At 45.9% G+C, this 288,358-nt stretch overlaps 11 protein-coding genes and 1 long non-coding RNA gene across 12 annotated transcripts; 7 read left to right on the forward strand and 5 right to left on the reverse strand.

Annotated features, from left to right (window-relative positions):
* Positions 1 to 3,600: 3,600 nt before the first annotated feature.
* On the reverse strand, positions 3,601 to 7,022 carry LOC135375184 (endothelin-converting enzyme-like 1). Its single transcript, XM_064607902.1, has 2 exons — positions 6,999 to 7,022; positions 3,601 to 5,784 (listed from the first exon to the last, which is right to left on the reverse strand). Exons 1-2 carry the CDS (start codon positions 7,020 to 7,022, stop codon positions 3,601 to 3,603), a joined length of 2,208 nt encoding a protein of 735 aa, XP_064463972.1.
* An 11,119-nt stretch (positions 7,023 to 18,141) lies between these two features.
* Positions 18,142 to 21,484, reverse strand: LOC135375203 (neprilysin-21-like). The gene is made up of 2 exons (XM_064607921.1): positions 21,224 to 21,484; positions 18,142 to 19,941 (listed from the first exon to the last, which is right to left on the reverse strand). Exons 1-2 carry the CDS (start codon positions 21,396 to 21,398, stop codon positions 18,248 to 18,250), a joined length of 1,869 nt encoding a protein of 622 aa, XP_064463991.1. The 5' UTR covers positions 21,399 to 21,484; the 3' UTR covers positions 18,142 to 18,247.
* A 10,722-nt stretch (positions 21,485 to 32,206) lies between these two features.
* LOC135375202 (uncharacterized) lies at positions 32,207 to 39,312 on the reverse strand. Its single transcript, XR_010417185.1, has 5 exons — positions 39,243 to 39,312; positions 39,114 to 39,138; positions 36,703 to 36,770; positions 34,834 to 34,962; positions 32,207 to 32,328 (listed from the first exon to the last, which is right to left on the reverse strand). It is a non-coding gene; the product is annotated as an uncharacterized LOC135375202 (long non-coding RNA).
* Positions 39,313 to 40,675: 1,363 nt separating this feature from the next.
* On the reverse strand, positions 40,676 to 162,741 carry LOC135375185 (nephrin-like). Its single transcript, XM_064607903.1, has 10 exons — positions 162,495 to 162,741; positions 162,367 to 162,420; positions 79,160 to 79,243; positions 77,769 to 77,950; positions 74,835 to 75,108; positions 58,748 to 58,957; positions 56,304 to 56,582; positions 54,154 to 54,444; positions 42,631 to 43,088; positions 40,676 to 40,834 (listed from the first exon to the last, which is right to left on the reverse strand). The coding sequence occupies exons 1-10, from the start codon at positions 162,739 to 162,741 to the stop codon at positions 40,676 to 40,678; spliced, it is 2,238 nt and encodes a 745-aa protein (XP_064463973.1).
* LOC135375201 (uncharacterized) lies at positions 60,962 to 63,716 on the forward strand. Its single transcript, XM_064607920.1, has 2 exons — positions 60,962 to 61,315; positions 61,643 to 63,716. Exons 1-2 carry the CDS (start codon positions 61,001 to 61,003, stop codon positions 63,521 to 63,523), a joined length of 2,196 nt encoding a protein of 731 aa, XP_064463990.1. The 5' UTR covers positions 60,962 to 61,000; the 3' UTR covers positions 63,524 to 63,716.
* Positions 162,742 to 178,692: 15,951 nt separating the features above from the next.
* Positions 178,693 to 183,141, forward strand: LOC135375186 (neprilysin-1-like). Its single transcript, XM_064607904.1, has 3 exons — positions 178,693 to 178,871; positions 181,055 to 182,832; positions 183,095 to 183,141. Exons 1-3 carry the CDS (start codon positions 178,693 to 178,695, stop codon positions 183,139 to 183,141), a joined length of 2,004 nt encoding a protein of 667 aa, XP_064463974.1.
* Positions 183,142 to 193,392: 10,251 nt separating this feature from the next.
* Positions 193,393 to 194,952, forward strand: LOC135375187 (neprilysin-1-like). The gene has a single exon (XM_064607905.1). It carries the CDS (start codon positions 193,393 to 193,395, stop codon positions 194,950 to 194,952), a length of 1,560 nt encoding a protein of 519 aa, XP_064463975.1.
* Positions 194,953 to 199,583: 4,631 nt separating this feature from the next.
* Positions 199,584 to 202,989, forward strand: LOC135375188 (neprilysin-1-like). Its single transcript, XM_064607906.1, has 3 exons — positions 199,584 to 199,756; positions 200,477 to 202,205; positions 202,870 to 202,989. Exons 1-3 carry the CDS (start codon positions 199,584 to 199,586, stop codon positions 202,987 to 202,989), a joined length of 2,022 nt encoding a protein of 673 aa, XP_064463976.1.
* Positions 202,990 to 210,818: 7,829 nt separating this feature from the next.
* Positions 210,819 to 212,522, forward strand: LOC135375190 (neprilysin-1-like). Its single transcript, XM_064607907.1, has one exon. The coding sequence runs from the start codon at positions 210,819 to 210,821 to the stop codon at positions 212,520 to 212,522; it is 1,704 nt and encodes a 567-aa protein (XP_064463977.1).
* Positions 212,523 to 224,964: 12,442 nt separating this feature from the next.
* Positions 224,965 to 228,304, reverse strand: LOC135375191 (uncharacterized). The gene is made up of 4 exons (XM_064607908.1): positions 228,074 to 228,304; positions 227,389 to 227,555; positions 225,771 to 226,317; positions 224,965 to 225,084 (listed from the first exon to the last, which is right to left on the reverse strand). Exons 1-4 carry the CDS (start codon positions 228,302 to 228,304, stop codon positions 224,965 to 224,967), a joined length of 1,065 nt encoding a protein of 354 aa, XP_064463978.1.
* A 541-nt stretch (positions 228,305 to 228,845) lies between these two features.
* LOC135375192 (uncharacterized) lies at positions 228,846 to 233,834 on the forward strand. The gene is made up of 5 exons (XM_064607909.1): positions 228,846 to 229,076; positions 229,595 to 229,761; positions 230,833 to 231,379; positions 232,066 to 232,437; positions 233,370 to 233,834. The coding sequence occupies exons 1-5, from the start codon at positions 228,846 to 228,848 to the stop codon at positions 233,595 to 233,597; spliced, it is 1,545 nt and encodes a 514-aa protein (XP_064463979.1). The 3' UTR covers positions 233,598 to 233,834.
* A 20,572-nt stretch (positions 233,835 to 254,406) lies between these two features.
* On the forward strand, positions 254,407 to 261,549 carry LOC135375193 (endothelin-converting enzyme 1-like). Its single transcript, XM_064607910.1, has 3 exons — positions 254,407 to 254,585; positions 256,947 to 258,724; positions 261,404 to 261,549. Exons 1-3 carry the CDS (start codon positions 254,407 to 254,409, stop codon positions 261,547 to 261,549), a joined length of 2,103 nt encoding a protein of 700 aa, XP_064463980.1.
* Positions 261,550 to 288,358: the final 26,809 nt, after the last annotated feature.

Here is a 288,358-nt window from a genome sequence, read left to right on the forward strand (position 1 = left end):
GCAAGGTCTGCAACGTTGAAGGTTAATTTCGTAGAATAAATTTTAAAAATCCACTTTTTTCAAAGTAATTTTGGCTTGAAAAATATAAGGATTTTACCATCAGCCTCCACGCATGGTGTTTTTGTGGTTTTGTTGCTATTTTTTCTCTCTAGAAGCCGTGGTATCGATGCAAAAGCTTTTCCGGAGATTCTTCTACGGGATTTTGACGTATAAATATTGCCTCTTTACTATAGTATTCGATATTTTGACTTACGGTGACTGTCAAATGCGTACGTTGCTATTAGTGAAATAAAATTGTCTAACGAAAACAAAGGCCCCTTCTTCTAGTATTCACTGCTTTCTGCCTGTTTTCACAAGGAATGGGTTCATTATCTATCTCTGTCGAACCTTTTTTTGTTGTCTGAACGTTGTCTATCTCCATCTAACCCTTTTCAAGGTCAGTTTCATTTACAACCACCTAGCAAGGTCTTGCAATACCGACCACAAGAAATTTGTTCGGTTTGGTTTTCACACGGCATGGACGTGAAAGTAATTTGCTTGTACGTTATCAGGTCACGCGTTTTGAAGTACTTTCCAGAAAACAAGCGAACATGTAGCTACAACTGGTACACAACATATGTATCACGTAGGTTCGGTCGAACACTTTATTGAACTTATGAACTGAATTATGTCCTGAATGCGCACTTCACGCAGTCCCGATGATTGAACACTCGCTCCAAACTACTGGCAATCACAAGCGTATCCAGATCTTCAGAATCAAATCACGGAACAAAAAAAAAACAAACCTTCTGCCGTCACTCACCGCCCTGCTAACCCTAAACACCGTCGAACGAAAACAATACCAACCAGCCTCCTGATTGGCTTTCGAGACCGGCTGCTCAGGCTGCAGAGCAACAGGGCAGCACAGCAACCAAAAATTCGGATACGAGAGCAGCAGGGAATTTCTGTAGCTCGGCAGCTCTGCTGCTCTCGCCCAGTGCTATGGGACCGCTCGTGTCGCTGCAGCTCTGCTGCTCCGCTGCTGTTGCTCTGCTGCTGCTGCTCAAATCGAGGCTATGGGACCCCGCCTTAATGCTCGAAACATGGTCCAGTTGAAAGGTCCCATAGTTCTTGGGCATTTCCTGTGTTTCTGGCTCCGAAACGTGATAGTACGGCAAGGTTATGCGTCGACTATCATCGACTTAATGTCTTCTTGCCGGGTGAGCCCTGACACTTCAAGGCTACTCCTTCAATGTGGGGTACACGCGGGGCTCGATGAACGTGGTAGCAGACGGGCTATCCCGAGCCGGAGGGGGAAGAGGAAGGCACTGAGGCGCCTTCTTAACTTCTGGCAGCAGCACAAGTGGGAAGAGACGCATCTTCGTCTTGGGGCACGGTCGTGAGCATAGAGCATCCCTTAGACGCTCAGGTCGCGGACGACCGTTGTGAGCGGGTGTGGGAATGGATAGCTGAGCAAGACTCGACGGACACGGGGACGACTGACGGACGGCACGACTCCTATCTGCTGGGCGAGGATGGCATCCTGGTAAGATACTTACCCCAGGCGGATGAGGACAACGGTGCATCCCCATTTAGAGTCGTGGTGCAACGGAAGTTGCGTAACCCTTTCATACGTTACTTTCCTGACTCGACTTTCGCATGTCACAGCATCGGCAGGAGAACTTATGAAAAGTTGTGTCGTGTTGCGAAATGGGCAGGAATGATGCAGGACGTAACAAAGTATGCTCGTACGCCGGAGAGCAAACCCTCGTGGTGGTTTACCCCCCTGGGCGCATAGAGCCCATTTAGAGCAATTGGGCCTGGCACCTTTTCCCCGTAGTCCTAGAGGTTACCAGTATTTGTCTGTGGTTACCGATCATTTCACGTAATGGGTTGAGCTATTTCCTCTCAGGACGCTGGAATCCCAGAAAGTATGGGAACGACCAGGGTGTCGAACCGAAAAGTTTTTCGTTCCCGTTTCCGTTCCGGTTCTATCATAAACGATCCCGTACCGGTTCTGCTCCGGAGCAAAAAAAAAAAAAAAAATAACGATTCATACCAGGTTGAACCGGTTCCGCTTCTGCTGGGTATATTCATTCCCAGAAAAAAAAAAATCTATGTGCCGAAATGTGAACCCCTTTATTCTGCATACACTGATTTTAATATTAATAGGCAGCTGTGAAATTGGTAGCTCCTGGTTCCTGTAGGTGACTTCTGCTCAAATAGGCTTTCTCCTTTCTTGAAGCGCATGGTACAGACGGACTTGTTTGTCGTGATGTCATCCGTAAAGTACTTTATTGCTGGATTGGTGCGATCGCGTCCCATCCGAATGTTTGTTGCTGCTTCCTAGTCAGCAAGCACCACCGCAAGAGTACGACGCAAATCGAGGGACACTTTAATAAATTTCCAATTGTATTTCTCTTGTGCGACACCCTTTCGGTACTCCTTTTCTATACGCAGGGTAGCTGAGCCCGAGGCCCCATGGTGGTGGTTGGTGTTGGTGATGGTGAAAGGGCTTGCCGTTGTCGGCCTCACGTATGTGGGCAACGTCACGACTGACGCCCTGGGGAAATGTGCGTCCTGGGCCGACTTCTAGGGGAACTGTGCCGACATATGTCTGAAAGCGTCTGAGGAAAACCCAGGATATACCCCAGACAGCACAGCCGGCACCGGGATTCGAACCCGGGTACCTCCCAGTCTCGACGTGACATGGCCAGCACGCTAACCACTGAGCCACGGGAGCTGGTGAGGCCCCATGGTTCCGTTCCGGTGCTAGGTAATCTCGCCTCCTCTACACTGGCACATTGGAATCGCAAGGGTTGTAAAACGCAACCCTCTGCTCACGCGCCACCCACTGATAGACGGCTTAGCTGTTGGGACCGGAAAAATTCGCGATGGTGGCACCGCCATGGTGGCGAAGGGAATCAAGTCTCCCACAGCGCATACTACTAATACTTCAACGAAGCACTGACAACAATCGCCTATACCTTGTGGCACAGTCTTCATGGTTCGAAATTTTACTCTCGTGTCCCTTTCTGGTTATCCTTTCTCGGTACGTGTTCATTCCGATTTCGCCTCTCAACGTCCCAGCGTTACCAACCGTGAACCGTTGGATCAGTCCGCAGGAATCTACACGTGCTCGAATCCGACAGGAACATAGAACCTCAGCTTCTCGCTTCCCTTTCCAACCGAAACTAAAACAAAGTATTGAATTTAATTGAACTGAATTGAATCCCGGCACCTGTAACCTCAGAAATCTCTCAGGGTTCAGTAATGGGCCCTCTTTTAGTTCTCATTTTCATTAAGGACATCTTTTCGGGGACGATCGTGTCACCTACCGCAAGGTATCTACCACCCTATAGACTGATACATACCAAGAGGACCGTCTTACCTATATCATCTTGGTACTGTGTTCCATGTTCCATGTCCAGCAAGGTACTATACAACATGCACATTCAAAACTCTTTGCAGTTTATGGCTATAGGAATAATCCACAGAGAGCATGTATCATTGTTCAGATAAGGAATTTATGTTGCGTGCCAGATATGGTATCAGGAAGACGAGGCCATATAACACTGCGGGAAATGAAGTGAAGAACCACCATTTGCCATAAACCATTCTCTACCAGAAGCGACATTTCTCTGACGGATTCATGGGTGACCCAGGTGGGCAGTTAAAAACTCGACTGAAGTGGTCAGAGTTCATGAGTTGGACGTTGCACCTTTCGTCAAGGTCGGGGTGGGTTTTAAAAACATTTAAGCTTGGAATGCCACACCATTTAATGGCATAGGACACATAGAACAATTGGTCTCTCGTGAAGCCTGTAACATATCCAAGCGTAACGTTTGTGCTCTCAGCTGCTTTTCTCCATGCTCTCCCAAGTGACTGTATTCCCAACGCGTCGGCGAGGTACTCCTTCTCGCGTTCCTCGAACGTTCTGGCTCTGGGTGCTTTGTGGATAACCGACTGGAGACATCCGACTAATTTCTTGTACGCAGCCAAGCTATTCTTTGTGACTCCCTCGGTGCTGTTGTCGGAAAACATATGTTCGTTGTCATAGCTGTGCATAATTTCGTGGGTAATAGTTGATCCAACACCCGCGTAGTTCACTTCTGGAGGCCCATGGAATATGAAGAATGGTGCGTACATAATGGGTGGAGGTATGAAAATTCCGTTGTATTGAGCGAGATTGAAGGCATTCACAATTTGCGTAAAGCCTATCAATTCCAATACAGTGTTTATTGCATTAATGTAACCATCCTGCTGTCGAAAACGTTTCCAGAATATTCGAGCTCCGCCCTGCCTTGTCAGCACAATATTTTTTGCGAAATTGCCCGGCGTCAAGTCCTGCATTGGCTCCAGATACCTATCGACCGCTTCTCCTGACGACAAATTAAACGGGTAGCCGATTATTCTTGACGTCAGTGATAGTTTTTTTAGTGCTGCTTCCCTCGTAGGATTGTCTAGCCACTGGGACGTCTTAAATGATGCAGCAATTTCTTTAAAAATGTAATCAGCCATTTCTCTGACAGCGTCCACTCTGGATTGATTGACGATTTCATGCAACACCTTAAGAGTCGCTACCGACGGGAAGGTCCTCTTAGCGGATTCGTAGCACCACGCCCGGACAGTGTGAGGTTGTCTTGCTGAGTCCAGGAAACCAGACAGCTCATACAGGTCGTAAGTTATTATCCAGGCAAATAACGTTTGCAGAAGATGTTTATCGATAAGAGGAGTGCTCCCGAAAATGTTGTGAAGAAGGGAAACGTGAGACCTTCGCATCTGAAGGGTAATCGTATCAATATCACCGAGCAAAGATCTGTGTTCTTCCAGTGCTTGGATCCACCGTGATGACATGTTTTCATCGCTGCCTTCTGTGAATCCTACTTGAGACATTGGAAACGTGATAGATGTGGACTCTGTTTGATCGTCCGTCAGCTGCGATATTTTGTCTTCGGCCTCCAGAATGGAATTTACAGTCTGTTCGTCTATAGTGTCAACAGAAAACACAAATTTTAAAATTTTTTCCACAATGGATTTTCGTTCATCCACTGGACGTGGCTCGCCTGCCATAGTCTTAGCCGCGCCCTCTTTGTATTGCAATAAAATATAGGCTTGACCGGCCGTACTGTAAGACACCATATTATATTCAAACAGTATCGATAACCCAATCAACATGAATTCTATTTGCTTCTTCAACGGGTCAAAATCTAAGCGCTCGATCAACGCTAACTTTCGTTTCCTAAGAAATGTCTCCACGTAGTTTTTCTCTGATGTGATGTGTCTTGTATCGACGCAGGAGGCATAAAAAGCGAGTACTTTCTGGTATCCACTTTGTTTCCCTGGTCGTATTATTCCATTGATCATCCATTGTTCCACACGATTCTGTAGATTCGCATATACGTATTCGTGAAATCCGTAAGCCAGACCTTGCATACTGCGAGCGGCACCGTTGCAAACGTATGTGAAGAAGTTGTCACAAGGATTAAGCTTTTTGTCGACAGACAGGTCAATCAAGCGACGCATGAAATGACAGTCCTCAGTGTCACACACATTTTCAGGCCTCGTATGGCCGTTAATCTCGCCCGTAGATTCGTGATTATTGACCGGCGTCGTGCGCCCCGTCTTGCTGTCTTTTGTTGCGTGCAGTGTTGTCGCGTTGGCGTGGGTTGTTGTGACTGATGTTTGTGATTGGTCGATGAAATACCACGTGGCTAGTACCACAACAGAGGCGGCAACGATGAACGTCGCTGTCTTCACAAGCTTCTGGAAGCGGTTGACTCTTTCTTGCGCCTCCTCGAATCCCTAGAGGAAAGGGGGAATAGTACGGTTTGTCAAGAACTTTCGCTTCGACTCCACGTTAGCGCCGCGAAGAAACTGTGGCTATCAGCGACTGCCAGAAGGCGTGGACAGAATGGGAGAGGACTGCAAAATATACGGGGTGAACCCGAGCGCAGCCCGTAGCGAGATTTCTTAACATAATTTTTGATGAAAGCTGTAGGACTCGAAGCCACATCTACTGGATTGCCTGTCCAGGGCTCTACCAATAGAGCTAAGCTAACACGCCTCCCCAGCGACTTTCAGGGTACGTCATCTGAAGGGACAAACCTGCCACTCTCTCTCACTCAACCTTCTTTCACTCTTACATTTTTGCTCACTGGAACAACACAGAAGGGACAAATACATACATTAGGCACATTGAGGCCTTTTATGTATTTGTCCCTTCTATGTTGTTCCAGCCTCAGAACATCAGTTCTCTCATATTCATAATTTTTTCGGACGCATTCGCTCTCTTCGCCGTAGATCAGGGAGAGAGTTTGGGGGGTAAAAAATGATGTTTTTTTATCTTGGAGTATTTAATTGCTTTCGATGTACATGGGTCTTGCTCGGAGCAATGCAGTCAACTACGCGGCTCTCAACTGCACGTTCATCAACGATTTTGTTTAAACACTGGGTTGACAGGAGATGAGAGCCACAAGGCATCCTTTTCTACGCGGGATAGCTGAGCCAGAGGTCCCATTGTTCTGGTGCTTCGCGCAATAATAAAGCGAAACGAATTAGTCACTAAAAATCACTAAATGTGATCGTTTTCTTGCTAAGGTGTCGCAACTGGTATATCGGAGATACCGATACCGTCCGATATCACCAGACAGCACGTAGGCGACGTCTCAAAGAGTGTTTGCTAAACAGGAACTTCTTCAATAGCGTAAGCCATTTGCAGATTATTCGCAAAGAAACTTTTTTGTGAAATATCCGGCATATGTCACAACCATCGGCAAGGGATCTAATATGCACGCCTGTAAAAAAAAAATAAACGTTTGAACGGCCGGTGATATATAAGCGCACGCGATGTACCACTATGATTCTTCAACGTCCCTCTACTCCATCGCGAGTTCGGACGTCGATGAGAACTCCTCTGAGCCTCGAGCCGCAAAACATCAGCATTTGTCTTCGTCTGGGGACGCGGCTGCTGCTCCCATGCCGAAGCGTAAGAAGTGTGGTCGGACGAAGTCACGTACGGGCTCCCCGCCTAGCGTCCACATGCCGCCTGCGTCTGACGGCGAATCATGATGAGTGTATCCAGCTCTTTCATCCTCACTGTTATGGCTCTCCGCGTCATGTCCTTAAATGTCCAAGGGTTCCGGTCGCCCGCCAAACAGGTCTCCGTTATTCAGTTCGCTCGCAGCCTGAGCTGCGATCTACTTTTCTTGCAAGAAACGCACTTCACAAGGTATGCTGACGTCTTTGGCTTTACTGCGAGGTGCAACGTCCGCGCGTTTTTCAGCTTCGGGACTGTACATCGGAGTGGTGTGGGCGTTGTGGTTCTCAACCCGAGCCTAGAATCTCATTGCTTTGCGAGGCATGATGCGGAAGGTCGCGCCCTGCGCTTCGACTTCATTATCCAGGGGAAGAAGCTATCGTTCATCACCGTGTATGCTCCATCCCGCACAAGTGACACCAACACCTTCTTTTATCACCTCCGTACGAGTTTCATACCACCTAGTGGTGCCGTCCTGTGTGGTGACTTTAACTGTGTGGTGGATTCTGACTGTGACGTTCGTGGCCCCGGGCGCGGACGCCCAACTTGGAACGCGCGTGAGCTCCGTCGGTTGCTGCAAGAGCACCGTCTGCGCGACGCCTGGACGATGGTGCATGGGGATACATTCGTGGCAACGTGGTCACGTGCAGGCTCTGCGTCCCGTCTGGACCGTTTCTACATACCTGGGGACCTTCAGCCGTACGTTACTGGCTGCAGCGTAATCAGCACTGCCCAGCTCGGCGCTCATGTTAGTGATCATCATGCTGTGATCTTGATTCTAGATGTTTCACAGCTTCCCGGCAGCACTGGGCATGCAGTGCGTTGGCGTCTCGACTCTTCGCTTCTCCATGACGACTATGTTGTTTCGGAGATCAAGGGTAAAATCGCAGAGTACCTAGCAAGTCGGTCGCCAACTCCAGCAGAGTGGGATGAGTTCAAAGTCTGGGTGCGCGACCTCTTTCAGACGTGGGGACGCCGGAAAGCGCGGGCGCGAACAGCCATGCTTGCGCGTTTAGCTGCCAAAATACGTATTGTGAGCAGAGGAGCGCCGTTGACACCCATGATGGAGGAGTATCTCGCGACGCTGCAGCACCGCTACCGTCTACTGCTTCAAGATTCTTCTGGACGGGCGCGACAAAATTACTTCAGGTCTCAGGCGCTTGCTGGCCCTGGCGTGGTCCGGTACCTGGATTCCGTGCGCCGCACCGAACAGCGTGAGCTTCCTCGTTTCCGAAGACCAGACGGCAGTGTGACTGAAGACCCCGGGGAGGTGCTCGCCGGCTTTGAAAACTTTTTTCGGAACTTGTACACTGACGAGTCTGTCAGCAGTTCGCGAAGCTCATTCTTCGAGGGCCTTCCGGTCCTTCCCCGGATCGACCACGACGCTTTAAAACATCCTCTGCGTTTGGAAGAGCTGGACATGGCGGTCCGATGTGCGGCAGTTGGCAAGAGTCCAGGACCTGATGGGCTTTCTTCCGAATTCTATGCTACGTTTTGGCCTTGCATTCGGGAGTTCCTCTTCGACGTTGTTCGAAGGGCTTTCGAAGGTGCCGACTTCCCGGAGTCGTTTGGTTATGGACATATAGTCTTGCTCCCGAAGACAAGCGGCGACCTTGGTAGTCCCGAACACTGGAGGCCAATAACGCTGCTGAACAGCGATTACAAGATAGTGACTTCCGTATTGACCAATAGAATCCAAAATGCTCTCCCGGCAGTAATCCACCATTCTCAGACTTGTTCAGTGCCAGGCCGCACGATGTACACCGCGCTGTCAGGGCTGAGAGACGCACTGAGCTACGCCACTCCACGTGTACCGGATGGTTGCTTACTTTCACTTGACCAGAAGAAAGCATTCGACCGTGTGGTGCATAGTTACATGTTCGCTGTCCTCAGAGAGTACGGGTTCCCTGGATGGCTCATCAGTGCCATCGCCAAGCTGTACCGCAATCATCGCAGCAGCCTGTACATGATGCAGCAGTTGTCTAGGGAGTTCCCAGTCTCCAGGGGCGTACGGCAAGGCTGCCCACTCTCTCCAGCTCTGTTCACCTTGGCAATTGATCCCCTGTTATGGAACATTGAGACCAACCCGTGCATTCGCGGTTTTCCGCTTCCCAGATCCGGGGAATGGAAGGTCAGTGCGTACGCTGATGACATCACGGTTCTTCTGCGGGATGCAAGCTCTGCGTCTGAGGTCCTTCGAGTCTACGAGTCCTATGCTGCACTTTCCGGTGGGATGCTCAACTTCGCCAAGACCAAGTTGATGCCACTCGGGAGCTTTTCTCCGTATTCATCACTGCCTTTCCAGTTCAGCGCGTCACTAAAAATACTGGGCATTGTGTTCGACTGCCGCGGCCCAAAGGTCGATAACTGGAGATAAACTGATGTTCTGAGGCTGGAACAACATAGAAGGGACAGATACAAGACAGATACTCCTTCGTCGATAACTGGTTCAGGGCGCTGGAGGAGCTCCAGACGAAGTGTGATGCGACACAGGCATTTGACCTGTCGTACTGTGAACGATCGTTCCTCGCACGTACTGTCTTACCGGGACGCTTGTGGCATCTTAGTCACGTTTCTATTGCCCCACGTGCAGTCGTCGTTCGGGTGCACTCTTGCCTCTTGTCATTGTTCTGGAGAAAGCGGAGAGGCCCTGTCCTACGGACCATGCTGGCATTTACGAATTCTAAGGGCGGGATGAGCCTTCCAGATATCGGGCTTATGAATCGGGGCATCGCTCTCAGCACCACGTTGCGAATTGTGCACGCTGAGGAAGACTCGCCGGCGAAAGTGCTGCTCACCTACTGGGTGGAACTCCTCGGGCCAAACCCTGTCAGTGGTTCACGGGCGGTAGCACCATTGGGGTTTCACGCCGCGGTTCATACGTACTACCAACAGCTCTCGCCCTTGTTCCTGATGGCAGCCTCGTTGCGGCTTCCCCCTCTTCGATGGCTGGTGCGCTGTTGCTGGACTCCGTGTCAGCGAGCGAGAGCCTTCGAGTGCGTGTTGAGCAGGCGTCAAACATAGCATGGACGGTGTTTACATGGCTCCCTGGATTTCTGCGGGACACCATGTGGTCTTTCGCGTGGGGCGTGCAACCCACACGGGACCGCCTGTACTCGTGGCACGTAACAGCGACAGATTTGTGCCCTTACTGCAGTGAACGTGAGACAAACATGCACGTGTTGTTTGCCTGCCGCATTGCTCGCGTCTTTTGGAACCTTGTCCGACGAAGCACGAACATAGTATGCCCAGTGCGCTTTAACTAACGTCACCCACACCGCCTTAGTGTACTTCTCACAGCTTGCGGCGCGGTTGTGCTTTGGGAGGCTCGTTGTAAGGCAGTCGCGCAACGTCGTCGAGATGTGCCCATTTTTTGCTTGGTGCGGAGAGCGCGCATACTGCTCACTACTGAGTTGCAGCGGGAACTGTTCGCTATTGGAGATGACAGGTTTCTTCATCGATGGCACTTCCATCCGTCGCTTTCAGCCCGAGGTGGCTGCGTTACGATCAAGGGCACGCCGCCGTGAACTATATCATATCATTTCATCGATCACCATGTTGTAAATAACCGTTGTACATAATCGTTGCGTCATCCTGCAGCCCCTGAACATGTGACCATACCTGTCTCATACCTGTCTCATTAAATTTTCCTATAACAACTACTATGAGGCGCTCTGAAAAAAATAAATACAACATCGGGTGACATCATGGTGGCAATACCAAGAACACGCAATCCCTCTTATTCCAAGACAGAGAAAACACTTTCAGTCAGGAAAACTATCTCAGGATCTATAGCCATATCGACATGAACTGCCGAACACAGCTAATCGAAACGTCCTTCCTTTCAGAAGACGAGCGTATAGGTTCCGTGAAAGCTAAGCGGAATGGATACGATTGCATATAGCGAGTGTACTTCGTTGGATAAGGGACGGGACGGGGACGCATGCGCGGTTGTAGTTCTGTATCGGGACCAGTCGTTTTCAAAAATTAGTGAAAACGTTAGGAAAGTAAATATCGCATAGCAGTGGAAGTACGTCATATATTGAATCTAAAAATGTAAGAAGTATAAAATTCTGCGGTGTAGAATTTTTTTATACGCATTTCAGCAACCCCCATCTGATTCACTTTTAGAGGAGGAGAAGTACGGGAATGCTAAGCCTAACAAACTCGAAACATGCCATCTTGCAAGAGGTAGGATCGCCTCAGATGAGGTTCTAAAGACTGCCTGCAGAGGGTCTGCCTCTCCCCCCCCCCCCCCCCCGGCTCACTAGGCGTGGCGGGCGTCGGGACTATGCCTCGGCCTCGGGTTAGATCAGGAGGTCCTCAGTAAAGATGGTGGATCGCCTCGAAACGGGCGATAAAGTTTAATTTTTATACGTTTTACGCAATATACGAGGGTCATCCCTGTTTAATTTCGTTACAATAATTTCTGTTTCACGAAAAAAAACGTTTGATTTTCGTTTATAATCTTTTTCTACTTTAAAAAAAGCTAGTGGTCCCGACACGGAGCTATACATCCGCATACGCTGCTGTTATATGGTATGCAATTCCACATCTCCAAGTAACCGGAAGAAGGTTTTGAGCGCACTTGCTTAATGTGATCCTGCACTACTGGTACAAATAGTTGTAGTATTAGTACTCCGTGGCATGTACTAGTCTAAGAAGACTCGACTCACCGATGGCTTGCAGCTCACCACAGAGGTCGGAGAGGGATAAGAACCCATTTATCGTTTTTGTTCCGACAAAGGCCTTATGCAAATTTCCCTAATCCAGTGGATGAATGAAAAGTTCTAGCTTCCTCCTCCTTCTTCTTCTTCTTCTTCGTCCCACGGAGAATGGCTCCTTGTCGACCTTCGACGTGGCTCTTCTTCGTCTTCTCCTACCTTAATCACTGGTCCTCTTCCTCCACCTTCTTGCTGCGCTCGCGAAGGCCCACGTCGCGATCACGGCCTATTAGATTACAACGACCATATCATAATCGTGAACCTCTATGGGGAGCCTGACCGCACGATCCGCTAGGTGCGCTACACATCGGTCCGCGAGATCTGCATCATGATTGGACAATGGAAATTTGCAGGGGGCGTCGGACTCGCTCAAAAAAGCGTGACCACGCGGGAGCTGCCATCCGTTGGTCATGGAAGATGTTGCCTTCCGTTGGCTGCTTCATTCCGCTAAACTTGACTTGCCCGATTTCCTAAATCCATCACTTGCTATCTACATTCAGCGTACCATATGCGTATCTCACACGTATTCGTGAAACAAATAAGCAGCGAACATTTTCCCTCTACATCACTCGCTTGTGTGCTGCCGCTCGTTCGTCACTTTATTATCAGGAAACTCGACAGACCAGAGCATGGAATGGCGGATGGTTTCGTTTTGCGATTTCCGGTTCCCGTTGGTTTGCAGAGCAGCATGCAAATGGCGGTTTATGGCCAGTTCTCACTTGGCGACGCCCGACGCTGCGTCGTGTGCGGGCGGCGGAAGTAGGGGCGCATTTCCGCCGCCCCGTCAGCGCGCACGATTTTCATGTTCCCACCACAGTGGCATTCCGTCGTCCAAAGCAGACGAAAAATCAGGAAGCGTGGCCTTTCTGTGTCACCTAATTGGTCGCTATCTATCGTTCTCGTCAGCTCTCGCCGACGTCGTACCCGGGTACCCGGGAGGTACCCGGGTTCGAATCCCGGTGCCGGCTGTGCTGTCTGGGGTTTTTCCTGGGTTTTCCTCAGACGCTTTCAGACATATGTCGGCACAGTTCCCTTAGAAGTCGGCCCAGGACGCACATTCCCCCAGGGCGTCAGTCGTGACGTTGCCCACATACGTGAGGCCGACAACGGCAAGCCCTATCGCCATCACCACCACCACCACCACCACCTCGCCGACGTCGTGAAAAAAGTTCGGCATGGCAAGTTCTTTGGCTCGACGTCTATCCTGTCTCAACGCCGGAAAGGCACATCTATTTCCGCCGTCCGTTCACGACGTCGCGTCGGGCGTCGCCAAGTGAGAACTGGCCCTTACTGTGTGTATTCATCTTCGGAATTATGTTGCCTTCCGAAATACATGCCTACATTTGTTACGATGGGTAACAATTTATTGATTTCGCTCGCAACGCATACAGACGCCACTTCAACACGTCACGTCATAGGCGGTAAACATCTTCATCCGTGTCGGTAGAAACCAAAGGGTTGGCGGTGTCGCAGGTAATCTCACAGATAAGATACAGTTCACGTTTGATATGGCAACGTTTACCTTGTGATTCCGATAGCACTACTCAATTCTGCACGTATCCCGAAGATTCGTGCGTACTCAACGCAATTACTATACGGCTGGCCTCGCTTCCTACGGTGGACGCCGTTGCCTCCATCGGCTCGTTCTCGTTCGCCCGTTTGTCATCCCACGTGATTGCACAGGGTTGGCAACAAACGGAGCAGCTCCGCTGTAGTTAGAGGGCTGAAATTCGTCCACTAATACTGTCCATGAACAACGCATGGCACGCCTGGGCGGCCTCGAATGGCTCTGGCCTTGGGGATAGGAGAATCCCTTTCACGGCGGGCCAAGTACGTTCTTTACAGTCTTCCTATGGAACTATGGGTAACTCTATGGGTACTTCCTATGGGTAACTCTATGGAAATTTGAATGTTGAACGCGCAGAAGCGGACGCACGACGACGGCGAGCCCCATCACTGTCATCATCACCACCACCACCACCGTAGCAGACGACAGCAAGAGCTTCTATGCAAACACGTAGAATGATGATGATAATCTACTTTAGAAAGAAGCATCTCCCGTGGGGTACCACCGCTTGTAGAAAAACGCTAAGGTAAGCTGAAGTAAAACTTATTGTAGTAATGGAGGAAGTAAGAAAGTAATACCGGGGCCGATGGGTAGCGCCACCGCTAGCCTCCAAGGCGGCGCTGGGAAGCGGTGTCTGACATGGTCGCTGTAATCTAGTAGGTCGCAGTCGTAGTAAGTAGACGCGCCGCCGCCGATTCTGCCGATCGGCGCGCCGCTCTCGGGAAACAAAGTTCTAACTTTTCCGTTCAAATTTTAGAAAACAACCGGGTGAAGGCACAAATCTGCCATCATGACGAATTATTTAAAAATATATGTCTGCCATCCTCGTGTGATTCTTTTCTTATTTCTGTGGCAATAATAATCCGGCCATTCGTTGTGTGTAGCAAACATGACCACGATGCGTAATGTAAAAACCCCGAGACTAGGCAACAGGAAGGGACAGACACAAACAAACACGAAGTCTCGCTTCCTGGTTCGCCTGAAACTATAAGCCCTCTGTCCCCAAACGTGTGGTATTACCTTACTTTCACAAAGTGACTCGCAACTTGTTGGCCGTTGAGAAGAAATTTCGAGTCAACCTCGTTTTGGAAGAACAACTTCCGTCTTGACCACCTCACGCCTTTCGCCAAAGCTGAAGTTACTTGCAAGAATCACCGGAATAAATTTGACCCCCGTTCTTCGAACTGTGTTTATCAGATCCCCCCTAGCTTGTGGTTTCTGTTATATTGGCCAGACATAACGTTGCTTAATGGATCGTTTGAGAGAACGTGCATTAAAAGCAAAAAATAAAGCTTCAAGCTCTGAAATTGCCAAACATTTGGAAGAGTTCTCAAATTGCTTCCCTCTATGGGATGAAACAATGGACCATTTCCGACAACGCGTATGCGCATGCCCAGCCCCTGTGTCCGCCATATTTGAGCGGAAAACATCGCCATGAACCCACCTGCGGGCGACTGTCATGTTCATTGTGGGGAGATAATCGGTTTCAAGGTTACGCGGACGTTTGAGGTCTGGTAATGAGGAGGAGGAGGAGGAGTGTCGTTGGGAGGAACCCGAGAGGTCTGCCTGCCCGATTAGGCGGCATGTTTCTCGGGAAGGGAAAGGTGGTGGAGAGCAGGAGAGGAAAGGGTGAAGTGGAAGACCGAGCGGAGTCCGCTCGGGGGGAGGATAGCTGCGTCCATGGGCCGACTTCAGGGGAACTGTGCCGGCATACGCCTATTACACATCTGAGGGAGACCCAGGAAAAACCCCAGACGGCACAGCCGGCCCGCGGATTCGAACCGCGGACCTCCCAGTCTCCAAGCGCACGCGCTACCGCTGCGCCACCGGAGCTGGTAAAAAGCTGAAGTTACTTGCAAGAATCACCGGAATAAATTTGACCCCCGTTCTTCAAACTGTGTTTATCAGATCCCCCCTAGCTTGTGGTTTCTGTTATATTGGCCAGACATAACGTTGCTTAATGGATCGTTTGAGAGAACATGCATTAAAAGTAAAAAAATAAAGCTTCAAACTCTGAAATTGCCAAACATTTGGAAGAGTTCTCAAATTGCTTCCCTCTGTGGGATGAAACAATGGAGCATTTCCGACAACGCGTATGCGCATGCCCAGCCCTTGAGTCCGCCATTTTTGAGCGGAAAACATCGCCATGAACCCACCTGCGGGCGACTGTCATGTTCATTGTGGGGAGATAATCGGTTTCAAGGTTACGCGGACGTTTGAGGTCTGGTAATGAGAAAGACACGACGTTCGACATTCCGCCGCCAGGGGCGACGCGAATATGGAAAAGGTTCATTGTAAAGGCATCCGAAGTGGACCCTCACAGAAGGCTTTTGAGAGAGACCCTTTTCATAACTTCTTGTGGGAACTGTGTCAGCAAACCATCCGTAATCCTCGTTCCCCCGAAATTGCCTCCTATTTTAAGTCCTCAACTGGTTGTTTCTCTTCCCTCTGTCTGTATATATTTCTTCTATGTGAAGTAAGATTTTCAGCTGTGTTTGAGACTTGGTGTTTGTGTCGGTCCCTTCGTGCTCCCTAGTCTCGGGGTTTTTACATTATGCATCATCTCTCATGTACGTAGTCTACGGCAACTATGTGATCAGTCGTGAAATCGCAAATATTCCGCACAAAGATGGAAGATCAGCGACCACGAAGTGCTTTCGCAAACACGAAGGAAAATGGGCGAAGGCAAATCATGTTAATATGGCATCACCTGCGCATAGTCCCGTGTTGTGAGGATACACTTTCAAGGAAGGTTTCAGAAATGAATAAAGCAGCGGTACCTTCAAAGAATTATATTAATAAAATAAGGCAGCTTGGCAGCTGGTGCGGGTTCAGTACAATAAATTTTTCTATTCAGTGGTCTGCAGGTACGCTACCGTTCAAAGGTTGATGCCGCCCTGGGTAGCTCAGCCGGTGCCGTGTCCGTCAGCTGATCCCATAAGATCGCGGGTTCAAATCCGGCCGAGGTCGGTTACACTCTGGATAAGGTACAAGTTGCTCGACCCTGACGATCACTGTGGCGTCGCTCATTATCGCAGTTGTCTCGCGACGTAAAGCCCCGAATTATTAAAGTTATTATTAAAACGTGAAATATTTTCCTGCCTAAAAATTCTCGTTCCGCCAAGGCAGTACACCTCAGAACGACTTTATTTTTGCGTTTGTTCGGCGATATTGTACTTGGGTATGGGAATGTATTTACTAATAGAATGGGGTAGAACGCGCTGGTTCTGCCGAAAAAAAAAAAGAAGAAAAAGTTAAGAAAGTTACGTTGCCATGGCAAACTTGGGGTTCAATTGACGCGATTAAATTAATTTCAATTAAAGTTTGGTAAAACTAATTGTAGAGTGTGACCGTGTAATTGTATCGCTCATCACATATTTTCCCCAGCTTTTTTCTGTCGAATATTTTCCCATGATTTCTAAGACACCCTGTGTACTTTATATGCAAGACTCCTTTTGTTACGAAACGTTCAGCAGCTAGGATGATTGTATCGCGTATACCGTACCAGAACGCTGCGAAGTGGTTTACAAAACTGAGCAAAAGTGAGTTTTAGTAAACCACCTTACAACGTCCCAGTACAGTACACAGTACGATAATCCGAAACATTACGATAGGCGAGAGTGACGTTTTAGTACACCGTGGACGGGGAGGGTGCGGTTATAGTTACCGTCGCAGCTCTCCCGCATGGGAAATTTCGAACCCTCAACCGTGAATCCTTTCGACGTTACGCTGTTCAGGAGTTCTGCTATTGCAGTCTATGCGATCCGTGCCGGCGATACGCTACCGAAGGTCCGATTTCATCCCGCATGCGCCTAGAGACAAATGCCGAAGTGGGTATCCTATCAGAGATGCAAAAACGGTCTACGAAAACTCTCTGGTCCAACCTATCATGATATCGTTTCGGATGGTTGTATCGCGTACCGTACCGAAACGCGGCGAGGTGGTTTACAAAACTGAGTAAAAGTGAGTTTTAGTAAACCACCTTGCAACGTCCCAGGGGGCTTGCGGCGCTATAATGTCCTTAGCTATGAAGCCAGTGAGAGTCTGACGTGCCCTCTGCGCTACTTGATAGAGGTCGCTTTCAGGGCGGTATGGAATTTTCCTGAGGAGCGGGTGACGGGGAATGTGAGCTCGCAAACGTAGGAAGTGTCCAACTGTCGTGTTTGCATAGCAGTCGTAATTTGGATAGCTGTAGCAAAGAGCGTTCAAACGTGCTAGTTCACCATCTACAGTGTTCACGTTGGAGTTACAAAGAAGAGGTATTGTCCGAGTGCTTCTTTCGCGTTCCTACTTTCCTTGTTTTCTAGGATGTCTGATGATACCATGGCTGCCTTTCTAAGCATTCAATCACGATACCGCTATGAGTTCCACAGATATTTCTGGTATTTTGCGAAAACGTCATTTTTGAAAAGTGAGACTGTAGTGATGACGCCGCCGCCGACACCCTCGCCACGTCGTTTCACTCGATTCATGCCGCTGCCTTTGGCCGAAAATGCGCCCAATGCCGCCGCCGCCGTACGATTCCGAGCGCAACTCGTTTCACTGTGACCGCTCCTAGCAGACTGAGTTCTGTAGGGGAGGCGCTTGCTCTCCCGTTCCCCTATAGCTTACACATTTATCCCTCGAATAACGTCAAGCCCCCCCCCCCCCCAAGTACCCCTGCATTCGGCGCCAATGACCCGAAGAACATTTTGCTACGGCAGCAACCACCTTATTTCGAGATGACGATTTCGTTACCATAGATTTTATAGAATTTCTTACGTACTCAAAACTATTTTCGTGGTATGACAAAACCGCAAAGTTTTCCCGGCCCCATTCACACAGCAGAAAGCGAGAGAGCATGGAAATATTTTATAAGCCTTATATATAGTAGACACGGATGCTTCCATAGGCCACAACATACTCAGGGGCTACACTATTATTATTCAGCAGCACAGCTCACCAGAACACGCACCGTTTCACGGGATTCATGGCGGAACCTGCATCGCACTTATATACCTGCGAGAACGCATTCGAGTTCATCACCGCCAGGTTAACCAAAACGTCACCGGGTACAATCCTCAACTTCCTCTGCAAGCGCACTATGTCATTGCGTCGGTAATGATCGCATAAGGACAACGCGTAGTTGACGAAAAACAGTTTTCTCGAATCCAACACGCTGTTGTCAGCAACCTTTACATTCATCGGCGACGGACCACTGGCCACGAATGCATCGTACAGTGGAGGCAGTAGCGCTGTCTCGCGGAGTAATCTGTTGATGTCAACGTAGCTCTCCCACTGCTTCATGTCAGCGTTAGGCCAGTACATCGTCGCATACTGACCAATGAGACAGTTCTTCAAGGCGTTGATATTGGACGACGTATTGGCAGTCCACCAGACCCTCAAGACGTGCTTGTCGTCAATATGGGCTCCAACACCGTCCAGGACCCTCATCAGTCCCTCCAGGATTGTTCTCCCAACGACGGGAATAAGACTGCTATCGATCGTATTAGAGACGTGGTTCAAAAAGCCAACTACAGCTTGGGGTACGAAGAGGACGCTTCTGGAGTGGAAGTAGGCAGTCTCCGGTACAAATACGCTCCCGGCGTACTTGGCGTCAAAGTCCAAGTTGGGGGAACTCGAAGCCAGGTAAGTTCGCCTAGTGTGTCGTAGGAGCTTCACGTAACTCCGTAGGGCGTCGCTGTCGTTGAATCGCGGCGAAGAGACGCCGTAATACAAGGCCGGCCAGTAGAGACTGGGGGCAGTCCCGAAGACCTCGTGAACGACAGTCTGGAACTTGGCGGCAGCGATCGTTCGCTCGTGGTCTCCAGACATCCAGCCTATCTTACTCGTCCTTCGGATCACTGCGCGCGTGAGCGACTGGATCAGCCGGGTAACTTCTCTGTCATAGTGGGTCTTGTAAATGTTTAAGAAGTTCCTCGACAACGACATGCGAGCTATCATGGCAGTTCCGTAATGGTAGGCCCTTTCCAGGAGGTTCATGCAAGAATGTAGGCGCTCAGTAACACCGCCGAGTCCCGCTATCTTCTGGCTCAGCATTATCAGAAACGGGTGCTCTTCCGGTAGTAAAGGTGCCAGGGTCACTAATATACGAAGGCCGATGTAGTTTATCAGTGTGTCGGGTGGAGTTTGTTCGATTACTACGGTTAACCTCTTGAAGAAAGAACACCGGACGCATATAACGATATCGTCCGTCTGGTTTCGGACACCGTCGAACACGACGGCGAGAAATTTCTTCCAGTCCCACTTGGAGACTTTGCCCAGTTCGCGTACGTGGACGAACCTCTCGTTCACCGGAACAGCTACCACTGTGCAAATCGCTTCCATGTGTTTTTCGAATGCAAAGATGTCGTTCGCAAGTCGAGCGCCGTCGTTCTTATCATATAAAAACTGGTCGAATACTTTCCGTAATTCAGCCTCGTAAACCGCAACGGGAAGCCCAGTTGAGTTCCGATGCAAGATGAATCTCCGTAAGAGGGTGGTGGGAGGTGAGATTTGAACGTGGTAGCCAGATATGACGGAATAGTTGTATAGGGTGACGTCAGCGAACGGACTGAATCCCATATCCCTTTCCATCTTGCCGGCGAGGGAGACGAGGTCGACGTCTTTGGGGTTAGTTGTGTACGGCCAACCTGGAATGAGGCATGACAGTTTTTTCTGATCATAAGATCATGGTATATCAACGCGCACGACAACACGTGCAACAACGCCATTTAGAGTCCAGACAAGAGTGACCGAGCAGAGTTCAGCGAGCAGCTCGTGAACCGCACGCATCCACCCGGCTCTGACTGACTTCGTATTAGCCGCTACGGGTGTAGGAGACTTACACGACGAAATGGCGCTCACCAACTTTACCAATGTACATCAGCAGCAAGATGGAGCGGATATTGTTTGATGAGAGAGCTTGAGGAACACACAATGCGAAGAGGACAACAAGACAAGAGGACGAATACTGTCTTGAGTCTTGTATTGTCCTCTTCGTATTGTGTGTTCCTCACATTCAAGGAAGCGTTACCTCTTTCTACAGTACACCAGCTCACTTGCACCATTCAAATTTGCGCATCATTGTTTGATGCTTCTGGGTAGAACGGGTTGTGCACACGTCGTGGTTCGTGCCTCGTATCTTTATGCAGGACAACAACATTATGGATATCAACGATAAGACATGGCAACATCAGGCAAGCCAACAAGGGATGTTATAAATACATCGTTGCACCTGCTGTACTGTCTGGGTATTATCCAGTGATTTTTCCAGACTTGTAGGGCAACTGTGGGCACAGTTTCATATGAGGCGGGCCCACGAGCCCGTCCACTACACTATGCGCCAGCGTGTCTCTACGCAAGGGGAGGGCAAAGTATGGAGAAACAACTTGTCGAAGTGTCGGCTTATTCGTAGACAGGCATGAGTTCATAGAAGAAACAACGCGCTCCTCAACCTTGAAAAGTCACCCCTTATTTCATAGAGTGGCTAATGAGGTCGTCCCCCATATGTGAGAGAGTGACACTGGGGAGTTGCGCAGACAGCCGACCTGCTTGCATAGAGTACTGCAACCCAACTGGAATTGGGGCCGGTAGTGTGGCAGCTGAAGTTCAGGACATGAAGACTGTTAAGGACAGTTCCTTTGTCGATAAAAATAGTGTCATGATTCCTCAGTGAGGTACGTGTAGAATATTTAGAAAAGTTTCAAACATTCATGCGCAAGTAAGAAACGTATTACACAACACACTAGCTAAGTTAAATTTTGATGATGGAGGAAAGCAACTTCGAGAGTACCGAGCACTTTCTCGCAACTTGTCTTAAGCATTTTAACCGCAACGCAGGTAATTTTAAAAGTGATTTTAACAACCCTCGTATTTTAGCGCGGTGAAATAATAAATTATGAAAAGGGAAGCCTATTTTAACGTCACCCGTACCTGCAATGCCGAAGTCGCTCAACACCTCTTTCACGTCTTCCCAGGAGAACCCAAACCTCACGGAATTGGTGCAAACTTCCAAAAACTTGGCAGCCTGGTGTATGAAGCTCCAGGTGGTCGACTCCTCGCCTGCTACTGCCAAGTACCGCGATAGGGCGCTTTCGACGTCCGCCATGAGCTGCGCCGACGAAAACTGCGCGTATGGCTGATCTTCGAGTTTTGCGCCTTGGAACCACGAGGTGGAACAGACGAACGAGTAGAAATCCTCGCAGGGTTCAACGGAAAGGTTGAGACGTCTCCACAGGTGATCGGTGTGCCACCTGCGTAACATAGCAGATATTTTTTCGTTAACCCGGACGAGTGATAACCGGTTCCTGAAAAAAACGAACCCGCAGAGCGCGTCGGTGCAGCCGCTGTTCTTTGAGTCGTCCGGGAAAGCGATCTGGGTCTCGAGTTCCTGTTGCTGGCGGATGAACTGTGCCACGGCCTTGAGCGAAGACTCGGTCTGTACCTTGAGCTTTAACCCGAGCAAAGTGCAGATGATGCCCATGACGAAGCTCAACCAGATGCAGGTGATAACAGCGCACACCTGCTTGCGCAAGTTTCCAGCCATGGGGAAAGAATATTTCGTCGGCTATTTCCGTGGGCGACTTTCGCAAGGAACCAGATGGTTCGAACTACTTCTACTTCTTCTTCTTCTACCTCAGGGCAATGGCCGTTAGCCACTGAGGGCGATTGGCCAGGGCTAGTCATGATGTAACGCTTCTTCTTCAGCCAGGAGGGCAGTGGCCTCTACTTCCTCCTCCTCCTCATACGTGCGGGAGGCCCCATCGTGAGCTTCTTCTCCTTCTACCTCAGACGCTGGCCGTTATCCGCCAGGGGAGATTGCTCAAGGCTTAGTTACTAGTCATGATTGAGCTGTTGGCCCTCCTCGGCAGCTCAATCGGCCAGGTGTTGGCTTGCTGAGATCAAGTTCGCGGGTTCGATCGCTGCCGAGGACGGCATCCAGATAGGGGAAGCAAACATTGTTTCCAACACCGTCTGTCGGAGATTTCCGGCGCACCTCAAAAGAATCCCAGGTGGTTGAAATTATCCGCAGTCCTACCCTGTGGCACGTTCAGCATGTCGCCACCAGAGGTGGGCAAATGCCCTCACGATCTTTGCCCTCATCTCAGTTTTCGTCCCAGATGTTTTTCCTCACCTCACCTCATCTAATTTTTTGGGAACTTCGTTCCTCTCCTCACCTCACCTCACCCCCAACATCCTTTTCAAATTATTTTCCTCATCTCACCTCACCTGAATTTGTTTCTGAAACGTTCATCACCTCACCTCAACATTTTCCGGAACACTTTCTCCTCCACCTCACCTCACCTCAATTTTTTCTGAAAAATGTTCCACACGTCACTTCAACCTTCTTTCTGAAGTATTTTCCTCACCTCACCTCACCCCAAGCATCATTCTAAAGTATCTTACTCACTTCACCTCACTTCAACCTTCTTACTAAAATGTGTTCACCTACTCGTGATAATATTTTGCCTCGTCTCACCTGAACCTGTTTCTGGAAAACGTTTTTACTTCAAAACTGCACTTTCAATTAGGAGTGACGTCGCTCATAGCTACAGTTGCTTCGCGGCGCTAAAACGGGATCAAAAAAAGCACTTGGAACGGGTAGGTGTATAGATTGTAGTTGTTTTTTTTTTACTGCTTCGTTGGTTGATTCCTGAGAAGAAGTTACAAGTACGCACAACTAAGATTCCTTACCTTGCTCGGTTCGTCCTTCTTGCAACAAGTATCCACTACATGTACAATCAGTAAAAATTGGACGTAGAGCACATGGGTATAGAGAAGTTGCACAAACCGAGCCAATTTGAGTTGTTTGTTTTTCATACTGGCAAAGCAGGAATGGCCTTTACCGAGTATCTCTTAAGCGGGGATGATAATGGAGCTGCGGAAGTCGTTTTCGGGATGGTATGCAGCTGCACTTCGAATTACATGTACATTTTGCATATTATCGATCAATATTATTTAAATAGCAGACGTATTCATTTGCAGCTCGGAATTCGGGGACCTTTTCCTCAAGACCCTCGTTTTGAAGCAATCTGGTAGACGTGCTGTACGGATTACTAGGGACTTATGTGTTGACTTACTAATTAAATTACTTTATGTAGACACAGGCTTCTTGTGCCTTTTCAGGTAACTTCATTGCCGTATTAAAAGGTCAATGGTTGAACTTGCGGCAATACGGAATATATGCCAGTATTTGCGCTTACTGCACTTAAAGCGCGTGTTGTTGCCTCCATTTCTTACATCAGTCTCTGCTAAGATCATTGGTTGTCCCATGTCCCAAATTATACGTGAAAGACATCTGCTTATAGACTGGCTAATTTGGCTCTCTTAAAATCGAAACACTCAACGCACACGGAGCTATATTGACTTGTTCATGTGTCCCACATCATCAGAACTGACCAGTTTGATTGTATTGGAATGTGAGCTAAATACGTAGAGCACATAAACTATATTTACTTGTACGTGTATCGAACCTGACACGGCTATCATGTATATATCTGACTCAACTGAAAATCTGAAACTATCGGGCTTACAGCGAACACATTTTAGTATAGCGAGCCTATGGTCACAGTACAAAAACAGTTCTGCTACCTTGGGAATAGAAAAAGCTGGCTGTCGGTGCCCTTTTAAGAGATCGCGCAATTGAAAATAGCCGCTCCACATCTCATAAACCTCCTTCTCAAAATTTTTTCGTCACTTCACCTCACCTCAATCTCAATTTCGGAAAATTATCCTCACTCACCTCACCTCAACGTCCTTGTCAAAAGTATTCCTCACCTCAGCCTCCCTCATGAAACATTTTCCTCACCTCACCTCACCTCACCTCAATTAGAGTCACTAAATAAGCTACGTTAGTATGTCAGTCCGCTTATCCGACTATGTCTGAGATTTTTGTCACAAGTAGGGTCAAACACAGGTATCATCTTCTCGTTATTATGACCAGGTCACATGGCCCGCAAGGTAGCCCCAGGGAGAGGCTACACACATACCTCAGACAGAGGGTGACACGTGTTGAAGTAGGGCGCCAAGGTTTGGGATGACTCCTGACGTCGTTGACCTCGGAATTACTCGTAGCGCTTTTCGGACTGCCAAAGCACTGTAGCGCTTAGAACAGCAGTGACCACCAGACAAGGTCACACTGTGCTGCTGCTGCTAAGAATGACCGGAACGAAGCGGTCTCAAGGTCACCGTATTGTGCGTTTCTCGTTAGTTCATTTTTCACATGTCGAGCATCTGGCCTCCTCTCGAATAAGCCTTTGAGAGCGAATAGGAACGAACGAATAGGAACGAATAACGGGTGCTTTCTTGGGGTACCCCTAGCAACACTGTAATCATCTCTGTGTCGACTGCCTTCGCCTGTTTGCACAAAAGTGTTTTTTTTTGTGTGTGTGAAGGAACCAGCGCTCCATGCTGATGCCTTTGAGGTGCCCGGGACTGAAACATATACGTATGTATTCAGTGCACAAGTGTGACTCATAGTATCACATGCTGTTTTGACGTTTACAAAAACAACCATCGTTATCCCTCTTGGGTTTTGCGGTCTCGACAGCAGGTACCTAATCGAGTGCGGGGCTTACGAAACCGTGGTGGTGACGAAAGTCCACAGTTTCGTGGGTAAAGACAGTCCTTCCCTCGAGTAGCTACTCCAGTTTCTGTGGCACCCTTCGCTCAAGGGTTTTGCACACGCAGGTGGTAGGACCAACAGATCGGAAATATGAAAAATCAGAGCAGTGCTTTCCTGGCCATAAAATGAGGCCAACCAACGCGACTCTTTCCGTAAGCAGGAATCCGACCATCCCCCATGAAATGCTGTATGCCTGTAGCATAGAGTCTGGATACAGCGTCACCAGGTTTTGAATGGTCATATAAGTAAGCATGTCCAGACTAGGATACGGCATCTCTCGAGAAAGCGCAATACCAGTCTTGAGCTTATCTAGCGTGCAATCTGTCGATGTCGGGTCGGTCATGGGAGCAGGTCCCCCAAACTCACCTCGGAAAAGCGTGCAACGAAGAAGGCCGCCACTAGATAGCCCACTGTTGCCGTTCTGGATCACTTCAGCGCGCTAAGTTTAGCGGCAAAATGTTTTTGTTGTTTCTGCGAATGAATCTAGTCTTTATATGTCCAAATAAAACGCGTATAACAACTTTCTCTGTCGTGTTTCACTTTTTGGTCCCGTTTTTAAACGTGTTGAGCGATCGGAAGGATCCAGTGCACGGCTGCGTGCATCACGTAGCGTACCTGCCGTACCAGGCGCTGCAGTCGTCAATTTCTCCTTTGATGACTTGGCCTGGCTTGGATTGTGCTTCAACTGGATCTTTAGCGCGCTACAATCCACGCAAGCCAACGTCTGGTAACAATGGGGTATCTAAGGGCGGCCTCCGGCATTGAACACATCGGGATAGGAACAAATACATGGGAAAATGGCGACCCTGGGGGACCTGCATGGGAGTAACCAAGATAATGGCCTGCCGCATCTGCAAGACATGTTTGTGGACGCTCTCACTCTTCACTGCTTCAGAGCTCTTCGTTGTGGCTCGACAAAAATTCACGGATGACGTCCTTCTTCGCCTTGTATAGAGATAAGGACACAGCTGGCATTGGGTTCTTGACCGGAGGAGCTTCCTTGAGGCTCCGTGTGACCCTCCGAACAGTGTTTTCAAATGACGAGAGGGAAGCTGAAAGCTGTCGCCATCTTTTCCTGCCCATAGCCAGCGCCATCTGCACTAACTTGTCAGCGTGAGGCACGTCCTATGAGTGTTCCCGTGTAGTTGGCAAAACCAGTTGTTGTTCCTCGTGAAGACTTAATACAAATACTAAGGCGAAATACAAAAAGTTGGATAATAATAACTCGTGGTTTTATGTCACGAGATAAATAATTACGGTGAGGGTTTCACAGCTCCTGTAAGGTACATGAGGGTGCAATCTGGTGACCTCGTGTATCATTCCCAGTGGACAGTATTTCAGTTTGGCTAGCACATCTTTACTTTTCCCACCTTGGGTTGAACCTGCACATTTTGGCCGAGCCACACACCATCCAGATAGCACGATGCTGAGTTTCTGTTCGCCTGTCAGATGCTCTGTGTACAAGCAGAAGCAAGCAAAGATGGAGGTCTTCAACATTCTGTTACTTGGATGCATGTGCTAGACAATATACAATCTGAGCACCTACGTCATCGATTACGTTTCACCGCCGCATAAAGCATGCTGGTGGGCACTATCAGGCTTATCAGCCTATCAGCCGACGCGTTTTTCCTGCGCTTGCCCACCACAGCAAAATCTAACCTCGAACCAGTCTTCTTGTGACGGCACACGTTTGTAAACAGAGGATCGTCTATAGAGCCAATTTACCTCACCTGGATAGGCTTCAAGCTACCAGGAATCTGTGCCCTATGAAGGCGAGGACTTGAGAGCCTTCGCATACTTCAGACCGTGACCAGGTAATAGCGATGACAATAAGATATTGTTGATAAGAGAAATGTGAGTTGAAGGAGTCTTCGTTAGCACAGCTCAAAACCCAATGCAGGGAGCTCAATGAAGACGTCAAAGTTAAGCAGGTTCTGTTACGTGTGTGAAGATCAACATGAAGGTGATTTTTTTTTTCAAACAACTTTTGTTCTTTCGATTTTCCATGTCTGTTCAGTTATTCTGCAGACTGTGTATCACCTTGGAATGTGGCCTAATGGTCACGGAGCAGTATTGTTAGCAGTGTTGCCCTCGGAAATATTTTCCTAATCCTTCCATTTGCTGTGTCATGCGAATCGTTGTGCTGTTAAACCATTAGAGTCGGCTGTGCTGTCTGGGGTTTTTCCTGGGTTTTCCTGGGTTTTCCTCAGACGCTTTCAGACATATGTCGGCACAGTTCCCTTAGAAGTCGGCCCAGGACGCACATTCCCCCAGGGCGTGAGTCGTGACGTTGCCCACATACGTGAGGCCGACAACGGCAAGCCCTATCACCACCACCACCACCACCACCATTAGAGTTTTGCCAAATTAAGCATGTGGATACCTTAAAATAATCACATGGATTCGACTTACACATTAAGCAAAAAAGGCTGTCCGGGCCCTCCCATGTGAATGTTCGCAAGGGTGTTTTTTTGGTGCTGAGTAAAGTGAAACTTTATTGACCTAAACAATAACAATCATATCTGTAACTGTGGGTGTTCTGCACTGAAACAAGATAGTATGCACAGCCATAACTGAAGAGCCCCACAGAAGGCCCATGTAGGGTGGTAGATGGTGTTGGCTGTGTTCTCATTGCTGTTGCTCCCCCCACATTGGCACAAGTGCGCCGAACCTATCCTGAATTGTGTACATGATTCATTGGCGACAGGCTTTCAGTATGACACTGAATGGTGTCCTCCTGTTCCTTGTCGCCTGCTTGCAGTGGGCGCGAGAAGTTCTGGTACATCCATAGGAGGCATGTAGTAGACGCCACTACTGTAAGCATCAGTTCTCGACCCCTGGCAGTTGTGCTCCGAAAATATTATCAAGGATACCCTGTGTAACCAGAAGGCATTTCCCGAGATGTATGGCGCTGAATGCAGTGATGTGGTTAAAGAGATGTGTCAAACCCATCGCTTTCTCCAGTCCCATGGCCTTTGTTTACGTTGGCAAGGATTTCAAACTCTTTAGTCGCATTAACGCCATATTCGTACGTAACTGCCAAAGCAGCTGCGCCATCTAACGACAATCGTCCGTCCTGCATGAGTATCCGTTCTCGAAGAGGACATAACGCTGTGCCCTCCGGTAGTTGGTCTTTGATGGCATCATCGTCAAAAGTCCCCTTCTCTGTGTAGTACGGGACTGCTGTTCATCGACGCTGACTCTTATAGCATGCTGCTGCATAGTGCCATAACTTCGGGCTCTTTGATGATATAAAAATAAAGACAAGGCGTAAAGGTATCCCTTTCCGGAAGTCACAGGATCGGAAGACACTGGACAGGCAGCGAACGCGTCCTAAGCCAACTGGGCAGCATACCGATAAGAAGCCCACATGCTACCAGTGTCGTAATGTCGGACATATTGCAGGAGACAGAAAGTGCAGAGCATGGAACAAGAAATGCCGGAATTGTGGAAAGATTGGACACTTAATGAAAGTATGTCAAAGTAAGGACTGTGTGGGAACTGTTGGGTATGGCGATGAAGACATTGAAGTGCTTAATGTCAGTGACGGATATGGCAACCAAGTCTACGCCGACGTAGGTGTGGAAGAAGTTCCTATGACTCCTGCTGTGGAAACTGGTTCAGCAGCTTCTCTAATGAGTCAGGACTTCTGCAACAGCAACTTCAAGAGTAAGTTCCCGTTATCACGTCTGCCACGAATGGTGGTGAACTACAGCAGCCGCAGGATCAGCGTACAAGGTTGCTTCCAAGCAAAGGTGATCTACAAGGGAAGGTATGCCACGATACTGTTTTATGTCGTGTCACACGCCACATCGCTGTTGGGAAGAGATGCTGTTAAACAACTCAACATCTGCATCGAAGGACAATCGCTGAGTTGCTCGAACATTCGGTGTCGGGATGAAGTATATTGCCTCCTGACCGCAGGGCAGAGTTCAGAACGTTATTTTATGATCGCATAGGATTAGCGAGGGGTCTTCCCCATAAAGTCAAAGTGAAGTTGGACGTTCAACCTGCAGCGGCAAAGTTACGACTGCCCCTCGCATTGAAAGAAGACGTGTCCAACAAGCTCAAGAAGTTCGAAAGTCTGGGCATCATTGAACAAGCAGATGCGTCGCCTTGGATGTCTCCTATCTTGGCAAAAGAAGGATGGCAGCATACGGCTCTGTGTCGATTTACGAGAGCCGAACAACAGAGTTATCGCAGACTCTTACCCTTTGCCAAGCACGAGGACCTGTTGAACTCTCCATCGAGGGCCAAGTACTATGCGAAGCTGTCCCTGGCATGAGGTTGCTACCAAGTTGAACTGAATGAAGAAAGCCATCACTTGACAACGTTCATAACTCATGACAGACTGTTCCAGTTCCAAAGGGTATGCTTCGGTCTTTCATTAGCACCATCTGTCTTTCAGAAATTGATAGGACACCTCCTTCAAGACTGCCCAGGAGTTGTTGTATACTAGCCTAGCTTAGACGACATTGTTGTCTTTGGTTTGACAAGGGAGGAGTATCGGCAGAACTTGCGTGCAGTGTTGAAGAGGATGGTCAAAGCAAGGTTAATGCTGAACACAAAATGCATATTTGATGCACAGAAGATCAACCTTCTGAGGCATGAGCTATCAGGTGGAGGGATCCGACCACTAGAGTCGAAGATCGATGCCATCAACAAAGCGCCAGTACCATGCTATGTGAAATATCTGAAATAATTACTGGGTTTCGCTGGATATTACACCAGTTCTGTGCCTCATGTCATGACTGTCATAGAACCTTTGCGCAAGCTACTTAGAAAAGGTACTTCCTTTTGCTGGAGCAGAGAACAGCAAGATGCGTTCAACGACATTAAGTGACTTTTTGGAGCGGCAGGATTACTGTTCCCCTTTGACTCCCAGCTGCCGGTCACCATGACTGCAGAAGCATCCAGTTACAGGATCTGAGCTGTGCTTCAGTAAGTTGGAAACTGCAGACTACGTACGGTAGAATTTGCATCCAGAACATTATCCACGGCAGAACTCAAGTAGTCTGCAGGAGGATGAGAAGCGCTGGCATGTCTTTGGGCTTGTGAGCAGTGGCATGTCTACTTATGGGGCAGGTGGTTTACGCTCAGGACTGACCACCAGCTACTCATGACGCTGCTGTCAACACGAGGGGCGTATTGTTCGATGGACAGCAAGGCTCCTGAACTACAATTACACCGTGGAACATGAGAAAGGGAGCGAAAACGTCATTGCCAGCGCATTATGAAGAGTGCCACTGTCCAGTAATGAAGAGACTGAAGTCCACGAGGAAGTGGTCTCCTGGCTAACGACGTGTCTGAACAAGGAAGATCTACAGCAGGCGCTACAAAAAGATGGAATCCTGCAGGAGGTCATAGGATATGTCACAACGTCATGTCTTTCAAAGCGATGCATGGCAGAAGAAATGGTGCACTTCTATCAAATTCGGGAAGAATTATCTATCGTTGATGGTATGTTGTTCTGGGGAGATAGACTATTTATACTATATTTTATGACCACGAGTATCTGGACACATGTAGGGTGGTCTGCTCCCCAATTAGTGTGGTGACTCACTGGATGATCCTAATTACTATGGAAGTCCCAATTGCTAATTTAATGGTATCCAGGCTCCTCGTGTATTCTCTGATAAGGCCGTCCTGCATGGTGCGTTTTTCTTGCATCAAATCTGAGTTTTCAAAGTGTTGTACGTTGCAGCTGCTCGTAGCGAATGATTCACTGCATCAGAGAAGGTTTGATATTTCACGCAGATGTCAGTTCACGGGTGTACATTGCAACCAATCACGACGCAGCAAGTCACTTGTGTTTCCTGTTCAGCACCCTACTTCCTTTTTAGCAGTGTCCGCTCTTACGAAAAAGCTGTGGAAGGACAACTCCAAGTACCGTATTTTCACGCGTATTAGCCGCGGCTTATGCGCTAATTTTTTTTTCGCAGACGCTCTGCGGCTTATCCACGGGTGCGGATCATCTGATGGCTATTTTTCCCTGGTATTTTCCCCATACCCCGGACTAAACGAAAGGGCCGACAGTGCCTCATGTTTTTTCGGAACAGGACTGCCCTGCCAGTGCATGAACAATACCGAACAGGGGTGGGTCCACATTCGGGTGGACTGACCTTCCAAATACATTCCCCCACGCAGCTTTAACAAAAGGGGTGAGAGTGATTAATGTCTCCTGGAACACCACTAATTCATCAATTCACAAACAACACGCAACAAGGGCACAATCCGATCTTAGTAGAACACTAGAACTGACCTCCTTTGTTATACATCATGCCGACACCGGAATGTGGACCACAGGGTTTATGGCCTTCCCCACAGTCTCGTTTGTCGGCAGGAAGGCTTCAATACATCTGACATCAGGATAAAACGTGGTCAGCTAAGCGTCAGTTCTCATTTGACCTGAGCAGCAGCATTCATGGACACAGGCACGTCAGTTAGAGGTAAGGCATGGCTCCAACGTGGAGGCACAGCTACGACAGCGTTGAGAGTCTCTATTGATTTTGTTTGCGCATCACTGGTTTAGCGCAGAAAGCAGTCGCGTCGTATTACCCGCGGCTTATCTGCGAGTGCGGCTTATCTGCAAAAACATTTTCAAAATGTATCTAAAAACGAGTCCTGCGGCTTATCTGCGGTGCAGCTAATACGCGTGAAAATACGGTACAACAACTTTCACTCGTGAGGGTCCATTTCACCAAATGCAAATCAGATAGAAAGGAACGCACAGAAAAACAACCCTTTCAGGACGGAACAGCATGGAGAGGAGAATGTTGCCAACACTTCGTAAAGCAACGCCAAACCCGCTGTGGACGCTGTAGCGGGATTTGCGCCCATTGCGGTTTGACAGGCGTATTTTTTCACGGTCCATGGCCATGCAGAGTTTTACGCAGGGCGATATCCACAGAAACACGCACCATGCGAGCCTGCCTATACTTGTGGTCGGTGCTTACTACTGTCGTGTCCTATTGGACGGGACGGAGTGACGTCACGGAGCTATTAAGAGGCCTTGTGTTTCTAGGTGTTGTTGGTTTTGCACGCGCCTTCTCCTTCCCTCTCTACTCACCACGCATGCACGCCGCACCGTGACAACACACCGACCATGCAGAGATTCTTGCGTATCGAGCGCTGTAATGCTAGCGCAGTAAATAACAGTGCCTGTTTACTTAGTGTTTGGTTGACCACTAGATGGCAGTCAGGGGAAACAAGGCTACTATTCACGAGCGTGTCGTGATATTATGGTGGTATCTAATGCATTACTTACTCATTACTCTCCTTACTTATAAGTAATGTAGTTACGAGAACGACACTTGTGCTCAGGAGGATATGCCGCCACACAAAAGCCTTTCAGTTGTTTATTACAGAGTTGATATGTGTCGTCCGCCCACAGTGAGGTATAGCCAGGAGTGTCCTGAAATTTAAAGGGTTTAATTACTGGGGGCAACTTGTCCGGAGAAGCAGTCACATAAAGTAGTAGGGTGTCTACACGTCGCGAGACAACTATAATGAAAACCATAGTGTGAATCGAGGCACAACACGACAGACACTCGTGCGAACGCTTTCTACTAACGGATGGTAGCGATGTGGGGGATGCAAACATTTTCGCAATTTTTATCTTAATGTACAGTGAAATGGAATTACCATATTTTTATGCCCAGATAACTGCCCAGAAGAAGAACAGTCCTTGTTCGAAATATCGGCAAGCCATTATGTCACAATTCTTCATATTTTCATATTGGTGAATTTCGAAAATTGATATTTCCGCGATCGCTGCTCCAACAGGTGTCCGCCACGCGAAACTTGTGGAAGGCACCCTGGATTGGTTTACAGGTATCATGTGACATTGAAACAGTATGTAACGTATTTGGGACAGATTGCTAATTACTGTTAAACATGTTTTGAAGAAAAAAAAAGGGGCGGCGGTTCCTCATTAGTTCGGTTCAAAGTTTAAACAGTTGTAACCTGTACGAACGTCATGCGTCTGCCACGGTCTCCAACCACGTCTGTTGCGCTATCCGTTGGCCTCTAGGGGGTCCCCGAAATCCACCATTAAGAATAAACGTTTAAGAATAAAACATTCAAGAATAATCCGCTTAAAAAAATACACGGCTAAAAATATATCTTCTAAAACGAACCACTTACTATCCCCGCTTAAAGATCACCATTTAATAATCAACGATTAAAGATAAACTGTTTCAAAATCCCCTCACCATCTAGGCGTGACCAGAGAGTGAAAGTTTGAAAGCCTCTTTTCTATCGTTGCTGCGTGCAGTACCTCTCACCCAGCTCATTTTTTTTTACAAATGTCGGGTTTAAGTTGTAGCGTCCCGGTATGCATTGACTGTGAATCTTACACGATTCGGTAACCGCTGCCGGCCGTAGGTCTAATGTACTTCCCTGAGTTCTCATTAGATGGCGCGGGAGTTGCTTCAGTGTCGCCGTATATTGGAGTCCACAACTTTTGCTTGTGGCGGCAGTCTTTAATATTCGATTGCTAAAAAGATACCCCTTGAACAGTAGAACTTTTTGTGCATGCGCCATCCAAGTTACACGCTTTCAGAAAAAAGTAGGTTTTGTATTGATCTACCATTCACGTTGTAGTTCTTTTAATAGTGTACTAATAATTTAATAAAGTTACTTTTAAGAGTATTTAGTATTCTGCTTAAATACTTTCTAAACGTTAAGTATTTAATACTGTGCTCAATTACCTTTTGCCCAGTAGTGTTGTTGCTTAATTAACTTGTACAAGTTACAGTTCCGAGCAGTTTACGCAATTCTTGCGTACTTTCAATGTGACCATAATCTACTACCAAGGTAGTTTGATAAATTCGGTTGAACATTTCATGAAGGTGTCCTTACCATGTTCTTTATGAACCACTTGTCTCTAGGACTTGCCTCTTCAGGATAATGGACAGTGCGCCATCTGGCAGCCTAGGTTGGCCATATGTTGATGACACCGTTCAAGGACTGGCGAGGAATGGTAGTGGTGATCCTCGATCCTAGCCACAAGAGCTCCCGCTTCCTTGTCCTGCTTTCAGATGATCCTGAAAATGGTATCAAGGAGAGTATTTCGTACGAATTTCTTACGATCTCATTGTGTACAACTTACACTACCTGCTACTCCACCCGCAGGATAGTAAGTGCAGCAGGGCCTCAGTAACTATCTGGTGTATTCGGAAAGCGTTTTCCACTGTCACTTTTCCCTTGTCTTGTAGGAACTTCGTCGCGTTCTTCGACCGACGAATAGTAAGAGCCGCTGCTGTAAGCACAACCATAAAAAAAAATCTTACAGATGTCGACAAGGACACCACAGTTACACAGTGCACGAGCGGACTGCAGATGGCCACCCGATATGTCCACATATCTACATATTGTAACTGTGACGTTTTCACAAACGCTCTCATAGGCCACATAAGGCTCTCAAGTGATTAGAAGAAACGGACCGAAGACGCACATTCCTTAGGGCGTCAGTCGTGACGTGGCGGGCGATCGCTTTCGCTGTCATCACCACAACCACCAGAAGCGGACTCTCGACGAACGAAAGATTCGGGGTTTTCTTTCCTTTACGGCTTGGGTCGGGCTCTAGCTGAGCCACCAACCTTCAAGCAGTGGGGGCTTAACCGTGCGTCTCTGCCAGGCACTCACAGTCCGGTTTCGGTTTGTTGTTGTCGTTTACGAATCAGTTACACTCGCAAAACGAACATGGCGGTGTTTGAGGTGTCGAGGGGGTGGGCCGTGCTCGATTCTGCGGAGAATATAGTAGGCAGTTTTCTTTGGTGGGCAATAAATCTAAAGAGAGGTTCTCCTCTTTGCCGCAACGTGGACATATGCGGCGGTCACAGTTATCACGTGGTACCTATAAAGTTGATACTTTGATCACCGCATATACTCTGGTACATTTCGCGAGGATACGTACCGGAGCGTTGGACAACACAGAATTCTGTGTCCAGCGGGTTCCACCTTGCTCACCGTGGCATCAGACTGCTGACAACACATTGTTCCGGGTCCAAGGTTGCCAGACAGAGGCCTTTGCCCTCAGGAAACGCTGTAACGCAGGCAAAGTTAGATATACAATAGAAAGGTAGTGGGTAGAACAGCTATTTGTTCTTTTTCATTTCTGTTTTCTCTGTATTCGCTCGCTGTTAACGAAACGAGTATTCTGAACGAAAGAAACATACACAAATACACCACATTTATCCACAACCACGCATCCGAAACGAGGAACTACGACACCACTGGCTTGGAAAAGTGGATTCACCCAAATGTGGCACTAGTGTTGCACTGTTGAAGACACTGAACATATCTTGTTATCCTGTCTACGGTATCAGCAGCAGAGACAATCTCCACAAGTTTCTTTAGCTCGGCTGGATGGCAGACCATTTGATGTCGTCAAGATTCTGTGCCCTTGGACACCCGACCATCAGTTTCACGCCATGCAGGCGTTTGTGCGATTTTGCGCAGACTCCAAGTTGGTGGACACAGTGTGACTGACAGCGTGTGGGGACAGTGTGTGTGTGAGAGTGAGTGACTGGCTGAGAGTCTTCGTCACTCATTGGTTTTATTGCAGATAGCCATTTGTGTATATTCCGTGTGAATATTCCGTACTTGCATACCCTATCGCACAACCTTAAACATGTAGCAAGTAGGTATAGCGTTCCGGTCGTCCTCTCTGCACCTGTTAAGCTTAGGTCTTTGTGCAGAAAAATCAATAACCCCTCTAAGGCTGGCTGTAAAATCAAACATAGACAGAACTTGGTCCCATGTATGCAGCATATTGTATACAAAATTCCCCTCACATGCGGGAGAGCATACATTGGCCAAAGTGGCCGTTGTGTTAATACTCGGCTTCTAGAACACAGATGCAAGGTTGATGCCTCCACCCCTTCTGGGCACCTTGCGGTGCACTGTCGCACTTGCAGATGTAAACCACTGTTCGAAGCTACAACCATTTGTGCTCGCTTCAAAGAAAAGAATGTTCGAGAGATTGTGGAGGCCTCCCTAATCTCCTCATTGGGAGATAAGTGTGTTAGTCAAACTTCTTTGTCCCTGTTACCAGTCGAGATTGATTATCTTGCAGGAGACTAACTTTTGTTGGAACATGTTTATCCTCACCTTTATCACTATCTGTGTCCTACTTTCTTGCGCCTTTTAAATGACGTATTGTCAATAAATCCTTTAGTTGAGAGTCTGCAGTTCCGCTGTTGTGTGTTTCTACCGTTGTGTCTTCGTCCTCTCTTTGGCTGCAAGATTTTACTCATGGCTATGTACCAACTACCCCAAATTTCTACCTTGGTGAGCCATTTGTGTTTTCCTAAGTGATCTGGAGTAGCCGGGTAACGAGTGCTCATTTCTCCATTTTTTTTTCTTTTCTTATCGACTCAGCTCAACTCAACGACACTATTAAATACTGCGAGAAAATATTTTTTTTATTGAAGAGTGAATTGTGATTCGTGATTGGTTTAAAGCAGTCACAAATAGTTTACGAGACACCTAATTAGTCTGATCTAATTAATCAATTATTTAGGCACAGTGAAAAAAAGTGTTGCGAATATACGACACTCAACTGCTAACAGCGTTCGGTAGTTTTATTTGCGAGGATCGCTGCGTCATTGTTTAGCTCTTAATGCATGTTGGTTTTATGTCACCGTACGTATGCAGCTACCTGAGCCCCCAATGTTTGTTTGTTGTTCTGTTTCGGGAGTAGCAGAACTAGTCAGGAGACAAGTTCAATTTCTCCCTGATTTTCTTTTAAATAATCAATCAATCACCATCAATCAAAACTTACTCTCAAGTTCCGTTGCGTCTTCTTTAGTGATTGTTCTATCCACAACGTCTGGCGCAGGACCACACGTCCTGCAAGAAATCACGGATGAGTTTAGAAAAATTGCCACGGCACCGGAAGGTGCAGCAAGAAGAATGATTCGAACGAAGGGCTTGGGTGTGGACGTTTTTTGTGTGGAGTGTTTCATTAGCTTTGAGGGAGAGTAAATGCAACGAGACATAAATCGAGTCAAAAACAGGAAAATCCGGCGATCCGACGAAGGCTGCTTGAATCGACTGGTATACGGTGAACCCTCGTTAATGTGACCCCCGACAATCTACACTCTAAGAAAAAAAGGAGTAAAACGGGGAGTAATTGCAGCTTCTACTCCCCTAGTCTGCAATTACTCCCCATTTTAGTCCCCTAACCCAACATTTAGTCCCGAAATTTACTCCCCAGGACTGCAAATTGTCACTAAACTTCGCGAATGGTCTCCCGAATGCAAAAGTCTCCGTAAATATGTGCCCTTGGTCAATTTGAACGACATAAGGCTATATAACTCACACAACGTAGCAATTTTCCAGCCATAAAGACTAAGAAACAGTTAGCGCATCTTTCTTCGCAAATTGTGCCCTAGTATGGCGCGAGATTTTATATCACTCGATATATCACGGTTGACGGTTTGCTTCAAAGTATCTTCATGCATGCGCACCAATTATGTACCTGGGACTCTTACAACAGCGCGTGAAATGCGGTCTTCACTCTGTGACATTCATTTACTCCCGTGCGTTTACTCCCGAAAGGGACTATTTTTTGTGGCAATGCAATTACTCCCCAAAAGGAGTAAAAGTACTCCTTTTTTTTCTTAGAGTGTAGCATACGCGCTTTACGACCATACTCCTGGGGAACAATGCAGTGAAACATCTGGAAATGCCCCCATTAATATGGTAATTCCGCATTATGACCAAAATTTTCGGGAACGACCATGGTCATAATAAGGAGCGTTCATTATACAGAGTCAACATCCCACTTATGAATCTCCGATTTACGGGTACCCTCGTTTCGTACCTCCTGGTACATGCTGGGACGAGACATCCTCCTTGTATTTCAACCTCGTTTTGTGACAGCCTCGATGCTGGAACAGTTTGTGAAGAGCATTTGGGGGGAACCAACGGACGAATCCTAAGCATTTTTGTTAACCTTAATTCGTGAAGGGATTAAGTTTCCACATGGAGGTCAACAACGCGGTCGTGACTGGGGGCAGGATTGGTTATAGAACTGCTACATCCATGCTGCTTTTACCAATTCTGAGTCCCTCTATCTGACGGGAAGAGTGATTCACGTGACTACAATAAGATACATAACACACTACAGACACATAAAATAAGAGATGTGGTGTTTAGCAAGTTCCTTGAAACTGTGTTCGCCTGTCAATATAGGGCAACCCAGCATCTCCAACCTTTCAAAACTTCGATTTACAATCGGCTTATTTACAGACGAATGTCGGCACAGTTCACCCTGAAGTCGGCCTAGGACGCATGCTAACCCCCTGACCCCACTCCTTCCTATACTGTCCTCTCTCCATCTGTCCGCATCTGTACGCTGCTCATAGCCCTAGTTGTTTTACGGCATTAACGTGGAATTAACGAAAAACAATGTCGGCTTGCCCACTGCTGCATTAGGTGCGTGAATGAGTTCCCAGAAAAGTTCTATTATTGTTGACTGCATTGCAGGAAATTCATTGATGAAACTACATCTGAAGGGAAGGCGGTGGCAAAAAAAAAAAAAAAACAAAAAAAAAACGCCGATGTCAGGTTAGTGAACCTTCCACACCGTACAGATTGTGTCACCGCAGTCCTTTAGTTAGTCCACCGTAGTCCACCGTAGTAGTTTAGTTAGTCCACCGTACAGATTGTGTGTAGGTGGGACCGTACAGATTCCTGTCATTGCAGGAATTTCGTGGAGCGGTAGAAAACGTTCAATCCATCTTCACCCTTTCATTTATCACCATGTGTCGGTTAATTAGTCAGATGTAGATGTAGATGCAGTCAGCATTCCTCCTCTTTTAGCCTTTGTCACCTAACTCATCCTGTAAATCTCTCATCCTGGATCATCTCATCGCTCATATTTGTAGATAGCTTTTAACTAGCACACTCACTTGTTATCGTCCTCCTCCTCCCTCTCTCATCATCATCTCCCACACACTAACCATAGTTCTGGCGCTCTTTGGTCTTTGCCGCCTTTGTGCCATTAAACACATAATCTCTCTCTCTCTCTCTCTCTCCCCTTTATCGCCTCTTTCCCCTACAACAGTTTGATCCTTGAACGTACTATAATAAACCTTTCTGGCTCCGAGTCGTTTGTGTCGTTGAGTCGTTTGTCTATGGATCATTTGGAAAGAAATGTTCCTTGCCCTACGCTGGAACATGACGTACCTTTCGCTTGCGTGTCTCTTGCTCTCTGTTGCAACGGGAAGAAAAAAATCATGGTACAGTAAGACTGCGCAAGCTTCCGTGTATTGAAGACAGAATTCATGAAAGGAGATTGAATGTATCACGACTTACGCGAGTTGCTGTGGAAGCCCTTCTGCGTCCAGAGCCTCACTGAGACGACGACAACGAAGGCGAGCAGTGCGAAGCCTAACACGACCGTCAGGAGCACAGCCAATACGGGACTGAAGTTCGACTGCCAGCCTGTTTCTGCAGAAACAGATAGCGTGCACAACGTATGACCTAGAAAGTTAGTCATTTCCCGTTTTGACCAGTCCATTTTACTATCCCTATAAACTATTTCTGATGTTCCTTGTTCTAATTATTGAGCCTGCTCCTGTGACCCAACCAGTTCTGACTTCCTTGAGCGATTCAGGTCTCGCGAACAGCCTCCGAACTCCAGTCGTGCAATCTCATTCTTCCACTGCCCCACTCTCACCCTCAACGCATTAACCTCATGCTTTACTTTTAAAGTCATCTTCTGTGATGTATCTCATCATTCTTGCACCATTTATTAGTCATCTTTTTTTGTCATCTTTAACCTTAATCTAGCTTATCATTCTTTCATCCTTTGTTAGTCTATCCTTTATTTCCTAATTCATTTTCTTTCCTTTCTTTCTTTATTTCTTGTTTCTTAACTTTCTTTGTTTATTTATTTCTTGTTTCTTAATTTTCTTCTTTATTTATTTCTCATTTCTTTCTTTCCGGAATAGCAAGTCGGCGTCCCATTTGGCTGACCTTTCCCGTTTTATCCTCCCTTTTCGTCTGATACATATACCCCCCCCCCCCCCTGCTCCTGTTAAAAATTGATTGGACGGGCTCTGTTTAAAGGACGCTCCTGCGAATAACGTGTTGCTCTTGTCATATACCAGCCTTGAGGTAGTTAATGTGCCTTAAATTATAGAGAAGGACACATATACTGTGCTCGTTGGACTTACATTCATAATATTTACCCAGAATGGCAGTACACTCTAAGAAAAAAAGGAGTAAAACGGGGAGTAATTGCAGCTTCTACTCCCCTAGTCTGCAATTACTCCCCATTTTATTCCCCTAACCCAACATTTAGTCCCGACATTTACTCCCCAGGACCGCAAATTGTCACTAAACTTCGCGAATGGTCTCCTGAATGCGACAGTCTACGTAAATATGTGCCCTTGGTCAATTTGAACGACATAAGGCTGTATAACTCAGACAATGTAGCAATTTTCCAGCCACACACAGTAGGAAACAGTTAGCGCATCTTTCTTCGCAAATTGTGCCCTAGTATGGCGCAAGATTTTATATCACTCGATATATCACGGTTGACGGTTTGCTTCAAAGTATTTTCATGCTTGCGTACCAATTTTGTACCTGGGACTCTTACAACAGCGCCTGAAATGCGGTCTTCACCCTGTGTCATTCATTTACTCCCGAGCATTTACTCCCGAAAGGGACTATTTTTTGTGGCAATGCAATTACTCCCCAAAAGGAGTAAAAGTACTCCTTTTTTTCTTAGAGTGTAGTCAGCATTATGGGGTCACGTGTATCTTACCTGTGCCCTGCCTTAGTGTGCTCTCTGCGGCAGCTGGTAACGTGCCAGCAGTTAAGAGCACAGGTGGGCTCCTGCCCTTGGCGTTTGCAGCGTAGACCACCAGCACGAAATCGGTGCCAGCTGGAAGATCGACTACCTGCAGCGAACAACCATGGTGTCCTGTCAGTGCACTTATACTCAAAAGTGTCCCGCTAACATCCTGTAAAATACGTTAGATATTTTGGCGCCGGACTCTACAACGACAAATGTGTGCACGCGCAGAGCTCAAGGGGCACGCCATAAAAACGCGTAACGTCCAGTATGTATATCGTAATTGTTTAACACTGAAAATCCTCAGTTTTTACAGTAATGCAGATAGTGGGTGTCTCTTCTTGTTAGTGCATCCCCAAAATTTGATCTGTTTACGTATTTATTCGTGTACACTTACAACCTTGCGCGGCCGACGAGAAGGACCACCATGCCCTACGTGACATTCCTAACCCTCCTCACAACCCTAACGGTAACATTCCCACAGCTCCCAGTATAGTGTGAAGTGCTGTACTCATGCAGGAAGCGGCACACCACTCAAACGGCAGGGCGGCGTCTGAGCTAAAAACTGACACCTTTTCGGTTGCCAGTAGACGCCCAAGAAGTATGAAGGTGAAATGAATGTCTCAGATTTTCAAAAAAATATCTCTATCACCTTGTTCGAGATGAAGTCAGTTGCAATATAGCATATGCTGATGGGCGCTACTTAAGAGGGCACCAGCAAACTCCTAAGATAATGTCCTAATTAACTTTCAGTAATTAACTTCTTCATTATAAAAGCCCCAAGATGTCCCAAAAAGGTGTCCCAATGAGAACATCTGTTCCTTTCGGTGACCTGATATCGTAGCTGTTTTCAGAACAAAAACACGTTCGGTAGATCGTCCGCAATAAATTCGTTAAACAACACCTTTTTTTCTTCTTTAGTTTGTTCATTGCGCATCTTCCGAGACGCGTCTTTCCTTCACCCCCAATGTGAGAGGGTGAAGGAGCTCATGCGTTGAAGATGCCGCCACAGTACCGCCTCATGCATCGAAGATGAGCTTTAACTTCCGGCTGTGGCGTCGCTCATGATCTCAGTTGTCTCGCGACGTATACTCCCAATTATAATATTTAACTTGGCGAAAAAACAAAAACAAAAACACTTGTATCGGGTTACGCTATCGGAACTGCCCTTATCTTGTGTTGCATGTTTTGTTAATCTTTTTCCATGACACAAGAGGCGACAGTGTGCTCTTTCACCCTCTCACATTGGGGGCAAAGGAAAGACGGGTCTCCGAAGATGCGCAATGAACAAAATAAAGGGAAAAAATTTTGTTTTTTCACGAATTTTTCTACGGACGATCCACCGAACGGATTTTTGTTCTGAAAACGGCTACGATATCAGGTCACCGAAGGGAAACGACGTTCTCATCGCGACAAGTTCGTAGCTTGTATAATTAAAAGGTTAATGAAAGATTTTTAGGTAATTAATCGTTTGACGGTCGAGCAACATATGGCCAAGGACGTCCGCCGGCCCAGAGATTATAGAAGTTAAAACACCATGTCTATAGCACTTAGTTTTTTTATGAAAAATCTGTATCGCCTAAAAGAAGACTGTATATCTGTGGCACAAGTATTATTTGTTGTGTGCTGCTGAACGAAGGCGCATTTATTTTACCGTGTTGTCCCTAACAAAATACTCACTTTTTTAAAACGACACTTAATACGTCGCCTTCGTACCAGTGAAAAACCTTGCATGTACGGAGAATTTTTACTGCATATTTCGAAGCTTTTCAGTGCATAGTTGCATGCATATTTCGGGAGTTTTTAGTGCCTATTTATCCCGGCACATTATTTCCGTTGCCTTGACCACACAGCTTTGCTCTTCATACATTGATATTCAAGATATAAAAAAAAATTACTCACCTGAAAAGCAGGGAGAGACCCACTAAGGTTGGCCCTACTTCGACCGCCTCCGCTGTCTTGCAATTCCAACACAAAATGCTGTCTTAATCCACCGTGATGTCCTTCACGGCACAGTATAAAGAAGGAGTCCTCTGTCTGGTTAGAAACGACACAGTCGGAGGGCGACTCCGGTGGTCCGGCGGGCACCAGGACGAACACGCACGGCTGCTTCTGGATCCCCACGGAGTTGCGAGCCCAGCAGGCTAATGCACCGTAGTCGGCTTCAGAGCGTGCAACCACCGTGGCAAAAGATCGGACGCCGGCCGACGAGTGTGGTGGAACTTCGGCTGCCGAGCTGTTGAGCCGCCATTCGAAGGCGACGGTTGCTGGGTCAGCGCTCACTTCGCAGCTCACCTGGACGGCTTCGTGTCGGGCTGCACCGTACAGTTGTTGCTGACCTTCTACGCACACCGGGGCGTCTGTAATAACGGCGAAAATGCTCGTCACACAGTTGGGGTACTCTTCGGTGATAAAAGCATTCTCGCACCACCCCCACCCAGTCTCTGTGAAATGCGTGTTTCTCACATGTTGCGTGAACAACAACAACAACAACAAATACACCGATGTTTATGAATGGGGGCAATTGGCCACCTGGGTTGTGGCGTTAAAATAACAACTTTATTACGGGATGATGTCTGGGGAGAGTCATCGCCAGGGGGCGATCGTCTACCCCATTACTGGTGTTGATGCAAGGAATGAAATAATGATGCTCCTTCAGAATATGGATCGAGGTCCTGTGGTGTCCAGAAAGGTGAATGAAGGTGAAGGTGAGAGGAAAAGGTGTGGCGTTAAGAAAGGAAAAAATGGAAGTCCGTAAAGCTGCAACACTTACTCGCAAAGTGCGCTCCATGCAAATCTTAAATGAGGTCATTAGAATGGTCTCCCGACATAACCTCGAACCAGCTAGGATTCCTTATGCAGCAAACGGAAAAAGAGGCATTTATTGTTGCATTTTTGAAAAATGCACAACCTGCAGGCGATAACTGGAAATCAGTTCCTACGCTTTTTATACGTCTATGAGCCCCTCCTTGTACACCTTTGACTGTTGCGCTAGTCCGCGAGAGTTGAGATAAAACATGGTTCTGCGGGCTCTAAAAGAAACATTATAACACATATCTTTTCTGAAAGGTCCCTTCTGTTGACGTAGTATTACAAAATGTTGCTGAAGTGCGTGGGATACTATTACAACTATGACGCACGACAGTTCGGAAGTGATCACTAAAGTAACGTGTTCGGTAATGGTTGCCGTACAGAACAGAGCAGTGGTCGTGTAGAGTCAAAGGCTATGAGCGTCATCGGACCGCAAGTCAAGTACCTGTTTCGTTCCATGTCTTATAGCGCCGACGGTGAAACAATTAAGATATTTTCCCTGGAGCTATTTTCTCGCAATGTGCATATTAAGTTTTTATAGGATGAACGGCAGCTTATGCGGGATCAATGCTATTATAAGATCAGCTACGCTTAATTACGAGTTTGTCAAAAGGTTTTGATCACTCTCAAAAAACATAAGGCCTTTCAATATACGCGAGTAATTAGCGAAATAGGGAAGTACCAGGAGGTCACTGTCTGATGAGATTGGAAATGCGACGCTCGCTGAGGGCATCCAGTGGGAACCGAATTTCAGACGCGCAAAGAAACTACGCCATTAGGCTAATGAAAGATTCCTCCCCATGCCAGCAACCGAAGGGTTCAGCGAAGGACGTCTTTTTCTTTTCGTTATTGGCTGCTCCTGGTTGCACAACAAATGATATGCGTTCTCGAGAAAAAAAAAAGACAGTCGTAACTCACCTGTAGCGCGAAAGGTCTTTCATCTGCACACCGAAAAAGTCTGAGACACAGGAGAAAGTGACGAAAAGCTTTTCGTATCATTTTTCGCTGTTATCAGATACGTTTTTTTTTTTTCTATATAAAGTTCCTCCAACGACTCGTCTGCAGGTATGCCCTCACTGTCAGTCTTTGGTCTGCACTTCATCTATAGAGTCACATGGCTTAAAGGGACTGTAACAACAACAACATACACTCTTAAAAATGAACTTCACCGCATAGCACGCTCCTAGCCAACCATTATCTCGAATGATATCGTTATCTGCTCTGATTTGTTGAAAACAGGGGGCGTACGCCTTTTCTGTGACAATTATGAACAGCATAAGTGTCACAGAAATGGCGTACGCCCCCCGTTTTCAACAAATCAGGGCAGATAACGATATCATTCGAGATAATGGTTGGCTAGGAGCGTGCTATGCGGTGAAGTTCATTTTTAAGAGTGTAGATTAATGGATGATGATGATGATGATGTGGGATGTTTCCCTGCGTTGAGTGCAGCTAGGACCCTACCCCATTCCAGAAAGGTTTAAAGGGACTATAAAGTGAATGGCAAACGCTTAGAAACTGGGCGCCTAGAGAACCTGCGCTATGGCTGAGCATGGTTACGACCAACCAGCGTCCGCTCGTTGCTCGTAGTCAAGGTCGCGCTCAAGACTGGGAGGTGGTGGGTTCGAATCCTAGCACTGGCTGTGCCTAGAGTCACGCAATAAGCTTCGCTTCAGAGTATCGACACTGAGGTCCAAGGGAGAGCGCAGGAGCGCCATCTTGTTTCCCTCTCCACACCGGTACCATCCCCAACAACAACATATATATTGTGATGATGAAGTGGGGAGGTTTTCCACTCTAGGAGTGGAACGCTACCCCATAGCTAGGGGTCTAATATGAGTGGTGACAGTGATGAGTGACAGTGATGAGTGATGACGATGAGAGATGACGGGAATGGTCGAAGTGGCGATGACGATGCTGGACGTGATCGTGATGGTGGGAATGTCCGAGGGCGCTGCTGGGGTCATAATGAGTCCTTTAGGCCTGTCGCCTCAAAGAAGTCATCCACGTGACGTAAGGCCGCCCTGGAGTCGGCCGCGGTGTCCCAAGGGCCGAGGATGGTCGACAAGTTGAAGGGGCGGCAGCCAAGGGTGGCAAGCTGTGACTGCAGTGTACGCCTCTCGTTGACATAGGTCCGGCAGCGGAGGAGTATGTGCTCAACGTTGGCAAGTACGCCACACTCGCTGCATATAGGGCTAACCTCACAGCCTAGCTGGTATCGATAGGACGGAGTGAAGGCCACATTCAGACGTAGCCTGTGGATGAGTGACTTCAGAGGACGAGGAAGCTTTGCCGGCAGCCGGTATGACAGCGAAGTATTGAGGATCAAAGATGGCTAACATAATGCTCCCTGTGGGATAGAGAAGCGTGTATGATTGTTGCGCGATAATCCACGTATTGCCAACCAGAGTGTCCCGAGCATGTCAAGGTGAGCTCAAGGCCATCAACTGCTGCTTGTAAACGAAAGGAACATTTCACTCGCGCACGATAGATGGCATCGTGCGCTAAAGTGCGCAGCGCGCATGCGCGTGGGTAGGCGCGGCGCGGAAACAAGATGGCGCATGCTCGCTCATGGAACTGAGTGTCGGTACCCTGAAGCGTAGCTGATTTAGTGACTCTAGCTGTGCCGTCTCAGGTTTCTTTCCGGGGGCTTTCCTGGAGACTTTCCAAACGGATGTCCGCACTGTTCCCCTTGAAGTCGACCCCGGACGCACACTAACCCCCTTTCCACCCTGCTGTCCTCCAATAGCCGCAGTTGCTTCGCGGCGCTAACACGGAGTAAGAAGGTAACTTGAACGTTTCAAACACGTAACAGCTGTGCTGTACATTGAGCATTCTTTTTAGCAATCTAATTTGAAAGATTGCCGTGCCAAGCAATATTGGCGGTCGTCGCCGAAAGGTGCCATCGTTAGTGCATCCCGGAACGCCAGAAGGTAAACGAGACATCCGTAGAAATCGCCTGGATGGGAGGTTTTGCACACAGCAGCGATGCCAAGCGACTTTCACGGCTTCCATTTCTCTATTCACAGTAGGTAATGGCAGTGGAGTGGACGACACGGAGACGCGGAGGCACGAAAAGTCCAACAGATGGCGCAGATATTCTTACAGGTTGCAACAGTTTAAGTCGAACTTCGCTAGAGTCCTGTTAGCCTTTAAAGTAGCACAGAAGTCATTTTTAACACCCAGTTTTCTTCTTATAAAACTGTTAAGTTTGCCAGTAAGATGCACCATGCGAAGTAATTTACACCACAGAGTCACAATTATCGCAGAAACTGAATTTAAAATAAGCCGCAAAAAGCGACCGTGCGCAACGGTGGTGAAGAGCAGTACCAGCCTGTGATCTGCCTAGAACCTCGCGCTGACGCTATAAGGAGAACGCTCGCTGATTGGCCTAGAAAAATGTTGTCTGCTACTCCGCTGTCGTCTGCTACTCGGCTGTTCGGGGTTCTGATAAAGCCTTTCTCCTTGCTCGGTAATGCTTCGGGCGCTCCTTGTATCCCCAATTCTCCGGGAAAACTGGCAAAACAGGTTTACGGCGGCAAAGGAACAATGCGCTGACCCCCACTGATCGGCAAACCAGAACGAGTCTCCTTATGCCGTCATCGGTGACGTGCCATCATACCTCCTCATCCTCGTTATAGCTGGAGTGGCGAGTTAAGGGTGAAGGCGCGGAGCTATGTTTATGTGAGTTTTTTTCTGGGAAACAAATTGCACACATCAAAACCTTTCGCGCTATTCGGTATAATGACACACACACTTTCATCAGATGTCTTAATCTGAATTTTTTTTGGATGGCCCTCTGTACTCCTTTAAAACAGGTATGGTAGTAATGAGTAACCTGTCTAAAATTCAGGTTACTACTTGAGAAATAAATTCGTTAGGTTGTACTTCAATTTCGCGTGATAGCTGTTTGCCAGTACGGGAGAGGCAGGCACTAGTTTCCTAGGCGAACGTTAAAGTGAGAGAGAGAGAGAGAGAGAGAGAGAGAGAGAGAGAGATACATGATGACGATGATATGGGGATGATATAAGGGGGGGGTTAAAGTGAATTAGTACGCAAAGTATGAAGAACTGAGAGATGACTTGTGTGTATCGCCACGGAGCCAAGTTCTGCATGACGGCATCTTAAATCATGGTGGTTATATTATTTTTTTACATTAGAATGCCTTTAAAGGAGTACAGAGGGCCATCCTAAAAAAATTCAGATTAAGACATCTGATGAAAGTGTGTGTGTCATTATACCGAATAGCGCGAAAGGTTTTGATGTGTGCAATTTGTTTCCCAGAAAAAAACTCACATAAACGTAGCTCCGCGCCTTCACCCTTAACTCGCCACTCCAGCTATAACGAGGATGAGGAGGTATGATGGCACGTCACCGGTGACGGCATAAGGAGACTCGTTCTGGTTTGCCGATCAGTGAGGGTCAGCGCATTGTTCCTTTGCCGCCGTAAACCTGTTTTGCCAGTTTTCCCGGAGAATTGGGGATACAAGGAGCGCCCGAAGCATTACCGAGCAAGGAGAAAGGCTTTATCAGACCCGAACAGCCGAGTAGCAGACGACAGCGGAGTACCAGACAACATTTTTCTAGGCCAATCAGGGAGCGTTCTCCTTATAGCGTCAGCGCGAGGTTCCAGGCAGATCACAGGCTGGTACTGCTCTTCACCACCGTTGCGCACGGTCGCTTTTTGCGGCATATTTTAAATTCAGTTTCTGCGATAATTATGACTCTGTGGTGTAAATTACTTCGCATGGTGCATCTTACTGGCAAACTTAGCAGTTTTATAAGAAGAAAACTGGGTGTTAAAAATGACTTCTGTGCTACTTTAAGGCAGGTGTATACGCTGGATTGAATAGTTTCATGACAGTCAAAAGTTTGTTACGATCTTTGTTTCGCTGCGTCTTTACAATTTGGCAGCACGACACTTCGATTCCACTCCAAGTGAACGTGCGTGCTATAGAGACAATTTGCGGGGCATCGGCGAGGCCCCGACAGTTCAAGAGAATGGCGGAAATAGAGTATTCATATTGTATGAGAAATAGCAGTTTTTAATTTCTGATAATTTACTGAAACAATCCTGTAAGGTGAAAATTTTTGAGCACCCCATTCGTCATTGACGAAAGCTTGGACGTCCGCCGTGCTGATCTTACATAACGTCGTACTTTTTCTTGGAAGACCCTGTACTTTCGCGCACATCTCACGGCAGTCTCCAGACGATGCTTTTTTTTTTTAACTATATGGATTTGCAGACAGGATTTACAACTATCCTCATCCTCATGCGTGTTATCGGCTGAGCGAGCCTGATATCAAAATTGATTAAACAACAAATAATTGCGGAGCATATTCAAATTCAGGATATTTACCGTTTCCGGCTTCTGCAATTCATCGTGTGACGTCGGGGAATTGCATGTGCTGAAAATTCAGGCCTGAGAAATAATGATAACAATAACAAGAAAAAAATAAGCTAGTAGCGGTAGGGAAGAACTTCCTGTACATTCATCAGCTTTATAGTTCGAGAATTTTTTGGTTTGCATTTCACGTTTGTTTGTTTACCATTACAAACCGCTCTACAATGTAAGTAATGCACTGCCGACGGTGCTAGTTTCGGAATGTAACTTCTCCTGGGACTCGAACGCAGCGGTGCGGTCAGCAATCATGCGAGGCATTAGGGACGAACGTTTCCGAGCTCAGTTCCGTATAGCTTTATTTTCTATTCTATCACCAGCTTATCGATGTAATCATCACCATTTTTGCAGGGCATGAACCAAAACAGGAGCATACATTCCGTTTGCTTCTTGTATAATGGAAATAAAGGTAGCCGTTTTTTTTTATCTTCAAAAATTCGAAGAAAAGAGAACTTCCAAGGTTTTTCTATGCAGGGCTGGAAATTGTACGGTTCAGGCATTCCATTGTTGCCAGTTGCCAGGACTTCAAAAAAAAAGTGTGAGGAAAAAAATTCTTTTCGACGGGAGCCGCTGAAGGAATGCGTAATTATTCCGTACTTTATATCCACCTCTCTCCCATTGTGCTCGCGAAAAGCAAATCACAATTACTGTTTAATGAAACCCCATTTTTCTCATACTCCGTGAAACTTCTTACATACTTCTTTTCTTCTGTGAGCGTCCGCTTCCCAATTAGGACTGGTAATTCACTTTGAAAATGGTGATAAAAAAATCCAGTAGAAAAGGCGGATATTATATTTTATACTGCGCTTCCTAGCCGGCATACGTACAAAGAGCATATGAGGCACCTCGAGATACAAAGCACACGATATCACCTTCATAAAGGAACGACTCAGCCTTCCCCTCCTAGCACTGCCGCCTTAGGCTTAGGAGACAGGAATCGCGCATGCGCAGTCCCGATTCCCGATAAGGCGTGTAGGGAACAAGATCCTTTTCTATCTGCGGAAAGAACTCCCGTGGAGTGGGCACGCAGATAAAAAGGAAACAGTGGAAATGACATATATTCTTTTTTAATTGTCTCTTCCGTGGATTCTGATTTTCGCAATCTCGGTTTTTGCGATCTGGGGAAAGAAGATTTGTACCGGAACAAAGTCGACATCTTTTTTTTTTCTTCAACGTTCCTGGAGGCTGGACAGATGAATACATGTGTGGGTCGTAATGGATGAAGATGAGCACAGTGGTGGTATGTCAATCGTTTTTGTTATCGTGGATCATAATTTTGTGCAGTTCACCGCAACCGAGATGTGCGTCTGTTAATGTACCGTATACTTTATCTAACGCGAAACTATTTTAGGTTGCGGCGATTTGACCGCAATTCAATACCGCAGCGATTTGGATGGATCTGAAACACGGAATCATGGGAAACGTGTCTTGCTGCTGAAATAGTTGGAGCGATATATTGTGAGGAAGAAGATGTTGGTCTGAAGCGCGGGAAACGCGCTCGAGAATAAATCATTCTTTTGGGCTACCGCCTAGCAAGTGCCTGCTCTTGCGATTCTTCTCCTAACAATATGACGAGGATTGTATTCATGAAACGTAATCTCTTTTGCGCTTCTTGCATCATGGCGTTTCTGATCGCTAAATAGGTATCTTATCGCTAAATCTAAATAAGTCGTTTATCTTGTGCGGCTTATAGCAAATGTCTTTCGAATAGCTGCGTTTTGTTAGTCAAGTTTTGTATTGCTGTAAGTCTACCCAGTGTCTGTCAATAACCACCGCTTGCACACTTTTAGGACGGAGCAGATAGCCACGTACCAACCAGATTCTACTGTCGTTTCGTTTCCTAAACTCGCGATACAAAATCAAGGTGTAAAAATGTTTTCCATAAGTTACACGTAGATGAGTAGTTCATGTAACGAACTTGGTCTGTACGATGAGTGTTTCAACTAGCCTTTAATGAAAATTTCAATAAGTCGCGTTTCGTGCTGCTGATAATTGGCAGAAGGTCATGCGCGAAACGTTATGGGGTTCTGAGTTCACATAACCACAAGTTAACGTATAGGCTCATAGAGGTAGTCAGGCGCTGCGCAGGAGGCTGACGTTCTGACCAAAACATCAGAGAAGGCTTAAGAGGGCTATATCCGAAGCATACTCGGGTGCTTGCGCCTGAGTTTTCTTCAGATGGTGCAAGGTACACTCTAAGAAAAAAAAAAAAGGGGTAAAATGGGGAGTAATTGCAGCTTCTATAGTCCCCTAGACTGCAATTACTCCTCATTTTAGTCCCCTAACCCCGACATTTACTCCCCAGGACTACAAATTGCCAATGAACTTTGCAAATTGTCTTCCGAATGCAACAGTCTAAGTAAATATGTGCTCTTGGTCAATTTGATGCCATAAGGCTGTATAAGTCCGCAAACTTGTCAATTTCCCACCCTCTAAGAAAAAAAGGAGTAAAACGGGGAGTAATTGCAGCTTCTACTCCCCTAGTGTGCAATTACTCCCCATTCTAGTCCCCTAACCCAACATTTAGTCCCGACATTTACTCCCCAGGACTGCCAATTGTCACTAAACTTCGCGAATGGTCTCCTGAATGCAACAGTCTACGTAAATATGTGCCCTTGGTCAATTTGAACGACATAAGGCTGTATAACTCAGCCAACGTAGCAATTTTCCAGCCACACAGAGTAAGAAACAGTTAGCGCATCTTTCTTCGCAAATTGTGCCCTAGTATGGCGCAAGATTTTATATCACTCGAGATATCACGGTTGACGGTTTACTTCAAAGTATTTTCATGCATGCGCACCAATTATGTACTTGGGACTCTTACAACAGCGCGTGAAATGCGGTCTTCACTCTGTGACATTCATTTACTCCCGTGCATTTACTCCCGAAAGGGACTATTTTTTGTGGCAATGCAATTACTCCCCAAAAAGAGTAAAAGTACTCCTTTTTTTCTTAGAGTGCACTCACACGGAGTAAGAAACAGTTAGCGCTTCTTTCTTCGCAAATTGTGCCCTATATGTATGTCGCAAAATTTTATATGGCTCGACATATCATGGTTGACGGTTTGATTCGAAGTATTTTCATTCATGCACACCAATTATGTACCTGGAATTCTGAGAACAGAGCATGAAAATGCAGTCTCCACTCTGTGACATTCATTTACTCCCGTGCATTTACTCCCGAAAGGGACTATTTTTTTGTGGCAATGCGTTTACTTCCCCCAAAGGAGTAAAATTACTCCCTTTTTTTCTTATAGTGTAATTGTCGGCACAATTCCCTGCAAGGCCAAACCAGGGTGCACGATGCTTCGAGATGGCGAGCAATGTTGCCGGACGGGCAAACACATCGCTCGTCTATTTCATTTCATTTCATTTATTTCATTTTATATGCCCATAACCGGCCCTAGCGACACAAACGAATGGACCGACGTAGAACATGGAACCATGTGTGTCTTTCGTGAGCGGTTGGTCAACAGCTGATGCAGGCTCTAACCCCCTGACCTGTGCTACACTAGCGCGCGTGCCGTGCTAACTCATCAGATCATGCCAACCTCACGTGAAATGGTTCGGTCTTGTAGATTGGGCGGCGAAGCACCCCGTGAGATCACCAGTCTAGTTTTTCCTGGGTTTTCCTCAGACGCTTTCAGACATATGTCGGCACAGTTCCCTTAGAAGTCGGCCCAGGACGCACATTCTCCCAGGGCGTGAGTCGTGACGTTGCCCACATACGTGAGGCCGACAACGGCAAGCCCTATCACCACCACCACCACCACCACCACCACCACCAGTCTACACTTAAAGGAGGTAAGAACTCCTATCTGCATGTATTTAGTTACGGGTTTAATAGATGTAATATTATTCTTCTACCCTTCTTATTTCTATTTACAATTTATTGTTCAATTCTTCTCCTTCATAACTTGTGCAGCGTTAATAGAAAACCGCACTCTCTTGCGTATTCGGGCGAATAGACGCACTGCCGTCCAGATACCTCTATCCATCGTTACGTCATCTGAAGAATTGTAGCACCCAATCACACGCCTACGTCGAGGTACACACAACGTTCTGCTTTACCCTCTTCAAGATGAACTTCACTACATGGCACGCTCCTAGCCAAACATCATCACGAATGACAACGTTCTCGTCCCTGTTTTGTTGAAAACGGGAGGCATATCCCATTTTGTAGCCGCGCATAATAGATACATAATAGGCTCCGCCTCTCGTTATCAACAAATCATGGACGAGAACGTTGTCATTCGGGGAGATGGTTGGCTAGGGGCGTGCTATGTGCTGAAGATACGCACCTATCAAATTGAGCAGCTCCCGTGGCTCAGTGGTTAGCGTGCTGGCCATGTCACGTCGAGACTGTTAGGTACCCGGGTTCGAATCCCGGTGCCGGCTGTGCTGTCTGGGGTTTTTCCTGGGTTTTCCTCAGACGCTTTCAGACATATGTCGGCACGGTTCCCTTAGAAGTCGGCCCAGGACGCACATTCCCCCAGGGCGTCAGTCGTGACGTTGCCCACATACGTGAGGCCGACAACGGCAAGCCCTATCACCATATCACCACCCACCACCACACCACCACCACCTATCAAATTCACCTCTACAAAAGGTGTCACAGACAACACGTTGAAATCGCCGGTTGGAGCCGACACAGTCTGCGGGCTCGCTTGGTACAGTTTCCGTGTATTCACACGAGCGACATTTCCCCAGAAGCGGAAGACGCGAAAAACGTCATGGCTGTCTGCTGTCACGTGAACGCGAGCGCTCAGCGTCGTGTCTTCACGTACACTGCTAACCATGGGGAATAAATATATCCTGCGCCACAGCCACAAGGAATTCCGTTGCAGACGACAGGAGAACACGCTGACGGCGTCGTCTGCTAAGTGTCGTCTGCTAAATGCACAATTCGCCGCTCCAGGTAGTCCGCACCGTCTGAATGCTCAGCACAACACGGGACGGAACTTCTTCTTCTTCTTCTACCAATGAGATAATGGAACTTCTGTTCTGTGTAAGCAGTAGTTTCGCTTTTTCTTCCACTAGAATCATCTTCTGTGAGTATGTCGCTCGTATGAATACACGGTTTATAGCTCCTTTAATTGTTTTTGTTGTTGTTCGTCAGCAACTTGAGAATTCATCTCTGATAAAATACTTTCCTGCCGAATGGATTCACACGAGAGAGAGAGAGAGAGAGAGAGAGAGAGCTCTCTACTTACACTGGACCCGCAGAAAAAAAGGTCCACTGGTGCCTCTGCCGAGGGAGTTAGCGGCCGTGCAGGAGTAATGGCCCCGTGCTTCTCGCTGCACCTTCTGAAGCACGAGGGATCGGTTGCTGACGATGAGCCCAGCGGAGGTGTTGGTGTGCAAGTCCTGGCCCTCGAAACGCCATCCCACTTCCGTCACGGGAGGGTTGGCAGAGACCGAGCACTCCAGGTACACGTCCCGATGCTCCATGATGCCGCCTTCCCGGAGATGGTTGCCCAACCGCACGTGAAGCTCTGGAGGGTCTGTAAAATGTTTGTAAAACAATGGAGCGACGGTCAACGGGTCCCCTGGCCATAGACTCAGAACCTCGTATCCTCGTATCCTCGTAACCTCAGAACCTCTCGTATTCAAACACAGTAGTGTCACTACAAATTCTGCCGAGGACGACAACAGCGTTGTCAAGTTATCTGGCACCTAGAGGTGCGAAGTCCCGGAAAAAACCCGGAAATTTTTTGGGGAAAAAAACTGTTTTTTTTTCGTTTTTTTTTCTCGTCTCCGGAAAAATTGCCCAAAATTTCCCGGCGAAAAAATTCAAAAATGTAAATTTTCGTGCCTTCGATGAGAGAGAGAGAGAGAGAGAGAGAGCTCTATACTTACACTGGACAGAGCTAACTGGACAGAGCTAACCACCTTTGGTGAAACCGAGCTTATAGATATTGTACAGATTGTTTTTTTTTTTTTTTGTGTGTGTGTGTGTTTTTTTAATGCTTTTACTGATTAGCGCTGTCTTGTGCAGGAGTGTGATACGATTTTTGACGATGTTTTCAATACTACCTTGGTTGGTCCAACTGTGTGCCGGCAGTGTCTTTTAAATAAATAAAAATAAATAGATAAAGATGAAGGTGAAAATATCTGCCGAGATTTGCACGAGGAAGCGGGTGAGAATCCGGTCCCACGCCTCTTATGCGCTCTTAATGTGTATCTTTCGCTTAATACGGATTTTTAGTAGATCAGAATGTGATCCGAGGTAACGGTTCCGTAAACGTGATAAGCCAATGACAATATCCCTTTGAAGTGGCTGGCCATCACATTTCTGAAACTTTCATTGGACCGCTTCTTTTATTTTTATCATCTTCATCGTGTGCTTGCGATCTACTGAATCTCTTAATTACTGTCAATAGCGTTACATTTAAGATCTGTATGTGTACGATCGTGTACCATTAGCTTGCAGTGATCCGTAGTTCTCTATATATGATAAGTGGATCCTTATCGGAGCGTCTCTAGCTGAAACTGCGTTTTTCCGATGGAATCTCTTTACCTCAATCAATCATGCCAGAGATGCATGGCCGTTCTTCAAAGATTCTAGCCTTTTACTTGTTCGTCACAGCCGCGTTTTACTTCCGAAGTGGCGTCGAATGAATACGATGATGTCTGCTACCTTGTTTACTATTCGCATCGCAGGTAATCACCACCGATGACTACTACATCTAATAACCTGCTGACTATAGGGGGGGGGGGATATATTTATTAAGAAAAAGAAAGGAAAGGTCAGCCAGACGAAGGTCGGCTTGCTATTCCAAACAAAAAAGGCAAAAGAAGGGGAAGGAAAGAAAAGGGGACGAAAGGAAAAATAAGAAAAGAAAGGGGGAAGAAAGAAGGAGAAAAGGGGAAGAAAAGAAAAATAAGAAAAGAAAGGGGGAAGAAAGAAGGAGAAAAGGGGAAGAAAAGAAAAATAAGAAAAGAAAGGGGGAAGAAAGAAGGAGAAAAGGGGAAGAAAAGAAAAATAAGAAAAGAAAGGGGGAAGAAAGAAGGAGAAAAGGGGAAGAAAAGAAAAATAAGAAAAGAAAAGGGAAGAATAGAAGAAGAAATGAAGAGGAAAGGGAAGAAAGGAAGAAGAAGAAGAAAAGAAAGGAAAAGGAAAGGAGAAGAAAAGGAAAAGAAGAAAAGGAAGGAAACGGAAAGGAGAAGAAGAAATGAAAAGGAAATGAAAAGAAGAAAGAAAAAGAAGAAACTATAGGCTTAACAACGTGCCGATACATTTTCTGTGCAACTAGCTTCCAAAATTGCGACAAACGATGCCAGTGAAAGAGCTTGGCTGCGACGTGCATATATATCTCGCAAGCAACGTGGCCCGGATGAACATTTAAAGGATGAGACCTACAATGGACTCGTAGCGTGACGGCATCCTCGAGGACATCGTGTGCGAGATGTGGGTTGTGCGCTCGGCACGCCAGGCGACGACCGTGGTCGGCGCTCGTCGGTATCAGGGTGACGCTGCTCGCCGAGTTGTTGGAGGACGACGCGGGGAGGCGCCCGCTGTCCTTCCACCAGCTCAACACGACCGTCGGTCGGGAGCCCGTTGAAACGCAGGAAAGCAGCGCTGGGCGACCGGCGTGCAAGGGCTCGATACCGCCCGTGATGGAGACGCCTGTCGGGGCCACTGAAAAATGACGCAATATGTGCGACGTGATATATTAAAGTGCACGGATTAAAACGCACAGCTTAGCTCCTCCCACCCCCACCCCCTTCACCATTCGCCGCGAAGAAACGACGCACAGAGAAACGAGAATGGAAAAATTCTTGTTTTTTCTTTCCCCCAACGCCATCACTCAGACGCATGGCACTGTGTAGTGGCGCGCGTGTTTCTCTTCGAAAAAGTACCGTATTTTCACGCGTATTAGCCGCACCGCAGATAAGCCGCAGGACTCAATTTTAGATACATTTTGAAAATTTTTTGCAGATAAGCCGCACTCGCAGATAAGCTGCGGGTAATACGACGCGACTGCTTTGTGCGCTAAACCAGTGATGCACATACAAAATCAATGGAGACTTTATCGCTATGAAAACGGGTATCATTTATTCGACAGAATAAAGGCTAACATCAGAAATATTACAGAGCGGCTCACTAAGACATGTTCCAGAAGACATGATTCACTGTCACCCCTTTTGTTAAAGCTGCGTGCGGGAATGTTTCGGGAAGGTCAGACCACTCGAATATGGACTCGTCCCTGTTCGGTATTGTTCGTGCAATGGCAGGGCGGTCCTGTTCCGAAAAACATGACGCACTGTCTTCCCTTTCGTTTCATCCAGGGTATTGGGAAAATACCAGGGAAAGATAGTCATCAGATAAGCCGCACCTGCGCATAAGCCGCAGAGCGTCCGCGAAAACAAAAAATCTCGCATAAGCCGCGGCTAATACGCGTGAAAATACGGGTATACGTTTTTCTTACTGCAGTGCGTTGAAGTGACTTCTCCGTGCTTCCCGAATCTACGCTTAGCCAAGCTAAAATGAAGGTGGAAAAGCGTGCGTGCAGCTCGGTACTTCTACATGTATATATCGTGTCAACCAGATGAATTCGTTTCCCGCAGACATGCTACAAACGTTCTTCGAAAACGTACTACTCGTCGTAAAATCAGTGCTGTACTTCTCAAGCTATCTCTGTTAGAAATGCACAAGCAAACCAAGCAGCACTTTAGTTTGCCGGTGGTCGCGGTTCACTGGGATGTAGCGGCGTAGCAGCTCGCTAACTCTTTTATGCCCACATGCTTAAAATAGGAGTGAAATCCCCCTCCACATATTTTTTGTTTTGCTGCCTCGGAGTGTGCAACAAACAACACGAGCTCTTACGCAAGGACGATGACCTGACCTGTAGTGCGTGTGAGAGATCTTTGATCTGCACATCCTCTTGAATCCCCTCAACTCACCCAGAGATCCTGAAAGTGAATGAAGGATGCTGACGTCACTCTGTGACGTGCTGCGTACGCGCCACAAGGAGAGCTGTGCTCGTTGCCCGAGAATTTTCAGTGGGGAATTAGATCTTGCGGCTGCTCACTGTGCTGATGCTGCGGTACATTGATCCGCACCAGAAGTCCTCCAAAGTCCGCGTCGCACACCTCACGGCAGGCTTTCTAGGCCGCTTTTGTAAGTCAAATTACAAGATGTAGGTCGTTTGGCGAAAATATTTTGCGCGGGGACCTATGATGTACAGCTCGCTGAATGATTGCAGGGTCTCGAGCAAAAGAAAAGTTAGGTGGCAAGCGAGCTGGTGGTGACGATCCATGACTTGAAAACCCGAGACGAGGTAGGGACGATAACAGACAAACACGGTTTTTGTGTGACCGTGTTTGTGTTTGTGTTTGTCTGTTATCGTCCCTACCTCGTCTCGGGTTTTCAAGTCTCGAGCAATGCAATCTGTCATTTCATTGCCCCTTTGTATCCAGCTTGCCACGCGCCTTCATCTGTCAAAAATGCAAGTGCAGTGAACCCTCGTTAATATGACCCCCGATAATCTGACATACGCGCTTTATGACCATACTCTGCTATGAAACCTCTGTACCTATATACCTATACTATATATATAGGTATAGGTATAGGTAGGTATAGGTAGGTATATAGGTATATAGGTATAGGTAGGTATATAGGTATATAGGTATAGGTAGGTATATAGGTATAGGTATATAGGTATAGGTATATACCTATGCTGTGAAACCTCTGCAAATCTCCCGCCCCCGTTAATATGACAATTCCGCATCATGACCAAAATTTTCGGGAACGACCATGGTCGTAATAACGAGGGTTCACTGTAAATGACGCAGTACACTCACGGTTGAGGTCCAACACCACCGTTGTAGCGAGTGGCTCCGAGACGTTGTTGTTTTGCGCTTGACAGGTAATTTTGGTGAGGAGGTCAGCCCTGGTGAGCGGACCGACGTGAATGCGGCTCACCACGCCGTCCGCACTCGATGTCGAAGCTGCTGGAGAAGGCTGCATCAGCTCACCGTCTCGCAACCAGGAAAGTGTCGGTCGTGGCTGACCTGAGGGAGACGTCTTTCGTTATGGTTCGGCAACTCTGATTGATTGATTGATTGATGAAAAAATATGGAGATGTGTGTCTCGACAAAGTCTAGACAGCCACTCCAGAACGCACGAATAGAAAAGGAAGTAAAAAAAACAGAACAAATGCAACACCGAGATGACCATAAGAGGCATAACAAATAACACACTGAGTCGAACTAACGAATGAATCCAGTTAATGAGACACTAGCTGAAACGACCACTAAACGCACCAATCAACGCGCTTCGCAATTGCAACTGTCTTGCGATTCAATGTGCACCACTCTTTAATGCAGCGTCACGCTTCTAACATGTGCTTTTTTCTTTTTCTTTTTTTCACGAATGTAATGGCGAGGGTGATACAACATACACAGACGTGATACCTGTGGTCTTATTTTCTTCGTTCAGATACGGTGGAAACCGGTGACCAGAACAGCAAGCCTTCGGCGCAGATACGATCTATTTGACGCTAGATCTTCCGGAAGCCAAGTGCGAGCTATCTAATGCCTCTAATTTCTAATGCTGATTGAAAAAAAAAAGTCGTCCGGAAGCCCAGTACTTAAGAGGACATACCACCCCCTGTTTTCTATGTGAACTTTGCATAGGTTTTGTGGCTGAACTACGAGACAGATCGTATTGCGGAAACCTTCATTGGAAAGGTGACGTCAAGATCTCTTAACTCTGGGAACTGAAATATCGCTCTAGCGTTGTAATTTTTTTTTACGGACCCCTGAAGGTGGGAACCCCTCTGTTTTCTATGTGAACTTTGCATAGGTTTTGTGGCTGAACTACGAGACAGATCGGAATGCGGAAACTTTCATCGGAAAGGTGACGTCAAGACATCTTAACTCTGGGAACTGAAATATCGCTCTAGCGTTGTAATTTTTTTTAAAAAAAGAAAAAGAAATGAATTTTGTCGCTACAGCTTCAAAAAATCCAAATAAATAAATGAAAGCAAATAAAAACAATCCGCTTCTGAGGTTAACCGGGGACATGTTTCAGGATTCAAATGACGCGTTTTTTGTGTGTTTTTAGCATTCTGTTTTTCCGAAAAAGAATTAAAAGTGAGTACAGGCATGCATCCAAGGCGTTTACCACTGATTCCGGAAGGTGGCGCCGTCCGCTCGCAGCGCCCGAACGTAGTCCGCTCGTAACCATCCGCGTATTGCGCAGCAGCTGATCGGCGTCCGTGGTTTCGGCGGTTCGTCCTGAAGTGACCAATTCGTGGCTAAGTTACGCGTTTTTTTCACTTTCTTGTCCTGTTCATTTGCTCTCTGTCCTTGTGTGTTTTCTGCGTGTTCATAGTATTTACCCATTATGGCTCGAAGTCACGTCTACGGACAACGGAAACGTAAGAAGAAGGACTTTGCGAATTTACGTGGTAGAGGCAGGCATGTGACGGAGCCTGCGGATTTGAGAGATTTTGGTAATGCAGGATGCTCCAGCCGTGCTGTTCCCAGTGATCGTTGCACTTCGACGACTCCACATCGCGCAGATACCCTTGTAGGCTCAACCTTTGGTGGTAGTGTTGTTCCTCAAACTGTAACTGATGCCGGTCGGAATGCTTGTTTCGCTTCGAGCACAAGCGAAATTCGTCCTTCAAATTCGTCATTTGCTGATTCAGCTGAGGTAGATAATGTAGTCCCCTGCAGTTCAGGTTGTGACGAGCTTGCCGGTTCCAGAGCAAGTCCCGTTCCAATCACTGCCGCTGTTACACCCAGTCGATCTTCATCTTTCGATACTGGCAATGTTCACCAGACACAGAGTCAGCGCACAAGCAGTGTGAATGGTCGGCGTATAGTGGAGATTGATCACTTCTTCTCGTCTTTGCAAAGTTTGTCGGTACATAGTCCGTTTGGTTGCGGCCTGGCTGACATGGAAATTGTATCAGAACATCGGCGAGGTCTGTGTAGCTCTTTCAGTTTGAAGTGCAGGATGTGTCTGAGGAAATATGTGATGTGATGATGATGTGTGATGATGTAGTCACAACAGAGGCACCAGTTGATCAACTTGTTCAACAACGCATGGACGTCAATTCCTCAGCAGTGAACGGTATCGTGTCTATAGGTTCTGGTTTCTCAGGCCTTCGCGAGCTCCTAGGTGCTCTGGACATACCCGGCATGGCTGGTAGCACGTACAGTAAGTATCAGGATATTGTTGCTAAAGGAATCGACGAAACAGCTTGGGAAGAAATAAGAAAAGCAGGCATTGAGGAAGCTCGGTTAGCTAGGGAGGCTGGGGACGTCGATGCTGACGGTTTTCCTATAATTACGGTCGTTGCCGATGGTGCTTGGTGCAAACGTTCATACAAGAACAAGTACGACGCTCTTTCTGGCTTGGTAAGTAAAAATTTTTATCTACACTTAATAAAGGTGCCCGAAAAAGGAGGATTTATCTTGAACACCGCTTGGCAGACGGGATATACAGGAAGTCTGTGCCCACCATTTGTGGAAAGAACACTATGAGCATTTATTTGGAGGAAAAAGTTGACCCCTCTGGTGCTATTAGTGGCACTGCTGTCTTTTGGTAAACACACTTTCTAGAGTGGTATACATCCTGTGGCATTAATTCGTATGATACGCGTACAAATGCATAATTCCTCGAAACATTGTCACTGGGGGTAGAGTTTTGTGGAATACAATCCTGACATTTTTTCGTTTTTGCAGGCTGTAATTGTTGGGTACCGCACAAAGAAAGTACTGTTCCTAGGCGTCCGGAACAAATTTTGTACACTGTGCGCAAGTTCCAAGGCAGGGTCGAGCCCAAAAAAGCATCTGTGCTTCAAGAACTGGGACAGCAGCTCTACCAGTATGGAGAAGGATATCGTCGGTGAAGGCTTCAGGCGCAGCATTGAGTTGCACGGGGTAAAGTACTTGCAGTTGATCGCTGACGGTGATTCGAGCACATACAAGTCAATTCTTGAAGCTGCACCGTACCAGCATCAGGTAGTTCAGAAGGTAGAATGTCGCAACCACCTTCTTCGAAACTATGTAAGTCGTCTTCGAGATGTTGCTTTGGCAAAGAGAACAACCCCCATTCCCCCATCGTTGAAGAAGCTACTTCTGGATAATGCTGTTCGACTAAGAGTTGGAGTTGCTAGGGCTATTCACTATCGCAAAGAGCAGGCCGAGTTCAGCAAACAAGATCAGATTCGGAACCTGGTGGCTGATATCCGTAATGGGCCACTCCATGTGTTCGGCGACCACGCAAAATGTGCGGGTTACTTTTGCAGTGGTCCAAAAGAAGGGGAAGTCAATCACGTCCCAGAGCTCAGGAAATGCGGACTTTTCAATGAAATCCTTGTAGCGATGAGTCGTTTGGCAAACAATGGTAGCAGCTTGATCCTTGACGTTAACAATAATGCTGCAGAACATTTCAATTCTCTCGTTGCAAAGTTTTCTGGCGGTAAAAGAATAAACTTTTCCCAGAGGGGATCATTCGGAATGCGGGCTTCAGGAGCTGTCGTGTCTTTCAACTCTAAGCAGTACCATCGTGCTCTACATAAGGCAGTGTACAACACCAGCCCTGGGAAGTATGCAAAAATTATGCTGAAGCATAAAGCAGCTGTTCGTGCTGCTTGCATAAGGCATCGGAGTTCTGGGGCTGCTCGCTGTAAGCGTTCACTTGAAGGTGCGCCTTGCAAGCGTGCTTCCAGCGACAACCACTATGGTTCCATAGTGGATGCTCCAGACATGAACCACGATGACTATGTTGAAGCTGCTGCGGCGTACAAGGATTCCCTTGTGCTCTCCCAACCAGATGCAGAGCAGCTCGAGGCTGATACTCGAGGTCAAGAAGGGAGAACTTTGTGGATGCAGGAGAGGCGAAAGCGACTCACCGCTTCTAATTTTGGCAAGGTATGCAAGATGCGAGATGCAACGAGCAGTGCAAGTACTGTTCGTTCCTTGCTCTATGGTCATTTTGACACTGAGGCTCTCCGATATGGTCGCGACACTGAGCCCATTGCAATTGCTAAGCTGCAGGATGAGTTAGGGGTGACTGTTTCACCATGCGGCCTTGTTGTTGATCAGGAGTTTGCATACCTTGCTGCAACACCTGATGGGCTTGTCGGTGATGACACTGTCGTGGAAGTGAAGTGCCCTTATTCGGCTCGGCCCCTTACCCCTGTGGAGGGAGTGCGGGCAAAAAAAATCACCTTTTGCACTATTGATAACTCTGGTAATATTTCGTTGAAGGAAAACCATGACTACCACTATCAGGTGCAGGGACAGCTCCACATCACTCGACGTCAGTTTTGTCTTTTTGTGGTATATTCTGGCGAGGAAATTTTTGTCCAGAAGATCGAGAGAAATGATGGCTTCTGGAGCAAAATGATTGGCCACCTTCAACTGTTCTACTCGCATAGCCTTCTACCGGAGTTGGTTGACCCTCGTCAGTCCCGTGGGCTGCAGCTCAGAGATAACAAGAAGAGTGACCATCAGGTTGCCTCGCTCTGTGATGCCGCCAAAACAACTTCCAATCAGGGCGATTCATCCAGAAAGAGACGGAAGACTGGTAAAGATAACTCACCTGCCGCTGTTCTGTAATTATGGCTAGACTGTGGATTTACGTGTCATTTAGTTTGTGCGGCTCCACCTTTGCCAAGTGTTTTAATGCATATTCATCCATTTTGCTTCATAATTTACTGAATGTTTTTCCATATACATGTCTTCGACTTTGGCTCAGGCTGCATATCTTCACGTTTGTGTTTCATATTTAAGTTACCTTTTTCCATTTTTACTGTGCATATCTGTGCATATTTTTCAATTTTCCTAAATATTTATATTAATATATTTCTATGTATAAATCCACAGACTAGTCGTGCGATGCTTGTCATATTTTAAACATGGCGTAAGAGTGTGAAATCTGAATCCAGCCATCAGCACGTGAGGATCTAAGTATGAGAATGGTGCACAATCTCCCAACCGTAGAACCGTCTTCCCCGGCATTGTTGAAACACGTCCACACGTTGATGCTATATGTGTGAGGCCATCATGGTATTCTACCTTGGCTTGAGTGTACGAAGATATAGCAAAGCTGTCCCCAAACCGTCGTTCTTCCCAGGCATGGTTGAAACACGTCCACACGTTGATGCTACATGTGTGAGGCCATCATGGTATTCTGCCTTGGCTTGAGTTTATGAAGATATAGCAAAGCTGTCCCCAAACCGTCGTTCTTCCCAGGCATGGTTGAAACACGTCCACACGTTGATGCTATATGTGTGAGGCCATCACGGTATTCTACCTTTGCTTGAGTGTATGAAAATTGTGGAAAGAAACATGAATGGTATTCCTAGCACTTTTGAAGCTCCACCAGCCTGTTCAGATGTCGACATCCTGAGTATGAATCCATTTTGATATTTTGACAAGGTCGGTAAGTATCATTGTGCAGAGCTGTCTCCCAACTGTCGCCAGTTCCCCGCATTGTTGAGCACGAGCAACATCCCAACATGTCGCTCTGCGTTACGTCCTCTTGCCTTTACTTGGGTGTCATTTCAACATATGAAAATTGTATTTTCAGATTCAGGTATCCAGTACTACTGCAAATATGATGGCCAGACGCCCAAAGGTCAAACTTCCTAAGTGTTACTGTCTTTACCTGTCATTTGAAAATTTCCTACTCTCTCCCTGATTATGAAGCACCTGCCCTTGCCAGTGTTGTACCTGGTTCAGCATTATGTGGCCAATGATGAATGGTGCCCTGTTGGACATTTTTTTTCCATAAACACACACTCTGAGGCTTTAGCTGCCAACTGACAAGCATGGCAAAAGCAACTATCAGTTGCTACTTCATTGCTCAAAAAGGAAACTCGTTGCTGAGTAACACGTTCCAAGTTTTTACTATTCCCATATTATGAACCTGGTTCTGTCCACCAGGATGCTATATGTTGATGCCGTATGTGCGAGACCTTCATGTCAAAGTGCGCCTACATGCAGCGGACTGTATGGTACTTCATTATGTGTGTATGCCACATCGCCAATGATGAAATGTGCTGTTGGATACTGTATCCACGAATGAACATTCTGAGGCTACAAGCATGAGCTGATACGCATAAGTAATGCAGAAAACGTGACGATGTATACATGCTGCGTTCTTCAATAAAATATCTCCAATCTACCAATAGTGAACACGTGCTACTGATTTCTTTTTAATCTTTCGGGTGCTGGCTGTCTAGGATTTTCTGCTTGCAGTAATCTGTGAACCAGTGGTTACTAACAATGGCTATTGGTCACCTTGACCAGATTTCATCTGAAGAAAAACTTGAGACCGGGGGAACACTGCAAACACATCTGTACGGACCACAATACGAATTTGAGGAGAAATACATTTTTTCTCTTGAAAAGCTTGCTATGAAGCATAATATATTTTATTAACCAAAATATATTGCACGAGTTGCACCCGTAGGAAAATACCCAGCCATCTCATTCAGGCTACAGTGGGCATCAGTGACTCGCACTCATAGTGGCAAGCAATGCAGTAGTCTTTCAATTTCAAATTTCACACGCATTATCATGCACCACCTCGCTGTGTTTAGAGTTTCTGCTCCAGGAAATATCACGGGGAGGGGGGCATATGTGCCCTGGACCAACTTCTAAGGAAACTACTGGTCTCAGGGTGCCTAGGGTAACGAGCAGACAGCCCAGCCGGAAGCTGGCAGACGGCATGAAGCCATTACAAAATTTCCATCGGAATGATGATAGTTGTTTACAAAATTTTATCGGGCAGGTCTTGTGTATGATGTGGGCCATTTGTACACTAATCATGGGACAAAGTATGCGATGGCAGGAGGAACAGGTTAGAAAAAGCTTTGACTACGTTGCTGCTGCTGACAGAAGTGAGCATAGGATTGGGGATCAGATGACGTGGTTGTTATAATACAGCAGGTAACAGTGGTAACATCGTTCTGTGTCGTCATGACATGGCGGCTAAAATGGTGAGCGTTCACCACGGTGAGCGCACAGGCCTGCATGCACTCGTGGGGTGTCCCTTAGCACGACACTCTTCACACGACTCCATTGGCTTGAGTACGATGCCACGACGCGGACCCGGTGCTTTCAGCCATGGTCCGTAGCGTTTCACGAGGGCTGTGCGGAGGATGCCTGCTAGGCACGATAACCCCCGTCCCGTCGAAATGTGATAGCCATCCCGTGAAAGCATCCCCTCTTTCACCTCCTTGTTCCTGGTAAAGACCTTGTGCTGGAAAAGATATTTGAACATATATACGGAATGTTTTTGCAAACAGCACTTCACAAAGACAGCAATACAAATAAACCGGAATTCCTGGTAGGCATGTGCCAGTACTTCGTACGCATTTTATTTTCGGAAAAATTGCGCGATAAAAAGCAACTGGAAACTAGCTTTGTGATACTTGAATTACAAACAGGTACCGCATCAAGACCATCAACTGTTTGTAATTCAAGCACCACAAAGGTAGCCCCAGTTACTTTTTGTCGCACTGTTTTTCCAAAATTAACGAGCATTATAAAATACCTGCCATGACCACCAGGAAGTTCCAGAGTTAGCGTTCGAGAAGCGACTACTCACGTCAATGCTCAACACCGTAGCGTCACCGGCACGGACAGCTGGAATCGTGCGCAGCATCGCGTTATATCCCTGAATTGTGCCAGAAAGTTCAGGCCGCCTTGTCTGTGGCATCAGCTTATACAGGAATATATGCTCCGCGCCGCGTAGCCTTTCGCCACCTCAACGGTATCCTGTGAAAGAAGACCATTCATGGAAATGAATCTTCCCTGGCGTGTCAGAGGAAATGGGTTTTAGCAGCACAGAGATTGAAATCGTTGCAATCTGTACTTACTGAGACTTCCCGCAAAACAGCTGCGGCACTCTTCCCATCCTGGATATCGTTGCCACCGATATACATGACGATCCAGTCTACTGCTAGGTGCAGTCGATGGATTTTTTCTCTCAGACGGGCCGCTGTAGCTCCGGGATAGCTAAAAGTGACGATTTCCACGTCAGAGTCTACGAACAGCCTGTCGCGCGTCATAAACTTCAGCTGGCTACTGCCAACCAACGCGCCTTTCATCGTTTACGTTTCTCTGGGATCACAATGCGTTGTGCGGCGAACTGCAAAGTCAGTTGATCTCCGAAGAAGCTGCAAGGGAGAACCATGCGTGCGTCTGTGGCGTGCGCGAGACGCAGTTGGCGCCGTTGCGTAGTCCTCCTCTCCACAGCTGTCTGGTCGTCTGCTCGCTGAGGTCGACGCGACCACCAAGCCTTTGGCAGCCCGCTCGTGCAGACGCGGATGTTATGTGACGGGGCCCACACAACAAACCCATCGCATGCAAAAATATAAATAAAATCAAATGCGTTTGTGGTGTTTTGCACATTGGTTTAGGGCCTTATGGACCAGCAAAACCAAATATAGTGGGATGACCGTGAGGGTGGGGACGTTTGCCACAAGATTTCGCGGCACGCTACCCAAACCCGGATTTATTTGTCATGAGCATTCTGCATGTATTCCTAAGAATCCTTCGCTGTAGTGGGACGATCATATGTTTAAACACTAAAAACAACAAATTATTTATCGAGCGGTCAAAAGCTTCCTTTTATGAACTGTATATGCACCGCGGAAAGGATGGAAATTCGCCTGCGATCTCTGACGGTGAAAATGAAATCATAGTTCGATTGCCGCGGAAATAAACACTTTCTTTTATTTTTGAATCGGATAGTCCGCAATTGATGCAAACTACACTATGATAAACAGTCGCGTCCGCAATATCGAATATTCAGACAAACAATTCAACACGTCAGCCTGAACAGACTGGAAGACAGGTTGCTTTATCTTGGAATTATGAAATTTTTATCGTGGTTGAGGAAGGCCCGGCTAGCATTAAACCCCATAAAAAAGTAACAACAATACAGTGAAGGAAGTAACAAATCGATACCTGCCGTCTGCACGCACACTGTATCACGAAATTGGCCAAATCCGGCGGCCATTTACTCAAAATCGCCGCCAAAATTTTGGCACGATTTTCGGGTATGTTATGGAGCTATCCTTCCCGAGAACACAGAAAGAAAATTGGAATGGACAAATGGGACTGGCCATCGGGCCCGCTGCGAGCCTGGGGAACACTTAGAGCAGAGGTGGGTTTGGATAGGGCCTCAGTATAGAAATATTGGTGTATGGGCAGGGCACGGGCCTAAAAATCCGGCCCATGCAGTGCTCTACCCCTTCTCAAGAGGCAACTACAGTGCCAAAATGCGCATGACCTGTGCATACGTGCACTGTTTGGTTTGTTTGATAGCTGAAGAAACTCGGGACGGGGGACAAGACAGCCGTTTCTATAGAAAAGCGCTATCACGCATTTTGTTTTCCCAAATGTTCGCGTAAGCCAGACGGACACTTGGTAGTTCGACGAAATGGGCACTTGGACCGTATGACGTGCAACCCATTATTTGAGGGTGAAATCCATACCCGACCCCTAAATCCTCTGACAAGACCCGCCACCCGCGCTCTACCAGAAAATGAAATCCACACCCAACCGGACCCGACCAGCAGGGGCTGCGGCGCCTTTGTTTACTTATTATTTGGTATGATCTTTTCTCTTCGTTGTTGTTGCTGTAGCCGTTGCTTGTTCGTGGCCGACCCGCCAGCAGTGCTTGTGCCAAAAACGCTGCCCGCAACAGTCTCGCTACCCGCGCGGGTGTCAATAATATCACCCGCAACCGACCAGCTACCCGCGGGAAACTCCAAACCGGGATCCGCACCGCAGGATAGAGCGTGTCGTGCAGAACCCTGCCTGCACTACGCCTGAAAACTCCGCACTTCGGCTTTCCTCTTGATCAGCGTCTCACTCTGCTTCACGGAGAGAGCGGTGTCGTGTGTACGCGGTTGCTCCTCTCTGGCTTTGTTGAAGGACGCTCCTTCTGCTGTTCAAACGCGCCCACCACGCCTGTGGGCCCCAACGTGTGTGAGTGCATGTGTGTGGAATTTTGAGTAGCAAGCCGTAGCCATCTGGCTGACATCTCCTAACCCCTATGTAGAAGAAGAACCGAGACCCGACACAAACATTCAGCTGTCGAGTCTCATGAAGTCTGTTGACGTACATGCCGCACCATGTGTTGTCGAATCCGAACCTGGCACGGGCACGTGCGAAAAACGTAAAGCCCGGCCCGACAAGGCCCGCGCAATGCTCTAAAGGGGAGTGCGAAACCCTATCGAAATTTGCTAGCAGTCCTGTGCGAGCGCACCGGCCTTGAGTTCTACTATGAAATAATGGGAGCGCTTTCACGACACCAATCGACAGCAACGAACGTCATGGTTCAACAGCGTAAGTGTCACTGGCAAGAAAAGCAGGGATGTTTTGCAACGGGATGTTGCAGTGTCATATGACCGTCGACAACCCCGCGTCCTTTCTGGATACTGCTGCCTCTGACAAAAATCGCTATTCAGCTCAACTGGAGTCCCCCGATACTCTCAGGGACACGTGATCCTGTGACACCACGAAAACTGAAAACTACGATTACTATATCACGAATAGACACCTCCACGGACAGTCTCTGCGTATCGGGTGAAAAGCTTTAGCCCGCTGCTACCGATCAGAGCAATCTTCATCCACGAGAAAGCGAGGTGGTAACGGCGGTACGCGACAGTCACACGGCATGCTCGAGAAATGCCAGTAAAACGTAAACAGCAAACGCGAGACAACGAAATCCACCGCGCAAAAGCAAATCGGGGAAAGGAGAAAATCAAAAATAAAGGAAACACAACCCAGCTCATAGGTCTCCGCCTGTCACGTGGGCTTGTCGTGTCCTCCAATCAGAGACGCGATGGACTTCTTACAAAGTCGGAGGAGTGAGGGCCCTCCTCACTCCTCCGACTTGTGGCGCCATCTATCGCAGAAAAAAGTTCATTTTTGAGTTGAGACGTATGTGATATGTCCTCTTAAGTTCCTTAGATTTCACGTCTGCTATGCTAGCTCTCGGACTACATCTGTATAACCTTCTGAAGTAAGGTCCCTTAACTAAAGGATAGACACTCTCTCCACCGGTTTTCGTTGATCGCTTTCCAACTTGACCACTGGCTGGCATGCTCAACAAAACGACATTTGAGTACAATGAAATACTATGTCGTCCTAACATAGCAACATGCTAATCCATGTACATGCTCGTACTCGTACAGGGGTAGACCCGCCATTTTGACCGATTTGCGCATTGCACTACGCTTCATTCTGTTTCCGATGGCACGCAAGGAAGCTCAACAAATACGACATATGCAAACATCGATCTGCGCCTGTCGATAGTTTCTCCTTTGTGGCCGCCGTGGTGAGCGCAAACAGTGACGCGTTCGATTGCCAATAATTAGGGTTTCCAGCGTTCAGCAGCGACAGTGCCTCGCTCTGCAGTAAATTCATCACGGTTGACGCAGATTGCCGTCCTAGATTGAGAAATCGGCTTCTCACAGTGAGTGAAGTACAGAATTAGTTTATCACGTTGGCCGCTCTTTAGTTTCCCAACGTGACTGAACCTAACTTCACGCAGTCACGTTAGGTGTAGTTGTGTGTGTGTCTGCACCGTTTAGACCTCAACGATTATATGGCACCCACCAAAAACAGTGACTCGATGCCGTGCCAGTGGTTGCGAAATTAGGTCTGGCAACACTGACATGCACACAAAGTACAAATCTTTCTAATCGCACTAATACTTGTAAATTGACACTGTTTGCGTACAGGGTGTCCCTGCTAAATGTTACAATATTTAAAAAATATGTGTCTATCACTTTTTCCGAGATGAAATCAATTGCAATATAGCATATGCTGAAGGGCACTCCCTAGGAGGGCATTAGCAGACTTCTAAGGCAATGTCTTAATTCGCTTTCGATAATTAACTTTTTAATTATAAAAGCTACGAAGTTGTTCCAATGAGAACATCTGATCTCTTCGGCCACCAGATACCAAAGCCGTTTTCGGAACAAAAATCCATTCGATAGATCGTTCGCACAAAATTCGTGAAGGAACACCTTTTTTTTTTCTTTATTTTATTCATTGTGCATCTCTGGAGACGCGTCTTTCCTTCGCCCCCAATACGAGAGGATGAAAGAGCACACTATCGCTTCTGATTCGGAATAACAAAGAGAACAACGTGCTTGTTCAGTATAGAGCTTTGGACGATTTCATTGTTGTAGTTGCAGTAGATGTTTGTAAAGTAAATCACGCGTGTAATATTAATGTGATTGCGTATACGTAATTAATGAGCCAGCACGCTCCAGTTTGTCCTCATTTGCTTCGTGTTTTGTGCCGAGCCTACTTGCAAGCATAATTCGCGGCGTGTTTATCTGTGATTCCCGCTTGCAGAGAATAAGAAACCAAGAGTTTCATTCCAACATGGCTCACCTGTTCAAATACAGGCAGAAATCCATTAAATATAATCACTATGGAAATGATACCAACAGTAGTTGAGATTGACTACTGCAACTTTCCTGCGTGGACAGAGATAATATGGATGGCGATGCGGAGGAAACGAGCAATAATGGAAAAGAAACACCCGAGAGAATATGTTTTGTGTATATTACTCCTTGTATCTATTACTGCCTCACTCAGTTCTGTAATATGTCTCTTACTACAGCTTCAATCCATTACTATCTCTCTAAACTATCATTTGATGCTGACCCTTACTCAGAGAAAAATACGCACTAACGCGTTAGCCGACCCACGCGCTCTCGTACTGCAGGCTTCCCCTCTATAAGAGTATATGTGTGGCAGAGCACCCTTTACAGGCGCCACACTCCGATAAACTCGGAGTTGACTGTTGTATACAGTGGGCTGTAATTAACGGTGGCGTCTTGGTGCCGGAACTGCTTTATAGGAAGTGACGTGGCAGCAGCTCTTGGCTGATGGTGTTCACCGAGTTGTTTTCGTCCAAGGGACGACGGGGAAGGGAAAATTTCCGCAGCACAATACGAAAAACGTAAGCCGTGGTAAACGACGTGAAAGGGGTGTTTCAGTCTTACGGGTTACTGAGCAAGGAGGGTTCCGGCGAAGGGTGTTTATAGATAATTCCACTTAGAGAGCAAATTTTGCCCCACTGGGGGTGTGGTTCAAGCGCCTTCTCCTGGTGATGTCATACTCTGACCTCTATAGTACAGAGGCCTGTGGTTTGCGTCATCAGTGGAATGCCGTCTGACCTCGGCGTGTCTCGCTCGGTGCACGGCTTTGCAATCCGGGTCTCCTATCTTAGATTGGATTGACTGAGCTTGTGTAGCGACGTAGCCACTCTAATATCCATCACGACTTACGATCAGATTGTAGTACACAATTGTTGGTGCAGCAATAATGTTGACGTTATACCGACACTACAAAACGGGAAAAACTGTACGACGTTACCGCCCTCATTTGTTGAGGGCTCTTTCCAGTCCAGATCCGCTAATTCCGCCACATGCGAACTGGCGGTTCAAAAAGTGTTGCCCCTTGGAGAAAACCTTCCCCCTAGAAGAACACTCCGCACTTGACCTGGTTATGCAACGAAACAATTTTTGCACTTCCGCGCAGCAAAACTTTTTCTGTTGTTTGGAAGGGGGCGGAGAAATTTCCAGGTAGATATTTCTTATCTTGCTTCGCCCAGCTCTGCTGTGTATGTTCATTGCAGTATTCATTACAGAAAGTTGCCGCGAAAGAACAAGAAATTCCTACAAGGTTGTATCGTTTACTTGGCGCTCAATGAACCATTACGTAAGTGTCAGTTGGTAAACTTCGTGTGAGGTACAGTCTGGTACAGTGTCGCCTCTGGCGATGAAACACTGCAATCATCATCATCAGAAAAATATAGTTGTTCTAGTTACATAGATAACCTGCCCCCGTACCGAACGTGACATTCTCGTTGGTAATAATTACTACGTTTCCAATGAAGTACTTAAAGGGGTTGAGGAACTACACCGATAGAACTTCGTCTCTGGCTGGGTTTGTACGCCTTACTCTACGTACTTCGTACGCAAAGTCCCACTTCCCACATCCTATTACTTTTTTTTATGCTACTGAGTTTTAAAAATCGTCCATTTTCGAAAAAAAAAAAAACCCGCTGGCCAAGGCGCCAAGTGGTGCCGAGTAGCCCCATGAAGTAGGCAGGAAGTGACGCTTTGACCGGATGCTGTATGGCTCTACGTCATACAACTTCCGCTTCCGTTACGAGGACTTCGCCGCGCCGTGCAGCGTTCGTCGAGTTCCTGTTTACAGGCCCACACCGCCTAGACACAGAAAGCCCGCGCGCTCGTCGACATGACGTAACAATTAAGAGTCAGCCAATGGTGGTGGTGGTGGTGGTGATGTTGAAAGGGCTTGCCGTTGTCGGCCTCACGTATGTGGGCAACGTCACGACTGACGCCCGAGTCAGCCAATGAGGATCGTGTTTCCAACGGCCGTAGCCAATCACGAACGTGCTTTCAGCGGTCGTGGCCACGAAGAAGAAACCGCCGTCGTCTGCGAGTTGTGATTGAACGTCCCCGCGTACTAAATGAGAAAAACTTGGAAATAAAGCGCAAAACGGTCTCAATATTTCTCAAAACTGGTTTTCTGGAAAGCGTCTCGCACTTTTTTGTCTAAATATTTAGGTCTGTAGGTTCCAGGTGAGCTGCCATCATTGGCGGATTCTTGAATTCGCAGAACGGTGAATCCCAGTAGCAGACGAAATCTGACTCTTTTTTGACTCTTAATTGAAGGGGGGGGGGGGGGGGAGAGGCAATGCGGAGGCTTTCTCTGTCTACACTCTTAAAAATGAACTTCACCACATAGCACGCTCCTAGCCAACCATCATCCCGAATGACAACGTTCTCGCCCCTGATTTGTTGAAAACGGGTGGAGGAGCCTATTTTGTGCCGTGCATAATGATCAGAAAATAGGCTCCTCCTCCCGTTTTCAGCAAATCAAGGGAGAGAACGTTGCCATTCGGGATGATGGTTGGCTAGGAGCGTGCTATGTGGTGAAGTCCATTTCTAAGAGCGTAGGTGTTGTTGTTACGGGCGTCATCATGAGGACGGGAAACTACGTACTTCCGTTGAACGCTCGCTAATACGTCACACCGGGATCGGGCGAGGAGGAGGAGGAGGAGGCGAGCTAAGAATGAAAGGGTCTCCTCATATTCAAAGTGCCATAAGTCCGTGGCGCGGGAGCGGAGCGTCAAGGGGTTTCGACGGAGATGTTTGGCACCCATAAATCTACATATTATTCCAGGGAACGGAACCGGAACTGAACCCGAACCGGAAAAGAAACGCTATTTTCTGACGAACCCGAACCGAACAATTTTTTTTGCTTGTCCCCAGCAGAACCGGAACTGAACCGAAAAAAATTCATACAGTTACCGGTACGGGAATCGATTCAGAGGTGAAATAATTGTACTACTGACCGACCTTTTTTTTGACTCACCTGAAACGGTTATCTCATACCTTTCTCTTACAACCGTGTACGGTGACCATACGCTCGCTTTCATGTAGCAAACTGACTGCTGATGAACCGGTTAAACCGGGACCGAAAAAAGTAACGGTTCCAATCCCTGTAAATGTCCCGACCGTTGACCGATTTTTTTTTTTGTCTGTGTGTGTGCGGGAGGAGACTCTCCCTGAGCCGAACCGATATAATGGAACCGGTTCAAGCTGATAATTTCGGTTCAGCGGAGCTAAACCCGAACCGAACCGTATGCCCGAACCCGAACCGGAACGAAAAAAATACCGGTTTCGATCCCTGTTTTATTCTAGTCATGATTTCGTGTAATATTCGGGATTGGATTCACAGCCGCTACAATGTACACACGACACACAAAGCACAATATGGTACCCCTCCCTAGAAACTACTGGTTCTACCATGCAGCTGTAAAACAACGATGTATTTTTTATTCGTGACTTCTTACCTCCCCGTGATTCACATTGCAGATGCACGACGTCCCCGCGGTTGAAAGTAGCAGTGCCGTTGTAGACCTGCCCCATTCTATCTCTGATGACGGGAATTGACGGCGGAACCACGACGACCAGACGCACGATGCGGTTGGTCGTCTGCGCCTGCCGGAAGTCGACTCGACAGACGTACGTGCCAGCGTGCTCCGATTTCACGTTCCCCAGCAGCAACGCTGGAGGATTTGATGTAAGGCGGACGTCCCAGGCATCATCCTTGCGCAAGAAGGAAAACTAAAATATCAACCGTTTACAAACTATAACTCAGAAGTGTTCACATTTTTTATGCGCAAAAGCTGTAATGAACATTGATGCTTCTCGTAGAAAAATTGAAAAACTTTATTCAGAAGCTAGCGGCAGAAAGTGGCGCTGTGAGGCAAGGAGGCAATAGTCACTTTTTCTTCTTTCCACTAAGTTCGCAAGCTATGTGGGTGTACGAGCACAATTTTTTCATTGGACGTACGTAAAAATTGTAATTGGTGATTGGAGTGGATTAGACGTTCTAACCAGATATATACAGAAGAAACCAAATAGACAGCTTTCGAAGAGTGGAGCAATGACGGTATGTCGAGATCAAATTCGAACATGGTTCATGTGTGGTAGCGCGAGATGTTAATTTTGTTACGTGTACGATGGGATAGCCACAGAGTATAGCGTGCTTTCGCATCTTGTCTACAATGCGGAGTTATCGGAAGCACTCTACGTAAATGATACGATAAAAGATGCTAGAAAATCGAAGGCGCTTTAAAGGGACGGTTTGCTTTCGAAAACTCATCTACGAAACCAATCGTGCGGAAACTCATTTTCGAAACCAATACTACTGATGCTACCTATACTACAATAGATATTAAATAAACATATCTTAAAGATTCGCGCTCCTTCCGCAGCTGCACAGTCTCCTACGGCGTGACGTCATACCCTAGCCGGAGGAGTGAGAGGGTGGCGCCCAAAGGAGAAAGGCGCCGTCCAGACGCCCCGTAACTCCCGCGCGGCCGTGGCATTCCTTTCCTCAAGGCCGTGTTCTTATTGGTGGCGTAGGGAATGATGTTTTGCCTTTTTCCAGAGAGGGAATTCCGGCATACTCTCAACATCCGGCCTCTGCTCTTGTCATGAACTCCATCGAATAACAGTCAAACTAGGCCACTATTTTGCGTGGGACTTTCGATACCGTGGTCAGTTGTCCACGACGAATAAAATGACAAAATAGGTTTGAAAACGACTGGGCCAGATGCGACCGTCCCTTCTTTTTTTGATTCCGTGTTAGCCCCGCGAAGCAACTGTGGTTATGAGCGGGCGTACAGACATGGATAGATGTAGAGAGGACAGCAGGAAGTAATGGGGGACAGGGGGTTAGTATATGCGTCCTGGGCCGACTTCAGGGGGAACTGTGCCGACATTCGCCTGGAAAGTTTTCGGGAAACCCCAGGAAAAGCCAGGACAGCACAGCCAGTGACAGGTTTCGAACCCGTGCCACGTCCCAGTCACGGCGGGAAACCGATCATCCTGACCACAATGCCACGAGACCTGGTGGACCGCCCCTTCAAAGTAATGAGGCGTACGGCTCATCAAGTTTTCGTACTGCTTCGTGAGCTCCATTATGCGAATACTATATAGGAGCACCCTGCTTGCGTGGTATTTACTTCTGTTGCTTGCTACTGCCTGGAACGCTAGCGACGTCGGACCCGTTAAATCTGTTGGGAAGCTCATATACCCGATGACGATGACGAGTTGAATTTTAGTGGCACATTAGCAACTATCGCCATTATACCCGTCATACGTGTTACACTCGACGCCATTTGAGCCACACCTCATCGACCTTCACTTGGCGACGCATCCGCACTGCCGATTCCATTGTTCCAGAATGGAGGACAACTGCGCCTTGGTGACACAGCGCAAGCCGCACAAACACGTCGTCCTTCGGGACGGAAGTCCAATACGGCTGATACTTCAGCGCGCGTTCACGCAAGGGCAGCCAGGCGGTCAAAATACATCGGCTAACCGACGCCATCATCATCACACTTTTCTCGCGGCGTAAAATACCGAAGTATTATCACGTTAAAGGTACCGTAAAAACCAGTAGACTTGCAATCTCAGAAGATTTATCTATTCGGTAACCTGACCCCTCGGTACTAGTTCGTCACAATTTTCCCAACAATTACTCTCACAGCTTTTCTTTCTAGAAAATAAAAACGAAAATTACGGGTCAGACTGTGCTGGTCAGCAACTGTGCATTGCTATGCAAGTACGCCGGCAAATCTACAATTCACGCGGACAACGCTATGGGTATAAAATGAAAGAAGTTGGCTACGTGTCCGCTACGTAGACACCAGAATCCGCAAGACAGTGGGGAACATATATTGGAGATTTTTTTGCCACCAGACGTCACCCCAAGCCGTTTTACTTGAATTTCGCTCGCAAATTAAGAATACTAGGCGCTTTCTGTGACAGTTGTAACTTGTCCCGCTGGGTTTACAAGCAACAAGGTGATAAACTATGCGGTCAACATAAACTGCCCGATTTACGGTACGGAGGAAAGAAACGGCGAAAGATGAAAGTCACTGAAAAGGTTAGCTAGCTGTAGGGATCGAACCCACATCTTCTGGATTACCGGCCAGGGCTCTACCAATTTTAGCTAAACTAACACGCCTCTCCAGCGACTTTCGGGGTGCGTCATCTGAAGGGACGAAAAACCAGCCACTCACTCTCATTCACCCTCCTTTCACTCTTACATTTTTTGCTCACTCATACACACATTCATACGACGGAAATCGACGCAGGCGGCACCTGTTGAACAAGAGAAAAACTGATGTTCTGAGGCTGGAACAAGAAACGGCGTTGTCTTATGGTTGCTGTTGGCAAGAGAAGACGAATTGCTCGTATGACGAAGTCCCTACCTTCCATACCCGTGCCCGTGATATTCCTCCTCCCCCTCTTCGTGCATCGGCGCTCAAGAGTGGAGTAGGGAAGCCCTCTCGGAACCACAGCACCAGTAGTGGCACATCGTCCGTCGGTTCACCCACCGCTGGACGAAGGTCGCACGGAAGGGACACTTCTCGTCCCACGATGCCTGTCACTTCTGCAATGAACAGAAAAAAACAAGTTGAAACTAGAAGTCACAGTTTCTTTTACGAATAATTTTTTTTTGATTGCGTGTTAGCGCCGCGAAGCAACTGTGGCTATGAGCGGCGTACAGACGTGGACAGACGGAGAGAGGACAGCAGGAAGGAGTGGGAGACAGGGGGATTAGTATGCGTCCCGGGCCGACTTCAAGGGGAACTGTGCCGACATTCGTCTGGAAAGTCTTCGGAAAACCCAGGGAAAACCTCAGACAGCACAGCCGGCGGTAGGATTCGAACCCACCACCTCCCAGTCTACAGCACGACCTTGGTTACCACCAACGAGCGGACGCCTTAGCCCACTCGGCCATGCCGCTGGTCCTTTTACGAATAAACGTGATGATACAAAACAACGCACTGTGTAGCGACGATCAAGTATTGGAACTCACAACTGGCCGTTGTGAGGCTCAAGTTCGTCTTTCCAGGTTTCATTACCTCATCTATTCCTTAAATGATGATGATGATGATTGGGAGTTTAATGGCGCAACGACAACGAGGCTATTCCTGAAGGTTACCGTAAAGCAGCAGACAGACAGGTTGTCTTACCGGCGTACTCGAATGGTTTGTTGCTTGTATACGGATCACAAGTTATACTGTTATATATGGTATGGCATACTTGTATACTGACCTATTATACATGTAACGATATTTTAAATATTTTTAAATTGCTAGTGAAATTGCGGTAGAACGGCTTGAGGCGACGTCTGGTGGGAAATAATTCCCAATATTTCCCACTAATTATTCCCAGTAATTACCAATAATTCCCCATTTTTGAAGCAACAGTGACCAATGTTCCCGACTGACTCGCTGCTCATGATGACTGCGTAGCCGATACGTAGCCGACTTCTTTTATTTTTAGACACAGTGTTGCGCGCATGCAATGTAGTTTCACCGCCACACTTGACGAGCAATGCGCAGTCGGTGGCAACTTCGACACAGTGTTGCCCGCAATTTTCCATTTTAGTCTTCTGAAAAACTACGAGCGCAATTGTGACGAAAATTGTGACGTCAGAGTATGAGAGCTCAGGCAATCGAATAGAGATATTTTCTGAGATGGCAGTTCTACTGATTTACAGTGCATTTGGCGTTTAAAAATTAGTTGCTGAATCGCCGTTGCACAGCATGCCAAACGCAACGCGATTTTTGGAAGCGTATATTGTTGCACGCACTTGTGCCAGCTGGCGACGCGTACAAGTAAGTTGTTTCTGCGGAGAAGCTCTTGGTGCGCATGCTGTCCGTGTTGAAGTTCTCTCCTGCCAATACGATTCCTAAATGGTTAAACTCTTACTTGAAATACAAGTACTTTGTGGCACGAGAGTTCTGCTTGCCCGTTATGTCGTTGGGACGTGGCGACGATGGCTCGGATTCTTGTTAACAGATGACACAACCATCAATAAAGGGGACCCTCACAAACAAACGCTTCCGAAGCGAGAGCTCTGTCTCCCTACCTGTCATGTGTCTTGATCTTCATATGTGTGTCCGGGAATATTTCGTTACGAGTGTCTCGTGACGCTACAGGAGTCTTTTTCACAGAGCCATTTATAGGGAGAGTTTGGCCATTCTTTGATGTTTTGCCGCCTCATGGGTGGAGCCTATTTTGACGTCAGAGTCATCGTTGCACCGCCCAAAAAGCATGAATCCGAGTGGAATCCGCTTATCAGCCGTCTAGTCCGCGCCATACTGATGCTGTCCTCCAGCTAGTCCACAGCTTCGTGGTCGCGCTGAATGTAATCTACAGGAATAACCGGCTTATGACCCACTCGCGCTAGTGATAAAGGGGGCTTTGTTGCCGAACTGAAAGAGTTCAAGGACAAAAGGCTTTCGAAGCAAGAAGTTCGCACGTGTCTTCTCTCCGTGGATTGTAAACAACGGTCAGCATCAATATGGCGTCGGCGACCAGCTGACGATGGGACAACAATAGACCACGACGAGGGAGGTCGTTCAGCCGTGACGTCGCATGACGCGCTTTAAGTTAGGCTCCTCCTAATGGCCAAACTCTCCCTATAAACGGCTCTGCTTTTTCATTGGTCGGTGCGTTTGCACGAATCTGCGCTTAAATGACAGCGTAGACAATGATCAAGAAAAGATATACAGCTAAAACCGGAGGTCTCCGACTGACAAACCATGCTTTTCAAATCCACATGACATTCCGCAGATTAAACTGCACGTGATAATGTCTCTATACGACATTATAACGCGGTGTTGATATAACCATACATTACGTTCTCTGCTTCAGGCCACGGACCCACGGTCCCGTCAAGTTCAATCGTCGCACTCAATTCTTAGGCCTAACTCAAACAGACGGCGTCTTCCACACGCCGCTTGTGGAATGGTGATTACATCGCCATTTACGCGAGGAACATGATATGAGCCAGTACCAGATTAGGAAGGGACAAGAAAATTCGAGTCGGAAATCAGCTCCATTTGCGTCCCAGGGCCGGGGATGCAACGGCGGTTCTCGCTGATTGCGTTTCTAAAGACGTTGCATAAAAATATATCTCATAACAAGAGGCTGCATTCAGAGTCGACTCCAGCTGGCGCTCAGCGGCTGTCTTTTAACCGGAGGCGTCCCATGGTCTATGCGGTGCTACTTGCCTGTTCAAAACATCCTTTACGTATTAGTGCTTCCGATGTGGGCGTGAAAATAGCGCTTTCTACTTTGGTAGCTAAAGCTGCCTATATATATTATGGAAAGTTAATAAGTGCATGCCACATGCAGATATGTTCCCGGGGTTGTTTAAACATATTTGCGCCTGAGGAAAATCTGGCACCATTGCGGGGTGCCAGTCTTACTGATTCTCCTATTTGACAACGGCACCAACATATGCTCATAATGATGAAGGAACGAATAACCGAGAGACACGGGACACGAAGACAAGCACAAGAGTTCTCCTTCATCATCATGCACCAGTTAGTCTGCGCCCTATCTCTTTTATCGATATGCTCATAGCCTATGTGTAGTGATGACGAGCGGGTAAATGTATCACTTAATTTGTGGCTATCCAAGAGAACACTGGTTAGTATGCGATATACAGGGCGTCTTTAGACTCTCTCAAGAGGACAGAAAAAGCAGGACACAGATGTGCCTGATAGCAGCCCACGGTTCCTTGGACTCAAGGATGTTCCCAGTATTTTCATCTCGGTGGAGGGTCTTGTAGGGGGTCCCATATCTGCTGCTTTTGTGGCATTTTTGGCCTTTCTATAGCCGGGATTTTCGGTGGTGTTGCAAGAATGTTTTGGGGTGTTACGGCGGCGTAGGGGTGCTGGAAAGACCCCAGCCTGGTCCTCCATCAAAATGCCTTCTGTCCCGTTGGACCAAGAGAGCCTGGAAATGCTGTCGACGCTAACGATATCGTCGACAAATCATCACGCTATATGTTCTGCGCTCTCAACAGACCCACAGCTTCGGCCTGGTAGGGGAGTCCGCCTTCCTATAGAATAGTCATCTGCTGTGGGACATACGTAAGCGAATCCGGTGGAAGACACTGGTAAGCGGCCTTGGAAAAAATGGTGGTAACGTAAGGGTTAAGTATGGGTCAACACGGTGCAGAAGTGAGGGCAGAGGCACGCGCGCGAGCGACAGTTCCTGAGCCACTTGGTGGTACAGAAGGGTCCGCAGACACAGTTCTCATGTAATGCCTACAATTTAATATAGAGTGTCGTGACATGTGCGAAAACTTCTTCCCCAGCGCACTTGCTTTGCACTAAAGCCTTCAAACTACCGTCAACTCTCCGAGCCGACCTGGAGTAGCTTGTCCCGCAGTGAGCGCTCTCACATCTCCATTTTTTCTCACATCATCATCATCATCATCTCCGAGCCTACAGCCCAATTTCTCAGCAGTACGTGACGAGCCCATACTGTGTCTGCGGTTTACTTCAAACAACGGTAATGGGTATCGGATACACTTACAGCTATCAATACCAAGTAATCTCAAAAGTCCTAAACTCGCTCCCAACATACCTCGCTGCGCCCATAGCGACATCGATTGTAACAGCCCCGAAAAAAAGAAGAGAAAAAGAAGAAGCACCAAACCGAAGCCTTCTTTAACAAGGTAACTTCCCTGGACTAATCATGTCCTTAGTGCTAAGCCTCACCAATTACAACGTCTCGTCGAGTCGAACTCTACTTAGCTTCCTACCCTACTAAACCCTTTCTTCTACAACTACTACCCCTTCCACGGTCTGTCTATGTCCGCAAACATTCACTTAATCTCCTCAAAGGAGACCTTCCCAATACTCAGGAAATTAACGATGCCACGGCGCTCCCTGCCGCCCAGTCGAGGCGGCACCGGCATAAATGCGACGGCACAGTCTGGTCTACTGGCTGTTCCGTTAGGAAAGGAACGTCCAAAGGGAAAATGAGGAAACAAGTTCCAGAACGAGACCACCTCGGGCTCATAAATAAGGATGAGGGTTCTTGAGAAGGGATAAGTACTGCTACAATCGATGGCTTGGAAAAGCGGTCAGACAGAGTGCACGTGCGAAGGGAGGTAGGTGAGGAGACAGGGAGAAAGGTAGTAGGGGAAAAGAGGGAAGGAAGGGGGGAGGAGAACGGGGAAAAGGGTAGTAGGGGAAAAGAGGAAATGAAGAGGGAAGAAGAGAAAGAGAATGGAAGGAAAGAGAGAGAGAAAAAAAAGGGAGAGCAAAGTGTAGAAACAGGCGGCACTCCCGAATTAAGAGAGGGGCGTTTGAAACGTGGAGAGCGATTACCCAAAACAGAGCGTACACAGAAAAGGTGCGGCCTTGTCATTCATTACGTGTTCCTGTCCCTGTGGGTGCCGTGCGTGGGATGGTTGTGTTTGCGTTGCCCGCAGAAGTGAGCCGCTGTATCCATCGAATAAATTTCCCGTATACAGTCAACCCTCGATTTATGAACCTTCAATTTATGAATTCCCTCGTTTTATGAACAGGAGCACGGGGAACCAAACTTTTTACATGCATTCTTCCCTCGTTTTATGAACCTCGATATCCGAATAATGAATGGAATTTCTGGGAACCAACTAGGAGTTGCCCACCGTTTTTGCCCTCAATTTATGAACGGATCGTTCCGAGGTGAACAGAAACGTTCAAAGGGATTATTCCGTGGTCTTATGAATGACGCATGAATGGACAAAACGTTTTCCAGGTATTGCATCCTCGGTTCTTAACCCCTCGAAATCCGAACAAGAAACGGGTTTTCCGGGGTCGCACAAGGGGCGACCAAGTGTTCCTGACCTCAGTTGATGAATAAGGTGGCCGCCGTCACCCGGAGATTAGTATGCAAACGGATGGTAAAAATCCCAGAAGAAATCCGAGACCAGTCGAGTGCGAATGTGCTCACATCTCTCCTTCACAGGATTGACACAGCGGAAGGTCCGAAACAAAATTAAACAATTTAGTATTGCATAATAAACATAGTGTGAATGTGCTAACGTCTGTTCTTTGTGAGACTAATGCAGCAGAAGGAGTGGTCGAAAGCAAAATTACACGATATATTACATTATAAACACAACCCCAACTGGGAAATACTGTTCCATTTGCTCGATAGTACTCACTTCACGGATTTTTCGATTTATGAATCCCTCGATTTATGAACGATTTTTCGGGGAACCGACGGTGTTCATAAATCGAGGGTTGACTGTATATTGCAAAATCATTCGGGCTGTCGGATTCTTCTCCTGCAGAAGTCGATGGCGTAAAGGAGTGGAGGATTTGATGGACATCAAGCCGGGTGGAGGGTTCAAGTTGCCGTCCGGGATGTTTTCGGAGATCGTAGTGGTGACACGTGATAATCTGCCTTTTATTCTTCGCTAACACCACGGAAAAACTGTGGCAACGAGCATAGTGTACACGAATGTGGACGTACGGAAAGTGGACGGATAGTGGCGGAGAAACAGACGGGGACAGGAGGATGATATGCCTTCTGGGACGACTTCATGGCGACTATCAGCGAGTGGGTGCTGTATCGACTCGGCGAATCCATTGAATCTTGAATACAAAAACGTTGAAGAAGCAACACAAGACTTTAATGTTTACCACCTTGCCCTTGAAGGCCCCTGCCGAACAAGGCCCTTGAGGCTGTTCTTGGGCACGGAATAAAAAGGCATTATTATTATTATAAGAATACAGAGTTTTCGTTTCGCATGTTGTCGTGACAATAAATAATAAGTCCCTATGAACGTTCGCTGCACACAGGCCTGAGTCACTATACAATGTGACACGGGTTAAAAGGTATAGATCGCTCTGCAAGGATTAATTCGTAGGTTTTTGTTGTTAGTGCACTTCCTAATTTACCGAATCGGTGCGTCACTTTTCGCCAAATTGAGCGGTACAATTAATTATCGTTATTATAAATCGTTGAAACTTACACGGTTCGAAGTTCCTGCGCAGAGACACGTATGCACGCAAGCCCAGAAATCGACATCTAGGGCGGGGCTACCGAGCTTCCACGGGGGGGGGGGTATGTATACGGCCACATGTTTGTGGGTATGTGCGTTGTTAGCTGAACTGTATTGGGCAACCTCAGAAATTCCCGGGAAGGGGGGGTACAAAAAACCAAGGGGGTGTAGGGAAATCCCTGATGCACACACCGTGTCTATGCTATGACATTGTGACCAGTCTTGGGTAAGTTACTTCTAAAAAGTAACTGAGTTGCAGTTATAGTTAGTTTCTTGGTTAAGTAACTAAGTTACAGTTATAGTTACTTTCTCAGTCAAGTAACTGGTTAGAGTTACAGTGACTGAGAGAAAGTAACTTAGTTACATTACAGTTACTTTTTATAAAAATGACAATGAGAGGGTGATACAGTCGTTAAAAACATACATTTATTTACATTTACTTAAGTGCGATAAAAGTATTATTGCACTTAACCAGAAGCTATATAAGTCAATGTGGATCCCCCACAGGGAAAAATACGACATGTGTACGTACGTCAACAAGGATCGACATTTATTCGAGTAACTAGTTACATTTTGCAGTTACATTCACAGAAATAGTAACTAGTTACAGTTAAAAGCTACTTTTCTGGAAATGTAACTAGTTACAGTTAAAAGCTACTTTTCTGGAAATGTAACTAGTTACTGTAACTAGTTAACCCCAAAAGTAACTAGTTACAGTTACAAGTTAAAAGTAACTTAGTTACTACCCAAGACTGATTGTGACGACACGAGGACGCTGGTATGCCGACATTTCTGTTCGGATCACTATTGAATCTCCTTGTTTGTAAACAGATGACGTCATGGGTGGTCGACAGCGCCACCTATTTGGTAGACTTGAACTACGCTCGAAACTAAGGGGGGCGAACAAGGTCGCGCCCGAAGGCCACGTTCTTGAGGGAATTACGATGGTCCCTGAAAGGGACGTGCCCTTCGATTTTACGTTTCTTTCAATAAGAGGCAGCGATCATGTGCCCATTCGTGGAACCCAGCCCTCCCCTTCCGATTTGTTTCGGTTTCAGTCTGTCTACCCAACGTCATGATGACGTTTCTCGGGTAGAGGTCTATTCTCGGCGTCCCTCTTGCAGAGAATACGCGAGGCGAAATACGTGTGGGAGAGGACTTTCACACGTGACCATCTTGGGGTACTCCTGCTTGCTTCTCCCTGTGGATTCGGGAACGCTGCAGGATGTCACGAGAAAACACGACTAACCCTGGAAATATGTCGACGCTCCTGTCAGACATATTTGTTTTAATTGCGTCAGTGAGCGAACCTTCCTTTTCAGCCGCCGTTAATAGAAGGCTAAGCGCGCAAAATCCAATTAGTGGACCGTTAGAGCGGTTTCATAATTAAACCGATATTATAGGGTAACCTCGTTAACGTCACGGAAAATGCTCATAGCACAAGTTGACCAAGAATACCTGCGCCTTGCACACACGAAAGTAAACTGCTTTCAGCAAATGCGTAACATTAGTGAATATTATGCCCTGGTGTCTGTCCCTTCATGTTCCCTAGTCTCGGGGTTTTACATCATGCATCATCTTCACCAGCTCGCTTGCTTCGTAGCCATTTTTTCATCAGTGAATAGTTCTGACTGGAGGGTGGTGTATCCTTTTCAGGTCCCCCAAGGTCGCCATTTTCCCATGTATTTGTTCCTATCTCGATGCGTGCAATGCCGGAGGCCGCCCTTAGATACCCCATTGTTACCAGACATTGGCTTGCGTGGATTGTAGCGCGCTAAAGATCCAGTTGAAGCACAATGCAAGCCAGGCCAAGTCACCAAAGGAGAAATGGACGAGTGCAGCGCCTGGTACGACAGGTACGCTATGTGATGCACGCAGCCGTGCACTAGATCCTTCCGATCGCTCAACACGTTTAAAAACGGGACCAAAAAGTGAAACACGACAGAGAAAGTTGTTATACGCGTTTTATTTGGACATATAAGGACTAGATTCATTCGCAGAAACAACAAAAACATTTTGCCGCTAAACTTAGCGCGCTGAAGTGATCCAAAACGGCAACAGTGGGGTATCTAGTGGCGGCTTTCTATGTTGCACGCTTTTCCGAGGTGAGTTTGGGGGACCTGATCCTTTTACCCCGTTCATGGGTTCGTGTACAACGCCCTCCAATCGTACAACGCAGCCACGACGATACTACATGCCATGAGCAGAGACATTTTTTTAAAAAATAGTTTGCTACCTAACATTTAACCACATGATCGCCGTTAGGGGACATTCAAAAGACGCTTATCCCAATTGTGGCTCCCCCCCCCCCCCCCCCTCTGATATAGCAGATTGGATTCGGCCCGCGGCCCGCAGTCACGGAAATGCGAGACAATGTCGCACGTAATGGTACAACGGCAGAGGTGGCCGTTGTCATGGGAACGTCGCGTGCGCTCTTTCGTCTCTCAAAGTGCATCTGGGTGCGAGAGTAAGATGTCGTTTCGTCTGCTACGAACTCCGAATGACAAACAGGAAGCGGTTGGAATAGAAAAGTGGCCGCTTTCCTAAAAAAACCTCCTTGCCAAACACAGTATGGTATGGCCGATGGCTTGCCTTTGCAAACACAGCTGTTCTTGCTATGAGTAACAGACGGGCACACGTTCCTTCTGAGCAGCTCTTGCAGAACGGACGCTTTTAAGGAAATGGAATGGTGTGCGTTGGGGACGTTTTATACGACGCGAAACGAAATAGGAGCAAGAAATGTATTTTAAACTGCGTTTTAAGCGTGAGCCAGTCAAATATGGCTTTCCCGATTTTTTAGAAAAAAGAAAACAAATCACACCACATTGGGCGAAAAAACATAACAGCTTAGGGGAGCTGTAAGTGCTTCTAGCACTCAGGATAAAAGTGACACGGAAAGCGAAGAAACCGTGTGTTAAGAAACAATGTTAAAATGTTCTTCTTATGTTGAATGAAGTATGGCTTCAGGCCAACACTCGTGTAGATTGATTGATTGACTAAAAAGAGAAAAATATGGGGATGTGACTCCCCTCAAATGAGGGGCAGGCTACTTCAGTGCACATTAATCGTATCTTTATGTGTGTGTGTGTGTGTGTGTGTGTGTGTGTGTGTGTGTGCACATTAATAGACTGATAGAAAGTAGAGAAGCAAAACAAATACAACCATGCAACTCGTGCAGACTTGCTGGTCGGTATGATTACTTTGGTCTCTATGCAATATGAATGTTGCAATTATGTAGGGAAGCAAACAGACTACTATAGTTCGTTAGCAAAGAGGCATGGGGCTAGAAAAAAAAAAAAATTCCGATAACCGGATGTTGCGCAATATATCTATTCCAATATTCCTGCTGTTGATAAATTCAAATTTCATTTCCTTGTAATTTTTTTCTGTTATTTGTTCTATATCCAACCGTTCAGCAAATAATTCTACTATCACAACAAATTTACAGTAAAGTCCTATATTTCACCACCGAATTAGAGGATAAGACGGCTGCGTGCCATCTTCAACATTTGTGGACTCTAAACCACTCGTTTCTTTAGCATGCGTTTATCATTTAAAAAACATATAAAACACTAAAATGGGTTGTATTTTATAGCATCGTGTTCGCGACGCTAGCTAGCAGTCTTCAGCACTGCTAATTGTGGTAGTACTTTCTATGACAAGTTGCTACTTACGAGCACATCACATCATGTGAGCGCACCAATGAAAGCGATGTGCATCACTCAATGTATCACTCTAAGAAAAAAAGGTAGAATTTTCTACCAAAGCTGGTAGAACGACAGTACTTCTACCATTTCGGGCCAATCCACGCGCGCCTTCGCCTCCGCGGGTATAAGCGGCGTCGTCCCTTTCCCTAGCTCCTCTTTTTCAAGTTTGCTCCAAGAAAAAATAAATAAAATAAAATAAAATAAAATAAAAGGGTAGAATTTCCTACCCAGGATGGTAAAACGACAGTTTATACTCTGCAGTTCTACCCAAAAGGTAAAATTGGTTTTAGTAGAAATGTGGTTGCAATACAGCTCTACCGAGATGGGTCGAAAATTCTACCTTTTTTCTTTCTACCTTTTTTTCTTAGAGTGTACGCATTGCACTGCACGGCAGAGCTCGAACGCAAGATAATTTATCCTTCTACGTGACTTAGCTTGCGATATTTCTTTCGGTGTTCGAGCCCTCAGCGCGTCAGAGACGAGCCTATAGCCTTAAAGGTCTTTATTTCTATTCGGGAGCACGCGGCATCTGCCATAAGGCAACCGCCTGCGGGACGCCAGCAGGCTAAACGGGCTCGAGCCGCGTACCGTCTTGTCACGGAAACGTCAGCAGGGCCCAATTTTCTACTTGGATATGGAAGTTGGAAGTTTGTTTTATTTTTTCTTACGTGGAATATACAGTCAAACCTCGCTTTACGAACACCCTTCGTTTCTCAGAAAATCGTTCGTAAATCGAGGTATTCGTAAATCGAGGTCCGAGGTGTGCAGTGCACAAATACCTCACAAAACCACGGGAAATTGATTTGAATAAGTTTTATTTTTGAAAATACTGCGTAATTGTACTTTGCGCCATACGTTCTGCAGGGTCTATCCTGTTTAGAAGACATGACAGAAGTCTGACACTTGACTCATCCACCCGGTCCTCAAAGTACGGTGTCGCGCGTGGATGAGACTGTTTCCAACGGCAAATAACAGGCTTGTCACCGGCTGTCAGGGCTTATCGCCTTCTCTTGGAACGGCAAGATGTTTCCATCTCGGAGACCTGGTCCAAAGTGACAACCGTTCGGCTGTAAACTCCCGAATTATTCTTTCACGAGATGGTGAATCATGTTTGTGGAACGTAGTGGCGTTGGGACATTGTATGTTTGACTTTGGCAGCATGTACTGAGGAACTTGAGGCTGGCTACTTTGGGTCCGTTCCCTAATAATCCGTTCATAGTTCGGATATCGAGGGTTCGTAAAACGAGGTCAAAATACACGGAAAAAGTTTGGTTCCCTGTGGAGCCGTTCGTAAGTTGAGGGAATTCGTATATCGAGGGTTGATAAAACGAGGTCCGACTGTATACATAAACTGTTAAATAGGGACTGCTAGGCAAGCCCGAGATGCAGTCCCAAAGTCCCAGAATGCTAGCTCTGCTGTAACACCGAAATGCACGTGAGTGCAGATAAGGGCCTAACACAAATATTTATCGCGAGCTTTCTATACGAACTGTCGCAGCTCATTTGAAGCTTCATCTATCAACACGACAACCCCAATCATCGCACAGAGTGTTCGATGCGTCGTGCTCTAAATCCATTATTAACGAGGCATAGCACGTGCATGCCTCATATGAAGGACATTGGTTCACTCGCCGCGGATGCGACGGTATGCACGAAAACCTCAAGTCACTTCCTTTCCCGATGGACATAATTTCATCTCTTACATTCCTAAGAGAACGGGCGTAAGGAAAAGGCATAAAAATGGAGAACAGCCGCTTTTCCAACCCATTACGAGGGCGACTGAGACCAATTACTCATGAAAGCGAAGGCGAACGTTTTTTCTTTGTTTTTTTGTTTTTTTTTCCCGAAAGCCTTTTCTTCCCGCTTACCTGAGATATTCCGTACAGTCTAAATTGCACCGCGGAATATCTTGAGGCAGCACTATAGGGAGAGCTCATCTGTTCTCCTCATGTCAGCTGTCAGCAGTAAAGAATGGGTTCGACTTTTGACTCGTTTTGTTTATTTTTTGTAGACGACAATCTTTTTTTCTTTTTCTCGAAGGAACTTCCAACCATAGATTGTAATTGAGTTTGGTACGCTGCATAGAAAACAGTTTTTTTGGAAGGAAGAGGAGAGCGAATGTGGCTTGGCGACGCAGCTAAAAATTTTACGGTTGGCTGATTTTGTGCGAAAATGTTGTCGTCTCCACTAGAAACGATTTAAGTTATAGTAAATTGGTATATGTTGTGGATATGTGGTATTGCTTCAAGCTAGGGCTGAAAGAGAGCGCATTGAAACGGAGAGAGTTAGACGCACAACGCGTTAAACGTACTGCGAACAGGTACAGCTGAGGTCAACCTTAATAATAACACCGGAAAAAAATCGGGGGAATGTTAAGTGAACAAAATCCTTCCGTTAAACTATAACATAACAATTTTATTCAATTAAGATTTCCTCACATAGACCCAAGGATTGCTGTAATCGCCCTCGGGAGCGAGACCACATTTTTTTTCCAGTGTTAATATTAAGTTTGACTGGAGCTGTACACGAGAACCTATAGTACTCTTCCTTCGTGAAACGGGGCTAGCTTGGAGACCTGTATTGCGAGACCTGTCAATCAACTAGCTTAACTTGGCTTTTGACTGGCTTGCATGAGTGCGGAAATATGGTCTAAGGGACTTCGTTGTACAGGTCCCGACAAAATACATATCTTTCCAATAAAAGCAATACACCGTAAAGTGTTGCCAACATGATTCATCCTTGTTATCACGATGATAGCGGCGAGCCCCCTGTCTCAACAATCGTTGAATCACATCTTGTTGGCGAGCACAGCAGTAAAATCCAACTCACTTTGGGGGCACATGGGCACATACAACAGTAACCATACCCAAAACTACCGCTGTGTGTCGCCAAGAGCGGAGTCGGCCACCCCTCTGAGGCAGTGGACTGGTCTGATTTCACCAGCTTCCGCTTGCCGCTAGGGTGTCGTACCGAGGAGAAAATACACCGCTCGCGTGTTCCGTAAACTTTTGTCGGGACCTGTACTACATCACGTGTGGTCGACTGGATGAACTGCTATTCCGGACAGTTATGGTGCCTCTACATGTAGCGTACCTCGCCCGCTATGTCTACTGTAATGTGCGTATGTCTTATATGCTTCGTTGCCATCCCGTTCATATATTAAACCATATATATATGCACTGAGGGGTATCGCAATTCCTGCGGTGCAACATCTCGTCGCATCGTCATGCATGTGTAGCTGGTGCTGTTGTTGGACTGGGACTTCGAGTACTGGTCAACCATACATCGATCCTCACCTTTTTCTTATAATCTCACGTTCAAGTAGGAATGCAAATTGTAGCTGCTGCAAGGCATTGCAGGTAACGAGGCTGTGGACGCTGCTGGCACGCTGAGCTCTTCAACTAAGGTGCGCCCAGGTGATGCCCATTTATTTCACCAAAGGAGACGCGGGGCGAATGCTGAACGAGTTCAAACAACGAATGTGCAATACCTCCTGGTTAACAGGATCGGCTCGGGATTCGCTTCTGTACAAGGTCGACCCAGGGCTACGCTTTCGAGTACCACCTTCCTTTACGCGACAAACGACAACTGTCCGACATAGGCTACGGCTCAATGTACCGTACAGCGCAAGTCTCCTCTTCAAAATCGGAAAGCGAGACTCTCCGAACTGTAGTGAGTGTGGCGTTGTAGAGGACGTAGAACACATCCTTCTCAGGTGTCAGAAATACGTTGATGCTCGAAAGGCATTAGAGAAGTCTCTCTCGTGTGGACTCCCGAGCCTTCGACATCACGAAACTGTTAGGTCCTCCTTCGTCCGACAAGACGCTAAGGGCACTTGAAGACTTTTTGCACGCAACCGGACATCCTATGACACGGTGAATGTGTGATGTGTCCTGTGTGTGCCCCCGGCGATTCCGACACTTTACTCTCACTTGGGCGCAGCTCTTGAACTTTTGAACTACATGCTGAACTCCATTATCACATCTGTTCGTCTCTGGACATCATCCCTTTGTGTTTTCATCATCTCATCATCTGTTCGAACTTTCTGTATTAAGTGTACTGGGGTAGCAAGTTTGACTTCGTCGAAACTCACATCCCCATTTTTTCTTTATTCACATCACATCACAGCTGCTGCACCCATTATTACAACTGCAGGACAACTGCTGCAGCAAAGAGTCGATGCGCAGCAAACCATGATCACTCATATAATAATAACAACAACAACAACAACAATAATCTACCATTGGAACGCAATGGTGTAAACCAGGATTAATTGACCTTTTCTTTCGTATTCTGCATTAGGTAATTTCCCTGGTTCACTTCCAAATTTCCCTAAAGAACTGCTATCGTCGTGATCAAGGTAACAAAGACATTGCTGGTGCCTCTTTTTCACCCCTTTATTGGTACCTCCGGCAGCAAACGTGATGTTTGAGGTGTAACGTAGCAAATGTATCGTTGAGGCGCTGGAGATGCCGTCCTTAGGATGAACACGGCAATATAGTGCCGTACTGTATCTTAAAGAGCTTGCGACACTTTTCCACATGCGGTTCACCGCATCACGCACCTATTGCAGGCCAGAATACCGAAGAAAACATTTCTATCAGCGTTGTAATTGGTGAGATTTAAACCCTGGAAGACACGGGCGCGTCATTCTCTGACACCAGAGGAGCGAGGAGCTACGGCATTGGTTCCCTTTTAACACGTGACCTCTCCAGCGTTGCCTGATTGGCGGGGAAGCCTGCTCTGCTGTCGGAGCTCAACCAGTTTCGCAGTGGCGCAGTTCGTCATGGAGATTTTCCGGGCATCTATATATTACTCCAGTCGCTGTATAGTTTTCCCCATTTGCATGTTGGTATATGCAATGGAACGCAGGTTGACATCGATGTAAACAACCGCACGAGCTAGTGTTTTTTTTTTTTTTTTGATTGGGTGTTAGCGCCGCGAAGCAACGTGGCTATGAGCGACGTACAGATGTGGACAGACAGAAAGAGGATAGCAGGAAGGAGTGGGGGACAGTGGGGTTAGTATGCGTCTTGGGCCGACTTCAGGGGGATCGAGCTAGCGTGGCGACGCGGTTAGGATGATGCGGCATCGAATCCCGGCACTGGCTGTGCTCTCTCAGGGTTTCCCTCGCGTTTCAGGCAGACTTTCCAGAGGAATATCGGCACAGTTCTTCCTGAAGTCGGCCCAGGAGGCATAATAACGCCCCTGTCTCCTACTCCTTTTCCTGCTGTCCACGTCTCTACGCCGCACATAGCCATATTTGCTTCGCGGCGCTAACACTGAATTAAAAAAAAAAATGCGTATGAAAGCACACATGCGTCACGAAATACGCGTATGTACGTACAACGTGAGCGCCCCCCTTTCATATAGAGCGCACAAAAAGTAATAATAATAATAATAATAAATTCACTCGGTCCATGTTACTGATATGGTGATATATAGATAGGTGAGTAATAGAAAAGTGAATACATATAGGTGAAACGTGAAGACACAATCCCTTCAACGAAACTCTTCCGATCTCCCGAAAGAGCGCGTTTCTTCCGCTGATCCCCATTTTCCGAGAAACTGCTGAAACTGCGCCGATGTTACGAGCTCCGATCCTCTCCAACTTTCCTCGAGGGAACTGAGCCCAAAACTTCCGGCTTGGCTCGTCTTTTATATCGTTACGGCTATTTCATTTCCCCCTTTATATATATATATATATATATATATATATATATATATATATGGCCATTCTGCTTTCCGTCGCGCATTTTCTCTCCACTGCATTCGAGCAGAACATTTACGCAGTCAGGGTCCCGGATGGGGGTTCTCGCTCCGACCACGCCGTCATTCGTGAATAGTAGTTTAGTTTGCGTCGGAAAGTATAGAACAAAAAAATTTTTTTTTTCGTTTTTGTTTATGACAAATGTTTATTACGAGGGCCGAACACGTTGAACATATCAGAGGAGTTCCCCACGTACACTCTAAGAAAAAGGAGTACTTCTACTCCTTTCGGAGACTAAATGCATTGTCACAAAAGATAGTCCCTTTCGGGAGCAAATGCGCGGAAGTAAATGAATGTCACAGAGTGGAGACTGGGAGGTCCGCGGTTCGAATCCGCGGGCCGGCTGTGCCGTCTGGGGTTTTTCCTGGGTTTCCCTCAGATGTGTAATAGGCGTATGCCGGCACAGTTCCCCTGAAGTCGGCCCATGGACGCAGCTATCCTCCCCCCGAGCGGATTCCGCTCGGTCTTCCACTTCACCCTTTCCTCTCCTCCTCTCCACCACCTTTCCCTTCCCGAGAAACATGCCGCCTAATCAGGCAGGCAGACCTCTCGGGTTCCTCCCAACGACACTCCTCCTCCTCCTCCTCCTGTCACAGAGTGGAGACTGCATTTCACGCGCTGTTGTAAGAGTCCCAAGTATATAATTCGTGTGCATGCATGAAAATACTTTGAAGCAAACCGTCAACCGTGATATATCGAGTGATATAAAATCTTGCGCCATATACAGGGCACAATTTGCGAAGAAAGATACGTTAACAGTTTCTTACTCTGCGTGGCTGGAAAATTGCTACGTTGGCTGAGTTGTACAGCCTTATGCCGTTCAAATTGGCAAAGGGCACATATTTACGTAGACTGTTGCATTCAGGAGGCCGTTCGCGAAGTTCAGTGACAATTTGCAGTCCTGGGGAGTAAATGTCGGGACTAAATGTCGTGTTAGGAGACTAAAATGGGGAGTAATTGCAGACTAGGGGAGTAGAAGCTGCAATTCCTTCCCGTTTTACTCCTTTTTTTTTCCTTAGAGTGTACGGGAAAAAGTGGACGTCGGCAAATAAGCCGTCCCTTTTGACTTTATTGTCATGGCCACTATTTACTGCGTTAAATACGCTGCTCGCGCGACTATAATCACGCGTGACTTGGACGTCATTTCGTGAACAAAGCTCGATAGTTTTCGAGACACAAAATGAACTCTCCACATGGCTTCATTGTGCCGTTGGTCCATATGACCACACCATATCTGACACTCCACACGCGCGCATCCTATTGTTCCCGTCGATCTCGTTCCCTGTGCCGCCATCTTAAGCGAGCAGTGAAATTAAATTTAGGAAAAATCCTGATTGATAAACAGCTGGTCAGAAGTGACAACACAATATATTGTCGGTGAACGTTGTCTTATCTGCCAAGTCATTCAATAAACAAAATCGTCTCGTAAAAATCAGTTTTGCCGTCAGTTTTGACCTTGGAGGCTGCTGTGACGTCACAAGTGCAGTTCTGCGCAGGAGCCTACCTTGTCGGCCCACCGGCACTGTCATCGTGTGCCCCACCCACGCGTGAGAGGGTGACGTCAACTTCACTCATTCTCTTACGGGATCTCTGTAAGAGTAGAGGGTTCTGTAGAGCGCCGTTCAGATGAAAAGCATCTCTCTGCCGCGCAACAGTTTAACTATGATCATGGTGTTCTGTGCGAAACGCTAAAACGACAATAAATAAATAAATAAATAAATAAATAAATAAATAAAAGAGATGTGAGAAAAGTGTCGTAGCGAAGAGGAAGCGATGCTTTCTATACCGCTCCTTGTACTCAGATTCCGACACAGGGCCACACCAACCTCATGGTCCTTTCTTACCATTACTCTCTCTCTCTCTCTCTCTCTTTCCTTCTTTCTCCCTCTCCACCCACCAATTTGCGGGGGACACCCGTGCAATAGGACCTTCGCTATTCTTCTTTTCTTCTTCCTTGTTCGTTTGTTTCACTGCACCATTTCTTGGCCGTCGACAATTCATTACGGGTCCAACGGGATTTTATTGGCGGTGCTCCCGGGAAGATTTTTTTCCCCGAAAGACGGGAACGGAGTGAAGAAATGGAGATCGCAAGACCTGTCACGACTCTGCCACAAACCCCATAGCATCCACTTTCGGCTAAACGTCGTGCTGTGGCCGTAAACGGCGCAGGGAAAAAAAAAAAAAAAAGAGGGGTAGATTGGGGAGCAATTACTGTTTCTGGTACCCTAGGATGCAACTAGTACCCATGAGCCTGAGATTTGCTCCTCAGTGCAGCAAACTGTCCCTAAGCTTCGCGTAAACTCGCGTGCATTTATAGTCCAGAAAGGGACTAATGGATGTGGCAATACATCTAGTTACCCTGAAAAGGATTAAAACTGCTCGTTTTGCCCTTAGAGCGTATACAGCTGTCAAGGTGTAGGAACATTTTACGCCACGAAAAGGAAATTACGAACGACGGCGGTTTAGGTGTAGACGTTGGACAGTTTGTAGACGTTTCTTTAACCCCTACGTCAACGAATTCGCACGCACACTATAGGAACCAAAGAGAGTAATTTTACTACTTTCGACGACTAATAATGCATTGCAAACCTTAATGCCTTTAGGGTCTAAGTGCGCGGAAGTTTATTGCGTAATTTCGGGACTATTTGAGGCTAGGGAGAAAAATTCGGGGTAAGGGGACGAAAATGGGACGTGATTACAATCTATATAGGGGACTAGACCCTGTAATTACACCCAAATTTACTCCTTATAGGGTGCAACGTAGAGTTAGGGAGTGACTTTTTCGGGTTAAATGTCTTTATCAGATTCGGGGGCTGAAAAATCGGGCGCTATTTTTAATTCTGTAATTCTTGGAGAAATCGGGCGATAATTCGCGCCATCGGGTGTATCGGGTGTTATCGGGTTTCTCCACTTGTCTATTAAGTCCTTTCCTAATCTCTCCTTTTTGTTTTTTTGTTTGTTTGTTTTGCGTGATCGTGACCTTCCTGCGGCAATCCCCGAAGGCATAGACAGTGTTGACACACAATGGGTGTATTGCTGGGAACGTAAGTGACCCATTCTTACATGCGTTACCCGTGGCGACCCTTGTTCGTCTTCAGTGGAAACGTCACTCGAGGATTTCATAGTGACTGGAATTCGCGGAGAAATCGGGTTTAATACCCTAGTCAGACAGCATTTCAAATGTCAATTGCGAGAAATGGCCTTCGGCCTCTCAAATGACCTTTGTTCGGGGGCGCCTGCCAGACAGGCGGGAAAGGAGTGCTCCTCAACTGACCGCCCTCACCGGCTCCCTTTTTCGGTTTCGTTTTCCCTGTCTGCTGTGGAAATTTGAAATTGGTCTGTGCGCCACAAATCAAGATGCAGAAGCCATATGCACTTCTCTAAATAGGATCTAAATACGTTTATACAGTTTCACTCCATTATCCGCATTTTATAGGTTTTCCTACATTCAGCTGCGAAGGTAGCGAGGGTACAACGGCATAACACTGTTGTCGAGATTGCTCCTTTCTGCTCCTCAAATGTCGTTGGGGGCCTCCTTTCGCGTTGATGGTCATTTCTTAGAAAGGTCCTTCGAGCTGCCGTCTGACACGGCTGTCAGAGGTCATTTTTTACAAATGACTATTCCCCGAAGTCCTTCGAGCATGCCGTCTGACTGGGGTATAAGTCGGAGTTAAGTTAATACCGAAAACGCACCGATGCAGGACCCACATCGCGCGCAATCGTGATTAGGCAGCGATTGTGATCGCCCTCAGGTGCGGACAAAGCGAGTCTCGACGACAGAGATCAACAACGCGGACACTTGTCCCCCGTTCGCGAACGTGATTACACACTTCAAGAAGGGTTGGCGCAGGCGCAGTGGCTACCTCTCGCCCTCGCCTTCTCGCTACTCGCACTGCCGGTTCCGGGTTGGCAAGATGGCGGCGATGACGGCGGCCCGCACGAAGAAAACAACATTCGACAAACGCCGAAACAGATGAAATCGCATTTGTATTAATGCGAATTTCTTTAAAGTAGACATCCTGAACCAGTGTTTTCTTTTAATTTTTAATTTTTAATGGGGGTATTGCGTAAAGCTTCCACCAGACGGCCGCGAATGAAAACCAAGATCACGAACGTGAAGTGTGGATGGTACGACGTGCCCAGCGGGGTTACGCCGACCAGGGGGCTTAATCGCTTCGTCGTCGTTACGGTCGTTACAAGCTAACGAGTGGCGGGAAATTCAAAAAGGTGGGCACGTCACACATTGCGCGTGACGTGTACCACGGCCTTCACGTACCGCGCGAAGAGCGCCGTGCACGTGTTTTATCACGTGCCCACGTTTTTAAATTTCCCGCCCGCCTTTTTGAATTTCCCGCCACTCGTTAGCTTGTAACGACCGTAACGACGATGAAGCGATTAAGCCCCCAGGACTGCGCACCGATCCAGATTGTGTGCGACAGTGCGTTTTTGGGTATTAGTCGGGTTCAAGTTATTGGCCGGAGGTCAGTTCGGGGGGAAATAACCGGGCGGAATCGGGTTTAACCCGAAAAAGTCACTATCCCTACGTATAGTACCGCGCTGACATGTCGCCGGCGCAAAGTTTGCCGCTAAGCGCAAGTCATCTTGCAACAGCGACGATGCCTCGTCTCTCAGTGCTTCTAAGCCGCCTCTCACCCGTCAAAGCTACTAAAGCAACCCAGAGGGATAGAGTTAATCAATACACTCGTTTATCCCTCTTTCACTCTACTCATTAATTAAAGCCCAACCCTTCAAGGGGAGAGCACGGACTACTGCACCTCTCTTGACGCCGCAAAGCGTTGGTGGGACAGGACTGATAACACCTGCACCCAGACAGAAAAAGCAGTCGCGACGAGCAGCGGACCCCACGGTATACGGGAAGAAGGGATTCGCGTCCCGTCGCTCTATAGGATAGGACAAGGATCATTACGGTCGGCTTCGCTTTTGTGAGAAGCGACCGTGGACGACGCTGCGGGAGTTCATCGGCATGCGCTAGATGTCCGGCAGACGTGCCCCGGGTTTTACGATGGAGCTCCTCTCTTGACATTCAAATCACGCGAGGACGCAGCGAAAGACTGCGAGGCACTGGGGCTAGAAGGCGGATGTGGTTATCGATATTGGAAGAGGTAAGGAGGCGAGTTGCGTACCCCTAAGGGGGTTTAAATCCTTAATGGAGACTGCTCGAAGGCGGAGGTGATACCGATAAGTTAGGAAAAGATGATGAGGTGGCAGGAGAAGCAGGTGCCGGGATTTGATTGGGGAAAGGGAGGGCAATGGAGGCTTAGAGAAGGGAGGAGAACAGCACGGCGTTCTTCAGTGAGTTACTACTTGCAATGTTTGAAAATATAGTGCGGGCAGTAGGGTAATATGGGGTTGTTTAGAATCTTGGACTATCACTGTAAAGGTAATGACCTGAAGGAATTAAGCCATCTGATTATAATTTCCCATTTCAAGTGTCATGGCCATGGAATAAGTACTTCTCAACGATAATACTTCTCGACGCTCCGATGATTTCAGTTCGACTTGCACAAAAACAACTGACGCTCAAAGCGTATCGAATGCACATGCTCTGTGTAGTGAGCACTGCAGCAACACAAGTACTACATTGGAAGGAACCATAATATTAAACAAGCACTTAGTATTACTTCATTGAAGTACGTCTCGTGAAGGCCTACTACATGTATGTCCACACGAGAAGTGCTTGAGTGAAGTAATAATAATATAATATAATGTAATGTGTATAACATAATATAATATTGTAATGCTAATATCTAAGGTAAGCTACAACGGAAACACATATCACGGGTTTAGAAGGTTAATACAATAAGAATATAATTATTGTACTTTAGAAGTATACGTAGCTTCATGTTGCCACGTCGGGTGGAATTTTGTTCTGTACAAAAAGCAATGAACGCCAATAAAGTCTGTTTTTCGCTGCGTGTATAGCATGACCGATTGTTTTCCCTGCTCGCGCTGCTCGATGAAACACGACACAGGAGGAGGAGGAGGAGGAGGAGGAATGGTGGTGGTAATATTTATTTTAATTTTTATTATTTAATTATTATTATTATTTTTATTATTAATTAATTAGTTTTTATTAATTTTATTTATTTTTATTATTTAATTTTAGTATTTATTTATTCAATATTTATTTACTTATTTAGTTTTTATTTTATTACTTCCATTTATTCATTCATTTTTCACTAAATACTTAACATTACATATGCGGGCCCGCGTAAGCCAGAGGGCTTCTGACACAGGACCCGGCGTGAGCTGCGGTTACCTATGCCACGAAAATCATGGTACATGACATTGTCGTATATAAGAGAAAGTACATAAAAGTGACACTAGTAACATCAGAACAATCAAGAGCATCAGGAGCAAGACAAAATCAAATCAAATTAAAGCACCCGACATTGTCTTCCGACACAGGAAAGAGTTTCCTTAAAGTTACCTGCAATACAGATTTCTCGAATGGTTCTTCAACTCTCGCTTGGATTGGGTGGCGAAAAATTTCGTTGGGGAGGTTGTTAAAAATAAAAGGAACACAATAAGGACGACAATAATAGCTATAACGGATGAATGTTAACGGGGTCAATATATCTGGGAGATGGCGTCCTAAGGAGACGCCTAGTGGGACTGTAGTGTACCGACGTTCAATACAACAATACAATACAACATACAGTGAATACAAGCTTTTTTCACAGCAATGTCTACAAGGGGAAGGGAACTCCTCGTTGCTCCATCTAGTTGACCCGGATCTTAAATTTAGAGTTCCATCTACGCTACTCCGTCTATCAAGACGCTTTTGCACAGGTTCCGTCCGAACGTGCCATACGGGCGCCAATGGACCTTTTCCATATTCGCGTCGCCCCTGGCGGGGGAATGTCGAACATCCTGTCTTTCCCCCCAATAATGGTGACGCTTTACGAACTGGCAAGTACGTTGCGTGGGAAAGTAGCAAGAGAAGATTGGAAGAAGAATGCGGAAAGAGTGAAAGCGCATTGTACTCATTACCGGACCTCAAACGTCCGCGTAACCTTGAAAGCGATTATCTCCCCACAATGAACATGAACAGTCGCCCGCAGGTGGGTCCATGGCGATGTTTTCCGCTCAAAAATGGCGGACTCAAGGGCTGGGCATGCGCATACGCGTTGTCGGAAATAGTCCATTCCTCCATAAACTTGGGAAGGCAGATTTAGCGGACTTTGTGAAACCGTGGAGGACACTGAGCACGTTCTAGATACGCACCTCAAAGGACTATACAATGAAACCTGCTCTCGACCGACTGGACAACCGCAACTTTTTGACCTCGTAAAAGTGATGAGTCCTTGGCCGCCTGACGAGAGGGATGCTGCCTTGTCAGCGCTTCTGACATCTATTTTCAGAGGTGTGCGTTGGAGTCGTCCAATTAGGACCGTGTCATTTCATTGTGCTCCATGGTAACCGGTGATTTGGCCTTTGGCCGATAGTTATCGCGAAAGCTCGAGTGTTTCTATTTTATATTTATTTTCTCTTTTTTTTGGGGGGGTATCTTTAGCCAAATTTGTTGTGTATTATTTTATGTGTATAAGCGTGTATAAGTAAGCAAGCAACAGTGTACCTAAACTGTTTCCAAAACGAGGAAGGTGTACATATGCTGTGCAGGAGCACTATAGACAACGCTGTTCAGACAGTTTTTTGTTTTGTTTTTGTTTTTCAGATAGAGTTAATTTTACATTTCCAAGTCCCCCTGCAAAGTCCAAATATAGTCACACCGTATCGAAGGATGCTACACTCTAAATCTTTTCACACCTTTAAAGGTGTAATAACGTGCATGGCGCACGCCTTTTTAGGTGTAATTTTGGTAACATCATAATGGAGCACGGTTTCGCACAAATTATCTTTACTCGAGTGTTGTCTGTCCTCCAAAAAATCAGTCTTGCAACAAATCAACATTGCTCAACAGTATTGTAGACACTTGTGCGTGCTCGATTATCGATAGCGATGCATATATGCATTAGCTCGTACCTACGATATCCAAGACATAATGAAAGCAAGATTTGCACTGACACTTGATCTTTAGTAATGCTTTCCAAATTTTGTAAAATATCATCCTGGAGATGCAATGTTACGCAACCAGGTTGAATGTTCATAGCGCAACCTTTAAAGCTGTGAAAAAGTTTACAGTGTATACCTTAAACTTTCTAAAAATAGCTTTCCTGACTCTGGGAGGGGTATTACCACATCAGCCATATAATGTACAGGAAATATTTCTTAGTTTTGAACAGACGGAAATCAGGTGATCATTCTAAGACATATTTCTGTTCAATAAACTGCTTTGAAATATTTAACCGTATCACTATAATCGAGATTTGCACACAAACAATTGTCACACTTAGAAGAACGTAAAGTAACAGGCAATGTGGCATGCACATATTTAAGTGGACTGTGAAATAAGGTTAATTGGGTTTTTGCTGGATTACCCTGTATTTGATTCTGGTGGGACCAATCCTACACTGCACAAGCATCCTGCTGCCAAAGAAGCATGGATTCTGCGTAACTAACGTGAACAGAGCCCAAAACAGTGTCGTCAGCATAACAAACTGTGTGAAAGCACGTGATGCATATCATTTACACACAAATGGAATAATAAAGGGGCTAAAACAGAGCCTTGAGGCACCCCGGAACAAACCTCAACCAGATTATTGCGGTCTCCACAAAGATATGCAAACTGCGTGCGCAAAAATTGATGAATTCCAAATTCATCCGCCTGTTATACTCTCGTAATATTGTTCACTTGCAGATATCATAGAGTCCAACTCTTTTTTTACGCAGGTCCTGCAGGAATTACTTATTTAATAATAATAATAGTAATAATAATAGGAATTGGAAGTTTTATTATCATCAATGAAATCGTTATTACATGTCATGAGGTCCACATAAACCATAACGGTTTGTTGGCAGGCTCCGGCAATCAAGTGGGAAACTAACTAACAACAATAACAACAGTATCAATACCTTAACAATAACAACACCCTTAATTTCTGACTCTAGCTACACATCCGAAAAACTCTAAACAGCTCGAAGTAGACAATGACTTAGTAACAATAGCAATAACCATAACAATACCATAACAGTAACAGTACCATTAATTTATCAATCTAGCAACGCATCCAGAACACTCTCAACAGCTCGAATTGACATCAAATCCAACGAATCAGTAGGCAAAGTATTAAATACGTTAGGAACGTAGTAGCGCCGCGAACCCTTACCATAATTAGTAAATATTCGTGGTACATAGTAAATTTCAGGACGCCTGGAGGCATACTAATGTGGACGACAGGCCTTAAACACATCAGTCCAATAAAATTGTAAGACAACTGGTCTAATAAAAAGATCCTTAAAGGAAGACATTCGGTGTAAATGAAACATACTACTACTACTAATAATAATTTTTTATTCCTTGTCAATCAAATCAAAAGACAAAGCAGGCCCGCCTAAGCCGAATAATAATAATAATAATAATAACTTTATTAATGTGCCCAAGAACAGCCGAAGCCTTGGTGTTGGCGCACGCAGACAATGTAGTATTTACAAATATATACACACATATATATACATACATATACAGATTAGGCGAAACATAACATAACATATTCAGGAAGAGGAGCGTAACGGAAGACATTCACAGTGATACATATAATACAGACATGGAGATATACAGTACATAGTACTAAAAGGGGAAAAAACTGTACAACTTCATGTGTTAGTGAGTGAACGCAAGAGGAGAGTTTTAAAAACGTTTGAATGGGAGGTAAAGATATCAACAGAGGGGTGAATTACGTTTGTCATTTGTTGAATACGTACGATCGGATTTGCAGGCATATGATGGGATAAGTACAATATATTCGTGTGTCGGGTTACATTGACAGGTACGGCGATATGAAGCTGATGTAATAGAGATGATGTATCGAGAAAACTGTGTAAGATCTTATAGCAGAGCATAATATCATGAAAACGGCGTCGCGTTGAGAGTGGTTGGAGGTTAAGAAATGACATTATCTCAGTATACACATACATTCTAAAGTGAGGGCTTTTTCTTAAGAATACGCTATGTACAACAATAATAATAATAATAATAATAATAATAATAATAATAATAATAATAATAATAATAATAATAATAATTTAATATAATCAATAACCCACGACATTAAAGCTGCAGCTAACGTTCACAAATTATAGCAGTCCCGGCAATGGGGATTTAGCGATTTTATCGTACACAACTTGTTGTTCCGCAATCTGCACACCTATATAACCATTCAGCCAACCGTATACTACAGAACGACTGCATGAACCTTCATACGCAATGCAGCAGATCGTCATTAAACGCGTCCAGCTTCAACAATCGAGTGGAAAGAAGTGCGCTACAAGGGCCCGTTCCAGTTCCATTACTAAATAATGGCTGCGCGAGAAAATTGCCGACACAAAGAACAGTTCTGACAATTACCAGATTATATAGTGCGCTAACATGAAATACGGGTCCGCTACGAACACCACCCATTGCGAGAGACGAACGCGGGAATGGAGCCAGATGTGTCGGCAGAGCTCGATAGAGAGAACGAACCGTAGAGCCAGGTAACATTGCATGAAAGTATACCAAGAACGGCGTCAATTCAGATACATGAGCGTGAATGGCTCTAGAGTTACGTGGTCATTGTGAATGGAATGGGACACGAAGAGGGAGAGGCAACGTTTTATATGTGGATCGATGCTAAGGTATCGTGCGAAATGGGAATTAGGAAGAGGGAGGACCTCGAATTGAGACTTTGTGACACGTAACGTCATGTCGTGTTCTCTGGTTCCCCAAAAAGCAGTAAATTGGGGGACTAATTACGTATTGGTGTCCCCAATTTTGCAATTACTCCCCATTCCTTTGACCCTATGTGCAAAGGCGGGACTTTAGACTATGCGTACGTGTGTTTCTGTAAGTACTTTCAAGGCTCGTAGGGTGTGGGTATTGTAAATCTTCGGGTATTACTTTTAGCCAGATCGGAACAACCTTTTCTTATCCTTCCTGTCGTCCGCTGTTCCGATCGTTAAACACACAGGGGTGACACAAACCCGCCATTGTTGTAACTACCCTCATGCGGGTGCTTTTGGCAAAACTGCCATCTTGTCCTGGTCGCACATCATTTTGAAAACGTCATTTTGAGGTCATGTGACTTTGTTTACATGTCATTTTGCCGCTTACCGACATATTTCCGCCGTCATAACACCAAGAGATGATCGTATTTTGCCAGCGCAAACTATGTGGTGCTTCTTCCGCAACATGGTAGCCCATTTCACCTTAGTTTAAGTACATCGCATCGGCTCGGTAAGTCTTAACTCGCGGTCGTCATCACATCTTTGGAAGTTGTCAACAATACGAGGCTTTATGTGTAAAACTGCGCGATTTATTGCGAGATTATCCGAGATTATATAAAAATAATTACCGTGATCGAAAAACATCCCAAAACGTCGTCCAGACACAACAACCGCATTGTTTACAAACGGTTCGGCCGCGGATCACGGGCGCCGCCATCTTTAAGGTCACGTGTGCCTTGACGTTTGCTGTGACGTGCGACCAGGACCTGTCCAGGATGCATTGCGTTCGCCCAGCACACTTTCGACTACGGAGCAATACATTGGATGCCACCCCTGTGGTTAAATAGCTCAAAGTGCCACTCCGGACTAGGAAAACAGCGTTTGTTTTATTTAGTTCATCAAAAGAAGGTGCCTCAAGCATTCTGTACGCGAAAATTTCGATCCTGTTTACGAACGCTGCGCATTTCTGTCAATTTTTGAAGATCTGCTGAGCCTCCACAAGTTTCGATGAAGCGACGAGCGGGTGACGTAATCATAAGTCCACAAATTGCAATGATGTCATGTTCCGGAGAGGGCACTCGTCTCCTAGCAACGACGCCGGTGGCCGGGGAGGGTCACGTGGTGAAGTCACGTGACGCTGATCCAAAGAGGCGAAAATGGGAGAGGTGTGTGTCCTTTGTGTTTTCTCCAAGGTCGGAGCGGTCGGATGATATGTCACGTGGGGCTCCGCTAACGGAGTGCAAAAAGTGTACCCCCCGGAAGACACGAAGGGCAACAACGTTGCCAGATGGGGGTCGGGCGCTCCGTTCGAGCTTAACATGACGTCACAATTCTTAAAAATGAAAATTAATTTTCTCTAGCTCTCGCGTCACGTAGAATCTAGAAGGAAAATTCGATACTGCCCTGAAAGCGACTTCTATCGAGCAGCGCAGAGGACACGCCAGACTCTCACTGACTTCATAGCTAAGGACATTATACCGCCGGAAGCCCCCGGTCTCTGCCGGTACCGCCGACTTTAGTAAGCCTTCCAAGCCATCTGGAAAGAAGAGATCAGGTCTGCCCTCAAGTGCTCCGAGCCCATTTTTACGCTCTGGTAGACGAGAAGTTCTCTACATTTACGGCAGCATATACCGATGGCTACCCCTCTGTCCCCCACTCCTTCCTGCTATGCTCTCTCCATTCGTCCACTTCTGTACACCACTCATGACCACAGTTGCTTCGAGGCGCTAACACATAAAAAAAATACCGATGGCGCATCCCGAAACAACAAGTCCGCCTCAGCATTCGTCATACCATTCGAAGGCGTCGTGCACGGACGACGCCTTTCACATCCATCCTCCTCAACAGCTGCGGAACTCTATGCCATCCTTTTCTTTCTACAACACAACGCTGATTTTACACCGCGGGAATGGGCAGTCTTCACAGACTCCACATCTGCACTTCAAGCTATTGAAAATTCCGGCATACGAGGCCCATCCGCACCCTTAGTCACAGATGTGTTAATGGGTTACCACACTGTCTACGCAGCAGGCCACAGGCTCGTTCTCCAGTGGGTTCCGGCCCATTGTGATGTCGTGGGGAACGAGCAGGCAGACAGCGCCGCAGAAGCAGCACTCTCGTATCGGGAACGGACCAGTATTGTTCTGCTGAGAGGAGACCGCCGTTCCATTCTGCGACGCCTCGTGACACCCCTGGCTTCCCGTCAATGGACAACCGATATTCTCTCCCCATCTATGTTGAGCAGAGTTGATCCAACACTCGCTTTCTGCATGCCACGAAACACCTCTCGTCAAGATGCTGCATTAATCCACCGAATGCGCCTCGATGTGGCCTTTACAGCTCAGTGGCGTTACCGCTTGAGAAAAGTTGACTCTCCCACCTGATGCCACTGTGGTGCTCTTGAGGATCTGGAGCACATTCTTCTTCTTCCCCTTCTTGCCCCCACTACCAACCTTCCCGAACCGCACTCTCCGAGTCTCTTCGTCAGCTGAACTCTCGCCCCTTTTCCCTATCGAAATTGCTTGGTCCCTGGCCCAATTCCGTTCAGCAACGATCTGCGCTCAAAGCTCTTTTGACATTTCTGGACACCATCGGACTTCGTTCGGTATTGTGAAGGGGCTCGTTATTTAATTCCCCACATCCCCACCAGCAATGGGATAGAGTCTCGCCTCTTGCGATGAACATCCCCACTCTCCAAAGTCAAAATAAAGTCGTTGTTGTTGTTGTCACGTAGAACCAAAATATTTTGCAGGAATGTAAAGTAAGACAAGATGATTTCGGTAATATAACTTTGGTAGGATTCTGAAGACACGAGATTTAGTCCGTAGTGGCACTTTAAGACTTCACGTAACGGACACGCAGACATTGGCTGAAAGACCAGTAACCATAGTGGACCCTGGTTTGTGCCCGGTGCCGGCTGTGCTGTCTGGGGTTTTTCCTGGGTTTTCCTCAGACGCTTTCAGACATATGTCGGCACAGTTCCCCTAGAAGTCGGCCCAGGACGCACATTTCCCCAGGGCGTCAGTCGTGACGTTGCCCACACATGTGAGGCCGACAACGGCAAGCCCTTTCACCACCACCACCACCACCACCACCACCCTGGTTTGTGCTCCACTTAGAACGCGATTATTTCCTTCTTCGGTCTTCTGTGCTCTTCTGAGGAAGCGGAGAGAGGGAGAGGTAAGAGAGAGAGAGAGAGAGAACACGTGCGCATGAACACTGAGGGTCCACTGCCTCTGCTGGGTGTTCAGAAGGTTTAGAGGTCACGGCACGTCCGATAATATGCTCTCAGGGGTGAGAACGAACTAAAAAATGTCCGTCGACGGCATTTCGGCGGCTTACAAAAATAAGGTTCATAGTAACACCCAACGATGCTATCCTCATCGGTATGACGAGGGTGTGAACTCTGAAGTGAGGAAAGTCCCATGGTTTTCCCGCGTTGAAAGCGAAATTGCGGCACAACTGTAAAGAATGCGGAAGCTTCGCCGGACTTCACGTTTCAAAAGTAAGAAAAAAACAATAGCAATGTAAAAGTACGCGGGGTAATCCGAAACCTTGTGTTCAAGAAAGGGGCGAGGAGCATACGAAAGTGGTCAAGAAATATACTCCGTTCTGTCACATATGAGATTCCCCCACACACTTTTAAAAATTGTTGTTACATGTTGTAAAAATTGTAAATGTCTCAGAATTGTTCGATTTGCATCAAAGATGCACTGGCTGGTAGATCTCATAATAAGGCTAAATGAGGCTTGGATTGGATTGGATTGAGGTTTACTGGCGCATGAGCAACTAAGGCTATAATGCGCCAACACTGTGAGGTATGATCTACTTACCAGTTAAAAGAAGACGATTAATTTAATACCGATATAAACATAAAAAAAAAATTATGTGGATTCAGATATCACTTAGGTACCCAGTGTCCCTAAAAAAAACTTGCAAACACTGCTAAAACTTCAATGAGGCTTGATTTTTGTGCCTTATAGAAACTGTCCTAGAAAGCTCAAATGATTATAAAAAATGCATTTTCTCTTCATTTACCTTTTTTTGCTTACTCACAAAATAAACAAGCCTAAAACGAGAATTCTAATCACATTAAGCGCTAAAAAATATAGATCCAAAATCAATACATAGAACGAAAGCGAAGAGAGGAATAATGAAGGCATTTTCTTTCCATTTTTTTGTTTTAAAATCAATCAATCATGAAGGCAGGCCAGCTGGTGTACATCTGGAGAAAGTATGTTCCTGGGTTCGGGGAAAACAATTGCCACGACGAGCAAAACGCGAAACTCAGAATTATACAACAATATTTCATAGACAATAGTCAGACAATATCTCGTTTACGTTAAGTCACCTATCTCAAAGACGACATTTGATCACGTATGTTTTAGCCGACAACACTCGCTAGGATTTCAGTTTCAAGGTATAAGTGCAAGGTGTAACATACCCACGTAACAGTTATATCACACATAAGAGGTTATAGCAACATCGTGTCAATGTCGATGATGCTTGGAGAAACACGTATGGACGCTACACGAACACCTTAAGGTGGAGGCCTGTCATGCTAAATCATGTACAGTGAACCCTCGTTAATATGACCCCCCGATAATGTGACATACGGGCTTTACGACCATACTCCACGGGAACAATGCAGTGAAACCACTGCAAATCTCCCCCGTTAATACGACAACTGCGCATTATGACCAACATTTTCGGGAACGACCATGGTCATAATAACGAGGGTTCACTGTACAGTGAACTCGCGTTAATATGACCCCCGATAATCTGACATACGCGCTTTACGACCATACTCCACGGGAACAATGCAGTGAAACCCCTGCAAATCTCCCCCGTTAATACGACAACTGCGCATTATGACCAACATTTTCGGGAACGACCATGGTCATAATAACGAGGGTTCACTGTACAGTGAACTCGCGTTAATATGACCCCCGATAATCTGACATACGCGCTTTACGACCATACTCCACGGGAACAATGCAGTGAAACCCCTGCAAATCTCCCCCGTTAATACGACAACTCCGCATTATGACCACCATTTTCGGGAACGTCCATGGTCATAATTACGAGGGTTCACTGTACAGTGAACTCGCGTTAATATGACCCCCGATAATCTGACATACGCGCTTTACGACCATACTCCACGGGAACAATGCAGTGAAACCACTGCAGATCTCCCCCGTTAATACGACAACTCCGCATTATGACCAACATTTTCGGGAACGACCATGGTCATAATAACTAGGGTTCACTGTACAGTGAACTCGCGTTAATATGACCCCCGATAATCTGACATACGCGCTTTACGACCATACTCCACGGGAACAATGCAGTGAAACCACAGCAAATCTCCCCCGTTAATACGACAACTCCGCATTACGACCAACATTTTCGGGAACGACCATGGTCATAATAACGAGAGTTATTATGACCACTGTAGTCGTCAAAGACGATAACAACAACAACAACAACAACAAAACAGAATCACATAAAATTTCTATCCTTTCGCCATGACAATATTTCTATTGCGAACGTAGATTGCGAGTCCAGTCCAAACTTAACAGAGAAACGCGATTTTAAATGCTTCGATTATTTTTGTCTAAATAATCAGTAAACCGCATCAAGTATCCGTATATTTCAGGTACGTTTGGGTCCCACAGACATATACAACAAACCATTGAAGAACGCACGATCCTCGCATTGAAAAACATTGTGGCGAAAAGTTAAATATGTGAGCTTCAAATTGAAAACGACTTTATGCGTCGTAACTGCTCGATGCCAGTCACCGGACGATAAAAAAAAAACATGAATTTTTAGGCGGAAGTACTTAATTATGCCTCTCAGACCTCAGTGCCTTTGAAGGCTCCGGCTTCACAATAGTGGCTGCCTATCTTTAGTGTACGCTTCTTCGCTGCACTAAAAACGTGGGTCGCCTCACAATTTTTGTCGATGATTTCTTTTTTTACCCATTGATTTCTCCTCTTTCAATGTCAAGTAAAAAGAGCGAGGACAAAATGCACGGTGATTAAGGCACAAAGCGAATAATCGATAAAGCTATTGATTCATTCCGCAGTCCTAATGACAGTGTGCAATCGGCCTTTTATGATCACTTCCCCCTGAACTCGCGACTTCCTGTCGCGAGCAAGTTAATAACAATACTTAGTATTAACGTTTATGTATTGCGGACTTCAACTTGAGACAAACAAGCTCGTCGTCGAGATATCGGGTGATATATGGTTTAAGGGTAACTCTACTTTTTCTCAACCACGCAGTTTGATGCGTTTCATTTCTATCTCTCCAGTATGAGCAGAACGAAAAGCTATTTCTTTGTAGTATACAAATATTCGGAAGTAATTTTAACGTTATTAGTATTTGCTGCCACTCCGAAAAGAGTCCCTCCATGGTCGACCTGCGTGTGTGTGTGACGTCACAAATAAGGCACGACGTGCCATGTTTTCATAAGTGCCCTTCAGAAAATAATACAGTTTACTTGGTCACCGTCGCCGTACCGCTAACGTCACCGTTTGCAGTGCAAGTTCCCGATTCATTGGCGCGTTTTATTTCATGTATTCTTTTAGTCTTCATTTTTCATTTCGTTTCAATGAATCCACCTTTGTTGGGTAAATACGCTTCATATTCTAAAGGTAAGTGGCAGAGTAACCACAATTTCGCAAAGTAGAAATATATCTAGTATCGTGAAGTAGAGTGAGTTTAGGTTTTCATGAGAGCTTTCGCTTCTTGTCGTTTCTTGTCGTTAGAGGTCATTTGTGGTGTCCCTTTACGGGATATACTGGACACTGACGAGGCTTTTCCAACATTTCCGCGAAAACCGCCATACATGTGGGACGGTATGTCAATCCCTAATTCGATTGTGTTATCTGTCTTCCCCTGCTTCTAGAGGTGCATTGATTAATTTATAGATAGCTGAAGAAGCATACATGATACAAAGAAGGTCAGCCCGCTATACAGAAGAGATTATTGCCTTTCGTTGCTTTCTTTTTCTCTTTGCTACGTCACCGGCTTAACACGGCAGCTAATTAGCTGAGAGCATGAGCATCCCATGAGAGCAAGATGTCCGAGAGCCACTGACGACAATAGCCTCGTTGTTCTTTGATGTCGGAACCTGTTGACGAGGCAGAACTCGCTGCTGGCTTACGAGGGCTTATTAAGTATCGGTATTGCTTTTTTTTTTCTTTCATGTACTGCACTTAAGTGTTGAGGGACAAGCGCGTTGAGCTTCTAGCTTCACGTAAATTGCCGTCTTGCCGTCTTCTGCTTGCTGTCTTCTGTCACCCTTCTTGCCCTTCACCCTGCCCCTTCACCCTGCCCTTCCCTTGTCCTTGCCCTTCACCCTGTCTTGCGTTCTGTGCTGAGGGTATGCCGCTGCATATAATCGTTTCATAGGAGACATTGTTTGTTTGTTTGTGTGTTATCGCCGAGAGCTCTTCCCATGTGGAGCACGTTGCTCAGGGGAGATCTTACGTCCTGGGCCGACTTCGTAGGGGACTGTGCAGACATGTGCTTTAAAGCGTCCTAAGAAAACGCAGGAAAACACACAGACATTCGCAGCGGTGCATGCCTAGATTCGAACCTTGGTTACTTCGGATATTGTTAGCTCAGAATGTTATTTCTGCGAAGTTTTATGCATACTTTTATAAGGTTCCGTTGTACCCCGTCAATTATCGTCCTTTCCATCGTTCTTTCTGCGACGTGGCTGTATATCCTTATGGCGGATCAGACATCCTGGAATGAAAAATTCACTTCGCTCGCACTAGAGATGTACCGGTCGCATATCCGCATTGGCGTACTTGAAATTGTGACTGCCTGCGTTATTGAGGGAACGTCGACTATACGAGCTCTTTTCCGGCAGACTTTCCAGACGGACACAGTTCCTCCTGATGTCGTCCAGCACACATACTAACTCCCCTGTCCCCCACTCTTTTCTGCTGTCCTCTCTCCATCTGTGCACGTCTGTACACCGTTGATAGCCATAGTTGCTGCGCGGCGGTAACATAGAAGTTAAAAAAAACAACAACAACAAGGTTTCTTAGACGTAAATTAGAATACGCAGCACCAGCCAGGGACCCCTATCAGGTCTACTTTAAAGATTCCGTAGAACGCGTTCAAAACCGTGCAGCTCGAGTCATTAACAACCTATATCCTGACAGCAGCTTAAACTAGATTTAACCACGCGCGGGCACAGCGACGCAAGCTTTCTTCCGTGAACCTGTTTCATAAAATTTATTTTACCGCTCCTTGCCATCATCCACGCTTTGGCCTCCTTTCTATCTACTCCACCGCATCGATCACACATTCAAAGTCAAAGAACCGATCAGAGCGGCACAGTACTTTCTTCAGTCTCTCATTCATCGCATTTCTAAACACGGGAAACAGTTTCCTGAGAAGTTGTAAATATCACCGATCACGTCAAGTTTAAGGATTTTTATTCCTGACTTGCTTTGCGGCACAGAGTCAACCCTACCGATCGTTAGCCTCAAATCACAGATTGCAATTATCATTGTTTTCTCGATTTTTAAAAAAAAAGTAGTGTTAGTAACTTTAGCAGCGCATGTTGTGTTATCTCTATTGCTGTTTCCAGTGAATTTGATTTAATGTCTTGGTGTCACACGGGCAGCCTTCAATAATCATTGAAGTCAATGACTATTGAAAATGCGTGTAGGAACACCAAGCGTGTAACGTGTCAACTTCCCAAAGAGTATTGGATTCGATGTTCCCCGACAGGTTGACACGTTACACGCTAGGTGGCGCTACAAGCATTTTCAATGACGATTGGTTTCAATGATCATTGAAGACTACTCGTGTGACAGGGGTATTAGTCTACTTATGTACACATGTTGTGATACTGCAACATTTTTTGTGCGTTTCAAATTAGGGGTATATGCCAACCGAATCCGCGAATCCCAGGCAGGATTCGAGATTGAATCCTAGGATCCTAGAGGTTGAATCGAGATTGAATCCTAGGTAGAGATTCGAGATTCGCGACTCCGAATCCCAGTGTCCAAAACGGCGAATCGAATCTTTCGAATCCACCGACCATGTTTGTTCGTTTATTTTTTCGAATTGGCGCCTCCGGAGTCCGTCGAAAGCCTCATTGGCCGACGCTTGTCTTCTTGTTTCTTTGTTTATACATTGCTCTGGACTGAAAGAGTTCAGGCAGGAACAGTTAAATTTCAAGTTTAAAAGTAACACGGTTTTGCTTTTGATTGTTGCTTTAGCTTTATGGAAATAATTCAGACACGAGGGTTTACGTATTTCTTGGAGTCGATGAACAATCTGTTAAATATACTATATGGGTATACTTTCACCCGAAACTGAACTATTATTATTATTATTTTTTTTTTTCATTAAAGAAATGCGTCATGAAACAATTGATGTTCTGAGGCTGGAACACCGATATAGAAGGACAAATACATACAAAGACTCAAATGCATAAGAAATTAAGTGCAATTAAATGCAAATGTGTCATATTCTGTTTCAAAAACACTCTCCTGTAGAGGTTTTTTTTTCTTGACTTTTGACACTCTTTTTAAAGAAAGGATTCGAAAGATTCGTGGATTCGTGGATTCGCAGAACCTTCCTTGGATTCGGATTCGTAAAATTCTGGATTCGTCCCACCTCTATTTTAAATCTTTTGTGTCAATTATGAATACCTGTGCTCACCCTCCGTCATGTTGTAGCGCCACGTGGGCCCTTAACGTAGGTACAGTAAAGAAATATAAAAGAGATAAGTGCAATTCGTTGAACACTGTGGCGTCGACATGCCCGAATCCCACCACCTCAAGCCCCATGCGGGTCTTAAACTGGGAAAGCCAACGTCAGCACGCGTTGTAAAAGCTTTTGTTTTCCTGCCTGGTTGTCTTTTAAATAATCAATCAATCAATCAATCAAAAGTTTTGTTCTGCCTAAACTACGCTCGTTGCGAGAACTCTGACGGAGTCCCGTCTAACAGTGCTGCGACTGCGTCAAGGGGGGGGGGGGGGGTGAAGCCAATACGTAAGCGATGACATTTGCATAAGGCGAAGGAAGCTGATCGTATAACAGACGCCGCCCGGACGTTTGTGGACTTTCTACGGACGTCTAATTACGGTCGTAAACGTCCCGGAGGAAATTTAGAACGTAGATAACAGAGCGCCAAAGCGAAAAATATGCAGCAGCTCGTTACGGAGGAGGGAGATGGGGATATTGAAGATGATGATGATGATTGGGAGTTTAGTGGCGCAACGACAACAAAGATCGCAATGCGCCAAAACTCTGTGTAAAATAAATTTAATTTAAAAATTTTAAATTTTTGTTAATTATTTATTTATTTTTATTATATATATAATTATTTTTATTTATTTATTATTTATTTTTATTATATTATTTTATTTTATTTAAAATATACTGATTGTTTTAAAAGGTTAAAAAATGTATTCAAATATTCAAAGGGCATGTAAATCACTGCATAAGAAGAGAACTGAGACACTACAACTCATTAATGATCCCTATATCTCTAAATAAAACTTAGACATTCTCAAAAGGAACGAGAGCCTCATCACTCAGCAGCAATGCTGGATGGAGGATATTGAAGATGCGGTACTTTTTATGGTTAAAGGGATTATTTAATGCGACAGTCCGGAGCCTAAGCCAAAGAGCAACAAACGCGCTCACATGCTTTCTTAAGATACTCACGCTCACCGTGCAAAACATTTCAATTAAATTCGCAGATAATTATATATAATTGAATTTCATAGCCAGCGCTTTCGCTTCCCTGATGCCATTGGCACTAACTCCCATACCAGACAAAACCTGTTGATAACGTTTTACGATATCTCAAGTCCTTCGTCATTCGCCTTTATCTCGACCGCGCATCTTTGGGACGTCCGTCGAGGTCTCGTAGCTCATGCTTGCGCCACTGTGAAAGCGATACCGGATAAGAACATCTAGTTCGTGTTTTTGTCATGTCATGGTTTGTCACGTCAAAAACTACCCTTTGGCGGAAGAAATTTAGCATTTGACATATTTTGTTGCCGATTGTTGTTGAGAAGTCGAGGCATCGGAGTCGAAGAGGATTCCTATCTCAAAATCTGTCGACAGTTTCAGATTTGTACTTTTTCGTGCTGTTCAAAGCTGTACATTTTGAGATCGCGTCGAAGCCAGTTGACGGTAACTAAAAAAAAGACAAAATACTAACTTAGAAAAAAGAACTAAGAAAAATCGATGCGGCAAATGAGTGGACGTTATAATAACGTGACGCATGATAACGAGTACAATCGACCCACGCATTCAATCTCCCTTCCCCCCCCCCTCCACAAACACACACATGTATTGGACGATGATGAGGTGGTTTTTCCCAAGTCGTTATATGCGTCACTAAACCCGCATAACTTATCAGGCCATCTTTCAACAAATTCAGAAGTCATATATAACAAGCACAATATCCAGCAATGACAGGCGGCAAACCCTGTGAGATCCCTCGACAACGGGCACAAAGGCGCGGGCTCCGAAATCGAGTTTCGTTCCCAAGAAAAGAGAGCGTCGCAAGCATTATCTCTCAAGCAGGAATGATCTTTTCTGTCTCTCGCATTTTTACACACCAGTCGCCATTGTTTATTTCTCAGAAAGCGCTAACGTCGCGCAATAGAAAAAAAAAAAAAAAACTTTTTCTTGGCCAGCTTAATCTTCGTAGTGTCAAAATGGCGAAGTCGTTCTTTCGAGATTCCGACGTTCGCTTTTAAAAAAAAATTGACGCATGCAGTCGCCGTTCCTTTTAGTTCACACAAATCGCTTTCTTGAGGGAATCATAACGTTTCATCTTCTCATGGGTTCGCAATGAATCTTTTTCTTTTGTTTCTTTTCTTTCTTCAGGAATGAATGTTTCGGGAATGAGTTGTGGAATAAGAGAAGGAAGCTGCCGTTCGTGTTGAGAGCATTCTGTCGAGTACGTGTGTAACATAAATTGCGTCTTTCAGAATAAGTGTATTCTAAAGCGTGCTCTGTGCAATACGGCGCCCGTCTGATGTGCACGAAATACTTTATGGCATCGCGATCGATTTGTCATCACCGTTACCTTATATTCGTTAAAGCGCTGCACTGGACTAAACCTTTTGTCATCAAAATTCTGCAATTATTGTATACGCAGTTCAAATATGCATGTCGCAAATTGTATTCCTATGAAATGTTAGAGTTTTCAAATAGGGCACCCAAGCGCTTTGGGACCCTATTGGGGACGTCACTGCTCACGCCCAGAACCCAGTCAGTGTTCTGGAGGGGCGCACGCTACTTTCGAAAATAGCGCGGGCACTTAAAGGATCATTGAAGTAACCCCAATACTTTTGTGTGATTTTGACAACGACCTATCCCTTTAGGGAGTGACTTTTTCGGATTAAATGCCTTTCTCTGATTCAGGGGTGGGGGTGGGGGGGAATCGCCTGCTATTTTTAAATATGTAATTCCGGGACAAAATCGGGCGATAATTGTGTCTTTGGGTGTTATCGGGTGTTTTTGTTTCTCCTTTTATCAATTAAATCCTTTCCTAATCTCTCTTTTTTTGCTCTTTTGCGGAATCGTGATTTTCCAGCGGTAATCCCCGAAGGCACGGACAGTGTTTACACATAATGGGTGTATTGCTAGGAATGTAAGTGACCCATCCTTACATGCGTTACACGTGGCGACCTTTGTTCGTCTTCAGTGGAAACGTCACTTGGGGATTTCATAGTGACTGGAATTCGCGGAGAAATCGGGTTTCACCCGAATTGGTCGGAGATCAGTTCGGGAGGGGGGGATAATCGGGCGGAATCGGGTTTACCCCGAAAAATCACTCCCTACCTATCCTCCTATCCTACCACACACCTTTCCAAAACCTCCACTCTTGCAAAGCGTGTATCGGAGGAGGAGGAGGGTGCGTCGTGACGTAACGCATCCCCCTGGGAGAGCCGATCACGTGACGCGTGACGTAGACTGGCGCTACTCAAGCGGGTAGTATATCATTTTATTCCGCGTTCGCGCCGCGAAGCAACTGTAGCTATGAGCGGTGGACAGATGGAGGGAGGACAACAGGAAGCAGGGGGGAAACAGGTGGAGTTAGTATGCGTCCTGGTCCGACTTCGGGGAACTCTGCCGACGCCTCTATCAAAAGTCTGCCGGAAAACCAAGGGAAAACCTCAGACAGTACCCAGCCGGTGGTAAGATTAGAACCCATCACCTCCTGAGAAACAAAAGAAAAAGAAAAAAGGAAAATTCACACTGTGTTTAGTCAGTTACACACTAGTATGAGTGTACCTTGCCAACAAATGTCAGTTTTTGTTTGTTAATCTGTGTACAATCTATGCCACGATGCACGAGCTCAAAAATGCATTGTCTGATTGATTTATTGGTTTGTTTGATTTATAGGTTTATCTCGAAATAAAGTTGTTGTTGTTGTTGCTTTATTTTTCCTCTTGTCAAATGCTTAGACTATAGACTTCAAAGCGCTCGAGGCACAAACCATACTTGACGTCCAATGCCACTGCAGTAACTCTTGTCATAGCTTTTCCGGCAGAAGCCGTGTCTCTCAATTTTTTTCTTTTAATTTTAATCCTCACCCCCCGTCACTGTGAGAACGGTGTTCATCGACAGCAACCTGCGGGCATCCGAGCACCACGCAAACGAAGCAATGCCATGGGCTAAGATTGAAATGTCACAAGTTAGAAACTGCGAGGAAATGGCTTCCTACACATTTTGTCTTTCGCTTCAGAAAGTAGCATTGTGATGACAACGAAAGAAGAAATGACTGAACTTCACAGTGATTATGTTAGATTAGATTAGAGAAGGAAACGAACTGGATAAAAAAAGTTTAAGTTTGAAGGCTGAATGTAAAAAAGATAAATAAAATAAAATACAAATAAAAGTTTGTGGACTCCCTGCTGATGCAAGGAGGAGTATTGCTCAATCCAATTTATTTCTCTTATTACACGTCGCATCGGCTTATGACCGCGCCTCACTGGGGTTAGGGAAAGTGCGCAGTCGGAATATGCACTGCCGAGCCACAACGCAGGTTCATCCATTACTATAATGTCCAGTGTTTGGGGCAACTCGTCGCAAGTAACTCGTTACAGCAACTATATAGGTTACGTTTTGATAGCTTTTAACCGAAGCCGTTACTTTTGAGTTCCGGTAACTTTTTGAGAAACGCGTTCACTTTTAAATTCACGTCTGTTGAATTTCCGAGTTCTGTTCGATAAATCCCTGCACAAAAACGCGCGCTCCGTATCTGTGACGACAGCCATGTGCGCGCAGGTCCAAGGGCTGAGCCAGAACGTCCTTCTGGGAAGGTTGCTCTCTCGAAGGGCATAGTGGGAGATGGAGGAGAAGGAAAACCAATGTTTAAACGAAAGGTTGTGGGGGGGGGGGAGGGGCGCAACTCCCCCCCCCCCCAAATCCCCAGCGCTTTCTGCTCTATGCGCGGTGGGCGCTACGAGTTCACCTTTTGCCGTGTATTCGGAGGCTCCAGTAGTAGTATGTATGTATGTAGACAGGTATGACTTGTTACATCATGTTGAAGATTGCGATCACAGTTGTCTGGCGACGTAAAGCCCCGAATTATTATTATGTTGAAGATTGGTATAATTTTGGTGGTATCAAAATAGTTATAAAACGTCTTGCACAACATTGTGACATAGAGATATGACGTAATTAATCAAAGTTCAAGGAATAGAGAGCTCATATTACGAAGCAAGTATCTTGATGATGATGGTGATGAGTTAGATTTTTTCTGGCGCAAAACTTGAACCAACCTTGAGTAGCTTGAAAGTAGCTCGTAAAGTAAGTCGTTACTTTTAAGAAGTAACTTAGTAACCTATATAGTTACATATATCACGTAGAAGTCTATGCGGCAACGAGTTCCTTTTGCGGAGCAACTCCATCATCTCTGCAGTAATTTCTAATCAAGATATTTTATTTAACTTTACACAACGATACAAGTGACATTCATCATCACCAGTCATGTCACCATCATCATCATCATCATAACCACCAAGCTTCGCGATATACGCATTCAGGTGCGCATCACAATTTCAAAGTCGGTTCTGCGTTGACCTGTGCGGTCGATTTTCTTTAATTGAGACTAGGTCCATGCCATTACGTGCATATTTCGCCTGTACGAAACCTGCAATTCTCGAGCGCCCTCTTCTTGCACTAATTACCTGAGCACTCGCGCGCATCATGTATGACATAATTTGCTAAAACCACCTTGCTCGTGCAATTAGGGTCGTAATGACCCTTATTTATTTTCATAGTACGTGCTTAGGATAACAGGGGAAAACTTCCGGACCGTTGATCGTGTATTGCGCACGCTATTATTAATCCCTGACAGAGGAATTGAGTCCGCTATTTATCTTCATTTATTTTCTAGTGCCAACCAACGGAGAGATCTACGTGAAGTAGATGCACGTGCGTCCGTGATGTAGATAGCACGTGACGTAGATTGCACGTGATGTAGTTTCCACAGCGCGATAAGATGCTTCGATGCGGATGATTTTTTGCTGCCCTCTCCCAGCCATGTGCCGCGGACGCCCAAAGAGCTGCCTGCGATGGTTTCATATTAAGAATTGAATTTAATTTCATTTATTATATATACAGTGAACCCTGGTTAATATGACCACCACACTCTAAGAAAAAAAGGAGTACTTTTACTCCTTTTGGGGAGTAATTGCATTGCCACAAAAAATAGTCCCTTTCGGGAGTAAATGCCCGGGAGTAAATGAATGTCACAGAGTGAAGACCGCATTTCACGCGCTGTTGTAAGAGTCCAAGGTACGTAATTGGTGCGCATGCATGAAAATACTTTGAAGCAAACCGTCAACCGTGACATATCGAGTGATATAAAATCTTGCGCCATACATATGGCACAATCTGCGAAAAAAAGATGCTCTAACTGTTTCTTACTCTGTGTGGCTGGAAAATTGTTACGTTGGCTGAGTTAAACAGCCTTATGTCGTTCAAATTGACCAAGGGCACATATTTACGTAGACTGTTGTATTCAGGAGACCATTCGCGAAGTTTAGGGACATTTTGCAGTCCTGGAGAGTAAATGTCGGGACTAAATGTATGGGTTAGGGGACTAAAATGGGGAGTAATTGCAATCTAGGGGAGTAGAAGCTGCTATTACTCCCCGTTTTACTCCTTTTTTTCTTAGAGTGCACCGTTCCCGCAGATTTCGGTCATAAAGCGAATTGTCGTACTAACGAGAAACGCACAATCGGCTGACCTCAGAGACCGCTTCGTTCATGCCATTCTTAGGTGCAAAAGAGCAGCAGTAGCACAGTGTGTGCTTTGGCAGTCCGAAAAGCGCTATGAGTAATTCCGAGTTCAACAACATCAGGAGTCATCCCAAACCTTGGTGCCCTACTTAAACACGTGTCACCCTCTGCCTGAGGTATGCGTGTAGCCTCTCCCCGGGACTACTCTGCGGGTCATGTGACGTGGTCATAATAACGTGAAGAGAATACCCGGGCTTTACCCTACTTGTGACAAAAATCTCAGCCGTAGTCGGATTCTCATACTAACGAGATGAACTTACAATGAACCCTGGTTATTATGACCATAGTCGTTCCCGAACATTTTGGTCATAATGCGGAATTGTCATATAAACGAGGAGGGGATTTGCCGAGGTTTCACTAAATTGTTCCCCAGGAGTATGGTCGTAAAGCGCGTATGTCAGATTATCGAGGGTCATATATTAACCAGGGTTCACTGTACATGGTGGGGGAACGGTTCCCAAGAAAAACGGTCATAAAGTGAGTATGTCATATTATCGGGGGTCATATTAACGAGCGTTCACGGTACTTGGAAAGCCTGGAAGGCGTTACATCAGGGGGTGTGACGGTGGCCCAAGTAACCGTTAACTAACGGGTAACTAACCAACGTATTCCGTTTAAAAAAAATGATTTCCTTAAATTTACGAGGCATTTAAAAAACCGGTGTCTCTAATAAAATTATAGGCTCTACGAAAGGGGTAAAAGAGCTTCATCACCCAGCATCATCACCTCCTGACTGGGTGGAATGGTAGGTGATTGCTATAAAGCTCCCGGAAGGGACGATGACTAAGAGGTTCACACAATGGGCAGGAAGTAAGGATGTGTGAACCTTACGTCTAACATCACGGTAACATCATGGTAGCATTACCATTATTGTAGCACAGAATGGAGTTCCTCACAGTGTGTGCACTCGGGTGGCTCCTCTCGGCGAAGAAGGGAACTACAGTGAACCCTGGTTAATATGACCCCCGATAATCTGACATACGCGCTACCGCTATACGACCATACTCCTGGGGAACAATGCAGTGAAACCTCTGCAAATCCCCCCGTTAATATGACAATTCCGCATTATGACCAAAATTTTCGGGAACGATCATGGTCATAATAACGAGGGTTCACTGTATATGGGTGAGGCGAGTATGCCCAAGTCTTGGCCGTGTACGTGTAACTTCGTCTGCTCTCTTCTCTAAACTCTGTATGGGGTGTCCTACATGCTAGGTTTTGGCTAGGTGAAGTTTATTGTGTGTCTGTGTGTCCCAGTATTCCTGCCATCTTTTGTTTATCGTTTTCTTAAGATGAGGCTTCAAGTCCTGAAAAGGCAGGTCAAACGGTGTCATATCAGCTGAAAGTGCAGCTGCGGCAGCTTTGTCGGCTAGCTCGGTACCTGCTATTTCTCTGTATTTCGACCTGTGATTGGCTATATACCTCAAAAAGTGGGTGGAGCCTCAGGTATAGGCAGGTCCCATTAATGGCCAGACTCCCTTTGGCATACACGGCACTGCGTATGACGTACGAGCAACGCCACCTATACAGAAGGCCAACGCAGGGGAGGTTTTTATTTCTTTCAATCAATCAGGGGAGGTTATGTGGTGAAGTTCACAAAATTTGTCATCAACATTTTAAACTATGCCACTTCTGCAAAAAGTAATAATAAAAGCTTCTTATGCCCACTGCCCCATCTGCAAAACTTGAGTGGCTGGACACCCAGCAGATGATGAGAGAGAGACCTGTGTTTTGTATTCTGCTGGCCATGTACTGTGCTCGCTGCACGAGGTGGTTCTTCTGTGGATGAATATTGCATATGGACTGTAGAGCACCAAGAGAATCTGTGTATATGACAGATGATTCGATGCTACTCTCTAAAATGAAGTTCAGTGCTAAAATGGTGGCATAAACCTCTGCAGTGAAGACGGACATGATGCTCTTTAAGCTGTGCGACCTTGTATACATGAACGGGATACCATGGCGCAAGAAACACCTGTGCTTGTTTTGGACCCATCTGTATAAATTTCAATGTGGTTCCGAAAACTACTCTTCAGGTGCTCAAGTCCCTGTTGAAGCACCTAAGGAAGGCGTTACATGTTTCTTGTACTTTGTAAGGTAGCAGTTATATTTTGTAGCTTTGTATTGAGTAGCTTGTGAGTGAACGATAAACTATTAACTAGTGTCCAGGAGGGGGACGAAGTAGTTTTGATTCCGGCTCGAGATATGAGATGAGCATTCCAATTTCTGCCGTACGAGTGTCTCATACGCAATTTCCTTATCTGATGGGTGTGCAACGTGCAGTTTTCGTTTTAATAAACCAAGCGTTCTCGTTGGCTCTATTATACGCAGATAATCCACACGATATTTCCAGGTCATATCATTGGAGGAGTAAATTCCTAAATATTTTTAATTGCTCACGCGTTCAATAGGATCATTTAAAATGTAGGGTTGGCTGAGTGTGCGCTGTTTACCCTTTGATATTGTCAGAATTTTACCTTTAGCCGTGTTAATCTCAATCTACAACAATCGACAGCATATACTATATTGTCCAAGTCTGACTGCAGTCATTGTTGTCACTACCTTCTTGTACAACACTAGGTCATCTGTTTAAAGTCTGACGTTGGAACAAATGCCTGGAACAAAACCCTTCCCTTCCAGCAATTTCTGCAAACATATCACAAATATATTACAGACAAATTTGCAGACCGTTACTGTGTATTCACACGAACGACATCCTCACGGAAGATTCCAGTGGATGAAAAAGCAAAAACACTGATCACGGAGACCAAGTTCCGTCCCGTGTTACGTGAGCATTCACACGGTGCGAAATATTGGGAGTGGCGTATACTGCGCACTTAGCAGACGACACTTCGCAGACGACATCGTCAGCGTCTTTCCTGTCGTCTGCTACAGAATATAATGTGACCGTGTATTCCTCACGGTTAGCAGTGTGCGGACCGTTACGGAAAGTAGTGCGACATATAGTGGCAATGCCAAACGTTTGGCCAGCGTCAACAAAAATCACTAACAGCTGCCGTTGAAACTTGCAACTCCTTCCGTGATCGTCTGCAACAACTACTACACGAATGGCGATGGGATGAGGTGATTCACCGCTATTTCTTTTTCGGTTCGGGTGTTTAGCCATTCATGCGTCGCTTGCTTGACGTAATCGTCGGAACCAAGCTTCCGGCGGGCAAGGTCTTCCTTTAGATTGCCGAATCCGTGGTAGTCCGACGATGCCGCATCGGGCGAACATGGTGGATGTGGAAGACTCTTAAATCGAAGATCACGGATGGATGAAGTACATAGCCATACGTGACCCCAGAATCCACCGAAGAAGAAGCCTGGGGTTGGGCAACACGGAGGACGATGGATTCGCTCACCAGCTCGCCTGCCTATATACGCTATTTTATATAAGCCATCCGTGACTTACGCGGGCGGGCTTTGTCATATTGGAGCAGTATACACTCTTTCCGAGCCGCCCACGACGTTTTGTCCTGATGGCGTACTTCGGATGTGTCACCAAGAGATCACAATATGTCTCTCTGTTCACTGTTTGTCTCTTAGGAATATAATGTTCAACAGTTGTACCCCGGCATTCTAAGAAAGGGAGTTTCAATAGCTTCTGCATTCACAGATGTGTGTAAGCTATCAGGTCGTGGCGAGGCCAACGCAAGGCATGTGCAACATGTCGTCACACGGCGCAAACAAACCTACGTGTAACATCACGGTACCATTATTATTATTAATTATTATTATCCATTTTTACACTGGTGCTCGCAATGATGATACATGGTAACTTACAGTGATATGTGGATACTGCCACACTGTGTTTTAATGGGACGGTGAATGTCAACTGAGTTACAACTGGGATTGGGGAAACACCATACGTATTAGAAGATCCGACCTCTCATCTGCAGGAAGAATAGTGAACACGATACACAATGCATAGTTTCAAAACAACAACTTTTAATGTTATTTACCGAGCGCATATAAGACTGCTGCGTTTGTTTTATAAACTCAGTTGCTACAGAAGGCGCTGTCTCGTACATGTCTGTCCTATCGCATCCCTCACACAGTCATGCACCAAACCTTCATTTTCTAGTGTTTGGTAATAGTTGCAGCAGTATACTGAAGAATATCTACGTTGCCTCGCCATGGCATGAGACGCGTCTCCGAAGATGCGCAATGAACAAATTCAATTAAAAAAAGGGTGTTCCTTTACGAATTTTTTTGCGGACGATCTACCGAATGGATTTTTGTTCTGAAAACGGCTACGATATCAGGTCCCCGAAAGGAACAGATGTTCTCATTGGGACAACTTCGTAGCTTTTATAATTGAAATTTAATTAACGGTTTTTGGTAATTAGTCATTTGACGGTCGAGCAACATATGGCCAAGAACGTCCGCCGGCCCAGAGATGATAGAAGCGAAAACAGCATGGCTATAGCACTTATAGTTTTTTTTAAATTTGATTTGATTTGATTGTAAGTTTAATGGCGCAGCGACAACTGAGATCATAGTGCGCCAAATACGATGATGATACATGAATGGATTATGTTAAGAGCATAGTGATTTAGTTAAAAGGACAGTTGTGTAACTACACTTCTGTGTAAATTGGAAAGTAAAACTGGTGAACTAAAACTTCACAACTGGTTGATTACATTCACCTCTCTAAAAAAATTTAAAACATTTTCAAAGGGAACGAGAGCCTCATCACCCAGCAAAAGTGGTTATTTTTTTTATTTTTTTCGTTAATGAAGACAGATTTTTCGTTTTTTTAAATGAAAAATCTGTCTTCATTAACGAAAAAAAAAAAAAAACACCCTGTATGTTTGACTTGCAACAAAAGATCCACGCTCATTCCATCCAAGCCGAACTTCCTTTCTAACTCAGTTGAGAAACGTCTGTACCTGAGACATGGATAAACTACGAAACTCTTCTTCTTCTTCGTCTTCTGTCTTCCCGTCGCGCTCAGTGAACAGGGAACAGGATATTCTTCCTGGCCTTCCGTCCCAAAGAACATTAACGCTACTTCACGAATCGCCCTAATGAAGCGAATCACCTCCACGTGTGTCGATCGCTTGCAGCGCTGCACAATGCCCTACGGACAGACGTAGTCTGAGGCGGTTTCCAGAAGAAGGCGGCTTCATCATAGCCGCCGGGCCCTTTTAATCAAGATCTGGGGCCCCCACGAGAAATCAGTCGATTGCTATGTATCGGTTGGTAACTCGCTGATTGGAGCCTTTTGTCGGGAGAGTCAATGGTACATGGATACCATGCCACGGGGCCTGATGCCGGTAATGCCAGAGTATGAGGTTGAGGAAAGTACCTGTCGTGGCGTGAGAGATGGGACTTCGGGAGTGGTCAAGGTTTGCGTTACTTCCTTCTTACTTTTTTTTTTTTCTGCGCGCAATCATAAAGAGTTTGACGTCAACAAAAACGTCAAAGACGTCAAAACCACGTCACAGAACCCCAGTTTTTTCCCTTTCAGTCATCATCATCACAGAACTGTGATTTCGGTAGGGCTGGTCTTTCTTGGATATACATAGGGCCTGACTTTTTAGGGTTAAACCCGTATCCGCCCGATATTTACCCCCCGAACGAAATCTGTAAAATTCGGGTTTAACCCGAATCTACCCGAAAACATCCGGGTTGCGTGGCGCACTCATAAGTGTGCATTAAAATAAAGTTTGATAACATTGCTAAACATTAGTTCCATGTTAAGACAAATTTTTATTAAACAAAAAAAAAATCACCCGAGTACACCCGAATTCCTGACGACAGAATATGCCGTAACGGGATTTGACCCGAATACACCCGAATTTTCAAACGAAAAATATCGCCCGATATTTACCCCCCGAATTTGGCCAAAAATAAAACCCGAAAAAGTCACGCCCTAGATATACAGAATTAATCGCTTCGGTATTCGAAAAATTATAATATTCGCACTGGCCTATAGAAGTTTCATATTTCACTCTCACGTTCGACCACACTCTCGGCGCACTCTCTTTTTCTCCCTGTATCCATCCGCGCGCAAACTGGACATCGTAACCCGAAATCCTCGTAGCAGAACCAACGCGAATCCTCGACGAATCCATCGATGCGAGTCTTCGCGGGCGCGCTTTTCTATAATCAGTATACGTGCCAACGATCCTCCCTACATCGCGGGTGACCGTTCGGCCGAGATTCGCAATCGGCTTTTCCCGGGATATTCGAATCGGCAGAGCGGGCTTTACAGCCTCGTAAAAAGACGGTTCAGTTGGTGGCTTCGTTGTCATTAGCGCGAGGCGGGCTGTTAGGGTCGGGACCCCCAGTTACTGAGGGACCTTAATTGGGTACCGTTTGTGGTACGTGACACCCGTGGAGGCTTTATAGAGATGTACACGGGGTACGTGATCGTGACCGAAACATGCTACCGAGCGTTGTTTCCGTGCTGTTTTTCGCTCCAGTGTAGAGCAATATTGCGAGTGCTGCTGTAGTAACACAGCGAATAGAGATTATGTCGGAAATGGCTGCCTTTCCCGTATTCTTCTGGAGTCCTCTTCGGAGCTTGGTGTAAGGGAGCAATCATATCCGGAGCTGTGCGTGACGTAGAGTTTGTTTGAGTGGTGGCGGGCAAAAGGCTGCGTGCCACCTTGCGAATTCCACTGGAGCGTGCAGATGGTGGTGGTGGTGGTGGTGGTGATAGGGCTTGCCGTTGTCGGCCTCACGTATATGGGCAACGTCACGACTCACGCCCTGGGAGAATGTGCGTCCTAGGCCGACTTCTAAGGGAACTGTGCCGACATATGTCTGAAAGCGTCTGAGGAAAACCCACTGGAGCGTGCAGAGGAGGTGGTGGTGGTGGTGATAGGGCTTGCCGTTGTCGGCCTCACGTATGTGGGCAACGTCACGACTTACGCCCTGGGGGAATGTGCGTCCTGGGCCGACTTCTAAGGGAACTGTGCCGACATATGTCTGAAAGCGTCTGAGGTGCGTGCAGAACAACATGGTCTGGCACGGAGGGACCCAATCCCCATCCACCACTGAAACACAATCTTGCTCCAACTGAGATCTAGGCGCAAGTCGTTCTGTACATGCGTTCGGGTAACTCATTCGCTTTTTCTCTCTCCCACCATCTGCGTATACGCTCGTCAGCAGTGAGATAGCAAACTCAACGATAAACCGTTTGGAGAAACTAAAGGCGAATGGCGAAGTCGTAGGCGCCACTTTTGTAACACTTTGCGTGCATGCGAGAGTGTTACAGGAAAATGTGTAAGCGTCCCGTTTTCACCAATCAGAAAACAGCGATATCATCTATAGGGCCCTGAAGGTGTTAAGCGGTGAAGTTACGTTTTTATCGTACACAAATTCAGTTAACGTGTAACGCTTAACTATCAAGACTGTGTCCTTAAATACTTCAATATTTTCACGCATAATCAGAAAAAGAAAAAAAAAGAAGAAGAAAAGAAGAGCGAGTCGATACTCTACCCGACTTTCAGGAAGAGCCTCGGAGAGCTCTCCTACCTGTCTTCGCCCCTTGCGCTCACCTTTAATTCATCCTCTCATATCAACCTCTTTGAAGTACACTCTTACAAAAAGGGTGTTCGTTAACTCCTTTTTTTTTTGCCACATATATAACATCCTTTTGCAGAGTACAATTACGCTCAAAAGGGTGTCTCCGCATTCCCTCAAGGGAGTAGCATAACACCTTCTCCCTGCCGGGGAGTAATATTACTCTCCAGTAGGGAGAAGGGTGTCATGACGAGGAAAGGAGTTAAAGTACACCCCTTTCTTTCAGAGTGTGGGGTAGAGTCCTGTGGCTACGACGGGGAAACATCCCAAGTCATCATCACTTTTCTATCATTTATTGTTGATGTTGTTGTTGTTGTTGTTGTTGTTGTAGGAAATGCACCCACGCGCAACAAGATTCCTCGTCCAACTCACATCGGTTTTAATTCGTCCGCGACGTTTATTCTCTTCCGGGAAAAGAAGAACATTCTCGCAAACGTGAGGCCAGATTAAATCGGTGGGAGAGCAAACAACGGTCGACCAACGAGACTCTCTAGAAATTAAGTGGCGCGACTGGGAGGTCATTCGGTTGCCTGAAAGCGGTCACCTGAGGAATGGATCCGTCCGCGAACGTGCCTGGAAGGAAGTGAGCGGCGCTTGGAGTGTCGGGCAAACCCTAATGCGCGCAGTGTACCGTAATAACGCCAGAAGAAGTCGTCTTCATTTCTGCTTGAGTGGGACGTTCGCGTTCAGCTTTACTGAAAGCGGGGTACTTACTCCAAGGGAAAAAAAAAAGTGTACAGTGAATCCTCGTTAATATGACCCCCGATAATATGACATACTCACTTCTGTTACAGTTTTTCTTGGGAACCGTTCGGCAGCCATGTAAATCCATTTCGTTAGTATGACAATCAGCTTATCCGACTATTACTGAGATTTTTGTCACAAGTAGGGTCAAACAGAAGTACTATCTTCTCGTTATTATGACCACGTCACATGACCGGCAGAGTAGCCGCAGGGAGAGGCTACACACATACCCCAGGCAGAGGGTGACACGTCTTGAAGTAGGGCGCCAAGGTTTGGGATGACTCCTGATGCTGTTGACCTCGGAATTACTCATAGCGCTTTACGGACTGCCAAAGCACTGTAGTGCTCAAAACAGAAGTGACCACGAGAGCAGGTGACACTGTACTGCTGCTGCAGTTGTGCACCTAAGAATGACCGGAAATAAGCGGTCTCTCAGGTGAGCGGATTGTGCGTTTCTCGTTAGTATGACAATTCGCTTTATGACCAAAATCTGCGGGAACGGTGGTGGTCATATTAACGAGGGTTCACTGTAGTTCTAGTCATTTTGCAGAGTAGATGCAGTGTCTGAAGCAGTGGCTACCACGGGGAAATATCCCTTGTCATCATCACTTCTCCATCATTTATCGTTGTTGTTGTTGTCAACCATGTGGGTCCCTCAGCTGGAAGTACATCTCAGGGTTGGCGGCTAAAATGTGTAGTAACTATAAATCTCAGAAGCTCGAAGGTAATTTCTTCCCAGTTTGCTTCTGTTTTTCTCATATTGTATAGATTGGTTGCATAATGTTGACTGCGTAGGAGAGCGGTTTAGAGACGTTGAACAGTGCGCCGTCAGCTGTCGGGACCCCTCATACACTCGAAGGAGAAAAGGAGACATTTTATTCCTGTTGGGATAGAGACACAACCATTAATCGCTTTCAGGATTAAGCGCGTGGGGACTAAATGAATGTCCCATAAGGGGGTGGAGGGGTGTATTTTACTCTTTTTCCAAACAGTCCTACATACATATAGAGTGTTTATTTCAATCATTTACAGAAATTTATTGAAAAGCTGAAAAATTTATGGAAAATTGATTCAAAAGCACACATGTCGTTTTTGCAGTTGAGTTATGCGGCCAGGCGGACACCCTCTGTAAGGGAGTGTGTAACTACAAGATGACCAATTACCTAAAAGTCATTAATTAACTTTTTAATTGGGGAATTTTGGGCAAATACGAGATAGCGGACCGAGAGAGAGGGAACTTTGAGAAATTTCAATCTTAACGGGCAAAAAAAAAAAAAAGAAAAAAAAAAGGGAGAAGTCTAGCACTCGCAAGTGAATAAAATAAGTATTTAAAGAGATTGAAACATTTATTTTACTGCAAAACAAGCTTTCGGACGGCTTTACGATGTTCGCTCACCTGAGATCTGTCAACGGTTTTTGTCTCCGGTAACACTCATACCGTACATAGCCTTCTTTTGTATATTTTCTTTTTCGCGCCCTCAGTCCTCTCTAATAAGAATTTGTGTTTCCTCCTCACCACCTTCATTGTCCCCTTTCTCCGATGTACAGTACTATAAATATCTCTACGAAGTCTTCAATGTATTGCACCTGACGAAGGACGGACTCCGCCCGAAAGCTTGTTTTTCAGTAAAATAAATGTTTCAATCTCTTTAAATACTTATTAAATTTCAATCTTAAAGAATTTCCAAATAGTTCCTAAAACCGTAGCGGTTCTGCAAGCCCGCGCATGTAATATAATTTCCTTGACTGATGTACTATGTCAATTTATTATTGAGTGACTTAAGTTTATCTTTATTTATGGTCATCGTATATCGACACAAACCGTTACAGATCTAAATATGGTTTCACCAACACTGGTGTTGCTATTAGCGTGCACGTGCAGTAGCGTAAATGTAACGCAATATAACCGATAATTATAACGATAACGATAATATATAACGATAAATATGACGATAATTTTTTTTCTGTTGCAACACTGTTGTCCGTTGTTTCCCTTTCGCAGAAACTCAGTTTTAACACGAGCTAGATGTCGGCAGTGTCCATTTTTCAAACTACTTATTCCTGCTTTTTGAGCAAAAGTAGCGGTTAAAGAACCGCGTTACTTTTTATGGGTAACGGTACCTTACTCTTCCGTTACTCTTACGATTGAGTAACGATTTCGGGATTTCACTACTTTCTTCTTAGGTAGCTAGTATCAGTATCACGTTACTTTATTTAATTTACTTTTTATTTATTTATTTATTTTTGTAGCGGATACAACACTGTGTGGTATTGGTTGCGCCGGGAAGCTGAGGGAAAGGTATAGAGGCCGGTTTCGTTATCGGTTTCATCGCTCCAGAGATAAGAGATTACGATGCTAAGGGGCGGCGCTCGGTTGGGTGCCCCGCCCTCTGGCCTCCTAATCTATGATTGACATTTTGAGTGACGAAAGTGACAGTTTTAGTGTCATTCGGTTTTCCAGGATGCCACCCAATCTCGGTGCACACTTTAATCAGGTCAAAAGAAGTCAACGTAAAGTAAGAAAGGCAGTTTGGCAAAGCTCCTCACTAAAAACTCAGATTTTTCATTCCATGTAATTTAAAATTAGTTACGTATACATGTAAGCGAACATTTCCCCACGTCTTCTTTAGAGGTGAAGGGAAAATTATATTTCGTACACTTTCAATCAGCTTAATCAATTTTTCAAAGTTCTTCTTCTCATCCAGTCCCTTTTTTACACTTTCTATCGCACTTTCCTTTTCTGTATATTGCTTAAAAGTTGCTCGTCTTTCTTTTTCTTTTTTTGCTATCCCATCTCGTGCCTTAAGGAGTACTTAGCGCCTTCGAAGAGTTTCATTAAGTCCTGGGGGGGTATTAGCTGGCGCGGAAACCCCACATCACACAAGTGTCACAAAGTACATAGAAGTGTCCAAATAACGCGCTGTCCCCTCGGAAAATTAGAGCCGGCCATGCGTTCATTACGCACGCGGACCTCTGCTTTAAGACGCCAGAGAAAACTGTTGTTACCCGGGATGCAGTACATAAATCTGGCAAAGAGAAGCGGAGATAATTGGGTAAGGCGCTCCTTCTAAGAAGTGTCTCGGGTGACGTCAGTACCACTGACATCGTCAGAGGAATATCGAGCACGGAGCGCTCTTTCAGGAAGTACGCCGGTTTTTCTATATGCTCTTCGTGTAGCTTGTGGATTCTTGGAATTTTGTTTGAAGACAGGCATCCTGAAATGCGTGGTAGAAATGAAAGTGATTTTTTTGCTCAATGTACGACTCAAGATCCCCACAGCAGGAGCAGCAGCAACAACAACAATAGATGATGTGAATGAGATGGGGTGAACAGTGTGTACAGTACAGGGTGTACAGGGTACAGTGTATAGGGTACCGCGGTGCTGCGGTACCCAATACCCCATTGCACGTGGAACATTATACGAGTAGGAAAGATGATGAAGGAATGATGAAAATACGAGAAAGAATTAAAGTGTCTAAAATTAAAATTAAAATTAAATTGAAAATTACAAAATTAAAATTAAATTAAAATTAAAAAATAGAGGTATTCTCCCTTCCTTATAGGTTTCCTCATATGTTTGAAGGAGAGCGAGAAGGACAAATGTGTAAATCAGGGTCAGGAATGGGGCCCACCTATTCCATTCCAATTGCATTCCGAGGAATGGAGATATGTGATAATTCCATTCCTTTCAATTCCACGGAATGAAAAGGTATGACCAATTGCCACTCCTGGAATGGGCTTGGCGACCCCATTCCATTCCGTTAATTCCATCAATAACAGAAAAGGGACCGGTAACGGTACTGGCTAGCCCAGCAGCCACCGCGGAGCGCCCAGACCATTCCATTCCAATTCCATTCCTGCGAAAAACTGCCTACTTCCATTCCCATTCCATTCCTATAGGACAGTTCCCGCCATTCCATTCCAATTCCATTCCGAGGAATGGAGATATGTGATAATTCCATTCCTTTCAATTCCACGGAATGAAAAGGTATGACCAATTGCCACTCCTGGAATGGGCTTGGCGACCCCATTCCATTCCGTTAATTCCATCAATAACAGAAAAGGGACCGGTAACGGTACTGGCTAGCCCAGCAGCCACCGCGGAGCGCCCAGACCATTCCATTCCAATTCCATTCCTGCGAAAAACTGCCTACTTCCATTCCCATTCCATTCCTATAGGACAGTTCCCGCCATTCCATTCCAATTCCATTCCGAGGAATGGAGATATGTGATAATTCCATTCCTTTCAATTCCACGGAATGAAAAGGTATGACCAATTGCCACTCCTGGAATGGGCTTGGCGACCCCATTCCATTCCGTTAATTCCATCAATAACAGAAAAGGGACCGGTAACGGTACTGGCTAGCCCAGCAGCCACCGCGGAGCGCCCAGACCATTCCATTCCAATTCCATTCCTGCGAAAAACTGCCTACTTCCATTCCCATTCCATTCCTATAGGACAGTTTCCGCCATTCCATTCCAACTCCATTCCGAGCTGTGATAAATCTGGAATCATTCCGGAATCATTCCAACTCCGGCGTGGCAATTCCGCAACCTGGTGTAAATTGAGGGGGGGGGGATATACGTTTATTTCGTAAAGGTCAGCCTGACCGAAGGCCGGTTTGCTATTCCTAAATCAAAATATATCAATCTTAACAGGCAAAAAAAAGGGAGAAGTCTAGCACTCGCTAGAAGATGAAGATGAAGATGAAAGATGAAGTAAAAACAAATATAAGATGATGTGGGTGGCGTGATGTGTAGATTACATGAAATGTCATGATTGATGGCACAGAGCAAGCACCGATAGTACGGTGTCCACCAGAAGGGATGCTATATCATGCTGGGCGTAGCGGGCTTAGATTTCCGCTCACGTTAAAGAAGCCTCGGGATGGGCAAGTGCCTCTCCCTAATGATGATAACTGCTCCGGCAAATTATTATATATATAACTCTCTCTCTATATATAACTCTATATATAACTGTTGACGGTTTGCTTCAAAGTATTTTTACGCATGCACACGAATTATGTACTCGGGACTCTTATAACAGCGCGTGAAATGCAGTCTCTACTCTGTGACATTCATTTACTCCCGCGCATTTGCTCCCCAAAGGGACTATTTTTTGTGGCAATGCATTTAGTCCCCAAAAGGGGTACAAGTACTCCTGTTTTTCTTAGAGTGATATGAGTTATTAAAGGCTAGGTGCTATAGGTGCATTGGGACAGAGGAAATGTATAGTCGTCAAGGCTTCCGTCTTGTCTGCTCCGTAGTTCGCGTACTGCATGCCCCCCCCCCCCCTTCTAGTTTGCGTTGCACGCGCAACGGCGTCAGCGCCACCTATAGATCGTAACGTCTGCTTCATGCCCCTCTCCTTCCTCAAATGCATAAAAATGATGATCGGAGTACTTTACACGTAAGGTGTGTCAGCCTATAGTTAGGGCCTGACTTTTTAGGGTTAAACCCGTATCCGCCCGATATTTACCCCCCGAACGAAATCTGCAAAATTCGGGTTTAACCCGAATCTACCCGAAAACATCCGGGTGGCGTGGCACACTCGTAAGCGTGCATTAAAATAAAGTTTGATAACATTGCTAAACATTAGTTCCATGATAAGACAAATTTTTATTAAACAAAAAAAAATCACCCGAATACACCCGAATTTCTGACGACAGAATATGCCGTAACGGGATTTAACCCGAATACACCCGAATTTTCGAATGAAAAATATCACCCGACATTTACCCCCCGAATTTGGCCAAAAATAAAACCCGAAAAAGTCAGGCCCTACCTATAGTGTGTCGACATGCTGCACGTGCCGCAGGATAAGACTGATGATGATGATGATGATTCGGGTTTTCCTGGCGCACGAGCGACGAAGGCCAGGACAGGATTGCGGATAATGTCGACCAGCTGGGGTTCTTTTGACGTGCGCCGGAAGCCTTCGACACACGGTGCTGAAAGCAATGTCTACTTTTCCCACATAGCCACCGTGGCTGTTTGAGGGAGTTTAGACGTTTCTGATAAGGTCCGGATCTTTCGCGCTACAGGTCAGCTACCACGTACAACAGTTTTCGTGATTTGAACGATTTTCTTTTCTCGTGCAGCTCAGCGTAGCCAAAATCGAAAGAGAGAGAGAGAGAGAGAGAGATAAACTTGTGGAGGGAGTCTTTCGCTGCACGCTTAAAGGGACAGTCCGGGAAAACCGGAAGTTGATTTTTTCCAACTGCCACTGAGGCTTACATGCTAGGTGGAAAATTTCAGCTCACAAAATGGCGTGGTTTTCGAGATATCGAATAAAAAATACTCCTCTGAAGACATCCTCTGAAGACATCCGGTTTCGTTTTTCTTTCTCGCATACTCCTTGCCCCAAGGATCCTCTATGTACGTCAGCCGTCACGTGAGCATGACGTCCCCAATGGACAAAGTGGAGTGGAGGACTGCGCCGTTGCTGGGAATGCAGAGAGGTGTTCTTGTCTATGAGTGTACTGAACAGAAGGCTACGTCGTGATACCTGTGTTTACATTGACGCTACTCTGCATTTTAGTCTACATAACGCGCGATTGCTACTCAAAAACATCATAATGGACAAATGCTAGCACGCAACAATCAACTATCGCGCAAACAGGCATGCCCAAGTCACGTGCGGCATTGCTCTTATGCACGTCACGCGAGAGCTCGCTGCGGCCTTTACTCAGGACCATATAATTGCGGCATAGAAAAAAGCCGATTATAAAGCGTGCGATATGACTTCTTCTGAAATATTTTGCGCAGTTGTTGTGAGGAGTATTAGAAATCATAAGGCGGTGTTTCCCAGACCTATGTTTTCGACCGGACTGTCACTTTAAAGTCTCACCACACGTCGTCTTCTTTGCTTCCAGGCACATCCTCCATACGGGAAGATGTGCCTGGAAGCAAAGAAGAAGCGGATTCTGGAAGCGGGGATTCTTCAATCGGCACGTCTTCTTTAATTCGACGCAAGCCCTCTTTTCTCTAATAGTCTAAGGGAACGTGGGGAAGCTACGTTTTAGGACACTGTCCTTACTCGCATCATTAGTCTCTGTTCACTGAACTCCTATCTATACGAACCAGCTGGCGTGTTCCTTGCTTGCTTGCCTGCCTACCAACTTCAACATGCATCCATCATCTATACTCGATTATATCCTCGAAAAAAAAAAAAAAAAGTGCGTGTCGCGTTTCGCTCACATTGCGAGTCGAGATGACGGGCGGTGAAAACACTTTTTTTAGGTGACCAAAAGTGCTTTAAGCGCTTTCTCTCTCACACTCTCTCTCTAGAGGGTGCTTAATAGCGCAGAAGGGATTTGTTAAACGTATGCAATGGGGGTGGAAATTACGGTATGCGCGTCACAGTGACGGAGTGGTAGAATATATCTACACTGCGGTACGCTGAAATGCACGTGGGGGTTAAAAGTGAACACTTGCGACGCGACGAGTCGGAAATCATTGAAGCGTTTTCTGTTTCGTGTCAGTGCGTGCGAACGCAAAAAAAACTGATGTTGAATTCCAATGGCAGATTCGGAGCGCTTCCAGAGCAAGTTTTGTTGCTCTGCCGAGAGCAAGTCTGTTCCATTGACAGATTGGGAACAGTTCTGGAGTCTTCCAATGGGAGCTTGGGAGCGGCTTTCGAGCCAAGGTCGCTACAGGGAGCAACCCAGACTGATCCGCCAAAATAGGCAGATTCAACCGGAACTCTACGTGACGTGTCACTTGTCGCTCGTGCTTCCTAATTCCTGTCTCTGCTTCGGTAACATGGCCGCTTCCCGACGCGTCCTCGCCGTGACTAGTATTTCGCATCGTACGTTAGCAATTTTCTTTCTTGAAGAAAGCAATAAGCCAGACATCACCAGGGCAACGTTAGGAGATTAGGAGAACCTTGATGTTGCTAAACATGGCGTTGTATGGGAACATGAGTACAATCATCTTTTTCCTCCGTCTCTGGCCGCCATCCACCAAGGAAGATTGGCCAGGGCTAAACTCCAAGTTGTGCGCAAGTGTTCCAGTCGCAGATTCGGATCACTTGCTCTAGGCCAGATCAAGCCGCTCCACTGCGGAGTGTGCCACTTGCTCCGACTCTGCCATTGGAATTCAACATGAGTCTCCAAAAGTAGAGATGAAGTTCTTACTCTTAGCTTACTCTGCGCACGAGCAAGCTCATTGTGACTGCGACATATTGTTACCTTGATACATAAAGTAAAACCCTGAGACCAGGGAACACGAAGGGACAGAAGGGAACTAGACATGTTCAAAAAGAGTTCTCCACTAGGTCATTTTCACTCATCTTGAAGCGATTTTAAAAGCTCAAATGTCCAGAATCTGAACCTTCCAAGGATGTTTTAGAGCACGATTACCGCAGCGAAAGCACCGGCTCAAGCCGCGCATCCCCACTAAGGGCAGTTCACGGAGCTGCCACATGGTGGCGACACTGTTCGATCTCGAGGCGAATAGTCTCGGGGTTTTACATTATGCATCAACTTCACCAGCTCGCTTGCTTCTTAGCCATCTTCACATTGATACCGTCACGCTCTGCACTGCATGCTACAAAAGGAGTTTTTTTCCCCTTCTTTTCTGCGTATTGTAGTTAGCCAGGTGCATATTGTCGGGCACGCCTGCTCTGACATCAGGCAACCCTTATTGGTTCTCGTCAGCACGTGACGTTTCTCGCTTGCCATCGTACTGCTGTCTCCCTGTGGGACGTGATGTCACAGCCGATGGGTTTCGGTAAGCGTTTTTCTCTGCACATATATTGCTCTTTCTGCCGTAAAACTTGAAATGCAGGTTCCCATCGACGCAAGTAAGCCTCTTTCGCACGTACTTCATATGTGTCATTCGTGGACAAGTGTCGCGAGTTTTTATACCCCTGTCACACGGGCATTTCGATCCTTCTCGAATCCGATCTGCATCGAACTTCCCGAGCACGCTCGAGTTTTGACGCTGCTACACGGCCACTTTCAATGCGCATTGAATGGTTGACGGTGTCGAGAATATAGGCAAATGAATAAACGGAACTCATTAATTTCGCGTTTCCTATATAACAGCGATATTAGTGGTAATTTATCGTATGCCGATGTAAGCATCATTTGTAGCTTCGCGCGCATGTCCGTCTTAAGTTATGACAGTTCACGGGGTCGAGGATGCAAATGGCGGCCGTCGAGCCGTCTTGAAATTCTCAACCCTGTTATGGGAACTGTCTTGAGTGAAGCAGGATCAAAGTTCGATCCTGCTTGGAAGCGGCCGTGTAGCACCATCCGATCTGCATTGGGTTCAAGCAGGTTCGGTCGAGCAGGATCGAAAATGCCCGTGTGACAGGGTTGAGTGACAGTTGTTGAGGGCTGAATTGCGTGAAGATCTTGTCCCATATATGTTGCGTCGCCGGAACACAGAAGAGGAGAAACGATGAGAACAAGAAGAAGAGAAGGAAGTTGCAAGACGCAGACCGGTCATTTCGGAGATTCACATTGGCTGTGGCGTTGGCCCCATTATGGTCCGTCCTAAGAAGTACCTGGGTACCCGGGTTCGAATCCCGGTGCCGGCTGTGCTGTCTGGGGTTTTTCCTGGGTTTTCCTCAGACGCTTTCAGACATATGTCGGCACAGTTCCCCTAGAAGTCGGCCCAGGACGCACATTTCCCCAGGGCGTCAGTCGTGACGTTGCCCACATACGTGAGGCCGACAACGGCAAGCCCTTTCACCATCACCATCACCACCACCACCACCACCACCGTCCTAAGAAGTAGGTATACGTCTCCTGAAGAGCTTAGGGCACATCGCGCTGCACAAGCACGATCGAGCGAAAACTGCTACGATCAGGACCCCACAGGAAACCGAGGCAGCTCTGTCACTGTCGTTGATTTGATATAACCTGTATTACATCTGCTATTTTTTTTTAAATGTACGCGGCTCGTGTCCGACGTGTTTTTAGACAATGTCGGACAAATGGTTCTCGTTCAGATTTTGGTTTACTATGTTTTGCAATATGTAGCAATATAACGCCCAAAAAAGACAGCAACAAGTATTCCTAGCGTTTAACAACTGTGGCTATGATGGGAGTATAGAGGTAAACAGGTGGAGAGAGGACAGCAGCAGAGGATTGTAAGTGACGACACTCGGCGTTATGAGCTCAGAAAGCCTGCGAGTTTTTAAGATAAGATAAATATAGTCTTTCAACACTCCTTTAATCTCCCTTTTCACATTAGACAATCACCAACAGACTGCAGATATCAACTGCATATAATATGAAGATGTACAGTAGCCGTTACACTTAACTGTAACAAGTAAGCGCGTGGACTCCGCAGACGACAGTAGTCGTCTGCCATTGAGCGCGATCGGATTTCAGTGAGCGCGTTGTTTGCGGCCGCTGTGACAGCATGTAGCGCAGTTGTCGTGCTTATGTTCGTTATGTTTAGATTCGGAAGATGCAATTATATTGTCCATCGTTGCAGCGGCAACCGCTCTAGTAGCGCGTGGCTCGCGGAAGCGAGCTCCGCTATATTGCTTAGGCACCGTTCCGTACTACTGGTGCCGAATAAAAGCACATATTTCGTTTGCCACCTTGGCTCATGAAGGACATTTCAACAACGTTTGCGTGTGCAGTATTTTAGCCGATGACAAAACGAGTAAAATGCCGAACTGCTGCAAGAAAACTACGTGCAAGCAGCGCTCCGTTATCACATTTTCGTAAAAACTTGGTATGTGTCCGTAGAGATGCGAAGCCCCGGATAAAAACCGGAATTTTTTTGAGAAAAAACAGATTTTTCGTTTTTTTTCCTCATCTCTGGAAAAACAGCCCAAAATTTCCGGGCGACAAAATTCAAAAATGTAAAATTTCGTGCCTTCGATGCGTTCCAACCCGCTAACAGTGACTTAGGTGCATCTAACATGCCAACAACCACCAACTTAGAGCTCCGTCTGGCCGCTCCGAGCGATCGCCATCGCGTTCACATAATGTCGGAGTTCTGGCCTGAATGGACGGGTCGTCCTAATTACCTATCGCTGAGTAGACAGCAGTCTCATGGGATGCTCTGCTTTGCATTTATGCCTATAGAGGATGAACACTACTACAGCTTCTACCTCATTGCATGCTGTGGTTTGGCCGGCAATGCTTCGACTCAGCAGTAACCACCTTTGTTTCCATTTTTTTCCAATTTTTCGGAAAAAAACAAAAAAAGAAACGTTTTTTTTTTTCGAGCGATTCAAAATTTCCGGAAATTGTGCATATCTATGTGTACGCTCTCGATCGCGGTGCGTGCGTCGTCTGCTAGTCCTGCCCTACCCCTTGATTGATTGATTGATTGATTTTTAAGAGAAAAAAAAAACCCTACAACTTCCCGGTCGATCGTGTCGCTGTTTCACACCTCGGTGCACAGACGGAGTAATCTGCACCATTGAGCCAATGCTAAAGTGCTGAGGTGCAGGAATATGTACACACTCAGAAAGTATGCATTTGCCCTGCCCTTCTACAGCGAGTGCAAAAGTGTGCAGGCGAAAATGATGCGCCTATACAAATTCATAATTTGCTCGAAAGTAACGCATACATATCCATCACGCGGGGTTGAATGCTATTAAACGGGATACCGTCGCCGGGAGCATAGCTTCTTTGCCTACGGCTGCTGAAAAGAGTGTGATGGAGCACCGACTCTCGGGATGAAATATTGTGTCTTGTCGAACTGGGCAGCAGGTGCGGTGTGGCTAGGCCTATTCGTTGCCGCTGCTCCTCAACGCTGCCTACGAAAGAGGGAAGGCGAGGTACTGAAGCAATGGGTACGCGTTGGATGCAGCCTATTCTGTGAGGATAAAAGAACTTGATGTGCGGTGCGAGAGAGAAAGAGAGAGAGAGTCCGTATCCGATACCTCTTACGCAAGTGCAAACTATTCGCGTCTCGTTTTCTAATTTTCCTTTTGGAGAGTAGATGAACGGTCACCAGTGGTGCACTCTAAGAAAAAAAAAAAGGTGTACTTTTACTCCTTTGGGGGACTAAATGCATTGCCACAAAAATAGTCCCTTTCGGGAGTAAATGCACGGGAGTAAATGAATGTCACAGAGTGGAGACTGCATTTCACGCGCTGTTGTAAGAGTCCCAAGTAAATAACTCGTGTGCATGCATGAAAATACTTTGAAGCAAACCGTCAACCGTGATATATCGAGTGACATAAAATCTCACGCCATACATAGGGCACAATTTGCGAAGAAAGATGCTCTAACTGTTTCTTACTCTGTGTGGCCGGAAAATTGCTACGTTGGCTGAGTTATACAGCCTTATGCCGTTCAAATTGACCAAGAACACATGTTTACGTAGACTGTTGCATTCAGGAGACCATTCGCGAAGTTCAGATACAATTTGCAGTCCTGGGGAGTAAATGTTGGGACTAAATGTCGGGTTAGGGGCGCTAAAATGGGGAGTAATTGCAGACTAGGGGAGTAGAAGTTGCAATTACTCCCCGTTTTACTCCTTTTTTTTTCTTAGAGTGTGGAAGCGAATAGATCGTAACAGATCGTGAGGCCAGCGTCGTCCCCGTCCTGTGTCGCATCTGTGGGAAGGTACTTGAATGTACCACGTGTCTCTCGTACCCCACAGATCCATCGTATGAAAGAACTTGTCCCCGAAATCCAATCAATGCCCTACAAAATGCGAGCAAAATGGCGGATATTGTCAACAAAACCGAAACTATCGAACATATCCTAAGAGACAGTCGTCCACACAATGCGGTGCGGAAGAAATACTTTCATCTCTGCGGAAATGGCGCTTTAGATGATGTCCTCCATTCCAGAGGATCTTACGTACGTAATTCCCCTCTTTCGCGAAACGGGCAAAGACACTGGTTCTGCGTTTACTCACCCCTATACTATAGTGCACAAAAATACTTCCTAGTAATCTCGATATCGACCAATCTATATACTCGTCAACTTTTACCCCTCACTTATCCTTCACCCACACAGGAGTGAGGGGAACAATGGCAAGCCGTCGCCGCCGCCGTCGTCGAGCGCGCCTTCTTCAATCACTGTGACGTTGAGAGTGTTTGGCCGATGACGTCACCATTCCCTTCAATTACACGCAGTCTACTTTCTAAAAAAGAACATCCTTTCTCCATCTGGTCCCTATACAGGGAAGACGAAGTACTTCCAAGTGCCGATCGTTTAACGGAAAAAGGCTTACAATGGAACGCAGATAAAAACCAAAGAAGGGGCCACTATAGTTAGGCTGTTCTTGGATCCAGTCGGGATGTACGAACATCGATTTGGGCATCGTCGCAGGAATTAGAAGAAAGAAGGGGGGGAGGAGGTGAAGCGGTTCCGGAACGCACCAAATGGACGACAATCGATTGCTCCTACAGGGTAAAAAAAAAAAGAGAGAGAAAAGATAAGAACACTGCGCTATTCTTATTCAGGGATTTCACCGTAATCAAATCAAAATAAAAATAAAAAATAAAAAATCAAATAAGAGAAAACCGTGAGCAATACGGCATGCAAATTGCAGCTAACGGATATGTGAAAGCAGTGGCTTGCACACACGGGAAGCAAGTATGTGCGCACTAAATTCAGTTTTGTCAGTTCTAAGAAAGAAAGGCCAACAGTTTTAAACAAAGAGTGAAAGGAAGAGTCCTGGACCTGGTCAAATTTGAGGAAAAAGAAGAGGGATGATGATGATGATGGTAGAACAAAATAAAAAATCAAATAAGAGAAAACCGTGAACAATACGGCATGCAAATTGGAGCTAACGGATATGTGAAAGCAGTGGCTTGTATATACACGGGAAGCAAGTATGTGCGCACTAAATTCAGTTTTGTCAGTTCTAAGAAAGAAAGGCCAACAGTTTTAAAGAAAGAGTGGACGTTACTGCTGGCCCTGGTCAAAGTGTGAGGAAGAAGAAGAGGGATGATGATGATGATGGTAGAATAGCAAAGACAGAGATGTAAGCCCGCGCTGTGAGGTGGACGCGTGTAGGAGATTTCAGTGGTTAGGGTTAAACATTATAATTTATAAATTGAACGAGCAAAAATATAGGGTTCAGTTTGAGGGAGAGGATTATCTCTGCAGACTTTGGAATGTAATTTCTCTTCTTCTTATCAATGAGAATGTTCTGAACCGTAGAACTTTTGAAGCCTCACAACAACAAACAAAACTGCTGTAAAAAAACAACTGTAACAACTGTAACAACAAAACTGTTGTAGCAAAAGCTGCTGTCTGCCCGCAACCGCGGACGGCCAACACGATCCTCGCGTGTGGTTGGCTTCATCCCTATACTGAATCTTTTAGTTTCATTTTTCTACCGAGAGATTTTAGAGCATAATATTATACTTTTATTCGCCGTACGAAAATGACGTTAATCCTGCTGCCATAAGCGCGTAATTTTTCGAATCAGATTAGCGAGAATCGCGGTTGCTTCGTTGAGTTGTGCGTGATGTCAAGGCCTCGATCCAGGACACAGCTCTTGCATGGGAAAGATACGAAAATGGTGGAAATTCTGAGGGGTGCCGGGACGCCTGTAGGACGCGGTGTAAAAACAACACAAAGGGAATTGGCGGCACATTTTGGGGATTGGGGATTTTGCTAAATGCGTTTATGGTGGTAGGTTTATAGCTTCCTCTCCCAATCTTCGGGCGCCTCTACTCGCTTCGGTGGTCTTATAACCTCTTATTCCTGCTGCCACTACAGTTAAAGGTACTGTAAAGCAGCAGGCAAACTGCTAATATTGGCAGCGGCATTTGAAAGCTTATGCCGAAAGAAACCCACACATTACAAATTTTATGTGCGACATAAAATTCTAAGTATTTTTTAATCACTTCTGAAGTTGCGGTGAAAAGGCGCGGTGCGACGCCTGGTGGGAAACAATCGCCAATTCGTCAAGCAACAGTGTTACATGTCCCCCAACCCTCTATCGGCTAAGTCCTAGGCTAAGTAGCCGGCTTCATGAGCTTTCTTCTAAAAGTTTGTTCAAAAGAGGTAATTCCTGACAAATATTTTCTCAAGAGTGCAATAACATGGGTACATCGTTGAAATGAGTAACAAACTGCCAGCAAAATCACCACGAAAGGCACCTACGCAAAAATGCACCACGTCCGGCAAGCCGGTGTGGTGATGGTAGCGGTTCACAGATGTCGCTGTACGCTCCATTGTTATTGGCATGTTTATGTCCGCCGCCCTACATGGGGGGAACTGCGGAGTTCGTGTCGGGTCTTAGACACAGAGCTGCCCGTAACATTGGAACTTGATTTTCTAAAAAAACTAAAAACAAAACAAACAAAATTTATGGCGTTTGTGTACTGAGCACCCAGCCTGTCCAATGAGCCAGCAATATAAAATTCTATGCCTGCTGCTTTACAGTACCTTTAATATATGAAGACTCTAGAGAATGTACTTGGCACGCCGTCAATGGTACTCTCCTAATCCCCGAGCGTGACCGCCCGGGCGCAGCCAACCGTTGGTCATGGACAGTGTTGCTGGACGAATTCCTGCTCCCTAACTACAGTGGAGCTGCTCCGTTTGTTGCCAACCCTGCGCAGTCACATGGGATCAAAACAAACGGGGAAACGGGCCGACGGAGGGAACGCCGTCCAGTGAAGGAAGTGAGGCAAGCCGTGTAAGTGCGTTGAGTACGTACGAACCTTTGGGAAGCGTGCAGACCCAAGCAGCACAATGTACTGAAAGTCGAGTGCAATAGGGGTGGAATGGCCTTGAACAGACCAGTGAAACAAGGAACTTTGATAACACACATGCCGTCCACCCCTATTGCACTCGACTTTTAGTACATTGAGCTGCTTGGGCGAGTTGAGTAGTGCTCGGTGTCAAGAGATGAACGTTGTCATATCAACCGTGAATCATATGGGAGATTACCTACGACACACCGCCAGCGCTTTGCTTTCCACCGATGGTAGCGGCCCCCGGCTTTTCACCGGCTTTTCACCGGCATTTCACCGACAGGATGAACGTGTTAACCGCCTATGATGCGTTTAAGTGGCGTTTGTACGCTTTGCCAGCGCAATCAATAAATCGTTTCCCATCGTAAAGGATGCAGGCACGTATTTCCGAAGACAACAGTAATCCAACGATGAATACACGCACTTAAATCCTCTACACACAGTCTTCTTCATGCTGCCCTGCGAACCAGCGGGAACCGGAAATGGCAAAAACGAAACCGCCGGACATTCCATGCTCTCGTCTGCCGAGTTTCGTGATAGTAAAGTGATGAACGAACGACAGCACGCAAGCGAGTGATGTAGTGGGAAAATATTCACAGCTTATTTGTTTTACAAATACCAAGCAGCACGCCAATATTGGTCCAATATTGGACCCATATGGGTTGCCAAGATTGCCAATATTGGCCCAATGTGGGCTGCCAATATTGGACCAATATGGGGAGTGCAACCAGGCTCCATATGGGGCCCATATTGCACATTTTCAGCCAATATGGGGAAAATCTTGGCGAAACGGGTCCCATATTGGACCCGTATCGCCAATGACCAGCCAATATGGGTCCAATATTGTGTGCTGCTTGGGGGTATGGGATACTCAACTGCAAAAACTACATCTATGCTGCGCTTCTACCATTTTTATGAGAAATCTGTAAAGCATAAAAAAAAAAAAGAGAAAGAAAATACACTGTTCTTGTGCAATGAATTAAAAGGCTGTTTCCTACTTGTCCAAAAAAACACACTCTTCAGAGGACATGAAGTGTATCACGAAAAAAGAAACACACGCAGCCATGTACTACGCAATGGAACTTTAACCGAGAGCCCACCACTAAGCCTTTTCATATAGCGGAGCTATTAAATCTCCTCTCGAGGTCGTTTATCACGGAAGCACATTATTTCCAGCTGTCACCCGCAGTCGGGAAGACACAAACACCAGATCCCTTCCCCAACTCCCGTCACAGATTCCTGGTTTTTCTTCCAGTTTTACTTCTCCTGACCAATAGGCCTCTCCCTTTTTTGTAAACAAATGACGTCATAGAGTTCGACAGCGCCACCAATTTGGTAGAGGTGAACTATACGCTGGAAGCTAGATAGTATGTAACGACCAGATGTCTAATTACCTGGAAGCTCATTAATTAATATTTTAATTAGGGAATTTTGGGGCAAAAGCGAGATAGCAGACTGGGAGACTGACCTGGTTGCAAAACTTCACGTTTAAAAAATACTGAAACACACTCGTGCGTTAAGATATACATCCACCAATTTTGATATGCAGATGAGCCAAAACTGAAAAAGCGCGCCTGAGGAGCGCATCACCCTCACCGACGGAGGCTTATCTGCAATAGACCTCTCCTTGTTTGTAAACAAATGACGTCATAGTATTTGACAGCGCCACCAATTTGGTAGAGTTGAACTACGCTCGAAGCTAGAAGCGAACAAGCTCGCGCCCGAAAGCCAGGGTCCTGATGGGATTATACAATGGACCCTGAGAGGGACGCGACCTTCGGTCCTACTTTTCTTTCAGAAATAGGCAGCGAACAAGTGCCCGTTTGTAGAACCCAGCCCTCCCCTTCCGATTTGTTTCCGTTTCCCCTTATGAAAATGATTTTCTAGTTTCTATTCAGGACCTGTAGAGAATCTATCTGTCGTGTCTAGTGTCAATCTTGTGCATAGATAGAAGCTGTATAGGGTTTTTAACTGGTAAAACTCTATACAGTTTCTAAACAGGATTCAGACTCTAGAATGTATACATTTCCTATACAGTCTCTATAGAGCCAATATTAGCTGCCCCGAAAGATCTTATTTACGGACATGTGTTACTTGTTTTTTTTTTTTTGCTGTACATTTGAAGAACAACTAATACATGTGATATGTGCATGTATGAACATGGATACAAATGCTCACAGCAATATTGTGACTTATCACCTCAGGCAACGTGAACATTTACCGTTTAGTACTTTTAAAGTTGCACTTGACGAACTGCTGCTTCTACACTGTCAGAGGAAAAGGTATAAAAAGCGTATGTATAAAAAAAGGTAAACCAGGGCGGAAGTACAATTTTTGTACCTATTTCAACTGTCTATACCATCGTTTAAACCAAGTAACTCACTGATCGCAGTACCTAATCTTATAGTACGAAGCTGGCTCCATGCATGCGCAACGTGCAGCACCACATTAATTCGGTGTGGAGATTGTGCTGGGTTAGTTCGAGTAATTTGAGTAATAAACAGAGTCCTTAATGCAGTAATATATTAACCAGTTGGAGGAAATATTTTTCAGTGACTTTTATTCGCTACCGAAATAACAATCTATGCGTGCTCTCCTCACCCGTGTGGTTGCATCTCGAGCTAGGACGGCTCCACATGTGGCCTAGCCATTTCGTTACGTGCCCTGATTGTTATGGTACCCTTACTGGCCTTGCTTTGAATGTTTGCTCTGGTCTCCCTTCAAATCCGCGTATTGATCTTTCGCCTTTTGGCTAGGATCTTTCGCGGTGGAGGGAGGCGAAAGGGAGCCGGTCCTTCATATTTGGAGAAGGGCCCCTTGATAACGCGGTCCGCCCCTGGGTGGGCCGTGTCTTTGAACGCGCGGCCGATAACAAGGTCGTCGGGGCAGTACCGCTTGCGGTGCTGTTCCGGGAAGATCTTTTCTTAATCTTTGAATGTTTGTGAAAGCGGTTAGCTGGCGTATCTGTCGCGTAGCTATGGCTGTATGTGTGTTTGTGTTTACTTCTGCTACTTGTATGTGTCTATTGGGTACGCTCGGCCCAGGTGCACGCTGGGTAATAAAACCCTGTTAGAACACGTCACAGGCCGCCCAGGCTTTCGCCGCCCTCGAAACACTGTCGAGGAGGTACTGGCGAGTGATGGGTCAGTATTGACGGAGCCTGACTCTGTGCGGTCACTTTTTCGTGTCCACTTTTCCGCCCTGTACGAATTGGTGGTACCTCCTGATGCAGGACACCAGACTTTTTTGCCAGAGCCCAAAGACTTCGTTCTGAGCACAGCCAGGTTTACTGAGGATGAGTATACGGCAGCTGTTAAGGCTTTGCGAGCTGGTAGGTCTCCCGGCTCCGATGGTCTCCATGCTGAATTTTATAGGTGTTTCTGGGGGGCACTTCGACGCCCCCTGACCGAGTTATTTAACAGCTGCTTGGCTGCCGGCCTCCTCTGCCCTTCCATGAAGCAGAGTATAGTGTCTATGCTTTGCAAAGATCCCACACGGAGTCGTGACCCTAATGCCTACCGTCCGGTATCTCTTCTAAATACAGATTACAAGATCATTTCTACCACAATTCTAACTCAGGTTTCTCCAATCCTGGGTTCTGTCATCCCTGCTTCACAGGCCTGCGCCGTCCCTGGGCGGTCCCTTGTGCTTCACACTCAGGCTTTGCGAGACGCGATTTATTGGGCTCATAGTCGCCACCAGTCGGCAACGCTGATTTCTTTTGACCAGAACAAAGCTTTTGACAGAGTGAACCACGAGTACATGTACCGGGTGTTGGGAGCTGTCGGTTTTGATCGTGCGGTGGTATCTTGGATAAGAGCTCTCTATGCTGAGGCCTTTGCCTGCATTGGAGTCAATGGGGGAATGTCTGATACCTTTTCCATCAAATCGGGGGTGCGACAGGGTTGTCCCTTGTCTCCTGCTTTGTATGCCATGGTCTTTAGCCCGCTCTTGGAAGCTCTCGCAACCTCGCTTCGTACTCGCATGCTACAGCTGCCGGGTTAGCCCTGCCGTTGTTTGCATGTGCGGATGACTTATCCTTAATCCTTAGCAGTGAGGACGCAGTAGGTCAAGCGTTATCCATCCTGGATGCCTACGGTAATGCATCGAACGCGCGTATAAACAGGGATAAGAGTGCAGCGCTCTTTATCAATTTAGTCCCCTCCTGTGCGTCTCCATTCGGGATACCTGTTAAAACTGAATTACGCATTCTGGGATACTATTTCAATAGTCGGGGAATCGCAGTATCATCGTGGATGCGCATTCACCAGCGTAGCATTCCTGTACTCCGGGAATTGAAGGGTCTGGTCCTTCCACTTACTTGTAAGGCCCGGCTAGCGGCGTCGTGGTTCTTAAGCAAGTATTGGTACCATGGTACCATATCGCTTCCGCCACGTCAGATCTTTCTTACTGTGCCCCGGATTGCTTTTCAGTTCATATGGGGTAACAGTGTGGAATGGGTGTCGCGCGCGCGTCTGTACCAGTCGCGTGAGGTTGGTGGCTTGCGAGTGCCACATGTAAAAGTGAAGTGCCTTGCTTTAGGTATAAAGGCCATTTTTGATGCCCTGAGTGAGCCTAACCATCCTGCACACGACCTTTTGCACTACCTTCTTGGACCGGAGATTCGTTTCTTTTGTTCCTTTCAGGAGAACAGGCCGCGCTCAGAGTTTACAGCTCCCCACTTAAACGAGTACGTGTCCGTCGCCTCCGCGAGAGCCACGTGGACGCTGATCTTTCTACATGGTCAGTGAGGCGGTTCTATGTGTCCCTGCTGGGCTTACTTCCGGCACCCACGGGTGCACCGGAGCTATCTGTTCCGCGTCAGATCGCGTGGCGCTACGCTACTGCAGGATGGTTGGACTCTCGTCGTGCAAGTTCGCAGTGGAGACTTGCGCACGATGTCCTGCCGCTCAGGGATCGTTTGCATCGTTATGATCTCACCTCGCCTCGATGTCCTTTCCGTTCTAGCCATGAAACTGCGCAGCACGCTTTTCATGAGTGTCTCGTTCCCGACGTTTTGTGGCACAGTGTTGAGGAGCTGTATGGGGTTCCACGGATTCGCTGGGGCACCATTGTTCAAACGCTCCTTCAACCCCCCGTTTCAATCCGGGATAGACGGCAGTTCATTCTCTTAGCCGTAGAGATAAATTACCAAGTGTGGATTGCGCGCTGCATAGCAGTACACGGCGGTCGCGCTCGGGGGCCGTCACACGTTCTAAGCCTCGTTCGAGCGGGTCTTCGCAGAGTTTTACAGAGGGAGAGAGCAGTCCTTGGTGCTATGGAGTTCGGAAGACGCTGGCTAACTTCGTCTGTGCTATTTGAAGAAACGCATGGAGGGTACGTTGTTCACTACTAAGCGTTACTTTCCTTCGTGCGGTTATCCCGTATACGCAATTCTCCGCAGTCTTGGTCTGTTGCATGGCGACGACAAGCACGAACAGCAATCCTTAACGTGACGTGATTTCACAAGCAGGAGTTGGCATTGCACTAGTTCTAGTTTTAGTCCTAGCTTGTTGAGACAGTTATATGGGAGCCAGTCCTTGTGACTGGTCTTCCGACTCGATGCCAATACGCAGTCACAGGCTTGTGCGTGTGCAAGTGTTTCGCTCTTGCTTCTGTTTGTTTTACGTATTTCTTCGTTTTTTTTTTTTTCGGTTTGGAGTGGGATATGGCACGCAGTGGGTGGGATGTGGCGGTAAAATAAATGGAAAGTTCCTGGCTTTTGAAATACAAAAGAAGATTATCGAGCTACTGCCATCGGCAAACAATGCGTAGTCAACCAGTTGTCGAAGCTCTACCGAAAATTATTGTATACGACTTGTAATATTCTCTCCAATTCCTACCTAATATTGTTTCTATAAAATATCGTTTCCAGCTTCTATTCAAATTTGCTATCCAGTTTGTATCTGTTTCTATCACCGGTTATTGAAAGGAACCACAATGAAGCCAGATAAATGCTGTATACACTCCCTATTCAGGATTAATGCTCTCATTCTATATTCTTGTTTACAAACTCTATACAATCTAGAAAACTTTTTTTCATAAGGGTCAGTCTGTCTACCAACGTCATGATGACGTTTCTCGGGCAGAGGTCTATTAGTGAAAGAAAGATGGCAAGTCATTCATCGGGCCCTTTTTATATTTAGGGTCCACTACGAAGACCTTCCGAGCCAACCCGCAAAGGAGCATGTCTTCGTGATTTAATGGTTGAACATGATGATTTCTTTTTCTTTTTTTTCAATCTTAGGGTCGCTCGAAGGGATCGTTTAATGGGTCGCACCTTGCGTTAACTAAGTGTGCGTACCCGGTCTTTCGGGATGAAACTGACCGTTCGTGGTAAAGTCCGGACGGGACACTGTACGAAAGAAGAAAAACAAAATATACAGTCGGACCTCGTTATATGAACCCTGGATATACGAATTCCCTCAACTTACGAACGGCTCCACAGGGAACCAAACTTTTTCCGTGTATTTTGACCTCGTTTTACGAACCCTCGATATCCGAACTATGAACGGATTATTAGGGAACGGACCCAAAGTAGCCAAGCCATTCTGACCTCGATATACGAACGGGCGTTATGAACGTACAGAGGACAGACCAATGGACCGGATGATAATGAAAGTTCCTGAGTACATGCTGCCAAGGTCAAACATACAATGTCCCAACGTCGCTACGTTCCACAAACATGATTCACCATTTCCTGAAAGAATAATTCTGGCGTTTACAGCCGAATTGTTATGAGTTTGGACCAGGTCTCCGACATGGAAACATCTTGCCGTTCCAAGAGAAGGCGTTCAGTCCTGACAGCCGGTGACAAGCGTGATATTTGCCGTTGGAAACAGTCTCATCCGCGCGCGATACTGTACTTTGAGGACCGGGTGGATGAGTCAAGTGTCAGACTTCTGTCATCTCTTCGCTTAATCCGTTAAACAGGATAGACCCTGCAGAAAGTATGGTGCAAAGCGCAATTACGCAGTATTTTCAAAAATAAAACCCATTCAAATCAGTTTCCCGTGTTTTTGTGAGGTATTTGTGCACTGCACTCCTCGGACCTCGATTTACGAATACCTCGATTTACGAACGATTTTCTGAGAAACGAAGGGTGTTCGTAAAGCGAGGTTTGACTGTATATATATTTGGGAAAAATCGCGTTCTATAGTCTCTTCGGTCAGATTTATACGCCGTTCAGATCCCCAGTGGAGCAAAAAGAAATCAGAGACACCGAAGACGCCCAGGCAGCTGAGGATACCGACAAGCAACAGAACGCGGGCGCCCCGCGTCAGGCGCGCTTCTCGACCCAAAAGGTACCTCGTCGTCATTTACGTCCAACACCCAGAACAATTACTCCGCAGAACGGCATTTCCCTACATTTAGTCCCCGAATGGTTGCAGTAATGGGTCCCAAGTTATACCGGATGAATGTAAAAACGGTTAACTGCACCGATGTGCATCCGGACTGCAAGCTCTAGTATACAGCAGACGGAAATCATAATAAAGGCGTACGTGCAAATTAGCACCGCAATACTGAGACTCATCCGGATGTGACGTCACGGCTCGCACCTCCGAAGGCGAGACAACTCATCCATCGAGGCGAGTAAAGTTGGCCACCTTGTCTTTATTTATCAATTTTTTCCAAGAAAAAAACACACAAAAATTTTTCGACAATTTTTTTTTGACAAAATTGTACAGCAACGTGCAGCTTGCCTGTTTCCCCTTCACTGTCGATGTGCCTAAATCATTTGTTACTACACATTAATACAAAATGATATGCAATATAAATATATGAACGAATTAAGGACCCGCAGAAAACAATATAAGATAATCTAATTTCCACGCGCCCGCAATAGACCATTTTAGAAAACCAAGCGCCACCTGTGGTACGCAAGGGCTCATGGGAACTTAGAGCGCCTTCAAGCATTACGATACGTCCAGAGGCGGAGGCAGAAGAAGAACAACAACATTCCCGGTGTGCGCTGCATCAGCGTCAGCCGATATAAACCATATCCGAAGCAGACGACGGAGCAGTGTCCCTCAAAGTTCCCATGCTGCCTTGCGCCACGCGCTTGATGGCGCGCGCATCTTTTTAAAATCGTCTATTTTCAACGTCGACGACGCATTCTCTCTTCGCCTCCTTCTTCCTCTTCTGCTCCTCAACGACTTTTCGCCTCACCCGCGAGCTTCCACCTTATACCGAGTTTACTTACTATATTCTCTCCTCGTTTACCTTTACTTCACTCCTGTTTGCTTCTTTTCAGTCCCCGTCGAAACTCTCCGTCTCTCCGCTCGGTGGCAATTTTCTGGTTCGACAGATTGTTCTTTTGTTTCCTTCCACGTCTGGGAAAAAAAACAAAAAAGCAAACAAAACGTCACTAAGCAGAAGCAGGAGGAGAAATGTCCACACCGCGGAACAGCTTGGGTCACTACACGGGCTGCCACTTTGAGTTCTGCTGAACGTCCCTGCCCGGGTGACTTAAAAATCGAAACCTAGGAGAAAAGTACACGAAAGAAGCAATCCAAATGAAATGCGAAGTGTGACAGGAACTTTGGAGATTTTTTTTTGTTTCCGCCTCACGTTTTCGTCTATCTGGCTCGTTAAAAACGCATTACAGAAAAAAAAAATTTCCCGCAAACGTCCACGAACTGATGATGATGATGATGATGATCGGAGTTTTCATGGCGCATAAGCAACTGTGGCCATAGTGCGCCAAGACAATGGTGGTTAGTGAGTAGATAAAACCAGAAAGACTATACTAACTAAAATGAACACTTTTTTCGTCTATCTGGTTCATTAAAAACGAATCGCAAAAAAAAAAGAAGAATGAAAAGAAAAATTCCGCAAACGTCGACGAAAGTTTGTTCCATTTACTGCCAGACAACTTGTTCCGATGGCCACAGTTGGACACGGAGGCTTTTGGGTGATACGTGTCGCGATTGGTGTGAGACTTAAGGAGAGCACGCGCCGCATGGAAAACGGGCTCGCGCGACAAAATATGCGCGCGGCACGCTCGGGGATATATAAAAAAAATAGCATATAGCGTGAAAAAAAAAATAGCATAGGCTCTTTGGCTGCACGTTGAACATATGTTTATAAGTCCCAAACGTCGCCACACCAGCACTGGACAGCTGTTTCGGCCTTGCTGATGAAGGCCCAATAAGGCCGAAACAGCTGTCCAATGCTGGTGTGGCGACGTTTGGGACTTCTAAACATACATATATATATATATATACGCTACAAAATGGAGGTTCGAACGACCAGGATGTTGTATATAGATAGGGGAGAAAAGACACCAGAGACTGAAGTAGGGAGTGGGGAAAGTTATTTATTAAACTGGCATTTAAACTAAGGACGTTGACGCCATTTAAACGTTGACGCCATCCGCTCAAACGTTGCCTTCCTGCGTACTGCTGCAGATGGCCCAACAAGGCCGAAACAGCTGTCCAGTACTGGCATGGCGACGTTTGACTTACCAACATATATATATATATATACTCATGGAACGATGCGACAGCACCAGAGGACACGTGTTTCGCCGTGTTTGCGGCTCGTCAGCCCTGGGTAGCTGCGCATCGTTCGGAATTGGCTACGTGGAGTCATAGAAGCCATCTTAATCTGTAAGTTTGAATTTCAAACACGTCTAGCGTCATTTACTTATTTCTTCAATGGCTTTTTTTTTCCCTCTTTATATATATATATATATATATATATATATATATATATTTACAGGTTAAACCGGTTGAGATATCAGACGGCTGCAAAGTTGAATAAAAGTAAAATAATAAGACGTGGACAACTGATTACAGAGGAGTTAACAATAGCTAGTTTTTTTTTAGTGGAGAATTTAACACGAAAACTGCAACGCGGTATTTTAACAAAATTGATCGAATGTGAATTGAACAAAAACAATTGGGCGCGACAGTGATATTAAACCTCGATCACTGTCACATTCAATGGCAACGTTCCTAACATTAGCAAGATACTTAACTGTCACTACACAATTCTCTCACAGTCTGATCGGGTGAAGAAAATATGTTCACAACCACCACGCGTAACCTACAGCCTTGCGCTGGAACATCCGAGACAGATTAGTAATTGCCAAAATTAACAAACTTCCAGAAATTAACATTGGTTGTCACACTTGTAATGCGAGCAGGTGTCACACTTGTCAGTCGATGCAAGATGCTCAGTCTGCAGAAGGTACCAATTCTAATTATCGCGTTAAAATTGATGGCGATTTTAACAGTAGTATACTTCCAATGTAGTAGTCCAATATCGATCAAAGTACTGTAGAACATGCACGTACAAAAGACTTTGCAGTTTATGAGTAGGAATAATGTGTAGAAACGATGCGTCACTGTTTAGATAAGGAATTCATGTTTCGTGCCAGATATGATATGAGGGAAACGAAGCCACATAACATTGCGGGAAATGAAGTGAGAAACAGCGATTTGCCATAAAACATTCTCTACCAAAAGCGGCATTTCTTTGATGGATTCATTTAATTTAAGACTCGACTGAAAAATGAAAGAAGGCATGCTCCGCAAGGAATAGCAAAGAAAAAAAAATCCCTTCAAGTGGGAGATTAGGAAAGGTAACAGGAATATAGACAGGTTAAAGAATAGACAAGAGGCAAAACAAAAACACCCGATAACACCCGAAGGCACAATTATCGCCCCATTTCTCTGCGAATTACACATTTAAAAATAGCGCCCGATTTTTACTACCCCAATCTGAGAATGGCGCTTAACCCGAAGAAGTCACTCCCTATGCATGTTGTGTCGTCTTTCTGTTTGTTCCCCAGCGCGTTTTTTTTAAAAATTTGTTATCGATTTTAAAGTATCGTGGTGCACATAAATGACGGGTATTTTGTGTATAGTATTCTTGTAAATTTTAATCTTCTATATAAGTACTATCGTTAATTTTGCGGTCTCCATAAATCGCTAATTCAGATGAAGGCGTGCTTACTGTCCTAATTTAGTTAGGGGATACTTGAGGAACCTTAATTCGGAGCAACACTTACTCGCGGAGCTCTGATTTCGCGAGAAAGTGTCATTCGCGAAATTCGCGAAAAATACAACTTATGGAGAAATACCGTCAGTACCGTTAGGTGCGACTCTTCCAAGTCGCTTCCAGTGGTCTTCTCTTCAGCCCCAAACCTTTCTCAGGTGTCGAGATTTAAAAGAGTACGTGATATAAAACATAGAGACAGAGGGAAAACGAAGACGCACACATATAAGGACCCAAACGTAGTTGAACGGAGAAAGATGGAAGCCACAGAAAAGGTTAGCCAGCTGTATAGGACACATGAACCCACATCTTCTGGATTTCCGGTCCAGGGCTCTACCAATTGAGCTAAGCTAACACACCTTCCCCCAGCGACTTCCAAGGACGCGTCATCTGAAGGGACAATTCAACCACTCTCTCACTCTCACTCATCCTCCTTTCACTCTTACATTTCTGCTCACTCATACACACATTCACACGACGGGATCGACGCAAGCGGCAACTGTTGAACATGAGAGAAAACTGATGTTCTGAGGCTGGAACAACATAGAAATGAGTCCTATACAGTTGGCTAACCTTTTCTGTGACTTTCATCTTTCATCATTAATTTCTTAGGCAATTTGTGGGGGGGGATATATTTATTAGACGAAAAGGAAAAAAAAAACGGGGGGAAGGTCAGCCAAACGAGACGTCGGCTTGCTATTCCAGAAATAAATAAATAAATAAAATTAAGAAATAATAAATAAATTAAAAGAAAAGAAAATAGTTAAAGAAAGAAAGAAATGGGAAGGAATAAGAAATAAATAAAGAAATTAAGAAAGAAATAAACAAAAAGAAAAAGAATTAGGAAATAAAGGATAAACTAACAAATGAACCTTATACGACGGAGATGAAACAAGGATGAGGTAGATTAAAGACAAAGATGACAACAACAAAAAAAAAAGAAAAAAGAAAAAAGACGACTAACAAACGGTGAAAGAATAACGAGATGGATCACAGAAGATGACTTTAAAAGGAAAGCATGAGGTTAGTGCGTTGAGGGTGAGAGTGGGACACAGAAGAATGGAGATTGGACGACGACAATTTGAGGCCTTGTATGTGTTTGTCCATTCTATGTTGTTCCAGCCTCCGAACATCAGATCTCTCATGTTCAATATAGCTGAACGGAGTGGGCGCTTAGCTCTGTTCGAGACTTGTCTGTGACTTGTCTGTGTTCGTAGTTCTTACAATCTGCTATAGTAGTTGTTATAATACATTTTACCCCCCCCCCCAGCTCGCTTGCTTTTCAGTGATTCTCTAAAGCCATTCCTTTAAAGCTTTGGTCGTTTTTTTTTCCTTACCTAAAACCAGTGATGGCCAGTAGTTAACTACATGTAGTTAAACTACTAGTTAAACTACCTGATTGTAGTTAAAAAGTAGTTATGAACTACTTGCAGAAATGTAGTGGCAACTACTAGTTAAACTACTATTTTAAGTAGTTAGGTTACTGAAGGCGCCAACTACTTCCGATTTTTGCCGCAAGCTTTACGGCACGATTGTGCTTCCGACTTTTACCTTGAGCTACTTGTTGGATGAGAACGGAGGTGCAGAGCAATTGTGTCGTGCGTGTGTACTAAATCTTCACTTTTAATGCTTGTCAAGTGAAGCCTCACTTTCTGCAAAATAATTCTGCAACTTAGTTTATCGCATAGGCACAGAAAGAATTTCGCCGCAAGCCTTGTATTTGACGATCGTAGCAACGGCTTGAGCCAAAGTTTATCATTGCTCGTGATTCATATTTAGGTGTCCAAGAACACTACAAGGGATTGGTGTTGATGGACAACATTAAGTAGTTATGGATGTAGTTAAACTACATTGCAGTAGTTAAAAAAGTAGTTTTAACTACTCCCCTGAAAAGTAGTTGAACTACTAGTTAAACTTCTCAATCGCAAAGTAGTTATAGTTAAACTACTGTAGAAGTAGTTAGTGGCCATCACTGCCTAAAACTGTGTACGCTGCAAGAGAAACGCCACGCTCACTGTAGACGCACGTCTTGTATACACTCAGAGCTGCTAGAGCAAACAGAGCAATGCTTACTGAACGTGCCTCCTCATCCTGTTTAACTCTTCCTATTCGGATATATAAACATCTGACCATGCAGTCGTCAACAGGATTCTTTCTTTTTTTTAGAGGTGACGTCATTTATGGGAAGTGGCTGCTTTAAAAGGCAAGTCGTTGGACGACAGCACAAGTCTCCTGGAACAACGACATGGGTAGTGGTGATGGTGGTTACGGTGGTGACGGTGAAAGGGCTCACCGTTGTCGGCCTCAGAGAGGTGGGCAACGTCACGACTGACGATATAGGGAATGTGCGTCCTGGGCCGACTTCTAAGGGAACTGTGCCGACATGGGGCTCGTCAGCTACTCCACCGTGGCAGTCTTCGTGCTGCTCGTGCTTTCAGCACAAGGACTGTCGCGGTGTGACGACGACATAGATGCCGACGTGAGTGCGAAATAGTACATATTTTCTCTACATGGTCGTTCGCAAGCAGCAGAATTCCACGTATTTTGAGCTCGCGTTTATTTCAAAAGGTATACGAGGCCAAATTTGCGGAAAAAGCAACGGTGTATGCTACACGTCTGTGCTTCTGTGATCTCCCATCGTAGTAATTAATCTACGCTGTTTTCACGTGTGCCAATCTACCGTTAATTTGTGTGCGACAAATCTAACATTATATTCACGCAAACCAATTCACACGCTGAACTGCCTACGTAAAATTAGTGCAGAACCAATGCTCGTAATCTTCCGCTCAACACTGCTTTACAAGATGGCAGCAGGTTTTGGCCATGTTGGATCGAACTTTGGTGTTCCTTTGAACTTTGACTGGAGAGAATGAAACCTCCTTGAAAATTCCATCACGGTTACGCTTACTCTGGATTTTGCTGGATTGAGAGGCAAAGGGCTCTCCTCGCATGAGTATCGTATGAGTATCGTGTTATCATTCTTAACGTAAATGCTGGTTTCGCTTGATATTGTTATACTGGGTGTATTATTTTTTAGCCTTTACATAACTTTTATAAAAAGCTATGAGAGTAGCATACAGGGTATTCCAGAAAACGTGTCAATGAATTATAATAGTAATAATAATAATAAAAAAACTACACCACCTATAGAGTAACGCGGTCAACGGCATTTGTTCTTACTGGGTTTTTGCCACCTCCTGATGTGAATGTCGTGTAACGTAAGTTTAATTATGTGAATTTTTGTGAGCTTAAGTCGGAAATTGGCCAACTAAAGGTCGTTTTTTCACCCCACCAATGTGAACAGCGTGCCTAATGTACTCAAATTAGTGATAATTGACAGGGATATTCAGGAGTTATCTCATCGGAAAAAATAGCCGAACATCATGCTCTACGGAGCTCCCACAGGATAGCGCACGATGAATTTTTCAGCATAATCTTTGTAAGTCCGACAAAAGGCGGTTGGAAACCCAGCCCATCCCGGCATCGCAGAAAGAGATAATACAGGCATGGCGTCCGAATTTTACTGGGATAATGCTCACCCTCTCCCAATTTTAGCAGCTGTTACTTTTTCTACTATCAGTCTGTGGGCTGCTCCGTTAGAACCTCCTTTCGTCGGACTGAGAGCGATTGCACTCAAAAAGTCATCGCGCGTTATGGACCGGTGCTCAAAAAAGCATGATGTTCAGCTATTTTTTCCGATGGCATAGCTCGTGAATATCGCTGTCAATTATAGTGAATTTGAGTGATTTCGGCACGCTCTTCATATTGGTGGGGTAAAAAAGTGACATTCACTTGGCAAATTTTCGAGTTCACTTAGCAAATATTTACATAATTAAGTTTACGTTACACGACATTCACATCAGGAGGTGGCAAAAACCTAATAAGAACAAATGCCGTTAACCGCATGATTCTAGGTGGTGTAGATTTTTTTAAAATTAAAATTCAATGACATGTTTTCTTGGACACCCTGTATATGGTTGTTTTTGGAGTTGAGTTCTACGACGAGGCGGACAATCCTCTGGAAGACAGTGTGTAACGACCAGATGTGTAATTACCCGAAGCTCATTAATTAACTTTTTAATTAGGAAATTTGGGGCAAAAGCGAGATAGCAGACTGGGAGACTGGCCTGGTTGCAAAATTTCAAGTTTAAAAAATCCTGAAACACACACGTGCGTAAAAATTGTTATGCATCCCCGAATTTTGATATGCGAATCAGCCGGAACCGAAAAAACGCGCGCGCCTGAGGAGCGCATCACCCTCACCGACGGAGGCTTATTTGCAATAGACCTCTCCCTGTTTGTAAACAAATGACGTCATAGTGTTCGACAGCGCCACCAATTTGGTAGAGTTGAACTATGCGCGAAGCTAGGGGGGCGAACAAGGTCCTACTTTTCTTTCAATACGAGTCAGCGAACAAGTGCCCGTTCGTGGAACACAGCCTGTCTACGTCACGATGACGTCACGATGACGTTTCTCGGGTAGAGGTCTATTATCTCCATCACTTCAAATCACGTGGCCCTCTGTCGTTGAAATGAGCTGCTGTATACTCCCCGCGTTCCCGGTAGCAGGTTTCGGTTTCGGGTTCGGTTCACGTGCATATCAAAATTATTCGGGGATGGAGAGGGGGGGGGGGATATACGTTTATTTCGGAAAGGTCAGCCTGACCGAAGGTCGGCTTGCAATTCTTAAATCAAAATATATCACAAAGATGAAGTAAAAACAAATATAAGATGATGAGGGTGGCGTGATGTGTAGATGACATGAAGGGGATGCATATTTTAATGCGCGTTTCAGGATTTGTTAAACTTGTTTGTGAAATGGCTTGCAACTAGGATAGCCTCTCAATCTGCTACCTCGTTTTCGACCCAAATATCGTAATAAAAAAGTTAATTAACAAATTTTAGGTAACTAGTCATCGAAGCGTATACGAAGAGGGGAGTCAAGTCCTGTAGATCACATAAACAAAATACAGAAACCGACACTGAAGATTTTTGTTTAAGTTTAATTTGTACAAGCTTTCGCGTGGAGGTCCACGCTTCCTCAGGTACAAAGTCAAGTGGTGACACACATAGGTATATATAGTATAGCCATATACACGACTAAACATACAGCTGTACAAAGAAAGGGAAGGGGAAGGAGGTATGGTGCCACATGTCTGTGCACAATGAATAGCTGGGCAGACGGATAAGTGACCTCTAACCGTTTAAGAACAGTAAAAGGTGTTATTGTGAACAAAAAGGCTCGCCAACCCAGTTTCGCGGAAGGGGGGGTCAGGAGTATGGGAAACGAGTGGCCCAGAATGGACAAAGGGGAAGGTTACGGATTATCTAACGGAGTGCCAGACGATGACTGAAGCGAAGATTCAAGAATTGTGCACAAATAAATATAGATATATAACTATTAAATTGGCATATGCGGATATAACGAGCCAGGACTAAGATTCAGACCATTTGGTGTGAGACACTTGAATTGCGAAATTAAGTAGGACTCCCTATTCTTACGTTTGATGTCGGTGCGGAACCCAGATTCTAACAATATAATTTTCAAATCAGTTTCAAAATCGTGATTAGGTTGATTGAAATGAATGGCGACAGGAGTTTGGCGGGCATTTAGGATATCAAATTTGTGGCCGTAAAATCTTTTTCTCATTGTGTTGGAGGTTTCACCGATGTATTGTGAATTGCACTTGCAGCAGAATATCAAGTAACAAATATTGGGTGAATTACAGTGGAGTGAATGACGAATTTTCAAACAGAAGTCACCTAAAGTACTACGGGCAATAGTGGACGGCGCGATAAATTTACAGGTCTGGCACCGTGCACTACCACAGGGATAACAACCCGGCGAGCGCTTCATGATGCATGATGACGGGTTTAGGAGAACTCGTCACAAGCCCGGTCGTCACAGGCCAACTGGTCATAGGTGAACTCGTCAAGGAGGCCAACTCGTCACAGGGCATCTCGTACGAGGAACTGCCGTCACGCCGGAATAATCGTCACAATGAACACTCGTGTCACGGCGTGGATTTTGACTGTAGAACTACAAATTTACTTTTCATTATTCCTATGAATGATTCAGTACACCGTGTTGTCAGCTATGATCAAAACATGACGCTATAACTGAAATAAATACAACTAGATGCCACGACACGGTTTAAAGAGAACAAACAACAAATGCGGTTTTATTGAGCTTGCACGGGCCTATACAACATGGGACTCAAAACCGGATATTTCTTGCAATATTCTGAAGAGTGCAAAGGGGAGATCCGCTGGAGTGCCCCTCTAGAACCATGGAAATACGCTCATTAACATTTTTATATGTCGCAGCTTTGGGAGAACGTATGAATTTTGGTGCGCTTGTCTCTGCTTTCGAATGGTACGTTCGAATGGTACGAATGGCGAAGGCATCCGGGAAGCCGCATGCTCACTGACGGTTGCGGCGGCATCAAGTAGGATCCGATGAGGTGGATCGCTTCCATTCTCTGCAATGCAAGAATGCATAAAAAAACAGCCACACTGCCACCTTCCCAGCATACAAAAAGAAACAATATCCTACCTGCTTTTCTCTTCATGATCTGACGGACTTTGAGCAGGTTGATTTCAGTTGGATCTCCAGCATGAGTGCGAGTACCAGTTAGTCGCACTACAACGCTAATGGACTCGTCAGTAGTTATCTTTGCCTTGCAGATAGCACGATCTCGACATACCCAATAAATACCAGAACTGCACTTTCTACTAACTGTATAGGAAAATCCCTGGTAGAGTAGCAACGGAGCCCCACGCTGAGTTTTCGTCACTTCCATGCTCTCCGTGCCCTTAGCAAAGACGTGAAATTTGTACGGTCAGCGGTCTTCGCAATCCGGGTCGGGCACTGGACTAATCCCTTTGGTAAATCACGGTGAAACGCATTCCCTTTGGAACGGGGTCAACCTTGCAACCAGAGTTCCGGTGACGAACCGCCCCCCTTGACAAGTGTTCCGGTGACAAAAGGACCTCGTACCAGAGGGCCGGTGTGACCAATTATCCTGTGACGAGTCTTCCGGTGACGAGTGGGATTGTGACGAGTGGACCGGTTCCCCATGATGACGTGAGGATGTCGCGCAAATTTTTGGATCTACGGAATGCTACTAATGGGGGAGTCGGAAAAACTTCCTTTAATTGCTCGTCAGCATGTAATATATTGAGGTGGCGTCTAAGAATGGAATTGGTATTGACAAGTGATTTATGATATGTAGTGGATAAAACTACGTTACTTAAGTCTTCTTTGCGTTTCGGGGTGAATAAGGACTCCCTGGATAGGCTAGATGATTTGGCAACAGAGTCATGAATGAGTTCAAGTGGGTAATTTCTTTTTTGGAAATCAGATACCATTTGCTGAGCATGTTTTACAAAATCAGTCTGATCTGAGCAGATTCGTTTCAGGCGCAAGAACTGACCATATGGAATACTCCTTTTCTGGTGATTAGGATGATAGCTTTCATAGTGGAGATATTGGCGCTTGTCCGTTGGTTTCTTGTATAGTTCAGTGGTCAGCCTACCAGATTTACATGACACTGTCACATCAAGGAAGTTGATCGATGACCTTGAATAGTTACAGGTAAATTTAATTTTGCTATGCAGAGAATTGAAGTGATCAAAAAATGACTGCAAAGATGCCTCATCACCAGACCAGAGGACAAAAATGTCGTCGATGAACCTGAGATATATGAGTGGCTTAAGGGGGAAAGAATTAAGGGCTAAGTTTTCAAAACGACCCATGAATAAATTGGCATAATTAGGTGAGACCCGGGAGCCCATGGCAGCGCCATGAATTTGGACGAAGTGTTGATCGTTGAATACGAAGTTATTACAGCCAAGAACTAGTTCTAAAAGGGGGATGATAGCGGGCATGGGAAGAATATCGGAAGGGTGAGAATTAAGGAACTGTTCAACAGCAGAGAGACCCTCGTCATTAGGAATATTAGTGTATAGCGAAACGACATCCATTGTTGCCAACAAAATGTCAGCATGGTTACTGAAATGGTCATGGACAGCGTTAATTTTGGAAAGAAAATCGTTTGTGTCTTTGACAAAGGATGGGAGAAGGGGTGGGATGTGTTTGATGCAGTGGTCAGCAACTAAGGATAAATTCTCTGTCGGTGTGTTTATTCCTGAAATAATGGGCCTCCCGGGGTTATTGGGTTTATGAACTTTGATCAAAAGATAAAAATTACCTGGTGTGACGTTCTTAGGACGCAAGAATTTGGAAATGTGGGACGGGATAAGTTTACTAGTGACGAGTTCATCAATTTTCTTATTAATAAGAAGACAAAAGGAAGGGGTCGGTGAAACCTCCAACACAATGAGAAAAAGATTTTACGGCCACAAATTTGATATCCTAAATGCCCGCCAAACTCCTGTCGCCATTCATTTCAATCAACCTAATCACGATTTTGAAACTGATTTGAAAATTATATTGTTAGAATCTGGGTTCCGCACCGACATCAAACGTAAGAATAGGGAGCCCTACTTAATTTCGCAATTCAAGTGTCTCACACCAAATGGTCTGAATCTTAGTCCTGGCTCGTTATATCCGCTTATGCCAATTTAATAGTTATATATCTATATTTATTTGTGCACAATTCTTGAATCTTCGCTTCAGTCATCGTCTGGCACTCCGTTAGATAATCCGTAACCTTCCCCTTTGTCCATTCTGGGCCACTCGTTTCCCATACTCCTGACCCCCCCTTCCGCGAAACTGGGTTGGCGAGCCTTTTTGTTCACAATAACACCTTTTACTGTTCTTAAACGGTTAGAGGTCACTTATCCGTCTGCCCAGCTATTCATTGTGCACAGACATGTGGCACCATACCTCCTTCCCCTTCCCTTTCTTTGTACAGCTGTATGTTTAGTCGTGTATATGGCTATACTATATATACCTATGTGTGTCACCACTTGACTTTGTACCTGAGGAAGCGTGGACCTCCACGCGAAAGCTTGTACAAATTAAACTTAAACAAAAATCTTCAGTGTCGGTTTCTGTATTTTGTTTATGTAACTAGTCACCTTGTAATTGCACACTTTCTTCCGGAGGACCTCCGCCTGGCTGGCCGTAGAATTCAACTGCAAAAGCGACATCTATATACTGCTCATAGCTTTTTTTTAATAAAAATTCTCTAAATACTAAAAAAAATACACCGCGTATGTTAACCCTAATGCATGGTCACAGTCGTCTAATTTCTTTTTTGCTTTCTTTGTCCACAACCCACCATTGTCTTGGCGCTCTATGGCCTAGACGCTTTTGCGCCATTAAAATCGAATCATCATCGACATCATCACAATCGTCTGTGTCAACCATGGTCAATCATGCCGTCTGTCATTGAGAGACCATGGTCATGATCTGCTTTAGCGCAGTTGCAGAAATTTTCGATCACACGCAGGACCCATTGGCATTCGTCACTTCATGTCAGCGTCCACAACTTCACTATTGAATACTTTCATTTAATCCCCACAATTAAAAAGTTAAAGAATTAGTTTTAATTCATTAATTACGAAACATCAAATATGCTGAATACCTTGCAAGAGTAATAATATTATGCAGACGGTCTCGATCCAGTGCGGTGCGCCGCTTTTTCTTCTTCTTTTTTTTAAGGTGGGGATTCAACTTAAACGAAACATCCCGTATACTAAACTCTAATAGCCGTCTTTACAGCTTACTAACTCTAATAGCTTCCACGCAGACACTGTTTAAAGCCGTCGAATTCAATATCCTACGAAATATCGCCAGTTTGAATCGTGGGCGGTTGTCTTCTGCTAAAGAGACACATTGCGCCACACGCGGCGGCGAAAGGAAACTGATAGCAGAAGTCGGATTCCGCCCCGATGCCGGGAAACCTTCCCTCCCGCAGCGGGCATTTTTCCGATGCCACGCACGATTGCTCCTTCGCCCAGTTCCTGTTATTAGATTTCGCCAGCTTGGAATTATCTGGCGGTTTATGCCAGCGTGCGCTGTTGCAATAACGGGCTTCTTCTCCCCCATATACGAAATGATACGATTGTGGTTGCCGTTCGGGGATTTATTTTTACGGGCGGAGTGCCTTTCTCCCTTCGCTTTCTGCGCAGGGGGCTCCAATTTACTCCAGGGGGCTCCAGGGTACGTGCTCCTTATTTGTGATGGGTATTCAGTGCGACGATCATTTCGAAACGATGGCGGCGATTTTTGAGGAGGTCGACTGATTGCTTACTGGGACATTTGTCATGCAATTATGCGCAACAGCAATTATGCAAAAATAATGAAGTCTGCATAGCTGCGTACCGAAAAGTAACGGCATCGTAGACAGGCGTCTTATAAAGATTCCCATTTAACACATTACCGTATAGACATTTTCCCACGTATTTTCTCGCCGCATAGGGATAGATCTTACCACGGTATTGATGAACTGGGATGTCTGGCCACATTGTGCTCTCAAGAGCACGCATTTAAACAATGACTGTGGGCGGGGGATTCCAGCCAGCGCGAATAAATACGTAGATGTCAAGGACAGCGCGCGAGTACTATCTTGACGTTGGCAGCATGTCCTTGTGCTTGGGGGAAGGACAAAACCCAAGCAGCAAAATGTACTGAAAGTCGGGTGCAATAGGGGTGGACGGGTAGGTGGAAGGCCTTGAACAAACGCGACATTAACATGAGGAGGTGGTAAAAACCGAGTAAGAACAAATGCTGTTGACTGCATGATTCTAGGTGGCGTAGTTTTTTTTATTATAATTCAATGACACGTTTTCTGGGACACCTTGTATATAAAGCGCGGCGCCCTATCGCTTTCGATTGCAACCCGATAAAAGGGTTAGTAGATGGCACGTTCCAGAAGTGCAATTAGTCGAAAATTCCATCCATAGAAACTGCATCAGAAAAGATCGATAGAAAGCGAGACTGGAAATTAAATTCTGCGCATTCCCTTACATGTCGGCATTCTGTTTCAATTCTTTATGTCGCCATTCGCTATTTGGTTCCTCAGCACGAATTCCGGATGGCAGTGAGAGCGGGGCGTATTTGATCAAAGCTCCGCTGCATTATTTAGATACCTTTGGGGTAAACGTAGTCTTTCGGTTGCGTAGCAACTCTCCCTGGTACATAATCATATACACGCTTCTCTATAGAGAAGCGTGTATGATTATTGTGCGATAATCGATGTATTGTCCACCAGAGCGTCCCGAGGATGTCAAGGTGAGCTCGAGGCCGTCAACTGCTGCTTGCAAACGACAGGAACATTTCACCCGCGCACGATAGATGGCATCGTGCACTAAAGTGCGCAGTGCGCGTGCGATAGCGTGGCGTGGAAACAAGATGGCGCATGCTCTCTCTTGGAACTCAGTGTCGATACTCCGAAGCGTAGCTTATTTAGTGACTCTACGTGGTACATGACATGAAATAGTAGCTGTCAAAAGTCGTCAGCGTCATTCCCTGACAAAGACTGCTCAGTAAAACTATTCACAGCAGTATATCGTTCTCATTGGTGTGGACTATTGCGTCCACACTAGAACTGGTCACTGCTAAAACAGCGTGTTGTCTGTACAAGTGTTACAATCCAGACTGCGGTTTAGAAAAAAACAAACCAGAAATACTTACACTGACACACATTTCATTTATTTTGAGCTCCTTCGACGTAACTTGGAGCAAAGGATGGAGAACGAAGCACACCTGCGATTAACATTTGAACCAAGATCAACGGTCCCTTAAACTTGAATTTAACGATTAACTCTGCTTCTCTAAAGAAAGTCAGTGTCACTGAAACGGTCATTACCTCACCAGGCAAAGTCACTGAGAAAAAAAAAAAAGAATGTTGATTTCAAATTTTAGCAAACCTTGATCTCTGTTCAGAGTTAACCAGCGCTGGTGAAACCGGGCCTATGTAAATGAGGGAATGTAACTGTTCTGGGACTCCAACGTACAAAGTGTAAAAATGAAGTAGCACTTTTTCAGTTGCTTTCAGAGTCTTCAAGTGAAGACTCGTGCACAGGAGGTTGTCGCTATAGGTGTTTATTACTGCTTTGTCCTTCTTCACTTATCTGAATTGAATTTAATTTAATTGAATTCCTCTTGACTGACTTGTCAGCTAAAGCCCGCTGTACCCCACACGGAACAGTGACGTAGTAAGAAGCTACACTGTTTTTACTGAGAGTTGGCTGCAGTTCCGTTTTGGAGTAGCCAGTTCTGACTGGGTCGGGACTAACCTCTCCATATTTTTCTTTCTTTTCCAATCCAATCCAATCCAATCCAATCCGTTATGCAGCCCCATCTGCGTCATGCGCCTTGCTACGGTTTCCGCCCCTCCACCGCCATTTCCTCTGTCACTCCATTATTTGTATGTCAATGAATAACTAAACGGTCTGGGATTGAGGCGCGGCGCAGACGTTGTAGTCTCTTTCTCTCTCTCTCTCTCTCTCTCTCCCCTTGTTTCCGTTCGGAACACAATGTAATCAGTTTCTGTCTGTCTCGCCCTCTGCGCACCTCCGAGCTCGTTGGTAATACTAAGGTTGTGCAGGTGTTAGCCACGTTGCTGAAAGACACGTTATTATTGAAGGTAAATATTTAATATTAGATGGAGGAGTTCTTTCGGGTAACGCGACTAGCAGCATGGAATGGAACTCGCTGAATTTTGCAGTGTGAGATAAAGAAGGGAATGAATAAGAAAAGGATTGACCGGCTATTGCATTGTTTTCCAAGTACGTATTGCATATGAGCGCCGCGAGTCAACTGTGGCTGTGAACGGCGTACAGACGTGGACAGATGGGGAGAGGGGACAGCAGGAAAGAGTGGGAGACAGGGAGAGTTAGTAAGCTTCCTGGGCGCACTTCATGAGAACTGTACCGACATTCGCCTGGAAAATCTTCGGAAAATCCGGGGAAATAAACCTCAGACAGGCCAGCCGGTGATAGGATATGGATCATACCTGGGTAAATTACTTCTAAAATATAATTAAATTACATTACTCATTACTCCACTTAGTATTCAATTAAATTACGTTACTCATTATTGCAATTGAAATGTAATGAAATTACGTTACAATTACCACGAAAAAGTAACGACATTACAAAGTCATTACTGCGAGTTTAATCCTAACGATATTGAGGATGTGGAAATTCATGGTCAGACAACGCTACGTTGTACAAACGAGATATATTTTATTCTGTGCCGATTGCGTGCGTCACCGTTCATAGTGGGCGTTGGAATTCTTTTAACTTGCCAGTCGGCAACTCCCTTTCTGCCAAGTGCCAACACAGAACACACAATCGATTCTTTCGTAAAAAGTAATGAGTAGTGTCATTAAAATTACAGCCGAAATGTAATGAAATGACATTACAAATTACATAACGTCAAAAGTAATGCATTCCATTACAAATTACCAGAAAAAGTAATTAATTGCTGTAATTTCATTACAGTAATGACATTACTACCCAGGTATGATTCGAACCCGTCCCTTAGCAGTCCCCAGCACAACTTTGGCTTCCACCCAAGATCGCGATGCCGCTGGTTCTGTTCTCAGTATCTGTGTCTACTGCTGTTTGCTGCCGCTGAGAAATGCGACACCGCGGTGTTACGTAAGATTTTGCCCCAAGCTGTACCACTGACCGCTTTCCCATCCTTTCGTCTTCTTCTTACACATCCAATCTTACACAACGTATCTTACATAGCTTACTTACAACACATCTTACACATCCAACCACATCGTACATATTACGCTGAGTTTTAGCACACCGTTGGTAAGGTTATCGTGCCTATCGGAGCCAATCGCAGTCGTGTGTGACTCAGAATCTTGTCCGCTGAGTGGTTCCGGTTGATGCGGTTCGACGCAAGGCACGTTATCAACGGTTTCCTAAAACTCTCACATATTCCTATTCTAGACTGAACAGGATGGTGATTGTCAGTGATGATGATGATGATTGCAGCCGTTATGGCGCAAGAACGAGTAGGACTAGTGGTGGGCCTGGATAACATTGACACGTACAGGTCCCGACAAAAGTTTACGGAACACTGGAGTGGTGTATATAGTCATCTGAGCGACACGGTTGGTGCAAACAGGAGCAGATAGACTTACAAACAGGTGACCGCGACGCACCTCTCAGTAAGTGTGTCCACTCCCGTTCGCAGCTAGGGTGTCGCTGAGATCCAGAAATACGCCGCTCTGGCGTTCCGTAAACTTTTGTCGGGATCTGTAGCCGCACTTTGTAAGATCCGCAACCGCACGACTTGAAATAAGGGTACCCGCTGCGGCGCGGATATTGAGTTGTATAACCGCATGTCCGCGGTCACAGCGTCCACGGGGGAAAAAAATCTCGAGGACGAAAATGTTACGCGGCAAATGTCCTGCTCACAACAAACTGTTTCCGAACAATGTGTTGCCCATTAATCAGATGTACAGCATCCGAACGGATGACACAACTGGACACGTCGTTTTGGATTCACAAATAATCTCAATTGTGGCTCCACCTTGGGGGAATTGCAGAGACACTAAGGGCTGACAGTGACAGGTGTGTGCGGTTGTATCCGTATCTTATCTGCGCGGTTAGCGCGCGCTCCTGCAGACGTAGCGGAGGTTTCGGGAACCAGCGCTGTGCATACATTTGGTGCACAGGGGTGGCATCCGATGTATTGCTCCGTAGACGAAAGCGTGCTGGCGAACACAATGCATCCTGGACAGGTCGTGGTCGCACGTCACAGCAAACGTCAAGGCACACGTGACCTTAAAAATGGCGGCGCCCGCGATCGGCGGCCAATCCGTTTGTAAACAATGCGGTTGTTGTTTCTGCGCAACGTTTTGGATGTCTTTCGATCACGGTAACTATTTTTATCCGATAATCTCGCAGTAAAACGCGCAGTTTTGCACATAAGGCCTATTGACTTACTGTCGACTCACTGAGTCGATGCGATGTACTTAAACTAAGGAGAAATGGGCTACCGTGTTGCGGAAAAAGCACCGCATAGTTTACGCTGGCAAAATACGTTCATCCCTTGGCGTTATGACGACGGAAATATGTCGGTAAGCGGAAAAATGACACGTAAACAAAGTCACATGAACTCAAAATGACGTTTTCTATGACGTGCGACCAGGACAAGATGGCAGTTTTGCCAAAAGCACCCGCTTGAGGGTAGTTACAACAATGGCGGGTTTGTGTCACCCCTGTTGGTGCGCGGTCGAACGGCAAGGAACCGATCGGAGCCTCGCCAGAAAGAGTTTTCAGGAACTGGTTTGGAAGGGCCGCTATGCAGCCGCTATACATGTGGCGCCATCTCTCGCCAAAAATTGAAGAAAAATATTTTCCCCAGGCATCGTAAAGTTTGTTTCACATAACAATAATCCACGTTGCTCCCATACATATATTTGGCCAAGAAGACACCGTATAATTTACGAAATTTACGAAATGAAACAGGGCGCGCCCAACCGGTCCGGTTCCCGAAAACTCTCCATAATCGCTTCCGCGAACATCTCACACTATAATTATGAGAAGTCATTCAACGACGTCAGTACATGCCTTGATTAGTACCTTGACTACAGCGAGATCGCAAGCGTCCTTGGAGCTTTTCAGCGAGCAATTTCCGGCTTAGGTAGTGAAAGGCAGCCACTGGACCATACTTCTATGCCTACCACCTTCCGCCATCGATCTCGTTACAGTTCGTTAAACTTGGCTCTCCCCTCTTGCATTGATGGCCGCTTCCATGCCCTGCCGATATTTACAACTAATTAGATAGCTCTTCGTAGCAATTAACTCGCATTAGCTTTGCGCTTTAATCAGGTAGAGGTTACTTAAAAGGGAGGAAATAGGAGGCGCTAATGCTCCGGCTTCGTCCCGCTATCACAAAGGGGGCATTGAAAGGGGGCAATCTCAAGCTGGGATTCTGGGATTAAAGTGCAAATATTCCTCCTATCGGAATTAAAGATGACGTTACCTTAATGCCAACTCAAAAGGAACGGGATTCATAGTTCGCGTTCATCGCTATTTATGAGGGGAAAGAACCGCAATTTAAACTTTCCCGCTTCCGCTCCTTCTTTAGAAGCGCAACAAATTGTTTGATTGGACAAGTTGTTTGATTGGACAAATTGTTTGATTGGACAAGTTGTTTGGGGAGACCAACGAGAGCCCGGCCTTCTTGAGAAGGAGGGAGAAAGAGGGAAGTCGTAATATACGTTTTTTCGATCTATCATAAATCGCGCAGAACGCAACGGATGAGCCCCGTTCCTTTTGTGTGTGTGTGTCTCGCTATATAATAACCACACCTCGTATATCTACGTTATGGTAGGACAGCCTGGTGGAAGGTGGAGTTAGTCTTGAACATGTAGCTTGAACTAGGTGTAGCGTCCGTGATTGCCGCGTGAACAGGTGGATGAAATGCTGAGGAGACCCTTGAACCCGAAGGACTGCCACTGGTGTTTCCTTATAGCCTCTGCCATTGCCAACTTGTTTGATGTATAGAGCGATCAACACCGATGACTGTGAGCACCATATGAGGCAACATGTTTAATTTTTTTTTAAATTCTGTGTCAGCGCCACGTAGCAAATGTGGCTATGAGTACAGACATGGACAGATGGAGAAAGGACAGCAGGAAGGTGCGGGGGACAGGGGGGATTAGCATGCGTCCTGGGCCGACTTCAGGGGGAACTGTGCCGACATTCGTCTGGAAAGTCTGCCGGAAAACCCAGGGAAAACCTCAGACAGCCCAGGCTGTGCGGGGATTCAAACACCCGTCATCTCCCAGACTCGGCGTGGAAAGCAATCATGGTATGCCACGGGATCTCTTAAAGGAGCTATGAACTGTATACCAAGCGAGCCCGCCGACAGTGTCGTCTCCAAACGGCGATTTCAACGTGTTGTCTGTGACACCTTTTGTATAGGTGAATCCGATAGGTGCGTATCTTCAGCACGTATAGCACGCTCCTAGCCAACCATCTTCCCGAATGACAACGTTCTCGCCCATGATTTGTTGATAACGAGAGACGAAGCCTATTATATATCTATGGTGGTGGTGGTGGTGATAGGGCTTGCCGTTGTCGGCCTCACGTATGTGGGCAACGTCACGACTCACGCCCTGGGGGAATGTGCGTCCTGGGCCGACTTCTAAGGGAACTGTGCCGACATATGTCTGAAAGCGTCTGAGGAAAACCCAGGAAAAACCCCAGACAGCACAGCCGGCACCGGGATTCGAACCCGGGTGCCTCCCAGTCTCGACGTGACATGGCCAGCACGCTAACCACTGAGCCACGGGAGCTGGTATTATGTATCTATTATGCGGGGCTATACAAAATGGGCTACGTCTCCCGTTTTCAACAAGTCAGATGTTGAAAAGGGGAGACGTAGCCCATTTTTGTATAGCCGCGCATATGTATCTATTATGCGCGGCTATACAAAATGGGCTACGTCTCCCGTTTTCAACAAATCAGATGTTAAAAACGGGAGACGTAGCCCATTTTTGTATAGCCGCGCATATGTATCTATTATGCGCGGCTATACAAAATGGGCTACGTCTCCCGTTTTCAACAAATCAGAGACGAGAACGTTGTCATTCGGGATTATGGTTGGCTAGGAGCGTGCCATGTAGTGAAGTTCATCTTGAAGAGGGTAAAGCAGAACGTTATGCGTACCTCCGCGTTGGCGTCTGATTGGGTGCTACAATTCTTCGCATGACGTAACGATGGATAGAGGTATCTGGACGGCGGCGGGGGCGTGTACTGGCCCGAATACGAAAGAGAGTGCTTTTTTGTATTAAAGCTGCACAAGTTATGAAGGAGAAGAATTGAACTATAGATTGTAAATAGAATTACGAAGCGTAGAAGAACAATATTACATCTATTAAACCCGTAACTAAATACATGCAGATAGGAGTTCTTACATCCTTTAAGACGCCATATGATAAGAGTTTTTTAAGCTTTGGTTTGAGACCAGGTCGTCGGTTTAAAACGGCAGTACAAACGCACGTAAAGCCACGGTGTACTAGTTCATTACTACACTTAGGTTTAGAATAAGAGACATATGGTGATAATAAAGAGACATATGCAAATACACTAAGCGTTACATCGCACATCTTGGGTCTAATGGTTCGAAAGCTTTCGAAAAGACCAAGAAAGGCACTTAAAGAAAAGACCGGCTCATTAAAGACCGACGGTCAAGGTACCAGCAGTCTGAGACGGACCCATACACCCTCAGGTTTTCAGTCAGAGACGCATCGTTACGTGGTGAGTGCCACTTTTCTAAGCAAAGTTAAGACTTGGGCGGGTTGGTATTTTTTGTAGTGCTTTAATGAACAAAATACTTAAGAACTCGCTGATACTTTAAAGGACCACAGCGAAGACAATATAGTACGAAGAAGCGAACAAGGAGAGAGCGATGGAGAGAGAGAAAGAGAGAGAGAACATACACACATACATACCGTTTGCGATTGCTAATTAGATGCATTTGTGCCAGTCGCATTTTAATTTAGGGTCACAGGTTCGACGCTGCCTATCTACACAAATTTGTGAAGCGGAGCACTGTTATAACATGCGACACAGCCGGAGAACGTTTACCAAATATTGTCCAACAGGATATAGCAATATTCCCAGAATATACAGGGCGTTCAAAATTAAGCTTTCACGAGCGCTAGGCAAACACAGCGACGACAGGAAAGCGGATGATAACTTTACGCTATTTATCTAGCTAATTATCCTGCTAATTATCTAGCACCTGTTTCTTACACAAGAAACAGAAAAATAGCACCAGTTTTGCTTTTGTTCGCCTATTTATAAAGTTCTAGTGAAAGCTTAATTTTGAACAGCCTGTATAGGACTGGTGTTGGTGCATGACTTGGTCGATGTGTGTGTCTGATCTCGTCCTGTGTAGTCGCTTCGCTCCAGGGCAAACAGCAATATTCCTTAGAAAGCTGCATTTAATGACCCGTGTCATAAAACCAGTGTGGAGTGAATACTTTGGGAATTTCAACCGCTCCAAACCAAAAACATTTAGAAGCGGAAGCACTGTCGTTCGTGCTAGGAAACTATTTTCCACGTCCTTTGTTGACTTTAGCGGGTACCCACTGTCGCAGAAGAGCAGTCCGCTTTTATGTCAACAAAGTAAACCGTCGAGCCAAAAACACGGCTGTTGTCAAATATCAATACTCGAATACTCGCACCTCCGTCTCTATGTTGACCTAATCGATTGTGAGGCCTCTCACTCACATCCACTACGACAACACTGTGCGTCTCGTAATGACATTAGAACTGCCGTTCGTTTACACTGTCCGCCCAACTCCCGCTAGTACGTACAGAGTCGCGTGTTTGTTTGCGGACAAACATAAGCGCCGCCTAATATATTTCGTTTCTGACACCTCGACGTTGAGTGTGTTTACAAAAGCGAGTGGTATATAGTGTGACCAAGTGGGGAATTTTCGGTTTAGGTGTTCCTTCTTTGGTCTGTTGTGTTCTGTTGTGTAACCGCCCACAGTGCCGTGCATGCCAAAGGGAAGTCTGGCCATTAATGGGACCAGCGTATACCTGGAGCTCCACCCACTGTTTGATTTGATTTGATTTGCATTTTACTGGTGCTCTATAGTGAGCCAGTAAACTAAGTGCGCCAGCTATACTAACTCCATAAGAGCCCTCACTGTTAAGTTTTGATTTGATTGATTTTTGAATGATCCACTATTTAACAGTGATTGCTCTCATGGCCTTAGTATAGCTGGTGCACTTAGTTTACTGGCTCACTATAGTGCACCAGTAATATGCAAATCAAATCAAATCAAACAGCGAGGGCTCAGTATTCAGGGAGAGTGTTCAACGTCACGTGGCATGCGTCGGGACCACCTTTAATTGTTGCTTTTGTGCCAATATACTTCAATCACCAGCAGCAGCATACGTCGAGACGTTATTACGCGCTGCGTTCTTTTCGCAACTCTTGGCCTTCGTAGCTAGTGCGCCAGTGACACGCAAGTCGAATCAAATTCAAATGGGAATTCAAATGATTTGAATGATCATGGGTAATAAACACTCTGAGTATTGTTTTTGCTGTGTTGGCACAGCGAAGTGTACGACCACTGTAAAGGCGATGACAGATGCCCAGAAACCAACAGGGGGAACCAGGAGCGGTGCTGTTCCAGAAAGATTTTTCTTAAACCTTCGGTTGGAGCACGAGGACGGTACTATTTTTGAGGCGTGGCGTGGGCAAGCTTGCGCTTGTCCCATCCTACAGATGGCAATACGAATACGAAGGCTCTAGGTTCCCATGAGCCCTCGTGTGCCACAGGTGGCGCTTTCTTTTGGAAGCGTGGTATGGGCAAGCTTACGCTCGTGTCATCCTACAGTTGGCATTACAAGAAGCCAGGACGTGAAAGGTGAAGACGGAGGGCAACGGTGAAGGAGCTGGTAAGCATGCATTGTGACATTTTATTTTTTTTATTACTTCGTTAGTGTGAGGTTTGGTAATTTTTCACAGCAGAAAGTAATGTTAAAGGAACAAAGTTATAACAGGAAGTTATTAATTCCGCGCCAGCCATGCCTTTCTGGGGCCGGAGGTTCTGTGGGCCATTTTGACGCCATGGGGGCGTAGGAATTGTGAAATTCATTCGCCATGAGGTAGACGACAGGCGGGTTGTTTCCCGCAGTTGACTCATTTTTCGTTTCCTTTTTCTTTGTCGTTCTAACTTCTAAGGTTCCTCGCCGACATCCTTCTGCATCGCTCCAGGCACCTCGTTGATGTTGCGGACGATGTATTTGAAACGCTGCATGGAGGAAATGCGTCGGATCTCCATGATGGTGTAGAGGCAACGGACAAGGAAAGCGTTCTGTTTTCTTGAGACGATGATCACGCAAGCAGCGGTGAAAGCACCGAAGAGTACGTAAGTGAAACTGGACGAGCCATCGGCTGCCTCATTGGAGTAGGCGAACATTCCGGGGACCGAATTCGTAGTTTACCGGAAATATGAGGGATGACCTAGGAGAGGATGACATGTCGTCTCCCTACGAGTACTTTCGCAGATACGTGCCGAAAAGCGTATTCATCGAACTTGCAGATAGGACGAACAAGAATTGAATATTCAAAAAGTTTGCGTCCGTAGGTACAGATGAAGAGGAAATGAGGAAACCTGCATCAATCCATCTGGCAATGGGTATATTCATATTTTCGAGGCTGCGGTTGTACTGGAGCACCTCCTTCAAAGCATTTCACCTGCGCCCTTGATATACTGTCTTTGGTCATAGTGCTATCACATGGCTTTTAGGCTTAATAAAAGCATGTTTTTTTTTTTCATGCCTCGGACGGATTTCCCTTTGGTCGTGATACGACACGCACCCAACACCTCTTGAGCCCTGATGCCCGAGTTTGACGACACCTAGTCAATTCGCAAAATACCTCCAAACCGATTATGTTTTCCATGAAAATGTGTTATTTAGATGGCCAACAGCTACGAAAAGTTGCTTTAAAAATTTGAATGAAAATAAAAATTCAGGGCTGCAAGGGGGCTATAGCAGTTTCCTTTGCTTCCTATACTCACTGTTTCAACTGTCCCTGTGAGTTCTTCTTCTTCTTCGTCCCACGGAGAATGGCCATTAGCCGCAAGGGAGATCGGCCAGGGCTATGAGGATGTCTAACTGTACTATGACTTGACGGTGACAATTTGGGTAGAGAATGTGATGGTTGGTGGAGAATGTGATGGTTGAAGTGGTGGAGGTGGTGAAGTTCACTTGTTTTGGCTCCATGGCACAAGGGCAAGCGTTGTGCATGTCGTGGTTATTTGCATAATTCACATGTAGAGTCATTGTAGATGTATGGCTGTGTGTTTGACCGCAGCTTTCCATTCCAGGTAAGTAAGAGCTCGCGGAGTTGGCGGAGTTCATTCTCTTGAAGCGTGTTAAACTTTTTTTTTCCGGTTCATATACAGGGTGTGTGCAGAAAAACGTGACCCGCATTTTTACGTGTAACTCGTTGCCTACTTAGCCGAGGAACTTCCGGTGGCGCACGACGGCGTATTTATGCGTGCGAAAGCTACAAAAAAATCCTGGAAGCCATATTCAGTGTAAAAAAAAAAATAAACAGAGCGCGAAAACATGGGCTTCCATGCATTAGAATAGGGCGGTCATGACAGTGTATGGTAGTGCATTTCGGTCTCAGGAGAGTTATGTGGAGGCACCGCTAGGGATACTGTCGATGAGCATCCATGTGGGACATCGTTTCGATTTATGCACCGATAGCTCCCCTAGCGGTACTTGAACACAACTCTCCTACGTCCACCATGTTGTCCTTTCACATACACCCTGTTGTCCACCATGTTGCCCTATTCTGATGCACAGAAGCCGACGTTTTCGTTGTTCTGTTTATTTTTTAAGCTGAGTATGGCTTCCACAATTTTTCTGCAGATTTCGCACGCATAAATGCGCCATCGTGCGCCACCGGAAGTTCGTTAGTTAGTTAGGCAACAAGCTATGTGCCTAAATGCGGGTCACGTTTTTCTGCACGCACCCTGTACTACAGCCGAAGTATCACATTTTGCAACTTATCACAACCGAATAGATACCGATAAACACCTCCCACATTTAGGAAAAAGTAAATACCGAAAACTGGAAACCTTATTCATTGCGCATAGTTGTAGTGTACTTTTCCCACAAATTTCATCTTAATTTTGTCGTTTGTGGTGACACGGCAACTGTCATTCGAAACAAAGAAGAAAGCGCGCAGTGCGGAGCACGAGCTCAGAAGCAAACTGTTCATTTCTACGACTGTAGGAGCAAAGCAACGGGAAGAGTCCAAAGGAACCATGAGCAGTCCTACGCCAGACCCTCGAAGCTGGACGCCGTCACCGGAGAGGACAACGTCCCCTTCGACAGATAGCCGGCCGACCAAGACCCACATCAACCCTTTCGTGTGGCTCATCATCATCGTGGTCTTGGTCGTTGTCAGCGCTGGCTTTGCACTCATCACCATGCGAAAGGCAGAGTACGCTGCTCCTTTGTATCATAATGTTCACGTCATAAGATGGATGTTCAAGATATCGGTAGTCGTACCAACATTGGAGGGGGCGTAAGTTCGAGATATGTTAGCTAAGTTACCCTCTATGCGCATGCGCGTGAGGAGTATACGTTTGAGAACACTGATTACTATTAGTGTCGCTTCTAAACAGAGGTGGGCAGTATTTACTTTCTTAGTAATGCACGTAGAGTGCTCCCTGACATTGTAGTTGAACTACTAGCGGCAGTCGTATAAGGTACCGTACAGTAGTAGTATAAGGTACCGTACAGTAGTAGTATAAGGTACAGGGGTGTAGTTCCGTATCGGTACCACTCGTTCTTAGAAATTAGTGAAAGGGTTAGGAAGGTAAATATTGCATAGAAGTGGAAGAAGTTCATATACTGAATCTAAAAATGTAAGAATTATAAAATTCTGTGGACTAGAAGTTTTTTTATATGAATTTCAACAACCCTATATCATTCATTTTTAGCGCAGGAGAAACGCGGGAATGCTAAGCCTAATAGATTCGAACTTGCCGTCTTGCGAAAGGTAGGGTCGTTGAAATGGGCTAAACCACCTCACTTTAGTGAGGTTAGGTTAAGTTAGGTTCTACAGATTTGGGGGAGGGGGGTTCCCCAGGCACGCACTAGGCTGACTGCGCCTCGAGCGTCGAGACTGCGCCTCGAGCGTCGAGTTCCTCAGCCAAGATGGCGGATGGCCATCAAGAAACCGGCGATAAAATTTATACGTTTATACGATTTTTATACGTTTCACGCAATGTACGAGGGTCATTCCTGTTTAGTTTGGTTACTAATTAGCTCCTCTTTCACGTAAAAGCGTTTGATATTTGTTTTTATTCTATTTTCTTTTGAAAAAGCCAGTGGTCCCGATACGGAACTACATCCAGATACAGAAGTATAAGGTAAAACTACGGTCGTACGATCATGCAAAGTGAAGTACCCGTTTTCTGCACTGCTCTTTGTATTCACATACAACTTGGTGTGATATTTTTACCTTTACGATCATTTGCTGATACGTGTGCGGCACCAGACAGAAGGTTTGTCTCCCAGAGACATCCGTGGTGGATCCTTGTTTACGCCGCATTATCACGGTGATATTCTTTACTTTTCCTAAGGTCTGAAAATGCGTACATGCGTACATGGCAAAGAAATGCAGGTTCCTCGTTCTGTATTACTAAGGTTAATATTAAAATTCCTGGTGACAGAGCTGATCACGAAACTAGTGCGATGGGTTGACACAGGAGACCCCCGTTTCGGTCTTCTTGATTATTGAATTGAATTGAATTGAATTTATTCAAGAGATGGGAATGTAACTTACACTGGCTATGTACAAGGGATGGCCTAAAAGCAGCAAGACTGCTGCTTGACGCGAATTGAATTGAATTGATGCTTGAATTATGAAACTATTAAATGAAAGCGTATAGGGTATTTCCAACAGAATGCGAAAAAATTAGTAGAGCAATATTGTTCTTTTCGATTTTGATACATCTTTTTTTTTCGGCATTTTGTGCCGCCGGACCGCTTCTCTGTCCGGACGCGCCCTCAGACCTCCACTCGTGACTTTTGTGAAATCGCCTCCAGGTGGCCACGGCTTAGTTGGAGTACCCACGCATGTCGTGCAGAGCGTGGTGTCCCCGCGACCGCCGTAGGTGTTTGCTCTCTGTTCAGTAACGACCTCCAGGTGCGAGCATTTTGCTGTCTGCATCATAATTCAGTTTAACTAGGAGTTCACCTACATTAACCCAAATAGTTTCTAACTAATTTTCACTATCATACAGTAGTTCTACTGCAGCTCCCATCTCTGCTTGTACCCCGGCAAGCAGCACGCAAATTTCTCAGCAGTTGTTTGCTCTTCAGAGAGTAAAGACCTAATTGGTAATGGTACCTTTCCATGGGACTACCTTCGCGTGTGGGTACTAGATCTTATCTCACATATCGAAAGCCCACTTCTGTAACACGCGTTACTGTCGACGACGACATGGTTGAGCCTGTAACCATGAGCCTTTGCCAGGTTGAGCCTGTGCCATCTTTTCATCATATGTCAAATAATGTTCTTAAAAAATCGTCCTTATTCCTGCAGAGAATAATTCAAAAATACAAATATATACTGGTTGGCTTGTTCCTTTTGTTGTCAAATTGCTCTGTTTCCAGGTACGCCGCAAAATTGGCCCAGGACCCCGTTTGCCGAAGCCACGACTGCTTGGAGCACGCTTCCCACCTTAGGATCTCCATGGACACCAACGCCAATCCCTGCAAGAACCTCTACAACTACGTCTGCACTTTCTGGTACAGAGACTACAGCTACAAGGACCCCCAAGACATTGAGACGATGCTTACCGACAACATCCTCCACACCCTTACCTCTGGGAACTTGGACTTGCAGAGTAAAGCAGTAGCCAGGGCGTTCCGAATGTTCCAGTCGTGCATTCATAGGAAGGACGACCTGGACGCTTTCAAGCGATTTATCACAGACATGAGAATTCCATGGCCTGAAGAACCATTACGTGAGGCCAATGCTCTCGACGTCCATTTGCAGCTTCTCATCCGCTGGAGGATTTCTTTCTTCTTCAGAATTAAAGTGGTTCCATCAAGAAATAATAAACAGCCCGTTCTAGTCGTATGGAAAGCCATGGAGGTACAATCATGGAAGCACCTTCGTAATGCTGAAGCGCACGCCGTGCCATACTACGCTGCAAGGGTGCGGCAGTTCGCCTATGCCTTAGGACACAGCGAGAACCTCAGTGACAGTTACGTCTATCAGCTGCGGAAGGATGAACTGAACGTCATGACGCTTGTAGAACACGGAAGAAAGTATCCGTTTTCGGAGCATTTCTTCGGTCTTCATCAAATCCAGAATCACACCAAAAACGTCACTACCGAAGAATGGGTCTCTTTCATCAACTCAAACTTACCACCTGAATTACACCTTACCACCCACTCTATGGTAGTTGTCCATAGTCTTCCAGTGCTACACATGCTCGGCAGGATACTTGAGATGGTACCTAACGAGCGTCTCCTCGTGTTACTGGGCTGGATATTCGTTCAAGAATACGCCTGGATGGCATCAACTAACTTCGACATAGTCACATGGGGAAGCAAGCGGCAAGCTGAACAACACGCACCTGCATTCTGTTTGCGACAGATCGAGGACGCATTCGGAATTCTGCCTTGGGCGTCATTCATATACAAGAACTTTCCAAAAACAGAGCGCGATAAGGTGAACTCTGTCTTGGACAATATTGCAAGTACCATTCAAGAGATGCTCGAACGGTCTACAATCATCAGCAACGCCACGAAGCAGACAGCAAGCGCTAAACTTCAAAACGTGAAGCGTATTCTTTGGCCTACGGAAACCTTCTTCAATGAACAAGAGCTCGACGTCCTGTACTTGAGTTTCGATCCAGCGAACGGAACTTTCTTCCAAGACTGGGTCCGATCTATGACAGACCTAGGCAAGCTTCTTGGTCACAACGAGTATATGAACTTGTACAGCAAGACCATGAGCGACAAGGAGTTCGGTCCCATAGTTTACCTGTATTATTTTAATATCCTTAAGCTGTCTATGGCTGAACTTATATCCCCGCTTTACTATCGCCATGGCAACATGGCGATGACCTACGGTTCCTTGGGGACATTGTATGCAGTGTTCTTGAGCAAATTTATTGATTCGCTCGGCCGTCAGATCGATGACGAAGGCCAAAAGAGAGATTGGTGGGAGCCGCCTGTGTCCCAGAAGTGCAAATCTTACGGTGATAGAAGAATGACCGATCTGTTTGGATTCGAGACCTCTTTCGATGCATTCAAGACAGCCCTCTTTGGGCAAAAGAACAAGGCATTGAACTCTAGACTGGATACCCTAAACATGTATACCGGAGAGCAGATATTTTTCCTATCCGCTTGCAGACCTCTTTGTTCGCGAGGAGAGTTCGGTATACAGGTCTGCAACGCGGCATTGGATTCGACGGCTTTTTTGAGGTCATTTAACTGCTCTGAAGAACCCAGCTGGTACGCGAGGAACTGTCGTATGTTATAAAAGATGTGGACACCTGTTGTGTGGTCTACTGCGAATTTCTGTGAAGTTTTGTGTGGATTCTACAGCCGTCTATATAAACCAGCCGACACCAACCGAATCGATACCATAAACGATACCAACCAAAATTATAAACGATTCTAAAATTCATGTGTTTTCAGGGAGCTCAGCCATGTCGCTGGTCATGAATTTCGATGCAGAAGCGTAGGTAGAACGAAGTTTGTTGCGCCTTCGTACAAAATATATGGTACTCGGGAATTCCAGGACTACCTCATAGGGAAAGTTCACGTAGAAAGTATAAAAATGATGTACCTTAAATGGGATGTACTTTAAACTTGATTTGAGTTTTTGTGGCACATTAGCTACTAAGGCCATAATGCGCCAAATACCAAGAAGTTTTACCTAGGTAAAATTTGTGTTCATTAAAACTGGGCTAAATGCTGGGTTAGCAATAAAAATCACAAATCCTTTAAAAACCCGGTATCTCTAAAAAACGAAATGACTTTGGCATAGATGCTGATATGCTGGGCATACAATGAGGATGTGAAGGATTGAAAGTTGTTCCCCACAATGACTGCATTCGGGATGGTCTTCTTGCCGTAAGAGATATCTGTGTGTGAAGTAGGTGTGTCCCACGCGGAGCCGACAGGATAGCACCTCATACAGTCGATTGAATGTAGATGGCGGAGTGCCTATCTTAGGTTTTATAGTGAGTAACTTGATGCTTGTCTGTTAGCCCCAAAAGCTGTGCCAGTGTCCGTTGATGGTGCTTTTGCCATAGCCTGAGATCTTGCGATGGGCGTGTTGAAGGGCGTTATGTCGTTCGTTAGGGCAGGAGCGGCTGCTGGATCGGCCTTTTCATTTCCGGGTGTCCCAACATGGCTGGTACACAGCAGAAAAAGTAAGCGATAAGCCCTGTTATCTACAGTGCTTGCTAGTCCCCTTGCACGAGGGACAATGGTGTCTTTTGTGCAATGAATGCTACAGATAGTCTGTAAGGAACTGAAATAATCTGTGCACATGAGTGATGATCTGGTACGATTTTGTAAAATATAATTGAGCGCTGAAATTATTGCATACACTTCCGCTGTAAAGACAGATATGGTGACCTTCAAACGATATGACCTCGTAACTGTGCCATTGAACATAGCGCACGATACCCCGGAAACAGTTTTTGAGCCATCAGTGCACAACTCTACATGGCTGCCAAAGGTATCCTTTAGCACCTCGGATTCCTGTCGCAGTACAGTGTAGTAGCAGTTTCACGTTTGTTGTATCTGGAGAGGGACATGTTACATTTTGGAAGGGGTTGCCATGAAGGAAGTTTTTTTACTTGACTTCAGGATCACAGAGTTGTACTCTGGAAAGCCACAGTGATCAACTGCTTGCGAAATCCGAATGCTAAAAGAAGGCACAGCTGAAGGCCTGTTCGAGAAGCGCTGTCTGAATTGCTTACCTTTCACTTTCACTGGCTTCTGGGGGTGACGCCTGATTCTTAGTGCCAGGCCACTGATTTGATTCTATGTACAGACTTTGTACTGGAGAAGTTCTGAAAGTTCTAAACGCAGTCCTTGGTGGTGTATGGGATCGAGGATTTTCAGCGTAGATGGCCCTGCTGAACCGTACACAACACATCTACAATCCAGTTTTGAAAGCACGGTGGAGATGTAGACCTTCTTGGGCGTGTGACGATCTGCTCTCCAGGACCGGTGAGAAAGTACCTTTAGAAGATTTAGGGATTTAATGGTCTTTACCTTGAGGTGTTTGAGACGTGGAAGGAAAGTTAGTTTCCCGTCAAATATAAGTTCAAGAAATTTATGTTCAGGCTTTATATTAATATTGTGCCTATTTTGAGTGTAGGTTCCGGAAACACTCCTCGCGCCCTTGAAAAGGAGAGGAAGACGGTCTTCACCGGGGAAAACTTAAAACCATTTTCCTGTGACCATTTCACCAACTTGTTGATTGTGAGTTGGAGTTGAAGTTTGCACCTAGCGATGCTGGAAGAAGAACAAGAAATTTGAATGTCATCTACACTTGACGAAGACCCCGACCGCCACCATTCAAGGCTTCTACCCTTCGCCTTTCATCCCCTCGGCACGATACGGATAACACCTTAGGACTGGGGGGCTGGGGTCCATGGGGGCCCCACTCACGAAACATCATTGTGGAGGAATTATACTTGTTGCCGTAAATTACATTGTGCTGATGTACCTTCCCAATATACGCCGCTAAGTGAGCAGCGTTTCGGGAATGTACCGGTACCTCAGAGAGTGACGGAAATATTTTCGGAAGGGAGACTTCGGAACAAAATGAATTTCAAGCTTGCGGTATGCCCACAGTCATTTACACGAACATGAACACAGCTGTGAAATATCTCACACGAAAACGAAGGTGGAATCATAAAAACGACTTTCGAAATTTCGAAAAAAGTCTGGCTCCCACCCACGAACCTGGATGGAAGTATTTCTTCTTCCTCTCTCTGCTCGGTCAACATCACGGGTGCATTATACCTCAGTCACACAGGATGATTTAGTGTCATTTTCATGTAGTGAACTTCAACCAGCAAATGTCACTTTCACTACGTGCTTGCTACACGGCTTAAGTAAGTGTCAATTATGTAGTGATGGCAGTTACGATAGATAAGAATAAACGGCGGCAAAATTTCCAGGCGTGTGCCATTGTACCTTCCTCAGAATGTTTCCTGCGATTTAGAAACACTTCCTGTTAATTTTCTTCCAACATTAAACAAATTGGCTTCAAACATGTGACACAACAAATATGGCCGCCGCTGGATGGCTGAGACCGCGAAGTTGTCACAGGCTGTTAACGAGAATAATGACTTGTTTTTTTGGCACCATCTCACACTGTACTTAAATGAAACAACCACGCTGTTGAAACTATTTGTTTAAAAATATTGTGGTGTCGGGACCCCTCGCATTTTCTCAATATTTTTACCTGTGCCACAAAGTCTGCCATCGAGGCTACACACTTTGTCCGCCGAAGACAAGTGAAGTGAGTTTGGGGAACTCACTAAATCGTTAGTGCACTTCCTGCCGAGTGTCACTAAAAGATGTCGTGTGACAGCATAGGAATGACACGAAGTGCAAGTGTCACTCGTTGAAAGTGACACTAAATTAGTCCATCTGACTGGAATACCATACCATTCCTGAGCTGTTTTCTGACTCTGAGGGAAGCGGATGACCGTTGTTTCTTTCCATCTGTGTCTGAGTGATCTGATCCCCAATCTTCGTCCACTGTTTTGTTCCGAGAATGTAACACGACGGCTGCGACGGGCATGGTATACTACTTGTCCTATCCATGCGGAGTGACGTAACGCGTTGGCCCTCGGAAGGGAAAGTTTTTGAGACTCCTCTCCACATTCCTGTTTTGGTTTAATTGCTCGCTTTGAGGCATATAATTCGTCACACGAGAAATAAACAATGTTAACGGCAGGTATACTGTGGATGCACCAACTACGATGTGCAACAATTTTTTTCACCGATCGTTCCCAAGTGTCCCTTTAATGCGAAGCATTCTGTAGCTACTAACACCGAAAACGTGAGAGAACTCATGTTCTGAGGCTGGAACAACATAGAAAGGACGAATACGTACAAGGCTTCAAATTGCCTAAGAAATTAACGATGAAAGGTGGAAGTCACTGAAAAGGTTAGTCAGCCGTATAGGACTCGAACCCACATCATCTGGAGGTGTGTTAGCTTAGCTCAATTGGTAAGAGCCCTGGACCGGAAATCCAGAAGATGTGGGTTCGAGCCCTCCAGCTGGCTAACCTTTTCAGTGACTTCCATTTTTCACCGGAAACGTGGCACGTGTTCTCGCCTCGTAACAAAACTACGACGCAGGACCCCCAAGGTCGCCATTTTCCCATGTATTTGTTCCTATCCCGATGCGTGCAATGCCGGAGGCCGCCCTTAGATACCCCATTGTTACCAGACGTTGGCTTGCGTTTGATTGTAGCGCGCTAAAGATCCAGTTGAAGCACAATCCAAGCCAGGCCAAGTCACCGAAGGAGAAATGGACGACTGCGCCTGGTACGACAGGTACGCTATGTGATGCACGCACCCGTGCACTAGATCCTTCCGATCGCTCAACACGTTTAAAAACGGGACCAAAAAGTGAAACGCGACACAGAAAGTTGTTATACGCGTTTTATTTGGACGTATAAAGACTAGATTCATTCGCAGAAACAACAAAAACATTTTGCCGCTAAACTTAGCGCGCTGAAGTGATCCGGAACGGCAACAGTGGGGGTATCTAGTGGCGGCCTTCTTCGTTGCACGCTTTTCCGAGGTGAGTTTGGGGAACCTGCTACGACGTATACACGCGGCTCGTGTAAACGGAGCAGTAGTACGCACTAGAGCGCTGCACGGGCCTAATTTTCAAGGCCGTGCCCGGCCCAGGCCCGGCTGCTGCGGCCCGCACCCGGCCTGGGCCAGGCGGCTTCCATTAGATTTACAGCCCGAGCACGACTACGCCGGCTCGGGCCCAGCCCGTACCCGGCTGTGTCCATGCTCAGCTCGTAGCCAGCCCGCCACTACTCTACTATATATATTCTCGAGGCCCCAAAGGCGTATTTAGATTTACTAAAGCGCACAGCGCAGCGAGGAAAAGGACGCAGCTAATTGGTGGAGAGAGAGAGGAGGTACGCTCTGTGCTTCGTGCTTGTCTGCTTGGGAAGGCAGCGCGCGGCGGCGCGTGGGCGATATGTATGAACCTTGCGGTTCAAGAAGGATTCATCTCCACTCTATTGCGCATGCGCGGGTGTCAGTTGCCTTTACTCGAACTCTCACGCGAACGAAATATGTCAAAACGGCTAACCTAACTGAACCTCGTGCCGGACTCTCAGAGCCACACCAATCGTACCCCAAATATGTGCGACTGCACGTGTGAAATCTAGACCCATTACACGAAATAAGCATGATCACATATAAAAAAGTGACAGTTGTCAGATGAAAGTACCACGATATTCCATACCCTATATGGAAAATAACGCGACATGAAAATTCAGCTGTCTACTCTCGCGAAATATGTTCGCGTACATGCCGGACCATGGCCGGCGTTGTCGAGCTCGTACCCGACCCAGGCCCGGCGGTTGAAACACGAGCCCGGCCCAGGCCCGCATAAAAAAAATGCAAAGCCCGGCCCAGTACGGTCTGGCGCCGTAACAAAAGCTGGCGTCTTCTTGTACGTGTCGTCGCGAGTCCTCATACGCGATGCTTCCCATATCGTAGAGAAAGAGTGAAGTGGTTCCTGCAATTTTTCTCTCCGCCCTTTCACACAAGGAAAATCTCGACTACATTATCTATTCTGGGAACATCACTCCCATCCTGACCTGTCGCGTAGAGGGGGTAATATATCATTTTTTCTGTTTGTGTGAAAGATGATCTGACACCCACAACAGACATCGGGGAAGCATCCTTAGCAACGTCTGCCCAAAGGGTGCCGATCGGTGAGCTTATTGCCTTGCATTCTAGCTGTGTCCTTTCCTTCCTGCTCACTGTTTCAACTGTCTCAGTGAGTTCAATCTTTTGAATCGTGTTAAACGGTTTTATTTTCCAGTACAAATACGACCGCCGAAAAATAAAAATTTTCAGGTAGTCGAAATTGAATAGCTACCGACGTAACACCTCCCAAATTTTCGGAGAAAGTAAATACCGGAAATTGGCATCCGTGTGGTATTGTTATTGTTGTTGTTGTTGCTCCTCAAGCGGGATGGCGCTTATCCGCTAGGGAGATTGGCCAGGACTACTGAGGTGCGGTCAACAGGACGTTAAAAAAGAGTTAGAATCGGTTAGAGCTGGGATGAATGACATGATACTATGGAGAACAGCGCGGTCCCTAACGCCATTATGGGAGGCTCCAAGGGATAGCAGAGATGTCAGGGAGAGCTGAGCACCGATGGAGAGAAGAGGGGGGACGAGAAGGCGACGACGAATGGTGACGTAGGAGGGGCAATCGGGAGAGCAATTGTACTTTTTCCTGATATTTTCTTTTCCTTTTCTCTTTTGGTGTGACGTGGCAATAGGCCATTTGAAAAAGTTCCAGGGGGCAGCGCGCGCCCTAGCAGGGCGTGCCGGGAAATGCTGTGCAAAACTATGGTGAGCTAGCTCACCATAGCAAAACGACAGCGATTTGCTATCGTCCCGATCGTCGTCGTCGTCGTCGTACTGGTGCACGCACCGTCGCTGTCGTTTTGCACAACATTTCCCGGCATGCCCTCCCAGGGCGCGCGCTGCCCCCTGGAACTTTTTCAAATGGCTGTCATTGGAAACGAAGAAGACGTGCTGTGGAGCACGAGTACTAGTTCACCATAGCACGAGCTTAGAAGCAAATTGTTCTATTGTACGACCAGTACGACTAAAGAGTAACGGGCAGAACGCAAAGGAACCATGAGCAGCCCGACGCCTGAACCTCGAACATGGACGCCAACACCGGAGAGGACATCATCTCCTTCGACAGACAACCGGCCGACCAACACCCACATCAACCCTTTCGTATGGCTCATCATCATTGTGGTCTTGGTCGTTGTCAGCGCTGGCTTTGCACTCATCACCATGCGAAAGGCAGAGTACGCTGCTCCTTTGTATCATGTCCACATCATAGGATGTTAATGTTCAGGATACCGACACCGGTAGTTGCAGAAGTATTGGAGGAGGCGTAACTTCGAGATATGTAATGTATGCTACCCTCTATGCCTATTGCGCGAGAAGACTGACATTTGAAGTTACTGGCAGCTATTAGTGTTGCTTCTAAACAGAGATTGGCAGTAGATACTTTTGTAGGGATGTAGTACCCTATAGTTCTAGTGCGTAAAATTGCGGTAACACGGCTCCGGTCGACTTTTGTTGGGATATAATTCCCATTGCCAACTAGCAGTGATCTGTTTCCGACTGGCTTGCTGTCATACTGACTACGTAGCCGACACATAGCCTACTTTTATGTTAGACCCAGTGTTGTGCGCATGCTATGTATGTAGCTACGCCGCCGTACTTGAGGAGCAATGCGCAGTTGGTGGCTACTTGGACACAGTGTTGCCCATAATGTTCGATGTGAATTTTCTAAAGAACTACGAGCGCAATTAGAGCGAAAACTGACTCTTAGCCTCGCACATCCTAGTCGGACTCATTCAACGGTTAGCGCTGAGTAAAACGAAGCAGACGCCAAACTAGGATGTCTCACAATTTCGTTTTTCTTTTGTACCGAAGAGTTTACGCAGACAATAGCGTATTACAGACGGGAGGAAGAAACTCTCTTGGTAAACAACCCTTGCAATATTTGTTTTTCCAGATATATAATTTTCGTGTCTGTGTATATTTAGGGTTTCACTTTTTCGGGTTAAACCCGATTACGCCGGATTCTTCCCTCGCGGATCAGTTTCGAACAAAATCGGGTTCAATTAACCTCTAGTGAGGTTGCAGTATATGCAAATAAATAAATAAATAAATAAAAAAATTTATCTCTTTATCTCTCCCCGAATACCAATCACGTACTGCGTTGTGTCGTGTATCACGTACACGCTTTGGTATCAATCTAAAGCGAACATCTCATGAAAACACTGATGATGATTACTGGTTTTATGGTGCAACAGCAACCGAAGTCATAATGCGCCAAGACAGATATAAGTACAACTATAATAGCTACGGGTCTCTCTCTGTACAGAAGAAAAAGTACACGTTAGCACCCGGTTTTAGCCCGAATAAAATAGCACACTGTTCCCCCCACCCCCGAATCCTGGAAGGACATTTAAAGGTACAGTAAAGCAGCGGGCGAGCTGTTAATACTGGCAAAGGCATTTGAAAGCATATTCCGAAAGTCATATACCCACACTGCAAATTTTATGCGCGACAGAAAGAAATTACGGTGAAAAGACGCGAGACGACGCATGTTGGGGAAAAAATCGTCCATTCGTCGAGCAACGGTGTAACATGTCCCCAACCCTCTATCGTCTAAATCAAGGGCTAAGTAGCCGGATTCTTGAACTTGAAAAGTTTGTTCAAACGAGAAGGTTCCTGGTATATGTTCTCTCAAAGGGCAAGAACGTTGATATATCGTGGAAATGGGTAACAAAACTGTCAGCAGAATCACCGTGCGTCACTTACGCAAAAATGCACCACGTCCGGTTAGCAGGCGTGGCCATGGTAGCGGTCCATAGGTGGCGCTGAACGCTCATTGTTATCAGAGCCGTTTATAGAGAGAGTTTGGCCATTAGCAGGAGCGTAAGTTGAACCGCGTCATGCGACGTCACGGCTGAACGACGTCCCTCTCCGCGCTCTATATTGTTGTCCAGTCGTCAACCTCTCGCCGACGCCATGTTGATGAAAAGCGTTGGTCACGATGCGAGGGGGAAGACACGTCTGTACCGCGTCCTTCGTCCCCTGCCCCTTCGTCCTTGAATCCTTTCCGTTTGGTAACAAAGACCCCATTTCACGTCAGGCGCTTGTGGGTAATAAGCCGGCGACCCTGGTAGATTACATTGAGCGCGACAAAAGGGCAAGTCGACCAGCCGGTAAACTACATCAAGATGGCGTCTACCTGCAGGCTGATAAGCGGATTTCGCTTGAATTCAGACTTTTTGGGCGGTGCAACACCGACTCTGACGTCAAAACAGGCTCCGCCCGTGAAGCGGCAAAAGATCAAAAAGATGGCCAAACCCTCTCTATATATACGGCTCTGATTGTTATTGGCATGTTTATGTTCACTACACTACATGGCGTGAACTGCGGAGTTCGTGTCGGGTCGTAGACACAAGGTTGTCCAGAATAATAAATCCGAGTTTTCTGAAAAAAAAAAAAACACTACGAGATGGATTTAAACAAAATTTGTGGCGTTCGTGTACTGAGCACCCGGACTGTCATATGAGCCAGCAGTATAAACCTGTATGCCTGCTGCTTTACAGTACCTTTAACCCCCAAAAGTCTGACCCTGTGTATACTTGCGTGTGTTCACCCTTTTATTGTGTACCGGATGAAGCGCAGTCCACCACGCGAAAGGCTGTAGATATTAATTACATATTAAACTTTCATTAAAGTTTCAGGGACATTGTATTGAGCGTTCTACTCAGCGTTGTTAGACAAAGCAAACATTCTCGACAGCTCCAGGAATCGTGCATTTAAAGAAGGAAATGCTAGCGTGGTCAGCAGTGCTCTGTGTATTAGGCGTGGTTGAGAAAACAAACACACACGCAAGACGCGCACACAGCATAGGCAAGCGTTCTCAACTATGCATTACTTTCAACAAACACGCTGTGCTCGTTCCTTCGTTTCGACTCTTTGTTCCAGTGCTTGAGCGCCCCCTGCTTGCGAATGACCCCGCGTTCCATTCTTGCTAGTGAAAGTTAGTAAAATATGTTGACAGAATAACCGTGCTTTCAAAAATTCTATCTGACGTTTTTGCATCTGCGTGATACGGAAACCTGTCCTGCAACCTTCAGGAGGCATTCCACGACAGCATTTCTCGTTGACGATGAATGGGGAATGAATTGTTCTTTGGGGTAGTTCGCTGGTGTAGCTCCAAGCTCGACAGCTTACGATTCCAGTAGCCCTGCGTGGACTGTTTCATGCCGAATAACGTCCGAGAAAACACACCCACGGTTATTTAAAAAGCGACCATGTCCCTTATGTAACCATCTCCAGGTGTGAGCGCATCCAGTTATGAGGTATGCATCATATAAAAAATCCTCAAAAGTAATTCAGTTTAACTACCGGTGTATAGCTTATGACTGCATTCCCGCAAATAGTTTCTAACTAATTTTAACTACCACACAGTAGTTCTACTGTCCATCTCCCATCTATGTTTATAACCGCGTAAGCAGTACACAAATTTATCCGATGTTATCCAATGGATTAAGCATTTATAATTGGGAATAATACCTTACCATGGAACTATTTTCCAGTGTGGCTACTCGACCTTATCTCACTTATCGAAAGTCCGGTTCTCTAACACGTTGCACTCGACGAAGACATGGTTAAACATTTAACACAATTCTGTTCATCATATATTACATGATATTTTTGCTTTTGTGCTAGAACATCGTCCTTTTTTTCTGCGGAGCATAATGCCAAAATACAAATATATACTGGATGGCGAGTTCCTTTTATTCTTAAATTGCTCTGTTTCTAGGTACGCCGCAAAATCGGCCCAGGACCCCGTTTGCCGAAGCCGCGACTGCCTGGAGCACGCTTCCCACCTTAAGGTCTCCATCAATACCGACGTCAATCCTTGCAAGAACCTCTACAGCTATACCTGCGCTTTCTGGTACAAAGACTACAGCTACAAAGACCCCAAAGACATTGAGACCATGCTCTCCGACAACATCCTGCACACCCTTACCTCTGGGAAATTGGACTTGCAGAGCAAAGCTGTAGCCAGGGCCTTCGCAGTGTTCCAATCGTGCATTCATAGGGAGGACGACCTGAACGCTTTCAAGCGATTCACCACAGACATGAGAATTCCGTGGCCCGAAGAACCACTTCGAGAGGCCAATGCTGTCGACGTTAATTTGCAGCTTCTCATCCGCTGGAGGATCTCTTTCCTGTTCAGTATCAAAGTGGTTCCATCAACAAATAATAAAGAGCCCGTTCTAGTCATATGGAAAGCCATGGAGGTGCAATCATGGAAGCAACTCCGCAATGGTGAGGCCCAAACCATATCACAGTACGCTGCAAGGGTGCGGCAGTTCGCCCATGCCTTGGGACACAACGAGACCCTCAGTGACAGCTACGTCCACCAGCTGCGAATGGATGAACTGAACGTCATGAAGCTTGTGGAAAGCGGAAGGAAGTCTCCGTATTTAGAGCATTTCTTCGGTCTTCGTCAACTCCAGAATTACACAAAAAACATCACTGCCGAAGAATGGGTCTCTTTCATCAACAAGAACTTGGAACCTCAATTTCATCTTACCACCCACTCTATGGTATTAGTCCACAGCCTTCCAGTGCTACACATGCTCGGCAGGATAGTTGAGATCGTACCCAACGAGCGGCTGCTCGTGCTACTCGGTTGGATATTTGTACAAGAGTGTGCCTGGATGGCGTCAACTAAGTTCGACATAGCCACGTGGGGAAGCAAGCGGCAGGCTGAACAACACGCGCCTGCTTTCTGTCTGCGACAGATCGAGGACGCATTCGGAATTCTGCCTTGGGCGCCATTCATATACAAGAACTTCCCAAAAAGGGAGCGCGATAAGGTGAACGCTGTCCTGGACAATATTGTTAGTACCATTCAAGAGAACCTCGAACGATCTACCATCATCAGCAATGCCACGAAGCAGACAGCTAGCGCTAAACTGCGAAAAATGAAGCGTGTTCTTTGGCCGACTGAAACCTTCTTCAGCGAACAAGAGCTCGACGTCATGTACTTGAGTTTTGATCCAGCGAATGGGACTTTCTTCCAACGCTGGGTTCGATCTATGACAGACGTAGGCAAGCTTCGTAGTCACAAGGATTTTCTGAACTTGTACAGTAAGACCATGAACGACAAGGTGTTCGGCCCCATAGTTTACCTGTATTATTTTAATATTCTTAAGCTGTCTATGGCTGCAGTTATATCCCCGGTTTACTATCGCCATGGCAACATGGCAATGAGCTACGGTTCCTTGGGGACATTGTATGCAGTGTTCTTGAGCAAATTTATTGATTCGCTCGGCCGTCAGATCGACGACAAAGGCCAGAAGCGAGACTGGTGGGAGTCACAGGTGTCCCACAAGTGCAAATCTTACGGTGATAGGAGAATGACCAATCTGTTTGGATTCGATGCCTCGTACGATGCATTCAAGACGGCCCTCTTTGCGCAAAAGAATAAGGCACTGAACTCTAGGCTGGATACCTTAAACATGTATACCGGGGAGCAGATATTTTTCCTATCCGCTTGCAGGCCCCTTTGTTCGCGAGGAGAGTTCGGTAAAGAGGTCTGCAATGCGGCTTTGGATTCGACTGCTTTTTTGAGATCATTTAACTGCTCCGAAGAGCCCAGCTGGTACGCGAGGAACTGTCGTATGTTATAAAAGATGTCGGCACTTGTTGTGTGGTCTATTGTGAATTTATTTGTAACAGCCGAATTTAGACAGATGAAAGAAACAGGAGCAGAATCTCGGGCTGGACGAGGGCCAGTACCAGCCGAAATATAAACGATGCAAAAATTTTCTTCAGTCGAATCGCGAAGGGGTTTTCAGGGCGCTCAGCCACGTCGCTGCTCATAAATTTGGAGGCAGAAGCGTCAGTAGAACGAAGCTTGTTTCACCTTCGTACAAAATATATGGTACTGAGGACTTCCAGGACTACTTTCCAGGGAAAGCTCAAGTAGAAAGTAAAAAATTTACTTTTACATTTATGTATTTAGTTGTGTATATACTTGTACTTTTGTGTATTGTAAAAATGTAAATGGGTAGTTAAATTACTTCATAGAGAAGATAACCACAATGCGTCTTGGGTTGGGGAGAGATGACGGAGATGGGGGATGCTGTGAGGTATGGCTTGTCGGATGAGCCCAGTGTGGAGGGAGTGAAGTGCTTTCCCGTTGCCCCTGCGGGGTGCACCGAGCATCTTCATTATGTTGATGTATTTCTGTGTTGCGTCCGTGAGAGCCTTCACTTGTTCTGCCCATGTTAGGTTTCTATTGATTATGACACCGAGAAACTTGTGTTTACTAGTACGTCGCATCAGATTCCCGTTGACTGAAACGTGAAAGTTCGTTAGACGTTTCCGGGTGAAGGGTGGGTACAGGTTGGGACAAAAGTTTACGGAACACGCGAGCGGCGTATTTTTTTCGTCGGTACGACACCCTAGCGGCTGGCGGAAGCGGGTAAGTTCACTGCTTCGGGGGGGGGGGGGGGGTGCAAGTGTGCGATGCCAGAGACACAGCGGTAGTTCCAGTATCGCCTGGTTGTGTTTGGGAAGTGGAAGCTACCGCTGTGTGTCGCTAACAGCGTACGCTTCCACCCCTCCGAAACAGTGAACTCACCCGCTTCCTGCAGCCGCTAGGGTGTCGCACCGAAGAAAAAGTACGCCGCTCGCGTGTTCCATAAACTTTTGTCCCAACCTGTACACAGTTTTTTCTACTGACAAGTCCATGCCACGTTCTTCCAGGAAGATGACAATCGCTAGGAGGGTGCGTTCTAGTGTCTGCTGAATGTACTTGACGGTTTGTCCCGTACATCCAAATGCAGACATCGTCAGCGTATATCGTGAACTTGACTCGCGGAGGGCATGATCTCTTCCATAACAGGGTTAAAGGAACAATTAGGTGACATTTAACGTCGATCGAAATCCTGCCCCCCCACCTGTCAAGCTGTTCACCAGGGGTCACCATGTAAAATATTTGCGCTCTGCGGTGCGTTACAGCTGTGCAATCGAATTTAAACACACACACACACACACACACACACACACGTCGGAAAAGGCAGCCGCAGACGCACGGCACGATTCTGCCGTGACGTATTGGAGGCTCCGTGCCTTGTTTGTTTGCTTTTTCTTCGCAGCTCACGCGCCGCTCATACATGCTTGGGCTGAGCCGCTGTGCGTCCTGGTCACGTGAGGAGAGTACACTCTAAGAAAAAAAGGAGTAAAACGGGGAGTAATTGCAGCTTCTACTCCCCTAGTCTGCAATTACTCCCCATTTTAGTCCCTTAATCCAACATTTAGTCCCGACATTTACTCCCCAGGACTGCAAATTGTCACTAAACTTCGCGAATGGTCTCCTGAATGCAACAGTCTACGTAAATATGTGCCCTTGGTCAATTTGAACGACATAAGGCTGTATAACTCAGACAACGTAGCAATTTTCCAGCCCAACAGAGTAAGAAACAGTTAGCGCATCTTTCTTCGCAAAGTGTGCCCTAGTACGGCGCACGATTTTATATCACTCGATATATCACGGTTGACGGATTGCTTCGAAGTATTTTCATGCATGCGCACCAATTATGTACCTGGGACTCTTACAACAGCACGTGAAATGCGGTCTTCACTCTGTGACATTCATTTACTCCCGTGCATTTACTCCCGAAAGGGACTATTTTTTGTGGCAATGCAATTAGTCCCCAAAAGGAGTAAAAGTACTCCTTTTCTTCTTAGACTGTAGTATACGTCACGACGTCCTCTCGTTCTGCGATGCGCTCTTATCAAGAGAAAAATGATTTTTCAAAGGTGTGCGGAACCGAGCCCTCGTGCTCGCTCTGTAAGTCACCTGCGCTCGTCATTCTTTCGCAGGAACTCATTTTATTCCTTGGAGAACACTCTGCACCGAAAAACGAACAAGAAAAAACAATTATGGGGTCACGTCAGTGCTCCTTTAAGGTTATAGTGATGCAGTCTGCTGTGCATCGTGCTTTTCAAGAAGGCGGCGATCTCATCCGGGAGCTTTCCGTTGTGTTCTAACCACCACCGGATGCGCACAAGTATTGTTATTTCCATTACATTTGCTACACAGCTTGTGAGGCTGATAGGTGTGTACGATTCGATTTCGTTCTTCGGCTTGCCAGGTTTCCTTATGCGTATTACCTTTGCGTCTTCCAGTTCCGGGGGAGCTTTCCTGTTTGCCAGCTTTTGTTGTACACTCTATGAAAAAAAGGAGTACTTTTACTCCTTTTGGGGAGTAATTGCATTGCCACAAAAAATAGTCCCTTTCGGGAGTAAATGCACGGGAGTAAATGAATGTCACAGAGTGAAGACCGCATTTCACGCGCTGTTGTAAGAGTCCCAGGTACATAATTGGTGCGCATGTGTCAACGGTGATATATCGAGTGATATAAAATCTTGCGCCATACTAGGGCACAATTTGCGGAGAAAGATGCGCTAACTGTTTCTTACTCTGTGTGACTGGAAAATTGCTACGCTGTCTGAGTAATACAGCCTTATGTCGTTCAAATTGACCAGGGACACATATTTACGTAGACTGTCGCATTCAGGAGACCATTCGCGAAGTTTAGTGACAATTTGCAGTCCTGGGGAGTAAATGTCGGGACTAAATGTTGGGTTAGGGGACTAAAATGGGGAGTAATTGCAGACTAGGGGAGTGGAAGCTGCAATTACTCCCCGTTTTACTCCTTTTTTTCTTAGAGTGTATATCTTCAGTAATACTTCTTTAGCTTTCGGTTTAGAGATTTTCCGGGTACTTGTAGGTTATCCCGTCTGGTCCTGGTCCTATGGAGAGGTTCGCTTGCCAGACGTGGCTTTGATGGCAAGTTCTTGGATACTAAAATCGTGTTCCAGCGCTACGGGTGTGGAGTGCGTTACTAGCTGGTTGTCCACTGCTGAGGATAGAAGAGACTGGTGGTGGAGGGAACCAGTGGATGCTGGTGAAGATTTTTTAAGAATGGCCAAAAACGTTTCCTCTACTGCGAATACAGGTACGTTTGTACTGAGGGCAATGGTACGGAAAGGTGCTTGAGATGGGCTGCTCTTGATGCTCTTTACAATGGTCCAGAGCTTCCCAGCGTTGACTAATGGCGACATGGATTTCCATGTATCCTCCCATGCGTGCTATGCCAACATTTTTTTAGGTGTCGATTTATCTTTTCTTTGGTGGTTTTTGCTTGAATACAGTCGTCTATGTTTCCAGTCCGTCGGTAACGGCGCTCAGCGCGTCGTCGTATTGTTCTGAGGTGTCCGAACTTTACATATGTTTTGGTGTAGGTCACTGGCACCTTGGTATGTTTGCTGGACTGCTTCGGATTCTGTCTTATTGTCCAGACGAATTCTTCTGGGGTGGTGTTGCCGTCAAGTGTTGCAGTGCTCCGATGACGGAAGTCTTGCCAATTGCGGATTGTGAGCGTTGTTTTCCAGTGCGACCTGGCATGTCGTTGGTAAGATAGAAAACATACGAAAAACCTCAGATAGCACAGCCCATGGCAGGGTTTGATCTCACTACCTCACAGTCTCCAGCATAGCCTCGGACAACCACCAGATGCCTGATCCTAACCTGAATGTCTCTTTGCAAATTAGACACACACGAAAAAATCTTGATATATGTATATGTGGGTAAGTTTGAACCGTTTCCACACTATACCGGTACCTCTGAAAGTGACGGGACGACTTTTTTTCCTACTCTGAGGGGTTAGACTATGATATTTCCAATTACATTCTCTATCCTCGGAATATGACTTCCTTCCTGACCTGGGACAGGACTTGTGTCACTGTTTCTGTTTGTGTGAAGCATGACTTGACACCCACAACAGACATCGGGGAAGCATCCTCAGCAACTCTTGCCCGCCGAGCTCCGACCAGCGACCGTTTTGTCTTGCATTATCTAGCGCTGTCTTGTGCTGACTACTCACTGTTCCAACTATCTCCGTGAGTTATTCCTTTCTTTGAAAAGTGTTAAACGGTTTTATTATCCAGTCCAAATAGCATGCCGGAAAAATATCTTCTTTTTTGTTTTTCAATTCATCAAAATCGAGTAGATACCGATAAACACCTCCCACGTTTGGGAAATGGTAGTACCGAAACTTGGATACCTTATTAATTTCGTATAGTTGTAGTTTACGTTTCCGCGCAAGTGCCTTTCGAAACGAAGGAGACAACGTGCTGCGCGCAGCACGAGCCCAGAAGCAAATTGTTCAGTGCTATGCGCCACTGCGGAGAAAGACGAAGAAGAAGAAGACGACGACTCTACGAGCAACGGGAAGAGCCCAAAGGAACCATGAGCAGCCCGACGCCTGACCCCTGGACGCCAACACCGGAGAGGACAACATCTCCTTCGACAGATAACCGGCCGACCAAGACCCACATCAACCCTTTCGTGTGGCTCATCATCATTGTGGTCTTGGTCGTTGTCAGCACTGGCTTTGCACTCATCACTATGCGAAAGGCAGAGTACGCTGCTCCTTTGTATCATAATGTGCACGTCGTAGGATGAATGTTCAGAATATCTCTAGTCGCAAAAAACATTGGAGGGCGCGTAACTTTGAGATATCCCAGAAAATCATATATATCCCAGGCACATCCTGGATATATAGTAAACTGGATGTTGGGATATCCCATGGGAGCTTCACAGAGAGTCCGTTTACGTAGAACGCATATCCGTGTCGACTGGCAGATTCCTACTGTTTTCCTATCCCAGAACCGTCACATAGACATCAATTTTGGATACTTGGATGTTCCGGGGATATTTTAAAATTTATGCTATTTTTGTGTTGAATCAATTTGCGATTGATATTGATTGATTGTTATAGCAAATAAGTGCTGCACACACTAATTAAACAAAAAAGGCCATCTACTTTTGACAGCACACCCCACTTGGGGAGGGGTGCCCCGCGACTGCGTGCGCGTGCGTACCGCGTGCCCCCGCTGAGGGGTGCGGCCATAACCCAAGCCCAATGCAGACTGCGTTATATCCCGGTTCTGTAACACGCGTTACTGTCGAGGACGACATGTTTAAGCCCATAACACATATCTGTTCATTCATATGTGAAATAATGTTCGTTTGTGCGTGCATGCGTGTGCTAGAAAATCTTTCCTGCGGAGCATATTGCCAAAATACAAGCATACACTGGTTGGCTTGTTCCTTTTGTTGTTAAATTGCGCTATTTCCAGGTACCGCGCAAAATCGCCCCAGGACCCCGTTTGCCGAAGCCGCGACTGCTTGGAGCACGCTTCCCACCTTAAGATCTCAATCAACACCAACGCCAATCCCTGCAAGAACCTCTACAACTACGTCTGCGCTTTCTGGTACAGAGACTACAGCTACAAGGACCCCAAAGACATTGAGACGATGCTCACCGACACCATCCTCCACACCCTTACCGCTGGGAACTTGGACTTGCAGAGTAAAGCAGTAGCCAGGGCGTTCCGAATGTTCCAGTCGTGCATTCATAGGAAGGACGACCTGGACGCTTTCAAGCGATTCACCACCGACATGAGGATCCCGTGGCCTGAAGAACCATTACATGAGGCCAATGCTCTCGACGTCCATTTGCAGCTTCTCATCCGATGGAGGATCTCTTTCTTCTTCCGAATTAAAGTGGTTCCATCAAGAAACAATAAAGAGCCCGTTCTCGTCATATGGAAAGCCGTGGAGGTGCGATCATGGAAGCATCTGCGCAGTGTTGATGCTCGCGCCGTATCACAATACGCTGCAAGGGTGCGGCAGTTCGCCCACGCCATGGGACGCAGCGAGACCCTCAGTGACAGTTACGTCAATCAGCTGCGAGAGGATGAACTGACCGTCATGATGCTTGTGGAACAGGGAAGAAAGTCTCCGTTTTCAGAGCATTTCTTCGGTCTTCGTCAACTCCAGAATTACACAAAAAACATCACTGCCGAAGAATGGGTCTCTTTCATGAACACGAACTTGCCACCTGAATTACATCTTACCACCCACTCTATGGTATTAGTCCACAGTCTTCCAGTGCTACACATGCTCGGTAGGATACTTGAGATCGTACCTAACGAGCGTCTCCTCGTGCTACTGGGCTGGATATTCGTCCAAGAATACGCCTGGATGGCGTCAACTAACTTCGACATAGTCACATGGGGAAGCAAGCGGGAAGCTGAAGAACGCGCACCTGCTTTCTGTCTGCCACAGATCGAGGACGCATTCGGACTTTTGCCTTGGGCGCCATTCATGTACAGGAACTTCCCAAAAACAGAGCGCGATACGGTGAACGCTGTTTTGGACAATATTGTAGGTACCATTCAGGAGATGCTCGAACGATCTACCATCATCAGCAACACCACGAAGCAGACAGCTAGCGCAAAACTTCGAAAAGTGAGGCGTATTCTTTGGCCGACGGAAACCTTCTTCAACGAACAAGAGCTCGACGTCCTGTACTCGAGTTTCGATCCAGCGAATGGAACTTTCTTCCAAGACTGGGTCCGATCTATGACAGACTTAGGCAAGCTTCTTGGTCACAACGATTATCTGAACTTGTACAGTAAGACCATGACCGACAAGGAGTTCGGCACCATAGTTTACCTGTATTATTTTAATACCTTTAAGCTGTCTATGGCTGAACTTATATCCCCGCTTTACTATCGCCATGGCAACATGGCGATGAGCTACGGTTATTTGGGCACACTATATGCAGCGTTCTTGAGCAAATTTATTGATTCACTCGGCCGTCAGATCGATGACAAAGGCCAGAAGAGAGACTGGTGGCAGTCACATGCGTCCCCCAAGTGCAAATCTTACGGTGATAGGAGAATGGGCAATCTGTTTGGATTCGAGACCTCGTACGATGCCTTCAAGACAGCTGTCTTTGCGCAAAAGAATAAGGCATTGAACTCTCGACTGGATACCTTAAACATGTATACCGGGGAGCAGGTATTTTTCCTAACCGCTTGCAGGCCACTTTGTTCGCGAGGAGAGTTCGGTAAACAGGTCTGCAATGCGGCTTTGGATTCGACTGCGTTCTTGAGATCATTTAACTGCTCGGAAGAACCCAGCTGGTACGCGAGGAACTGTCGTATGTTATAAAAGATATTGACACCTGTTGTGTGGTCTACTGTGGTCCACAGCCGAATTTAGAAAGTTTTAACTGGATTTCAGCAACTGGAGCCCAAGATGGTGCTGGATCAGGGCTCAGTAGCAGCCGAAGTATAAATTATGCAAAAATTTCCTCCATGGAATTTTGAAAGGGTTTTCACGTCTCCCATCACAGCTCTGCCACGTCACTGGTAAATTTCGAGGCAAAGGCGTCGGTACAAGGGATTTCCAGGGCTACCTTACTGGCAAGGTAGAAAGTATAGAAACGAAGGAAGTAAAATCATCATTCAAGGATGCTCGAAAACCTGTTTATGTGCTCACCAAAACCAGGACCGTCGTCACCACCACCAGGAGCAACCGTTTGAAATATTCTCGCCCTATCGCTGTGCAATTCAGAAAAACAAGTGAAAAAAAAATCTCAAACGCAGGTGCTTAGTCATTTTTTATGAATGCTGGTCCCGCTATTCACAATCCACAACAATAATTCTTCCACATTTTTCAGACCCCCTGCAAAAGCGGATTTAATCCACCCGAACAATCTGACCAATTCCGCGTGCCACCACCTATGGGGCCTCCCAAAAATTGGCGCGACTGGATGAACCTAACAGAGACTAATCTCTGAGTGGCCACTTGCGCGCGTCGCTACCATGTCTTCCGGCGCCGTTACCAGGTACTCAGACTCGAATCTCTGTGCCGGCTATGCTGTCTGGAGTTTTTCCTGGGTTTTCCTCAGTCGTTTTCAGACATAGGTCGGCACAGTTCCCTTAGAAGTCGGCCCAGGACGCACATTCCCTCAGGGCGTCAGTCGTGACGTTGCCCACCTCTGTGAGGCCGACAACGGCGAGCCCTTGCACCACCATCACCACCACCACCACCACCTTCCGGCGCCGACCGTGGAGTATATTCTGGCGCACGTCGAAAGAACCCCCGGAGGTCCAAATTATCCGCAGTCCAACCCCGCGGCACGTGCAACATGTCGCCACACTGTGCAGACAGACCTTACGTGTAACCATCACGGTACCGTTACCATTACAGTTATATGGTGACCTCGAACTTTGAGAGCTACGCCTTGTTTCTATTGTTCGCCGCCGCTCTGGCTGGCGCTCCCCAAATGCCGCGTCTGGAGAAAACGCCTCATGCGATTGGGCCTTTATGTATAATGCGTTTAATGTCTTCGTAATAATGCTTGTGTCGCGACGCCATTAGTGTCTGTGATTTATTGATATCGTTCGGGAATTCTCGTCCAACTAATGCGATGATCCTCTAGGAGTTGCGAAAATTTGATTTGATTTGATTTGATTTGCGTTTTACAGGCGTACTAGCTACTAAGGACAAGAGTTGCGAAAAGGAAGCAGCGCGGAATAACGTCTCGACGCGTGGCGCTGCTGATGACTGAAGTTTATTGGCGCAAAAGCAACAAAGGCCATCTCGACGCATGCCACGCGTTATGGTATGCGTTGTATACTCTCCCGTATCATCGTGCCGTCGAGCGAGCCCTCACTGTTTTATTTGATTTGCATTTTACTGGCGCACTAGCTATACTAAGGCCATAAGAGCCCTCACTGTTAAATAGTAGTATTGTCATGGGTAATAAACACTGTGAGTATTCTTTTTGCTGTGTTGGCACAGCGAAGTCTATGAGCAGTGTAGAGGCGGTTACAGGTGCCGAGAAACCAGCAGGGGGAATATGCGGCCTGGGACAGCTTCACGGCCTGCATGTGCAGACTCAGGAAAGCTAAGAAACTCCAGAGAACTCAGACTCAGCAAACTCAGGAAAAACCTCAGATAGCACAGCCCATGGCAGGATTTGATCCCCTTACCTCACAGTCTCCAGCATGACCTCGGACAACCACACAGGTCCCCGAACGTCAATCCGAATGTCTTTTTGCAAATTAGGCACACACAAAAAAAATCCCAATATATAACCTTTCCACCGTTTTCCTTATACAGGGTGTCCCACCGAAAAAGGGCCAGGGGCTAAAGATAAAATGGGGTGTTCTACACAAATGGAACAAACTGTACTTGCTTGGCAATTGTGTGGTCTATCCAAAAACATTTTTTCATCGCCCCTTGTCAATTAATTAGACGTAATTAATTTTCTAACTTTTTAATTATCGGTTTTAGCTCTCAGCTGTCAATGAGGAAGTTGTAGTACATGTCGAAAAAGACGCAACTGAAGTGGTTCGAGGTTGCTATGGCTCGTGGTTTCGTTTTTTCCCGGGGTTAAAAATTGGTTTCAGAAGCCGCGCGCACCACAGATCCCTCCCCATAATTCGGCGCCCGCGCGCGACGATTGCAGTGCTCTCTGATTGGTGTGCCGTCAAACAGGTGGAATATCTTCCTCTTGTGTGACGTGGCCCAAGGGTGGTCTCCAAGCGCTAATGTCAAGGTCAGTGTACGCCGGAGGGCGCTGGAATCTTTCTTGGGGGTCTTTGGGGTCTTTTTCGACATGTACTACAACTTGCTCATTGACATCTGAGAGCTAAAACCGATAATTAAAATGTCAGAAAATTAATTGCCGCTAATTAATTGACAAGGGGCGATGAAAAAATATTTTTGGATAGACCACACAACTGCCAAGCACGTACAGTTGGTTCCACTTGTGTAGAGCACTTCGTTTTTACTTTAGCCCCTGGCCCTTTTTCGGTGGGACACCTTGTATATCGGTACCTCTGAAAGTGACAGAAATATTTTTTTTTCCTTGCGTAAAATGGCAGACCAAGAAAATACCAATTACATTCTCTATTCTGCGAACATGACCCCCTTCCTGACCTCTCGCAGACAGTGGGCTTCTTTCATTGTCTGTTTTTGTGTGAAAGTCACTAGACACTCAGAAGAGAGGTCGTGACATTGGTACACCGCCTCCGACTAGACGTCCCTTTCAGCCGTGCCCTGTTGTTCAAGTTGGGGAAGGTAGACTCGCCGAACTGCCTCACGTGTGATGAAGTGGAGAACATTGAACATATATTAATTAACTATACCAGATGCAATGTTCAACGTAATGACCTCAGAGCCGCCTTGGAAAGTCTGGACCACCGTCCTCTAGACTTAGTGAAGCTCCTCTAAGAATGGCCGAGGGATCTCAGACAGAGTGCGACAGCTGCTTTAATGACATTTCTTGTGGACATTGCAGCGCCTCTAACTTTTTAGTCTTACTGTTTTTTGTTTTGTTTTATCTTCAAGTGTTTTGGAGTAGCCGGCACCTGTATTTTGTAGGAACCACCATCTCCATGTTTTTCTTTTTATTCCAACCGACCAACCAAACGTCGGTAAAGCGTCCTCAGCAAAGTTTGCCTTCCGAGGTCCTCCTCGCACTATTGTTATTGCTGTGCTTTGAGAAGGGAGAACTTCGTGTGCTCAGGTCTCCCTTGAACTCCGCGTACGCGGTGGAGGGAGGCAAAAGGGAGCAGGTCCTTATAACGCGGTCCGCCTCCGGGTGGGTAGTGCCTTTGAATGCGTGGCCCATAACACGGTCGTCGGGGCAGTGTCCCTCGGGGAGCTGTTCCAGAAAGCTTTTCTTAAATCTTCGTTTTTAGAACGAGGGCAGTACTATTTTTGAGGCGTGGTGTGGGCAAGCTTGCGCCTGTCCCATCCTACAGATGGCAATACGAATACGAGGGCTATACGAACAAGAAGCCCATTGAGCCCTTGCATTCCCATGATCCCTTGCATTCCCATGATCCCTTGCATTCCCATGATCCCTTGCATGCCACATATAGCGCTTGCTTTGCCACAGGTGGCGCTTTCTTTTTGAAGCGTGGTATGGGCAATCTTACGCTTGTCTGATCCTACAGTTGGCAATACAAGAAGGCGGGACGTGAATGGTGAAGACGGAGGGCAATGGTGAAGGAGCTGGTAAGCATGCATTGTGACACTTATTTTATTTTTTTCATTACTTTGTTAGTGTCCGGTTTGGTAATTTTTCACAGCGCAAAGTAATGTTAAAGGAAAAAAGTTATAAGAGAGAATTATTAATTCAGCGCTGGCCATGCCTTTCTGGGGCCAAAGATTCAAGCCGTGAAACTGGACGAGCCACCGGCTGCCTCATTGGACTAGGCGAACATTCCGGGGACCGAATTCGTAGTTTACCGGAAATATGAGGGATGACCTCGGAGAGGATGACATGCAGTCTCCCTATGAGTACTTTCGCAGATACGTGCCGAAAAGCGTATTCACCGAACTTGCAGATAGGACGAACCAGCACTTAATATTGAAAAAGTTGGCGTCCGTAGGTACAGATGAAGAGGAAATGAGGAAACCTGCATCAATCCATCTGGCAATGGGTATATTCATATTTTCGAGGCTGCGGTTGTACTGGAGCACCTCCTTCAAAGCATTTCACCTGCGCCCTTGATATACCGGCTTTGGTCATAGTGCTATCACATGGCTTTTAGGCTTATTAAAAGCATTTTTTTTCATGCCTTGGACGGACTTCCCTTTGGTCATGATATGACCCGCATCCAACACCTCTTGAGCCTTGATGCCCGAGTTTGACGACACCTAGTCAATTCGCAAAATACCTCCAAACCGATTATGTTTTCCATGAAAATGTGTTATTTAGATGGCCAGCAGCTACGAAAAGTTGCTTCAAAAATTAGAATGAAAATAAAACTTCAGGGCTGCAAGGGGGCTATAGCTGTTTCCTTTGCTTCCTATACTCACTGTTTCAACTGTCCCTGTGAGTTCTTCTTCTTCTTCGTCCCACGGACAATGGCCATTAACCACAAGGGAGATAGGCGAGGGCTATGAGGATGTCTAACTGTACTATGACTTGACGGTGAAAATTTGGGTAGAGAATGTGATGGTTGGTGGAGAATGTGATGGTTGAAGTGGTGCAGGTGGTGAAGTTCACTTGTTTTGGCTCCATGGCACAAGGGCAAGCATTGTGCATGTCGTGGTTATTTGCATAATTCACATGTAGAGTCATTGTAGATGTATGGCTGTGCGTTTGACCGCAGCTTTCCATTCCAGGTAAGTAAGAGCTCGCGGAGTTGGCGGAGTTCATTCTCTTGAAGCGTGTTAAACTTTTTTTTTCGAGTGTAGTTCTGTATCGGGACCACTCGTTTTTAAAAATTACTGAAACGGTTAGGAAAGTAAATATTGCATAGAAGTGGAAGAAGATGATATACTGAATCTAAAAATGTAAGAATTATAAAATTCTGTGGACTAGAAGTTTTTTTATATGCATTTAAACAACCCCATCTGATTCACTTTTAGCGCAGGAGAAACACGGGAATGCTAAGCCTAACGGATTCGAAACTTGCCGTCTTGCGAAAGGTAGGGTCGTTGAAATGGGCTAAATCACCTCACTTTAGTGAGGTTAGGTTAAGTTAGCTTCTACAGATTGGGGGGAGGTCTGGGGGGGGGGGGGCGCCCCCCCCTCCCAGGCACGCACTAGGCGGTGCGGGCGTCGAGACTGTGTCTCGGGTTAGGTCAGTAAGGTCCTCATCCAAGATGGCGGATCGCCATCAAGAAACCGGCGATAAAATTTTAATTTTATACGTTTTACGCAATATACGAGGGACATTCCCTGTTGAATTTCGTTACTAATTACTTCCTCTTTCACGTAAAAGCGTTAGATTTTTGTTTTTATTCGTTTTTCTTTAAAAAAAGCCAGTGGTCCCGATACGGAACTACATCCTTTTTTTTTTTCGGTTCATATACTACAGCCGAAATATCAAATTTTCCAACTTATCACAACCGAATAGATACCGATAAACACCTCCCACGTTTAGGAAAAAGTAAATACCGAAAACTGGAAACCTTATTCATTGCGCGCAGTTGTAGTGTACTTTTCCCACAAATGTCCTCTTAATTTTGTCGTTTGTGGTGACACGGCAACTGTCATTCGAAACAAAGAAGAAAGCGCGCAGTGCGGAGCACGAGCTCAGAAGCAAACTGTTCATTTCTACGACTGTAGGAGCAACGGGAAGAGTCCAAAGGAACCATGAGCAGTCCTACGCCAGACCCTCGAAGCTGGACGCCATCACCGGAGAGGACAACGTCCCCTTCGACAGATAGCCGGCCGACCAAGACCCACATCAACCCTTTCGTGTGGCTCATCATCATTGTGGTCTTGGTCGTTGTCAGCGCTGGCTTTGCACTCATCACCATGCGAAAGGCAGAGTACGCTGCTCCTTTGTATCATAATGTTCACGTCATAAGATGAATGTTCAAGATATCGGTAGTCGTACCAACATTGGAGGGGGCGTAAGTTCGAGATATGTTAGCTAAGTTACCCTCTATGCGCATGCGCGTGAGGAGTATACGTTTGAAAACACTGACCACTATTAGTGTTGCTTCTAAACAGAGGTGGGCAGTATTTACTTTCTTAGTAATGCACGTAGAGTGCTCCCTGACATTGTAGTTGAACGACTAGCGGCAGTCCTATAAGGTACCGTACAGTAGTAGTATAAGGTACAGGGGTGTAGTTCCGTATCGGGACCACTCGTTTTTGAAAATTAGTGAAAGGGTTAGGAAGGTAAATATTGCATAGAAGTGGAAGTTCATATACGGAATCTAAAAATGTAAGAATTATAAAATTCTGTGGACGTATTTCAACAACCCTGTATCATTCACTTTTAGCGCAGGAGAAACGCGGGAATGCTAAGCCTAATGGATTCGAACTTGCCGTCTTGCGAAAGGTAGGGTCGTTGAAATGGGCTAAACCACCTCACTTTTGTGAGGTTAGGTTAAGTTAGGTTCTACAGATTTGGGGGGGGGGGGGGTTTCCCCAGGCACGCAGTAGGCGGTGCGGCGTCGAGACTGTGCCTCGGGTTAGGTCAGGAGTTCCTCAGCCAAGATGGCGGATCGCCATCAAGAAACCGGCGATAAAATTTTACGTTTATATGATTTTTATATGTTTCACGCAATGTACGAGGGTCATTCCTGTTTAATTTGGTTACTAATTAGCTCCTCTTTCACGTAAAAGCGTTTGATTTTTGTTTTTATTTTTTCTTTTGTAAAAGCCAGTGGACCCGATACGGAACTACATCCAGATACAGAAGTATAAGGTACAACTACGGTCGTACGCTCATGCAAAGTGAAGTACCCGTTTTCTGCACTGCTCTTTGTATTCACATACAACTTGGTGTGATATTTTTACCTTTACGATCATTTGCTGATACGTGTGCGGCACCAGACAGAAGGTTTGTCTCCCAGAGACATCTGTGGTGGATCCTTGTTTAGCCGCATTATCACGGTGATATTCTTTACTTTTCCTTAGGTCTGAAAATGCGTACATGCGTACATGGCAAAGAAATGCAGGTTCCTCGTTCTGTATTACTAAGGTTAATATTAAAATTCCTGGTGACAGAGCTGATCACGAAACTAGTGCGATGGGTTGACACAGGAGACCCCCGTTTCGGTCTTCTTGATTATTGAATTGAATTGAATTGAATTTATTCAAGAGATGGGAATGTAACTTACACTGGCTATGTACAAGGGATGGCCTAAAAGCAGCAAGACTGCTGCTTGACGCGAATTGAATTGAATTGATGCTTGAATTTTGAAACTATTAAATGAAAGCGTATAGGGTATTTCCAACAGAATGCGAAAAAATTAGTAGAGCAATATTGTTCTTTTCGATTTTGATACATCTTTTTTTCCCGGCATTTTGTGCCGCCGGACCGCTTCTCTGTCCGGACGCGCCCTCAGACCTCCACTTGTGACTTTTGTGAAATCGCCTCCAGGTGGCCACGGCTTAGTTGGAGTCACGAATTCGCTCTAAACCCACGCATGTCGAGCAGAGCGTGGTGTCCCCGCGACCGCTGTAGGTGTTTGCTCTCTGTTCAGTAACGACCTCCAGTTGCGAGCATATTGCTGTCTGCATCATAATTCAGTTTAACTAGGAGTTCACCTACATTAACCCAAATAGTTTCAAATTTTAACTATCATACAGTAGTTCTACTGCAGCTCCCATCTCTGCTTGTACCCCTGCAAGCAGCACGCAAATTTCTCAGCAGTTGTTTGTTCTTCAGGGAATAAAGACCTAATTGGTAATAGTACCTTCCCATGGAACTACTTTCGCGTGTGGGTACTAGATCTCATCTCACATATCGAAAGCCCACTTCTGTAACACGCGTTACTGTCGACGACGACATGGTTGAGCCTGTAACCATGAGCCTTTGCCAGGTTGAGCCTGTGCCATCTTTTCATCATATGTCAAATAATGTTCTTAAAAAATCGTCCTTATTCCTGCAGAGAATAATGCAAAAATACAAATATATACTGGTTGGCTTGTTCCTTTTGTTGTTAAATTGCTCTGTTTCCAGGTACGCCGCAAAATTGGCCCAGGACCCCGTTTGCCGAAGCCACGACTGCTTGGAGCACGCTTCCCACCTTAGGATCTCCATGGACACCAACGCCAATCCCTGCAAGAACCTCTACAACTACGTCTGCACTTTCTGGTACAGAGACTACAGCTACAAGGACCCCCAAGACATTGAGACGATGCTCACAGACAACATCCTCCACACCCTTACCTCTGGGAACTTGGACTTGCAGAGCAAAGCAGTAGCCAGGGCGTTTCGAATGTTCCAGTCGTGCATTCATAGGAAGGACGACCTGGACGCTTTCAAGCGATTTATCACAGACATGAGAATTCCATGGCCCGAAGAACCATTACGTGAGGCCAATGCTCTCGACGTCCATTTGCAGCTTCTCATCCGCTGGAGGATTTCTTTCTTCTTCAGAATTAAAGTGGTTCCATCAAGAAATAATAAACAGCCCGTTCTAGTCGTATGGAAAGCCATGGAGGTACAATCATGGAAGAACCTTCGTAATGCTGAAGCGCACACCGTGCCATACTACGCTGCAAGGGTGCGGCAGTTCGCCTATGCCTTAGGACACAGCGAGAACCTCAGTGACAGTTACGTCTATCAGCTGCGAAAGGATGAACTGAACGTCATGACGCTTGTAGAACACGGAAGAAAGTCTCCGTTTTCGGAGCATTTCTTCGGTCTTCATCAAATCCAGAATCACACCAAAAACGTCACTACCGAAGAATGGGTCTCTTTCATCAACTCGAACTTACCACCTGAATTACACCTTACCACCCACTCTATGGTAGTTGTCCATAGTCTTCCAGTGCTAAACATGCTCGGCAGGATACTTGAGCTGGTACCTAACGAGCGTCTCCTCGTGTTACTGGGCTGGATATTCGTTCAAGAATACGCCTGGATGGCGTCAACTAACTTCGACATAGTCACATGGGGAAGCAAGCGGCAAGCTGAACAACACGCACCTGCTTTCTGTCTGCGACAGATCGAGGACGCATTCGGAATTCTGCCTTGGGCGTCATTCATATACAAGAACTTTCCAAAAACAGAGCGCGATAAGGTGAACTCTGTCTTGGACAATATTGCAAGTACCATTCAAGAGATGCTCGAACGGTCTACAATCATCAGCAACGCCACGAAGCACACAGCAAGCGCTAAACTTCAAAACGTGAAGCGTATTCTTTGGCCTACGGAAACCTTCTTCAACGAACAAGAGCTCGACGTCCTGTACTTGAGTTTCGATCCAGCGAACGGAACTTTCTTCCAAGACTGGGTCCGATCTATGACAGACCTAGGCAAGCTTCTTGGTCACAACGAGTATCTGAACTTGTACAGCAAGACCATGAGCGACAAGGAGTTCGGTCCCATAGTTTACCTGTATTATTTTAATATCCTTAAGCTGTCTATGGCTGAACTTATATCCCCGCTTTACTATCGCCATGGCAACATGGCGATGACCTACGGTTCCTTGGGGACATTGTATGCAGTGTTCTTGAGCAAATTTATTGATTCGCTCGGCCGTCAGATCGATGACGAAGGCCAAAAGAGAGATTGGTGGGAGCCGCCTGTGTCCCACAAGTGCAAATCTTACGGTGATAGAAGAATGACCGATCTGTTTGGATTCGAGACCTCTTTCGATGCATTCAAGACAGCCCTCTTTGGGCAAAAGAACAAGGCATTGAACTCTAGACTGGATACCCTAAACATGTATACCGGAGAGCAGATATTTTTCCTATCCGCTTGCAGGCCTCTTTGTTCGCGAGGAGAGTTCGGTATACAGGTCTGCAACGCGGCATTGGATTCGACTGCTTTTTTGAGGTCATTTAACTGCTCTGAAGAACCCAGCTGGTACGCGAGGAACTGTCGTATGGTATAAAAGATGTGGACACCTGTTGTGTGGTCTACTGCGAATTTCTGTGAAGTTTTGTGTGGATTCTACAGCCGTCTATATAAACCAGCCGATACCAACCGAATCGATACCATAAACGATACCAACCAAAATTATAAACGATTCTAAAATTCATGTGTTTTCAGGGAGCTCAGCCATGTTGCTGGTCATGAATTTCGATGCAGAAGCGTAGGTAGAACGAAGTTTGTTGCGCCTTCGTACAAAATATATGGTACTCAGGAATTCTAGGACTACCTCATAGGGAAAGTTCACGTAGAAAATATAAAAATGATGTACCTTAAATGGGATGTACTTTAAACTTGATTTGAGTTTTTGTGGCACATTAGCTACTAAGGCCATAATGCGCAAAATACCAAGAAGTTTTACCTAGGTATGTGTTCACCCGGTATCTCTAAAAAACGAAATGACTTTTACATAGATGCTGATATGCTGGGCATACAATGAGGATGTGAAGGATTGAAAGTTGTTCCCCACAATGACTGCATTCGGGACGGGCTTCTTGCCGTAAGAGATATCTGTGTGTGAAGTAGGTGTGTCCCACGCGGAGCCGACAGGATAGCACCTCATACAGTCGATTGAATGTAGATGGCGGGGTGCCTATCTTAGGTTTTATAGTGAGTAACTTGTTGCTTGTCTGTTAGCCCCAAAAGCTGTGCCAGTGTCTGTTGATGGTGCTTTTGCTATAGCCTGAGATCTTGCGATGGGCGTGTCGAAGGGCGTTATGTCGTTCGTTAGGGCAGGAGCGGCTGCTGGATCGGCCTTTTCACTTCCGGGTGTCCCAACATGGATGGTACACAGCAGAAAAAGTAACCGATAAGCCCTGTTATCTACAGTGCTTGCTAGGCCCCTTGCACGATGGACAATGGTGTCTTTTGTGCAATGAATGCTACAGATAGTCTGTAAGGAACTCAAATAATCTGTGCACATGAGTGATGATCTGGTACGATTTTGTAAAATATAATTGAGTGCTAAAATTATTGCATACACTTCCGCTGTAAAGACAGACATGGTGACCTTCAAACGATATGACCTCGTAACTGTGCCATTGAACATAGCGCACGATACCCCGGAAACAGTCTTTGAGCCATCAGTGCACAACTCTACATGGCTGCCAAAGGTATCCTTTAGCACCTCAGATTCCTGTTGCAGTACGGTGTAGTAGCAGTTTCACGTTTGTTATATCTGGAGAGGGACATGTTACATTTTGGAGGGGGCTGCCATGAAGGAAGTTTTTTTACTTGACTACTTAGGATCACAGAGTTGTACTCTGGAAACCCATAGTGATCGACTGCTTGCGAAATTCGAATGCTCAAAAGAAGGTACAGCTGAAGGCCTGTTCGAGAAGCGTTGTTTGAATTGCTTACGTTTCACTTTCACTGGCTTCTGCGGGTGACGCCTGATTCTTAGTGCCAGGCCACTGATTTGATTCTATGTACAGACTTTGTACTGGAGAAGTTCTGAAAGTTCTAAATGCAGTCCTTGGTGGTGTACGGGATCGAGGATTTTGAGCGTAGATGGCCCTGCTGAACCGTACACAACACATCCACAATCCAGTTTCGAAAGCACGGTGGAGATGTAGACCTTCTTGGGCGTGTGACGATCTGCTCTCCAGGACCGGTTAGAAAGTACCTTTAGAAGACTTAGGGATTTAATGGTCTTTACCTTGAGGTGTTTGAGACGTGGAAGGAAAGTTTCCGGTCAAATATAAGAAATTTATGTGCAGGCTTTATATTAATATTGTGCCTATTTTGAGTGTAGGTTCCGGAAACACTCCTCGCACCCTTGAAAAGGAGAGGAAGACGGTCTTCACCGGGCAAAACTTAAAACCATTTTCCTGTGACCATTTCACCAACTTGTTGATTGTGAGTTGGAGTTGAAGTGTGCACCTAGCGATGCTGGAAGAAGAACAAGAAATTTGAATCTACACTTGACGAAGGGGGGCTTGACGAAGACCCCGACCGCCACCATTCAAGGCTTCTACCCTTCGCCTTTCGTCCCCTCGGCACGATACGGATAACACCTTAGGACAGAGGGGCTGGGGTCCGTCGGGGCCCCACTCACGAAACATCATTGTGGAGGGATTACTTGTTGCCGTAAATTACATTGTGCCGATGTACCTTCTCTCCATTATGGTAACCTAGTGGAATTCGAATGCAGAAAATTTGAGTGAGCAATTCCTAAACTGCAATTCCATTTATGGAATCGACGTGAACACAAACCTCACACTGCTGAGCTTCCGCACCGATAATAACGCGCAGGGCTCGCCAGAGATATGTGCTGACAATAAGGGTCCGAAAAACGCAACTCCCACAGTGTACCGCGGGGCTTCGCGCTCCCCCCTGAAATTAATGCTGGGCGTCTATTGCGATTGCAAGGGAACCATCTGAGAAGCATTGCCAATCACCTGCTTCCGCTGAACAGGACTAGACTCTATGCCTCGCAGTTGCCACGTCTGCTTCAGGGCCAAGAAGAAGCAGCGCTCCTGTGTCAAGGGTGGACCACAGGCGTCGGATTTATAACCAATGGGCACGCTTTCCATCGACCTCATTCCCACTCTGTCGTCACCTAAATAAACCTGAATAGATCTATGAAGAAAAGCCTGACACTAGATGAAATAAGGTAAAAGACAGCGCAGTTTGGTGACTCATATAAAACCAGGTAGCTGCCAAGTACATGTAAGGAAAATGCAATAAAAGAGGGAAAAGTGTACCAAAAGGGGCTGATAAGGTAAAAGGGGTGAATTGACGAGCTGTGAGGCGTTTCGAGCACCAAGCTCTTTGTCAGGCTGTACGGGTATGAAAAGGCAGGGATGGTATCAGACATGCCAGCAAGGCCCGGGGCCAGCATATGCACGTGCGGTTGGGATGGGGGGTTATGTTTATTGAACAAAGGTAGAGAGGAAATGTTAGTCAGACATAGGCCGACTTGCTATTCCTTTAAAAATAAGAAGAAACACACACACACACACAAACACAGACAGGCAGAAAAGGGGGCCCTAGAGGCCGAAAGGCATGAAGAAAGCTGAAGAGCATAGTCTTAACAGCCCCCTGGTTGTGCAGGACCCGGTCGAGAAGAGTGACTAAAGACACATTGGGTTCCTCAAATTGACACAAGTGGCGTTCGAGAACGAGTCGTTGAGTGAGGTAGGAATAATAGATAGTTCTTAGTGTCAGCTTGCACGCAACAAGTTATGCAATTGGGGGAGTTGGTCTGGCGCATTTTATACAGGAGTGAGCACGTGCGTGCAACATTATATTCGAAGACGATGGAGGAGTAAAAGAAATGGCCATACGAGGTAGAGTCCGCTCCGGATTGCCGGGGACGGGCCCAGCGCCAGAGACGAATTTGCAGGGAACAGGCAGAGGATGCTAGGGGTAGAGGGGTAGCAGGGAGAGCTCTGGTAGGTGTTGCGAGTCTCGCCATTGTGTCTGCGCGTGTGTTACCGGGTTGGGATGGCAGGCGACACCATCAAGTAAGAGAAGAAAATTAGATTTTGATTATTGCATTGACTCATGTAAAAGTGAGACTGCAGTCTTCATCCAGAAGCTTTCTTTACGGTAAAACTTCACAAAGAAGGAATAAGGAAGGAATATGTAGACAAAAGGTTTCAAAGTGCTTCGGGCCGTTCTATAGACTGCTTGCTTCGGCTACCTTGCGTTTATCTAGGTTCAACTATGGTTCAAGTTAGCGGTGATATTTTTCGACAACCTTCCGGTGTTTGCATTGGATCTAAAATTTCCACCATTCTGAGCGACCTTCTTTGGACATCAGTGGATAGATCAGTTTTGAAAGAGAAAGGAATTGGAGTAGAAAAGGTACTACGCTTTGCAGACGACTTTTTTGTCTGCGTGAATTAAGGAGTTCAGGAGACAGATGCTAAAGGAGTTCACAATTTTGGACGAGGCGTTTGCTGGGAGATGCTACATGGGAGAAGAAAAAAACAGAAAAAAAAACTTCAACTCAATTTCATTTCAGCATTTCAAAAACTGTTAAAAACTCGGTTGCAAGACGTATCTTGATTAACACACTGAATCGGTTTGGTCAAATAAGTCTGGAGTGATGGAGTGATCTACAACATTCATGAAGCCTCCCACACGTTACAAAAGTTGCAGACAAGTACGGCCTCGATGCTGTGTAAAAAAAAAGGACTGGAGGGTCGGGTACTTGATTAGAAGACTTAGCTATGAACAACATGATGATGGTGATGATGGTGATGATGATTCAGTTTTGTTTTTGGGCACGGACAACTGAGGTTTGATGACTGCAACAAGATGATTGCAAAAAGAAATTTACTAACTGCTACATTAGTGTTGTATACTCCATTCTTTCAAAGTGTAGGCGCTAATCTATTACGTTGCATCAGAAAAAAAAAAAAGTACAGGAGTCTTGCCGAGCACCTAAGGCAATGCCACCCGTGTGAAGCATACAATAGAAAACGCAGAAGAAAGTAAGCGAAAATTCTATATAGCAGCAGGAAAGTAGGGTCTCTGTTATATAGAGAGGTCATCTTCCAGCGAATTTATTATTTTTAATAGGCAGGGTTGGTACGGTGGAATTTAGGCGCCATCTTTCCAATCCAGTGCTGTGATGCGTCCTCTCTTTTATGTTTCCCCTACATTAGGGTTTATTATCACTTTTACCCGAGACTAGCCTCGTCATTATTCTCTGGTTCTTCGTTACCGACCTTTGCTCCCAGCTCACTTGGTTTCGAACCATTCTTTCGCTGTCATCACCGAATTTCCTTCGGTTCGCAACCAACCGGACTTTCATAAACACGAGTCGCAACAACGTGAAAGCGAGGCAGGCATATTCTGTGTTTGTTCGGCCATCATTCACAGCGGACAAACATAAAAACTAGACGGAAGCCTGTTTGCTTTCAGTCTCCGTCGTGGGAACCGGTCGAAGGCTATTATTTCTGACGCCTCTAACACTCACATTAAATATATGGCCTTGTTCCTAAGAATGTGCCAACGCTGATTTCTTGAAATGGCACATACAATAAGCACATTTTTACGTGCGTTTGCTGCGAGATCTTTAGTGTCTGGGCCTTAATGATATCGTTCCAGTATTCTCATCCAAATAATGCGATAATCGACTAGGAGTTGCGAAAACAAAGCGGTGCAGAATAACATCTCGACGCATGCCACGTGTTATATCGTGCGTTTAATACTCTCCTATATCGTCGTCGCCGTTGTGCGAGCCCTCACTGTTAGATAACAGTATAGTTGTTTGTAATGAACGCTTTGAGTATTCTTTTTTTGTTGTGTTAGCACAGCGTAGTCTACGAACAGTGTGAATGTGTTGATAGATGCAGAGAAGTCAGCAGGAGGAATACGCGGCCTGGAACAATTTCAAGGAGAACATGTGCGCGCATCTGTCTAGTATGGAAACTCTAGAAAGACCTCAGATAGCACAGCCCATGAGAGGATGTGATCCCATTACTATTACACAGTCTTCAGCATAACCTCGGACAACCACCAGGTGTCTGATTCTCAATCTGAATATCCTTTTGCAAAGTAGGTGCACGCGAAAAAATCCCAATATACGCCGCTAAGTGAGCACCGTTTCGGGAATATACCGGTACCCCTGAGAGTGCCGGAAATATTTTCGGAAGGGAGACTTCGGAACAAAATGGATTTCAAGCTTTGCGGTATGCCCACAGTCATTTACACGAACTGAACACTGTTGTGAAATATCTCACGTGAAAACGAAGGTAGAATCATAAAAACCACTTTCGAAATTTCGAAAAACGTCTGGCTCCCACCCCCGAACCTCGATGGAAGTATTTCTTCTTCCTCTCTCTGCTCGGCCAACATCACGGGTGCATTATACATCAGTCACACGGGATGATTTAGTGTCATTTTCATGTAGTGCACTTCAACCAGCAAATGACACTTTCACTACGTGCTTGCTACACGGCTTAAGTAAGTGTCAATTATGTAGTGATGGCAATTACGATAGATAAGAATAAACGGCGGCAAAATTTCCAGGCGTGCGCCATTGTACCTTCCTCAGAATGTTTCCTGCGATTTAGAAACACTTCCTGTTAATTTTCTTCCAACATTAAACAAATTGGCCTCAAACATGTGACACAACAAATATGGCCGCCGCTGGATGGCTGAGACCGCGAAGTTGTCACAGGCTGTTAACGAGAATAATGACTTGTTTTTTTTTGGCACCATCTCACACTGTACTTAAATGAAACAATCACGCTGTTGAAACTATTTGTTTAAAAGTATTGTGGTGTTGGGACCAGTCGCATTTTCTCAATATTTTTACCTGTGCCACAAATCCTGCCATCGAGGCTACACACTTTGTCCGCCGAAGACAAGTGAAGTGAGTTTGGGGAACTCACTAAATCGTTAGTGCACTTCCTGCCGAGTGTCACTAAAAGATGTCGTGTGACAGCATAGGAATTACACGAAGTGCAAGTGTCACTCGTTGAAAGTGACACTAAATTAGTCCATCTGACTGGAATACCATACCATTCCTGAGCTGTTTTCTGACTCTGAGGGAAGCGGATGACCGTTGTTTCTTTCAATCTGTGTCTGAGTGATCTGATCCCCAATCTTCGTCCACTGTTTTGTTCCGGGAATGTAACACGACGGCTGCGACGGGCATGGTATACTACTTGTCCTCTCCATGCGGAGTGACGTAACGCGTTGGCCCTCGGAAGGGAAAGTTTTTGAGACTCCTCTCCACATTCCTGTTTTGGTTTGATTGCTCGCTTTGAGGCATATAATTCGTCACACGAGAAAGAAACAATGTTGATGGCAGGTATACTGTGGATGCACCAACTACGATGTGCAACAATTTTTTTCACCGATCGTTCCGAAGTGTCCCTTTAATGCGAAGCATTCTGTAGCTACTAACACCGAAAACGTGAGAGAACTCATGTTCTGAGGCTGGAACAACATAAAAAGGACGAATACGTACAAGGCTTCAAATTGCCTAAGAAATTAACGATGAAAGGTGGAAGTCACTGAAAAGGTTAGTCAGCCGTATAGGACTCGAACCCACATCCTCTGGAGGTGTGTTAGCTTAGCTCAGTTGGTAAGAGCCCTGGACCGGAAATCTAGAAGATGTGGGTTCGAGTCCTCCAGCTGGCTAACCTTTTCAGTGACTTCCATCTTTCACCGGAAACGTGGCACGTGTTCTCGCCTCGTAACAAAACTACGATGTATACACGCGGCTCGTGTAAACGGAGCAGTAGTACGCACTAGAGCGCTGTACGGGCCTAATTTTCAAGCCCGTGCCCGGCCCAGGCCCGGCTGCTGCGGCCCGCACCCGGCCTGGGCCAGACGGCTTCCATTAGATTTACAGCCCGAGCCCGACTACGCCGGCTCGGGCCCAGCCCGTACCTGACTGTGTCCATGCTCAGCTCGTACCCAGCCCGCCACTACTCTACTATATATTCTCCAGGCCCCAAAGGCGTATTTAGATTTACTAAAGCGCACAGCGCAGCGAGGAAAAGGACGCAGCTAATTGGTGGAGAGAGAGAGGAGGTACGCTCTGTGCTTCGTGCTTGTCTGCTTGGGAAGGCAGCGCGCGGCGGCGCGTGGGCGATATGTATGAACCTTGCGGTTCAAGAAGGATTCATCTCCACCCTATTGCGCATGCGCGGGTGCCAGTTCCCTTTACTCGAACTCTCACGCGAACGAAATATGTCAGAACGGCTAACCTGACTGACCCTCGTGCCGGACTCTCAGAGCCACACCAATCGTCTCCAAATGTGTGCGAGTGCACGTGTGAAATCTAGACCCATTACACGAAATAAGCACGATCACATATAAAAAAGTGACAGTTGTCAGATGAGAGTACCACGAGATTCCATACCCTGTGGAAAATAACGTGACATGAAAATTCAGCTGTCCACTCTCTCGAAATATGTTCGCGTACATGCCGGACCATGGCCGGCGTTGTCAAGCTCGTACCCGACACAGGCCCGGCGGTTGAAACACGAGCCCGGCCCAGGCCCGCATAAAAAAAATGCAAAGCCCGGCCCGGTACGGTCTGGCGCCGTAACAAAAGCTGGCGTCTTCTTGTACGTTGTCGTCGCGAGTCCTCATACGCGATGCTTCCCATATCGTAGAGAAACAGTCAAGTGGTTCCCGCAATTTTTCTCTCCGCCCTTTCACACAAGGAAAATCTCGATCACAATATCTATTCTGGGAACATCACTCCCATCCTGACCTGTCGCGTAGAGGGGGTAATATATCATCTTTTCTGTTTGTGTGAAAGATGATCTGACACCCATAACAGACATCGGGGAAGCATCCTTTGCAACGTCTGCCCAAAGGGTGCCGATCGGTGAGCTTATCGCCTTGCATTCTAGCTGTGTCCTTTCCTTCCTGCTCACTGTTCACTGTCACTGTCTCAGTGACTTCAATCTTTTGAATCGTGTTAAACGGTTTTATTTTCCAGTACAAACACTACCGCCGAAAAAAAAAATTCAGGTAGTCGAAATTGAATAGCTACCGACGTAACACTTCCCAAATTTTCGGAAAAAGTAAATACCGGAAATTGGAATCCGTGTGGTATTGTTGTCGTTGTTGTTGTTGCTCCTCAAGCGGGATGGCGCTTATCCGCTAGGGAGATTGGCCAGGACTACTGAGGTGCGGTCAACAGGATGTTAAAAAAAGAGTTAGAATCGGTTAGAGCTGAAGATGGAATGACATGATACTATGGAGAACAGCGCGGTCCCTAACGCCATTATGGGAGACTCCAAGGGATAGCAGAGATGTCAGGGAGAGCTGAGCACCGATGGAGAGAAGAGGGGGGACGAGAAGGCGACGACGAATGGTGACGTAGGAGGGGCAATCGAGAAAGCAATTGTACTTTTTCCTGACATTTCCTTTTCTCTTTTGGTGTGGCGCGGCAATAGGCCATTTGAAAAAGTTCCAGGGGGCAGCGCGCGCCCTGGCAGGGCGTGCCGGGAAATGCTGTGCAAAACGACAGCGATTTGCTATCGTCTCCGGTCGTCGTCGTCGTCGTCGTCGTCGTCGTACTGGTGCACGCATCGTCGCTGTCGTTTTGCACAGCATTTCCCGGCATGCCCTCCCAGGACGCGCGCTGCCCCTGGAACTTTTTCAAATGGCTGTCATTGGAAACGAAGAAGACGTGCTGTGGAGCACGAGTACTAGTTCACCATAGCACGAGCTTAGAAGCAAATTGTTCTGTTGTACGACCAGTACGACTCAAGAGTAACGGGCAGAACGCAAAGGAACCATGAGCAGCCCGACGCCCGAACCTCGAACATGGACGCCAACACCGGAGAGGACATCATCTCCTTCGACAGACAACCGGCCGACCAACACCCACATCAACCCTTTCGTATGGCTCATCATCATTGTGGTCTTGGTCGTTGTCAGCGCTGGCTTTGCACTCATCACCATGCGAAAGGCAGAGTACGCTGCTCCTTTGTATCATGTCCACGTCATATAGGATGAATGTTCAGGATACCGACACCGGTAGTTGCAGAAATATTGGAGGAGGCGTAACTTCGAGATATGTAATGTATGCTATCCTCTATGCCTATTGCGCGAGAAGACTACATTTGAAGTTACTGGCAGCTATTAGTGTTGCTTCTAAACAGAGATCGGCAGTAGTTACTTTTGTAGGGATATACAGGGTGTCCACGCTAGGTGTGAACAGATTTTTTAAAAATATATATAACACTTCTTCCAAGATGAAATCAATTGCAATATAGCATATGCTAAAGGGCACTCCCTAGCAGGGCATTAGCAAAGTCCAAAGGCAATGTCTTAATTAACTTTCATTAATTAACTTTTTAATTATAAAAGCTACAAAGTTGTCCCAGTGAGAACATCTGTTCCTTTCGGTCACCTGATATCGTAGCCGTTTTCAGAACAAAAATCCGTTCGATAGATCGCCCGCAAAAAATTCGTGAAGGAACGCCATTTTTTCTTTATTTTGTTCATTGCGCTTCTTAGAAGACGGGTCTTTCTTTCACCCCCAATGTGAGAGGGAGAAAGAGCACACTATCGCCTATCGCGTCCTGGAAAAAGATTAAAAGGAAACGGAAAATGCAACCCAAGATAAGGCCAGTTCCGATAGTCACCCGATACATTTGTTTTTGTTTTGTTTCCGCAAGTTAAATCTCATCTTCGGATTGTATCTCATTACGGCCGAAGTCTCATTACGGCCGATGTCTCAATACGGCCGAAAGTCTCAATACGGCCGAAAATCCTTTAATCCCCAAGTGTCTCATTACGGCCAAAGTCTCAATACGGCCGAAAGTGTTTCATTACGGCCGAAGACAGTCTCATTACGGCCGAAAAGAAAAAAGAAGCATTTGCTGTGTTAGCAATCACTGTGTTGTATGCTTCCCAAAGTAGTATGTGACACTGCTTCATGAATTTGTTGCAAAAAATGTTTTTAATTCTCATTGGATATTTGTATGTGGTATGTGTACCTGCTCCCAGTCTTTGAGCAACATGCTACACATTGATTCTATGAGCAAATTGTTGGTGACCATTTGGAAAGGCTGCTGCACAGGAATGTGTACAAGATCCCATGACATTCTACTAGTCCCCTCCTTCAGCTCAGCAATGGCAACAATGTTGGCTACGTAGTTGGCCCAGGTTCTGGTAGGGAGCGTCCATGCTGCAGCTGAATCCTCCGTCGTTCGACGCCATTTGTACCTAGGGCCCAGTGTTTTCGGGTTTTATGTTTTTTGAAAGTCGGGGGGGGGGGGTAAAAATCGGGTTTCAATTCAGGAGCCGTAAAACAGGGTAAATTTTCCAGTGGGAAATAAAAAAAAAGAGAGCTTCACACATTTTAGATTGACATAAGATGCAGAATTGCTGTGCTGAAAGTCCAATGCTTAGTGTTCTTAAGTGCCTGTATCGGTGGCTCAATTGGCACATTGCAAAGTTCATTTTTACGTTTTGCCCTAAGTGATGATGATGCAAATTGGGGTTGGGCCAGGGGAAACAGGTTTTACCCTAAAACACAGGGCCCCATTTGTACCGGTTTCACGCGTTTACTCCCAGTCGTCGTGCCACACTGCTCAGGTACTCGTTGATTCTGTGAGCAAACTGCTCGTTGGCATTCTGGAAAGGTGGCTCCACAGGAATGTGCACAAATGTCCTCCAGTATTCTTCCAGTCCCCTCTTCAGCTCAGCAATGGCAACATTGTTTGCTTCATAGTTGGCCCGGGTTCTGGTTGCAGGGTGTCCTTGCTGGAGCTGCCGAATGCGCACCTGCAACACATGGAAGTGCTGATAGTATAATTGTTCCGTCGCTGGTAAAGGACAACAGAGACCTTAAATTTGAGCCACAAAACAGGCTTCCTTTGCAAGTGAACACTAGTGCGGGAATTGACAAGGAAGGCAAACACAACCCTTGACAAGCTTTCCATGTGATTATCTGTCAGTAACCTACTCTCTAATCTAAACAAAGCATGTTATGTTCCTTGGAAACAAGCACGAAGCTTCGTTAGGATATATTCGCTTTCACAATCACATGATACCAAGAGTAGACTATATTTTTATGTCCATTTTCACCAGTTAACACACGTACATTTGTTCAGAAAGCAAAGAGCAAAAGGTATATTTGCAGCGTACAAACTGCAGAAATACTTGCCTTCAAGCGTATTAATTTAATCACTCACACTAATTAATCACTTCTGAAGCATGTTTTGAGAGCAGTGTCATTCACATGTTCCCCTATCTTGATTTCGCTTGATATTGATCTATTCAGTGTTAGGTCTGTGTTTCCTCTGGTTGAAATTCAGGTTATTATTCTCGTTCAGAAACTGTATTCCTATATGACATTGCACTTTGTTCCACTCAACCGACTCTCACTGCTATACCCAAAATAAGTTTCCCCTGTAACATCTCGAGTGCAGGACATACTATGAACCTTATTCTCGTTGCTGCATCGACTATCATTTATGCATCAATCATCAATTATCAAGTATAGCAACTTCCTGCTAAAATAAAAATTATGAAGTGAGTTTAGTTGCAACCTTTATCTGTAGCTTTTAATACTTTTCTTAACGTGCTGTACCATCACAGCCACAGGACTAATCATGGTTAAAGAAATGTTCGAGGCCTAGCTTTAGTCGTAAATTTTTACCCCCGGGTCCTGTAGAGATGAGTGCAAAAAAGGTTTTGCATCAAGTGTCGCTCACCTGGGTGCTGTGGTGTATGACCCTTTGGTAGTCTGCCATGAACTTCCCTAGTGCCATCCCTGGTTGACACCGTAGTTTAGCCCTGAGAGAGTTGTGCCAGCCCTCTGCATGGTTGGTCGTCCTCAAGTTATCCGTGTCCGCATAGTAGTTCCACAGCAAGATTTGGCCTCTGCTGGAGAGCCACTGGTTCTCAAAGTAGCCCTTGAGCTGGCCAATGCCAGCATCCAAGCTCGGGACATTTGTCACTGGACTCTAGTGCTTGAGGCAGTCGTTCCAGTGCACCAGCACCAGCTCCGGTGGCAGTAGGGCGAGGCCAACTACCTTACGCACCCATTGCTTGAGTGCTGGGTTCTCTTCATCCCTGTATAAAGTCTGAAGAAAGAAATGAAAGAAAGGTGTAGGAAATGTTGAGGATACAAATTGTAGTGCTCTACAACAGGCAATAGCTTAAGCATTTCAGACCTGCTGAACACTTGCATCTTCTGCATGGAAAATGCTTTAGCTCAAGGAAAGCACCCCGGCATAGGAGCCCAAAGCTTTCACACAAAAGATCCATATTTTGAGACCTGTTTCTGTCGCTCTCTTTTGTACCACTGACAGTTTTGGCAGCATGCTCTTACTATTGTATTGTTGTTTTTCTATTCTGTTTGAAAAGTGCCACTAGAAATGGCATTCATTATGCCACAGCTGCATGCATTTAGGCTTGATGCATTCCACTGTGCATGCCATAGCAGCATTTAACATGTAGTCATATATTTCCTTCAGGCTTTCTTTTCAACGGCAAGACTTATCGCATCTTGTGGTACCAAGTGCAGGTAACACAAATCAGCAAGAAAGTTTCTAACTTATGCGACGGAACTGCTCAACTATTTCAGTGTTCTAACCGGACATGGACATTTTTAACGCTCGCAAATATGCATATCACTAAACTATTATTATGTACCATCACAGAGCTACATTTGGGAAATCTGTGTATTCGTACTGATTTTCAACTTCAAAAGCAACATTCAGTACATCACTGTCACTTGCACTTAGGAGAAAAATTCAAGAAGCCATACCTGTAGTCCCAGTTCTCCAACCTTTCTGGTGATGCACTGGATGAAATGGAACAGGCAACCCTTAGCCTGAACACGGAAGACGGCCTCAAAGCGTCCAATTGCTCCAGTTTCGAAGTCAAAGTGGCCACACTCGAGGGCCCCAACTGTCCCAAACCTCGAGGTCAGGGCATCCTTGGTCACGTTGAAAAGTTCAGCATACGTTGCTGCAGATCTTGATGGCAACAGTGCCACAACAAGTGGGACTGCCTCTCCATGAAGAAACCCATGAATGCTGTACAACTGGGCAAACCCAGAAGGACAGTACTGAAATGTACCGTCGCACACCCAGTGGCGTGACTGGTGAAGGATCTCGAGATCCAGGGCTGATGCAAGCACGACCGTAGGCGGCTGTGTCTTCTGGTAGAGAACCATGGTGTCCTCCATGTCGGACGAGTGTCGCGCCTCCCACGTCAGGGAGAGCTGTTGCCACGCATCAGACGGCTCCCCTATGCCCATCAGTGTTGGGTACCTCTTGTTGAGCCTCCTGTAGTATGCTGCTCTGACACATCTGCACAGAATGGGTTGCACCATGATTACACCTCAATCGGACCACCATATTATCAGCTACTACCATTTCGATACGACATATGCCTTGCTTAAATATCTCAAGTTTCAATGTTTACTTTGACAGGGCTATGGGGACATGCTATAAAGGTGAAGGCACAAAGTGAATACGTGCTTGTAATGTAATATGTGCTCATAAGCACCTCAGACACCACTTGCTCACACTTGGCTTCGGTCTTTTGTGGTCACGTTTGGAGTCCCACTATGCTCCTGTTTCACAAGTTGTGCAAAGTACCAAAACAACTCGCTAGTGTACTTACCCTTTACATGGTAGTACACCATTTAATCCGCGACACCAAGCAGTCCCGACAGAAGAGAAAACGAATCATATCAATCAGCCACCGGGAAGTTTCTTTTCTTGCTCAGCTTTCGGAAATGGGGAACAAATCGGTGCCACACGCAAAATGTGGCCGTGTGTGCACACAGTGTATCCATAGCTGCGAATGTAACGCGGTTCTTGTTTACCGCACTGACGCTCGCTTGCGTCCGGCGACGCATTTACACGATCGAAATCAACAAAACAATTGTGAAAGCTTAACTGCGAGTAAGCCAAGTCGGCCAGGTAAACACGTAACTTTCGCTTCCCGTGCCACACGACTCTACCGTTTTTCTCTCTCGAGACGTCGCATTTTCATTTATCTGCTTCTAATGACACAGAAACAATTCAAATTTAAACACACGACGAAAATACATTTCGCCAGCGTAATTATTTGGCAGAGTTGTTTGCCAATCTACTCATCACATGACTCATAACGACGGCGGCTGGTGGCGTCTATGCTGCCGCCGGAACAAGCCGCCGCCGCCATGGTCGTCTGTCGTCTGCAACAAGTTGCGTCATTTTGCGCCTTTGAAATATAGGCAGTTGAAAATGTATGGGGACCGAATTCCGAACACGAGGTCGGGTGCTTTACATGATGATGGGGTCTTATACTAAAATTACGTCATCGCATTATATCACTCTCGCGCTCAGCTGTCGTTTACCTCGGGTTACAACAATAACAAATAATTCACTCACTGATATGGCTGTATGTGCCTTTCCACAGCTAGCCTTTCCTGCCGCGAAGAATGCTGCATCTCTCGTGAGAGGTCAGCCAGCATGTTTTCATACACCTCTCTTGGTCGGCGCTCGTGGCCTGCGTCGATGTCGAGCCTCCGCTTTCGTTCGAAATGTTTCGCAACAAGCTGCAAACATATAGAAATAGCAGTTAGCCAACACGGCGCATACCGATGAAAATAACGACAATTACAGACACCACGTTCATGCAAAATTCCCCATTCAGAACCCCTACAGCAAAGTACGGTAGTAACATTCACTCTCACTGGTCTCACATACGTGACACTGCGGATGTGCGCTACGAGAAGGCACTAAAAATCATAAAAAGTGTGACTTGAATCATTGGACATTTCGCCGCACGATGGGCGCATCTATGGCTAAATAGAACGCACCGAGATATTGCGAAAACGCGCCCCAATATGCGTCACTTTTAAACTTACTTGATCATACAATGCGCGACGAGCTCGACAATCCGAAACTTAATTTATGCAGACCTATTTGCACCCCCATAACTTTCTTCGGTTTGGGAGACCTCCAGCAACTCGGTTAACGCAATTCGGTGATTGACAATATAATACAGCAATGTACACTTCAAGTGATCCGGGTGATTGCCACAATGGGCCACGTATAAAAGCGTAATGCTTACCATTTCAGGGCTTGATTCCCGACAAATGTGTACGGCATGCTGCCTCATTGGAAATACTCTTCCCTCGGCCGTGATTTTCAAACGAGGAAGCTCCGCTCCGGTGAGGTTCTCATCTTCTTTCCTTGATCTGCAGGCCAGGCAAACGTAGTACTTCACCGGTTCCGAGCCCCTTGGCGTGTACTTCGAGTGAAAGACGAATTCGTCTTCCCTGGACTGCCCTTCTTGATCCATCGTCTTCACTGAAATCATCGGGTTCCGGCGTTGCGTAGAGAGCCAGCGAAAATCGAAAATCTCGGACATCTTAGCGTCTAGTGCACAATAAATGACTGACAGAATTCTAATTGCAGTGGTTGACTTATGTAGGCTCCAAAAAGGGGATCAGCATTCGGAAGACCCATTGTGGTTCGAGCTCATTTCCTCTTGCTTGCAAATGCCCCAGAGCACGGTTAACAACTCAGCGTTTCAAGTCCCAAAACGTTACCTTATTTGGTGTGGAGTGCCTTGTGCATTGTGTAACATAGAAACTGAATAAAGAAAACAGGAAACGAGCTTGTTAACCGTGCTCTGGGGCATTTGCAAGCAAGAGGAAATGAGCTCGAACCACAATGGGTCTTCCGAATGCTGATCCCCTTTTTGGAGCCTACATAAGTCAACCACTGCAATTAGAATTCTGTCAGTCATTTATTGTGCACTAGACGCTAAGATGTCCGAGATTTTCGATTTTCGCTGGCTCTCTACGCAACGCCGGAACCCGATGATTTCAGTGAAGACGATGGATCAAGAAGGGCAGTCCAGGGAAGACGAATTCGTCTTTCACTCGAAGTACACGCCAAGGGGCTCGGAACCGGTGAAGTACTACGTTTGCCTGGCCTGCAGATCAAGGAAAGAAGATGAGAACCTCACCGGAGCGGAGCTTCCTCGTTTGAAAATCACGGCCGAGGGAAGAGTATTTCCGATGAGGCAGCATGCCGTACACATTTGTCGGGAATCAAGCCCTGAAATGGTAAGCATTACGCTTTTATACGTGGCCCATTGTGGCAATCACCCGGATCACTTGAAGTGTACATTGCTGTATTATATTGTCAATCACCGAATTGCGTTAACCGAGTTGCTGGAGGTCTCCCAAACCGAAGAAAGTTATGGGGGTGCAAATAGGTCTGCATAAATTAAGTTTCGGATTGTCGAGCTCGTCGCGCATTGTATGATCAAGTAAGTTTAAAAGTGACGCATATTGGGGCGCGTTTTCGCAATATCTCGGTGCGTTCTATTTAGCCATAGATGCGCCCATCGTGCGGCGAAATGTCCAATGATTCAAGTCACACTTTTTATGATTTTTAGTGCCTTCTCGTAGCGCACATCCGCAGTGTCACGTATGTGAGACCAGTGAGAGTGAATGTTACTACCGTACTTTGCTGTAGGGGTTCTGAATGGGGAATTTTGCATGAACGTGGTGTCTGTAATTGTCGTTATTTTCATCGGTATGCGCCGTGTTGGCTAACTGCTATTTCTATATGTTTGCAGCTTGTTGCGAAACATTTCGAACGAAAGCGGAGGCTCGACATCGACGCAGGCCACGAGCGCCGACCAAGAGAGGTGTATGAAAACATGCTGGCTGACCTCTCACGAGAGATGCAGCATTCTTCGCGGCAGGAAAGGCTAGCTGTGGAAAGGCACATACAGCCATATCAGTGAGTGAATTATTTGTTATTGTTGTAACCCGAGGTAAACGACAGCTGAGCGCGAGAGTGATATAATGCGATGACGTAATTTTAGTATAAGACCCCATCATCATGTAAAGCACCCGACCTCGTGTTCGGAATTCGGTCCCCATACATTTTCAACTGCCTATATTTCAAAGGCGCAAAATGACGCAACTTGTTGCAGACGACAGACGACCATGGCGGCGGCGGCTTGTTCCGGCGGCAGCATAGACGCCACCAGCCGCCGTCGTTATGAGTCATGTGATGAGTAGATTGGCAAACAACTCTGCCAAATAATTACGCTGGCGAAATGTATTTTCGTCGTGTGTTTAAATTTGAATTGTTTCTGTGTCATTAGAAGCAGATAAATGAAAATGCGACGTCTCGAGAGAGAAAAACGGTAGAGTCGTGTGGCACGGGAAGCGAAAGTTACGTGTTTACCTGGCCGACTTGGCTTACTCGCAGTTAAGCTTTCACAATTGTTTTGTTGATTTCGATCGTGTAAATGCGTCGCCGGACGCAAGCGAGCGTCAGTGCGGTAAACAAGAACCGCGTTACATTCGCAGCTATGGATACACTGTGTGCACACACGGCCACATTTTGCGTGTGGCACCGATTTGTTCCCCATTTCCGAAAGCTGAGCAAGAAAAGAAACTTCCCGGTGGCTGATTGATATGATTCGTTTTCTCTTCTGTCGGGACTGCTTGGTGTCGCGGATTAAATGGTGTACTACCATGTAAAGGGTAAGTACACTAGCGAGTTGTTTTGGTACTTTGCACAACTTGTGAAACAGGAGCATAGTGGGACTCCAAACGTGACCACAAAAGACCGAAGCCAAGTGTGAGCAAGTGGTGTCTGAGGTGCTTATGAGCACATATTACATTACAAGCACGTATTCACTTTGTGCCTTCACCTTTATAGCATGTCCCCATAGCCCTGTCAAAGTAAACATTGAAACTTGAGATATTTAAGCAAGGCATATGTCGTATCGAAATGGTAGTAGCTGATAATATGGTGGTCCGATTGAGGTGTAATCATGGTGCAACCCATTCTGTGCAGATGTGTCAGAGCAGCATACTACAGGAGGCTCAACAAGAGGTACCCAACACTGATGGGCATAGGGGAGCCGTCTGATGCGTGGCAACAGCTCTCCCTGACGTGGGAGGCGCGACACTCGTCCGACATGGAGGACACCATGGTTCTCTACCAGAAGACACAGCCGCCTACGGTCGTGCTTGCATCAGCCCTGGATCTCGAGATCCTTCACCAGTCACGCCACTGGGTGTGCGACGGTACATTTCAGTACTGTCCTTCTGGGTTTGCCCAGTTGTACAGCATTCATGGGTTTCTTCATGGAGAGGCAGTCCCACTTGTTGTGGCACTGTTGCCATCAAGATCTGCAGCAACGTATGCTGAACTTTTCAACGTGACCAAGGATGCCCTGACCTCGAGGTTTGGGACAGTTGGGGCCCTCGAGTGTGGCCACTTTGACTTCGAAACTGGAGCAATTGGACGCTTTGAGGCCGTCTTCCGTGTTCAGGCTAAGGGTTGCCTGTTCCATTTCATCCAGTGCATCACCAGAAAGGTTGGAGAACTGGGACTACAGGTATGGCTTCTTGAATTTTTCTCCTAAGTGCAAGTGACAGTGATGTACTGAATGTTGCTTTTGAAGTTGAAAATCAGTACGAATACACAGATTTCCCAAATGTAGCTCTGTGATGGTACATAATAATAGTTTAGTGATATGCATATTTGCGAGCGTTAAAAATGTCCATGTCCGGTTAGAACACTGAAATAGTTGAGCAGTTCCGTCGCATAAGTTAGAAACTTTCTTGCTGATTTGTGTTACCTGCACTTGGTACCACAAGATGCGATAAGTCTTGCCGTTGAAAAGAAAGCCTGAAGGAAATATATGACTACATGTTAAATGCTGCTATGGCATGCACAGTGGAATGCATCAAGCCTAAATGCATGCAGCTGTGGCATAATGAATGCCATTTCTAGTGGCACTTTTCAAACAGAATAGAAAAACAACAATACAATAGTAAGAGCATGCTGCCAAAACTGTCAGTGGTACAAAAGAGAGCGACAGAAACAGGTCTCAAAATATGGATCTTTTGTGTGAAAGCTTTGGGCTCCTATGCCGGGGTGCTTTCCTTGAGCTAAAGCATTTTCCATGCAGAAGATGCAAGTGTTCAGCAGGTCTGAAATGCTTAAGCTATTGCCTGTTGTAGAGCACTACAATTTGTATCCTCAACATTTCCTACACCTTTCTTTCATTTCTTTCTTCAGACTTTATACAGGGATGAAGAGAACCCAGCACTCAAGCAATGGGTGCGTAAGGTAGTTGGCCTCGCCCTACTGCCACCGGAGCTGGTGCTGGTGCACTGGAACGACTGCCTCAAGCACCAGAGTCCAGTGACAAATGTCCCGAGCTTGGATGCTGGCATTGGCCAGCTCAAGGGCTACTTTGAGAACCAGTGGCTCTCCAGCAGAGGCCAAATCTTGCTGTGGAACTACTATGCGGACACGGATAACTTGAGGACGACCAACCATGCAGAGGGCTGGCACAACTCTCTCAGGGCTAAACTACGGTGTCAACCAGGGATGGCACTAGGGAAGTTCATGGCAGACTACCAAAGGGTCATACACCACAGCACCCAGGTGAGCGACACTTGATGCAAAACCTTTTTTGCACTCATCTCTACAGGACCCGGGGGTAAAAATTTACGACTAAAGCTAGGCCTCGAACATTTCTTTAACCATGATTAGTCCTGTGGCTGTGATGGTACAGCACGTTAAGAAAAGTATTAAAAGCTACAGATAAAGGTTGCAACTAAACTCACTTCATAATTTTTATTTTAGCAGGAAGTTGCTATACTTGATAATTGATGATTGATGCATAAATGATAGTCGATGCAGCAACGAGAATAAGGTTCATAGTATGTCCTGCACTCGAGATGTTACAGGGGAAACTTATTTTGGGTATAGCAGTGAGAGTCGGTTGAGTGGAACAAAGTGCAATGTCATATAGGAATACAGTTTCTGAACGAGAATAATAACCTGAATTTCAACCAGAGGAAACACAGACCTAACACTGAATAGATCAATATCAAGCGAAATCAAGATAGGGGAACATGTGAATGACACTGCTCTCAAAACATGCTTCAGAAGTGATTAATTAGTGTGAGTGATTAAATTAATACGCTTGAAGGCAAGTATTTCTGCAGTTTGTACGCTGCAAATATACCTTTTGCTCTTTGCTTTCTGAACAAATGTACGTGTGTTAACTGGTGAAAATGGACATAAAAATATAGTCTACTCTTGGTATCATGTGATTGTGAAAGCGAATATATCCTAACGAAGCTTCGTGCTTGTTTCCAAGGAACATAACATGCTTTGTTTAGATTAGAGAGTAGGTTACTGACAGATAATCACATGGAAAGCTTGTCAAGGGTTGTGTTTGCCTTCCTTGTCAATTCCCGCACTAGTGTTCACTTGCAAAGGAAGCCTGTTTTGTGGCTCAAATTTAAGGTCTCTGTTGTCCTTTACCAGCGACGGAACAATTATACTATCAGCACTTCCATGTGTTGCAGGTGCGCATTCGGCAGCTCCAGCAAGGACACCCTGCAACCAGAACCCGGGCCAACTATGAAGCAAACAATGTTGCCATTGCTGAGCTGAAGAGGGGACTGGAAGAATACTGGAGGACATTTGTGCACATTCCTGTGGAGCCACCTTTCCAGAATGCCAACGAGCAGTTTGCTCACAGAATCAACGAGTACCTGAGCAGTGTGGCACGACGACTGGGAGTAAACGCGTGAAACCGGTACAAATGGGGCCCTGTGTTTTAGGGTAAAACCTGTTTCCCCTGGCCCAACCCCAATTTGCATCATCATCACTTAGGGCAAAACGTAAAAATGAACTTTGCAATGTGCCAATTGAGCCACCGATACAGGCACTTAAGAACACTAAGCATTGGACTTTCAGCACAGCAATTCTGCATCTTATGTCAATCTAAAATGTGTGAAGCTCTCTTTTTTTTTATTTCCCACTGGAAAATTTACCCTGTTTTACGGCTCCTGAATTGAAACCCGATTTTTACCCCCCCCCCCCCGACTTTCAAAAAACATAAAACCCGAAAACACTGGGCCCTAGGTACAAATGGCGTCGAACGACGGAGGATTCAGCTGCAGCATGGACGCTCCCTACCAGAACCTGGGCCAACTACGTAGCCAACATTGTTGCCATTGCTGAGCTGAAGGAGGGGACTAGTAGAATGTCATGGGATCTTGTACACATTCCTGTGCAGCAGCCTTTCCAAATGGTCACCAACAATTTGCTCATAGAATCAATGTGTAGCATGTTGCTCAAAGACTGGGAGCAGGTACACATACCACATACAAATATCCAATGAGAATTAAAAACATTTTTTGCAACAAATTCATGAAGCAGTGTCACATACTACTTTGGGAAGCATACAACACAGTGATTGCTAACACAGCAAATGCTTCTTTTTTCTTTTCGGCCGTTATGAGACATCTTCGGCCGTAATGATACTACCTTCGGCCGTATTGAGACTTTGGCCGTAACGAGACACTTGGGGATTAAAGGATTTTCGGCCGTAATGATACTTTCGGCCGTAATGAGACTTCGGCCGTAATGAGACTCGGGCCGTAATGAGATGTTACCCATCTTCGACGCATGAGGCGGCACTGTGCTCATTCCCCCTCTCCCGTTGGGGATGAAGGAAATACGCGTCTTCTAAGAAGCGCAATGAACAAAATAAAGAAAAAAAATGGCGTTCCTTCACGATTTTTTTTGCGGGCGATCCATCGAACGGATTTTTGTTCTGAAAACGGCTACGATATCAGGTGACCGAAAGGAACAGATGTTCTCATTGGGACAACTTTGTAGCTTTTATAATTAAAAAGTTAATTAATGAAAGTTAATTAAGACATTGCCTTTGGACTTTGCTAATGCCCTGCTAGGGAGTGCCCTTCAGCATATGCTATATTGCAATTGATTTCATCTTGGAAAAAGTGTTATATATATTTTTAAAAAATCTGTTCACACTTAGCGTGGACACCCTGTATATAGTACCGTATAGTTCTACTGCGTAAAATTGCGGGGGTGTAGTTCCGTATCGGGAGCACTCGTTTTTTAAAAATTAGTGAAAGCGTTAGGAAGGTAAATATGCACAGAAGTATACAATTATATAGAAGTGGCATAAGGTCATATACTGAACCTAAAAATGTAAGAATTATAAAATTATGTGGACTGGTAGCTTTTTATATGCATTTCAACAACCCCATCTGATTCACTTTTAGCGCAGGAGATACACGGGAATTCTAATCCTAACGGACTCGAAACTTGTCATTTTGCAAGAGGTAGGATCGTTGAATTAGGCTCGATCACCTCACTTTAGTGAGGTTAGTCTAGGTTAGGATCTACAGGTTGGGGGGGGGGGGGTCTGCCCCCCCCTCATCCAGCAGCACGCACTAGACGGTGCGGGCGTCGAGACTGCCTCGGGTTAGATGAGAAGGTCCTCAGTAAAGATGGCGGATCGCCTTCAAGAAACGGGCGATAAATTTAATTTTTACGATTACGTTTTTACGTTTCACGCAATATACGAGGTTCATTCCTGTTTAATTTCGTCACTAATTAGCACCTCTTTCACGTAAAAGCGTTTGATTTTTGTTTTTATTCTTGTTTTCTTTAAAAAAAGCCACTGGTCCCGATACGGAACTATATCCAATTGCGGTAACACGGCTCCGGTCGACGTTTGTTGGGATATAATTCCCACTGCCAACTAGCAATGATCTGTTTCCGACTGGCTTGCTACTCATACTGGCTACGTAGCCGGCACGTGGCCTACTTTTATGTTAGACCCAGTGTTGTGCGCATGCTATTTATATTGTTGTGCCGCCGTTCTTGACGAGCAATGCGCAGTTGGTGGCTACTTCTACACAGTGTTGCCCGTAATGTTCGATGTGAATTTTCTAAAGAACTATGAGCGCAATTAGAGCGAAAATGGTGACTCTTAGCCTCACACATCCTAGTCGGATTCATTCAACGGTTAGCGCTGAGTGAAACGAAGCAGACGCCAAACTAGGATGTCTCACAATTTCGTTTTTCTTTTGTACCGAAGAGTTTACGCAGACAAGAATAGCGTATTACAGACGGGAGGAAGAAACTCTCTTGGTAAACAACGCTTGCAATCTTTGTTTTTCCAGATATATCACTTTCGTGTCTCTGTATACTTAGGGTTTGACTTTTTCGGGTTAAACCCGATTCCGTCGGATTCTTCCCTCCCGAATCAGTTTCGGACAAAATCGGGTTCCATTTTATCTCTTTATGTCGCCCCGAATACCAATCACGTACTGCGTTGTGTCGTATATCACGTACACGATTTGGTATCAATCTAAAGGGAACTGATAAAAATATTATTGATGATTACTGGTTTTATGGTGCAACAGCAACCGAGGTCATAATGCGCCAAAACAGATAATTATAATAACACCCGGTTTTAGTCTGAATTTGAGAATTCAAAATAGCACACTGTTCCCCCCACCCCCCGAATCCCGGAAAGACATTTAAAGGAACAGTAAAGCAGCGGGCGAGCTGTTAATACTGACAGACATTTGAAAACTTATTCCAAAAGATCGACAAAAACGAGCGACAGAAAGAAATTGCGGTGAAAAGATGCGAGGCGAGGCGTGTTGCCCATTTGCCAAATCGCCCATTCGTCGAGCAACAGTGTAACGTGTCCCCCAACCCTCTATCGTCTAAATCAAGGGCTTAAGGCGGGGTCCCATAGCCTCGATTTGAGCAGCAGCAGCAGAGCAACAGCAGCGGAGCAGCAGAGCTGCAGCGACACGAGCGGTCCCATAGCACTGGGCGAGAGCAGCAGCGCTGCCGAGCTGCAGAAATTCCCTGCTGCTCTCGTATCCGAATTTTTGGTTGCTGTGCTGCCCTGTTGCTCTGCAGCCTGAGCAGCCGGTCTCGAAAGCCAATCAGGAGGCTGGTTGGTATTGTTTTCGTTCGACGGTGTTTAGGGTTAGCAGGGCGGTGAGTGACGGCAGAAAGTTTGTTTCTGGTTGTTCTGTGATTTGATTCTGAACACCTGGATACGTTTGTGATTGCCAGTAGTTTGGAGCGAGTGTTCAATCATCGGGACTGCGTGAAGTGCGCTTTCAGGATATAATTCAGTTCACAAAGTTCAATAAAGTGTTCGGCCGAACCTACGTGGTACATACGTTGTGCACCAGTTGTAGCTACATGTTCGCTTGTTTTCTGGAAAGTACTTCAAAACCCGTGACCTGATAACGTACAAGCACTTTCACGTCCATGCCGTGTGAAAACCAAACCGAACAAATTTCTTATGGTCGGTATTCCAAGACCTTGCTAGGTGGTTGTAAATGAAACTGACCCTTGAAAAGGGTTAGATGGAGATAGACAACGTTCAGACAACAAAAAAAGGTTCGATAGAGATAGAAAATGAACCCATTCCTTGTGAAAATAGGCAGAAAGCAGTGAGTACTAGCAGAAGGGGCCTTCGTTCTCGTTAGACAATTTTATTTCACTAAGAGTAACGTACGCATTTGACAGTCACCGTAAATCGAAATATCGAATACTATAGTAACGAGGCAATATTTATACGACAAAATCCCGTAGAAGAATCTCCACACAACACAGCAAGGACTGTTCTGCACAGCAGTAGGACGAACCTACGTTGAATGTCATGAAACTCACTACACATCAACGAAGAGTCAATCAGGTAATACGAGGCTCAGACCACCACCACACTCATCTCAAAGTTCACTTATGAGCTCCAAATCCACAATATATCTCCCACACAAACGCCTTTCACCTAGGATTACGTTCCTAGGTGTGTGCACTAAAAGGCTTAGCCGCTGCGTACGCCATCGGAATGTGCGAAATGTAAACAATGACACAGTTGCCAACACGATTTGTGTTTCCTAAGCCGCTGCTGCCGCTAATTCAAAACTAAGCTATGGGACGCCTCCAGCAGCAGAGCAGCGGCAGCAGAAAGCTGCTCTGCTGCCATGTTGCCGTGTTGCTGCTGCCGCACCGCTTAGTATAGCCGGATTCTTGAACTTGAAAAGTTTGCTCAAACGAGAAGGTTCCTGGTATATGTTCTCTCAAAGTGCAAGAACGTTGATACATCGTGGAAATGGGTAACAAAACTATCAGCAGAATCACCATGCGTCACTTACGCAAAAACGCACCACGTCCGGTTAGCAGGCGTGGCCATGGTAGCGGTCCATAGGTGGCGCTGTACGCTCATTGTTATTGGCATGTTTATGTTCACTACACTACATTGCGGGAACTGCGGAGTTCGTGTCGGGTCGTAAACCCAAGGTTGTCCAGAATATTAAATCCGAGTTTTCTGAAACCCCCCCCCAAAAAACTACGAGATGGATTTAAACAAAATTTGTGGCGTTCGTATACTGAGCACCCGGACTGTCATATGAGCCAGCAGTATAAACTTGTATGCCTGCTGCTTTACAGTACCTTTAACCCCAAAAAGTGTGACATTATGTGTGTTCACCATTTCATTGTGTACCGGATGAAGCGCAGTCCATCACGCGAAATGTTGTAGATATTAATTACATATTAAACTTTCATTAAAGTTTCAGGGACATTGTTTTGAGCGTTCTACTCAGCGTTGTTAGACAAAGCAAACATTCTCGACAGCTCCAGGAATCGTGCATTTAAAGAAGGAAATGCTAGCGTGGTCAGCAGTGCTCTGCGTATTAGGCGTGGTTGAGAAAACAAACACACACGCAAGACGCGCACACAGCATAGGCAAGCGTTCTCAACTATGCATTACTTTCAACAAACACGCTGTGCTCGTTCCTTCGTTTCGACTTTGTTCCAGTGCTTGAGCGCCCCCTGCTTGCGAATGACCCCGCCTTCCATTCTTGCTAGTGAAAGCTAGTAAAATATGTTGACAGAATAACCGTGCTTTCAAAAATTCTATCTGACGTTTTTGCATCTGCGTGATGCGGAAACCTGTCCTGCAACCTTCAGGAGGCATCCCACGACTGCATTTCTCGTTGACGATGAATGGGGATGAATTGTTCTTTGGGGTAGTTCGCTGGGGTAGCTCCAAGCTCGACAGCTTACGGCTGCAGTAAACCTGCGTGGACTGTTTCATGCCGAATAACGTCAGAGAAAACACACCCACGGTTATTTAAAAAGCGACCATGTCCCTTATGTAACGATCTCCAGGTGTGAGCGCATCCAGTTATGAGGTATGCATCACATAAAAAATCTTCAAAAGTAATTCAGTTTAACTACCGGTGTATAGCTTATGACTGCATTCCCGCAAATAGGTTCTAATTTTAAGTACCACACAGTAGTTCTACTGCTCATCTCCCATCTATGTTTATAACCGCGTAAGCAGTACGCAAATTTCTCCGATGTTATCCAATGGATTAAGCATTAATAATTGGGAACAATACCTTACCATGGAACTATTTTCCAGTGTGGCTACTCGACCTTATCTCACTTATCGAAAGTCCGGTTCTCTAACACGTTGCACTCGACGACGACGTGGTTAAACATTTAACACAATTCTGTTCATCATATATTACATGATATTTTTTCTTTTGTGCTAGAACATCGTCATCTTTCCTGCGGAGCATAATCCTAAAATGCAAATATATACTGGATGGCGAGTTCCTTTTGTTCTTAAATTGCTCTATTTCCAGGTACGCCGCAAAATCGGCCCAGGACCCCGTTTGCCGAAGCCGCGACTGCCTGGAGCACGCTTCCCACCTTAAGGTCTCCATCAATACCGACGTCAATCCTTGCAAGAACCTCTACAGCTATACCTGCGCTTTCTGGTACAAAGACTACAGCTACAAAGACCCCAAAGACATTGAGACCATGCTCTCCGACAACATCCTGCATACCCTTACCTCTGGGAAATTGGACTTGCAGAGCAAAGCTGTAGCCAGGGCCTTCGCAGTGTTCCAATCGTGCATTCATAGGAAGGACGACCTGAACGCTTTCGAGCGATTCACCACAGACATGAGAATTCCGTGGCCCGAAGAACCATTTCGAGAGGCCAATGCTGTCGACGTTAATTTGCAGCTTCTCATCCGCTGGAGGATCTCTTTCCTGTTCAGTATCAAAGTGGTTCCATCAACATATAATAAAGAGCCCGTTCTAGTCATATGGAAAGCCATGGAGGTGCAATCATGGAAGCAACTCCGCAGTGGTGAGGCCCAAACCATATCAGAGTACGCTGCAAGGGTGCGGCAGTTCGCCCATGCCTTGGGACACAACGAGACCCTCAGTGACAGCTACGTCCACCAGCTGCGAATGGATGAACTGAACGTCATGAAGCTTGTGGAAAGCGGAAGGAAGTCTCCGTATTCAGAGCATTTCTTCGGTCTTCGTCAACTCCAGAATTACACAAAAAACATCACTGCCGAAGAATGGGTCTCTTTCATCAACAAGAACTTGGAACCTCAATTTCATCTTACCACCCACTCTATGGTATTAGTCCACAGCCTTCCAGTGCTACACATGCTCGGCAGGATAGTTGAGATCGTACCCAACGAGCGGCTGCTCGTGCTACTCGGTTGGATATTTGTACAAGAATGTGCCTGGATGGCGTCAACTAAGTTTGACATAGCCACGTGGGGAAGCAAGCGGCAGGCTGAACAACACGCGCCTGCGTTCTGTCTGCGACAGATCGAGGACGCATTCGGAATTCTGCCTTGGGCGCCATTCATATACAAGAACTTTCCAAAAAGGGAGCGCGATAAGGTGAACGCTGTCCTGGACAATATTGTTAGTACCATTCAAGAGAACCTCGAACGATCTACCATCATCAGCAATGCCACGAAGGAGACAGCTAGCGCTAAACTGCGAAAAATGAAGCGTGTTCTTTGGCCGACTGAAACCTTCTTCAGCGAACGAGAGCTCGACGTCATGTACTTGAGTTTTGATCCAGCGAATGGGACTTTCTTCCAACGCTGGGTTCGATCTATGACAGACGTAGGCAAGCTTCGTAGTCACAAGGATTTTCTGAACTTGTACAGTAAGACCATGAACGACAAGGTGTTCGGCCCCATAGTTTACCTGTATTATTTTAATATTCTTAAGCTGTCTATGGCTGCAGTTATATCCCCGGTTTACTATCGCCATGGCAACATGGCAATGAGCTACGGTTCCTTGGGGACATTATATGCAGTGTTCTTGAGCAAATTTATTGATTCGCTCGGCCGTCAGGTCGATGACAAAGGCCAGAAGCGAGACTGGTGGGAGTCACAGGTGTCCCACAAGTGCAAATCTTACGGTGATAGGAGAATGACCAATCTGTTTGGATTCGATGCCTCGTACGATGCATTCAAGACAGCCCTCTTTGCGCAAAGGAACAAGGCATTGAACTCTAGACTGGATACCTTAAACATGTATACCGGGGAGCAGATATTTTTCCTATCCGCTTGCAGGCCCCTTTGTTCGCGAGGAGAGTTCGGAAAAGAGGTCTGCAACGCTGCTTTGGATTCGACTGCGTTTTTGAGATCATTTAACTGCTCTGAAGAACCCAGCTGGTACGCGAGGAACTGTCGTATGTTATAAAAGATGTTGGCACTTGTTGTGTGGTCTATTGTGAATTTATTTGTAACAGCCGAATTTAGACAGAAACAGGAGCAGAATCTCTGGCTGGACGAGGGCCAGTACCAGCCGAAATATAAACGATGGAAAAATTTTCTTCAGTCGAATCGCGAAGGGGTTTTCAGGGCGCTCAGCCACGTCGCTGCTCATAAATTTGGAGGCAGAAGCGTCAGTAGAACGAAGCTTCTTTCACCTTCGTACAAAATATATGGTACTGAGGACTTCCAGGACTACTTTCCAGGGAAAGCTCAAGCAGAAAGTATAAAAATTTAGTTGTGTACATACTTGTACTTTTGTGTATTGTAAAAATGTAAATGGGTAGTTAAATTACTTCAGAAAGAAGATCACCACAATGCGTCTTGGGTTGGGGAGTGATGACGGAGATGGGTGATGCTGTGAGGTATGGCTTGTCGGATGAGCCCAGTGTGAAGGGAGTGAAGTGCTTTCCCGTTGCCCCTGCGGGGTGCACCGAGCATCTTCATTATGTTGATGTATTTCTTTGTTGCGTCCGTGAGAGCCTTCACTTGTTCTCCCTCATGTTAGGTTTCTGTTGATTATGACACCGAGAAACTTGTGTTTACTAATACGTTGCATCGGATTGCCGTTGACTGAAACGTGAAAGTTCGTTAGACGTTTCCGGGTGAAGGGTAGGTACACAGTTTTTTCTACTGACGAGTCCATGCTACGTTCTTCCAGGAAGATGGCTATCGCGAGGAGGGTGCGCTCTAGTGTCTGCTGAACGTACTTGACGTTTATCCCGTACATCCAAATGAAGACATCGTCAGCGTATATCGTGAACTTGACTCGTGGAGGGCATGATCTCTTCCATAACGGGGTTAAAGGAACAATTAGGTGAGATTTAACGTCTCTCGAAATCCTGCCCCCCTTCTGTCAAGCTGTTCACCAGGGGTCACCATGTAAAATATTTGCGCTCTGCGGTGCGTTATAGCTGTGCAATCGAATTTAAAAAAAGAAAAACACACACACACGTCGGAAAAGGCAGCCGCAGACGCACGGCACGATCCTCCCGTGACGTATTGGAGGTTCCGTGCCTTGTTTGTTTGCTTTTTCTTCGCAGCTCACGCGCCGCTCATACATGCTTGAGCTGAGCCGCTGTGCGTCCTGGTCACGTGAGGGGAGTACACTCTAAGAAAAAAAGGAGTAAAACGGGGAGTAATTGCAGCTTCTACTCCCCTAGTCTGCAATTACTCCCCATTTTAGTCCCTTAACCCAACATTTAGTCCCGACATTTACTCCCCAGGACTGCAAATTGTCACTAAACTTCGCGAATGGCCTCCTGAATGCAACAGTCTACGTAAATATGTGCCCTTGGTCAATCTGAACGACATAAGGCTGTATAACTCAGACAACGTAGCAATTTTCCAGCCCAACAGAGTAAGAAACAGTTAGCGCATCTTTCTTCGCAAATTGTGCCCTAGTATGGCGCACGATTTTATATCACTCGATATATCACGGTTGACGGATTGCTTCGAAGTATTTTCATGCATGCGCACCAATTATGTACCTGGGACTCTTACAACAGCGCGTGAAATGCGGTCTTCACTCTGTGACATTCATTTACTCCCGAAAGGGACTATTTTTTGTGGCAATGCAATTAGTCCCCAAAAGGAGTAAAAGTACTCCTTTTTTTTCTTAGAGTGTAGCATACGTCAAGACGTCCTCTCGTTCTGCGATGCGCTCTTATCAAGAGGAAAATGATTTTTCAAAGATGTGCGGAACCGAGCCCTCGTGCTCGCTCTGTAAGTCACCTGCTCTCGTCGTTCTTTCGCAGAAACTCATTTTATTCGTTGGAGAACACTCTGCACCGAAAAACGAACAAGAAAAAATAATTATGGGGTCACGTCAGTGCTCCTTTAAGGTTATAGTGATGCAGTCTGCTGTGTATCGTGCGTTTGTGAAGTCGGCGATCTCATCCGGGAGCTTTCCGTTGTGTTCTAACCACCACCGGATGCGCACAAGGATTGTTATTTCCATTACATTTGCTACACAGCTTGTGAGGCTGATAGGTCTGTACGATTCGATTTCGTTCTTCGGCTTGCCAGGTTTCCTTATGCGTATTACCTTTGCGTCTTCCAGTCCCGGGGGAGCTTTCCTGTTTGCCAGCTTTTGTTGTACACTCTAAGAAAAAAAGGAGTACTTTTACTCCTTTTGGGGAGTAATTGCATTGCCACAAAAAATAGTCCCTTTCGGGAGTAAATGCACGGGAGTAAATGAATGTCACAGAGTGAAGACCGCATTTCACGCGCTGTTGTAAGAGTCCCAGGTACATAATTGGTGCGCATGCATGAAAATACTTTGAAACAAACTGTCAACGGTGATATATCGAGTGATATAAAATCTTGCGCCGTACTAGGGCACAATTTGATGCGAGGGAAAGATGCGCTAACTGTCTCTTACTCTGTGTGACTGGAAAATTGCTACGTTGTCTGAGTAATACAGCCTTATGTCGTTCAAATTGACCAGGGCCACATATTTACGTAGACTGTCGCATTCAGGAGACCATTCGCGAAGTTTAGTGACAATTTGCAGTCCTGGGGAGTAAATGTCGGGACTAAATGTTGGGTTAGGGGACTAAAATGGGGAGTAATTGCAGACTAGGGGAGTGGAAGCTGCAATTACTCCCCGTTTTACTCCTTTTTTCTTAAAGTGTATATCTTCAGTAATACTTCTTTAGCTTTCGGTTTAGAGATTTTCCGGCTACTTGTAGGTTATCCCGTCTTGCCCTGGTCCTATGGAGAGGTTCGCTTGCCAGACGTGGCTTTGATGGCAAGTTCTTGGATACTAAAATCGTGTTCCAGCGCTACGGGTGTGGAGTGCGTTACTAGCTGGTTGTCCACTGCTGAGGATAGAGGAGACTGGTGGTGGAGGGAACCGGTGGGTGCTGGTGAAGATTTTTTATGAATGGCCAAAAACGTTTCCTCTACTGCGAATACGGGTACGTTCGTACTGAGGGCAATGGTACGGAAAGTGGCTTGGGATGGGCTGCTCTTGATGCTCTTTACAATGGTCCAGAGCTTCCCAGCGTTGACTAATGGCGACAGGGATTTCCATGTATCCTCCCATGCGTGCGATGCCAACATTTTTTAGGTGTCGATTTATCTTTTCTTTGGTGGTTTTTGCTTGAATACAGTCGTCTATGTTTCCAGTCCGTCGGTAGCGGCGCTCAGCGCGTCGTCGTATTGTCCTGAGGTGTCCGAAATTTACATCTGTTTTGGTGTAGGTCATTGGCACCTTGGTATGTTTGCTGGACTGCTTCGGATTCTGTCTTATTGTCCGGCCGAATTCTTCTGGGCTGGTGTTGCCGTCAAGTGTGGCAGTGTTCCGATCACGGAGGTCTCGCCAGTTGCGGATTGTGAGCGTTGTTTTCCAGTGCGATCTGGCATGTCGTTGGTAAGATAGAAAACATACGAAAAACCTCAGATAGCACAGCCCATGGCAGGGTTTGATCTCACTACCTCACAGTCTCCAGCATAGCCTCGGACAACCACCAGATGCCTGATCCTAACCTGAATGTCTCTTTGCAAATTAGACACACACGAAAAAATCTCGATATATGTGGGTAAGTTTGAACCGTTTCCACAATGTACCGGTACCTCTGAAAGTGACGGGACGACTTTTTTTCCTATTCTGAGGTGTTAGACAATGATAATTCCAATTGCATTCTCTATCCTCGGAATATGACTTCCTTCCTGACCTGTCGCGAAGAAAGGACTTGTGTCACTGTTTCTGTTTGTGTGAAGCATGACTTGACACCCACAACAGACATCATGGAAGCATCCTCAGCAACTCTTGCACGCCGAGCTCCGACCAGCGACCGTTTTGTCTTGCATTCTAGCGCTGTCTTTTGCTGACTACTCACTGTTCCAACTATCTCCGTGAGTTATTCCTTTCTTTGAAAAGTGTTAAACGGTTTTATTGTCCAGTCCAAATAGCATGCCGGAAAAATATCTTCTTTTTTTAATTCGTCGAGATCGAGGAGATACCGATAAACACCTCCCACGTTTAGGAAATGGAAGTACCGACACTTGGAAACCTTATTACTTTCGTATAGTTGTAGTTTACGCTTCCCCGCAAGTGCCTTTCGAAACGAAGGAGACAACGTGCTGCGCGCAGCACGAGCCCAGAAGCAAATTGTTCAGTTGTACGACGACTCTACGAGCAACGGGAAAAGCCCAAAGGAACCATGAGCAGCCCGACGCCTGACCCTCGAAGCCGGACGCCATCACCGGAGAGGACAACATCTCCTTCGACAGATAACCGGCCGACCAAGACCCACATCAACCCTTTCGTGTGGCTCATCATCGTTGTGGTCTTGGTCGTTGTCAGCACTGGCTTTGCACTCATCACTATGCGAAAGGCAGGGTACGCTCTCTCCTTTCTATCATAATGTGCACGTCGTAGGATGAATGTTCAGGATATCGCTAGTCGCACAAACATTGGAGGGGGCGTAACTTTGAGATATCCCAGAAAATCATATATATCCCAGGCACATCCTGGATATATAGTAAATTGGATATTGGGATATCCCATGGGAGCTTCACAGAGAGTCCGTTTACGTAGAACGCATATCCGTGTCGACTGGCAGATTCCTAATGTTTTCATATCTCAGAACCGCCACATAGACATCAATTTTGGATACTTAGATGTTCCGGGGATATTTTAAAATTTATGCTATTTTTGTGTTGAGTCAATTTGCAATTGATAGTGATTCATTGCTATAGCAAATGAGTGCTGCACACACTAATTAAACAAAAAGGGCCATCTACTTTTGACAGCACACCCCACTTGGGGAGGGGTGCCCCGCGACTGCGTGCGCGTGCGTAGCGCGTGCCCCCGCTGAGGGGTGCGGCCATAACCCAAGCCCAATGCAGACTGCGTTAAATCCCGATGCTGTTGCACGCGTTACTGTCGACGACGACATGTTTAAGCCCATAACACATATCTGTTCATTCATGTGTGAAATAATGTTCGTTTGTGTATATGTGTGCATGCGTGTGCTAGAAAATCTTTCCTGCGGAGCCTATTGCCAAAATACAAACATATACTGGTTGGCTTGTTTCTTTTGTTGTTAAGTTGCGCTATTTCCAGGTACGTCGCAAAACCGCCCCAGGACCCAGTTTGCCGAAGCCGCGACTGCTTAGAGCACGCTTCCCACCTTAAGATCTCTATCAACACTAACGCCAATCCCTGCAAGAACCTCTACAACTACGTCTGCGCTTTCTGGTACAGAGACTACAGCTACAAGGACCCCAAAGACATTGAGACGATGCTCACCGACACCATCCTTCACACCCTTACCGCTGGGAACTTGGACTTGCAGAGTAAAGCAGTAGCCAGGGCGTTCCGAATGTTCCAGTCGTGCATTCATAGGAAGGACGACCTGGACGCTTTCAAGCGATTCACCACCGACATGAGGATCCTGTGGCCTGAAGAACCATTACGTGAGGCCAATGCTCTCGACGTCCATTTGCAGCTTCTCATCCGCTGGAGGATCTCTTTCTTCTTCCGAATTAAAGTGGTCCCATCAAGAAACAATAAAGAGCCCGTTCTCGTCATATGGAAAGCCGTGGAGGTGCGATCATGGAAGCATCTGCGCAATGTTGATGCTCGCGCCGTATCACAATACGCCGCAAGGGTGCGGCAGTTCGCCCACGCCATGGGACGCAGCGAGACCCTCAGTGACAGTTACGTCAATCAGCTGCGAGAGGATGAACTGACCGTCATGACGCTTGTGGAACAGGGAAGAAAGTCTCCGTTTTCGGAGCATTTCTTCGGTCTTCGTCAACTCCAGAATTACACAAAAAACATCACTGCCGAAGAATGGGTATCTTTCATCAACACGAACTTGCCACCTGAATTACATCTTACCACCCACTCTATGGTAGTTGTCCATAGTCTTCCAGTGCTACACATGCTCGGTAGGATACTTGAGATCGTACCTAACGAGCGTCTCCTCGTGCTACTGGGCTGGGTATTCGTCCAAGAATACGCCTGGATGGCGTCAACTAACTTCGACATAGTCACATGGGGAAGCAAGCGGGAAGCTGAAGAACGCGCACCTGCTTTCTGTCTGCCACAGATCGAGGACGCATTCGGACTTTTGCCTTGGGCGCCATTCATGTACAAGAACTTCCCAAAAACAGAGCGCGATAAGGTGAACGCTGTTTTGGACAATATTGTAGGTACCATTCAGGAGATGCTCGAACGATCTACCATCATCAGCAACACCACGAAGCAGACAGCTAGCGCTAAACTTCGAAAAGTGAGGCGTATTCTTTGGCCGACGGAAACCTTCTTCAACGAACAAGAGCTCGACGTCCTGTACTCGAGTTTCGATCCAGCGAATGGAACTTTCTTCCAAGACTGGGTCCGATCTATGACAGACTTAGGCAAGCTTCTTGGTCACAACGATTATCTGAACTTGTACAGTAAGACCATGACCGACAAGGAGTTCGGCACCATAGTTTACCTGTATTATTTTAATACCTTTAAGCTGTCTATGGCTGAACTTATATCCCCGCTTTACTATCGCCATGGCAACATGGCGATGAGCTACGGTTATTTGGGCACACTATATGCAGCGTTCTTGAGCAAATTTATTGATTCGCTCGGCCGTCAGATCGATGACAAAGGTCAGAAGAGAGACTGGTGGCAGTCACATGCGTCCCCCAAGTGCAAATCTTACGGTGATAGGACAATGGGCAATCTGTTTGGATTCGAGACCTCGTACGATGCCTTCAAGACAGCTCTCTTTGCGCAAAGGAATAAGGCATTGAACTCTAGACTGGATACCCTAAACATGTATACCGGGGAGCAGGTATTTTTCCTAACCGCTTGCAGGCCTCTTTGTTCGCGAGGAGAGTTCGGTAAACAGGTCTGCAACGCGGCCTTGGATTCGACTGCGTTTTTGAGATCATTTAACTGCTCGGAAGAACCCAGCTGGTACGCGAGGAACTGTCGTATGTTATAAAAGATATTGACACCTGTTGTGTGGTCTACTGTGGTCTATAGCCGAATTTAGAAAGTTTTAACGGGATTTCAGCAACTGGAGCCCAAGATGGTGCTGGATCAGGGCTCAGTAGCAGCCGAAGTATAAATTATGCAAAAATTTCCTCCATGGAATTTCGAAAGGGTTTTCACATCTCCCATCACAGCTCTGCCACGTCACTGGTAAATTTCGAGGCAGAGGCGTGGCTACAAGGGATTTCCAGGACTACCTTACTGGCAAGGTAGAAAGTATAGAAACGAAGGAAGTAAAATCATCATTCAAGGATGCTCGAAAACCTGTTTATGTGCTCACCACCACCAAAATCAGGACCGTCGTCGTCACCACCAGGAGCAACCGTTTGAAATATTCTCGCCCTATCGCTGTGCAATTCAGAAAAAAACAAGTGAAAAAAATCTCAAACGCAGGTGCTTAGTCATTTTTTATGAATGCTGGTCCCGCTATTCACAATCGACAACAATAATTCTTCCACATTTTTCGGACCCCCTGCAAAAGGGGATCCAATCCACCCGAACAATCTGACCAATTCCGCGTGCCACCACCTGTGGGGCCTCCCAAAAATTGGCGCGACTGGATGAACCTAAGAGAGACTAATCTCTGAGTGGGTCGCTACCATGTCTTCCGGCGCCGTTACCAGGTACCCGGACTCGAATCCCTGTGCCGGCTGTGCTCTCTGGAGTTTTTCCTGGGTTTTCCTCAGACGTTTTCAGACATAGGTCGGCACAGTTTCCTTACAAGTCGGCCCAAGACGCACATTCCCTCAGGGCGTCAGTCGTGACGTTGCCCACCTCTGTGAGGCCGACAACGGCAAGCCCTTGCACCACCATCACCACCACCACCTTCCGGCGCCGACCGTGGAGTATATTCTGGCGCACATCGAAAGAACCCCCGGAGGTCCAAATTATCCGCAGTCCAACCCCGCGGCACGTGCAACACGTCGCCACACTGTGCAGACAGACCTTACGTGTAACGTCACGGTACCATTACCATTACAATTATATGGTGACCTCGAACTTTGAGAGCGACGCCTTGTTTCTATTGTTCGCCGCCGCTTTGGCTGGCGCTCCCCAAATGCCGCGTCTGGAGAAAACGCCTCATGCGATTGGGCCTTTATGTATAATGCGTTTAATGTCTTCGTAATAATGCTTGTGTCACGACGCCATTAGTATCTGTGATTTATTGATATCGTTCGGGAATTCTCGTCCAACTAATGCGATGATCCACTAGGAGTTGCGAAAATTTGATTTGATTTGGTTTGCGTTTTACAAGCGTACTAGCTACTAAGGCCAAGAGTCGCGAAAAGAAAGCAGCGCGGAAGAACGTCTCGACGCATGGCGCTGCTGATGACTGAAGTTTATTGGCGCAAAAGCAACAAAGGCCATCTCGACGCATGCCACGCATTATAGTATGCGTTGTATACTCTCCCGTATCATGGTGCCGTCGAGCGAGCCCTCAGTGTTTGATTTGATTTGTATTTTACTGGCGCACTAGCTATACAAAGGCCATAAGAGCCCTCACTGTTAAATAGTAGTATTGTCATGGGTAATAAACACTGTGAGTATTCTTTTTGCTGTGTTGGCACAGCGAAGTCTATGAGCAGTGCAGAGGCGGTTACAGGTGCCGAGAAACCAGTAGGGGGGATATGCGGCCTGGGACAGCTTCACGGCCCGCATGTGCAGACTCAGGAAAGCTAAGAAAATCCAGAGAACTCCGACTCAGCAAACTCAGGAAAAACCTCAGATAGCACAGCCCATGGCAGGATTTGATCCCGTTACGTCACAGTCTCCAGCAAGACCTCGGACAACCACACAGGTCCCCGAACGTACATCCGAATGTCTTTTTGCAAATTAGGCACACACAAAAAAATCCCAATATATAACCTTTCCACCGTTTTCCTTATACAGGGTGTCCCACCGAGAAAGGGCCAGGGGCTAAAGATAAAATGGAGTGTTCTACACAAATGGAACAAACTGTACGTGCTTGGCAATTGTGTGGTCTATCCAAAAACATTTTTTCATCGCCCCTTGTCAATTAATTAGATGTAATTAATCTTCTAACTTTTTAATTATCGGTTTTAGCTCTCAGCTGTCAATGAGGAAGTTGTAGTACATGTCGAAAAAGACGCAACTGATGTGGTTCGAGGTTGCTATGGCTTGTGGTTTCGTTTTTTCGGGGGTTAAAAATTGGTTTCAGAAGCCGCGCGCACCACAGATCGCTCCCCATAATTCGGCGCCCGCGCGCGACGATTGCAGTGCTCTCTGATTGGTGTGCCGTGAAACAGGTGAAATATCTTCCTCTTGTGTGACGTGGCCCAAGGGTGGTCTCCAAGCGCTAATGTCAAGGTCAGTGTACGCCGGAGGGCGCTGGAATCTTTCTTGGGGGTCTTTGGGGTCTTTTTCGACATGTACTACAACTTGCTCATTGACATCTGAGAGCTAAAACCGTTAATTAAAAAGTCAGAAAATTAATTACCGCTAATTAATTGACAAGGGGCGATGAAAAAATATATTTGGATAGACCACACAACTGCCAAGCACGTACAGTTGGTTCCACTTGTGTAGAGCACTTCGTTTTTTCTTTAGCCCCTGGCCCTTTTTCGGTGGGACACCCTGTATATCGGTACCTCTGAAAATGACAGAAATATTTTTTTTCCTTGCGTAAAATGGCAGACCAAGAAAATATCAATTACATTCTCTATTCTGCGAACATGACCCCCTTCCTGACCTCTCGCAGACAGTGGGCTTCTTTCATTGTCTGTTTTTGTGTGAAAGTCACTAGACACTCAGAAGAGAGGTCGTGACATTGGTACACCGCCTCCGAGTAGACGTCCGTTTCAGCCGTGCCCTGTTGTTCAAGTTGGGGAAGCTAGACTCGCCGAACTGCCTCACGTGTGATGAAGTGGAGAACACTGAACATACATTAATTAACTGCACTACATGCAATGTTCAACGTAATGACCTCAGAACCGCCTTGGAAAGTCTGGACCACCGTCCTCTAGACTTAGTGAAGCTCCTCTGAGAATGGCCGAGGGATCCCAGACAGAGTGCGACAGCTGCTTTAATGACATTTCTTGTGGACATTGCAGCGCGTCTAACTTTTTAGGCTTACTGTTTTTTGTTTTGTTTTATCTTCAAATGTTTTGGAGTAGCCGGTTCCTGTGTTTTGTAGGAACCACCATGTCCATATTTTTCTTTTTATTCCAACCGACCAACCAAACGTCGGTAAAGCGTCCTCACCAAAGGTTGCCTTCCGAGCTCCTCCTCGCGCTATTGTTATTGCTGTGCTTTGAGAAGGGAGAAGTTCGTTTGCTCAGGTCTCCCTTGAACTCCGCGTACGCGGTGGAAGGAGGCAAAAGGGAGCAGGTCCTTATAACGCGGTCCGCCTCCGGGTGGGTAGTGCCTTTGAATGCGTGGCCCATAACACGGTCGTCGGGGCAGTGTCCTTCGGGGAGCTGTTCCAGAAAGCTTTTCTTAAATCTTCGTTTTTAGAAAGAGGGCAGTACTATTTTTGAGGCGTGGTGTAGGTAAGCTTGCGCCTGTCCCATCCTACAGACGGCAATACGAATACGAGGGCTACAGAGCCATTTATAGGGAGAGTTTGGCCATTCTTTGATCTTTTGCCGCTTCACGGGAGGAGCTTGTTTTGACGTCAGAGTCGTCGTTGCGCCGCCCAAAAAGCCTGAATCCGAGCTGAATCCGCTTATCAGCCATCTAGTCCGCGCCATATTGATGCTGTCCGCCAGCTGGTCGACACCTTCGTGGCCGTGTTGAATGTAATCTACAGGAACAACCGGCCTGTGACCCACTGGCGCAAGTGATAGGGGGCTTTGTTGCCGAACAGAAAGAGTTCAAGGACGAAAGGCTTTCGAAGCAAGAAGTACGCACGTGCCTTCTCTCCTTGGATTGTGAACAACGATCAGCATCAATATGGCGTCTGCGACCGGTTGACGACTGTATAACAATAGAGCATGACGAGGGAGGTCGTTCAGCCGTGACGTCGCATGACGCGCTTTAAGTTAGGCTCCTCCCAATGGCCAAACTCTCTCTATAAACGGCGCTGGAGGGCTATACGAACAAGAAGCCCATTGAGCCCTTGCATTCCCATGATCCCTTGCACGCCACATATAGCGCTTGCTTTGCCACAGGTGGCGCTTTCTTTTTGAAGCGTGATATGGGCAATCTTACGCTTGTCTGATCCTACAGTTGGCAATACAAGAAGGCGGGACGTGAATGGTGAAGACGGAGGGCAATGGTGAAGGAGCTGGTAAGCATGCATTGTGACACTTATTTTATTTCTTTTTCGTTACTTTGTTAGTGACCGGTTTGGTAATTTTTCACAGCGCAAAGTAATGTTAAAGGAAAAAAGTTATAAGAGAGAATTATTAATTCCGCACTGGCCATGCCTTTCTGGGGCCAAAGATTCAAGCCGGGGGATCCATCTGGGGCCAAGCAGCGGTGAAAGGTGGTGGTGGTGGCGATAGGGCTTGCCGTTGTCGGCCTCACGTATGTGGGCAACGTCACGACTGACGCCCTGGGGGAATGTGCGTCCTGGGCCGACTTCTAAGGGAACTGTGCCGACATATGTCTGAAAGCGTCTGAGGAAAACCCAGGAAAAACCCCAGACAGCACAGCCGGCACTGGGATTCGAACCCGGGTACCTCCCGGGTTCGAATCCTGCGGTGAAAGCATCGAAGTGTACGCAAGTGAATTGGACGAAGTGAATCGGCTGCCTCATCTAAGTGGACTAGGCGCACATTCCGGGGACTGAATTCGTAGTTTACCGGAAGTATGAGGGATGACCGCGTAGAGGATGACACGCCGTCCCCCTATGGGTACTATTGCAGATAAGTGCCGAAAAGCGTATTCACCGAACTTGCAGATAAGACGTACCAGTATTCAATATTCACAAAGTTGGCGTCTGTAGGTACGGATGAAGAGGAAGTGATGAAACCATCCATCCATCAATCCATCCATCTGCGAATTGGTATATTCAAGTTTCCGAGGCTACGTTTATACTGGAGGACTTCCTTCAAAGCATTTCACCTACGTCCTTGACATTCTGTCTTCTTTCGTAGAGCTATCACATGCCTTTTAGGCTCAAGCATTTTTTGCAATTTTTTTTTATGCTTTGGACGCATTTCCCTTCGGTGCTACGGCTCGCACCCAACACCTCTTGAGCCCTGATGCCCGAGCTTGACGACACCTTGTCATTTCCCTAAAATACCTCAATCGATTATAGGAAGGGAGTTGCCTCAGGACAGAAGCCGCCGATATTTCGAACAGAGACTGTTCTTCTTCTGAGTCTGAGTTTGTTTCTGTCTTCTTTGAGTCTGAGTTCTTCAGAGTCTGTTCTTCTTCTGGGAAGAAGAACAGTCTCTGTTCGAAATATCGGCGGCTTCTGTCCTGAGGCAACTCCCTTCCTACATCTCTACCGGTTCGCTGGATTTCTACCCACCTCAATCGATTATGTTTTCCATGTAAATGTGTTACTTAGATGGCCAGCAGCTGCGAAAGCTGAAAGTTGAAGCGTAGAAATCTAGACTGAAAATAAAACATTCAAGGCTGAAAGAGCTAGCCGTATCCTTCGCTTCCTACTCACTGTTCCGACTGACCCTGTGAGTTAATTCTTTTGAAACGGTATGAACTTTCTCGTTCAGTTCATATACTACCGCCGAAATATCAGATTTTCCAACTTATCGCTACCGAATAGATACCGATAAACACCTCCCATATTTTCGGAGAAAAAAGTACCAAAAATTGGAAACCCTATTGATAGTGTATAGTTGTAGTGTACTTTCCGCGAAATTTCCTTTTCCTGTTCTCGTTCGTGGTGACACGGCAACTTTCATTCGAAACAAAAGAAGAAACCGTGCTGCGCGGCGCACGAGCTCAGAAGCAAATTGTTCATTCGTACGACTACACGAGCAACTGGAAGAACCCAAAGGAACCATGAGCAGTCCTACGCCTGACCCTCGAAGCTGGACGCCGTCACCGGAGAGGACAACATCTCCTTCGACAGATAGCCGGCCGACCAAGACCCACATCAACCCTTTCGTGTGGCTCATCATCATTGTGGTCTTGGTCGTTGTCACCGCTGGCTTTGCACTCATCACCATGCGAAAGGCAGAGTATGCTGCTCCTTTGTATCATCATGTCCACGTCGTAAGATGAATGTTCAAGTTATCGGTAGTGGCAAAAAACATGGTAGGGGGCGAACTTCGAGATATGTTACCCGCTATGCGCATGCGCGTGAGGAGCATACGTTCGAGAACACTGACAGCTATTAGTGCTGCTTCTAAACAGCGGTGGGCAGTAGTTACTTTCTTAGTAATGTTAGTACAACTACTGAGTGCTCCCCGACATTGTAGTTGGAACAACTAGCGGCAGTAGTATAAGGTATCGTAGAGTAGACACAGATTACATCGGCGGCATGGTTTAAGGGCTTGTTGCTTGTAAACCCAGCAGCGCAAGTTATACATGTTACATGGAACGCTAAATATTTTTAACTTGCAAGCAAAATTCCGGTAGGACGGTTCGGGGCGACGTCTGTTGGGAAATAATCCCCATCTTGTAACTAATCCCCAGTTTGTAACTTCTTCCGTAAAATCTGTTTCCGCGTCTTTTCCTGCAACTTCTGTAAAACTTCGCGGACGTTTGATAATCTTTCTACCTCAACCTATATACACAGGGTGTCCATGCTAAGTGTGAACAGATTTTTTTAAAATATATCAATCAGTTTTACCGGGGTGAAATCAATTGCAGTATAGCATATGCTGAAGGGCACTCCCTAGGGGGGCATTAAGACTCCTAAGGCAATGTCTTAATTAACTTTCAATAATTATCTTTTTAATTATAAAAGCTACGAAGTTGCTCCAATGAGAACATCTGATCTCTTCGGTCACCAGATACCAAAACCGTTTTCAGAACAAAAATCCGTTCGGTAGATTGTCCGCAAAAAATTCGTGAAGGAACGCCATTTTTTTCTTTATTTGGTTTATTGCGCACCTTCAAAGAAGCGGCTTTCCTTTACCCCCAGTGTGAGAGAGTGAAAGAGCACAGTGCCGCCTCATGCGTCGAAGATTAGCTTTAACTTGCGGAAACAAAACAAAAACACAAATCTATCGGGTGACTCTATCGCGACTGCCCTTATCTTGGGCTGCATTTTCTGTTTTCTTTTAATCTTTTTCCAGGACGCAAAAGGCGATAGTGTGCTCTTTCATCCTCTCGTATTGGGGGCGAAGGAAAGACGCGTCTCTAGAGACGCGCAATGAATAAAATAAAGAAGTGGCGTTCCTTCACGAATTTTTTGCGGACGATCTATCGAACGGATTTTTGTTCTGAAAACGGCTTTGGTATCTGGTGACCGAAGAGATGAGATGTTCTCATTGGAGCAACTTCGTAGGTTTTATAATTAAAAAGTTAATTATTGAAAGTTAATTAAGACATTGCCTTGGGAGTCTGTTAATGCCCCCCTAGGGAGTGCCCTTCAGCATATGCTATCTCGGAAAAAGTGATTGATATATTTTTAAAAAATCTGTTCACACTTAGTGTGGACACCCTGTATATATAGGTTGAGGTAAAAAGATATATATACGTGTATATATGTATGATACTGGGTAAAAGTAAAATAATAAGCTAACAAAAGCTAGTGTATTTAGTGGGTAATGTAACACAAAGATAATATACTATGAAACGTTTAAAAGAACTAAAGTGTTAGGAATATCGCATGTGGCTTAACTAGGTTCTTGGAGTGACGTACAGGCAGAGCCAAAGCGAGGCAGGTTTGCGCCCAGGGCAGGGTAAATCTGAAGTGCCCCTCCCATCTCCCACTGCCGTCGGAAGCCATGTAAACAAAGAAATGAAAACCCTCATTTGCACTGCCGAGATCGTAAATTCAAGTTTTCTTTGTTTCCGCTTTATGCTGCCCAACAAACCTCCCCCCCCCCTCCCGTCGCTACGGCTCTGTGTACAGGGTTGGTAGAGGTGCGCCATATGGCGACTGTCAGCTTCAGGGATTTTCTCAGAGGAGTGTGGTCATCATCCGTGGGTTGTTGTCCGGACAACGACCCACGATGATGACCTCAAATAGCTTCTAACTAATGTTAACTACCATACAGTATATCTACTGTAGCTCCCATCGCTGCTTGGAACCCGGCAAGCACCACCGAAATTTTTCACCTCTTCTTTGTTCTCCAGGGGTTGAGGGCCTAATTTCCAATAGTAGCTAACCATGGAACTATTTTCGCGTGTGGCTAATAGACATTATGTTACGTATCGAAATCCCGGTTCTGTAACACGCGTTGCTGTTGTCGACGACATGGTTAAGCCCATAACACATACCTGTTCATCATATATTAAATAATGTTCGTTTTTTTCTTGTGTGTGTGTGTGCTAGAAAACCTTCCTCTTTCCTGCGGAGCATACGGCCATAATACATATATATACTGGATGGCGAGTTCCTTTTATTCTTAAATTACCCCATTTCCTAGGTACGCCGCAAAATTGGCCCAGGACCCCGTTTGCCGAAGCCGCGACTGCTTGGACCACGCTTCCCACCTTAAGATCTCTATCAACACCAACGCCAATCCCTGCAAGAACCTCTACAACTACGTCTGCGCTTTCTGGTACAGAGACTACAGCTACAAGGACCCCCAAGACATTGAGACGATGCTCACCGACACCATCCTCGGCACCCTTACCTCTGGGAACTTGGACCTGCAAAGCCAAGCTGTAGCCAGGGCGTTCCGTATGTTCCAGTCGTGCATTCATAGGAAGGACGACCTGGACGCTTTCAAGCGATTCACCACAGACATGAGAATCCCATGGCCCGAAGAACCATTACATGAGGCCAATGCTCTCGACGTCCATTTGCAGCTTCTCATCCCCTGGAGAATCTCATTCTTCTTCAGTATTAAAGTGGTTCATTCGTCGCCTAACAAAGAGCCCGTTCTAGCCATATGGAAAGCCATGGAGGTGCAATCGTGGAAGCAGTTGCGTAATGGTGAGGACCGCACCATATCACAGTACGCTGAAAGGATGCGGCAGTTCGCCCACGCCTTAGGACACAACGAGACCCTCAGTGACAGCTACGTCCGCCAGCTACGAATGGATGAACTGAACGTCATGAAGCTTGTGGAAAGCGGAAGGAAGTCTCCGTATTCAGAGCATTTCTTCGGTCTTCGTCAACTCCAGAATTACACAAAAAACATCACTACCGAAGAGTGGGTCTCTTTCATCAACACGAACTTGCCACCTGCATTACATCTTACCACCGACTCTATGGTATTAGTCTACAGCCTTCCGGTTCTACACATGCTCGGCAGGATACTTCAGATCGTACCCAACAAGCGGCTCGTCGTGCTACTCGGCTGGATATTCGTGCAAGAATACGCCTGGATGGCGTCAACTAACTTCGACATAGCCACGTGGGGAAGCAAGAGGCAAGCTGAGCAACGCGCACCTGCTTTTTGTCTGCGACACATCGAGGACGCGTTCGGAATTCTGCCTTGGGCGCCATTCATATACAAGAACTTCCCAAAAAGTGAGCGCGATAAGGTGAATGCTATCCTGGACAATATTGTAGCTACGATTGAAGAGAACCTCGAACGATCTACCATCATCAGCAATGCCACGAAGCAGACAGCTAGCGCTAAACTGCGAAGAATGAAGCGTGTTCTTTGGCCGGCTGAAACCTTCTTCAGCGAACAACAGCTCGACGCTGTGTACTCGAGTTTCGACCCAGCAAATGGTACTTTCTTCCAGGACTGGGTTCGGGCTATGACAGACGTAGGCAAGCTTCGGCGTCACAAGGATTATCTGAACTTGTACAGGAAGGCCATGAGCGACAAGGTGTTGGGCCCCGTAGTTTACCTCTATTATTTTAATATTCTTAAGCTGTCTTTGGCTGAAATCATGTCCCCGCTTTACTATCGCCATGGCAACATGGCGATGAGCTACGGTTCCTTGGGGACATTATATGCAGTGTTCTTGAGCAAATCTATGGATTCGCTCGGCCGTCAGATCGATGACGAAGGCCAAAAGAGAGATTGGTGGGAGCCACCTGTGTCCCACAAGTGCAAATCTTACGGTGATAGAAGAATGACCGATCTGTTTGGATTCGATGCCTCGTACGATGCCTTCAAGACAGCCCTCTTTGCGCAAAAGAATAAGGCATTGAACTCTAGACTGGATACCTTAAACATGTATACCGGGGAGCAGATATTTTTCCTATCCGCTTGCAGGCCTCTTTGCTCGCGAGGAGAGCTCGGTAAGCAGGTCTGCAACGCGGCTTTAGATTCGACTGCGTTTTTGAGATCATTTAACTGCTCTGAAGAACCCAGCTGGTACGCGAGGAACTGCCGTATGTTATAAAAATGTCTGCTCTGGTCTGGATGTGTGGTCTACTGCGAATTTGCTTGTAACAGCCGAATTCAGAAAATTTTATCGAGATTCCAGCAACTGGAGCCCAACATAGGGCTGGACGAGGGCCCAGTAGCAGACGAAGTATAAAAGGTTTAGAGTTGCTCGCAAACCTGTTGATTTTCTCAAGGAGTCTGACAGGAGCAACCGTGCGAAATATTCTCGCGCCTTACACTCTTAAATTTTATACACCACCTTCAGTGAAATTGGATGATAGCCTGACTGATTACTTTTTTGTGTTTAAATCAACACCGTAAGATGGAAGTACACACACTCCAGGAGAGGTGCTAACTCAACACCATCTGGGGTGTAGCTGAGTGATACCCTGATTCCATTTTCGGTGTAAATCAACACCGTTAAACAATGGCGTAACGTGTGCAGCTTTTTTTCCATAGTGAGTATCCCACCTTTGATAAAAATGCAAGTCTGTCGAAATAACGTCAGGGGCGCCCGAACTTCACAGAGACGAAAAAACACACCACCACTTCGTAGCTTACACTCACTATGGAAACACAGCTGCACACGTTGCGCCATTATTGAAGGCGTAAAGGCGTAAGGCGTTAAGGCAGGAATATCAGCCAAAGTATAGCAATTCCGAACTGGTGCCATATTGGACCAATATACTGTCTGATATACGGATAAAGATATAAGCGCTTAAATGTATTGATAAATTTGAAACATCACATACATGGGATAACGAACCAAAAACCCACTAGAAAGGTATTTCCTTTCTACGAGAAAACATATACTATATACATTGCTTATCTTGCGAGCGCCTGCGAATTCGATATCCCTGCTCGCCTTCCAGTCAAAACAGTCAAAAGAAGTCAAGTAGGTGATGTTTCTAAGTTTAATTTGATTATATACAAAAAAAAAAAAACACTGAAGAGAGAGGAATTGCTTGGAGTATCAACTCAGCATAACGATAACGCCTGTGTATCTTACTGGTTTTTGGTATGAGGGAAAATTAAGACTGAGCGTGCACTGTATTCATATTCCACGACAACGTTAAAGATTTTGCTCTCAGTTACACCCTTTCTACACCAGTAGCCACAGATACACCCCACAAAATTGGCTTCTGTAACTAGTACACCCATATAACACCCACACACAAACTTTTTTGCGCAGAAGGGTGTAACAGGGGTGTGCAAAACAATTTACATCCAAATTACACCCCATTTACACCGAAAAGGGTGTTCAGAATTTAAGAGTGTATGGCTACGCAATGCAACTCAGAAAAACAACCCAAATTATCTGGCTTGTGTGGGCCGACGAGGCCTCGATGGTGGGACACTATGTACTGTCGCGTCGTTGAGAGTACAGTGTGTAACACAGCGAGCAACCGTCATACAGCCATCAACCTGATCACATCATCAACCTTATGACGTCGTGACGTGACTGATCCTCTTACTTGCTCTCTGAAGGTCCCTATGGCTCATGCCGTAAATCACACAGTACCCTACAACAGACACTAACGCGAAAATGCGTGTCGTGTTTGTCGTGGTACTGTCGAATTTGCGCAATGAGTCTTATTATTCATTCGTAACCAGCAGTATGTAGAGCGCTCTCTAAAGGATTTGACATGTTTCTCGTAGGAGTGCGGTTCAAGACGGTAAAATAATACACAGTCCAGCTTGTTGAAATGTCGTCAAGAAAACTATTAACGAAAGAATGAACCACAACAACAACAACTTTATTTGCGACCTTGGAGAATTGGGGAGTTTCATCGCCACAGGCGATACTCTACCCCATTGCTGGATGGAATGGGGGGAATAAAATAACGAGCCCCTTCACAATAACGATCGAAGTCCGATGGTGCCCAGAAATATCAGAAGAGCTTTGAGCGCAAAGCGTTGCTGGGCTGGATTAGGCCAGGGACCAAGCAATTTCGATAGGGAGAAAGGGCGAGAGTCCAGCTGACGAAGAGACTCGGAGAGTGTGGTTCGGGGAATGAACCACGAAGTCAGAGTAGCTATTTAATACGTGAGCTTTCGGGCAGAGGCTCTGCCCGAAAGTTCACGTATTAAATAGTTACTCTGACTTCGTACTGACTAGGAGTGCAGATCAAAGACTGACTACTGACGTTTCACGTATTAAATAGTTACTCTGACTTCGTACTGACTAGGAGTGCAGATCATAGACTGACTACTGACGTTCACGTATTAAATAGTTACTCTGACTTCGTACTGACTAGGAGTGCAGATCAAAGACTTCTTCCTCGCGCTACGAGACAGCTATACGATCATTGGTTTTTGTGCTATAAGCCTCGTGCTTTCTCGTGTAATCCGAGCGGCAACGAGAAAAGAAAAAAAAAGAAAGAAAAAGAGAGAAGGAAAAATATGGAGGACTGTTTCACCGATACTAAAAGCTTGATATCCATGAGTCTCGGCATTTATGCCAATACATCCCTCCACACTCCCTGTCGGCGAAAGCCCGGACAAGCCGCTGACTTTTCTCTGTTCTTAACTAATTCTTTTGTTGATGCGGCTTTCTTGATAATCGATATTATTTGCACGTGCAATTACAGCTAGTCGGCTTCGATTTGACAGGAGCGTTATTACGAGGGAATGTGTGTCTGTCAAGCGCGTAGAATACTACGTGTCTTCATCGGAAGAAGTCGGAACGGGTGTCCCGAGGCGCTCTCTGGTGGCGGGGTTGACTGGCGAAGCGTGAAAGCGCTTGGCATGGGTCGAGCAGCGCAGCGCTAGTTCATTGATTTCTGCTCGCAGGAAGGCCTGATCAATGTCAGTCCCTCGTGCGGAACGGAGCCTAAAATCGCCGATAATTGCTCGATAAAACTCCCGCTTTGATTGGATAACATTCCGCTGTCCCCGGGACATGGGCCTGGCGCTCCTCCGATGACTAAGACAGAAAAAAAAAAAAAAAAAGAGATGGGCGTGCGTTTGCCGATGCCATGTCAGATTTATCTGGTCGTAAACTGGCGAACAGCAGCCTGTGTTCTCTTTACACAGTGCTCCTCATTCGAGTCAGTTGATCGAATAACAACAGCGTGTCGTTGTAGACGAGAATCCAAGTAGCATAAGTATCTTGTCTTGCGGTACAGTGTCTTTTCATTAGCTTCTGTGTAAGCCTCACAGTAATCATCTTACAGCACGTTGATGATGATGATGATTCGAGGTTTTCTGGCGCATCGACAACAAAGGTCATTATGCGCCGAAACATTGGTAGTCATGTGTGAGTAGTTAAAATTAAATATAACTAGTGAAAAAAAAATATGAAGATGTCTAAAACTGTTAATCTAAAACTACAGAACGTTTAAAATTCCAATATCTGTCAAGAAGTTAAAAATTCCGCTAAAGGGCATGATCGCCTCATCACCAGGCAATAGGGCTGGGTGAAGAGGTGAACAGTGTGAATAAAACTGTCTAAAGTGATGTTGACGATGGGCCTCATAGTGAGGACGTGAAATGAGTATGTGTATAACGGAGAGAACTTCACCACAGCGCTCGCACTGAGGGGCCTCCTAGTAAAAACCCATCAGTGATGAACGTATGTTCCATGCGTAACTTTGTTAGTATCACACTTAGCAGATGATTTTCTGGGCAGTCTCCGTGTCTTTGAATCTTTGGTTTACTCAAATGAAGCTTGTGGTGTGTTCGGCTGTCCCAGAAGTTTTGCCAGTTTGTATGAATTGATTTCTTTAGTGAAGATGCCAGTGATGGCCAGTAGTTAACCACATGTAGTTAAACTACTAGTTAAACTACCTGATTGTAGTTAAAAAGTAGTCATCAACTACTGGCAGAAATGTAGTGGCAACTACTAGTTAAACTACTATTTTAAGTAGTTAACTACAGTAGTTAGGTTACTGAAGGTGCCAACTACTTCCGATTTTGCCGCAAGCTTTACGGCAGGATTGTGCTTCCGACTTTTATCTTGACCTACTTGTTGGATGAGAACGGAGGTACAGAGCAGTTGTGTCGTGCATGTGTACTAAATATTCACTTTTAATGCTTGTCTAGTGAAGTCTCATTTGCTGCGAAATAATTCTGCAACTTAGTTTATCGCGTAGCCACAGAAAGAATCCCGCCGCAAGCTTTGTATTTGACGATCGTAGCAATGGCTTGAGCCAAAGTTTATTATTGCTTGTGATTCATATTTAGGTGTCCACGAACACTACAAGGGATTTGTGTTGGTGGACAACGTTAAGTAGTTATAGATGTAGTTAAACTACATTGCAGTAGTTAAAAAAGTAGTTTTAACTACTCCCCTGAAAAGTAGTTGAACTACTAGTTAAACTACTCAATCACAAAGTAGTTAGTAGTTATAGTTAAACTACTGTAGAAGTAGTTAGTGGCCATCATTGGAAGATGCAATGTCCTGTAAGGGTAATTCACGTGGGGTAATATCACTTGAAGCTACAGCTGCAGCAGCCTTGTCTGGTAATTCATTGCCCTGTATGCCAACGTTGCTGGGCACCCAGCGTAAGATTACATGATGATGATGGTGTCATAGCCTCTCCTGTGTAATATGTGGGCTATGTACTGTGCTCGCTGCATAAGAAAATTCTTCTGTTCGCGTATACTACAGATAGCATCAAGGCAACTCAGAGAATCTGTGTATACAACTGCTGACGTTACGCAGCTTTAGAGAATGTAATTCAGTGCAATTACAGCGCGTAACATATGAATTTAATGCACGGTACAGACTTGCGAACGTGTTGGACTGGGCTATATTTTGTTGTCTTTATTGGGATTACTTTATTAAAGCAGGTCGAAATAAAATGTGATAGCGAGGCCCTGCGGTCAAGCTGAAAACTATACAGCGTAGTTAGAATACGTAGTAAGTCTAAAGAGAATTAGTACTACAGTCGAAACTCGTTAATATGACCGTGGTCATTCTCGCGGGTTTTGGTGAAAAAGTGAATTGTGATACTAACGAACACCACATGTTACAGGTAGTACAATGCCCTTTACATAAGCTTCGAAAGGTAGCTAATTATGCTAATTATGTAATTATTATTACAGAATACGAACAATGAGGCATTTGAAAGGAATGTATAACACTTTATTCTTTTAAAAAAGTATGATAAATATGTTTGTTTAGTGTAATTCTCATTCTTACGTATATCCGCGTTTTCATTTCGACAGTCAACTCTATTCGTTTGCGCCTGTTCTCAGACATGTTTCATGAATGTCGTATGACTGTAGTACCTTACTCTGGCCATATAGCCAAGGACAGTGCTCTCCTAAGCACGTCAGACAAGGACATCATAAGTCACCACGAAAGCGGGCCCGCGTTTGGGCCGCTATAGGTCAGGAGAACCGCCGGTTCAGTGACCATCTGTCATAATAACGAGGGTAACGTACACGTGCCCCTATAGTTATGTGTGAAATTATTCGTCATTGTCATATAAACGAAATGACATATTAACGAATAAGAGTTACATGCGGAGGCCATTGGGAGGGAAAGGAAAAAGGGTCATCAAGTAGGAACGTCATATTAACGAGGTTAGACCCTAGTTGTATTTCATACATTGTCCGGGTCATCTTAGAAGTGTGTTCTTATGGTTAACACAAAACAAAAAAGAGAGAGAAGATTTTGAGAGAGAAGCATTGATGATGATGAGAATTCCGGTTTTTCTGGCGCACTGACAACTACGATCATAATGCGCCATTGCAATGATAAGGATGAACTAGCTAAACGAAAACAACATGTGTATTTAAAATATCTCATTAATGTATAAAACCGTCATCCTAAAACTACAACAGGTTAAGAGAAGCATGCACTCCACCCCTCCAATCACTAAGTCGAAGCCGATGGTGTGGTGGAAGCCGAAGTCATCGATGGAGCCGATGGTGCGAAGAGTAACAACAGTAGGTAAATAAAATGATCAGGCGAGCGAGCCGGTGTAAACTTTACGTAGGCAACATATCCATGAGTTTGGACTGAAGCCAAGGGGACGAACAAGCAAACATGAGAACAGTGTTAGCCAAAAGACATGACGCGACGTTCAACGCCCTAGATGTCAAAGCTTTCGAAATTCGAACTGATTCAATCTACCTGTGCATTAAGAAGGAAGTCAAATTATCGCACTGTGCTTTGTTAATGTTACAACTCTTTATGAATGACACGCTTCTCGTCATTTATGTGATTGTTTTTTTAAAAAGCGATAAAAACCGGGCTGTTTGGTGGTACATCTAAAAGCGATAAAACCCCGGTGCAGGGGACACAAAGAGACAACACAGACGAAGCACTGACTGACCAACAACTTTAATGGCAGGGACACATCTTAAATATACCAGCTGCACACCCGACTTGGTTTACTTGGTGCCTTGTTTGCGTGATAGCTTTTTGATAACTTTGTGATAATTTTGTGATTACAGCATGACGGCCTTGGCTGCCACTAGGGGTCGGGTGTGCAGTTGGTATATTTAAGATGTGTCCCTGCCATTAAAGTTGTTTGTCAGTCAGTGCTTCGTCTGTGTTGTCTCTTTGTGTCCCCTGCACCGGGGTTTTATCGCTTTTAGATTGTTTTTTAGCCAAGGGCTAGATGTGGTACAGCGAACCCCCGTTAATATGACCCCCGATAATCTGACATACGCGCTGTACGACCGTACTCCCGGGGAACAATGCAGTGAAACCTCCGCAAATCCCCCCCGTTAATATGACAATTCCGCATTATGACCAAAACTTTCGGAAACCACCATGGTCATAATAACGAGGGTTCACTGTGTATCCAACGTCTATGTCTGCTCGACCCAATACGACATCACACACAGCGGTCTGTGACCAAAGCAGTTCTGACTTTCTTGAGCGATTCAGGTCCGATGAACAGCCTGTGAACTCAGTCGTGCAATCTCATTCTTCTGTGCCCCACTCTCACCCCCAACGCATTAACCTCATGCTTTCCTTTTAAAGTCATCCTCTGTGATCCATCTCATCATTCTTTCACCGTTTGTTAGTCATCTTTTTTTGTCATCTAAGTCTTTAATCTACCTCGTCCTTCTTTCATCCTTTGTTACTTAATCCTTTATTTCCTAATTCATTTTCTTTTCTTTTTTATTTCTTATTTCTTCATTTTCTTTATTTGTTCATTTATTTCCGGAATAGCAAGCCGACGTCCCATTTGACTGACCTTTTCCCCCGTTTTTGTTCCCCATTTCGTCTAATAAATATATCCCCCCCCCCCCCCCCGCAAATGTCTATATTACCCATAGCTCGGCGTTTCGGGCCTTCGAAACTCACGCTCACAATCATCTGATAAGGCGTGATCTCAGGGCCTGCTACGAGCTCACGTGAAGGTCGACGTGACGTATCGGTGAGCTCGATCATGCCGCATATTAGTGCACTCACCCGATAACATCACACTTGTAAACAGAGCAGGTGTGATGCTATCTGGTGAGTGCGCTAATCTGCGGCATGATCGAGCTCACCGATACGTAATGTCGACCTTCACGTGAGTTCGTAGGAGGGCCCGAAGTCACGCCTTATCAGATGATTGTGATCGTGAGTTTCGAAGGCCCGAAACGCCGAGCTATGATATTACCACAACTGATGCGCGGCAGAAACGCGCTCATCTCCTGACGCAATCCAGCCTCAACCACTTTTTGTAAAACCATTTCCCGCGCATTCGACGACGCCACTGAACCAAAGAGAGGTGGTACTATACGGGAAGGGAGCCCCGAGTGCAATAAATGCTAGCGAGAGTTGCGCATGCAGTCATTTGGCACAGTCGCCCGACGTTGAACATTCGCGGTCCGGGCGACTTGGTTCGCCCGGGCGGGGTTGGTTCAACGGCGGCGGGGGAACCGAACCCAGCGTATGAGCACGAATGCTTTCGGCACGCCACCGAGCGAGCAGGCAACGGGTGTAGAAAGAGAATTCTAATATAGGGACGTGGAATTCCTTTCGGGACGTAGTCTAGGCAGAGGTGGGGAAATTACTTTTATTTTGTAATGCATTACCATTACTCATTATTTGTATAACAAACTAATGCATTACATTACTCATTACTTTTTGTATATTAGTAATGCATTAGTAATGCAATTACTTTAACGAAGTAATGACATTACTCTGGCATTACATTTACGTTTTAGGGCATAATCCTCAAAGGTGCTATGCATAAGTTTTTTCCTTGCTTTTTTTGCTATAGGCAATAGCCACCCGAGTATCTCCAAATCGGTGCCACTAAATCCCCGCAGAAGCGACTCTGATAGGCAAAAGCACCAGCTCCGGTGGCGCAGCGGTAACGCGTGCGCTTGGAGACTGGGAGGTCCGCGGTTCGAATCCGCGGGCCGGCTGTGCCGTCTGGGGTTTTTCCTGGGTTTCCCTATTGGCGTATGCAGGCACAGTTCCCCTGAAGTCGGCCCATGGACGCAGCTATCCTCCCCCCGAACGGATTCCGCTCGGTCTTCCACTTCACCCTTTCCTCTCCTCCTCTCCACCACCTTTCCCTTCCCGAGAAACTAATAATTTTAATAATTGGGTGTTTACGTCGCGAGACAACTGAGATCATGAGCGACGCCACAGCGGTCGACCTGTGGATTGCTTTTGCCCTCCTGAGGGTTCTTTAACGTGCGATGAAAGCTCATCACACGGCACCCCGTATTTAACGTCCCTCGCGGAAGACGGCATGTCTAAGCAACTTGTACCCCTTCCCGAGAAACATGCCGCCTAATCAGGCAGGCAGACCTCTCGGGTTCCTCCCAACGACACTCCTCCTCCCCCTCCTCCTCGATAGGCAAAAGCTATAGATAAGATTTATTGCAGATGGTGCCTTTTCTAGCATTATGGAGGCGGCGGATGAGGCCCAGCCTACAGTTCTGTCCTGGCAGAAAAACTACCTCTGACAGCACAAGAGAAGCTAACACGGTACCATACCAAAACAGTGAACCCCTACAGCAATTGTTACGTATTACCCTCATAGAGGGTATGTTTCTATTTCATTGATTTTCCTTTACTCCAAATGCGCACAAGCTAAATCGGTGATATCATCATGTAGACACTTGTGACACACACCGCCGACTTTTGAACTCTTGCAGAATTCCCCAGGCTGCGCCTTTCTCTTTCCTTGTTGCCCTGTGCTCATTGTTAAAGGCGGGTTGAAGAAAACCTCGATGTTCCCAATCTTCACGTGGCGCAATGAACGTTCGACAAAAGTAATGAGTAATGCCACCCTGCATTACTCAGTCAAAATGTAATTCATTACCATTACTCATTACTTGCTGGCAAAACGTAATTCATTACCATTATTCATTACTCAAAAGTAATGCATTAACGGTAATGCATTACTTTGTAATGCATTACTCCCCACCTCTGAGTCTAGGGATGTAGACGAAGGGAGAGGGGGAAAAGGGGAATATGAAAGCAGAAACTGACTGCGCTGAAGGGTAGACGCATTGCGGTCAGCACATGTAATATGTGTTGATCGCTGCCTATTGTGAGTATTATGAACCGGAGCACACACAAAAAAGAAAGATAAGAAGAGAAGGAAGAAAGAGTGAAAGAAAGAGAAAAAAAAGAGTCTAAAATACCCGAACCTGATGTTACAATAGGGCAGTAAAAAGGAGGCCTCAGGGGAGTGGTGGATATTGTGGCGTAAGCTAGTACACCGTAGCTTATCCCGTTGAATTCTCCGTTTCGAAAGAAAAAGAAAAAAATAGAGAGAGAAAGGCGAATACTGAGACGTTAATACGGCGTTACGTTTCAGTACTTCTACTTTAGCTCATCGCGTTGTCTTTCATTGCGGAGGTGTATCCTATCCTGAACGAGAGAGAAACTGATGTTCTGAGGCTGGAACAACACAGAAGGGACAGATACAAACAAAGGACCGGAAATCCAGAAGATGTGGGTTCGATCCCTACAGCTGGCTAACCTTTTCAGTGACTTTCATCTTTCATCCTATCCTGAAGTATGACCTATCCGGATATGAAGATAAGTTTTCCCGATTACCCAACACATCTTCGTCAACGCAATGTCATGAACCATTTGAAGAACATGGACGTAGCATTGCTCCTTTCCGAGGTTCGGAAGACATGTGCATACACACTTACACATGCCTGTACAAAACACACACATACATAACAATTGGGGATATTGAAGTAACAAATTGACATCAAGTTGGAAAATATAATTTCACGCGGTAGGCTGCTCCATTCTTGTATTGTACGAAAGAAAATATAGTATTTAAAACGGTATTGGCTTGCGGATATCGACTGCTATTCATGACTGTATACCGAGTATCCCTAGTAACGCTAGGTGTAACGTAACTTTCAACGTTTAGTTTAAGCTTATCGTTCACAAGGAGGAAAAAGTTGCAGAATTATGGAGTGAATTTTCCAAAGGGTACACCTCCTACTGGGCGCTTTGGTGTCATATTCCACATGCTGACTTATAGTTTCGCCTCCACGTGCAGAAATCAGAAGCAGGGAAATGACGCGCTTGCATCATTAAAGCGTGCAGCGGAGCCATGTTTGAAGATGTGAAATTTTAACCACGTCTGAGGCTGCAGCGCTCCGAGCGATAGCTTATAAATAGTAATTACGTGCTCTCCTCACCGAGCAGGTCTACATGAAGGGTACATTACTGTCTTATAACAACTTATTTTGCGTATATATTTTTTGTCCCAACTCCCATCCACGAGAGTGGCGAATAAAGCTTCTTCTTCTTCTTCTTCTTCTTATTATTATTATTATTATTCCAGGATATACATACATATATGTGAAGTTGTGATTCGAGTGAAACTGCAAATACGCGAATAAATATCGAAGGCCTCGCTGAGCGCACCGAGTCATTGGAGGCAACCGCGTTTGTGAAGGGCTCATACTGGTGCGAAGAGGCACACCGTGGCAGAAAGCAACGAGCTTTGTCGCGAGCCGGTGGCTTGATTGCTTGCCGGAACAGAAACCAGAAGCTACTCACAGTGCCGTCACAGCACCGAAAATGCCAACTATATGATTAAATTATAAATAATTGGCTACTAAATACCTTCTAATAACGTTTAACTGATATATTTTACACGGCCACTCTGACTACCATAAGAACGCACGCTACTGCGTTCGTTTAGTTTTGGAATGCGTGTTTAGACTTAAAGCCAAGCACAAGGTTGTCGGCTGTGCGATTATAACCGCGAAAATGCTACGCACGTGAATTTGTTCCAATAGTATAAGATGACGGTCTGTGAAACTAGGATGTACAGGCAAGCAATATTGAGTACCGTAGGAGATGCCTTCACCGCGGAAGTCGAGAGCATCGCTTTACGGGTTGCCACGCACGTTATAACGAGTCTTCTGCATCCTGATGTCGATATATTCATGTATACATGATGAAAGTATCCATACACGTTCATCAAGTGTAAGCGAAGCAGACGACCACTACGGTGCGACCACTGCATACCACAAACGGAACCACTAGATCCAGAATGTAGCAGAGTTCTAGTCGTTCAAGTTCACAAAGCGCTGTCTTGTCATATCCGGGATATTTGATTGCTGTTAGTGCACGCTCAACGGTAACTGCAATAACGCTGAATACAGGCGCAGGAACACGTAGGAAAACTATAGGGCTTTGCGAACATTCGAATTTTTCGAATTCCAATACTGCGAAGCAAATAATTATACATTCGATTCGAATTACGAACTCAGTGTCGAATTCTGTTTTCGAATTTCGAATCCAAACGATGTACTCGTAAACTGAAAGTCGCCGAAAGAGACAAAATGTTGAACGCGAAGATTCGCATATGCCTGTCGCGCGTATACAACGGGGTAGTTCACCGACCGGCGCTGAAACATCCCCAAACACCGTATAGTCGCAAAATAGTTAAAATTGTTGTTGGTGTTGTTGTCGCTGCGTATGCTGTATACCCGTATATGTTTTGATTTGATTGTAAGTTTAATGGCGCAGCGACAACTGAGATCATAGTGCGCCAAATACGATGATGATACATGAATGGGTTATGTTAAGAGCATAGTGATTTAATTAAAAGGACAGTTGTGTAACTACACTTCTGTGTAAATTGGAAGGTAAAACTGGTGAACTAAAACTTCACAACTGGTTGATTACATTCACCTCTCTAAAAAAATTTAAAACATTTTCAAAGGGAACGAGAGCCTCATCACCCAGCAAAAGTGATGGGTGAAGAGGCAAATAGTGGTCATAAAAGAAAGGGAAACACTGCTTACGATGTTTCTCAAACAAAGGGCAAGTGATGAGCAGGTGTAAAACGGAAAGGTGCCGTATATGTGCTTCCTAATGATTTTCATTCGGCTGTATAACTATTCGCTTCGCATTTTCCTTCGATTTTCTAATTACAATTTGCACAGCCCCAATATTTCAATTACACGCAACCAGCGTTTGATCCTCCTATGCTAGCGCCTGTTGGTATTGCTCTTGACCATATCCCATGTTAAATTTCGGCACTGTGTAAATCAGAACCTGAATAAAAGAATATTTAAAAAAATTACTACAGTGAACCCTCGTTATTATGACCATGGTCGTTCCCGAAAATTTTGGTCATAAATCGGAATTGTCATATTAACGGGGGGGGGGGGATTTGCAGAGTTTTCACTGCATTGTTCCCCAGGAATACGATCGTAAAGCGCGTATGTCAGATTATCGGGGGTCATATTAACGAGGGTTCACTGTATTTATACACCTCACGAAGAAAACGGGTCCACTCACCGACTACGTTGTCGTCGAGGTATCCAAAACGAAGTGCAGCACGAAGTGGAAGTAGAACACAAGCCACGAGCAAGCAAGATCGACGGGATGCCATTCTTGTCGTTCACTAGCACGAACGGCTACAGTTCGTCACTGTATAGCCAACCAATGCGTGCGCGCCCGCGCGGAGAAGAACGTCTGCCTCACCGCGCGCGAAAGGGCTTTGCGCGCTGCTCGAGCGCCGCCGCTGCCGCCGCCTTCGTCGACTCTTCTGGCTGCCGCAACGGACGCTTGTTGTCGTCCTGTCACGGGACAGCGATGACGGAGGGTTGTCGATAGGAGTTGTTTTCCGTCGCGGGGTGCTTGAACACGTGTTTCTATAGTGGTCGCGAGGTGATGGAAATTAGCGGGAGCACGAGGCATATAGGAGCAGGTTTTGTTACGTTGCCGATTTCGGGTTTTGATACTTGTGTGTTTTACTAGGTTGGAAGGCGTTTACGATAATGGTGCTGAAAAGGCGTCAAACGAATAGCGCTCTTCTTTTGAAGTAGCTGACATGTAACGTTACTAAACTTGGATTTGTCAACTTTCTTTATCGTACCGTTTTCTTTTATAGGGACGGTTGCATCCGTTTCAACCGATTTCGAAACTGCAGTGTCATTTCATTACTCGTGGATCACTGACTACGGTATCGAAAATCCCACGCGAAAGAGCGGTGTAGTTTGACTGTTATTCGACGGAATACATGACAAGAGCAGACGTCGGATGCTGAGAGTATGCCGGAATTCCTTCTTTAAAAAAATGAGTACCAATGAGGGCGCGACCTTGAGAAAAGGAATGCCGCAGCCATGGCGGAAGGAAACACAGGAGCCGCCCTTACGACGGTTTCCCATTGGGACGGGCGTGCCAGCCTTCGCAATGCATTCTGGGATTCTCCTGTTTACCACGTGACGGCTCACGTAACCCCAAGAGCATGGCGGCTCCCTAAGCAGACGACGCGAGTTGTGGTTGTCTTACCGTTCAGATATCATCATTGTGATGAACGCGCGCGTGCAGTTTCATTTCTGTGTGTTCCGATGTTTACTTTTACTATTTTTTTACTTTTACTACTTTTTTATTTTTACTATTACAAGACCAGTCACGGTCTGCAGGACGAGTACGCGCGCTGGACTAGAATCATCACGCGTGGCAGCGCTGACTACATTTGTGTTTGTTGCTGAAGTGGTAAAGAATACCATTAAGTAAACTTTTATAACAATGGAGGAAATCAAATGAATCTGAGGGCACAGCGCGAGATCGCAAACGAACGATCCAAGATGTCTCAAACACACGCAGGTGCCTGAAACAACCGGTCAAGTACGTACTTACGAATGAGACGTTATTCCCATGACAGAGCTGCATTCCTTTGAACGAGAGCCGCAGCCGGAACAAAACACGTCACCATAACATTGTTTCTAATGATGCTCGCAGCATAAAAGCACGAAGGGGGGCGCGAGCACCAAGCGTTGTAAAACCGAAACTTTAGAGAGGATCACGTGGTGGGCAGGAAGTAATGGCGGTTTTGACTCGACTGACCGCCAGAGTGGTCCCACGCACATATGTTCGAAACGGCCCCTCCTGTGTTTCCTTCCTCCATGGCCACAGCCGTGCGAGCGTCTCGCATGTTGAATTCCAATGGGCGCGTTAAGCAGGCTCTCGAGCGTCCTTTTTCTCGGGTACTCAGGGGAACGTTCCCTTGGTATCCCCACTTAACGGTGTTTGTGAGGCTATCCGGAAGCCGGGCGCCCAACACGGACGCCACTCCTCGAGTTTCCTTCTGTCGTCTGCTTTCTGTAAAACAAGCCGCCCACCAATCCCGCCAAACGCCGTCTCTATTGGCCAAACGGCGTGTACACCGGAAAATGCGTCACAGGCCGGAAGTCATACCGCTTTACCGTGGCATACGACAAGGGGCGCACAGGGTGCACACGGGAAAGCGCACCGGAAGTTGCTTGGGTGCTGTTAAGTGATCCCAGGAGAGAGGGAACATTCTCGGAGCACCACCTTAACGCGCCCAATGGCGGATCGGAGGAGCAACAGGACAGGATGGAGCGGCTTTTCCACGGAACATTGCCTTTCGAAGAAAGCGTAATCTGCGTGGGTCTCTCCTTCGTCCTTGGAACCGGACGACGTCACAACGTTCCAAAGTATAGCAACACCGCATTCGAAGCGCTGGAGGTGGGGGAGATTTCGCTCTCCTAACCAGAGCGTCGAACCGAATCGGAACCGAAACCGAAAACCGGAATTAACCGTAATTTTTAGGTGGCACTGAACCATAACTACTAGCGCAATCTTGGAGCTAAACCGGAACCGCACCGATATAAAAACTTCGCTTACCGGTTCGGGATACCGATTCTACCGTCAGTGAATGTTCCGTCGGTTTGGAGTCGTTATTTACTTTTTTTGCGACTGCAGTTTTTGAAAAATGTTCACGGTTGGCAACGAATCACACTGGATTAGGAAAAAGTACACCTTGCATACCTGTTTATTGCCCCTTTAACTCTCCTTCACTTAAGAGAGTTATTGTCACTGAAGCATTCATCATGTCACCAACTAACGTTTGTAAAAAAAATATTTGAGTGTTAACTTTAAAGTTTAGCAACCCTTGATCTCATTTTAAAGTTAACCAGCGTTGGTGAAAGCGGGATTAAAGGTGTAAACTAATTTACTGTGTGGGCTCGAAAATAGTAAATAATTACATAACATCCATACCCTACAAACATCTCTTATTAGATTACGTCGTGTTATTATTTCGTAACCTTCAACGCGTCGTGTATTGCATGAAAAAAAAAAAAAAAAACTAGACCAGAATAACTTTCGATCGAAAAATTCGCAGAAAACGGACGCACCGAATCGTCTTCGAAAGACTGTATCACATTTTAAATTTCAAAATCAATAACGAGGCCGACGGCAGCTTCCGTGCTATATATCCGCTCTCAACGTAGGATGGGCTTGAACGTGTCGTATTTTTCCTCGTTGGGGATTCAGAGCACGTCCTTCATGCCCCGGGCCACAATGATGCCCGGATGACACTTCACATGCGACACATACGAACACAGCGCAGCCTAGTTTGCAAGGTATGGAAAGATACGACCGTAAGATTGCTATGTTGTGTGTTTGATACTATGCAAGTACCGCGAAGCAACCGTGGCTATAAGCGGTACGACCGTTGGCGTCAATCATGGTAATTGGACTAGTATGGAGTCAAACATATTGTGCATGTTCGTCCGAATCACATGACAGGAAGACCACCATGGGCAACGCAACCAAGAAACAGAAAGCCCGCTTAATGGCCCCTCTCGCTCTATCGGTACGTTGACATCAGGGATGTGCAGTAGTTAACTACTTGTAGTTAAACTAATGCGTGGTAGTTAAAAAGTAGTTAGGAACTACTTGCAAAAATGGTAGTTATCCATTGGTAAATGGTAGTTAGTTGCGTTAATGCTAGTTAATGGTTGTTAGTTATTCTTTTGTAGTTAAATTGCAGTAGTTAGGTTTCAGCAGGCTACAACTACTTCTCATTATTTCACTTAGTCTTCCGTGTGCTTCACGGCCTTCTTTCTTTGTGCTTATTACCGACAACTCTGAGAATTTTTTTCATATTGCGCATGACGCACATGCACAAAATATCAGCACTGTGCATCTGACGCAGGCAACAAAAGCTCACTCAGCAGTGTCATTCAGGGAGGGAACTCCATAACCATGATTAAAAGCGCTAAAAAAACCCAGTGCCGGGGAGCTAAAAAGACATACACATTGCACTGTAGTGCACACAGTGCAATGTGTATGTGTCTGCCTTTTTAGCTCCCCGGCGCTGGGGTTTTGAACGCTTTTAGTCATGATTCCAGAAAACCGAACAGCCCAATTTTTCACCCTTTCTGATAAATTCCATAACGCATTACAATGCTCAACGCAGGTACACAGCGCATTCAAAGAGCTTAAGCCCCCTCCGTCGTCAGATTGGAGACCCTAACCGTATCATTGCATGACGTATCACTACATGAGTATTTTATCGAGGGGCTGATGTCTGGGGTTTTCCCTGTGTTTTCCTCAGAGGCTTTCAGACATGTGTCGGCACAGTTCCCTTAGAAGTCGGCCCAGGACGCACATTCCCCGTGAGTCATGACGTTGCCCACCGACAACGGCGAGCCTTTCACCACCACCACTACCTTGTATGGAGGGGTATTCGCTCCGAGATCGAACAGAGTCGGCGCGCTGCGGAGAAACGATGAACTACCATTGTGTGGACGCGTCGTCTGCTTTTACACGTTTATTCAGCGCTTACCGCTGTACGTGGAGCATTGGGGAACCGAACAGTATCGTACCAGTCATCTTCCGGTGAATATACACTAGAATTACGGAAAAGATCCATCAACTTCGAACATTGGCCCACGTGTTATCCACACTTAGAAAGGTGACGGTTTCGCCCCCTATAGGTCGATCTCGCAGCGAATATATACTGTGCACCTTTTATGCTTGTATGCTTGCACTTTGTATATATGCTGTGCCTATGATTGTTGCGAGTGTGGGAGTTCACTGTCTTCTCGCTCCCCAAGCACTATTTCTACGCCTAAGCGATCATAGATATAACGACACGCACAAAAGATCATAGTAGTTGCAAAGTAGTTTTAACTAGTGCAGCTGTGATGTAGTTACACTCGTAAACTACAATTTGACGCAGTAGCTAGTAGTTGTAGTTAAACTGCTAAAGTGTAATTACAGCACATCTCTAGTTGACATATGGAGTCGCCATGTTGTCTGCTGTCGGCACTCGCCGCAGACACAGGTTTCTGTGTGGCTACCAGTTGTTGTCCACGGAGGCTGATGGATCTCGTCGCCATGCCTACGGCCGTCTAAGCCATGACGCCACTCGCCAACTCATAATGATGATGATGATTGAATTTTATTGGCTGTGGGAGCCAATCTGTTGAATCAAGAATCACCGTCATTGACATGAGCCAGCAGTGGCGCCACAACATGCTTACAAGCGCGCGCCACGTGCGTTCGTTCATCGTACGACGTTCATCACCATACGTCGTTAGTCATTTGCACGTTGGATCCTTGCCTTAGCTCATTCGGCCCTTCATCATCCAAATTGCTAGGTACAGTCAACCCTCGATTTATGAACACCCTCGGTTCCCAGAAAAATCGTTCATAAATCGAGGGATTCATAAATCGAAAATTGCGTTAAGTCAGTACGATCGAGCTGACGAAACAGTATTTGCGAGTTGGGATTCTGTTTATAATGCAATATACATTGTAATTTTGCTTTCCGCCATGCCTTCTGCTTTACACTTGGTCGTCCTTAATGCGTCCCCGGAAAACCCGTTTGTTGTTCGGATTTCGAGGGGTTAAAAACCGAGGGTGCAATTCCAGGAAAAAAGTTCGTCCGTTCCGACATCATTCATAAGACCACGGAATAGTTCATTTGAAGATTTTGGTTGACCTCGGAACGATCCGTTCATAAACTGAGGGCAAAAAACGCAGGGCAAGTCCTAGTTGGTTCCCAGAAATTCCATTCATTATTCGAATATCGAGGTTGATAAAACGAGGGAAAAACGCATGTAAAAATTTTGGTTCCTCGTGCTCCTGTTCATAAAACGAGGGAATTCATAAATCGAAGGTTCATAAATCGAGGGTTGACTGTATATCTCTTCAGTCATTTTATCATTGTATGTATCATACCAGAGTGCTAGTAAACTGTCTGCGTGTTATCCAAATGCCGTATTCCTGAATCTTCTTTTGAGTTTGGCAGATAGCCGGGGACATCGGGTTCGTCACAGACTTTTATCAACGTTCGTCACCCCTTTCCCTTGGTCTAGCTTGCCTCACGTGGCGCAGTCGACAGGATACTACCAGTGATTCTCCACATTTTTCACTTCTGGTTGATACGGTATTAATTTTTTGCACGTACTTCGACTTTGAAGTCTAATGTTTTTTTCATAGTTCATTCGAGCGCATTGCTTAACATCTTTCGAACAGTTCTATCCCTTCCTAACGTCTAGTTCACTTTTTTGTCAAGCATTAATTGCGTCCTTCAGTTTTTCATCGCTTTTTTTTTATCTTTCGGTTGTTCGCGATTTCGAAGTCGACGTTCAATGTTCGAGTTAGGTTCTGCTGGTAACACCTACCTGGCGATTGGTGCACTATTTTTGTCTTCCCTCAATTTTTCGTTGTGTCTTAATGACAAATATCCGGTCTTTTGAGTTTGTTGTCTCATGGAAAGTCCAAAGGTGTTGAGACTATAATGCGTGTTGTCTCATGGAAAATCCAAAGGTGTTCAGACTATAATGCGTGTCATCTCATGGAAACTCCAAAGGTGTTCAGACTATAATGCGCCAAGACTCATACAACTCATAATGAATTGGTGACGTCGTTTAATGTTTGGGCTTTTTTTGCTCTAAGTGGAAACGTAGTAACATAGTAAAGTGTGGAAATGTCATATATGACATATAGGACACTTCGAATTTAGGCATTATGGGCGCACGCGAACGTCTTCAACAATCGTAACGCATTGTACACAGGACGATGTGTATTGCCACGTCCCAGCCCATGAGTACGATACGTGTTTGCCAGACCATGACCTTTTATCACCTAACCGCAATTATTACTTACACAAGTTACATTATTATACTGCTCATACGAGTTATACGCGTTCATTATTTGATATATAGAATATACACATGTTACTTATCGTTGTATACCATATTGACAAAGGCTACAAATAATTAAGCATCTCAAAACAATTATAATGAGTGAGTTGCTTTCGTACACAGTCCGAACTCAATAATGTTACGAATGTTGCGGACAGAGATAGACAGAAAATATAAACTGATACAAAACTGATATAAACTGATATAAAACTGATATAAAACTGATATAAAACTGATACAACCTGGGTTGAGTAACGAAACAAGCAAAGCAAAGTACTGGAAAAACGGACAAGGCAATTCACGGTGTGTAGCAAGTTGAGAAACTGCCCGCGGGAATATTTTTTTCTCCCGTTATTATAAACAGTGTTGCTCGTCTGTGCATTATGGCATGTTTGTGTTCAGCTTGCTCTTGATTATTATACGCAAGTTTTATGACTGAATAATTCTCCGTGTTGTTTGCTATACCGGGCTATGCCAGAAGCAGAAACCGCATGTCTGGTTGTGGGAAAATGTTGCGATAACTTATCGTCATCTCGGTACGTTCGCCACCGACATCGCACGGGGACGTATCTTGTTGTTTGGACTTCTTTTGTGGCACGATGCGAGGGCCCTCAAAGTGCAAAAAATGCGAGAAAGGGGGCCTTTTCCTGCTTGTCGGCTAGACGGTGCGGAACGGTAAATTCTTTTGGTATGTAATAAGCTGTTGTCTGCATTGTACTTCTTATGTTTAACCTATTTGGCCGGGAAACTGGCGTTGGTCCTGGTGAGTGGGTTTCGCCTGGCCTTGGAGGGCAGTAGGATTCTCACAAGGTTTACCCCACTATATTGCGCTATATATTGCATTCTACAAAACCGCGAATACCGTCGTTTCGATGGGCGCGAATTGTTGGCCGTCTTCAGTTCTCCGTCAAATTATCCGTCAAGTTCTCCGTCGTACTGATAGGCGGGACGAAAGGAGGACATGGACCTTCGTCATCAGTTGCCCCTTCACAGCTTTCGCGGATAAAGGCAGCAAGGCAGGGAGGTAGGGTTTGTAGCACGGAACATATTTTGTAATGTAATGGTGGGAGTCTGATATGCGCTGTCTGTCTTTGGTTAAAAAGGAATTGCCACGTTCACTTGGCGAATTTTGGAAATCAATTCAAAAAATTCGATTTTTGTTGCGACAGAAACAATAAAGGGATTGTAAGCCGCGGCAAATGTTCTCTGAAGATCAATAATATTGATGAACGTAAAAGCGGCGAAGCAAAGATGAGGACTGACAGACGTTGACATGGGACGAGCGCTGTTGGAACACCGTTGACCTAATAATTCTCGGACGAGCAGGTTTTTCAATAAAATTTTGAACACGTTAGGTGAAATTCACTGAACATTTTGCTGTACGTTCAATTTTAGTGACGTGATGCAGTGCGTACTCTCCTAGAAAGCCCTTCACTGACTGAACTTGGTTTAAGATGTTTCATCTTTTTTTAAAAAAATGGCGTTTCAATACCTCCTTCAGGTGAACTCAGCTATTTTCTTCTTCTTTACTTCATAAATGGTTATAAATTTTACCACCTACGACATTCCTGGCAAGGAAAACAAAACGTCGTCTCTTTGCACGAAATTTAATTAAGTTCGTCATTAATAATTCTCGCAATTGATTCACGTCGAGCAGGGAATCGGCCGTCCTGCGCGCTCTTCAGGGAAAACTCCCTCTGCCATAGAAAGTGAGCGACCCACATACAGAGGAGAGTCGACTCTCGAGCGCCTCTAGCGTTGAATCCCCGAATTGCAGAACGGGAGTCAATGTCACCGGGACGATGTCACGAGAGCCGCGCCGCATTTTCGCCCACTAAGAGTCGACTCTCCCGACTCTCGAGCTGCTCGAGTTCAATAAACGAACACAACCACTATACACTCTGAAATGGGGGTGTCAGCGTGGAAGAAAAACACCCTTCGACGCTGCTTCGTCTTCGTCTTTGGGAAGTCAACTGCGAGGTTGCAACGGCAACGCGGGTAAGAAGGGCGGTTACGTATGCCAATCACGCAGCAATCACGCAGCGAATCACGCAGCGAATCACGCAAATCACGCAGCGATCACGACGTTCCAATCACGCAGCGAATCACGCAGCGGCGGCTTCTGTCCTGAGGCAACTCCCTTCCTATATCTCTACCGGTTTGCTGGATTTCTACCCATCTACGCAGCGATAAAGATATTCGTGAAGAATCACGAGCGCAATGCATTCTTGTTTAACAGTTTCAAAGTGAATATTACATAGTGAATATTATTATAGTGATATTACTAGTGAACCGCTTGTCATGCGGTTTCTCCGGCTTCGAAGTTGCTCAGAACTAATGGATTATGCAAGACGACAGAGGAAGGGCCTTATGCTGCTTCCCTTTTTTAGCCCTCGTTTTTATTACGGAAAAGAATGATGGCTTAGAGTAAGAACTGTAAATAGTTTGCGCTATCTAACTGATACAAGGAATAGTAGTACGGCAGTGAAAAGCTTCTCTACTCAACTCTACTGTGTCAGAGGATGTAGAACGAGACATTTCTGTTACTAAGGTTGCACTTGTCGCCGTAACTTTAAAAATAATTTTTGTAAGAATAATGCTGTCTTCCAGGCCCATTCCGAGCACACGTAAAGCACTCCTGTACAGCGTACTCTGCCGCCTTATGTCACTCACACAGGAGGAGCTTGCTTTAGAGGAACCGTTACGATACTCAAATATAACTTTTACAGTAAACCCTCGTTTACTCGAAGTCGCTTATCTCGAAATATCGGTTATTTTTAATTAATATCGATCAAAGTGTATAGATTTGTGTAGTTTCCCTCTCTTTTCTGAATAACGCGTCCTGGAGTAGCCAGTCCCAAGTGGCTCGAGGCTAACATCTCAATTTTTTTTCTTTTACAAATCAATCAATCAATCGATCGATCGACTTTTTTTTATTCGTCTCGATCCTTGTCCCAATGCTTCCTATGTATTTAGGCCCTTTTAAGTCGATGTTTTTTTTTTTTTCTGGAGTACGGATAGCTCGAAATTCCATCAACGGTAGGTCACCGTACCTATTGCTGATAACGTGCATTCTTCAGTCCCCAGGCTCGGTCATGGCCTTTCAGTCCTAATTACGCACTCTCATCCTTGCAACATGCCGCCAGCTGTGGCACGCAGACCTCACTCCCCTTTTCACCCAACGTCACTCCTCCTCCTCCTCTGCATTCTTCTGAGTGTCTCAGTTTCGACGAAAGATGAAAGTCACTGAAAAGGTTAGCCAGCTGTAGGGATCGAACCCACATCTTCTGGAATACCGGTCTAGGGCTCTACCAATTGAGCTAACCTAACACGCCTCTCCAGCGACTTTCGGGGTGCGTCATCTGAAGGGACGACAAACCAGCCACTCACTCTCACTCACCCTCCTTTCACTCTTACATTTTTTGCTCACTCATACACACATTCATACGACGGAAATCGACGCAAGCGGCACCTGTTGAACATCTGTCCCTTCTATGTTGTTCCAGCCTCAGAACATCAGTTTCTCTCGGTCTCAGTTTCGTTTCGTTTTTCGCCGGCCTCTGACGTGATGGCTGAACAACGCACATGCAAGTCCCCGACTTTGGAGCGGAAGGTGGCACTTATCAAAGGCCCGGCAGCAAGTTCATCAAGATCTATCATGAACTGTTTCGTTCATGCGGGTTTCTCGTCTTCCACTGCCGTACCGGAGCCAGCAGGTGAGATCAGTGGCTCTGATGAACTGTGCAACGACGTGATGCACCTCGGATGTTGTGGGGAGAGTGACTTAGAGGACTTGAAGAACAGCGACGACTATGCGCTTTACGACGTTTCAACTTACTCGAAGCCCTTTCCAATTTTTTTCTATCCCCCTTTTCTTTTTTATGATAAACGTATTCCCTTTCTATTTAATAATATGTGAGCCCGGGTCAGTTGGCATAAAAGTGAAGTTCGAGTCCCATACTCATTTCAATAGCAAGTTTTAGTGCATCGCACGGGGGGGGGGGGGGGCTAGCGCTATATGTGCGTGCACAAAACCAGAGACGCTGTCCCTTACGGACGCAAGGACGGCAGCGCACGACGCGCTAAAACACAATGCGCCCTTGTCAGCGCTTCCTGCACGTGATGCTAAGGCTAAATTGGAGCAGCTTTACAGGTATGGTGAGTCATGCTCCATGTACCGCAGACTAAGTCTCTGTATATAATGTCCAATGAAAATCGTCGTTTAAAATTCGAACATCATCGGAAATCACCTAATCCAGTAGTATTCTTAGTTTGTTGCCCACAGAAACACGCAGCAATCTCTATTGCACCCATGATATCTTACATCCAAGAAGGACAATTTCCATATGGATGACTATTAACTAATGTAATTTGATTAATTATTACTGAGAAAACAGCTAATATATGGAGATATTCGTTCATATTAGCAAAGGTGAGAGCGCTTCGATCACATTTTCACCGTTGTATCATTAGGTTTCACGTGAATTAGCGAGTTCGTTAATTCGTCAAAGAAGCCCCTGCACAGAATATGGTAGCCGAGATGGTTGCATAGTCGGTGTGTCATTTTTTCAAAAAAATAATGGGATAGTAATAATAGATAAAATAGACGAAGTATGACTGCAATGACTGTATCATTAGGTTTCACGCGAATTAGCAAGTTCGTTAATTCGTCAAAGAAGCCCCTGCACAGAATATGGTAGCCGAGATGGTTGTATAGTCTGTGTGTTATTTTTTCAAAAAAAATAATGGGATAGTAATAATGGATAAAATAGACGAAGTATGACTGCAATGACTGTATCATTAGGTTTCACGCGAATTAGCAAGTTCGTTAATTCGTCAAAGAAGCCCCTGCACAGAATATGGTAGCCGAGATGGTTGCATAATCGGTGAGTTATTTTTGCAAAAAAATAATGGAATAGTAATAATAGATAAAATAGACGAAGCAGGACTGCAATAACGCCTTTAGTTATGAACCATATGGTCGGATAAGTTTTCGATATCGCGGTTCCGATGTACTACGCTATGTCTATTACCTCCTTTGCCGTTAAACTTGGAACGCGAATGACCGTCTCTTAGCTCGAGGCATAGTTTGAGAACCCCATTAGGGGACACACTTAACCTAACACTGCAGGCAGTACATGTACTTCAACGCATTTTCGAATGTTTATACTATTTTACAAGATGTCCACACGAACATTAATTCCTCTACGTGAACACTACCTCCCGCGGCAACGTCATGTCGTCAGCGTCTGAACTTTAAAAGCATTTCACGAAAAAGGAAACTTCTAATGGGATTAAGGAGGACCTTTGTCACGCAGAATATTTGGAAGATACAAATTAGAGGGAAAAAAAACCGCTCTCACAGTTCAATGAACAGGGTGTCATCGTAAAGAGAAATCTCTGGTATTGAGACACTACTGAATGCGGAGATGTCTCGCACGGAGGGATTGAAAACAAAAAGAATATGGACGAAGAGATGTAAATACTTAAGTGAAGTATTTACTTACTTTATAAGGGCTGAGCGGCCACATGCACCTGCAGTAGGGTATAAAGTGGAGCTACTTGAGGACGGGGGCAAGTTGAAGACAGCTTGGGTTTTTCGCGTGGCATTTTCTTAGCAATGTTTTTTTTTCTCGTCTGTGACACCAGGGTGAGTACAGCCGTCGTCTGGGCTTTGAAGTAACGTGTTGACGTTCTGCACGTAGCTTTTTAGAAAGACGTCAGACGCTGTTCTGCAGATGTGGTCGAGGTAAGAGGGGCCTTTTTTTTTTGTCCCATATCTGTAACTTTTGCGAGCATTGACTTCCAATTTGCTAATTTCTGCTCCTCGGCAAATAAAATATGACCTTACCGCTATGATGCCGTGTCACTGCCCTGTGTTTCCATGTGCACTACTCGTGGCTGACCGTTTCGGCCCAAACAAAAGACAAAATTTAAACCCGGCGTTAATTTTTTGATGTCCTCAACTTACCCGCAGGGTGGGGTAAAATTGAATAAAATATGTAGCCTGTCATTTTTGGCTCGTACGAAATAAATATCTGGTTTAGCACCACAGCAATTTGTGCATCATTTCTAAAAGGTTTGAGGATTCAGTTAACGAATTATGGTACAATTTAGGCGATTATTCTGACTGCTGTTAACAAAATAGCTCATCCCTCTTCAACATAGACCACCTTACCATAATAGATAACGGGGCCGGCTTTCGCTGTTCTTCGAAGGAGGGCTTCCTAAGTTGAAAAGGAAATGGGTAAGAATATTATCCGTAATATTCGCCGCAAAAAAAGCGAAAGAAGTCGGCCCAGGACGCATACTAACCCCTCCGCTGTCCTCCACTCCTTCCTGCTGTCCTCTCTCCCTCTGTCCACATCTGTACGGCGCTCATAGTCACAGTTGCTTCGCGGCGCTAACAGGGAATTTAAAAACAAAAGGCGTTTCGCCTTTTGTTTTTAAATTTTTTACATGTTTTTGTTTTACATTTTTATTTTTATGTTTCATAAAAATAAAAATGTAAGTAAATGAAACATAAAAATAAAATGGGCTGCACCTTTGGACCGTTCTGGCACACTCATTTTTAAATGCGGCGGCTTTATAGGCTCTGATCCTGATCATTATTCTGATCCGGATCTTCGGGGGTGCACTCGTTCCGGTGCCACGGTAACGCGACTTCTCCCGTCTGTTCTTTTCTCTCCACAAACGCTATGGGCGGAACTACGGGGCAGTCGAAGCTGGCTGGCACTAAAAAAAACTACCGCTATACCAATTGACTGCGAATTTAATTGAAATATTATACGCGGCGACTCCTAAGTATCACAGGAAACCACGTGACAGCGTTTTGTCTTCAGCTTTGGTTCGGGACTGTATCGCTTCACTCGCTTACTCGCATCGTTTCAAGTAAGCAAAACACATTAACAAAATTGCATCGAGCAAGCAACAAACTAACTACTCCGTTTCCCATGTCATCACCTTATGCGGAGAAGTGTCCCCCTAGGGAGCGTGAGATCCTCTCAGCTGCGTCTCTCTTTAACGCCCAGAGGATACCGTACGGATCTTTGCCTCATAAGCGTCCTCAGGGCCATCCGCGCGAGATGTCGTATTCCACCCTCGTAAGGGAGTGATGAATGTTTCTCCCCGTTATCATTAATATCTCTGGTATCGCGTCTCCCGCATTGCAGTTCACACCGGCGGTGACATGACGATGAAGGTTGCGCTGCGCCCTCTAACGTGAAGGTACGCTAATGGTGCAGAGGCTGGGCGTAACGAAGACTCGGGAATGGGCCTTAAATAAGTAACTAGGACGACAAGATGCATTATCTCATTAGAAGGAAGTCCTGCTTTATACTTGTTTTCACTAGAAGCTTCATCAAAACGAGGTCAGGAGGAAAAGTGTAATTAAGAAGGAAATGCCTTTAGGCACTTTACAGTGTCTTACCGGTTTGCTGGATTTTCTACCCTTCCACGTTGTTTAAAAGTAGATGTGGCGGGATTGCGCAGTTTGTACTGCAGAAGTTAAAGTAGTGTACGAACGTTAAAATGCGTAAGATAATTTTTAAAATACCAGTCTGTGTGCAAAAATATCATTGATCAGTCGTTAGGTCAGCGGCATAATTTTGTTTTGAGGATAATAAATAATAATAATACTATGAAGAAATAATACAAAGAGAAACACAGAAGAAAGCATAGAAGGACATATAACAGTGACACGAACAAACTTCACGCTACTTTCGTGACCCGCTAATCCCATCAAGACTAAAATAATAACGTAATTAGTTTATTTTTATTAAATAATAACGACACCATTCTTTCCGCTTTGTATTTTATTATTCGTTATTAGTTTCTTGGAGAGGATTAAGGATTGATGAGTTGTAGCTGTCAGCGATGTAGGCGAGTGGAGAGAGAGAGAAAGCATACAATATACACAGAGGTCTAGAAGTGTTTTGGGTGGACTTTCGGGTGGTGGTGGTGGTGATGGTGAAAGGGGTTCGCGACGTCACGACTGATGACGCCCTGGGGAAATGTGCGTCCTGGGCAGACTTCTAAGGGAACTTCTGCCGACATATGTCTGAAAGCGTCCGAGGAAAACCCAGGAAAAACCCCAGACAGCACAGCCGGGGTGGGGGTGGGGGGGACTTTCGGGAGCAACTGCGCTGATGACATCGAGCAGGCGAACCCGGTGATACCGCATACAACGCGGCCCATAGACCTAGCTACCGAAGAAACGTCATCGTGACGTAATCATGACGTTGGTAGACATACCGTGTAGTCACACGAGCGACATTTCCCCAACGGAAGATGCGAAAAACGTCATAGCTTTCTGCTGTCACGTGAGCGCGAGCGGTCAGCGTCGTGTCTTCACGTACACTGCTAACCATGGGGAAGATCCTGCGCCACAGCCAGAAGATGTTCCGTAGCAGACGACAGGAAAAGACGCTGACGGCGTCGTCTGCTAAGTGTCGTCTGCTAAATGCGCCAATACGCCTCTCCCGGTAGTCCGCACCGTGTGAATGCCGTTTCAAAAAGCTGTATTCCTTAACGAAGGTCACTTCTTTGTATTAGTGGCACATACAAATTAGGCCACGTTTTTAGTCGCTTTGGTGTCTTCATTCGCGTTCCTTGTCCAACACGGAAAGAAAAGAAAGCTCCACCCAAGAGTTGGTTGCACCGTTTGGAAAGTCAACATCGTAATCCTGTGCGGAATGTGGTTTGTTATTACGACTTTTTTTTGTGGTTGTTTTGGATGGAGACACCATGTGCACTTCGAGAGAAACTCGTGCCCTTCATGGTCCTGAAGATGGAAAAGTCCGGTAGCCATCTTTAGAAAGGGCTTACCGGGTTAAGGGCTAAGGGCTTACCGGGTTGGATGCAGCAGAACGGGGCCATACAATTAATAATATGCAAGGAATTGCATAAAAACCTTACAATATGAAAAAACTATAGTTACACTTGACCTTCTTGTGACTTATTGATTTTTGGCTATAGTTGTTCTAGTCTACCAAGTTGGCACGCGCTGTTGTACCATATGACGTAAATGACGTCATTTGTTCGTAAACAGGGAGAGGTCCATTGTGCGATTCAATGCCACATCACTGTCTCAAAGCCTGACCTTGAAGTCACCTGCCGGCACAAGCGTGTCATGAGATGGACAACTCCCGGACAACAACACCCCATGGAATCGGTCCAGATTTCGTAGAAACCTCCTTTTTCTCATCCCTTCTTGCTGTTCTCTTCGTTTTCGAAAGAGTGGTGGTGAAAAAAAGAAAACAGATATAAAATGGCGCGTGGCAAATTCTCTGGTAAACATGCCGTGTCATTTCCGATCAGGACCGGTCGAACGCAGGAAACAAGAGGCAGTTTTATGTTGATCTTTAGCAACACTTCTAACGCGTTCCAAGGTATACTCGTAGGCAATGTTAAAAACTTTCCGTGTGCGCTCCTTAGGAGCGAACAGCAACGACATAGTGTAAAAAGAAGATATATTCTGCAAGGAAATTTCCTGGATGCTGGCAGTGAATCACCAAATGTCTGAAGTTGCAATACACACACTGAAGCAGTTTTTGAAGTGAGCTAGCTACTCTCATTGATATCGTTGGGTCGATAAAATCGATCACACAATATTCTGTAATCATTCGAGAGTGACAAGACACACCCCGACCGTCAGCTGTCCAGAGAGATATTGTTTGCGTCTGATATTGCGTGTTAGTCCCCTGTTCCCTAGAATATGTCGTCACATTTGCTCTCTGTCAATTTGAATTTTTCTTTTTTCCTTTCTCAACGTCTTGCTTCGATTCATCTCATTCATTTACTATGCATTCTGCTTTTTCTCGAGTGTGTTACGGGGTTTGCTCATCGTACTGTTTCTTACGTAAATTTAAGTACGTGCTTCCACAATACGAATATTGGAGAGGCCAGTCTACTCCACATCGGGACTAGCATCTGCGCGTTAGTAATCCGCATCTAATAATAACCCGCATCATAATCTGCATCTAATAATTTGTTCTCGTAACATGTTTTCTCTTAGCTTGACCCAATCCAACTTCCACAAGCTAGTCTCACCGTTACTCCGTCCTTACGTGTTCGACCTCCTCGCCTTCACCACGAGGTCTCCCGCTCTTCCTGGACGCGACTCAGGAGCATCGTCATGGGCATCGTGCAGTCATTAGGCAGGTTCCCCAAACTCA

Source organism: Ornithodoros turicata, unplaced genomic scaffold (genome assembly GCF_037126465.1).
Source record: "Ornithodoros turicata isolate Travis unplaced genomic scaffold, ASM3712646v1 ctg00000838.1, whole genome shotgun sequence".
Lineage (NCBI taxonomy): Eukaryota > Metazoa > Arthropoda > Arachnida > Ixodida > Argasidae > Ornithodoros > Ornithodoros turicata.

Excerpts from the sequence above, each read along its gene's own strand:
- LOC135375193 (XM_064607910.1), top strand. The coding sequence starts at position 254,407 with ATGAGCAGTCCTACGCCTGACCCTCGAAGCTGGACGCCGTCACCGGAG. Across the intron at positions 254,586-256,946 it reads ATCACCATGCGAAAGGCAGA|GTACGCCGCAAAATTGGCCC; the intron begins GTATGCTGCTCC and ends CCCATTTCCTAG. Across the intron at positions 258,725-261,403 it reads TTGCTCGCGAGGAGAGCTCG|CTAGTCGGCTTCGATTTGAC; the intron begins GTAAGCAGGTCT and ends GTGCAATTACAG.
- LOC135375192 (XM_064607909.1), top strand. The coding sequence starts at position 228,846 with ATGGATCAAGAAGGGCAGTCCAGGGAAGACGAATTCGTCTTTCACTCG. Across the intron at positions 229,077-229,594 it reads GGGAATCAAGCCCTGAAATG|CTTGTTGCGAAACATTTCGA; the intron begins GTAAGCATTACG and ends ATATGTTTGCAG. Across the intron at positions 229,762-230,832 it reads AGGCACATACAGCCATATCA|ATGTGTCAGAGCAGCATACT; the intron begins GTGAGTGAATTA and ends CATTCTGTGCAG.
- LOC135375191 (XM_064607908.1), bottom strand. The coding sequence starts at position 228,304 with ATGGATCAAGAAGGGCAGTCCAGGGAAGACGAATTCGTCTTTCACTCG. Across the intron at positions 226,318-227,388 it reads AGGCACATACAGCCATATCA|ATGTGTCAGAGCAGCATACT; the intron begins GTGAGTGAATTA and ends CATTCTGTGCAG. Across the intron at positions 225,085-225,770 it reads TTGGAGAACTGGGACTACAG|ACTTTATACAGGGATGAAGA; the intron begins GTATGGCTTCTT and ends TTCTTTCTTCAG.
- LOC135375185 (XM_064607903.1), bottom strand. The coding sequence starts at position 162,741 with ATGGAAGTGACGAAAACTCAGCGTGGGGCTCCGTTGCTACTCTACCAG. Across the intron at positions 77,951-79,159 it reads CGCGTCGCCAGCTGGCACAA|AAGTGACAGGCATCGTGGGA; the intron begins GTGCGTGCAACA and ends TGTTCATTGCAG. Across the intron at positions 54,445-56,303 it reads CGTCACGCTACGAGTCCATT|ACCCTCCAGAGCTTCACGTG; the intron begins GTAGGTCTCATC and ends AACATTTTACAG.
- LOC135375201 (XM_064607920.1), top strand. The coding sequence starts at position 61,001 with ATGGACGTCAATTCCTCAGCAGTGAACGGTATCGTGTCTATAGGTTCT. Across the intron at positions 61,316-61,642 it reads ACGACGCTCTTTCTGGCTTG|GCTGTAATTGTTGGGTACCG; the intron begins GTAAGTAAAAAT and ends TCGTTTTTGCAG.
- LOC135375184 (XM_064607902.1), bottom strand. The coding sequence starts at position 7,022 with ATGTGGACGCTAGGCGGGGAGCCC. Across the intron at positions 5,785-6,998 it reads GGACGCTAGGCGGGGAGCCC|GGATTCGAGGAGGCGCAAGA; the intron begins GTACGTGACTTC and ends CCTTTCCTCTAG.
- LOC135375190 (XM_064607907.1), top strand. The coding sequence starts at position 210,819 with ATGCTCACAGACAACATCCTCCACACCCTTACCTCTGGGAACTTGGAC.
- LOC135375186 (XM_064607904.1), top strand. The coding sequence starts at position 178,693 with ATGAGCAGTCCTACGCCAGACCCTCGAAGCTGGACGCCGTCACCGGAG. Across the intron at positions 178,872-181,054 it reads ATCACCATGCGAAAGGCAGA|GTACGCCGCAAAATTGGCCC; the intron begins GTACGCTGCTCC and ends CTCTGTTTCCAG. Across the intron at positions 182,833-183,094 it reads TTGTTCGCGAGGAGAGTTCG|GGAGCTCAGCCATGTCGCTG; the intron begins GTATACAGGTCT and ends ATGTGTTTTCAG.
- LOC135375203 (XM_064607921.1), bottom strand. The coding sequence starts at position 21,398 with ATGGCGGACGTCGAAAGCGCCCTATCGCGGTACTTGGCAGTAGCAGGC. Across the intron at positions 19,942-21,223 it reads GAGCGACTTCGGCATTGCAG|GTTGGCCGTACACAACTAAC; the intron begins GTACGGGTGACG and ends GCCTCATTCCAG.
- LOC135375188 (XM_064607906.1), top strand. The coding sequence starts at position 199,584 with ATGAGCAGCCCGACGCCTGACCCCTGGACGCCAACACCGGAGAGGACA. Across the intron at positions 199,757-200,476 it reads ATCACTATGCGAAAGGCAGA|GTACCGCGCAAAATCGCCCC; the intron begins GTACGCTGCTCC and ends CGCTATTTCCAG. Across the intron at positions 202,206-202,869 it reads ACATGTATACCGGGGAGCAG|ACCCCCTGCAAAAGCGGATT; the intron begins GTATTTTTCCTA and ends CACATTTTTCAG.
- LOC135375187 (XM_064607905.1), top strand. The coding sequence starts at position 193,393 with ATGAGAATTCCGTGGCCCGAAGAACCACTTCGAGAGGCCAATGCTGTC.